The 288,358-nt window shown below is 43.4% G+C and overlaps 3 protein-coding genes, 1 non-coding gene and 2 pseudogenes across 7 annotated transcripts; 5 read left to right on the top strand and 1 right to left on the bottom strand.

The window, feature by feature from the left end:
- Positions 1 to 19,091: 19,091 nt before the first annotated feature.
- Positions 19,092 to 35,712, top strand: LOC122733984 (annotated as a pseudogene).
- Positions 35,713 to 44,409: 8,697 nt separating this feature from the next.
- Positions 44,410 to 44,892, top strand: LOC122733983 (annotated as a pseudogene).
- Positions 44,893 to 146,854: 101,962 nt separating this feature from the next.
- On the top strand, positions 146,855 to 235,829 carry ZDHHC15 (zinc finger DHHC-type palmitoyltransferase 15). 4 transcript variants are annotated; one of them, XM_043973806.1, is made up of 12 exons: positions 146,855 to 147,015; positions 157,774 to 157,800; positions 172,528 to 172,622; positions 176,300 to 176,420; positions 178,964 to 179,033; positions 180,425 to 180,457; positions 181,133 to 181,253; positions 188,208 to 188,340; positions 190,322 to 190,448; positions 193,461 to 193,564; positions 211,347 to 211,425; positions 217,174 to 223,287. In XM_043973806.1, the coding sequence occupies exons 1-11, from the start codon at positions 146,880 to 146,882 to the stop codon at positions 211,391 to 211,393; spliced, it is 1,014 nt and encodes a 337-aa protein (XP_043829741.1). In that variant the 5' UTR covers positions 146,855 to 146,879; the 3' UTR covers positions 211,394 to 211,425; positions 217,174 to 223,287. The 4 variants fall into 4 exon arrangements, with proteins under 4 accessions (XP_043829741.1, XP_043829743.1, XP_043829742.1 ...); XM_043973808.1 differs by lacking the exons at positions 211,347 to 211,425; positions 217,174 to 223,287 and adding an exon at positions 235,366 to 235,829; XM_043973807.1 differs by lacking the exon at positions 211,347 to 211,425.
- Positions 168,133 to 168,239, top strand: LOC122734214. Its single transcript, XR_006354020.1, has one exon. It is a non-coding gene; the product is annotated as a U6 spliceosomal RNA (small nuclear RNA).
- UPRT (uracil phosphoribosyltransferase homolog) lies at positions 226,936 to 260,714 on the bottom strand. The gene is made up of 7 exons (XM_043973810.1): positions 260,237 to 260,714; positions 237,607 to 237,649; positions 234,793 to 234,862; positions 232,713 to 232,775; positions 230,266 to 230,427; positions 229,329 to 229,427; positions 226,936 to 228,216 (listed from the first exon to the last, which is right to left on the bottom strand). Exons 1-7 carry the CDS (start codon positions 260,548 to 260,550, stop codon positions 228,110 to 228,112), a joined length of 858 nt encoding a protein of 285 aa, XP_043829745.1. The 5' UTR covers positions 260,551 to 260,714; the 3' UTR covers positions 226,936 to 228,109.
- A 17,194-nt stretch (positions 260,715 to 277,908) lies between these two features.
- On the top strand, positions 277,909 to 280,017 carry LOC122733982 (ELAV-like protein 2). Its single transcript, XM_043974677.1, has 3 exons — positions 277,909 to 278,284; positions 278,332 to 278,371; positions 278,610 to 280,017. Exons 1-3 carry the CDS (start codon positions 277,909 to 277,911, stop codon positions 280,015 to 280,017), a joined length of 1,824 nt encoding a protein of 607 aa, XP_043830612.1.
- The last annotated feature ends 8,341 nt before the right edge of the window (positions 280,018 to 288,358 follow it).

The raw sequence follows: 288,358 nt of genomic DNA, 5'->3' as shown, positions 1-288,358 counted from the left end.
ATATGCTTGAAGGATCAACCTGAGGAATTCTCAGTGTGGGAACTCCCTTCACCAATGCGGATAGCAGCCCTTCTATGACTTCAACCAGTGGTGTCAAACTCAAAGAGAAAGAAGAGGCACTAACACATACATAAGTGGCCACACATTAACTCAGAAAATATCAAAAGGAGGATTTGAACCCAGATCTTCCGGGCTTCAAGCTTCCTAGCACCCTATCCCTTATGTTACTACAGTGACTCCCACCTATCAGAATATAAATATATAAAATGTATTTGGGCAGCAAGGTGGCAGAGTGGATAGAGCGTCTGGCATGGAGTCAGGAAGACTCCTCTTCCTGAGTTCAAATCTGGCCTCAGACACTTCCTAGCTGTGTGACCCTGGACTTGACCCTGTTTGCTTCGGTTTCCTCATCTGTAAAATGAGCTGGAGAAGGACATGGCAAACCACGTCAGTATCTTTGCTAAGAACACCCAAAATGGGGTCACAGAGTCAGGCATGACTGAACAACAACAAAAAATATTTATATCTCAAATATCTCATTCTATGTATTTTATAAATTTTTACAAGCTTTTTTTTGGGGGGGGTGAGGCAATTGGGGTTAAGTGACTTGCTTAGGGTCACACAACTACTAATTGTTAAGTGTCTAAGGTCGGATCTGAACTCAGATCCTCCTGAATCCAGGGCCGGTGCTCTATCTACTGAGCCACCTAGCTGCCCCTACAAGCTTTTATGACAGGTGTGACTGGAAATAACTGTTCAGTAATCACAATAGGGATGACAAGCTTTTCTAAATGTCCCCATCCACAGGTGATATTGTACTCATTGAATCAAGCCCCAGACAAGAAGAAGTAGATGAAATTCACATTGCACAGAAATCTGGCATGTAGAGGGACAGGCAGACAGCTGAATTAGTCCATCAGTGTGTGTGGACTAGAAAGTATATGCATAGGCACATGCACATGTGCGCACACACACACACACACACACACATATCTATCTTGGGCTCTGCATGTGGGTAATGAATTGGACCTAGAACTCAATGGCGGAGGAGAACAAGTTGGGTCATGTTTGGTAAGCTGCACAGAACTGTCAGTGATGCCAGGGGTCTCCGTGCAGCAAAAGCCCTTCTTCTTAACACTCATGTTGTCCTGGTGATGCCCTGTGGCTATGGATCATGGGATGTCACAATCCTGGCAGAATTCTAGTTGCATGTGACCCAGAGGACAATGGAAAGCTACATGGTAGGACTAAGGAGTTTGGTGGTTGTACTGCCTTTTTCATCACCCAGACTTTTGGTGGTCCTTGTAAGAGAGGCCAGGTAGCTGACAGCATAGCTCAATGCAGGAGACTCGAATGACACAAGAAAACACACACACACACACACACACACACACGGGTTCTGGAGCCAGCTGGACAGGCTCTTGAGAGCTGATTGTTAAATTTTCAGGGTAAACATTTATACCTCAGAAGTGATGGAGAAAATATTAATAATGAAGATTAAATTTTAAAATGTAACATGCTTTTTACAAGTATTATATTCAATGGAGATAAATTAGAGGCCTTCCCAATAAGATCAGGGGTGAAACAGGGATGTCCATTATCACCCCTATTATTTAATATTGTTCTAGAAATGTTAGCTTTAGCAATCAGAGAAGAGAAAGGAATTAAAGGAATTAGAATAGGCAAGGAGGAAACAAAACTATCACTCTTTGCAGATGATATGATGGTATACTTAAGGAATCCTCGAGAATCAAGTCAAAAATTACTTGAAACAATTAACAACTTTAGCAAAGTAGCAGGATATAAAATAAATCCACATAAATCATCAGCATTTCTATACATGACCAACAAAGTCCAGCAGCAAGAGATAGAAAGAGAAATTCCATTTAAAGTAACGGTAGGTAATATAAAATACCTGGGAGTCTACTTGCCAAGACAAACCCAGGAACTCTATGAACACAACTACCAAACACTCTTCACACAAATCAAATCAGATCTAAATAATTGGAAAGATATCAATTGCTCATGGATAGGCAGAGCTAATATAGTAAAAATGACAATACTGCCTAAAATGTAACATGCTTTTTAAAAAGAGCTGGTTGTTAAATACTTACAAGCACACCTCTGTACCCAGGGAAAACCAGAGTTACATGGTTGTACAGTAAGAAGTCTTACCAGGCTATCTGGTTCTCTAGCTCTTCCAAACACTCAGTTTCATGTTCACTGTAAAGCCCAGATCCACCAGCGCTAAAATGTAGCAGCAGTCACTGCCTCCCCAATTGTGCCAGTAGTGGGCTGTCATACCCAGCCATGGATAGTTTGACTGACTTGGATAGCTTCAAGGGTCTAGAGGTAGAAGAGCCCTTGAGATCATGCAGTTTGACCCCTTCATTTTATGGAAGAGGAGCGTGGGAGGACCTGCTCATGGTTTCCAATGGTGTCTCCCCAGATTTCCCTCAATACCACTGTGATCCAAAGCAAACCCACTTGCACAGTTCCAATTCTAAAGCCCTATCCTACTTTGCAAATCACAGAGTGTCTGCTTTAAGGTACCTAGGGGGTCTGCAATCCAACTCACTCATTTCACAGAGGAGCAAACTGGGGCCCAGATGGGGAAAGGGACTAGCTCAAGGTCATACAATGAGTTAATGGCCAAGCTGGGTCTTGAACCCAGCTCTTTTGACTCCAAGTTCTCTTTCCTTTTTTTAGTGAGGCAATTGGGGTTAAGCGACTTGCCCAGGGTCACACAGCTAGTAAGTGTTAAGTGTCTGATGCTGGATTTGAACTCAGGTCCTCCTGATTCTAGGGCCAGTGCTCTCTCCACTGCACCACCTAGCTGCTCCCCCGAAGTTCTCTTTCTACCACACACAGTGATTCCTCTGTCTGACTAACTCATCTTCTCTGTTCTCCTACTCTGGCCTTTTGCCTCAGAAAGTCCTTCAGGCAGTGGTACCCAGTGCCAGGTGCTAAGCCCTCAGAGTCACCTCTCAAACTCCAAAGCTCACCTTTCCCTTCCCGTGACCCCTTGACCCTCCCTTTCCTCAGCAGAGGCCTCAGGGGTAGATGGGACATCTAGGGGACCAAAGGCTGGGCTAGAGCCCTCTCTCCAGCTAAAATTCCCCCACTTCTCCTCCCCAGTGATTAAAGGCCCCTGGGCCAGCTGGGCAGCTAACTTTCTCAGGCTTCACATGCTCCAGGCCTGCCTGGGACTGTCAGCACATTTCCTTTGTGTCTAAGCTTTTCCAAAATATGTTGGAAAGGCTGGTGAAAAGAAATAGTCTGAGACAGGGGCCTCCATGAGAGAAGATTCACCCCCAGCTCTGCCTCCTCCTTTTCCTACCCCCTTCCCTATGGTTCACTCAGGAAGTAGCTTCAGAGTCAGTTCCCCCTCAGGGTGGTTTATCAGATACCAAGTAGGAAGGGATTTTAATGGTCATCTCCTCCAACCTCCTCATTTGACAAATAAGGAACCTGAAGCTCAGAGAGAAGAAGAAGGGACTTGGCCAAGGAAACACAAACTGGGACTGTTTGGACTTTGGTCAGTTTTTCTGGAGCCTAGCACAGTACCTTGCACATAGTAGGTTCTTAACAATTTTTTTTTTGCTGAATCGAATTGTCTTCCTTGCCATCATCACCACCACCCTGGCTCCTTGTTTGCCCTGAAGGGCCAAGCAGAATAAAAAGACTAATGGCTCTATCACCAGATAGCCCTTGAAATACTTGGAAATAGTGACCATGCTGCGCCCCCCACCCAGTCTTTTCTCCTCTTGGTCAGTTCCTTGGATCATTCCATTTGCATTGCCTTCTTTTGAACTAGCTCCAGTTTGTCAGTGATTTGAACCCAGGACCTCTGAGTCCAAACCCAGGGATTGACTTTTCTCCATTGTTGCTTTATCTGGGAGATCAACCCAGATTGGACCAATTTCTTGGTGGGAACGTAATCTCTGTCACTGTCTTTTGGAAGAGAGGAAGGAGGGAAAGCTGCCAAGAGGGCACACTTAGGCCTGTCAGTGCAGAGGGAGGCAGTGGCTGTCTCTCCTTGGAGATCTTCACCTAAAGCACTGATGACCACACGTGTCAAGCATTCTTTTTTTTTCTTTTTTCTTTTTGTGGGGCAATGGGGGTTAAGTGACTTGCCCAGGGTCACACAGCTAGTAAGTGTCAAGTGTTTGAGGCCGGATTTGAACTCAGGTCCTCCTGAATCCAGGGCTGGTGCTCTATCCACTGTGCCACCCAGCTGCCCCCAAAGCATTCTTACATGAGAACAGATAACCTTGGAAGTGCCTCCCAGCTGTGATCATGTGATCCTCTCATCCTGGTGATCTCTTTCTCACAGAACTGGATGTCCAAGGTCTCTTCTAGCTCTGTGGCCCCTCCTGCTGTCTCTGTTCTTCTCCAACATGGACGGGGATTTGTGAATGTGGTCCCCACATTCTCAGCTTTTGTCCCCACCATTCAGATTTTTAAAATAAAGAACTTCATTGTGGAAGCTTTTTTGTGAAAAAGCAGAGGATTCACTGCTGAGCACACACCCCAGGGAGCTCAAAAGATAAGAAGGTCGAGCACATAAGACAATATTCATCACAGCACTTTTTTAATGGCGCCAAGAATTAAAGACCAAGTGAGCCCTTGTTGATTGGGGGAAATGGTTGACCACACAGTGATAAATGAACATAATAGTATACCACAGGATAAGAACTGATGAATATGAGTAATTCAGAGAAGGATGGGAGGATTTATATGAAGTAATAATGACTGAAATAAGCAGAACCAGAACAATAACCACGTTTAAAATAACATGACTTATTGTAAACTTCAGTCAGTAAACATTAAGCACCTACTATGTGCCAGGCACTGTGCTAAGCACTAGGATTACAAAAAGAGGTAAAAGACAGTCTCTTCCCTCAAGGAACTCAGTCTGATGGAGGAGACAGAATGCAAAGAAGTATGCACAAACAAGCTATTTCCAGGATAAATAGTAAGTAAGTAGCAGGGGAAGGGTACTAGAATTAAGAGGGGGTGAGAAAGGCTTCCTGGAGAAGATGGGATTTTAGATGGGACTTGAAGGAAGCCAGTAGGAGATGAGGAAGGAGAGAATGCCGGGAGATAAGAGATGGAGCATCTTATTTGTGGACCAGCCAGGAGAATCAAAGAGTACACACAGGTGGGAGCAGGCTAGAAAGGTAGGAGGGGCTTGATTATGAAGGGCTTTTAACGCCAAACAGAACGCTTTGTATTTGATCCTGGAGGCAGTAGGGAGCCACTGCTGTTTTACTGAGTGGGAGGGTGGAGGTAACATGGTCAGAGCTGTGCTTTAGATACTGAAAAAGAGCCAATCTCTGAGTAACTACACAAGCAATAGTGGTTCTAGAGAACAAATAATGAAACACAGAGAGAAGTGGGAGACTAACTACAAGGACAGGATGTTGTACACATTGACAGATGTGGTCACCGTATCAGTTGGCTTTACTGGTTTTTCTTTGTTCCAAGAGAGTTCAGTTGTGGAGTGAGGTGGGGGGAGGTGGCCAAATGTATTCTATTAAGAAATAACTGTGATGTGAAAAGAAAAAGCATGAATAAAACATCTTTTTTTGGTAAATGTAATGTAGTATATTTTTTCTGCAATTATGGTATATGTGGATGTAAAAATGACAGCGGGCAACTTTTATCCTTTCCTAGAATGTTATTTATGATTCTTTCCCTGTTGTTAGTAATGTAGCCTTAATCTGCATTTTTAAAAGCCCTCCCCCTCCTCCTCTCCATAGCCAGTTTAAAAAATATATTGACGGGGCGGCTGGGTGGCACAGTGGATAGAGCACCGGCCCTGGATTCAGGAGGACCTGAGTTCAAATCCGGCTTCAGACACTTGACACTTACTAGCTGTGTGACCCTGGGCGAGTCACTTAACCCCCATTGCCCCGCCCAAAAAAAAATATGTTGACACAAACAGGGCAATTTTGTTACTCTCTTGGTAAATTTAATATACACTTAAAAAACGAACAGCACAGAACATTTCATCTTATACAATCCTCTTGTGTTCTTTTTATATTAAAATGTTTTGTTTGGTGATGATTGCTAAGTTTCTAATGAAAAACTTTTAAAAGTGTTTTGGCACATTTTGTTTGGATATACCAGACACTTTCCAACAAACACCCAAACCAACCTTCCCTGAACATAGTTAAGCAAAACCATCTAATAGCGTGATTGTAGCTGACAGCACACATATCACATTTCTTCCAGCCCAAGCCTCCTTATCACCCCTCAGCCAGTGTCCTCCAGCATCTCTAGATCACGCAAGGGTTGAGGATACAGGGCCCTCTCCCCTAGCAGGCTGTCTGTGTCTCCAAAGCTGCCAGAGGCTTCATCACATGCTGCCCCTGTTGGCAAGTTCCACAGTTATTCTCTGGCCAGCCCAGACCAAGGGATGATATTCAATCTGCTTACTGGGTGTTCTTGTGTTCTGCCCAACATAGAAAAGTGCCTTCACTAAGAGTCCTTTTGATTTATGGGCTCTGGGAGGCACCTGAAGTGACATCAATCAATTACCTAACCTTTTTAGTGGGGAGGGTTTAGAGATGGGAGACCTGGGTTCATAGAGTCATAGAATGTCAGAGCTAGAAGGGCCTTTCAAGATCATAGAGTCATAGAATGTCAGAGCTAGAAGGGCCCTTCAGAATCAGCCAAGCTAGCTCCATCACTTTAAAGAAGAGAAAAATGAGAACCAGATAGGGGAAGAGACTTGACCCAGGTCACACAGCCAGGAAGTGCAGGAGCTGGTCTTCACCCCCAGGTTTCCAGAATTCTACGATGGAGCAATTTTTGCTCCTATGAAGCTTTGGCTCTGCTACCCATTCACTCATTACCTGTAGGACCTTGGGCAAGTCATCTAACTCTCTTGGTTCCAGTTCCGTCCTCTGTAAAATGACTGAGATGGGCTAAGATAGATGAACTCAAAGATTCCTCCTGGCTCCGACATTCTATGAATCTGTGAGCCCATGAACTCTTACTAAGTACCTGTACCACTAAAAATCCTTTGACCCAATGGATTTCACTGCTTGTGTCAGGCAAGCAAGACCAGAGCAAACCGAGGCCAATGTGGCTCTTGCCCAGAGCTCCAAGTTCTCCCTAAGATCCCCAGAAGCCTGTAGGGTATATTTGGCTTCTGTTTCAGAGCTGAGGAAATAGGCAAAGCAGAGGATGGAGTGAGTTGGGGGAAAGAATCCAGGACAGACTAGCAGGCTGGAGAGGGAACATTAGGGCGGCTGTAGCTTCCTAGTGGCCTCTACCCAGTTGCCTATTCCCCCCTCCCCCCTCCACTTTGCAAAAGGAAACTGTCCTCTCCAGGGTCCCACTTGACTCGTTCCTTTGGGGCTTACCCCAGTGTCTCTGCCTCACACAGCACCTCCCCCTAACTCAAACCACATGGAAGTGAATAATGTCATACTTGGCGCCTACCCAATCGAGCAAGACATGAGAGGGTGGCCAGACCTCAACTTGTTTGAACAAATGTTAAGAAAACATTTCTAAGGGGATATTCCAGAAAAACATGCTCACCCCAGGTCTTGGAACAGATGTTTGGTTTCCAGGATCACGTTGCTTCATTGCTTCGCAGTTATTGTTATCAAATGCCTATAGGTAGGACAGAGTCACACCAAGTTTTGAGTTACAGTGGCTGTTAGTTCACCCAGTCTCCCCCAACCCTCCCCCCCAGCATTCTCCTTCTAAAACAGAAACCCAGAGGTGAACTCAGCTGTCCATGATTCAGATGAGTGGGGCTATGTAAAAGCTGATTTTTTAGGTTTTCAGCATTGCTCAATACATATTGCTGCGTGGGGGTGGGAGTGGGGGTACGGGCAACCAAGCCATTCTCCACCTCCTGGGCACCCATCGCCAATCCCATGCAGAGAAAGGAGCCCCCTCTGCACTCACTGTCACCTGCCAGGTGACTTGGGTAACCTCTTCCTCACCTTTCATTCATCTTCCTCCCATGCTACATGTGTACCCGAATACTATACTCTTGGCAACCATGATCTCTGCTCCAACACTGAAATACTCAGAGAACCCCAACCAATCGCTGACCACCTCTAGGCCACCAAACATACCAGGGCTTTGGTTACCTCCCGATCAATCATCAGCAACCATTTATTAAGTGCCTACTGTGTGCCAGGGACTGATGCCCTTAAAGGCCTCCACCCAAATTATGATCAAGCACATTCCCACGATGAAAAAACGTCAAGTGCACACAACCCACCGACAGGAACTTCAGACTTCACCTATGGAGGATATTCTCGGTATAAAGAAGCAGCAAGGTGGAATGGAAAGTAAACTTACAAAGGAATTGCATTCAAATCCTGCTTCTGATACTAACTGTGGGGCCATGGACAGTTTTCTAGTCTCAGTTTCCTTATGTGGAAAATGAAGGTTGAACAGCATCAGGGCTTCTTCACTTTGTTTTGTCATGGACCCCTTAGGCAGCTCAGTGAAGCCTATGGAACCCTTCTCAGAACCATATTTGGGATGCATAAAGGAAAATGTGAGGATCAAGTCTTCAGTTTCTCACGTGTCTCTCACTAGACCCAGTACAGCAATGGGTCTACAGCAGATACTCTGAAAAGATCGATCGCTTGATTCCTGAAACAGTTATCAGCAGACTGTAGAGTTGGGCAACAAGTCTTCGAACTCATTTCTTCTCAGGAGTCCTATTACGTGTAGATTTCTAGGAGTGCAATTGTAGATTTAGGGGCTCTAGTCCTTATTACTATAATGAGATTGTCTCTTAGGTACAGGGTACTGTTTCCCCTCCATGCTGTCCAGTTGAGTTTGAGTAAGCTGTTTCCAGGGCATAGTTTCAGAGAAGACCAGCCCAGACATGTGCAAATTCGGAAAATATAGCAGATAAAACAATTGAACCCAATGCCACAAGCAGCTGATGACAGGAAGTGTGTTGATATAAAGGCATATTATGGACCCAAAGAGGTAGGCACAGGCAGGGAGCAAGGAAAGGGTTTTCAGTGACATATGCCGGATTCCCTGGAGCAATGGTTCCTATTTAGTGGTTTGTGAACCCCTTAGGGGTTCCTGCCTATTGTCCAAGAGATTTAAGCTAAACATTCCTTAATGGCAGTAAATAATTGCCCAATTATGTTACAATTATGTTACAAATATATTTTTCCTCTGTGACAAGAAGTATGTGCTGGTTTGAAGCATTATATGCCTATTTTTGCAGTGATTCAAACCCATCATGAGTTTTTTTTGGGGGGGGAGCAAATGTTATCATTGTAGTTATTGTAAGCACTTAATGAATAAACTAAAAAGAATATTATGAGTAATATATTAAATTACCCTGGGTGTTCACAACACTTTTTTGTTGAAAAGAGCTTGTGAAACAAAAAAAAAATGTTGGAAACCACTGCCCTAGAGCTAGTAAGCTCCTCCAGATGGTCCTGTTCACTATCAACATTGCGGTGATTGTATCATGCCCCCAGAACATTGCATAGCCATATAGAAAATCTGTAATACTGAAAAGAGATCAGTTGAATAATCCACATAGGAAAAACTGAGTGGATGAAAGAATCTCTATTGTCCAGTTGAATGAACAGCTGTTATCTGTACATGTCATGGACAGACATTGTGGATAGACAGTGAGCCAGTCTCAGAAGTGGATAGGAAGAAAAAAGAGGACTGGATTACATTTGGGAAATTACACATTATTTTCAGTATCTTCAAGCTGTGCTCAAACACAAAATCCAATTTTTTTAACACTGATGTTCTCCCAGAGCTTCTATAGAAGCTGTTAGTCATGGAATACCACAGTTTACAACCTGTCATCTAAAGGACGATGGACAGTTACATGGTGGGCATAAATGGACCACTGCACAATTACAATGATGACTGTTGCCCAAGAAGTAGCATAAAAGATATTACACAGGAAATATATGGCTGGGAATGGAGGTGGGCCAGTCATGTAGTGAGAATGAGGGCTAACAGATGTGCAGCCCAAGTGCTCTATCATTACCCATGGAATGTTACCTTCTAAGAAGGCCACTAATACATTGGATTTATCTTCTGTGGAGGATTTATGAGGATATATGAACAGACATCATACAGGATGAGAAATAATGGGTAGGATGCAACTAGAGCTGGAAGGGACCTTGTTAGAGGTCACCTAGTTCAACCCTTTCGTTTTACATATGGAGAAACTGAGGCCAATATAAATTGTTATTTGCCCAAGATCACACAGGAACTAAGTGGCAGAGCTGGGATTCTAACAAAGGTCTTCTGACTCCAAATCCAATATTCTTCCCATTTCTCCACACTTGTACCATTGCAAGGAGGTGTCCACACTGATAAGACTTAGATCCATTGAAGGGTCATAACTCAGTGGCACCTGGGAATTGACAAATCACTTTTTTTTTACAAATCACTTTCCTCACAACAGCTCTGTAAGGTAGATAATCCAAGTATTATTATCATCTCCATTTTACAGATGAGGAAACTTGGGGTCTGAGGTGTGAAATGACTTGTCCATGGTCCCACATCCCCACTCCCTGGGTAGGCTCCATTCCTGATATAGCTCCTAAATACCCAAGGACTCTTGATGCGTGCTTATTTTTCTTTGTCCAACCCCTACCGCTTGGCTCCATCTATCAGAACTTACCTGAACAGACCTAATTCTGTACAATGATTTCCTTATCTTGCCTATCAGAATTTTGATTGAAAACCAGAGGTTTCCCTCCCCCCACACACACCCTTCTTCTGAGTATTTGCTCTCTTTTTTATCTCAAGGAGTCCTAGCTTTAGACTCCATTGTGTCTTCTGGGGTGTACAGGGAGACTAAGGTTTTACCTGAGAAAAACTTTGTGACTGAGAAAATCACTTAACGTCTCAGTTGCCCAGGCAAGTCTCTTAAAACTGGAAGCTACAAAGCAAGTGCCATTCTGCATTGGTAAAGAGAGTTTGCTCATCAGAAGTTCCCTGTACCAATGAAATCATAGGGCTATTTCCCCACACAACACCCCCACCCCAACTGATTGTCTTGAGTGTGGCTTATGGTTCAGGGAACCAATCAAAATAACAGTGTTGGCCAAATTTGTAAAAGTCTTTATAGTTTTAAAAGTACCATATATTTATTATTACCTCAAAGCAAATCCTTTACAAGCATTATTATCTCTATTTTATAGCTGGGGAAACTAAGGCATGGAATTTGCCCAAGGTCATGTAGATCTTTAAATGCCAGAGCTAGGGCTACACGTCTATGGTTCTTTCCAGCCTACCATAGTGCGTTTCACTTAGTTCTGACTTTTATGTTGTACAATTTACAGTCCAAGCAGGGCAAAGACTTGTAGGTGTCATTTTCTTCACATGGTGTCCAGGACAGAGACACTTCAGTGATTCACGATGGCAATTCTGGTAGTTTGGATGCTGTTCTGAATGAACAGAACAGAATTTTCAGGGATACTGGGGGCAGGCAGCAGTGGACTAGAGAATCAAAGACTGAGAATGAGGAGGGACCTCAGCATTGGCTGGTAGAAATGAGAAATGAGAAATGAAAGGAATCCCTACTATAACATACCTGATCAGTGGTAGTCTAGCTTCTCCTTGAAGCCTTCCCAGGATGGGGAACCCACCACTTCCCGAGGTAGCCCATTCCACCTCAGGACAGCTCTCATTGTTATTGTTAGTAAGTTTTTCCAGACATTGAGCCTAAAGTTGGTCCTATGCTTCTGCTCAGACACTGCCCCCCGCCTCCAGTATGCTCTTGCTCAGGCTAACCGTGCCCAACTCCTTCAACAGCTTCTCATAAGACATGAACTCAAGGCCCTTCACCATGCTGGTTGCTCACCTCCGGTCACTCGCCAGCTTATCAAAGTCCTTCTTAAACCATGCCTCCCAGAACTGAACACAGTACTCCAGAGTCAACAAGTCAGTCAACAAGTATTTATGTTCCAGGTGCTGAGAACAGGAGACAGCAGTATCATAAAAATCAAGTGAGATGAGGTTATCTAGAAGAAGAGGGTGATCCATAGGGTCAAAGGCGGCAGACATATTAAGTAGAAAGGACTAAGAAAATTCCATCGCATTTAGCAATTAAATGATCGCTGGTAACTTTAGATAGCCCAGTTTCAGTTGAAGGATGAGGTTGTAAGCCACATTATAGAGGGCTTAGAAGCTAGTGAGAGGAGAGAAAGTGGAGGCACTGATTACAGAAAGCTTTTTCATTGAAGTTAGCTACTAAGGCTAAGGAGAGATATAGAATGACAGCTAATGGAGGTTGATGGATCCACTGGGGAGTTTTTTCAGTATGGGGGAAACATGGTATTGTTTGTAGGTAGTAGGGAAGATATCAGTAGATAGGGAAAGATTGAAGTTTAGTGAGTGGAGATAAGAGAGGAGCCAATCTGCTGGAGAAGATGCGATAGAATGGGGTCAAGGGGTGTGTCTTGGCAAGGAGAAGGACCACTTCTTTATGAGAGAAAGAAGTGAAGGAGAAGATAATGGGGGAAGATATATGAGTGATTTGAGTTGAGGAAGAGGGGAGAAGATTGTACTCTTCATGAATGGTTTTGAGAGGGTTGGGGAAAGGTGGTGTGGGAAACCTGAGGAAGGATGAAGTTTTAGAATATTGAATTTAGATTATTGGATGGCAAGCAGATCTATATATCCAGTCCCATTCTCTCCCCTGAGTTTCAGTCTCATATCAGTAATTGCCTTTTGGTTATTTCAAATTGGATATCTCAGAGACATCTTAAACTCAATATGTCTAAAATGGAACTCATAATCTTTCCTCCTAAACCATTACCTCTTCCAAACTTCACTCTTTCTGTTGAAGGTGCCACCATCTTTCCACTGGGGGCAACTAGGTGGCGCAGTGGATAAAACACTGGCTCTGGAGTCAGGAGGACCTGAGTTCAAATCTCACCTCAGACACTTACCAGCTGTGTGAACCTAGGCAAGTCACTTAACCCCAATTGCCTTAAACATGCCATCTCCAGTCATCCTCGTGTATATCTTGCCACTCAACCCAGATGGCTGTGGAGGAGAGAGTAAGGTTGGTGACCGTGCACAGTCCTCCCTTACTTAAAAATCCAATTCAGTGCAAGTCATGACATCACCCCAATGTCACAGTCCTCTTCCAGAGCCAAAGGACAAATAACAACGACAAAATCTTTCCACCATCTCGGGTTCACAATCTCAGTGTTATCCTAGCCTCCTTGATGCCTCATTGTGCATCAACCACATATCCAGTTAGTTGCCAAATCTTGCCTGCACAACATCTCTGCATCTGGATATGTTTCTCCACTCAAACAGCTACCACCTTAGTTCAGGCCATCATCACCTGTTGCCTAGCTTCTTTTTTTTTTTTTTTTTTTGGTATAGGGCAGTGAGGGTTAAGTGACTTGCCCAGGGTCACACAGCTAGTAAGTGTCAAGTGTCTGAGGCTGGATTTGAACCCAGGTCTTCCTGAATCCAGGGCCAGTGTTTTATCCACTGCGCCACTTAGCTGCCCTCATTGCCTAGTTTCTTACAACAGCCTCCTCGTTGGTCTCCCTGCCTCTAGTCTCTCATCTCTGTAGTCCCTCCTATGCATTGTTGCTAAAGTCATTCTCCTTAAGCACAGATGTGGCCACGTGGCTCCTCTACTCAACCACCTTCAGTGACTTCCTATTGCTTCTAGAATAGATTTAAAATTCCTATTTTCATTCTGCTTCTGGCTCTCCAGACTGCAACATGTCTTGGCTGCCTTCTCACCCTGGAATGTGTTTCCACTCTTGTGGCCTTCTCCTCTCATTAGTGAGTTCCTTCTGGACTCTCCATTTTGAGGAATGGCTTAGGCCAACCATCCTTCATTCCTCTCCCAGCTCTCCTGACTCTCTGGACTCTGCCACCATATCTCTGCACTGATACTGCCCCTCCTCCCATCCTTTTTAGCTCCTTTTTATGCGTTTCCTACCCCATTAGAATATAAGCTCCTTGAAATCAGGGCCTGGCTTTAGCTTTGTTTCTCTTTGTACCCCCAGTACTTGGCACATAGTAATCACTTAATAAATGCACAATCCGGCCCCAGTCTATCTTCTAGACTCATTGGACATCATTCCCCCTTCTATTCTCTTCAGTCCTCTGGCTGGACTTCTCTCTGTTCCTCACTCATGATACTCCATCTCCCATTGCTCCTTACCTCTACCTCCGATTTCTTCTCTTTCTTTTTGGGGGTGGGGCAATGAGGGTTAAGTGACTTGCCCAGGGTCACACAGCTAGTAAGTGTCAAGTCTCTCAATTCAGATTTGAACTCAGGGCCTCCTGAATCCAGGGTCAGTGCTTTATCTACTGCGCCACCTAGCTGCCCCCTCAGGTACTATTTTTGAATGAAACCTTTCCTAATGTCCCCAACTGGCAGTGCCCTCTCAAACTGCCTTGCATTGATTTATATATATATATATGTTTGTATTAACTTTGTATTATATATATTTTATATATTAACTTTGCATTTTATATATATACACACACACTCGTCTGGTAGTTTGTAGCTAGCATACAGTATGCCTACCTACTTCATTTTGCACAGGTATAGAGATGGAAGATGAAATGTTGTGTATGATAAATAGAAAATAGGTCACCTTGACCAGAATGTATGATAGTAATCTGGAAGAAGCCTGGAAAGGTGGCCTAGAGCTGGATTGTGAAGGACTTTCAGTGCCAGACTAAGGAGGATGTATTTTATCCTCAAAATAATAGGAAGCCACTGGAAGTTTTTGGTTTCTTTGAGTAGGAGAGTGACATGGTTAGATTTGTGCTTTAGGAATATCATTGGCAGCTCTGCAAAGGATAAATTGATTTGAGGAATAGAGGACATTTAGGAGGATCTTGCAGTTATTCCAGATGAGAAGTGATTATTTGGCAAACACTGGATATGGGTATGCAGGGTGGGGTGAGGGAAAGGGAAGAGCCTACATTGACTCCAAGGTTATAAATTGAGTGGCTGGAAGGATGATGATTCTCACAGCAGATTAGGGAAGTTTGAGGAGGGGTGACTTTAAGGGAGGAATATGCTGGGTTCTGTTTTTGACATGGTCTAGAAATAACCCAATGAATATGAAGAATTCAGAGAAACATGAACTGATAAATATAGAGTGAAACAATCAGAAACAGGAAAGCAATATATAATGACTATAACAATGCAAATAGAAAGAGCAGCAACAAAAAACAACTCAACTGAACTCTATAATTATAATGGCCAAGTTTGACCCCAAAGGAGTCATCTCTATCCCTTTATTTGCACAGGTGGAAGACTAGGGTATGGAACATCATATACTCTGTCAGATTTGATTAATGAGTTATTTGGTTTTGCTAAGTGGCTTTCCCCCCCTCTTTTTTGTGGGGCAATGAGGGTTAAGTGACTTGCCCCAGGTCACACAGCTAGTAAGTGTCAAGTGTCTGAGACTGGATTTGAACTCAGGTCCTCTTGAATCCAGGGCCAGTACTTTATCCACTGCGCTACCTAGCTGCCCCTCCCCATCTTTTTTTTTTTAGTGAGGCAATTGGGGTTAAGTGACTTGCCCAGGGTCACACAGCTAGCAAGTGTTAAGTGTCTGAGGCCGGATTTGAACTCAGGAACTCCTGACTCCAGGGCCGGTGCTCTATCCACTGTGCCACCTAGCTGCCCCTCCCTCCCCATCTTTTTAAATTAGTATTGTTATCAAGGGGGTGGTTTACTGGGTAGGGCAGAGGGAAGAGACATATTTGGAAATGGAGGTGACATAAAAAAGATAAGAATAAAAATTTTAATTTTTTAAAACCCATATTTCTATAGACCTTTATAATGTACAAAGTGCTTTACTCACTAATATTTCCTGGTATTCAGGTCCTGGTTCTGTCACTTCCCAGTCTTGGGACCCTAGTGACTAACATCCCCTCTCTGAGTCTCAGGTTTCTCATTTCTAAAGCGGGGAATACCAATAATTTGCCCTACCTATATCACAGAGATCTTGTTAGGAAAGTACGTTGTAGCATTGTAGCACTAGAGAGATATAAATTGGAAAAATGAGTTATCATTATGATTAGCATTTTGCATATATGGAGCCAGGACAAAAAGGATGGATTAACTTACTTAAGGTTATATAGCTGGTAAATAGTGAAAGTGGGACTCATACCCAGGTATTCTGGCTCCAGATCTAATGCTTATTTGGCTGTATCACTTTGCCTCTCAAGAGATGACTTGATGACTTTGATGAGATATTTTTCAAAACTATTTCCCCATGTAAATGGTGAAGCCTCTCCTCAGTACATTAGACAGTTTCTTAGAGAGAGAGAAAGACTCAGAGAGAAAGAGAGAGAGACACACAGAAACAGAGAGACAAAGAGACATAGAGGCAGACTGAGAGACACAGAGAGACAGAGATAGATGGATGTCAGCTGCAGAAGACTCCCTAGCAGTAAAGACTGCCCTCCAGGAATGAGGCAGCTCTCCTGAGGGAGGGCAGTCAAGGGTGTGGAAGACAAGAAGAAATACTCCTACTGATAAACTCTGAGCAGACCTGCCTGCTGGACACTGAAATGTCACGGACAGAAGACATTGTGATAGAGTGCATCTTTGACCTGACTGCCAAACTTTAATAGCATTTCTTGGCAACCCAGGGAAACTGGAGAGCCCTTGAAGTCCCTGTAGAGACCAAGGAAATAGTTTGAGATGTTTTTTATATTTGATATCAACAGACACTAGAGAAGAGGTTCATGTTTATCAGGGATTTTTCACCTTTTTGTGGGTCATAAACCCCTTTGGCAATCTGGTGAAGCCAATGACCTCTTCTCTCCAAATAATGTTTTTAAATGCATAAAATAAAACACATAGGAAACCAAATATTAGTGAATATAAAGATGGGATTTTTACTGATCCATGTTCACAGACCATCCATGGATTCCAGGTTTAGAACTTTGAGTGATCTCCAAGGTTAACTGCCAGCTCTCAAAGCTAAAATCCTCAAAGAAACGTATTCATACGATTTGCTTCCCTGTCCAAACCTAGGGATGAAAGGGGCTATGTGGGGGGAGCGTTTGAAGACCAGAATTTGCTGCAATTGTTTATTTCTATAGCTTTGTAGAGTTTATAAGAACTCCCCTCATATCATCCCTGTGAGTTAGGTGATACAAATATTATTTCAATTTTTTAAAAGAAGAAAATACACAAATAATTAATAGCAGAGTTAGAATGCAAATTCAGGTATTCTAGCCCCAGATTCAGTAGTCTTTCTATCATACCACATTGTCCGCCACCAAACTGGAGGCGGGGTGTTGATAGTACCTTCCCTCTGTTAATGGTTTTTCTCTTTATCTTGTAGATAGCTTGTTTTGTTTATATTTGTTGGCATGTTGTCTCCCCCTTTAGACTGAGAGCTCTTTGAGAGCAGGGACCATCATTTGTCTCTTTTTTTATCCCCGGCACTTAGCACAGCGCCTGACACACAGAAGGCAATTAATAAATCTTTATGGATTGATTGATCAATTGCTCTAGCCACCCTAAACTCAAGACTGAGGAAAAATGATTCATCCAGAATGTGGAAAGCTTCTTCATTTCTTCAGAGGGTCTTATTGTAAAGGCTGATATTGCTGCTGCTTCTTTTAAGTCTCATCTTAAAAAGGGGAAAAAAAAGTCTTATCTGGAGGTTGACCCATACTGTCCTAAGGCAAGAAGTAATGTTATATAGGAGGAAAGTACATTGGTTTTAGGGCTGAGTTGAAATCCTGGCTATAACACTACCTGTGTGACTCTCAATTTTTTCATCTGTAAAGTGTGGAAATGATACTACCTACCTCATAGATTTGTTATGAAAAAAAAAACCATGTAAGACTGAAAGCACTAGAAAAATGGGTGATATTATTAATAAATCTTGAGGTGCCATAGAAATATTAACTAATGACCTTAACTAAGCATTTGAATTGTGCTATTAGGCTGCTTTTTAAAAAGCAGATCAAGAACTTCCAGCGAGATGGTTCAAAGGCCTAATAACAAATTGAAAGAAGAGATAAGATGTGAAATTAGAGCTCTTAATGAAAAACAGAACTCTAAAGGAAACTTGATGGTGTTTAGCAGAAGCTGGAAAACCTTAACAAGATAATAGATATCCTTCAAAATAGAATGGGGGAGACAGAACTCAAAGACATAATGATACAATAAGATTTATGAAAAGACAGTGAAAATTTGAAAAAGACAGTGAAATTTGAAGAACACATGAGGGCTCCACAGACAAAGACAATTGACTCAGCTAAAAGACATTGTCAGGCTCATTGGCCTGTTAGGAAAACATGATGAAGCTAAAAGCCTAACTAAACACAATATTTTAGGAAATCATAAAAGAAAATTGCTAGGAAGTATTCTAACAAGAGGGCAAAGTACAAAAATGATAGAATCCATATGACACCAAAGAGAGGAACTTCAAGTTTAATACCCAGAAATGGATTGGCCAAGTTCTAGAGCTTTTAGGTCAAAGAGAAAATATTGCAAGAATTTAAGCCATTAAACAAGTAGCTACAATCTCAACTGCACTGAAAGAATAGCAATAGTCTTTTAATTGGTCTCCCTGCCTCAAGTCTCTCCCTGTGCCAACCTATCCTCTGCTCCACTGCCTAATTGAACTTGGTGCCCCAGTGTGGTGCCCTATTCTACCTGGCCCAAGTGGATCTGACCTATTTCCATCCTTCCTGGATGCCTATATTTATTATGAGCATATCCCCTCAATAAAATTGGTTTGCTCTATCAAAAAATGAAGAAATTACAAAAATAAATAAATATTTTTAGATGATAGCTCACTAGTTTTTCTCCTAGAGATTCCCTACCTCTCAGTCAGTGACAAACTTGTGCCATTTCCTTTCCATTTATTCTTAGCCCAGAGGACTCCTGCATACCTTCATCATACATGAATTTATTGTAATTCATGTTAACCAGGTTGGTATCCAACCTGAGAGAATCCAAGGGACAACTCTAGTTTCCCCATCTATAAAATGGGAATTATAATGCCCCCTGTTTCAAAAGGTTCTTATGAGGATCAAATGAGTTAAGATATCTAAAGAGTCTCACAAAACCTTCAGATTCTTTATAAATGCTGGCTACTAAGGCCATTGAGGGAGATGACTCCTTCAGTGAAACAGGTGCTGGCATCCCAGGGCAATGCTTGTAGATCTGGAGCCAACTGTCATTCACAGGGCTCATAATGAAACCTACTACCGGATTTCTATCCTATGCAGCTGATGACTAGCAAGGAAGATGCCTCCAATAACTATGTCCATGGGCAGGCACTACACCTACTGGGAAGAAAATCATCAATCTAGTTCTGTACAAGATCCAGAAGCTTGCTGATGAGTGCACAGGTCTTGAAAGCTTCCTTGTTTTCCACAGCCTTGGTGGTTATGATTTTGCCTCTCTGCTGCTGGAATGTCTGTCCATTGATTAAGACAAGAAGTCAGAGCTGGAATTCCCCCCTCACCCAGCACCTCAGGTTTTCACAGCGGTATTTGAGACCTACAACTCCCTTTGGACCACTCACACCACCCTGAAACGCTTTGTGCCTTCATGCTAGACAATGAAGCTATCTATGATATCTGTGGCAGAAACTTGGATCTTGCATGCACTGCACAAGAAATTCTAGCGGTTCACTATTACCACCATAATCAAATCTAGAATCTTCTTCTTGGTTTCTCTGTCTTCTTACACTTCATTTCTCTCTGATTACTCTGATCCAATGACACCGGCCTCCTTGCAATTCCTCACATAAGACACTCCATCTCCCAACTCTGCATTTTGATTGACTAGCCTTTATGCCTTCCATGTTCTCCTTCCTCCTTTCTTACTTCAAGCTTCCCTGGCATTCTTCAGATCTCAGCTAAAATCCCACCTTCTGTAAGAAGCCTCCTCAGTGCGAGTGTCTTCCCTCTTAGATTATCTCCAGTTTACCCTGTATATATCTTGTATGTACATAGTTGTTGGTACACATGCTGTCTCCCCCTTTAGAAGCTGAACTCCTGGAGAGCAGAGACTCATTTGCCTTTCTTTGTATCCTCATTGTTTTGCACAGTGCCTGATAGTAAGCACTTAATACTTTTTAAAAAAATTTCATTTATTTATTTTTTTGCGGGGCAATGAGGGTTAAGTGACTTGTCCAGGGTCACACAGCTAGTAAGTGTCAAGTGTCTGAGCTCAGATTTGAACTCAGGTCCTCCTGAATCCAGGGCCAGTGCTCTATCCACTGTGCTGCCTAGCTGCCCCCAGTAAGCACTTAATACTAATTAACTTGATTCAGCTAATCCAAATCATCTTAGTAGACAAATTACCTCTCTGATTTGATGGTGCTCTGTTTCTGCTCTGTTCTCTATTTACTGGGCTTTTTATTCTTTTTATTGACTGTTTACCTGACAGAATTCCAGACCAATCTGATGGCCTATCCTCTCATCTAGTTCCTTCTGGTCAAATATGCCCCAGCCATCTTTGCTAAGGGAGCCTACCATAAGCAGCCTACTATAGCAGAGATCTCCAGTGATTACTTTGAGCCAACCAACCAGATGATGAAGTAGACCCTCACCATGCTAAATACATATACTGTTACCTGTTGGTGATGAGGTTCTCAAAGATGTCAGTGCTGCCATCAGCACCATTAAGATAAAGTGTTTGATCCAGTTTGTGGATTGGTGCACAATTGGCTTCGAGGCTGGCATCAATTATTATCCTCCAACTGTGGTTCCTAATGGTGACTTCGCAAAGGAACAGATAGTGCTAAGGGGAAAGATGAAGGCAATGAAGATGAATTTGTATATTTTCTTTTTCATACTGGGTTCCTTTTTTCTGTTCTGTGAAAAAGTCCTCTGTGACCATTAAATGTCAACAAAAGTATGATACTTGCAAAAAAAAGATAATACGATGCACCAAAACTTATTGGATTCAACTAAAGTAACTCCTAGAGGAATATGTATGTATGTGTTGTTGTTCAGTTGTTTTTTCAGTTGTGCTCAATTCTTTGTGACTTCATTTGGAGTTTTCTTGGCAAAGATCCTAGAGTGGTTTGTCATTTCCTTCTCTAGCTCATTTGACAGATGAGGAAACTGAGGGAGACAGGGTAAAATGACTTACCCAAGGTCAAACAGCTAGTAAGTGTCTGAGGTAGCATTTGAACTCAGGTCTTTCTGACTCCAGGCTCAGTGCTCTATCCATTGTGTCACCTAGCTGCCCCCATATATAATATATTATATAATATAATATATACATATATATATTGATATGAATACTTATATTAAAAAAGAGAAGATCAATGATCATAGGATCATAGAACATAGATCGAAGGAACTTCTGGCATCATTTAATCAAACCTCCACATTTTACAGAGATAACTTAGTCCAGGGTCACACACATAGGATCACACAATTAGAGCTGGAAGGGACCTTCCGGGATTAACTAGTACCACCCATCATTTTATAGATGAGGAAACTGAGGTCCAGGGAATTGAATTGACTTGTCCAAGATCACAGGATTCAACTGTTTTTCCACTGTACCACACTGTCTCCTAAGAAATGGTGCACATAACTAAGAATAATGGCTGATATTTGTGTAGCACTTTAAGAGTTATAAAGTCTACAGGGCAGATAGGTGGCGCAGTGGATAGAGCACCAGCCCTGGAGTCAGAAGGACCTGAATTCAAATCCAACCTCAGACACTTGACACTTACTAGCTATGTGACCCCCCCAAAAAAGAGTTCTAAAGTCTTTTCCACACATTAACTCATTTGATCCTAGCAACACTGTGAAGTATTACAGATATTAGCAAATCAACAAGTGAACAATCCCCAAAGACAAAAGTAGAAAATTTGAAGATCAAAGGTAAAATAAGATCCTTTGAAAACATAGATTATACAATTTTTTTAAAAGGCAAGAAGATTTTCAGTGATAAAAAAGAACTGAAATAAGTTATACGTGAGTAGTCACTACTCACGTATAACTTATTTTGAAATGCTTGAGCTCTAGTGGGTGGGGGGTGGGAATGGAGGAGGAAGAGAAGTTGGAACACAATTTTTTTTTTTTTTACATATAAGGTATTTCATTTTCTCCACCACATGTAAAGATAGCTCCCAACCCCTGTCCATACAAGCTCTACAACCTCAGATCTTTCTCCCTCCCCTCCCTCCCCCCCTCCCCTAGACAGCAGGCAATCTGATATAAGTTATATCTATACATCTACATACATACACATATAGATGTATATATATACACACATATATATCCATAATAACATTAATCCTATTTCTGCATTAATCCTGTTATAAGAGGAAAAAATCAGAGCAGTAATGCAAAACCTCAAAATAGAAAAAAAAACAACAGCACCCAAAACAAAAGAAATAGTATGGTTCAATCAGTATCTATACTCCACAGTTCTTTTTTTTTTTTCTTGGATTTGGAGATCCTCTTCTATCACGAGTTCCCTGGAACTCTTCTGTACCATTGCATTGGTGAGAAGAATATAGTCCATCACAGTAGGTCAACACTCAATGTTGATGATACTGTGTACAATGTTCTTCTGGTTCTGCTCATCTCACTCATCATCAGCTCACGCAAGACACTCCAGGTTTCTCTGAACTCCTCCTGCTCATCATTTCTTACAGCACAATAGTATTCCATCGTATTCATATACCACAGCTTGTCCAGCCATTCCCCAATTGATGGGCACCCCCTCAACTTCCAATTCCTTGCTACAACAAAAAGAGCAGCTATAAATATTTTTGTACATGTGGGTCCTGCTCCCCCTTCCATGATTTCTTTGGGAAAAAGACCTAAAAGTGGTATTGCTGAGTCAAAGGGTATGCACAGTTTTAGCGCCCTTTGGGCATAATTCCAAATTGCTCTCCAGAATGGCTGGATCAGTTCACAGCTCCACCAACAATGAATTAGTGTTCTAATTTTCCCACAGCTTCTCCAACATTTATTATTTTCCTTTTTTGTCATTTTAGCCAATCTGATAGGTGTCAGGTGGTACCTCAGAGTTGTTTTAATTTGCATCTCTCTAATCATTAGAGATTTAGAGCATTTTTTCATATGGGAATAGATAGCTTTGGTTTCTTCATCAGAAAACTGCCTGTTCATATCCTTTGACCATTTCTCAATTGGGGAATGACTTGGATTCTTATAAATTTGATTTAGTTCCCTATATATTTTAGAGATAAGGCCTTTATCAGAAGTACTGGCCTCAAAAATTGTTTCCCAGCTTTCTGCCTCCCTTCTAATTTTGGATGCATTGCTTCTGTTTGTACAGAAATTTTTTAATTTAATATAATCAAAATCATCCACTTTGCATTTTATAATATACTCTATCTCTTGTTTGGTCAAAAACTGTTTTCCTTTCCAAAGGTCCTTTCTCTCCTAATTTACCTATGGTATCACCTCTTATGTCTAAATCGTGTATCCATTTTGACCTTATTTTAGTATAAGGTGTAAGATGTTGGTCTATGCCTAATTTCTGCCATACTATCTTCCAGTTTTCCCAGAAGTTTTTGTCAAATACTGAGTTTCTACCCCAGAAGCTGGAGTCTTTGGGTTTATCAAACACTACATTACTAGTGTCATTTACTACTGCATTTCCTGAGCTTAGCCTATTCCATTGATCTACCACTCTACTTTTTAGCCAGTACCAGATAGTTTTGATGACTGCCGCTTTATAGTAAAGCTCCAGGTTTGGTACCGCTATCCCACCTTCTTGTGAATTTTTTTTCATTATTTCCCTGGATATTCTTGATTTTTTGTTTTTCCAGATGAATTTTGTTATTATTTTTTCTAGCTGTATAAAATAATTTTTAGGTAGTCTGATTGGTATGGCACTGAATAAGTAAATTAATTTAGGCAGTATTGTCATTTTGACTATATTAGCTCTGCCTATCCATGAGCAATTGATATCTTTCCAATTATTTAGATCTGATTTGATTTGTGTGAAGAGTGTTTGGTAGTTGTGTTCATAGAGTTCCTGGGTTTGTCTTGGCAAGTAGACTCCCAAGTATTTTATATTATCTACCGTTACTTTAAATGGAATTTCTCTTTCTATCTCTTGCTGCTGGACTTTGTTGGTCATGTATAGAAATGCTGATGATTTATGTGGATTTATTTTATATCCTGCTACTTTGCTAAGGTTGTTAATTGTTTCAAGTAATTTTTGAGTTGATTCTCTAGGATTCTTTAAGTATACCATCATATCATCTGCAAAGAGTGATAGTTTTGTTTCCTCCTTGCCTATTCTAATTCCTTTAATTCCTTTCTCTTCTCTGATTGCTAAAGCTAACATTTCTAGGACAATATTAAATAATAGGGGTGATAATGGACATCCCTGTTTCACCCCTGATCTTATTGGGAAGGCCTCTAATTTATCTCCATTGCATATAATACTTGCTGATGGCTTTAGGTAGATACTGTTTATTATTCTAAGGAAAGCTCCACCTATTCCTAAACTCTCTAGTGTTTTTATTAGGAATGGGTGTTGTACTTTGTCAAAAGCTTTCTCTGCATCTATTGAGATAATCATATGATTTTGGTTGGTTTTCTTATTGATATGGTTGATTATGTTAATAGTTTTTCTAATGTTGAACCAGCCCTGAATTCCTGGTATAAATCCCACCTGGTCATAGTGTATTATCCTGGTGATCACTTGCTGTAATCTCCTTGCTAATATCTTATTTAAGATTTTAGCATCAATATTCATTAGGGAAATTGGTTTATAATTTTCTTTCTCTGTTTTTGCTTTGCCTGGTTTTGGTATCACCACCATATTTGTGTCATAAAACGAATTTGGTAGAACTCCTTCTTCACCTATTTTTCCAAATAATTTGTATAATATTGGAATTAATTGTTCTTTAAATGTTTGGTAAAATTCACCCGTAAACCCATCTGGCCCTGGGGACTTTTTCTTAGGGAGTTCATTAATGGCTTGTTCAATTTCTTTTTCTAATATGGGTTTATTTAAGGATTTTATTTCTTCTTCCGTTAACCTGGGCAGTTTGTATTTTTGTAAATATTCACCCATTTCATTTAGATTGTCAAATTTATTGGCATACAGTTGGGCAAAATAATTCCTAATTATTGATTTAATTTCCACTTCATTGGTGGTAACATTACCCTTTTCGTTTTTGATACTGGTAATTTGGTTTTCTTCTTTCTTTTTTTTAATCAAATTAACCAATATTTTATCTATTTTATTGGTTTTTTCATAAAACCAGCTCTTAGTTTTATTGATTAATTCTATAGTTTTTTTGCTTTCAATCTTATCAATTTCTCCTTTAATTTTCAGGATCTCTAATTTAGTGTCTAATTGGGGATTTCTAATTTGTTCTTTTTCTAGCTTTTTAAGTTGCATGCCCAGTTCATTAATCTCCTCTTTCTCTTTTTTATTCATGTAAGCATTTAAAGCTATAAATTTTCCCCTAAGCACTGCTTTGGCTGCATCCCATAGATTTTGGTATGTTGTCTCATTATTGTCATTCTCTTGGATAAAATTATTGATTGTTTCTATGATTTCTTGTTTGGCCCATTCATTCTTTAGAATGAAATTATTTAGTTTCCAATTGATTTTCATTCTACTTTTCCCTGGCTCTTTCTTACATGTAATTTTTATTGCATCATGATCTGAGAAGGATGCATTTACTATTTCTGCCTTTCTACATTTGACTCTGATGTTTTTGTGCCCTAATACATGGTCAATTTTTGAAAATGTGCTGTTTACTGCTGAGAAAAAGGTATATTCCTTTCTATCCCCATTCAATTTTCTCCAGACATCTATCATGTCTAACTTTTCTAGTAATCTATTCACCTCTTTCACTTCTTTCTCATTTATTTTTTGGCTAGATTTATCTAATTCTGAGAGGGGGAGATTCAGATCCCCCACTAGTATAGTATTACTGTCTAATTCCTCTTGTAACTCATTTAACTTCTCCTCTAAGAACTTGGATGCTATACCACTTGGCGCATACGTATTTAATATTGATATTACTTCATTATCTATAGTACCTTTAAGTAAGATGTAATTTCCTTCCTTATCTCTTTTAATGAGATCTATTTTTGCCTGCACTTTGTCTGAGATAAGGATTGCTACCCCTGCCTTTTTTACTTTAGCTGAGGCATAATATATTCTGCTCCAGCCTTTTACCTTTACTCTGTGTGTATCTCTCTGCTTCAAATGTGTTTCTTGTAAACAGCATATTGTAGGGTTCTGGTTTTTAATCCACTCTGCAATTCGCTTCCGTTTTATAGCAGAGTTCATCCCATTCACATTCACAGTTATTATTACTGACTGTCTATTCCCCTCCATTCTATTTACCCCCTTTGTACTTTCCCCCCCTTCTTTCACCCTATTCCTCCTCACTGACGTTTTACTTCTTACCCCTGCCTCCCCCGATCTGCCCTCCCTTTTTATCACCCCCCTCTCTTTTCTTTACCCTTTTCTCCCTTGCTTTTGTCCTCCCTTCTATCAGTCCCCCCCTTTTCCTTCCCCTTTTGTTTCCCTAAAGAATGAGTTAAGTTTCTTTATCCCAATGAATGTATATGTTATTCCCTCTTTGAGTCAAATCTAATGAGAATAGGGTTGAAACAATGTTCCCCCCTCCTTTCTTTCCCTCTATTGTAATAGGTTTTTTTCCACCTCTTCATATGATATAATTCATCCCATTCCACCTCCCCTTTCCTCTTCTCCCCTAGACTCCCTTTTTAACCCCTTAATTCTTTTCTATCATCACATCAATGACAATTTATATTTATACCCTCTGTGTAAAGTCCTTCTCTCTGCCCAAATACATTTACAGTTCTTAAGAGTTGTGAGATTTAAAATTGGATATTAGATCATAAATCTCCCCTACTTAACCTTTCCCTTAATTTATCTCCCAAACTAGTAAATGGAAGCAGCTTTTGGTTTTCTAGATAGACCTTTTTATTTATAGTTATGATAGTCACAAGGTGATGTTGATTAGAAGGATAGGAAAGTAGAAACACAATACAAATCGTCTTAAGTCTAAGCTTAGTCTATATTCCTTATAAAAACTCACCAAACCGATAAAGGCCACCTTTGGAGAGAGAGTCTGTGCCTCGCCGTCAGGAGTCCCACCAAGCAGGCAAAAGGCCTCCTCTCGTTCTCTCCACCCCGGAAGTCAAAAAACCCGGCAGGCAGTCTGACATGCGCAGCAGGCGGACTGTTCATCTCCTCCCCAAAAGGGTGGTCCTTGAAAAACTGGCGTCTTTCAGTTATCCTAACCGACTGTTAAAAACTTTCATATTTTACCACAGAGTTATGAGTATTATCTTCCTGTGTAGGGATATAAACAGTTTAACCTAATAGGGTAACCTTTTTTTCCCCCTCTGTTTACCTTTTTAAACTTCTCTTGAGTCTTGTATGTTGAGATCGAATTTTCTATTCAGTTCTGGTCTTTTCACCAGGAAAGATTGAAAGTCCCCAATGTCATTAAATGTCCATCTTTTCCCCTGAAAGAAAATGCACATTTTTGCTGGGTAATAGATTCTCGGCTGCAATCCAAGCTCCTTTGCCTTCCGGAATAGCATATTCCAAGCCTTGCGGTCCTTTAATGTTGAAGCTGCCAGGTCCTGAGCAATCCTGACTGTGGCTCCATGATATTTAAATTGCTTCTTTCTGGCTGCTTGGAGTATTTTCTCCTTCACCTGATAATTCTGGAATTTGGCTACAATATTCCTTGGAGTTTTCCTTTTGGGGTCTCTTTTAGGAGGTGATTGGTGGATTCTTTCAATGATGATTTTATCCTCTGATTCTATGATATCAGGGCAGTTCTCCTTAATAATTTCCTGGAATATGGTGTCTAGATTCTTTTTCTGGTCATGGCTTTCAGGCAGTCCAATGATTCTCAAATTGTCTCTCCTCGATCTGTTTTCCAGATCAGTTGTCTTTCCAATGAGGTATTTCACATTTTCTTCTATTTTTTTCATTTTTTTAATTCTGCTTGACTGATTCCTGAATGGATTCCTTATCTTCCTCATGGATTCCTTATCTTCCAACTATCCCACTTTAATTTTTAAGGCATTGTTTTCTTCAGTGAGATTATGCACCTTTTTTTCCATTTGGTCAAGTGAATTTTTTAAGGTATTGTTTTCTTCAGTGAGATTATGCACCTTTTTTCCATTTGGCCAAATGAATTTTTTTTATTTTTTATTTTTTTATTTTTAATATTCAAAAGGTTATTTATTAGAAAAATCTATCTCCTCTGGTACCATTGTTATTGTAACATAAGATGGTATTCTGGGAAAACTGGAAGAAGGAAGAAAGGGAAAAATGAGCTAGTAACATCAATTTTGTAGAAAACACAGAAGGAAAAATTTGGAATTGTGATTATTCTCATTAGGAAAATTAACACATTCATTTACTTATTTTATTTTATTTTGTTTTATTTTATTTTATTTTATTTTATTTTATTTTTTTGTGAGGCAACCGGGGTTAAGTGACTTGCCCAGGGCCCCACAACTAGTAAGTGTTAAGCGCCTGAGGCCGAACCCGAATTCAGGTCCTCCTCAGTCCAGGGCCGGCGCTCTATCCACTGTACCACCCAGCTGTCCCCCATTTACTAATTTTAAATTTCAGAATGCATTTTGATGGATATTAAAACATCAAATGAAGTACTAACCATTTGAAATCATTTACGTCTAGAGCTGACAGGACATATTCAAGACTGTGTTATTCATTCATCTGCTCTCATATGTTATCTTAATAATTGGATTTCATATATTGAGCAAATTAGTATGCCTTTGAGAACAGAGAAGATTCTTCAAGGTGGAAATTTCTACAAGTGCCTCTTTAATTGTTCAGTTAGGAATAACTGTTTGGAACAAAATAATTTCTACTTCTTTAAAATTGTTTTCCTTTTCCTTTCTTTTGTTCTCAATCCCTTCCTCTTTTTCTTTCTTCTTTTTTGAATAGAATTTTATTTTCCAAAATATATGTAAAAACAAATTTTAACATCAATTAAAAAAAATTGTTCCAACTTCTCTTCCTCCTCTATTCCCACCCCCCACCCACTAGAACTCAAGCATTTCAAAATAAATTATACATGAGTAGTCACGGAAAACATTCCCACATTGTGAGAAAAAACAGTCAAAAAACTCCCAAAACTTCAGACTGAGGAATTGTCAAAGAGAAAAAAATTTTTTTTTTAAATGTGTTTCCAGGGGCAGCTAGGTGGCACAACGGACAGAGCACTGGCCCTGGAACCAGGAGGACCCGAGCCCAAATCCGGCCCCAGACACCCAACAGCCACCAGCCACATGACCCCGGGCAAGCCACCCAACCCCAATTGCCTCACCAAAAAAGAAAGAAAAAAAAAAGAAAAGAAAAAAAATGTGTTTCCATCTATTTTCAGATACTATCACTTCTTTCTCTGTAGATGGGTTGCCATTTTCATAAGTCCTTCAGGGTTATATTGGACCATTGCCTTGCTGAAAATAACCACCTGCTTCCCAGCAGATCATTTTACACTATTGCTGTTATTTTGTATACAGTGCATTTCACTCTGCTTCAGTTCATGTAGGTCTTTCCAGGTTTTTCTAATAGTATCCTGTTCATCATAATCTAAATAAAGTACCTTAAACTTGACAAAGAATTTTCTTCATATTAGCCCAGCAAAGTCATCATAACTATTTCCCTCCATCCTATTCCCTTCCCATGATATTTACTCTATTTTCTATCTTCTTTTAAACTATTCCTCCTCAAAAGTATTTTACTTCTGACTGTCCCCTCCCCTACTCTGCACTCCCTTTTTTTTCACCCTTCCTTCCTTATCCTCTTCCCCTCATACTTTCCTATAATGTTAAATAGATTACCCCTCCCAACTGGGTGTGAATGTTATTCCCTCCATGAGCCAACTCTGATGAGTTTAAGGTCTTTGAGCTAATTCTATGTTCCAAATTTTCTTCCTCCCTCTCTCCTCAACCCTCCCTATGAAATCAAGCAACTCAATATTTCATACTTGTGCTGTTATGCAGAACATCTTCACCTTCCTTGGAAGTATTTTGCTTTTTACTACTCTCTCCCAGAATCTGCCCTTCCCTCCTTCCCCTCTTCTCCCCCCCCCCCCCCTTATCTCCCTCTCCTCCCTCGGGGCAAAATATATTACTATACCCACTTGAGTATGTATGTTAGTCCTTCCATCAGAATTGACTCAAAGAAGGACTAACATACATACCCAAATGAATTTTTTAAGGCTTTGTTTTCTTCAGTGAAATTATGTGCTTCCTTTTCCAAGCTGCTGATTCTTTTTTCTTTCTTTCTTTTTTTTTTTTTGCTGGGCAATGGGGGTTAAGTGACTTGCCCAGGTTCACACAGCTAGTTAAGTGTCAAATGTCTGAGGCCGGATTTGAACTCAGGTACTCCTGAATCCAGGGCCGGTGCTTTATCCACTGCACCACCTAGCCGCCCCCTGATTCTTTTTTCATAGTTTTCTTGTTTTGCTTTCATTTCTCTCCCCATTTTTTCTTCTACTTCTTGCAATTGATTTTTAAAATCCTTTTTGAGCTCTTCCAGGAAGGCTTTTTGTTCTTGCGACCAATTCACCTTCCCTCGTGAGGCTTCAGATGTAGGCAATTTGAGGCTATTGTCCTCATCTGAGTTTGTGTTGGCTTCTTCCCTATTGATACAGAAGCTCTCAATGGAGAGGGCTCTTTTTTGCTTCTTACTCATTATTGCAGCCTATTTATTTATTCTTTAAGTTGAGGTCTGTTCTGGGGGCACCAGGGTCCCTGTTTTGGGCTTCTTGTGCAGGGGTATAGGTGCTGTGTGACCGGGTTTTTACTCTGAGGCCTTTATGGTGTGTGGAGATCCCCCGCCCTGCACTTCCTGTCTGATTGTGCTCGGCCAGCCAGGCGCCGGACCCCAGCGTCTGATCCCGCCTGACCCATTCGTGGCCCTCTCGGCCGGTGCAGGTAGGTTTTTCCACTGTCCTTCTTGGCCACCAGATTTTTGAACCAGGTTCCAGGGGCCTCAGTTGTTCGGCTGTGGCCCGCAGCTCCTGCTGACTTGCCCCAACCCCCTCGGCGCTGGGTTGCTGCCCTGCGCTGGGCCTCCCTTTTGCCCGAGTCTGACCGACCTTTTCCTGAAGTCTTCTAAATTATCTCTGGTTGGAGGACTGTGTCTCTCTGTCTCTTTGCAGGTTCTGTAGTTTCAGAATCCGTCCAGAGGCTTGATTTAATATGTTTGTTTTGAGGGAACAGAAGGAGAGCTCAGGCAGCTTGCTGCTTCCTCTCCACCATCTTGGCTCTGCCTCCCGGAACACAAATTTTTTAAAAATTGATGTTAAAATTGTTTTTACATATATTTTGGAAAATAAAATTCTATTCAATTAAAAAAATAACCAAGGTTTTCTTAAAGGTCAATAAAATTGATAACTCATTAGTCAATTTGATTTTTTAAGAGAAAGAAAAACCAAATTACCAAGATGAAAAATGAGCAGGGGAAATTCACGTGGTAAAGGAAATAATGTGGTCAGAAACTACTGTACCCAATTATATGTGAACCGAAATGAAAACTTTAAATGAAATGGATGAATATTTTTTAAAAACCCAGATAGGAAATCAAGAATTGAAATAACCCAATCTCAGGAAGAGAAATGGAGCAACACATAAATAAACTCCCAGAGTAAAAACTCATGATCCAGATAGATTTACAAGTGAATTCTATCAAACATTTAAAGAACAGAGAATTCCTGTGCTACATCAACTGTTAAAAAATAGAGATAGCAGGCAACTGGCCAGATTCCTTCTATGTTTATGAGACAAATTTGATAATAATACCTAAACTAGGGAGCAGTAGAGCAGAGGAGGTAATATGAACCATCCAAGCACTATAGACATGTGAGTTACTATGATTTTTGTTTGGCATTGAAGTTACCCTTTACTACACCCTTTACTCCCTTACCCCCTATATCTAATCAGTGACCAATTCTTGTAAATTGTACTTCCAGGACATCTGGAAGTAGATGTCCATCCCCTTCTCTCCAGTCACATGGCTCCTACCCTGGTTTAGAGCCTCATTATCTTTTGCTTGGACTATTATAAAAGCCCCCTACATTTTCTCCTTACAGTCAGTTTGTCACCTCCCTAATCCATCCTCCACATAGCTGCCACAATAGTTTTTCCTAAAGCACAAGTCTGACCACATCACTCCCTTGGTTTGGTGACTCTTGATTGCCTCTAGGATAAAATACAAACTCCTTGGTTTCTTATTTAAAATCCTTCACATTCTGGCTCCAGCCCACCTTTGCAGATTTATTTCCCATTAGTGAAATTCATGTACTCCATGTTCCAGCCAAACTGTTCTTCTTGCTGTTCCCCAAACTTGGCATTCTATCTCTCGCTTCAGTGACTTTGCACAAGCTGTCCCTGATGCCTGGAATGCACTCAGTCCTCTCTCTGCCTCTTAGAATCTTTCGCTTCCTTCAAGTTGCAACCCAGGGGCCATCTTTCATAGGAAGCCTTTCCTCCTTGAAGTCAAGTGCTGTTTCTGTTTTGCCTTTGAATGCCATTTTTCATTTTGTCTCTATATCCCCACTGCCTAGCACAGTACCTTATGTAAATTAGGTCCTAAATAAATTTAATAAATACTATTTTAATGAATTAATGAACGTCATTATGGTCTGGTCTTTGGTCAAAGTGCAACTCAAATGCAACCTCCTCCATCAAATGTTTCCTGATTCCCTTCAATCCTAATCCTTCCTTCCTTTCCATATTTTTTATATTAGAGTTATTCATGTGGTACCTTATTTTCTACCACCCAGTCCGTAAGCTCTCTGATGGCAGGCATCATGTTTTATTCATTTTCCTCATCAGCCACTGCGTATTGTTAGCACTTAGCAAATAATGAATTGAATTGATTGTAGGTAAATGAATCTCATATAAATCCCAGCTGACATGGCCAGGAGTTGACAGTCACCTCTCCCCCTTACCCCCACCTCCCTATCTGACTCGCTGCCCATTTGGATGAGAGATTAGGGGATGATAGAAAATGATGGAAACTGGGACAGTGAGCCCAATTCATCCTACTCTAGGGAGTCTCAATTATCCAAACTCCTCAAAGTCTACCCTATGGAGAGGAGGAAGGTAGAGGGTAGGACAGAACTTACCATGAAATGTCTAGGTCCAGTGTGTCAACAGCCCCATTTTGTAAAGGGTAGAAATAAGGGCACGGTTATGGACTAAACCTATGATTTCATTGATGAAGGGAACTCCTAGGCAAGGAAACTCCCTCCACCAGTGCAGGTAAGTACTTTCTGTAACTTATAGTCTTAGAGATTGTCTAGAACATCGAGAGGTTAAGGGACTTGTCCAGAGTCACACAGCCAGTCTGTGTCATAGTGGGACTTGAACTCAGGTTTTCTTGACTCTTTTAAAAAAATTAATTTATTTATTTTTAAATCACAAAAGTATTTTTCCCAGTTGCATGTTTTCAACATTCATTTTTATAAGATTTTGAGTTCCAAAATTTTCTCCCTCCTTCCCTTCCTTCCCCCCTCCCCAAGATAGAAAGCAATCTGATATAGGTTATATATGTACAATCACACTGAACATATTTTCACATTAGTCATGTTGTGAAAGAAGAATCAGAACAAAAGGGGAAAACCTCAGAAAACAAAACAAAAACAAAACAAAAAAAGAGCAGAAATAGTATGGTTCAATCTGCATTCAGATTCCACAGGTCTGGTTTTTTTTTCTGGATGTGGAGAGCATTTTCCATTGCGAATCCTTTGGAATTGTCTTGGATCATTGTATTGCTGAGAGGAGCTAAGTCTATCACAGTTATTCATCACACAATGTTGCTGTTACTGTGTACAATGTTCTCCTGGTTCTGCTCACTCTACTCAGCATCAGTCTACTTAAGTCTTTCCAGGTGTTTCTGAAATCTGCCTGCTCATCATTTCTTACAGCACAATAGATTCCATTACATTCATATACCACAACTTGTTCAGCCATTCCCCAATTGATGGACATCCCCTCGATTTCCAATTCTTTGCCACCAGGGTCTTCTTGACTCTTGAGGCCAACCCTCTATCCACTATACCATGCTGCCACTTAAAAACCATAACCTTTTAATTCAAAAAATTCGCAGGATGATATAATACAAAATGAAATATGTAAATTACAAGCAAATCCTAAAATCTTCTGGATGCAAATAAATTTGTGGTAGCCCTAATTTCCACATTAGAATGGGGTGTTGGAGAGGAAAACAAAAAGTCTAAAGAACAATGGTTAATGGAAAGAATGCTACGTTGGGGGGAAGAGGAGCTGCTGGGGTTGACTCTTGGCCTATATGACCACTTTCTATGTCAGAGCCTTTTTTTTCTCTTGGATAAAATGATAATAATCCTTGAGCTCCTAACCTCAGGAAGCACTGTATAAGCCTTCACATGCTAGAGAAATGGGATCAGAGTCCTCATTGGACCTCCAAATAAACACCATCCGAGCACCTGTGGGATATAGTGGAAAGATAATGTGCGGCAAGTCACCTGCCTTCATCCAGCAAGTGGAGATCATAGCATTTGCCCTCCCTAACAGAGGGTATTTAGAAACAGTAAAGCACCATGTAACAGAAACTGCTAAACAAACCCAATCAACTCCAGCTGCTTCATTTAATAGGCATATGCTGAGTGCTTATGCTATGCCCAATCTCATGGATAAAGAAGTCCCTGATGCTGCCCTCCAGGAGTTTACAGTCTAGCCTGGGAAACACAATAGGTGCAGGCCTGGGAACAAGGGGAAGGAAATATATCCAGAAATCCTTGAGGGAACATGGAACATAAGGAAGACTTTCAGAAGAATGTAGCATTAGAGCTGGGTCTTTGGGTATTGAAGGATATAACAGCTTTTTGTTTGGTACCTCTCTAATGCACGTATCTTGTACCACTGAGGTATAGTGCACAGAGCACAGGCCCTGAGTCAGGAAGACCTGAGTTCAAATCCAGCCTCAGATACTACTAGCTATAGGACCCTGGGCAAGTCATTTTGCCTCTGTCTTCTTCAGTTTCCTCATGTAAAATTAGGATAATAATAGCACCTACCTCCCAGGTTTGTTGTAAGATCAAATGAAATGATATTTGTGAAGTGCTTAGTATAGTGCCTGGCGCACAATAGGTACTATATAAATGTTAGCCATTTTTGTTATTCTTATCTGGTTGTGCCTTGTCCCCCTACCAAGAGCTATGGTAGGAAGGTGGTATTCATTCATTTAATCCAACCCAACCAGCATTTGTTATGCATAAATATAACATATATATATGTATTATACATAGTACACATATGTATACATAAGACTGTATGCTTGGTGCCGGAAATATAACTATGCGAGGAAAACCACCTCATTGCATTCCCTTTCTCAAGCAGTTTCCAGTCTACTCAGGGGTGGGAAGGGACAGCTGCTGTGACATGCCCACCTCTAAGCAGTGTGATGGAGAAAGAAGAGAGGCTCTTGGGATCAGGGAAGGTGTTGGGGAGAATGTGCCTCCACAGCTTGTGCTTGAAAGAAGGATTTCAACAAGGAGAAATGAGGACAAGGTGGCATTCCAGGTGTGGGTATGGGGTCCATTTTTCTGAATGCAGAGACTGTGGGAACACAGCAGAAGACTATATGAGATCAGGGAACTAGCTCATCGTCCAGTCTCTAGAGCCTTCCTTAGCTGGGATGAATGGCACTTTGCCTCGGGGTGATGACCTGGTGTGAGGGGCATATCCTTCCCAAAGGGTTAGTCTTCCTCCCGGAGCAAGTGCTGTTTTGATCATAGCATCAGAGATTTAGAGCCAGAAAGTAGCTGAGAACTGATCTAGTCCAACCTCCTCATCTGTAAGATGAGGAAACTGAGATCCAGCTAAGTTAAGTGATTTGTTCGAGTTTCCACAGGTAGTAAATATCACAGGCTGGGCTTGACTCCAGAGCCAGCTGTCTTTCCAGGCTAGCACCACTGCCTTGTCTGTTGGTCCTCTGACAAGGAAGGGCATGGCTTTCTCCTGCCACCTCCATTTTCCCTTTGCTATGGTGCCCATCAGCCAGGACTCTCTGGGACTTGGATCCCTAACCCTAACCCCCATACACCACTGAAGACATTTACCCCAGGCACAATTAGGGCTAGTTAAGGTTCCTCTAGTTTATTTCAGTTTTGTATCTCTCCCAATCCAAGGGACAGTGCCCTGCACACAACAAACACTTGGTAAATGTTTACTGAATTGAATTCAGAGAGAAGAGGAGGAAGAGCGTTCCATGTGTGGAAACAGAAATGAGCAGGATGCATAGGCGTGGAGAGTTTTGGCCAGTGTCAGGAGATCTGTGTTTGAATCCCAGCTCTTCTATGCTAATTCTTCATGTGACCTTAGGCAAGTCACTCTCCTTCTCTAGGCCTTTGGAGAATGAAGGGGCTGTACCAGATGACCTCTGACATTCCATCCAGCTCTGACATTCTAAGACTATATGACTAATCTCTTAGCAAGAGATGCAGCTGGACTGAATAGACACAAACTAGACTCTCAAAGTCCTCGGCTCACTTAAGCCCCATAAGCCTGCTTCAACCTGAGGTAATACAGGCTGGAGAGAAGAGGAGCCCACACCCGGACACTTGGAGCCAGTCATAGAATCTGGTTTGGAGAATGCTGAGCCTCTGTTTTTGTGATAAAGGCTCATTTGGCAGCCCCCACACAAGAGGGAGGGCTGGGCTGTAGCACAAGATGATTTGCCATTCCAGCAGCTTTAAAATGGAACACTGGTGGAGTGGGGGAAGGGAATAAGTATTTATTTGGTATCTACTATGTGCCTGGCACTGTGCTAAATACTTTATAAATAGATATAGACATAGATATAATCTCATGTGATCTCACAGCAACCCTGTGGGATAGGTTGAGAAAACTGAAGCAATCAGAGGTTAAGTGACTTGCTCAGAGTCATACATCTAATAAGTATATGAGGCTAGATTTGAAGTCAGATCTCCCTGGTTCTAGATTCCCAGAACTCTGTCCACTGCCACCTAGTTGCTTCTCATACTTAGAGGGACCCAGGGTGATCCTGGACTTAAATCCTAAGGGCAGAAGGGCTCAGGGCATGTGACCCACCAGAGAAAAGGACAAGGACAAAGAATACCGGACTGGTTGTCAGAAGAACTAGGTTCTGGTCCTTATTCTGCTTTGTGAATTTGGATGAACACTTAGATTCCTTGGGCCCCAATTTCCTTGTCTGTAAAATAAGAGGACTTAAAATCTCTTCCAGCTGTAACATTCTTTTTTATGTTCTTAGGTTCCTTCTAGTTCTAATGCTTTTGATTCTAAGAGAATCTTTAAATCAAAGAAAAATACTGTGCAGGCCCCTTCTGATGACAGTGGATGGAAAAAAAGTCAAGAGGTGCTAAGAAGCACAGGTTTTAGACCATCAATACATGTTAACTTTTACCATACATACTCAAAATGTGATATCTTTGTCTAATGACTAACCAGTAGACATACCATTGGAAAACAACTACGTTGATACTTAACATTCTTATAATAAGCAAAACCAAAGACAGAAGGAAACTTGGTATAATATGAACTGATCCAACTGTTTTGGAGAGCAATCTGGAATTATTCCCCAAAAGATAAAGCTGTCTATACCCTTTGACCCAGAAATACCACTATTGGGTCTGTTTCCTAAGGTGATTAGAGAAAAAGGAAAAGAACCTGTATGTTCTAAATACTTATAGCAGCTTTCTTTGTGGTAGCAAAGAACTGGAAATTGAAGAGATGCCTGTCAATTGGGGAATGGCTAAACAAGTTGTGATATATTATTGTGATGGAATACTACTGTACTGTAAGAAATGATAAGCAGGTTGATTTTAGAAAAACATGGAAAGACTTGTATAAAATAATGGAATGAAAGGAGCAGAACCAAGAGAATGTTGTATCCAGTAACAGCAATATTATTCAAAGAATAACTGTGAATGACTAGGTTATTCTGAGTATTATAAAAACTCAAATCAACTATGAGGGACCTATGAAGGAAAATGCTATTTACATCCAGAGAAAGAACTCATAAACAGATCTATAATATGGTTTTTACATATATGTGTGTATATGTATATATGTGTGTTTGTATGTATCAAATGGTGGCCTTCTGGCAGTTTGGAACTTAAAATGTAACAATAAATAAATAAATAAAATTCAGTTTAAAAAAGCAAAAGGAAGATAAATGGAAGAGAATGGCTAATGGATTCTCTGTACCTAATCAAACAAGGGAGATGTTGGATTTGGCTTCATCATGAGTGCAAAGGCAACAAGAAACATTATATCATGGAGATACTTGGTCATTTTGCATTGCAGTGCTCATAAGGAGCAGAAGAAAAAAGACCAATATTAAATATTATTCCCAGTTTGTGTAGCAACATCTGTTGTGGAGGATGAAGAAGCAAAGAAATTCTATAAAAACTTTGACAAGATAATCAAAGTATTGTTAACATATACTTTCATTCCTAATGGCTTCAATACGAAGTTATAAATAAAGGGAATATCATAAAAATCATGAAAAACATGACCCAGGTTTGAAAAATAAAAGCGATCAAAGACCTTCTACTTCTATATCATTAATACTTTCTTCTGGAAGAAAATCATAAAGTGCAGGATGTGGCAAGCTCCTAACACTATCACAAACATGTGAAATTGACTATAATGTAACAGATAAGACCTCTTAGGTCCCTTCTAGCTCTATAAGCTATAATTCTGTACGGGCTTCTATGACCCCATTTACTCTCTGTGTGTGTGTGTGTGTGTGTATGTGTGTTCAGTCAGACTCTCAACTAGTTAGAGTAAAGGTCAAAATCAACATCAGCTGAGAAGAAAGAATAAAGAGAAGACGACACTGTGCAAATCATTTTGACATTTTCCACCTGAACTATTCAATCAAGCCACCGAAACTGAAAAATGGGGAAAAGGCAAAGATGTTAACATTAATTTTGGACATGTCCTGTGAAAGTTTAGTGGATGTAATGCAGTTGGCACCGTGAGGAGGACAAAATTGCCTTATAAAAACTGCCTTTGCCAAACAGAGAGCCAAGGACAATGCTTGTTGAGAATATGGGCTTATATGTAAAACAGTCCAGAGAAGGATGGCAGATTAGGAACGGTATTTCCTCAAAGAACAGAGAAAAGCAGTGGAAATGGAAACAAATTTACAAAAAGCTTGGCATGGGACCCTAAGTCATATTATCCCAAGACCATTTATAGATTGATAACAAGTATACAGAAAATGAACCCAATCTGTTAGTATCATTGTAATGATCTCTTCTTATCACCAGTGACAGAGGATCCTAACACCTCAGTTCCTAACTTGCTGTATGAAGAAATAGCAATCAAACTTAGGAAAACGAAGTAGGAAAAGAGTAGATTAGCTGAGAGCCATTTGCATCAAGGAAATCCATATTGGAGGCAACACAATCTTGAAAGCATTGGGAGATTGCTTTACAAGAAATCTGAGAGAGGAAGACATGAAAAGATTGGAACAAGTCATGGATGATATTTGTACCCCCCAAAGTCAATCAGGTGAACATCAAGAATTCCTGACGCATATGCCTACTTTCTCTTCTTTGTAAAACTTGTATGAAAATGATCCACACATGTACTGAGTGTATCCTTGAGGAAAATATGAGAAGGGAAGAGGCAGGCTTCTGTGAATGATTCTCTGTAGCAGAATATACCATTCCAGTCAGACAGTTAATCCAAAGGTCCACATAATATATGACCTCACTGTGTCTATTGTTTGTTGAGTTTTTAAAAAGCATTCATCTTGGTTGAGTTAAACATAGCCTTCCAGTTTCTCCTCCAAGAAAAAGACTATCATGCAAATGCCACAATAAGACAAGGTTTCTTGATAAATATAATCACAGGGTGTATTCTGTTCAATGATGCTATGATTATTAACATCAAGTGAAGCGTAAAACAGGAAGATGCCTGGCTGCTAATGGTATTTGCTGCTATTATAGAGGATACCTTGCATAGAGTCCAAGTAGAAGAAGGACTCCCAATAAATAAAAGGTGAGATCCTCCAGGTGCTGTTGTTTGTAGATGACATTGTAATGCTTGTATTCAACCCTAGAACATTGGAGGGCCAGTGAGATTTATGTGTACTCAAAAGAAACCAGTCGAACAATCCATATAAATGAAATAGACGAAAAACGAGAGATGCCTATTGACATCAGATGATGACGTATAGCTAGATGTACATTGTATTTATCAGTACATAGATTTGAGTCAGGAATGGCATATGGACAATGAGTTAGACCTAGAATTAAATATGAAGAAAAAAACTTGTTAGATTGCTTTTAGGACATTTTACAGTGCTTTTAATGATATCATGCTATTCCTTAGTGTAACAACCCATTAAAAAAATTTTTTTTGGTGAGGCAATTGGGGTTAAGTGACTTGCCCAGGGTCACACAGCTAGTCAGTGACAATTATCTGAGTCCGGATTTGAACTCAGGTCCTTCTGAATCCAAGGCCAATGCTCTACCCACTGTGATGGCCTAGCTGCCCCTGAATTTTATTTTATGAACAATAGAAAACTATTAGACTTGTCAGAGGCAGGCTATGGGGCAGTAGGGCAGCCAGGCCAGAAGTTGTATGGAGAAGGAGGCAAAGTACCCTATTATCGTTCAAATATTAGAGGAATGGTTTAGATACAGGAGCTCAAGAAAATACAAGGACTCCAGAAAGTAAGGCAACTCTAGCAAGCCTCTAGGAGGAGGAGTCAGCAAGACCTGGGTTCAAATTCTGTCTCAGACACTTACATAACTTACCTTATGTTAAGTAATTTCTTTGAACCTCATCTTTGAAACAGGTGTGATAATAATACCTTTTAAAAAATAAACATTCTTATTTGAAGTTTTGAGTTCCAAATTCTGTCCCTCCTTTCCTCCCTCCTCTCCCCCCTCCCCGAAATGGTAAGCAATCAGATGTGGGTTACTCATATGGAATTATGTAAAACATGACCATATTAGTCATTTGGTATAAGAAGAATTGAATAAAAGAAAAAAAATGAAATAAAGAAAGTGAAAAATAGTATGCTTTAGTCTGTGTTCAATCAAAATCAGTTCTTTCTTTGGAGGTGGAGAGTATCTTCATCATTAGTCTTTTGGGATTGTTTTGGATCATTGTATTGCTGAGAATAGCTAAGTTACTGGCAGTTCTTCATTGAACAATATTGCTGTCACTGTGTGCAACATTCTCATGGTTCCTCTCACTTCACTATACATCAGTTCATAAAAGTCTTTCCAGGCCTTTCTTAAATCATCCTGCCTGTCATTTCTTATAGCACAATAATATTCTATTACAAGCATATACCACAGCTTATTTTACCATTCCTCAATTGATGGGTATCCCTTTGATGTCCAATTCTTGGCCACCACAAAAAGAGCTGCTATAAATATTTTTATACAAATAGGTCTTTTTCTCTTTTGGGGGATGTCTTTGGGATTTAAACCTAGCAGTGGTATTGCTGTCTCAAAGGGTATACACAGTTCTATAGCCCTTTGGGCATAGTTCCAAATTGCTCTCCAGAATGTATGGATCAGTTCACAACTCCACCACCAGTGAATTAGTGTCCCAGTTTCCCCACATTCCCTCCAACATCCATTGTTTTCTTTTTTTTTGTTTATTATATTGGCCGCTCTGATAGTTATGAGGTAAGTACCTCAGAGTTGTTTTAATTTGCATTTCTCTGATCAATAGTGATTTAGAACATTTTTCATATGAGTATGGATAGCTTTCATTTCTTTGTCTGAAAACTTGCTGTTCATATCGTTTGACCATTTATCAATTGGGGAATGACTTTTATTTTTACAAATTTGACTCAGTTCTTTATATATTTGAGAAACAAGGTCTTTTTAAATTTGTAATGCTATTCAAACTGTTGCATAGGAGGGTACACTGACTACATTTTTGCAAATAAATAAGAGAATTGAGATATAAATTCATCTTCCATGGCCTTACTGAAAACACTCTTGAGACAGCTTCAGTAACAGACAGGACAACAGGAATAACATAGACCTCATCCTGTTCTTATATGGTTTTAATTTCTTTCATTAGGCCTCTATATTTTAAAAAGTTTCCATTATGTATAGTTTTAGCATATTTAGTGTTCAGTATTATACTGATGTGTATTCAGTATTCAGATGGAGACATCTATTAAAAACTTGGTTCTTTTATTTTATGGTTAAATGTTATGTCTAGGTAATTGTGGACAGCAATTATGCATGTAATGACTCTCTAGTTTTACTGCAGTTTATTTACTGAATTCTCAAGGATATTCGAGGGTTTGAAATTCTAGTACAGGGAATTTTCACCTGTTTATAGAGGATAGTGAATAAATATAGAGGATAGTGAATAAATCTAACTACCATCTTTTCCATCTAGGTTTCTAGTTGATGCTGAAGTTTTGGAACCTGCAGGGATGGCTTACGGTTTCTACCAATTTGTTGCATAATCTGCGTCAATTGGTAAGTCTAGTTTCCTTAAAGAGATTTTTTGATAATTTCTGGGATGTCAAATCTTGAACAGCTATCATAAACCTTTTCATTTTTATAAACAAATCTATATGACAGCCATTTGTTTGGTGCTTCCTTGTTTATATTGTTGGTTGAGTTCATGTGGTTTTCCCCATAAAGTACCTTTTGATTCTACTCTGGGGTCTTAGCTATTTCATAGGCTTCATCTGTAAATAAACCACTTTGGGTTGCATTTAACAAATCTAGGTGTGTATGTGTGTGCATGTGCGTGTATCTTTTGTAAGCTTTTACCATTACTTTATGAAATGAGGTCTTTTGTACATATAAATTTTAACTAATTTATCATGTGCTCTGAGAATATCTATCAATCTATCAATCCTCCTTTCTGACTAGGTAATGTTAATCTTTTGATAGCTGCATTGTGGCGATAAGCCCTGTGTTTCATAAACGTGGTACATTAACATTATAATATTTTGTTTGGACACCTTCTAGATCCATTGTCATTCATTTTACCATACCCAAAGTATATGTAAGACTGGCATTGTATAAGTGTTAGTTGCTTTTAATATGGTCTTCCTAATTATACCTTGACTGTAGGATGCCTATAAATCTCTTAACATATAGAGCCTTAACTTTCTCCTTTATAGTCATAATATATTTGACGTGTCTTTACTAGAGAAGACCAAGGCATTTCTAAGTATTACCTTCACCCATTGTCTCGATTTGACCTCTGTATTCAAGCTCAAAGCCTTTAGTGTTTATTATTCCTTGGCTCACAAAAAGAATTTTACACTTATTAAATCCAAATGATGTTTTGTTATCCTTGGAGAAAGTTTCCATGAGAAGTAGTTATTTAATGTGCTTTAAAGTGAAGCCATATAACTTGATATCATCCATGTACACCAAGTGATTAATATGATGTCTTGATATGAATTGCTCTTTGATTTGAAAGCCATACCCAGTTCTGTGCAGGAATGATGATATTGGATTTAAGGCTAGGCAGAACCATAGTGGGCTTAAACTATTTCCCTAGAAGATGGCATGTTTTGAATCAATTGTTCTTAACATTATTGTGTCAGTGGCATGTTTTAAATAGAGACCCGTCTTCTTTGTGACAATCAAATAGTCTTGCGTTCTTGCATTGATTTTACATATTTACAGTACATGGCTAATGCATGAGTATGGGGAATTAGGTCAAAGGCTTCAAGACAATCAATAAAGGCAGTGTAAATATTATGGCACTTTCAGGTGCCTTATTCAATAATCACCTAATCAATAATGAATTTCTCTTTAAATCCCTGGCACTTAGTGGTATACCTTTTTGGCTTCTTAGCCAAAATGTTGTTTTATTACAAGTATTTCTAGATTTTTCTTGAGCAATAGAATCTGTGGATATTTTGCATAAGGTACATAAATGTAATTAGCCTATATTTAGAGGGGTCACTACTGTTCTCATCTTTTTCTAATGTATATGTGATGCCTTCTGTTAAGAAAGATGGGGGTTGGGGCAGCTAGGTAGCACAGTGGATAGAGCACTGGCCCTGGAGTCAGGAGGACCTGAGTTCAAATCTGGCCTCAGACACTTGACACTTGCTAGCTGTGTGACCCTTGGCAAGTCACTTAACCCCAATTGCCTTGCCAAAAAAAAGAAAGAAAGAAAGATGGGGGTCAGGGGCAGCAAGGTGGTGCAGTGGATGAAACACTAGCCTTGGATTCAGGAGGACCTGAGTTCAAATCCAGCCTCAGACACTTGAAACTTACTAGCTGTGTGACCCTGGGCAAGTCACTTAACCCTCATTATCCTGCAAAAAAAAAATTTTAAAAGACTAAACAAATATTGAGATAAAGTAGTAAATTAAAACTATACAAGAAAGATGGGAGTCCCTTTTCTCCCAAGATGGCACCGAAGGCAAAGAAGGAAGTAGTTGTTCCCCCCAAGACAGAAGCCAAGGCCAAGGCCTTGAAGGCCAAGAAGGCAGTATTGAAGGGTGTCCATAGCCACAAAAAGAAGAAGATCTGAACATCTTCTACCTTCCGGTGACCCAAGATTCTAAGACTTCAAAGGCAGCCCAAATACCCTCGGAAAAGTGCCCCAAGGAGAAACAAGCCTGATCACTGTGCCATCATTAAGTTCCCCTTGACCACTGAGTCTGCTATGAAGAAGATAGAGGACAACAACACCCTTGTCTTCTTTGTGGATGTCAAGGCCAACAAGCATCATCAGATCAAGCAAGCTGTAAAGAAGTTTTATGACATCGATGTGGCCAAGGTCAACACACTGATCAGGCCTGACGAAGAGAAGAAGGCCTATGTCCGACTGGCTCCAGACTATGGTGCTTTGGATGTTGCCAATGAAATTGGAATAATCTGGGGCAGCTAGGTAGCGCAATGGATAGAGCACCGGCCCTGGAGTCAGGAGTACCTGAGTTCAAATCCGGCCTCAGACACTTAACACTTACTAGCTGTGTGACCCTGGGCAAGTCACTTAACCCCAATTGCCTCACTAAAAAAAAAAAAAATTGGAATAATCTAAACTGTGTCCAGGACAGCTAGGTGGCACGTGGATAAAGCACTGACCCTGAATTCAGGAGGACCTGCATTCAAATCCATCCTTAGACACTTGACACTTACTAGCTGCGTGACCCTGGGCAAGTCACTTAACCTTCATTGCCCGCCCCCCCCCCCCCGCAAAAATAAATAAATAAATAAATAAATAAATAAATAAACGGTGTCCAGCATACTACTCCACTACAATAAAAAAAAATTTCCAGTAAAAAAAGAAAGAAAGAAAGATAGGGGTCAGGCTTTCATCAAAGAGGAAGCTGCTAAAGTACCTTGCTAGTTATTCATTAGCCACTATGAAATAGTTGAGTCAGAAATTACAGATCTTATCTAGACCTGCCACTTTCTAGTTTTGCAGGAAATCTAGAGTTTTGGTTGCCTACCTTAACATAACTGTTCTGTCATTATAATAATGACTTTATGTTTCATTTTGATCTGCCGTGTGCTTTGGTTGCATTGAACTTCTTTTGACCATATAGATGACTGGCATTTTTCCACATCTGCCTCCTTTGAAGGTTGGCTCGCTCTCACTCGCGCTCTCTCTCTCTCTCTCTCTCTCTCTCTCTCTCTCTCTCTCTCTCTCTCTCTCTCTCTCTCTCTCTCTTTCTCTCTTTCTCTCCCCTCTCCCTCCTTCCCTTTCCCTCCTTCTCTCCCTCTCTTGTGTAATTTCTTTGCTTCCCAAGGCTCACACTATTCTGTGATAGTTTGTCGTTCATGTTGAATTGTTTGCTTTGTTCTTTGCACTGCTCTGGTTCCTTGTATCACCCTGACCTTTTGGCTTTTGGTTTTAATTCTTGATTAAGGGTATCAAGGATTTGGGATATACTTTTCCTTTCTATATTCCATTCTATGTGTTTCTTTTTTCATTGGCTTTTAATTGGTTAGTATGGTGTTAAGTCTTGTATTGCACGTACTAGCTAGGTATTGATATAATCTTCCAAAATCTTTCCTCAGATCTTCAGTAGTGTTTTCAAGTTGTTTCTGCCATTTATTTGACTCCTGTCTTTAAGAGCATTCCCAAATAGCACCACCTTTCCTCTGATGGATCTTGCTGTGGCAGTAGTTGCAACATATATTGTTGTGTATAAGTTTTTACATTCTCTGTCAAATAGTGTGAAAACATGTATTTATTCATTTTTAAATTATGAAAGTATTTTATTATTTTCCAGTTACATGCAGAGATAGTTTTCAACATTTGTTTTTATAAGATTACTAGTTTCAAATTTTTCCCTCCCTCACCCCTCCCCAAGACAGCAAGTAATCTGATATAGGTTATATATGTACAATAACATTAAACATATTTCTGCATTAGTCATGTTATAAGAGAAGAATCAGAGCAAAAAGAAATAACTTCAAAGAATAAGAACAGCACCAAAAACAAAAGAAATACTATGGTTCAATCTGCATCTATATTCCACAGTTCTTTTTTTCTGGATTTGGAGAGCATTTTTCATCATGAGTCCTTTGGAACTATCTTGTACCATTGTATTGCTGAGAAGAATCAAGTCTATCATAGTTGATCAACACATAATGTTGATGATACTGTGTACAATGTTCTCCTGGTTCTGCTCATCTCACTCATTATCAGTTCATGCAAGTCCTTCCAGGTTTCTCTGAACTCCTCCTGCTCATCGTTTCTTACAGCACAGTAGAATTCCATTACATTCATATACCACAACTTGTTCAGCCATTCCCCAATTGATGGGCAGCCCCTCAATTTCACGTATTTATTCATAATGGTTATAGTAGATATCAGCTTTTTAAGTGGATCTGTACTATTAAATTCAAAAAAAATTTGTGAAATTCCAGTCTAAGTATGACCATCTCCTTTTCAATATTGTTTGAGACATCAGCATTCTTTTTGCCATCTGTTCTGTTATTAGGTAGTACTTCTAGGGTTTTTATTAAGTGTATATTGTCAGTGCCTTCAGACTATTCAGCTTTTTTCTCTTCAAATTTAAGTAATTCCTCAATTTCTGCTCTTATTTACTCTAGTCTGGGTTTGGGAATGAAGTTACTTCTTATGATATGTTGTTGTGTAACTTGGAATTTATTGACAATGCAGTATGTAGCCCTTGTCCGTGACTTTTCTGATCTGTTCCCACTTCTGTTATGACTTAGTCCTGGTGCATAATAACAGCATTCCTATCTTCATGCCTTTTCCTGCACACTTGGGGTGTGCCTGCTATTGTGGTCAGCGCCATCTGCACCAAAGCACTTCAAATAGGTGGGGCACTGGAATTTCTGGTCTGATCCAATATTCATTTGCCTTCTTGTGGGCACCAGAACACAAAAGCGTGTTGCTTACTCCTCTCTCCTGTGTCATCTGATCATCATGATGGTTCTAACTGAGGCCTGCCTACAAGCCTATTTTTTAGATTCAAAGGTTCAATAGCATCACACTGATCAGAATGCTAACCCAACCAATGATATCATCAGGGCCCCAATACATGCCATTTTAGTGCTCCTGCTGGGCTTCTACAGTGCTTGCAGTAGTCATAGTGCACACCAAAGCTCTACTGTGCATCCTGGAGAGTATGTCCTTACTTGCTCTTGCCCCCTTTACAATATGCATGCTGGGTGGATGCTTTGAGGAGAATGTGTACTTACCAAGGTGTACCTGATTTCAGTTCCCCAGCCTTTCTTTCTTCCATCTGTCTTTCTGGTTCTCACCTATGCCCGGGCGACTTAGGGAGAGGGAGTAATGAAGGTTAAAATAAGGTGGGACTCTTAGGTGAGCTCCTCCCCTTGGGTTCCACTCTAATCATTCCTTCCCCTAAAAGCCACAGAGGTCTCAGGATGACCTGGGTTCTCTGTCACCCCCTTGGGACACCCCAGGGACTCTTGTTGCACTGAATATTGTATCCCAGGGTTAGCTCTGTCTCCTAGATATTTCCCTAGGAATCTCCCCCTGGGGGCTCTTCCTTACCCTACCCCTGCTCTTGCCCTAGGTCCCAGAATTGCTAGTTGCCACTCTGAGTGCTAGCCACACTCCCTCCTTCTGTTTAAAGGAATCTATTTGTCAGAAGATGAGAGTCAGACACCCACCTCGGCCATGGGAACACTTTATGACTTTGAGCAAGTCATTTCCCCTCTCTGGGCCTCAGTTTCCTTAGCTGTCAAATGAGGGAGTAAACCGAGCTGATCTTCCAGATTGAAATCTTATGATCACTCCTGGGCATATACTTAGCTGAGCCTTAGTCACATTAGTCATGCTGGCCTCAGACATTTCCAAAGCAAGAGATCCAGGGATTAGCTCCTAGGGCTGGGCAGCAATGTCAGCAAATGAAGTGAATAATTGGAAAAAGACAAAGCAGCCTTTAGAGGCAGAAGTGGATATGGCTTTCCATCCTAACTGGGTGGATGTCCCCTTCACAGACTGGAGGCCCCTGCATATGCTCAGCAACTTTTCATTTTAAGTGTCTCCATTACTCCCCAAAATTTGCCATTTGGAGATCCTCAAGGAAACTGTTGGTTGACTATTCCAGAGGATGGATGCTGAGACACACTACCCATCTCTTGGCTAAGAGGTGATGGACTCAAAATTTAGGAGGAATACCTTTGGACATGGACAATGCAGGAAGTGATTTTGCTAACTATGCATATTTATTATAGGCATTTTGTTTTTCCTTCTTTTTCCAATGGGGAGGGGGTGATGTGGTAGGGAGAGAAAATAATTTTTGCATATTGAAAATAAAATCCAGGGGCAGCTAGGTGATGCAGTAGATAAAGCACCAGCCCTGGATTCAGGAGGATGTGAGTTCAAATCCAGCCTAGACATTTGACACTTACTAGCTGTGTGACCTTGGGCGAGTCACCTAACCCTCGTTGCCCCGCAAAACTAAACTAAACTAAACTAAAACTAATGTTGAATGTTGAAAATAAAATCCTTTTTAAAAGAGACGATTTGGGGGCAGCTAGGTGGCACAGTGGATAAACACTGGCCCTGGAGATCTCCTTTAACACTCATAATGATGCTGGGTACCATTCTTATCCCTCCACACACAGATGTCTGTTCAAGCCTCTAAAGGTTTGAATGAAACCTGTTCTGAGCTAAGTCTTGGAAGCCGCAGGATTGACAAGGCTGTGCTTCTTGTTTCCCCAATAAGAAATGGAATTTTTAAAAAAGGAATGGAATTCTATGGATGGCTCACTGAGCAGTGGCCCCATAGAGTCCAATGTGGCTGCCCTAACAGCCCAGAATCGTCTAGCTGGATGAAGGGGCAGTAGATAGCAGATAGTCTAACCCTTTATTTGATGGAGGAGGAAAGTGGGGCCCAGAGAAGTTCAGGGACTCACCCATGGTCATAGAGTAGCAGAACCAGGGGAATGGAAGGTTTGACTACAGATCCAGAGATCTTTCCACAGCCTCCCCAAAACTTCCTGCAGTATTATTTCAAAGATTTTTCAGGGGTACAGATTGGAATCCATCTATTAATTCTTCTTGTTCATGGCCTTAAATTTTCCATTTCTGGGAAAAGATTCTCAATTTTGACCATTTCTTGGCGATTTTCCCCACATTCAGCATTATTTTTTTTCTTTTGTGAGGCAATGAGGGTTAAGTGACTTGCCCAGGGTCACACAGCTACTAAGTGTCAAGGGTCTGAGGCCGGATTTGAACTCAGGTCCTCCTGACTCCAGGGCCTGGGCTCTATCCACTGCACCACCTAGCCGCCCCCTGCGCATTCAGCATTCTTGACAAATGATCCCTGAGTGCCTAGGCCTCTTCTAATACAACCTGCCTCTGTGTTAGTATGCTCAGATACAACCACTTTTCTTTGACTATATCTTATCCAATGTCATTTTTACCTCCTTAAGTTGGGCGCAGAGAGTTAGATCAGGGAGAAGAATGGGATGAGGGCCAACGTGAGCTTCCCAGAATCTGAGGGGGAAGTGATGAAAGAAGGCTCTATGGAAGAGATGGAAGAAGAGTTTCCACTTTCTTTTGGTGATTTCTACGGCATGAAGAGTGCTCCCTGTGGAAGGAGGGCTGAGCAGTTCCCCCACAATGTAATGTCTCAGATAGTGGCCAGAGGCAGGGCTTGACCCCAGGCCTTCCCTCCTCAGCTGGGCTGCCTTGCAGCAACTATTTCAGTTGCACTTCCAAGTTTACAAGCCCTTTTATAGATGAGGAGAGGAAGGCTTATGGAGGTTAAGGGAGTCGCACATTCTGACCCACTTCAGTGGTGTCAGAGGTGGGTGTCTGACCTAGGTCTCCCCAAGTCCAAGTGAACACTCTGTGCACTGCCTCCCCTTCAGGTGAAGAGCCACTGGGAGGTCAAAGGGCTTTGAGAGGGCAAGTGCAGAATGGCTCCTGAGTGCCTGGATTATGCTGTCATGGAAATGCTCTCTGGATTCTGGTGGGGCCTTGGCACTGGAAGAATCCAGGAAGGGACCAGGAGCATCCCAGATCCAGAAAGTTGTCAGCAAACTGGAGCAAGGTCAGGAAAGAGCCACTGGAAGATGAATGGAGTTGGAAGGCAGGTTGGATGAGGGTGGCTTAGAGACCTGAGTAGTGGCAGGGGCTGGGAGCAGGGTAGGCAGGCTGAAGCCCTGGTAGCCAGCCCCAGAGATCTGAAAGGAGGATAAATTTTTTAGCCCTCTGTGGGGGAGGGGGAAGGGATTAGTGGGATAAAACACAGAGGAGGAGTGTGAAATGCTGCTCACAGAGAAAAGGCATCTGGGCAGGCAGAGCTCCCAGATGACGGCATCATCTCCCAGAGGAGCTGAGGAGGTGGAAGCTTTGGGACCAGGGCTATTGCTGAGCAGACAAAGGCCAGGTCTGGGTCAGGATGGGAAGAAGCCTGAGATGGACCTGGCCTAAGGGAGCTGCTGTGCTTGGCTCCTGATGATGAGGGAGCTGCTGTGCCCAGATCATGACAAACCTGGGTACATTTCCCCCAATGCTCTGTCAGGATTGTGTTGTCAGGGTTGGGGGTGTTCATGTGCGCACTTGTGTTTCATGGCTTTCAATGTCTTACCTCCAAAGCCCAGCAGAAGGAAAAGCATGCCCATCCCCTCCCCTGCCCTATCACTAGTGGCGGCATTTTCCTCACTACTATAAGGATGTGAGCTCGGGGGAGGGCTGGGGTGGGCCATTTCACTCTTGTCCTTGTGTCCCTGGTACTCAGCACAGTTCCTGGCACAGAGTAGGCATTTAGGAAATACTTCGGGATTGATTGAGGTAAGATAATGCAGGTGAGGAAATCAAGGCTTAGGGAGGTAGACTTACCCATGAGTCATACAGCTAGTTATGGGCCAAGCGGGCCTGGAATTGTAACAGTATTAACAATGACACCCCAAAGGTTACAGTAACTTGATTATAGTGCATCATTGTGCGGAGCAGAGAGAGCCCTAGCCCCAGTAGTGACACTTTCTTGTGTCATTTTATAGACTCTTAGAAAACTCAGCTTCCAGTTCCAGTTCTGCTCTTGACTAGTACTGACTGGGTGATGTAGGACAAGGCCCTCCTCCTTCTGGGCCTCAATTTCCTCCTCTGTAAAATGATGGGCCCAACCTGATGATGTCTATAGTCCCTTCTGGTTCTACAAATCCAGTGAGCCTCTATCACCACATCTTCTTCTCTTTAGGGTTTCCAAAACCCTTTCCTCACAATACACTTGTACTACTTGGCTCACAGGGCCAGAGCGGGCCCTGCTTCACCCCCACGGGGCTGCCCTTCACTAGGCCAACCAAAGAACAGCCAACTCATTAAGGATAATAAGTGCAAGAAGAAGCCCAGCTCTACAATGGTGACCACCTGAGGTAGCAGGAAGGCAAATCTAACCAGCCCCGAACAAGCCCAGGGACAAAGATATCAAAACTCCCTGGCCCCAGGGGGCCCAGTGGCATCAATCTTCACCACCCACCACACTCTGCCTGTTTTCTCCACAAAATCCCCCCTTACCCCCAGTCTTCCCAGGCGACGTCTGTGCAATAGGAACCTTGGCTACAGGCACTTGGAGATGAGCACCTGGCTCTCCAGTGGCCTATGGGGGAGGAGGGACATTGCCTTGTTCATAGCCCTGGGCAGTGGAGAAAGCCCTGGATGGAGGAAGGTGCTTTCAAACATTAAGGTTGGGGCAGCTAGGTGGCACAGTGGATAAAGCACTGGCCCTGGATTCAGGAGGACCTGAGTTCAAATGCGGCATCAGACACTTGACACTTAGTAGCTGTGTGACCCTAGGCAAGTCACTTAACCCTCATTGCCCTGCAAAAAAAAAAAAAAGGAACATTAAGGTAGAAATTCTCTGGGTCTTAATCAACTTGGGTCCCACCATAAAAGCCAAGTAGAGGAAGAAGTGAATGCACAGAATGAAATCCAAGAGAATAGTGATGAGTCTGGACTGTGCTGGTCACAGAAGGCCCAGGAGCGCACACATGCATGGTCCGGCCTTCTCCAGAAATGCATGGATAAGTAGCTCTACCTGCTGAAATCTGCTTCTTTCTTCAAGGCCCAGCTCAGGTATCTGAAAACTTCCCCGATCCCCCCGGACTAAAAGGCACAGAACGACAGAACCTCTATGCTACAAGGGACCTCAGCTGTCCATTTGATCCAACCCACCAGTACCTGAGAAAGAATCACCACCGTGGTGAAAATCTAGCCTTTGCTTGAGGACCTCTAGTGATGAGGACTCCACTGCACACCTGGGCGACAGCTCATTCCACACCCAGGGCCATCTGCAGATGGCTCTGGAGGAGAGAGTGACGCTGGTGACCTTGCACACCCTGATGTCATGGTCCTCTTCAAGGACGAAGGACAAACAACATAGCTTTCAATTATGGTTCAGTAGGACACGAATTGAAACTGAGAATTGTTGGACCTGGGTTCAAGTCTTGTCTGTCATGTGTTACCTGGGTGACCTTGGACAAGTCACTTCACCTCTCCAGGCCTCAGTTTCTTTGTCTATAAAATGGGGATATAATGATACATGTTCATCCTATCTCACAAGGCTGCTTGGGGAAATAAGTTTGAAAATAGGAAAGTGCTGGAGAAATGTTAACTATTTCTCTTGTCATCTGATACCCAGACAATGAGTTGAAAAGTGAGAAAGTCAGTCAACCCAGGCTGTTGTTTGGTCCATGCCCCAGCAAATGGCCAGTTGGGCTAATTGCTTTCACTGAGCTAACGGTCTGTGTTTGGCGTCATGGAGACCCAGCCCCCAGGAGTTCAAAGCCACTTGTCTGACTCCCCTGCCTTGAATCTCTCTGCACCTGTCTGCCCAGTCGATCCTTTGCTGAGCCATGAAAAACAGTTTGCTGTAATGACCTTCTTGGCCAAGAGCAACAAACAGAAGTAGTCGTGCCAGATCAGGCCAGACTAATGGGAGCTTTGGCTCCAGGGTGTGGGTGGATTACCTAGCAGGTCAGAAGGGACAAGGCACCAGGAGCTGAAGAGGTGCACTGCAGCCCTGGGGATGCCAAAAAGGGGGAAAGTACTAGCAGATGTAGGTGGCTGGATGGACTGAAGGGCAGACAGATGGACTGGGAGGAATTGGGCTTCTATAGGAGTTGAGAAAGATGCTGGTTAGACCCAAGGAAGAACTTCCAAATAGCAGAATGAATAATTGAGGGCTAATTCTCCTGCTGTGGAAGGTTTTAAAGAATAATAACGTTGGGCAGCTAGGTGGTGCAGTGGATAAAGCACTGGCCCTGGATTCAGGACTCCCTGAGTTCAAATCCAGCCTCAGACACTTGACACTTAACTAGCTGTGTGACCCTGGGCAAGTCACTTAACCCTCATTGCCCTGCAAAAAAAAAAAAAAAAGAAGAATAACGCCAACATTTGTCTGCCTGATAAGGTTATGGTCTTGCTAAATATGGGAAAGGGAAGAGATGACCCCTGGAGAACCTACCCAGCCTGGGATTGTGTGATTGGCCAGATTTGTTGAGAAGAAGCAATGGGTTTCTCTGGTGGGATTCCATATAAAGCATCAATTTTTACTCAGCAAACCAGCCACCAGCTTCCTTAGGATGGGTGGGTGGAATCATGGGCTTGATTGGGATAATCTTAATCATAATAGTCATAATGGCTCACAGCTATATAGGGCTTTGCTGTTGTCAGAATTCACAACCACATTGTGAAGTTGACAGTTCAGGTATCACTGTCTCAATTTTGCCAGTGAGGAAACTGAGGCCCAAAGAGCAATGACTTCCTCAAGACCATTCACCCAATAAGCAACAGGGCCTGGACTTTGGCTTCTAAGGCCGATGCTCTTTCTCCCCACACCACAGTGATGAGGATGTTGAAGTTCCAAAAGGTTAAATGAGCTACTTGAGGTCACAGAGCCAAGAAGTCTCTGCTTGCCCCTCCCTTCCGGAGTCTGCTGGTGTAACACAGACCCTCCTTTCCACCCCACTTTTCTCTGTATTTTGATTCAGGTCAATGGACACATTCGTACAGGGTTCCGTCTCCCTCTGCAACCTGACCATGATGGATATCACTGGCCCAGTAGCCTGCTGCTCAGGCCCCCACCCACTGGGGACCCTGGACCTTCAGAGCTCTCCACAGAAGAGGCCCCTGAGGATGGCCTGTTGATGGCCTGGGTACCCGATGAGCACTGTTTTCTGGGAAGTGGAGGTGGGCAGCTGAGGAATTTTTCTTTCCCCAAGTGTGTCTAGCAAGTCTTCATCACTGGGGGAAAAGGGCAGGTTCTTGTTATCCAAAGTGATCACAGAGTCACTTTTTCCGAAAGGTACACTGTACTCCCTTGCACATTGTTGCATTGCGGGGAGATGAGTAACGCTTTGGAGCAGATGTCAAAGGACTCAAAGCTCAGTGGAAATGGTACATTTTTTCCATTTTATGTCGAATTGAGACTATATTAGAGACGAAAAAAATGAAACCCCCCCAAACATATTTTCAATCACACCACCGTTGTAAGAGAAGCCAATACAAGTCCAAGGGAAATTTCTCTCTCTGACTTGTGTTTTCCCTTCTCAGGGTGGGACAAGTCAGTCCTAGGCTTCTGGGAGATGAAAGGGGTGCTCTATTAAACTCCAACTTTCTTCCCTCCTTCTTTCCTTCCTTTCCAATATATCCTATAAAGTCTCTAAAGATCAGTGCCTTGTTGTGGTCTAGAATGTGCCTCGAATGCTTTCCCCTTTCACTTCTACGACTCAGATTCCCTGCCTTCTTTCAAGTTTCAGCTTAAATCCTACCTTTTACAAGTTGTCTTTCCAGGTCCCTCAGCTGCTAGTGACTTTCCCTGTAAGATTACTTTCCATCCACTCTGTATATACCTTGTTATGGATCTAATTGTTTTTACATTTTTTCCCCTCATTCAACTGTAAGCTCCTTGAGGGCAGGGGTTGTTTTTGCCTTTCTTTGTATCCTCAGCACTAAGAACAGTGCCTGGCATGTAATAAACACTTAAAAATACTTGTGGACTTCCTTCACTGCTTCCTTCCTCCCATCCTTCTCTAACTCCCTCCTTCTCTTTCTGCTTTTCTTCTTTCTTTCTTCCTTCCTTCCTTGTACAGGCGGCCTCTTAAGAATGTCATTTGTCAGATGTGGCTTAGGTACAGGTCTAATTGGAGACTGACTGGGTAATACTTGGTAACCCCTAACTTAATTGGAATTGAGATTCTAAACAGATGGAGATGGGGGTGGGAAGGAATAATGCATATAGAGGATAGTGTAAACAAAGGCATAGAGGAGGAAAAGCTTGGGCTACATTTAGGGAATGGTCCCTAGTTTGTCAGGCAGAGGGTAGATCTTGGGGAAGTAATAAAGACTAAGGCTGAAAAGAATTGAAAGGGAACTCATAGGTCATCTGGTCTAACAACTATCAGAAATATGAAAACTCCCTCTAAGATTGCTGATGGCCAGTGATGGGGGACTCATTATTTTCTGAAGCAGCTGATTTCGCTTTAACACTGGTTTAAGTAGAGGAACCTCTTCCTCATGTCAAATTGAGATCTGCTGCCCTATGGCATCAACCCATTGCCTCCATTTCTTCCCTCTGTGGACAAGCAGAATAAATCTAATTGCTCTTCCAGGGGATGACTCTTAGAAGACACAGATCACATCCCAAATAATTTTTACTTTGGTAACCAGTTTCTCTTTATTGGTTAGAATTAGGTGTGACTAGTAGTTTCATTTTTTGCTTCCTCCACCTTCTGAAGGGTAAAATTTCTCTTAAGGTAAGTCACAGGTTTCTCAGCCGTCTGGCTTTTAGAAGAAAAAGTCTTCATAGTTGAAGTTCACCATCACTAGAATATCCTGTCTTCATGTTAGCTGTGTGATCTGCTTCTGGAACTCATCATCTAACTACCCCTCCTGGCCAGGTAGTCTATAATATACTCCCAGCACAACGTTTTCTGTTTCTCCCTCCATGGATCTCCACCAAGGTCTTCGTCTGGTTTGAAGATTTCCTCCCAGGAAGTAGATTCTTAGTATATTATGCTTCCCTATGACCCTTTGAATCAAATCTGTTCCTTCCATTGTTGCACTCCAGTTAGGAGTCACATCCTACCAAGTCTCCATTATGCCTGTGAGGTTAAATTTACATCCTCGGATTAAAATCTCTAGTTCACTTTATTTATTACCCGTACCCTGAACACTTGTGGCCATCTGAGACATCTGAGACCCCAAGCAAGTATCATTACTGCTCCTTTCCTGGACATTTTGTCTCTTACTGAGCATAGCCATGGATATTCTTTTTGTGCCCTATCTGCTACTCTCCTCTGTATCTGGCCTTCCAATTATATTTGGGCAATGTTCTCTAGTTTATAACCCTCTTGATCAGTTCTGAAAGTCTCTAAGAAAATATATTCTTTCTGACCTTTTTTTGATACAATTTCCCCTGGCCAAGAGCCTATCATTCCTGCATCTTAAGACCTCATTTAGAAATGTAATTCCTATTTTCAGATAGTATCTTTCTAAGCAGCTGTTCCCTTCCCATAGCCTTCATCTTCTTCTAAAGCCACAACCTTCCATTAGCCACAGTGATGAAAACACCACCTTCAGTTTCTTGCTCAGGACTTTGTAATCCCCAGCAATGCTTTCTAGGTTCCTTCTGGTAGTATCACTTATCCCTACATGAATCACCCCAAATGGGTGACAACCACTAGGTTGTCAGGCCTGGCAACTTTGGGAAGGCTCTCTGTCATGTCCTGGGTATCGGAAGATAGAATGCTTCCCAGGCATTCATTCAGGTTGACAGTTGACTTGTTGGGTATGTCATCGTAGGGCTGCTTTTTATTGTATGAGTTGATCTAGATAGCTGCTGAGGTTCCTTTCATCTCTAAGTTTCTGTGATTTTTGTGACTGGCTCCTCACCCCTGTACAGTCTCTCCCACCAAAACTTGTCTCTGTATCTACTTCTCGTTATTAATTTGTAGAGCACAAGAACCTGCTTCTCCCTCAGAGAGGACCCTCTATGGGAAGAGCTTCCTACCTATCATATAGCTCCCAAGTGACCTTTCTTCTGTGTGTGACAACCTTTTAACCGGTTGACATTCCTTCTTGGACTCCTCAGAGTCTTTTTCTTTGATTTCCTCTGGAAATATTTCTTCCATATTTTTCAAGTAATGCTTCTTCCCAATAAGCTAGAAAGTAGAGAGGCATTCCCCAGCTCCTCCAGGCTGGGCCTGATTCAGGCTACTCCTGTGCTAGTTTACGTTTGATATTAGAACCAAATGCAGTTAACAAAAGGAGATTTACTTTTCTATAGCAGGGGAAGTATAGACAGTTGGGATATGGCAGTGAGGATACTGCCTGTTGATTCAGCTGAGCAAAACTCCCCTGCCTCTGAGCTGCCAATCAAGCATCAGAAAAAAGCAGGAAGTCTTTGTGGCTGATCTGTACTCAGGTGACCAGGAAGTAATGTCAGCACCCTGAGCCATAGTCCCCTGATCCAATTCAGTCTTAAGGATGGTTTCAATACCTTTTAAGGAAAAACTTGCCCTCTGGGGGAGTTGGCGAAGGGCAGAGCAAGGATATTGTTCCTACCACCGACCCTCTCATCTCCTCTGGGAGGCCAAGCTACATTTTGTACACACTTCTTGATTACAGGATCACTTGTCAAGTATACCATAGGAAGGTTTTCTCCTCAGGTTTTGGTTGGACCAGATGGTATCTGGAGTCCTTCCAACTGGGAGATCCCGTGATTCTATTTCTTCTTCCCTTCTCTTAGGATAAACATCTCTGATTCCTTCAACTGGGTCTCATGGACTGGGCCCATATTGTAGAGGGCCTTATAGGCCAGACTAAGAAATTTGGATTTTATGAGGGAAACAATGGGCAAGTATTTGATTGTTTTTGAGCAGAGGAATGACATTCTAAGAGCTGTACACAACAACGATTACTCTGGCAGCTACATACATGGAGGCAAAGGTATACATAGAGTGTGGACTGGGACAAGCACTGCCATTGGTTCTTCCCCTGAAAAGGGGCAATCTCTATTATAATGACCATACCATTTCTGATATTCTATATTCTTTTCTGTCCAGCTCTGACATTCTGTGTTCTAAGCAAAAGTCCCTTCAAATTTGACATTCTTTAGTCTAAGGTTCCTAACCAGCTCTGACATTCTTTGCTTTAAGGTCCCTTCTAGTTCTGACTTTCTTTGTTCTATGTTATTTTATCCCTTCCAATTTTACAGGCTATGTTCTATGGCTTTTTCTGGCTCTAACACTCCTTTTGGAAGAGCCCTAGAGGAATGACCAATAGTAAATGCCTGCCCTAGGGTGTGCTGGCATACCTTGCTCACACTCTATGCATGCTTATGCATGGACAATAGATTTAAAAGGAGAGAGAATTGCTAGTAGATAATTACAACAGAACAGGCAAGAGGTAATGAGGGTATAACCTAAGATGGTAGCACTGGGAAGGAGGATAAGAGAACGACTTGAGAGACTCTCCTGAGGTACATTTGGCAGGGCTTAAAAATTAATTTGATGTGGAGGATGAAGGGGAAGAAGGATTCAAAGGCTACTCCAGGTTTTGGAGCCTGGCAGACTAGGAAGATGATAGTATCATTAACCGATAAGGAAGTCAGATGGTAGAGAAGTTGGGGGAAACAGTGATAAGCTTAGCTTTGGACCTAATCCTAGATCTAGAGTGAGAAGGAACGTTAGAGGCAATGAAGTCCAAACTTCTCATTTTACAGAGCAGGAAACTGAGACCCAGAAAGGTGAAGTAAGTTGCCCAAGGTCACATAGGTAGTAAGTTTCACAGGGGGGATTTGAACCCATGTCATTCCCTTGTTCTTTTTTCTTCTAGTTCTGACCTTCTCTGAGAATCTCGAGTCCCCATGGTTTCATTTTATATTTAAGGAGGTACTGCCTAGTGCCCCTGCACTCCCACAATACCTCTAGTAACACAAATGTGACCATGTTACTCTTTCGCTCAAGAAGCAGCTATGACTCCCTATCACCTCTAGGTACAAACTCCTCTATTTGACATTTAAAAAGCCTACCTTTCAAATATATTACATATTACTCCTCTTTACATATTCTTACATTCCAACAAAACTGGCCTACTTGTTTTTGTTTTTGCGGGGCAATCAGGGTAAAATTACTTGCCCAGGGTCACGCAGCTAGTAAGTGTCAAGTGTCTGAGGCTGGATTTGAACTCAGGTCCCCCTGAATCCAGGGCCAGTGCTTTATCCACTGCGCCACCTAGCTGCCCTCTCTACTTGCTTTTTTCTACATGACATTCTATCTCCCATCTCTGTGCCTTTGCAAAAGCTGTTCCCCCATGCCTGGAACATTCTTTCCCTCTTCACCTCTGCTTTCTCAAATCCCTAGTTCTTTGTAGGGCTGAACTTAAGTGCTACATCTTGCATATGGCCTTTCCTGATTGCCTCAGTTAGTTTTCTACCACCACACCAACTAAAATTACTTTGTATTCATTTGGTGTGTATATACATATATTTACATATTTTATTATTTTATTTTTCAGTTAACAAGCATAGATTTTCTTCTCTGTCCCACCCACCCAACTCCAAATGAAAAAAAGAAAAACAAAACCCTTGTAACTATATACAAAGTCAAGTAAAATAAATTATTGCATTGGTCATCTCCAAAAATGTATATCTCACTCTGTACCCTGAGTCTGTCACCTCTGTGCAAGAGATAGAAGGTTCATCATTGGTTTTTCTGGAATCAGGGTTGGTCAATAATCAGGGTTCTTAAATCTTTTAAAGTTGTTTGTCTTTATAATGTTGTTGTTATTATATACATTATTCTCCTGGTTCTACTCACATAATTCTGCATTAGTTCATACAAGTCTTCCCAGGTTTCTCCTAAATCCTCTCTTTCATCATTTCTTACAGCACAATAGTATTTGAATAGATTCATATGCCATAATTTGTATAGCTATTCTTCAATTGATGAGCACCTCTTGGTTTTGGTTCTTTGATGCCACAAAAAAAGCTGCTATAAATATGTGAGTATGTATGGATCCTTTTCCTCATTCTTTCATTTTGTTAGGCTATAGGCCTGGTAGTATCAAAACTGGGTCAAAAAAAACTGGGTCAAAGTTAGTGACTTTGGGGACATAGTTCCACATTGCTTTCTAGAATGTCTAGACCAATGTACAGTTCCATCAACAATGAATTAATTTGCCTGTTTTCCTACAATCACTCCAACATTTTCATTTTCCTTCTTTTGTCAGCTTTGACAATCTGATGAGTGTGAGGTGGAACCTTAGAGTTGCTTTAATTCAGGCAATTCAAAACCTGAGCTCAGGAAAGGGGTCAGAGCTGAGGTAAAATCACCAACCTAGATGTGATTATTGAAGGCATGGAAGAGACTACAGAGGGAGAAAACTGTGGGGGAAGGTATCTATATCTGAGAAAAGGGAGAATAGGAGGAAAAGGAACTAATGAAGGAGAGACTGATAGTGTAGTATCGGGAAAGAAAAGATAGAGCAGTTTTCAAAGAGGAGAAGCAGACAACAATGTTAAATGTTGCCAAGAAGTTAAAGAACATGAAGACTTAGAAAAGAACACTGACTTTAGTGATTTGGACATCATCGGTGACCTTGGAGAACACTATTTCAATCAGGTGATGGGGTCAAAAGCCAGGTTGCTAAGGTTTAAGAAAATAGAAAACAAGAGGTAAGAAAGTAAAGGCAACAGATGTCAATTGCTCCTTCAAGAAAGAAAACAATGTAAAGGAAGAAAGGTGAAGCAAAGGGGTTAGCAGGCTTATGGGGAGGTGTTTTCAGAATAGGGGAAAGTGCTGGCAAATGGAGAAGTTTCCAGAGTAGAGGAAGAGATTATAGATACATGAAAGAAAGAGGTTGACGAATGGATCAAAGTAGATAAAATCCTTTTTGGAAAGGAAATTTTAAAAACTAATGAATAAAAGAGGAGAGAGAGGAGGAAATCTACTTGGGGAAGTACTGCACAACCAGTTAAAAACGGGAGAGGAAAAGGAACTAATAATCAAAACCCTAAACAGAAAGGGGTAAAAATGACAGAAGGGATGAGGGGAAGAGACCCAGTGGGAATAAAGCCACCTTAAAAAAGACTGAGGCAGGGGCGGCTAGGTGGCACAGTGGATAAAGCACCGGCCCTGGATTCAGGAGTTCCTGAGTTCAAAACCCGGCCTCAGACACTTGACGCTTACTAGCTGTGTGACCCTAGGCAAGTCACTTAAACCCATTGCCCCGTAAAAAAAAAAAAAAAAGACTGAGGCAAAGTAACTGAAGGAACACAGCACTGTGTTTTCAGCGGAAGAGAGAAAATATCATAACTTGAAAATTCCAATAATAGAGACAGATGAAGGAAAATATAAATCTAACTCTTATAACTTTAAATGTGAATGGATGAAATAATGCATTAAAATGAAAGAGTGACAGATCGGATAAGAAAACAAAACTTGACAATCTGTTGCTTATAAGAAACACATTATAAAACAAAGATATGCACAAAATAAAACTAAGGGTTTGGAAATTTTTTTACAATGCATCAAGTGAATTTCTTAAAAAGGAGTAGTCATGCTGACAAAGCAAAAACATTCAAAAAATTAAAAGGGATAAACAAGGAAACTATTACACTAAAAGGAACCACAAGTAACAAACCAATACCAGCAATAAACTTATATGTTTCAATTACCTTAGAATCCAAATTCATAAAGAAAACATTGTCCGAACTATAAGAAAACATAGTAACACAATAGTAATAAGAAGTTTTAATATCCTTCTCTCAGCTTTTGGATTTCTAACAGATAAACAAAAAGGAGAATAGGGAACTAAAAAAATTGCATGAGTAACTGGAGTTAAAAGACTCATAGTGTCTTCTAAATGGAATAGCAAAAGCATATATACATATGTGTGTGTATGTATGTGTGTGTGTATATATATATATTTCTCAGCATTATATGGAACTTCTACAAAAATTGATCCTGTACTAGGGTACAGAGATATTGTAAACAAATATACAAAGACAGAAATAGTTAAAACTTCCTTTATAGACTATAATGCAATAAAAATAGTTGTTGGTTGAGGGACCACAAACAAAAGATACAGAACCAAATGAAGACTTAACAATGAAATCCTAAATAATGAGTGGGTCAAAGAACAAATCATAGAACAATAATTATGGAAAAGAAAATGATAATGCTGAACCAACATACCAAAATATCTGGGATGTGGCTTAAGCAGTCCTCGGGGGGAAATCATATGCTTACAAGCATATATTAATAAAATAGAAAAAGAGAGGATTAATGAACTGAATATGCATTTTTGAAAATTAGAAGGCCAACAAACCCAAATAAGCACAAAAGAGGAGATATTAAAAATTAACAGGGGAGAGGATAAATTGGAAACAACCCCTCCTAGAACTGATAAATAAGACTAAAAGCTGGTTCTTTGAAAAGACTAATAAAATTTATAGGCCCTTAGCTAATCCAATTAAAAAGAAGAGAGCAGAAAATCTAATCAATAAAAATAGCAAAGTGAAATCACAGCAAAATTAGAAGAAATAAAAATAATAATCAGAACATTTATATACTTATATGCCAACAAAACTGAGAATACAAAAGAAATAGAGGAATAGTTAAAATATGAAATATGCAGACTATCAGAAGACCAGATGAAGATGTTAAATAACCCAATCTCAGAAAAGGAAATAGATCTAGCTATGTAGGCACTATTGAAGGAAAAAACTGGAAGTCCTGGTGGATTCATGGGAGAATTCTATCAATCATTCAAAGAAGAGTTAATATCTGTACTTCACAAATTATTCTCAAAAATTGAGAAAGAAAGTACTCTACCAGTAGGAGAACAATTAACATAATTAATCATATTAAAAACAAAAACTTCCAAAACCACATGATCGTCTCAATAGATACAGAAAAAGCCTTTAACAAAATAAAGCACTCTTTTAATGCTAAAAACTCTATAAAATATAGGTATGGAAGGATCTTTATTTTTAATATCAGAAGGAGCATTGATCAGAAACCAAAAGCAAGTGTCATATGAAACAGAAAAACTAGAACCTTTTCCAATAAATACGGGAGTTAAGCAAGGATACCTACTCTCCCCATATTATTTTATGTAGTTCTGGAAATGCTAGCACCAGCAATAAGATATGAGAAAGAAATTAAGGGCATAAAGATAGATAAAGAAGAAATAAAACTATCCCAATTTGCTGATGATGTAATGGTTTACTTGGAAAATCCTAGGGAATCAGCAGAGATACTTATTGAAACCATTAATAGCTTCAGTAAAGTTATGGTCTACAAAATAAATCCTCAAAAATCACTGGCATTTTTATATAATGATAACAAATCATAAGAAACAGCAATAGAATGGGAAATTCCATTCCAAATAACTACAAAATGCATAAAATATCCTGGAATCAGCCTACCAAATCACACAAAAAATTTGTATCAATTCATTTACAAAGTGATCCTTAAAGAAATTTTTAAAACGACAACTGAAGGAATATTCAGCACTCATGGGTACGCTGTGCTGATATAATAAAAAAGACAATAATACCAAAATTAATTCACACTTTTGATGCTATACCAGTCAAATTACTAAGGGGATACTTCCTAGAACTCAATAAAATAATTAATTTGAAAAAAACAAACAAAAGATCCAGACTATTAAGGGAAATGGTGAAAAGAAGTAAGGATAAAGGGGGAATAGCACTTAACAGACATCAAACTATATCATAAAGCAGAAGTCATCAGAACTTTCAGATACTGGTCAAGGGGCAGCTAGGTGGCCTGGTGGAGAAAAGCACTGGTACTACTTTTAGGTCTTTTTCCCAAAGAGATCATGGAAGGGGGAAAGGGACCCACATGTACAAAGATATTTATAGCTGCTCTTTATGTGGTGGCAAGGAATTGGAAGTTGAGGGGGTGCCCATCAATTGGGGAATGGCTGGACAAGTTGTGGTATATGAATACAATGGAATACTATTGTGCTGTAAGAAACCATGAGCAGGAGGAGTTCAGAGAAACCTGGAGGGTCTTGCGTGAGCTGATAATGAGTGAGATGAGCAGAACCAGAAGAAGATTGTACACAGTATCATCAACATTGAGTGTTGATCTACTGTGATGGACTATATTCTTCTCACCAATGCAATGGCACAGAAGAGTTCCAGGGAACTCGTGATGGAAGAGGATCTCCAAATCCAAGGAAAAAAAAAAAAGAACTGCGGAGTATAGATGCTGAATGAACCATACTATTTCTTTTGTTTTTGATGCTGTTGGGTTTTTTCCATTTCGAGGTTTTTCATCATTGCTCTGATTTTTTCTCTTATAACATGACTAATGCAGAAATAGGATTAATGTTATTATGTGTGTATATATATATATATATATATATATATATATATATATATATATAACCTATATCAGATAACCTGCTGTCTAGGGGAGGGGGGAGGGAGGGGAGGGAGGGAGAAAAATCTGAAATTGTAAAGCTTGTATAAACAAAGGTTGAGAACTATCTTTACATGTAATGGAAAAAAATAAAATACTTTATTAATTAAAAAAAAAAAAGCACTGGCCCTGGATTCTGGAGGATCTGAGTTGAAATCCAGCCTCAGACACTTGACACTTACTAGCTGTGTGACCCTGGGCAAGTCACTTAACCCTCATTGCCCTGCCCCCCCCAAAAAATAGGTCAGTAGAACATAGTAGACAAGAAGGAATCAGAAACAATAGAATTCAATAACCCAGTATTTGATGAAGTAGAAACCATAAATTACCTAGGAAAAAACTCCTTATTTAAAAAAAACTGCTGGGAGAACTGGACAGCAGTCTGGCAGAAATTAGGTTTAGACTAACACCTTATCTCAGGACAGCTAGGTAGCTCAGTGGATAGAGTGTCCCTCCTGGAGTCAGGAAGATCTGAGTCCAAATATGACCTCAGATAGTTATTAGCTGTGTGATCCTGGGAAAGTCACTTAACCTTGTTTACCTTGGTTCCTCATCTGTAAAATGAACTGGGGAAGGAAATGGCAAAGCTTTCTGGTATCTTTGCCAAGAAACCCTAAATAAGGTCATGAAGAGTCAGACATGACTGAATGACTAAATAACACTTTATACCATATTCCACAATATGCTCTAAATGGATAGATGGCCTTAATATTAAAGATCATTTATATATATGTATATTTATTTGCGGAGCAATGAGGGTTAAGTGGCTTGCCCAAGGTCACATAGCTAGTAAGTGTTAAGTGTCTGAGGCCAGATTTGAACTCAGGTCCTCCTGAATCCAGGGCTGGTGCTTTATCCACTGCGCCACCTAGCTGCCTCAAAGATCATACTATTTTTAAAAAGTAGAAGAGAAGCAAATCATATACCTCTCACAGCTTTGGGTAGGAGATGTATTCTTTTTTCTTTTCTTTTTTTTAGTGAGGCAATTGGGGCTAAGTGACTTGCCTAGGGTCACACAGCTAGTAAGTGTTAAGTGTCTGAGGCCGGATTTGAACTCAGGTACTCCTGACTCCAGGGCCGGTGCTCTATCCACTGCGCCACCTAGCTGCCCCCCCCCTTTTTAAAAGCAGGGCAATGAGGGTTAAGTGACTTGCCCAAGGTCACACAGCTGGTAAGTGTCAAGTATCAGAGGCTAGATTTGAACTCGGGTCCTCCTGAATCCAGGGCTTGTGCTTTATCCACTGTGCCACCTAGCTGCCCCCCAGGAGATGTATTCTTAATGAAACAAGGGATAGAGGCAATTATAGAAGATAAAATAGATAATTGATTACATGAAACATAAGTATTGTTGGTGGAGCTGCAAAATTGTACAACCATTTGTACAACCATTTTTTTAAAGACAGCAATTTGGAATTATGCAAATAAAGTGACTGAAAGGTCCATACCCTTTGAACCAGAAACTCCATTACTGGGTTTATGCCCCAAGCAAGCCATTGACAGGAAGAAAGTCCCAATATACTCCAAAATATTTATAGTAACACTTTTTTTGCTATGGCTGGTCATTGGAAACAAAGTAGATGCCCATCAATCAGGGAGTGGCTAAATGAATTGTGGTGCATGAATGTAATGGAATACTACTGTGGTGTAAGAAATGATTGGTGTGATGAGTACAAAGACGCATGAAAAAATCTCCATAAACTAATGCAAAATGAAGTGAGCAGAGCTAAAAACAGTATACACAATAACTATAACAATCTAAGTGGAAAGAACAATCATAAACAAAAAAATCAAAAGTAAATGTAACAAAACTATAAAGATCTAACAGGACTAGACCAAAGAGATATGAGAGGACACCCCCACCCTTCATGGAGTTGAGAGGTCCATAGGTATTATACATATTTTCAAATTTTTTCAATGTATTGATCATTTGTGCCATTTTTTTCTCTTTCTAAAAAATACTACTTGTTATATGGAATGGGCTCCCTGAGCCAGGGAGGGAAGGTGATATTGGTAATAACTATGGGGCCCATTTGAACTTGGGGGACTTGAGGAGTAAGGAAAAGCTTTGCAATAGTCACTCTGGGGAAAGTCACAAGAAGAAGCCCATAAGGGATGAATTAAAGGATTGCCATTCAACAATCTGGACTTAGCTGAGGTCAGATAGCATGAATTTGAAGTCAGTGTGGTTTTCTGACTTCCTCCAACAGCTAAATGTTGGCAACAGTGGAGTAGGAATGGAAAAAAAAATCAGATGGTGTGAGTTATCCGGGGTTAGGGATTAACAAGGTGAAAATGGCAGAAGGGAATGGTGAGAGTTTCTAGGGTGGTGGCTAATTACTCACTGACCATGAGGTCCAGGCTAGTGGTGGGAGGGTGTGGTTGGAAGTCGCATGAAGCAAGAATAGCAATGATAGACTAGGACCACAAATAGGTTGGAGTTCCCAGGACCGTGGGATTTGGAACTGGTGGAGACCTTTAAAATTATGTAGTCCAACCCTTTCAGTTCAGAGAAGAAGGAAGTTTCCACAGGTAACACAGTAGCAGTCAAGATTGGAACCCTGGTCCTGTGACTCCATTATAACACACAAAGGTCTCAATAAGGACAAAGAAGCAGGATCAGTAGAATTGAGGGTGTGGGAGAGGTGGAAAGACAGAAATATAGAGTCATACTGAGGAATTTCAGAGTTCATGCTCTTGGAGGTGGAGTCATTCCAAATGATGTTGAAGTCTGAGGTGTGGCTAACCCCTGTGGGTGGCTAAAGTAGAATGGAGATGGAAGTCATAGTTTCTGAAAGTTTGAAGCCAAGGTTTTAGAATATCAACTAGGATACTGAATTTGCTCAGCAGTGATCTCCACCCTACCTCCAATCAAGTATTTTATCTACCACAAATAATGTGTGTCTTTTTCTGAGATTTGGGATGGGATCAGATGGGATGGAACTGGACCTATGATTTAATTAGGAAGGGAAACTTTGAAAGAGGAAACTGCTTTTACCAGTGGTGATGTAGACCTTCTCTGAACAGTCTAGTGGCAGAGTTGCCTAGGGTACTGAGAAGTTAGGTATGCTCTGGCTCAAACAGCCAGGTTGTATGGAAGGGGGTTCTGAACCCGAGACCAAATCTCCATCTACTTCTCCATGCAGCCTCTCAAAATTTGGGATACCAGTGATAAAAGAAATGAGGAAATATGGTGTCAGTCAGATAATGTGGTATGGAACACTGGTCCTTGTAGAAGACAGGAGACCTGAGTTCTATGTCAGCAAATCCCCTCCCCTCCCTGGCCTCCAATTTCTTTAGGAAATTACTCCATCCTTCACTTTGCTTTAGGAGGATCACTTTGACAGCACAGATCTGACCACCTTACCCCACTACTGAAGAAACTTCAGTGGCTCCCCATTATCTCCAGGATCAAATACAAAATCTTCTGTCTTAGACAGCTTTTCAAAACCTGGTTGCTTTCCACCTTTCCAGTCTTCTGACACCTTATTCCCCACCACATACCCTGTGATCCATTGACACATCTGATATCCCACCTGAGCATTTTCATTGGCTGTCCCCAATCCATGGAATGCTCTCCCCACTCATCTCCACTTCCCAGCTTCTCTGTCTTCCTTCAAGTCTTGGCTAACATCCCGTCATCTCCAGTACTTCTTCATCTTCATGCCTTCCCTCTAGGATTATCTCCAATTTATCCTGTAGATATGGCTTGTTTGTACATAGTTGCTTGCATGCAGGCTATCCCATTTGACTGAACTCCTTCAGAGCCTTTCTTTGTATCCTTGGAGCTTAGCATAGTGCCTGGCACAAAGTAGCGATGGCAGGAAGCTAGCTGACCAACTATTGTCATAGAAAAGTGTGGATACTCCCATTGATTCCTGGGAAGGAAGCTGCACCACCTTGGAGGTAGGTCCTGTCTGCATTTTGTTTGAGGGTCTTAGTGGAACATTAGAGGCTAGGTGAACTTCCAAGACTCCCTTGAGTCTCAGGGAGACCTTCTGCAAAGGATTACAAAATATACAAGGTAGGAGAGTCAGGAAGGACCCTGAAAGTGGGGTGGGGATGGATGGGAAGTCATCAGGTGCACCTGATCCTACTGAAAAGAGTCTTGGACATGGAGTCATGGGTGTGAATCCTAGCTTTGACACTAATTGGGGCAAATCACTTCCCTTCCTTAAGCCTCTGTTTCCCCTCCAGTGAACTGGGAACCGTAGTTCTAGGACTTCTTGCACTTATCATACTAAAGAATTGTGAGTTGTTTTTAATAGAAGAGCACAAAATAAGAAAATGTGGACAAGTTGCAATCTGTGTCAGTACAAGAAGCAATCACAGTAGAAAGATCACCTACTCATATGTATGCTAATGAAAGTAATAGTGATGATAATCCACTCTGTGTCTTCTTTTTCTTGGGGATGGGAAAGGGGACCACCATGGCCTTATACCTGAAAGTATTTATATATTAGTACTATGACCTGAGCCTATACCCTCAGGAGATGATGTCCAGCTGTCTGTACTACACTGCCCAACTGGGAGCTTGGGCCTCCCATGATGAAACCACAGCACTTCCCAGAAGGCCCATGTTTCCACTCCTAAGCAAGACCTTTGATGAAATCCCAAATGCCCTCCAGTTGCCTCCAGTGGATCCCTGGGTTGTTGACCCCTTAGCCACACTACAGAACCTGGGACAGCCTGGACACTAGCCCCAGGTCAATGTCCATTTTCCAGTTCTAGGTTCCGTGCCAAGACACAACAACACCAGTGATGTGTTCCCCACCTGGGCCCTTGGCCTCCTTCCTGTTCCCAAAGGCCTGCCAATATACGTGCACCTTGGTATTCGGGGTATGAGTGGCTGGGGAGCTGAAAGCAGGACAGAAGCTTTGAAAGCAAGGCCACATTAGTGTGCTAAATGATGTTAGTTAATAAAATGAAGTAATTAATCCACCCAATTCACTAGTCCCCTCTCTTTTGAGCTATAAACGGTTTCTGAGCTGACTGAAGTCAAGCCTGGGTGATGGCCTGCACACCATGAGGTTACTGTAAACTCCAGTGGCCACAAGGGGCCTTCTTCTTGTGCTGTCCTATACCCCACAATTGTCGGGCCTGGCCTTGTCTGAAGCTTTGCCCTCACTCTTACACTTGCTCCAGGCTTCCTGGGGCAAGGAGGTGCTCCCATGTGCTGAGAGCTTTGGGGACTCCTGTGAAACCCTCTGGACAGCTGTCCCTGACAGCCCCCCTCAGCTCCCGGTTGCCTTGGCAGGAATAGGCAGAACAGGAGTGAGCCCGAGGGCTGGGACCTTTGAAGTTGGTTGGGTCATGTGATATTATTCTTGGCTCCAGCCACTCTGGAAAATACACTACAGTCCAGGCTTCCTCCTTGGTTTGAGGAAAAGTGGCTTTAGCATTACTTTCACCTGTGTGACTCTGGGCAAAGTCACTTCCTCCTCTGTAAATGACTGCTCTTATGTCATTCCTTCTATCACAGAGTTGGAAGGGACCTCAGAGATCACCTAGTGTAATCCCTGCAGTTGACGGTGGAAGAAAATGAGGTCACTTTCTCTGACTCTAGGTTCAGCACTCATCCCGTTACACCTTGCTCATCTGTCTTTGCAATTCAGTTCAACTTGAAAGACACTTATTAAGCAGCCCACGGCACTGAGGTTAGATGGGGGGTACAAAGATGAAAAACTGCACAGTCTTTGCCCTACTGGAGGATGACATGATATGGTTACACCAGGCACACAAATACAAATATGATCCCAGGTAGGGAGTGCAGGGGACCAAAATGGAAGCTCACTTTCAGCTAGAGCCCCCAGGGAAAACTTCACAGAGATAGCACTACCTTTGAAAAGATATAAGAAAAGAGATAAAGACATAGACATAAAGAGGAAAGGAGTTCTAAGCATAGAGGATGGTGAAGATAAAAGCACAGAGGCAGGAGATGGCAGGTTGAGGTTGTGGTCTTGGTGGAGCCTTGAATTGGTCCAGCCATTCTAGAAAGTCATTTGGAACTATGCCCCCAAAGTCCTTTGCATTCCCTTTGACCCAGATATATCTTTTTTTTTTTTTTTTAGTGAGGCAATTTGGGTTAAGCGACTTGCCCAGGGTCACACAGCTAGTAAGTGTTAAGTGTCTGAGGCCGGATTTGAACTCAGGTACTTCTGAATCCAGGGCCGGTGCTCTATCCACTGCACCACCTAGCCGCCCCTGACCCAGATATATCACTACTAGGCCCATGCTACAAAACAAAGTCAAAGAAGAAAAGGACCCTCTATATACAAAAATATTTCTAGCAGCTTTTTTTGGTAGCAAAGAACTAGAAAGTGAGAGGGTGCCCATCAATAGGGAATGGCTTAACAAAATATGACATATGGATGAAATAGAATTATTCTGTGCCATAGGAAATGATAAAAGGGACAGTCTCAGAGAAAACTGGGAAAGTTTACATGAACTGATATAGAGTGAAGTGTAGAACCAAGAGAATAATTTTTACAGTAACATTTTAAGAACAGACAACTTTGAAAGACTTCTAAATATGCTGACCAGTATGATGACCAACCATGATTTTAGAGGTGATGGTCCCACTTTACTCTACCTTATCAGGCTACATCTGGAGTAACACATTCCATTCTGGGAACCACATTTTAGAAATGACTTATAAACGAGAGTATCCAGATAAGGGCAGTTAGGCTGATGAAGGTCCTTAAGTTCATGAAATAGTAGTGAAGGAACTGGAGTTCTTTAAACCAAAGAGAAGACTTAGGGGCAACACAATAATTTTCTTCAAGTATTTGAAGAGCTGTCATGTGGAAAGGAGCACTTGTTCTACCAAGAAGTAGAAGTTGCTCTAAGTAGAGGAAGAACCTCTGTTCAGTGTCAAGATTAAAACTGTCACAATGTAGAATGGGCTTCCTCCACAAGTAGTAAATTTCTCAGTGGAGGTCTTCAAGCAAAGGCCGGATAATGTTGTAGAGGGGAGTCTTGATCACGGATGGTTGGACTTGATGGCCACCGAAGTCCTTTCTACATCTGAAATCCTCTGAAATTCTGGAGGTTTTCTTGCTTTTTTAGATACATACCCTTGGCTATTTTAAGACAAGATAATTTTCTTCCTGTGCTTATTTTTAAAAAATGTTTCTTAATATAGTTTGTTTTTATATTACCCCCACTTTCCAGTATACCTCTCCCCTGTCCTCCTCCCTAGTTCAGAATCACTTATAACCAAGAATAAAAAAGATGAAAAAAAAACAGTTTAGGAAAACTAACCAACATACAAATTAAGTCCAACATTATATGCAGTGTGCTATACCTGTAGTCCCCTACCGCTGAAAAGAAGGGAAGGAGGGACATTTTCATATTTCTTCTTTGGAAACAAGTTTGTTCATAGCATTCAATTTCAGTTGTGTTGGTGGTGCTGTTATTTCCATTGACACTATTATAGTCATTGTACATATTGTTTTCCTGGTTCTTCTTACTAAACTTTGCATCAGTTCATAAAGTCTTCCCATGTTTCTCCATATTCATCATGCTCATAATATCTTACAGTACAGCAATATTCCATTATGTTCATATAATTTATTTAACAATTTCCCAATCAGTGGGCAACAATTCTTATATTTTAAAAACATAAATGTTATACTCTTTCCAATGTCTTTTTTTTGTTCCTATTAATATAATCATGTGATTTTTATTTTATATCAATGATTAATTATGCTAATTGTGTTCTTAATGTTAAGCTATCCCTATGTTTGTGATACAAATCAAACTTGGTTGTAATGTTGGTCTTTTTGTATTTTTTAAAAGATATTATCTCTGTCCTTATAGAGGTCCAATATTCCTTTAATTCTTCTATTGAACTCCTAAGACATTATAAAGGCTCTTGAAATTGTTCTATTCCCTATTCTTGTGGTATTCTGGTAGTTGAAATGTTATTTCTTCCTGCCTTCTATTTTCATTATATTGGACTCTTTTTCTCTTGCTGACTCATTTCTTCTGTCTCTCTCTCCTTCCCTTTTTTTTCCCCTTCTCTTTCCTTCTTCTCTCCCTTGTTCTCTCCCTCCTTCCCCCATCTCAGTTTTCCTGTAAATATTTTTCCCTATAAGAGGTTCTTACCTTTCCCCTCCTTGATATAGTTGGTTATGTGGGGGTTTTTTGGTTCATGTGGTACTATTTTGAGGTGATGGAAAGGAGCTGAGCTTAGGAATGAACCCTTCATTCAGCCATACTGCCAGAAGTCCTTCCCCCAAATAAATTTTTCAAAGCTTGTTTGTATTCAAATAGCCATCTCATTATTTCATAGAATATATTAAATTTTCTGAGCAAACAATTCTGGATTTGAGTCTCATTTTTATGAATGTATTCAAATTTTTCCAATCATCCGTAGTCCTCCTTAGAATCTGCTTTGATCCTCATTATTGATACTTGGGAACTGATTTCAACACTTTTCTGGCAGCTTATAGGATTTTTCCTTATTGGAGTTTAACCATGATGTGTCTAGGCATGTTAAATATTGAGTTCTTTATTGGTGGTGTCCAGTGGATTCTTGCTAACAATATTTTTTTCCTGTTGTTTTTGCCAATTCTGGGAATTTTTATTTGACAATTTCCTGAAATATAGCATTCAGGTTCTTTTTTTAAAGTTCTCTAGGATGTCAGTAATCCTGAGATCACTCTGCTGTGATCCAGTTCTGTCCAACTATATGACTTGGTTCTGCATGTTTTCCAAATAATTTAGATAATTCAGTGATTTTTTGAGCCTATATTTCCAGATGCTCTTTACTGCATACAATTCCATTTTCCACTGTACTATATCTGCTGTTGGTTGCTTCTGTGGGTTTTTTAAGGTATTCTACTATGTCATTTACATGAGTTTTCTTCATTATTTCTTCCCAATCTTTTAAAGTGCCTTTGAAATTTTAGTTTGATTTACACCAGTGATTTAAAAATTTTTTCAATCCTTTTAAAAATTTAGTCTTGAGGTTTTCTTACCACCATTAATTCTTGCTTAATTTCCTTGAATGTATCATTTATCTATATTATGTAATAACCACACTTCACCTCAAATTACTCTATGGCCTTTTTTTCCTCCTTACTGGTTGTCTTGCCCCCAGGCATGTACCCTACCCTCACCCTCCCCACTTTCCAGCTCTTTTTTGTGTTATCTTTCTTCATTAAAATTTAAGATCCTTTACTTATTCAGTGCCATACCAATCAGACTACCTAAAAATTATTTTATACAGCTAGAAAAAATAAAATTTAAGATTCTTGAGAGGTAGGGCTGCCGTTTGTTAATATTTGTATCCCCAGATCTTAGCCCAATGCTTGTCATATAGTAATTACTTAATAAATGCATTATGCATGTAAGTATGTATGTATGCATTCATGCATGCATGTATGTATGCACTTCTCTTTCATCTATTCAGCTATCTAGCTATCCATTTGAGGAACTCTCTTGTGATATCATGTGTGTGTTCCATTTCTATTTTTCCTAGTATTCTAACTAATTTGGTTGTTCTTTAGTATTTTGGGGGGATCAGTACTTCTTAGCCTTGCTCACTTATTTTGGGAGATTTTAATTTTCATAGGTATGGCTTTTAGCCTACTTTTCTTCTCATTGGTGTGTCTGTTACTGTGTTTTGTTTTTGTAGGGGGAGGGTAGCAAGGGACCCTGTTTTTCTTTGGTCTCACTCCAACCTCTTGGATCATTTTCCTCCAGGTCACTCTTTTATATTCATTTTCAACTACCTGATTCTGTATTCCAAACATGTCTACTAAGATTCCAAGTTGTCACTGCTACCTTTTCTCTCAGCTCTAGCCACCTAGAATCCATCTAGGCTGCTTGACTGTTCACACCTTGGATAAGATGATGAGACAGAGGACCATCAGGCTTTATGTTATTCCCTGCAACTGCATCCTAAGCTCATCCATGACTTACCATCTGTATTGCTTATTTATCTTCCAGACCCCAGCATCCCAAGAACCATGGGCCTTGCCATGCAAACTAATGCTATATACCCTTAGGTTGTATGGGCCTTCTCAACCACTCTGCAGTTGAATTTTCCTACTGCCTCCACCGATTAGGGTGTGAACTCCTTTTTTGCTTTTCCTATTTGTATCCTCAGAGAACTTGTCATATAATAAGCACTTAAATGCTTTTTCATTCATCAGTCTCTATAAAAAGCCCTTCCTCCTTCTTCCTCACCAAATCATTTATGTTTGTATTTTCAGAATTTCACTCTTGAGAACATCATGGGATGTCCTTTTGAGCTGATACCCTATGTAAAAATTTTAAACCATGGAATCCTTGTCCATTTTCTGAAAACTATGAGTAAAACACTATGAGTAAATCTAGATTTTTGAAAATAATTTATCAAGTATAGATACTAACTTTTCTTTAAAAGATTGATAGAATTATCCTGTGAATCCATCAGAACCAGGTTTTTTTTTCACTTTGGGTAGTGCCTTTACAACTAGATCTATTTCCTTTTCTGAGATTAGGTTATTTAACATCTCCATCTGGTCTTCTGATAGTCTGTATATTTCATATTTTTGAAGGTATTCCTCTATTTCTTTTGTGTTCTCAAATTTGTTAGCATATAACCTTGCACAAATGTTCTGATTATTCTTTATTTCTTCTAATTTTACTGTGATTTCACCTTGCTAATTTGCTATTTGTATTGATTAGATTTTCTGCTCTCTTCTTTTTAATTGGATTAGCTAAGGGATTATCAATTTTATTAGCCTTTTCAAAGAGCTAGATTTTAGTTTTATTTATCAGTTCTTTGGAAGTTTTTTCCAATCTATCTTTTCCCCCGTTAATTTTTAATACCATCTCTTTGTGCTTATTTTTGGTTTATTTGTTGGCTTCCTAATTTTTAATACCATCTCTTTGTGCTTATTTTGGATTTATTTGTTGGCTTTCTAATTTTTAAAAATGCATATTCAGTTCATTAATTCTTTTTCTATTTTGTTAATATATGTTTGTGAGCATATGATTTACCCCCTGAGGAATGCTTTAGCTGCATCCCAGAAATTTTGGTATGTTGGTTCAGCATTATTATTTTCTTTTCCATGATTAATGTTTCTATGATTTGTTCTTTGACCCACTCATTATTTAGGATTTCATTGTTAAGTCTCCATTTGGGTCTGTATCTTTTGTTTGTGGTCCCTCAACCAACAACTTTTTATTGTGTTATGGTCTGTAAAGGATGTTTTAATTATTTCAGCCTTTTTATATTTGTTTGTAATATCTCTGTGCCTTAGTACATGATCAATTTTTGTAGGTGTTCTATGTGGTACTGAGAAAGACAGACAGACAGACAGAGATATACACACATACACACACATACATATATATCTGTGTGTGTGCTTTTGCTGTCTCATTTAGAAAATACATTTGGAACATATAAGTTTATTACTGATATTGGTTTATTATCTATGGTTCCTTTCAGCATAATAACGTGTCCTTGTTTATCCCTTTTTATTTTTTGAATGATTGTTTTTGCTTTGTCAGATAGCATGATTGTATTTCCTACTTTTTTGGATTCACTCAATGTAGTGATTTTTTTCTATCCCCTCAGTTTTACTTTGTGTATGTCTTTGCTTTTTAGATGTGTTTCTCCTAAACAACAGATTGTAGGGTTTTGTTTTCTTATCCAATCTGTCATTTTAATTTTATTGGATTGTTTAATCCATTCACATTTAAAATTATGAAAGGTTTATACTTTCTTCCATCTGTCTCTATTATTGGGATTTTTTCATGTTATTATATTTTCCCTCTTCTGCTGTAAACACAGTATTATGTTCCTTTATTTACCTAACCTTAATCTTTTTTAAGGTGGCTCTGTTTCCACTAGCTCTCTTCCCCTCACTCCCCCCACCCCTTCTCTCATTTAGGGTTTTGCTTATTAGTTCCTTTGTTCTCTGTTTTTAACTACTTATATAATCCTTCCTCCCCCTCCTTTTCCCTCACAATTAGTAGATTTTCCTTTTGTCTCCTCCTCTTCAGCTATTTCTGTTCATTAGTTTTTTAAATTTCATTTTTGTAACCCTTTCCAAAAAGGATTTCTCTCACTGTCTTCATTTTCCATCCTCTCTTTCTGTCTCCTCAAGACCCTCATTTTCTGATTCATTACCCCTATAATTAACTGGTTTCTCTTTTCTCTGTATTCCTCATGCGATTAAAACTTCCAAGGTATCCATTTTAGGCTCTCCTCTCTAAGTGGTTTCTGCCACTGCCTTTTCCATTGTGTCTCACTCTTAGAACATTGCCAATTATTTCAAGTATCAGAGAGGATGTTGCCCCATGGTAGAATCTGTCCCCCACCATGTCCCTGATTATGTAGCCCACCACAAATATCCCTTGGTTACCATTTTTTCTCTACTTGCCTTAAAATCTCTTCCCTGGGCCCTTGTTCTCCCACACCCCTATCCAGTGCCTGTTGCTCCTAAGAATTCCAATTCCCTCACTCCAGAGGTAGGATGAATAGACATTTCAAGCACCAAATCTCTCAGCCACAACCATAACAAAATCGCCTTTCACAGACCATCTCTCTTCACTCTAGTAGCATTCATCAGTGGAGCACCCTCCAAAACAAGGCCTTCCTTTCCCCACTTTTTCAGTCTTTCCCCTCTCCTCCTCACCCACTTCCGTGTTGGGCCCTCTCTCTCTCTCTATAAGACCACAGGGGTCACCTTTCCTCATCGTAAGCCTTTGGGGCAGCTAGGTGGCACTGCAGTGGATAAAGCACCGGCCCTGGATTCAGGAGGACCTGAGTTCAAATCCAGCATCAGACACTTGACACTTACTAGCTGTGTGACCCTGGGCAAGTCAGTTAACCCTCACTGCCCTACAAAAAAAACGACTCCTCATCGTTAGCCTTTGATTTGAACCCATCTCATCACACGTTCCTCTCTGTCCCATTGTTCTCCTGTCCCCTTTCATGTACCCTCCTGTGTTGTAATATAGTCCCACAAAAAAGCACATCAAGGGCAGCTACGTGGCATAGTGGATAGAGCACTGGCCCTGGAGTCAGGAGGACCTGAGTTCAAATCCGTCCTCAGACACTTGACACTTACTAGCTGTGTGACCCTGGGCAAGTCACTTAACCCTCATTGTCCAGGGGGGAAAAAAGCCCATCAATTCACCTATAGGCAGGGTGTCACCAGGTTCTGTCCATAATGCTCCAGGCCTACCTCTTCACTGTTACCTCCACCAGACTTTCACCTTCACCCCTGTCTCCTTGTGTACATCTAGAAAGAAGTTTCTTATTGATCTCTGCTGTCACTCTGTTGTTGTTGTTGTCCTTGGCTTCTGCATTTATGCACTCTTCCTGCATCTCTATTGTTTGAGTTGTTTGAGAAGCAAATAATCTCTTCAGTTCTGGTTTTCTTTCAAAAACCTTTCAAATGTCTCCATATTAGCTAAATTGTGAGAGAAAACAGATAAAAACAAAACTGGATTAAAGAACTGTCAAAAAAAATTTATGCTTGAATCTCTTTTCAGATACCATTAGTTCTTTCTCTGTAGATGGATTGCAAATGTCTCTTTATTGTTAATTATTCATCTTTTTCATTTATGGTTAATGGTTAAGCTCATATTTTCAGGATAGGTTACTCTGGGCTGTATCCTGAGTTTCATTGCTGTTACATTTAATAATTCAATTCAGAAACAGCAAGTTCTACAAGTAATCAGGTAAAAGACCTTCAAATAAAAAGAAAAGGAAATTTGAATAACACAAGACTGTTTGAATGCTATACAGTACCCCCCCACACAAAATGACATCCTTTCTTGGTGTCTTGTCTTTCTGTGTTCCTCAGTTCTCTGGCCTGGCACCAGCAATTCAGAACTTTGCAGCCCTGGTACTACAGCATTATAGCCCCTAGCAGGCTTTTGCTTCTCTTGGACTGTCACCACACTGGCTCTCTGTGGCTGCTAAGCAAACTTCTACAACATGGAATCAGGGGTCTCCATAGCATTGGAAAGAAAAAGGGGTGACCGGGTTGTGGGGCTGGGTCTTACTGCAAGTTTGTCTGTTATATCATTGGATCTGTTAGTGTAGCCTTGCTGTCAGTAGTGAGAAGTATGGGAAGGGTTCTGAGTGAGCTCAGGGTGAGTAAGCATTAGCTCATGGGTTTTTTAATCTTCTTTTGGATTCTGGGTGTCCTAGACCATGGAGACATCTGAAGTTGCTTTATTTTTGGTACATAATTTATTTTTAAGAGGTTTGAGAGGTCATAAGGATTAGGGAAAATATCTAGTGCCCCCTCTTTTTCCTCTAGCACTTAGCACACTGCCTGGCATATAGTGGACACCTAATAAATGTTAATGATTGGTTGATGGATCATGTAACTCAGAAGTCCTTTCAAGATTAAAGGAGTTGGGGCAGCTAGGTGGAGCAGTAGATAGAGCACCAGCCCTGGAGTCAGGAGGACCTGAGTTCAAATCTGGCCTCAGACACTTAACACTTACTAGCTGTGTGACCCTGGGCAAGTCACTTAACCCCAATTGCCTCACAAAAAAATATTAAAGGAGTGGAGGATTTAGAACATGATATTCTTGAAGGCAAAGGAACTAGGATTACAACCAAGAATCACCTACCCAAAAAAACTGAGTATAATCCTGCAGGGGAAAATAGGTATTTAATTAAATAGAGGACTTTCAAGTACTCCTGATGAAAAGACTAGAGCTGAATAGAATGTTTGACTTTCAAACACTAGACTCAAGAGAAGCATAAGAGAGTAAAGATGAAAGAAATCACAAGGGACTCAATAAGGTTGAACTATTAATATTCCTGTATGGGCAGATGCTAATAGTAATTCCTAAGAACTTTATCATTATTAGGGTAGTTAGAAGGAGTCTAAATAAAGGGCATGGGTGTGAGTCGATTATGTTGTTATGATATCAAAATAAAATGAAGGGGTAAGAAAGAGGAATGCACTGGGAGAAGGGGGGAGAGAAAGGAAAATTATTTCTCTTAAAAGAGGTGCTCGGGGCAGCTAGGTGGCATAGTGGATAGAGCACCGGCCCTGGAGTCAGGAGTACCTGAGTTCAAATTTGGCCTCAGACACTTAACACTTACTAGCTGTGTGACCCTGGGCAAGTCACTTAACCCCAATTGCCTCACTAAAAAAAAAAAAAAAAAGAGGTGCTCAAGGAATAATTTTTACAATGGAGGGGAAAGTGGGAAGCAAGCGAGCAATGCTTTAGCGTCATTCTCATTGGAATTGGTTCAAAGAGGCAAGACTATTTCTATGCACTCAGATGGATATACAGGGTAAGCCAAAAGTCACAAAGGGATTTCAATATTTAATAACTCCTTTATTTTTTGTTTTTAATTTACAATATAATAGAATCATATACAGTATATATAGGAAATGAATTTATATTATGTGTGAAAAATCAAATAGTAAATGGCAAAAACAAAGAAAAAATAATTTTCAAAAAAGTTATTAAAGCATTGTGACTCTTTGCCCACCCTATAGAAATCTATCTTACCCAACAAGGAAATAGATGAGGAAGGGGATAAAATAAAAGGGGGGTAATAAGAGGGAGTGCAGATTAAAGGAGGCAATGATCAGAAGCAAAACAGACTTTTGAGGAGGGACAGGATAAAAAGAGAGAAGGATAAACAGAAGAAAATAGGATTGTGAGAAATACACAGCTAATAATCACAACTCTGAATGTGAATGGGATGAATTCATCCATAAAATGGAAGCAGATAGCAGAATGGGTTATAAATCCATTTTTTTAAGAGACACACTTGAAACAAAAAGACACACAGAATGAAAATAAAGAGCTGGAGCAGAATCTTTTAAACTTTAGCTGAGGTTAAAAAAAGGCAGGGGTAAGAATCATGATCTCAGACCAGAAAAGCAAAGGTAGACCTAATTAAAAGAGAAAAGTAGGGAAACTACATTTTGCTAACAGCTACCATAGACAATGAAGTAATATCAAAAATGTTTACAGCAAGTTTCTCTGATAAAGGCCTCATTTCGGGGCAGCTAGGTGGTACAGTGGATAGAGCACCGGCCCTAGATTCAGGAGTACCTGAGTTCAAATCCGGCCTCGGACACTTGACACTTACTAGCTATGTGACCCTGGGCAAGTCACTTAACCCCCATTGCCCCCGTAAAAAAAACAAAAACAAAAACAGAAAAACAAATAAAGGCCTCATTTCTCAGATACATAAGGAACTAAATCAGATGTATAAAAATAAGAGCCATTTCCGAATTGATGAATGGTCAAGGGATATTAACAGGCAGTATTCAGAAGAGATCAAAGTTATCTATAGTCATATGAAAAAAATGTTCTAAATCACTATTGATTAGAGAAATGCAAACTAAAACAACTCTGAGGTACCAACTCACACATATCAGATTGACTAGTATGACAGAAAGGAAAAATGACACATGTTGGAGAGGATGTGGAAAAATAGGGACAATAATGTACCATTGATAAAGTTGTGAATGGCTCCAACCAATTCGGAATAATACCCAAAGGTCTATAAAATTATGCATACCCTTTGACCCTGCAATATCAATACGAGGTCAGAGATCGAAGAAAAAGCAAACAGATCTATGTGTACAAAAATATTTATAGCAGATCTTTTTTGTGGTGGAAAATAATTAGAAATTGAGGGGATGTCCATCAATTGGGGAATGGCTGAACAAGTTATGGTATAGGATTGTGATGGAATACTATATTGCACAATAGCGCAATAAGAAATGGTTTCAGAAAAATCTGGGAAGACCTATATGAACTGATACAGAATGAAGTAAGCAGGACCAGATCATTGTACACAGTAACAACAGTATTATAATGATGATCAACTGTGAAAGACTTAGCTACTCTGATCAAGACAATGATCCAAGACAGTTTCAAAGGACTCAAAATGAAAAATGCCGTCCCTCTCCAGAGAAAGATCTGATGAACTCTGAGTACAAAATGAAGTACAACTTTTCATTTTATTTTTCTTGACTTTTTGGTGACATGGCTAATATGGAAATATGTTTGCATGATTTCATATGGATAATTGATATCATATTGCTTGTCTTCTCAATGGGGTGGAGGAAGGGCTAGAGGGAGGGAGATAATTTAGAACTCAAAAAAATTTTTAAAGATGGTTAAAAAGAAATAAAATTTTTAGGATAGAATTTTTTAAAAAAGAAAAGAAGAATGAGCTCATCAACAAAACTATTCCAAAATTTATCACTGGCTTTGCACCAGCAGATGTTTGGATAGCTGAAGTCCCACATCACTCCTATATCATGTCTATTTGACAACTTTGTGATCACTTCTGGAATTCATCATCCATTTCCTTCTTCTGGCCAGGCAGTCCATAATATATTTCCTGCATAATAGCTTATGTTTTTCCTTCATTGATCCCTACCCAAATGCTTTCCACCATGCTTGCCCTCTCTGACTCATGGATTTCCTCACCAGAGTATATCTTTTTGATATATAATGCAACTCCATCACACCTTTTGTCTAATAGCTATTATTATTAATATATTGCTTTTGAATAAGGCATTGCCTTTCATTGCCATATTCTAGTCATGTGTCATATCTCAGCAAGTTTCTGTGATACATATGTGGTTGATTTTGCCTCATCATATCAATAGTTCACCCTCTTATCCATATCCTGCACATTTGCATATAGATAGATATCTGAGGGTAGCAGTAAACTATGCCTCCCACTGAACGCTGTCTACTGAAAATTACTGGTCTTTTCTACTAATTTTCTTCTTACTTTGAGATACTTTCAGTACCATGGATACCCTCTGTGGTATCTACCTTAATGGCTAGATGTAGGCAGTTTCCTCTCCTCCTCCTCTATTTCCAATTTAGTGCTATTTTGAACAGACTCCCTTAGTCCTGAGGCAAATATTTTACTGGCTCTTATTAATTCCACTCCATCCCTGGCCAAGACCCCATCTTTCCTATAGCTCAAGCTATGTCCCAGAAATAGGAATTCTATTCTCAAGCACATCTTCTTAAGCAGCTGTTCTCAAATCTGTCTCCCATTAGTCAATAGCAATGATGGAAATACCACCTGTGGTGCTAAAGCCTTCAGTTTGTTTTCCAGTTTCCACATGGTCCATTATTTACCCTCACATGAATCATCAGAACTTGGTATTAGTTATCAGGTTTGAGAAATCTGAGAGGTTTCTTGTCATATCCTAGACATATATCCCAACACACGTTCCAGTTTTTCATACCAGAGTACCATGTGGTTGCACCAGGAAGATTAGTGCCAAGTCCACTCCTAAGGGAAGTATGAATTTCCAAGGTTTTGGAGCTCTACTCTGGCAGGTGACGAACACTGAGCCTCAGGAGAAGCCAGATGTGACCAAGTTGCCATCACAACTACTACAAAGACTGAACTCTATCCCTTGTATCCCTGTAGCCAAGGGCTAGGTTTGTGACTCATCGCTGCTAACTATTGGCTATGTGGCCTTGGACCAATCACTTAAATTCTCTAGTCCTCAGTTTCTTCCTCTGTAAAATGAAAGATAATCTCTACTGTCCCTTCCAAATCCATGTCCAGTGACCTAAATCACTCCCCTCTCTGAATTTGAGTTTCTTCACCTGTAAAATGGGAATAATCATACTTGCCTTATCTTGCCTGCCAGAGTCTTAGTCAGGCTCCAATGAGATTGGAGGAGTTCACATAACATAGTGGAAAGCCCACTGCATTGGGAGTCATAAGTCGTGTGCCTATCACCCATGTGACCTTAGGCACCTCATTTCCCTTCTATGAACTTTAGTTTCCTCCTCTTTAAAGTGAGAAGACTGGATTAGGTGACCTCTAAGGTCTTTTCTAGCATCCACATTGAACATGCTCTCTTCTAAGCTGGTGGCACAGCCACTATTTCAGGACATGGTTGCCTTAACAAGTCCCTGGGAAAGAGGGTACCCCATTCTTGTGGGGCACTGCTAGTCTATACACATTGGTGCAGATTGGAGGCCCCTCAAGAGAGACTTCATGTTAGTGAAGCTGCCAGAAGCATGGTCCTCTGTGAATCTCTTTTTGTCTGAAGCCTGATCAGTGACCCCAGATTTCCTCAAAAATAGAAGAGGGTTTCTAGCTAGCTGCCACAGAACTGACCAGAATTAGGAAAGCCCATTTCTCTGGCCTCTCTTTCTCAGGCTGATTTTAGGATAGCTTTAGAAAGGAAATTGTGGGGCAGCTAGGTGGCACAGTAGATAGAGTCCCGGCCCTGTAGTCAGGAGGAACTGAGTTCAAATCTGACCTCAGACACTTAATACTTCCTAGCTGTGTGACCCTGGGCAAGTCACTTAACCCCAATTGCGCCACAAAACAAAAACAAAAACAAAAGAAAGGAAATCATTTCACTTTGGATGGAAATGAGAGATGTCAAGAAGTCCTTCAGGAAAGTAAAGAGGATGTAAGCAGGTCTCTCACGCATATTGGCCTTTTACAAGTGAATGGGAATACCTTCTTTAGGAAGTAATGCCCAGTCCAGAGAAGGTCTCCCTCTGGGCCCCCTTGGAAGGATGCTGCTGAGCTGCCTTGAGGTTCCAGTAGGTTCTTGCTGGGATAAATCAGAAGAGCAACCAATGCCAGAACTTTGCATAACTGGGCCTTACTGAAGAGGACAGAAGAAGCCCCAAAGATGGCTGAAATGTCTATGTGTGTTGGAGGCCATCTGGTGAACTGACTGCTTTATGGTATCTAGAGCCCAGAACACCTATGGTGTCATGCTCTTGGATATTGTTTAGAAGGGATGGAGTGGAAATGGCAACTTCTCATGCCTTTTATTGCTTAATGGAAAGGAGCTATGATGCCTAGTTACTTTGCTGTTTCTCATCCCTCCCACCCTGCCCCATCTTCCTGCCCCACCAGACAATGCAATTACACAAACTTAAGTGTTTATTAAGTGTTTACTCAGTGCAAGGGAAACTATGGTGTTTGAACATCACCTGGGGGCAGTGGAGAGCCATGTGGTACAGCAAGCCAGGAACATCAAAGAAGAATCAGGGGCAGCTAGGTGGCGCAGTGGATAAAGCACTGGCCCTGGATTCAGGAGGACCTGAGTTCGAATCCGGCCTCAGACACTTGACACTTACTAGCTGTGTGACCCTGGGCAAGTCACTTAACCCCAATTGCCTCCCCCCCCCAAAAAAAAAAAAGAACCAGGGAAACATTTCATTGAAAAGAAAGATAGGCTGGCCACACATGAGAGGAGGGAGGAACTAATGCATAGCCACTAGGGCTCTACTTTCAGAAGAATTTTTCAGTAGAGTTCTTCACTTTGAATAGAATTTTCTAATAGAACATTCCATTTGCAGTGCCAAAAGAAAGAGAGGAAGGACCCCCTGAGATGAACTTGGAAAGGGAAACCTTGGGTAAGGGTCATGCAAGATGAGTAGGCACAAATGAGCTATAGTCTGCATCATTGGAAGAAATGCCTATATCCGTGAGATCAGAGAGCTATCTGACTGTGTGCTGGGACTTTACTGGGCTCTATGGATCCAAAGGCAAAAAACCACAAAGACCCTTCTGCCATGTAGCCCCCAAGGCAAAACCAGGACATACTAGTAATCTTGGAAAAATTTATGGGCAGGCATTAGAAAGGGTAATCCTCAGAAGAGGAAGAGGAGGCTCGGAAGAGGAAAGGCAAAAAGCCAAAGTAAATCCAAAGCCAGTCTGAGCTAAGGCACTGAAGTGACTACAGGGGGCTGACATCCAAGGGTTAAGCCAAGTGGATGATTCCATCGCAGGTCAGAGTTCAAAAGCGTAGGGAATTTGCCAAAGATTAAGAATTAAAAATAGAGGCTGTGTAGAGAGATAACACTTTGTCTGAACTCAAGCTGCTTCTTAGAAGTTTTTTTTCTTTTTATTTGGAAGATGCTCATATGTATGCCCTGCTCTAGGCTGATGCTAATAATGCCCATCTCGTGTGGTATAGACAAGCCCTACAGACTCAGTCACATGCCCTGAAGTGCTGGCCCATTCTTTGAGCTTCGATCAAAGAGTTTGCCAGCTTCTAGAGGAGTAGATTACATAAAACCCATGCACAAATAAGTATGGCATACTGTAGAGTTTGATGAGGGCAAAGGAAATACTCAGAGAAATTGCTCAATACGAATTTGAAGAGAAGATACTTTTTTCTTTTTTTCTTTTCTTTTTTTGGCGGGGCAATGGTGGTTAAGTGACTTGCCCAAGGTCACACAGCTAGTAAGTGTCTGAGGCCGGATTTGAACTCAGGTACTCCTGAATCCAGGGCCGGTGCTTTACCACTGCACCATCTAGCTGTCCCCGAGAAGATACTTTCAAAGGGAAATCAGACACATCCCTCTGGGCACAGAATCAAAGAAGGGCCCTTGGAGATCATCTAGCATATTTCATTTCTTTTATAGACTGGTAAACTAAGACACAAAGAGAAAAGCCTGCCTGCCTTCCCTCCCTCCCTCTTTTCCATAGTCACATAGTTCATTAGTGGTAGAGAGTATATAAATCCAGGGCTCCCAGCTCCCATGCATGTCTCTCTAAGGAATCCTGCCTTTCAATAAGTTTCTAATCAGCAGATGCAGTACCTTAGTCTTTAAGATTACCCACCCACCCCTCCCCACCCCCGTCCCCACCCCAACGTCCCCCCCCGCCCTGTTTCCCATCACTTTGCTCATTTCTGATGAGAAATTACCAAAGTGAGAAAATATCACTCCCTTTCCCTCCCTACTCCCTGCACACACACTTTTACTGCTGTGTCAGAGACTAAAAAAGATTAAGACGTTGATTTATACGACTAGCCATAATAATGGCCCCAGAGTTGTGTAGTGAAAACAGTGCCTGACCAGAAGGAAGGAGCCTTGGGTTCTGATCTGGGTCTGTCACTAACTAGCCGTATGCCCTTGGATAAATCACTGTATTTTCAAAGACATCAAGGCTTGATCTCAGCCTTTTCCTCATAGATATTCTAACAGTCAATGGGTCTATTAATCACTAAATAAACATTTATTAAGCACCTACTTTGTGTCAGGTTCTGTGCTAAACTACCAAGATTATGCATTAAAAATTAACCTTTGAGGCAATAAAGGGATCGCTGTAGTATTCTTAAGTGTGTAACTGAGATAGGAGGAGTATTGAAGACTCAACAAACACAGCAGATGTTGTCCTGTGTAATAAAATCCATACAGCAGAATATTTGTTGATAACATTCCCAGTTAGACAAAGCATCCCAAGAATCTATACAGAAAAATCCATCAAGATGTGTCTCTGGCAAAGGAGCTAAAGCAAATGTGGAGACTGAGGCAGAGCAACTGAAGCTGGTGTCTGAGATGGCTTCACAGACCCTTGTTAGATGAGTTCTGCAGGCCTGGAGATTCGTTGTGCCATGCTTTGGCAGTAATTTAAATAGTAGTCCTAGCCTCCAGCCAGGGTAGTAAAGTAAAAAGAGCATTGGGGGAGCAGCTAGGTGGCGCAGTGGATAGAGCACTGGCCCTGGAATCAGAAGTACCTGAGTTTAAATCTGGTCTCAGACACTTAACACTTACTAGCTGTGTGACCCTGGGCAAGTCACTTAACCCCAATTGCCTCACTAAAAACAAAAAAGAGCATTGGACCTAGGATCAGGAGCCCTGGGTTCAAATCCTGGCCGTAATACTTATCTTCTAATTGTGTGACCCTGGATTCTTCTCATTTGTAAAATGATAGAGTTGGACTAAATATTCTTTAAGGCCACTCCCATCTTAAAATTACATGACCCTGAGTCACTTAACCTGTGTGGGCCTCAGTTTCTCCCCGGGGGTATTAATATCTATACTACCTACTTCACAAAGTGGTTCTGAAGAAAGTACTTTTTAACTCTTAAAACACCAGAGAAATGTGAGCAATTATCTAAGGATAATTGGGGGATGGAGACCTCGAATTTTGTCGCTATGGAGAACTCCCAATCAGTCAGTCAATAAGCATTTAGTAAGTTCTTACTCTGAGCCAGGCACTGTGCTAAGCACTGGGAATACAAACACAAGTAAAAATGCCATCGAGAAGTTGTTGTTGTTGTTCATCCTTTGCTTTCCAAGAGGACAAATGAAACATGAGAGTGATATCTTGACTTGCAAGTGAATTAGATTTAAGTGAGGCATAACTATGCAGAGTGTGAGCCTCACTCTCTCCTCCAGGGTCATGGGAGTCTAGTGGCAGGTCAGAGGTCAAGATGACTGGTGATGGCGATGGCCCAGGATGGAGTCGATGGCCTTAAGGTCTTTCCCAGGCCTCATTTTGTCTGAGGCAAAGGTTTTGAACCAAAGGACTGAATTTTGAGCACAGGCAGCCTTTGGTCTAGTTTAGGTCCAGGGCTATTTCAAGGTGTTTGCATTCTAAAAGAAAACAACACATAAAAGGGAGCTGACAAGTATTGTTCAATGAGCAATTGTGAATGACTTAATTCTCAGCAATGCAATGATCCAAGACAATCCCAAGGAACTAATGAGGAAACTTACTATCCATCCCCCCACCCCCACCCCCACCCCGTAGAAAGAACCGATAAAAAGAGCACTTGTGGATTGTACATATATAACCTGGTTGCTGTCTTATGGAGAGGGGAGGAAAGGGAGGGAGGGAGGGAGAAAAATTGAGAACTCTAAATCTTATGAAAATGAATGTTGAAAACTACCCTTACATGTTCCTGGAAAAAATAAAATAAATGTTTGTTGCAATGAATGAATGAATGAATGAATGAATGAATGAATGAGAACTAGTATCCTGCTGAGACAAAAAAAGGGAGAGCTAACAAACAAGCAGGGGGTTGGGAGGAGGAGGAGGAGGAAGAGGAAGAAGAGAAGAAGCAGAGGAGGAGCAGGAGAAGGAGAAGAGAAGAAGAAAGTATCCACAGAACTCACCAATGGGATCCTACAGAGTGAATCAGGAGCAGAGCTGGGAAAAGAGTAAAGTCCTCAAAATAGAAGAATACATTGGGGGGAGGAGGGAGCCTGAGGGTCAAAGGGACCTTCCAGGTTGAGGAAGGATATTCCCATTGTAGGAACTCCTTCCATTGGTTCAGGTCGGCAATGTGTCTATAACCTCTAATCATTTTAAGAACTCAGAGGTTATCTGGCTTGCCCAAAGTCACATAGCTACCAAGTGTCAGAAGCAGATTTAACTTCTTCCTGACTCTAAGACCAGCCCTTTATCCACTGGGCCCTTTATTAGCACTTCACTAGGACATTTCTAGTGCATCGATATATCATTGGAGAAATGTCCTTGGCAAGGAGGACCCATGCTGCTCTAATGGGCCTACATCAGGCTCATCTGAGCCTTTATAGCAATTAATCATAATTAATAAGAGCAGCTGCTACACATACACAGAGTCCTTCAGACATCATTGGCCTACTCGGCCTCCTCCACTTTGGAAGTGAAGAGGTTTATGTCAGTATCAAGATAATTAGGCAGGATGAGCTGAGGGGAGGCTCAGAGATTCAGTGATGAGACCAATTCAATGAATTATTAATGTAGTAATTGTTGAGAAAGACTTCAGGATCCTGATGTAACTGAAATCAATTTTTAACTATCTCCCCCAACCAAAGACAACAAGGCTATGCGACATGAGACATGGAAGAGCCCATTCAGAGTAAGAGGAGGTTTGGTGGCGGTGGGAGGAAGGTGGGTTTGTGTCGGGCAAAAGTGGAAGGGGGTAAAAAAGGAACCAAGAGGATCATAGTAAATATTTAGAGCTGGGAGGATCCTTAGAACATTGGAACATCAGACCTGTGAGGATCCTTAGAACACTGGGACATCAGAGCTGGGAGGGACCTTAGAACATTGGAACATCAGAGCTGGGAGGGGCCTTAGAATAGGGAATGTCAGAGATATAAGGAGAGTTTGAGTTCACCTAGCCCAATGCCCTCATTTTACGGGTGATAATAACTGACATTGACATTGCTCTTTAAAGCTTGTAAAGTACTGTGATTGTATTGTTATGTGAGCCTCACAGCAACCTTTTCCTGATAGCCAAAAATTGGAAACAATTAGAAAATTGGAAAGAATTAGAAATCGAGGGGATACCCATCAATTGGGGAATGGCTAAACAGATCGTTGTGCATGAATGTAATGGAATACTACTGTGCTGTAAGAAATTATATGTGTGATGAATACAGAGAAGCATGGAAAGATCTATATGACCTGATGCAAAATGAAGCCAATTCTGATGAGAGTTAGGTTAAAGCACTCCCCCCACCACTTCCCCATCTTCCCCTCCACTGTAAAAGCTCTTTTGTACATCTTTTATGTGAGATAATTTAGCTTGTTCTATTCCCTTTTTCTAGTTTACTTCTCTTTCTCACCTCTTAATTTTTTTTTAGATAATCATCCTATCATATTCAATTCCCACCCATGCCCTCCATGTATGCTGCTACTAACTGCCCTAATGATAAAGTTCTTAGGAGTTAAAAGTATCATCTTTCCATGTACAAATGTAAATAGTTTAACCTTATTGAATCCCACATAATTTCTCTTTCCTGTTTACATTTTTATGCTTCCCTTGAGTCTTGTATTTGAAAGTCACATTTTCTATTCAGCTCTGGCCTTTTCATCAGGGATATTTGAAAGTCCTCTATTTCACTGAATATCAATTCTTTCTCCTGAAGGATTATACACAGTTTTGCTGGGTAGGAGATTCTTAGTTATAATGCTGGGGGGCAGCTAGGTGACACAGTAGATAAAGCACTGGCCCTGGATTCAGGAGTACCTGAGTTCAAATCCAGCTTCAGACACTTAACACTTACTAGCTGTGTGACCCTGGGCAAGTCACTTAACCTCCATTGCCCCACAAAAAAAGAAAAAAAGTTGTAATGCTAGCTCCTTTGCCTTCTGGAATATATTCCAAACCCTCTGATCCTTTAATGTAGAAGCTGCTAAATCTTGTGTTATCCTGACTGTGGCTCCATGATATTTGAATTGTTTCTTTTTGGCTGCTTGTAATATTTTCTCCTTGACCTAGGAGCTCTGAAATTTGGCTATAATATTCCTGGGAGCTTTCATATTGGGATCTCTTTCAGGAGGTGATCAGTGGATTCTTTCAATTTGACCTTCTGATTTTAGAATATCAGGACAGTTTTCTCCAGGTCTTTTTCATTTTGCTTCCAGTGCTGTTTCCACCACTCCATGATGCCTCCTAACCATTACTGTGGGAAAGAACTCCACCCAGTAATGGAGAGGGAAATTGACTTGCCTATGGTCATATGGCTGCTAAATGTCAGAGGTGTGATTTGAACTCAGGTCTTCCTGACTCTAAGCCCTGTGATAGTATGTATGTTGTGCTGGCTCCAAATGAGAAAACATCAAGTGAAAGGGAGAAGGGAGGATTGAGAAGAATGGTTCAGGAAACTTCTCTTTGGACAAAGGGGTTGGAAAAGATGGGGTTGGTGGGAAGAACACTGAACTTGGAGTAAAAAGGCTTGAAGTCCTGATTTACTGGGCATTTCTTCTCTCTGGGCCTCAGTTTCTTCTTTGTTAAACAAGCATTCACTAAACGCCTATAGTATTATGTACCAGGAATAGGAAGTATAAAACCAAAAATGAAATAAACCTTCCCCTCCAGAAGCTTCTCTTCTATTAAGAGAAATACCATGTATGTCTGTGTGTATGTATGTATAATGGGAGTTTGAAGTGCATACTCAGAGTGCCTTAAATGGTTATTCCATGTGGAGAAGGTGATATATCTCCATATGGAGAGAACTACTTCCAGGATAAATGTAATGATATATAAGGGAAGAGTCTTGGAGAGAGACTGGGAAGCATGCATAGACCTTCTGTAACAGGTTCTGGTCTGCTAACCACGTGTGGAAGAGGAAGCTCTTTTGCTGTGAAGGCATCAGTTTCAGCTGTCGCTTTGCCTCATTTGATTCTGAGGGGTCTTGGTGACTCTAGTCAATCAGCATCTAGTGAAGGGAAGTGTGGGAATTTTGGAAAGAGAGTGAGCCCCAGGAATCTGGGAGTCTGAGTCCAGGCTGGTTTTCTCAGCCATCATAGCATTGTTACACTGAGGAAGAAGGAATGACCTTTGGGAATGACCTTAAGACCCCATCCTAATGGCAGCTAAGGTACAAACTCATCCAGCAGTTGTGTCACAACTGTAGATGACCTTGGTGAGCCTTGTATGAAATGAGCTAAGTTTCAAGCCTACTCCCCCCCTGCCCCTGCCAAAATAATGCCAAGGTGGTATAGGGTAGCATATGCCTCCAAAGTGTTGGGGAGGGATTGGTTGTTATATCTTTGCAGTAATTGGTTCCTTTGTAAGAGCCAATTCAATATTATGTGATTAAATGGACCTGGAAATGCTAGTCACTGGGCCCCTAACAAATGAGGATTTGAGCTGATGTCAGCAGAGAAAAAAGACGCCCCCAGACCTATTAAGGTCTCTTGGATCCCTGAGGGGAGAAGTAGCTCATCTGGCGCTGAGAGCAGGGCCAGGGCATACAGGCTCCATATTTGTATTTACAAGTGTAGGCCCAATATAAACAAATGAAATACTATTCAAGGTAGTTTGGAGGGAGGTGGACTTCCAGATAGGAAGATCAAGAAAGGCCTCATGTAGAGCAAAGCTTCTTAAACTGTGTGGGTCACCAACTCATGTGGGGTCACATAACCGAATGTGGGGGTCGTGAAAAATTCAGCAACAGTAAAAGGTTATAAAAAATTTTTAAAAAGAAAAAAACAGTAAAAGGATATGTGTATACCTGTTTTATATACCTATATACCCAGAGTCACATCAAAATTTCTTGGGCGAAAAGGAAGGGGTTGCGAGTAGAAAAGTTTAAGAAGGCTTGGTATAGATGAGTGGAGCTCTGGAGGAAACTGTAGATTCTAGGGGGAAGAGGTGAAGATGGGATCCATTCAGAGGAGACAGCCATTGCAATGGCATGGAGACAAGGGAAGAGTATTGTGTATGGAGAATGGCAAGAAAACATATTCAGCTTGGCCACGGAGTGATCTATAAGGCTCAAAAGGGAGACTGGAGCCCAGTTGTGAAGGGCTTGAAATGCAAGACCCAAGAGTTTGTATCTGACTCCCAGAGTTTGCTGAGGAAAGGAGGGACATAGGTGGCCTCTGCTTTGGGAATGTGGATGAGGATGACGGTGGTGGTGGTGGTGATGATGATGACAGGGAGCATTTCTATAGCACTTTAAGGTTTGCAGAGCACTTTGCACATGTTTTCTCATGTGGTCCCCACAACATCCTTCTGAGGCAGGTACTGTCATTATAGCACTTAAGTGGCTTACCCGTGGTCACATAGCTAATAAATATTTGAGGCAGGACTTGAGCTCGGGTCTTCCTAACTTCCAATTGTGTCGCCTAGCTGTCAGTTATGGTCTCAGATAACCTCTGTAGTCCCTGCTAATTCTAAGATTTTGTGGTTCTGAGTGGCAACCCCTGGTTAGGTTAGAATCAAGACTTGTTATTTCATTGGTTTAGGGAACTGCTGGGTGAGGAAGCCCCTTCTGCCAGAAGATCAGCACCTGCTCCACAATTTACAGTCTTAGAGAATCACCTAGAGCAGTGAGAGTTTAAGTGGCCTGCCCAGCATGTCAAAGGCAGGACTTGAATTCACATCTTTCTAGATCCAAGACCTGATTTCTCTCTACTATGCCATGTGGCCTCCCTTTAGTGAATGTTGTCTCCTCCCTAGTGGCAGTAGTGAGCCACTACGGGTTTTGGAGCAGAGGAGTAACATGGTCAAACCATCCAAGTACTAACCAGGTTGGACCCTGCAGAGTTTGTGAGATCAAATCAGACTGGGTGCATTCAGGGTGGCATGACTGTAGATAACCCATGGGAATGGATCAAAATCCTCCATCTCTTCTGTATCAGGAAGGGAAGAAAGGGCCATGGAAACCCCCTGACCTCTCTGGGCTGGTTTGCAATGGTCACAAAGGTAACTGAGCCCCAAGCGTTTATGGCTTTGGAGATTGATTAGACTGCCCACCTGGAGTCACACTTTGAACAGACAGCAAAGAGCAGGAGTTCTTGGAACAGCCCAGCTTCCCAGGGGATAAGAAAGGAGGAAACACACCTGGGGCTGGCAAGGGGAAATCCCTGTCTGGAGAGGGCCCTTCCTCTCAGAAGTCTGGGGGCCTTTCACTGACGTCAACATAGTCTGTGCCAGTTACACATACACACACCCTGGGAAGGCAAGTTTGAATCATCTGGGTTCCTTGGGATAACAAGGTCGTAGGATTTAGGGTCAGACACCATGGAATCCAACCTTCCCTTGTCTTTCAGAGGAGGAAACTGAAGGCCCAGAGAACCCTGGCTGGAAGTCCCCCAGTGGAACTGGAACTCAGATCCAAGTGTCTTAACTTCAATGTGAATATTCTTTGCACTATACCACCCTGCCCTGGCCTCAAGGCAGATGCAGAGCCAGTGCATTTCAAGCCAAGAACCGTGCAGAAACACAGAAGTAGGAGACGGCAGGATGAGAGTGGTGAAAAGTCCAGATCAGTCTGATGAGACCATAGAACTCATGAAGGAGTGGATAGTTTCAGAGCAGTCATTCTGTGAATGCCTTTGAGTATCTGGCTAAGGAGTTTCTATCTTATCTCACAGGCAGTAGGGAACCACTGAGGGTTAAACCACCATACTGTTGTATAGACAACTTACAGTTCGCCACTTTGATTCTGGACATGAGAGTATAAAAAGGCTGTCTGAGGATAGATGGAATGAGAGCAGCGTGATAATAGGACTCATGGACTGGGAGTCAGGAGATCTCTTTAGATCCAGATTCCAGCTCGAATACTTATGAACTGTGTCACTGTGGGAAAGTCAATTTCTCTAACCCTCAGTATCTTCACCTGTAAAATGGGGATTGTATTTGTACCCCTTACTGCACAAGATTGTTGGGAAGAAAGTGCTTTGTAAACCTTAAAGTCCTAAAGACTTGGGGTGGAGGTGGAGGTAAAATCCCCTCAGAAGCCATTATCCTCACATCTTTCAGCTTGTGCCTCTGGTCCTTTTGCATAGTGAAGTATGGGCTATAGGTTGTCTTGTAAATGACCGTAGAATGTGTAGTTGGGAAGAGCCTTTGTGATCTATCTAGTCCAATCCCTTGACATGCTTCATAACCTCTTTAAAAGTCTGGTGGACAAAAGTATAGATGGGCCTCTAGTATAGAGACCCAGGAAATGGGCAGGATCCCAAAGGTGATGTTCTGACAATGTCCTATCTAGAGCACATCAGAAGGAGGGCTTGAGGTGGGAGGCTCAAAATCAGCCAACCCAGCAGAGGAGATGTAAGACCTAAGGATCACCCTGGAGATTTCTCTAACTCTAGGTCATGGACAACCCCTGCCCCCAGACCACTGAACGCCATCTGAGGGTGGCCATCAGATTGAAGCAAGCCAAACTGAATGGGGAGCCACAGCCCACCCACTATTCATTAACTAAACTCGAAGGAATCCTCTTGGTATCAGAGGATTTTGAGCTGGATCTAGAGGCCATCTAACCCAACCCTCTCATTTTATAGAACAGGAAACTGAGGCCCAGAGAAGGGAAGGAAATTGCCCAAGATCATTGGCATCAACCTAGTGGCAGACCCAGAATTTGAGATGGTATCATCTAACTCCAAATCTAGAGAAGACTCTTTCCCTTACATTCCTTGGTACTTCCAGCCTTGAATTGCCAGTGGACCATGTACCTAGTCCTGGTGGAGATGCCGCCCCAGGCTCTGGAGGAAGCAAAGTGGCATTGCTTGGATGAGAGGAAGCCCAGAGTTCAAAGAAAGCCATTTATATTCTGCCCATGCCGCCCAAGACTGCTGAATATCCTTCATCAACAATATGATGACCTTTAAATATGGCAGAAAGGAAACTGGGAAGGGGGAGTTAACTACCGTGGAGGGACTTCCCCAAAGCAGATTGGAGTATTTATGCACTTGGACCAGAATGTGCTCTTCATTTTGAAATTTTCGCTAAAGATCTAAGAAGGAAAAGAAAAAAGAAATCAAAGGACTCCACCCTCACTTGGGGGCAGCTGCATTGCTCACCAGGGGACGGATTTTAGCAACGCGCATGCGCGCACACACACACACACACGCACACACGCACACATACACATACCTTGACATCTGGTGCTCCGATAATTTCCCTTTAAGGATTGTTAGCAAATGGTAACAGCTCTATCACTGCATTTCATGAGGGGGCCAGACTGCCTTGTTCCTTAGCCTCCCTTCCAAAAACTCCACTTGCTTATGCATTCCCAGAAGGTATTTTTTTCTTCTGTAGAAAGGTCAAGCAGAAACATTGATGTAAGGCCTGTTTATGGCGAGGCAGGGTGATTTCCAACAATTACAATGGAACATCGTTATAACTGAAGTATGTTTTCCTCTAGGGGGATACCATTAGTCAAAATATGTTTTCTCATATTTCCAGAGCACAAACACCAATATGGCTGGAGAATACTGCTCTGTGGATTGGAGCCTCTTCAGAACTGCATCTCAAGGATGCAGGAATAGCAGGTGGGATTGGAGAGGGAACTCAGAGGCCATCTGCTCTGACCCCTCCATTTTGCAGAGGAAGAGAGTGAGACCCATAGAGATGAAGTGATTTGCCTATGGTCACATACATAAAATCACAGGTTTAGAACTGGAAAGGAACTCAGGGGCCATATAGTTCAACCACTTCATTTTACAGAGGTAGAAACTGAGGCCCTGGGAGTTAAAATAACTCACCCAAGGCCATATGGTTAATAATCTGATAGCACAGCAGGCCCAAGTGACCCCCTTTTCCATAGGTCCTGACCATGCTGCACACAGGGACATCCAAAGACCCAGGAGCTTCCAAACATTGTGTCCCAGATTTCTTAGCACATCACAGATTGCCTTGGGAAAGGACTGAGAGCACTGGTTCAAAATGGAGACATATTCACTACTGTGGGCAAGTCCCTTTCCCTCTTTGGACTGTAGTTTTTTTCCTCCGCAGACTGAGAAAGTTAAATGATCTCAAAGTTCCCTTCCAGCTCTAAGCCCGCTGATTACAGAGCTGGAAAAGACCTCAGTGGCCATCACATAGTAAAATTCATTCCTGAGAAGAGAGGCTCTTCTACAACATGCCTGACCAATGGGTCATCCATCCTTTTCTTGAAGACCTCAAAGGAGATGGAGCATCAGAAGTCACCACCTCCAGAGGCAGCCCAGTGCACTTTCAGATAGCTCTCACTGTTAGGAAGTTTTGACAGCAAGCCTAAATAGGCCTCTTTCTAACTTCCACCCATTACTCCTGGTTCTGCCCTTTAAGTTCAAGCAGAATGGATCTAATCACTTTTGCACATAACAGTCCTTCATATATTTGAAAGTGGCCGGGGGGGGGGGCAGCTAGGTGGCACAGTGGAAAAAGCACCTGCCCTGGATTCAGAAGGACCTGAGTTCAAATCCGACCTCAGACACTTGAAACTTACTAGCTGTGTGACCCTGGGCAAGTCACTTAATACTCATTGCCCAACAAAAACAAAAAACCAAATATTTGAAAGTAGATCACGTGCCCTTTCAAGTTTTCTCTTCTCCAGGCTAAACATGTCCAGTCCTTTCAGCTCATCCTCATATATCATGTCTCTAGTCCCCCACCATCCCTATCCTGGTCACCCCACCTTTGAATTCTCTCCATTTTATCATGTGATGCTCAGAACTGAACATAATACTACTGATGTGGTCTGGCCAGGGCAGAGGACAGAGACTATCACCTCCTTGTTCCTAGAAGTGACACCTCTCCTAATGTAGTCCAGGATCCCAGTAGTTTTCTTGGCTTCCATTAAATACTGAAACATCTAAGCTTCTTCCAGATGAAAGGGACTGCTGTCTTAGCCATGCCTCCCCACTCTTTGTACTTGTGAAGTTAATTTTTTGAACCCATGTGTAAGACTGTAATTGACATTCATTATTTAATTTGGTCATGTTCTATCCTGTCAGGAATTCTTTTGGACCCTTTATCCAAGTCATTGATAAAAATGTTGGGTAGCACAGGACGTACTCCAGATCCATGGGATGCTCCCCTGGAGACTTTCTTTCCAATTAATATGGACCCATTAACCACTGTTCTTTGGGTCTGACCATTCTGAATCCATCTAACTGTATTTCCATTTTGCCTGCATCTCCCATCTTCTCTACAAAAGTATGAGCTACTTTATCAAAGACTTAGCTAAAAATCTAGCTAAAGTATATTTATAGCAGCTCCCTGATCTACAAGTTTAGTGACTAGTAAAAATGGTAATGGGGCTAGTGTGGCATGACCTGCTCTTGATGAAGCCATGTTGGCTCCTCGGGATCACAACCTTCCTTTCCAGCTATATGCCATTCATTCCTTTAATTAATACATTCTAGAATCTTCCCAAGAATAGAAGTCATGATGATGATCGTGATAATGGAGAAGCTGGAGAAAAGGACTGCTAATTGATGATAATACTGTCTCTGGACTGAGTCTGTCCAAATCTCCAGGAAAGTCTACATAGCTCAGCATTTAAGGACCTTCCTTGTCAGATAAGTCAAAGACAACCATGTTACCACCTTCCCCTCAACATAAATCCATCATTCTAGCCAGAGTAGTCTCCTCACTTTCCTTCAAACATACCATACATCTTCCTGTCTCCTCATTTGTGTTCATCGTTCAAGTCCCAGCTCAAGTCCTATTGCAGCTCTAAAGTGTCCCCTGAGTATTCCCACCCCTACATGACTTTACCCTCCAAACTCATAATCTAGGTGCCATATTTGGAACCTTTCCTTAGAAGATCTCTGAAATTGTCATTTTGCCCCATTGACTCTCATACATTGCTGAATTCTGTCCTGTGGGCAGCTAAACTCCCTGAGGACAAACATTGTGTTCCCTCTCTCCAGTGCCTAGCATAGTGTATTGTGAGAGCTCATCTTGTTTTTTAGCATGATGTTTTCAGCAGCGCTGTTGGACACCTTCAATGAGGACAAAAATGGCATCAAGGTCAGCTATTGTACTGATAGTAAATTATTTAACTTGAAAAGGCTACAAGCCAAAACTAAAGAGGAGGCAGAGTTGGTGAGTGACTTTTGGTTGCAGATTTATGCACTCAATGTAGCCTCTGAGGCTGAGATGCAACAAAGTACTGATTGACCCTCTTCGATTTATGCTAATTTTGGTCTAACAGTTAACACCAAGAAAACAGAAGTTCTCCTCCAGCCAGCACCATACCATCCACACATGGAAACCTCAGTTACAGCAAATGGAGAAATTTGGAATGCTGTGGGATAAGTTCACTTACTTTGGCAGTATACTTTTCAGGGGTGTACACGTAAGGTTAACCAAATATTACCAGAACTACCTCAGTGTTTGGGAGGCTCTGAAGAAAAGTGGGGGAGAGAGGAGGTATTAGACTGCCTACCAAACTGAAGGGATACTGAGCCATTGTGCTGATCTCATTGTTATATGCCTGGGAAACCTGGACAGTCTACCAGTACCATGCCAAGAAACTGAATTGTCTTAGGAAGATTCTGAAGATCACCTGGCAAGATAAGGCACCAGACACTGAGGTCCTTTCTTGAGTTGAACTGCCAAGCATTCAAACTCTCCTGCAGAGAATGCGACGCCAGTGGACGGGCCACATTGTTCAAATGTCCAATGCATGTCATGTTTGCCTAAAAGGTTATTTTACAGAGAACTCCCTCAAGGCAGTCGCTCACATGGAAGTCAGAAGAACCAATACAAGGATACTCCCAAGGTCTCTCTGAAGAACTTGGGAATCCACTGTGAGACATGAGATACACTTGCACAGGACCACCCAGCATGGTGTGCCCACATCAATGAGTAAAGCAGAACTGCAGTAGCTAAAAAAAATGAGATACACAAATTTAGACATATCCATTTCAAATGTTCCCAATTTGGGGTAGAACCTTCCAAGCTCATATTGGTCTGATCGACCACAGTCAGACACACTCTACCTTGACCCCAATTAGTGACGTCATTTTGGTCCTTTTCGAGAATGAAGGACAGCAACCTAGTGAGAGTTAGTATGGTACAGTGAAAAGGGAACTAGACTTTACTGAGCTCAAACCCCAGCTCTATATTTACTCATCATATAACCTGGGATATTACTTTATCCTACTGGGCCTCAGTTTCCCCATCTGCAAAAGGAAAGTAATCATACTCCATCTCATATGATGGTTGTAAAGAAAGTGCTTTGCAAACCATAAAGCGCTTTAGAAATGTTCATTTTTATTATGAATCCATCAGCTCTCAACAGGCAAGTGATGACTGGAATGGGAGGTTTCTCTTCCATTTAATAGTAGAAATGGAAAATCTAGTCTGGTAACCCTGTTACTGTCTCCATACTAAAAGGGGAAAGGGCAGTGTCTGGTTTTCATCTGAGAATTCTGAGTTCCAAGGTGACATCTGAAGAGCTGAGGGTGGATAATAGGAATCAACTAACATTTGTTAATCAAGTACTATGTGCAAGGTACTGTGCTAAGTACTGGGACAAAAAACAAAACAACCCTGCTCTCAGGGAGCTTATGGTCTCAGAGGAAACAAATGTGTGTGTGTAATATATATACATATATATAATATATATATTATATATGTGTGTATATGTGTGTGTGTGTATATATATATATATATGTATATATATATATATATATATATATATAGAGAGAGAGAGAGAGAGAGAGAGAGAGAGAGAGAGAGAGAGAGAGAGAGAGAGAGAGAGAGTGCATGCTGGGCCTTTTCATAGGGGAGTCACTAGCAGCTAGGAAGATGAGGCAAGGTCTGCTGAGGTAGGGGCATTGCTTGAGCTGAATTTCAAAGGAAACTGGAATTTCTAAAAGGTATAGGTGAGGAGGGAGTACATTCTAGGCATGATCTGGGACAGTCTAGGCAAAGGCATGGAGACAGGAGATGGAATAGCATTGTGTACCAGGAAGAGCAAGTAGACCTTTTTGACTGGAATTTAGAGTGAATGAAGAAAAGTGAAGAGTTCAAAGTTCAGTAAGCCTGGAAAGGGAAGATGGAGCCAGACTGTAAAGCATTTGAAATGCCAGGTAGAGTAGTTTGTATGTTATCTTAGAGATAGTAGGGAGCCACTGATACTTACTGAGAAGGGGAATAACCTATTGGACCTGTGCTTTCAAACCATCACCTTAACAGCTTTGTGGAGTTGACAATGAGAGTGTTTCCAGTCTAGAACTTGTTTGACAGCTACTATATGCAAGGCACTGTGTTAGACACTGGGACAAAAATAAGACAGTACCTCCAAGCATGGCTCCCATTTCTGCCCCACTTTGAGGTGTGGACTTCCCTAACAACAACTCTGTGATGTAGGGAGTAAAAGGATTATTATTCGCATTTGACAAATGGGTGTGATAAGGCTCAGAGAGGAAATGCTTATAGTGCCAGACGTTAGATTTGAACCTGTGTCTCCTAGCTCCAAGTAGAAATCATTTTTTATTACACTGCAATAAATATTTATTAAAGGCCTAACTTGTACAGAGACCAAAGTTTAAACAAAGCACTGTCCCTGCCTCAAGATGATTACTTTCCAGAGAGAGATAAGACATGATTATTGTTGTTTGTCCTTCTTTAGAAAAGTACCAATGGCACCATAGGGGAATGTCTTGACTTGCCCATGAATTGGATCTAAGTGAGGCGGAGTTGCACAGTCATCATCCTCACTCTCTCGTGGCCCAGGGTGCAGTGAGTGACCTTGACGTCTTCGATGCCTGACCAGGCTCTAAGTGCTCCACAGTGCCTGCTTCAGTGACCTTCATTGCCTTGGAACAAATTGTTCTCATCTTCCCATTCTGCCAGGGGGAAGTCTTCCCATGCTTGGGGTAGACATCTCCCTAACTCCCAGACAGTTTTACTGGGGTGTGGCTACTGTACATGCTACAGCTTCTTGGATGAATCAGATGTACGGCAAAGGTGGATGAGCAGTCCTGAAAAGGGCTCAGCAGCCAAGGCCTCTCACCAGATGTGCTGGTCCTCCCGAACTCCCCATCCACCCCTACCGATGTGCTAACTGGAATACAGACTATTAAGTGGCAAGGGCTTTAGGAAGGGGGCAAAACTATAGCCATGTGAGGACTGAGGGGGAAGATCATTCTCAACATAGAGAGAGACGGACCAAGGCAAGGCTCCCTGGAGGAGGCAAACCTGTGCACCAACCTTTAAAGGAGCAGTAGGAATTCAAGTGGAAGGGGAAGGGAGGGTATTCCAGACCTTGGGAATAGCAGGAGCAGAGATATGGATAACAAGTGTTTGTCAAGCAGAGGCAAAAATGAAAGCCCAGAGAGGGGATGTCACTTGCTCAAAGTCACACAGCTAACTAGTGGCAGAATTACTACTTAGAATCCTGCTCTTCAGACCCTTAGTCCAGTGTTATTTTCACCATTTACCTTCCTGTCCTTGGGAGTACTGCATGACTGCCTTGGAGAATACACATTTGCCAGAGTCTACAGAGTAGCCCAAGGCTTTTCCAGGGAGTGAGGAGAATGAGAGCTGCACTATCTGCTACTTGCCAGGCTCCATCCATCCTTCACCCTTCCTTTAGCCCTGCTATTTGACCATTCCTGCTAGAGATGTTGTCCCTGGATCTCCCCCATCGCCTCTGGCCCTTGGTCTATATGGCCTTACAGTACCGGATGGATCTTGCCAGCCCTGGTTGTTTCTCTGGACCCAGACCTCTTGTCTGATAGATCTCTAGCATCCGGTAGATAGGTTCCTCCTCCCTGGAAGACCGCCATTCCAGGCCCCTCCTAGAGACCATTGCTGCTGTCTCTAACCACCACCACCCCCAACCATGGGACAGCAATCCAGCTTCCATCAGCTTTGGACCCAGGTGCCTAACCTCTTGGCCTGGGCCAAAGATGCAGCAGCCAGAGGGATCCTATCATTAACCTAGATGTCCCATTGCTCATGGGAAACTAAGTCCCACCGAGACAGACTCTCATCGAAGTTAGAGAACATTGGTGCTTGACTGAAAAAGCCAAGGACACCACATCAGAACTGGGAGGGGTTTTAGAACAGGGAATGTTAGAGGTGGGAGGGAACTTAGAATATAGAATGTTAGAACAAAGAATGTCAGATCTAGAAGGCACCTCAGAACAGAGAATGTCAGAGTTGGAAGGGATCTTAAAACAGAAAATATCAAAGCTGAGAGGGACCTTAGAATACAGTGTGTCAGAGCCGGGAGAGACTTTAGAACAGAGAATATCAGATTTTGGATGGAACTGAGAACATAGAACATTAGAACAAAGGGTGTCAGAGCTTGAAGGGGTTTAAGAACATTTGATATTAGATCTGGAAGGGGCCTTAGAGCACAGACTATCAGAGCAGAAAGGGCAATGAGCTGGTAGTCCAATTTACTCATTGTATAGAGTCAAAAACTAAGGCCAAGAGAGGGCAAACATATTTACCCCCCGTCCACACAGCTAGCTAGTGTCAGAGCTGGAACCCCAAGCCAGGTCTCCTAATTCCAGTCCTGGGCTCCTTCTACCCCTCTCCCCCTCCAGCTACTTCATGCCTGTTATTCAGAATATAACATCCCCTACTCAGCCACTGTGAGCAGTCTTGCTGGGGAGGATGGATGCAAGACCCAAGGGGCCCATCCATGAGCCAACTCTCTCACTACCACAAATCACTTTGTCCCATCCCTATCTTCATTCTTTGTGTGTTTGTAGGGGGTTATTTTGTAAGAGATGCTGATAACAAGTCGCCAGGGTCAGGTTCTCGGGAACACAATGGCCTGAAGTATACATGATCCACTCTGCTAGTTCCAAGTTTACATGGCCTGAGGATTTGGGCACGTCCTTGTACGAGTACAGACCATGGAGCTCTGAGCATTACAGTCATAAAGCAAGGGAGGTAATTAAACACTTTGGGGCTAGGGCTGGCAAAAGCCCCCACCCAACCCTTCCAAAGCCTGAACAAGAAAGCAGGCCTTCCCCTCTGACAAGCAACGATTGGCCTCCATAGGTCAGAAGCTCCAACGGTACAGACAGGGCTCTTGCTCATTGCTGGACTTCACACACCAAGGAAACCTGTCTTCCCCTAGGCAGGGCTTGTGACTCTGCATGCCCCTTCCCCCACCTCCTGGCACATTCCCCCTGTGCCCAACTCTGCATACAGACTAGCCAGTCAGAGGACAAGAGGGGAGAATTTTCAGGAGCAGAACCCCAGCCGGCTTAGATCCTGGGCGTTGTTACCCAGCACACATTAATAAAACTAACTCCATCCTAATGGGGATAAATGTTAGCCAAGCCGAGCTTAACAGAATCTGCCAATACATCTGAGGACTCCTGGGTCTCATCAGTATTACAGGGGAAAAAAGAAAACGTGGGAGCCTTCTGAGCTCTGTTATGTCCTAAGGCTTCTCAGCCAAAACTTAGAGTCGACTTGGGGCTTGACAAAATTCTCCCTCCCCAGCTCAATCTTTCTTGTGATGGTCATTATTAATCCTTCACTAATATCTTCCTCTAATGCTTCCTCAGGGCATGGACATCACACTGGGTTCTCAAAGGCTGTGCCTATGTATTGAAGCCTTTGGCAGATCCTGGCAAGCTACAAAGGTTTTGATTAGAGGCCCAGGACTTACAGCTGGAAGGACTCCTTTTAGTCCAGCTGTCTCACTTGGCAGAGGAGGAAGGCTAGACTGAGGGTGGTGAAGTGGCTGGACTAAAGTCACATAGGTCAGCCCAGTGAAGTGTGGAGAGGGTCATGGTAATGAGGCTGGCTATGAAGTGATAAATTGTGTATGTGTGATGGGGTGGGAGGGTGCGGTGAGACACAGGGGAGGGATGACAGTGTGATAATGATGATGGTGGCACTGATGGCGATGGTGGTGATGATGATGGTGGAGTAAATGTCTTCCCTTGATAATCCCTTTGCTAAAGTTCTCCTACTAGGCTTTGTCATTATTTAGAGCTTCCCCTGAGTTCTCATGGAAGAGCTGTCCTTTATGATTAATTTAAACAACTCACACTTTGCTAGCAACCTATGGTTCACAAAACACTTTCCTCACAGTGACTCTATCAAATTGGCAGAGAGTTAAAAACAAATGGGCAGTGCAGAAGGTGGGTCATCTGTTCAGAGATGCCAAATGTTGTTTTAAGCCTGACTTACTGCTTATTACTGGATTGGGACCTTGATAAGTTAGTTCATTTCTTTTGGGGGGTATATGGGTGATCGGGGAGGACTGGCACCTCTGGTGTGAGAACTTGCGGAGTTCTTTTCAGGGTTGCTCATCTACCTTTGGTGTCCACCTGGCATTCAACTTCCACCTGTAGCTCCAAGAAGATTTAGCATACCCATCAACCATAGCCCAATAAAACCATCTTGGCAGACAGGCTAAACCAGGTCAGGGGTAAGCAATGGGCCTCAAACCTGTTGGCGAAATAGGGGATGCCTATCCCAAGCATGTGGAGACTTTCTCCTAGCACAATTCGAGGATGAGAACAATTTGTTCCAAAAGCCACAAAGGCAGCTGAAGCAGGTGCTGTGGAGCGCTTAGAGCTTGGTTAGACATCAGAGACACCAAGTCATCCACTGAAGCCTGATCCATCACCAGTCGTCTTGCCTTTTGTCTTCTTACTGGACTTCAGTGGTGATGTCATCAGTGACTCCGGAAGAGAAAAGGAGGCTGATGACTTTGTGCAACTCTGCCTCACTTAAGTCCAATTTACAGGCAAGTCAAGACCTCACCACATGATGTCATTGGTCCTCTTCAAAGAACACCTACAACATTTCTTTTGGTTGCCTTTTCTCCCAGCCATTTTGAAGGGTGAAGTGGTGCCCACCGATCAGAGCGGCTAGTCATTCTGGGCGGTTGGAGTTCAGAGCAAATAATCTTTTGGTAAGATTCCATTATAAAGACCCTGTCATTGTCACAGATTTAGTTCTACTATCAATGCTAGAATCATTTTCCTCTAAAAAGTATTGAAACTTAGCTGTGTGACCCTGGGCAAGTCACTTAATCCTCATTGCCCTGCAAAAAAAAAGGTATTGAAACCATCCTTGAGATGTAATTGGCTCGGGGCAGCTAGGTGGCGCAGTGGATAGAGCACTGGCCCTCGATTCAGGAGGACCTGAGTTCAAATCCGGCCTCAGACACTTAATACTTACTAACTGTGTGACCCTGGGCAAGTCACTTAACCCCAACTGCCTCACCAAAAAAAAAAAAAAAAGAGAGAGAGAGATGTAATTGGCTCAGGCCACTGATGTCATTTCCTTGTACCTGAGTAGAAAGCAGCCAGGGAGCCCCAAGCACTCTCTGCTGCTTGGTTGATGGAGCATGAGGGGCCTCTCAGGCAAGGGAGCTTCACTCAGCTGAATTAACTTAAGATGTCCTCAGTGCCTATCCTTGTTGAATATCTTGCTGTCACAGCTAAGTAAATCCTATGACCAATACACATGCTGCTTCCCTCCAGTAAAATGTAATCTCATTGAGGGCAAGGACTACTTCATATTTGTCTCCAAATCCCTAGTACCTAGCCTAGTGCCTGGCATACAGCTGGCACTTGTTGATTAAAGGGATTGGACAAAACTATATTTAAGGCATCTTGCAGCTGTAACACTCCATGTTTTAAGTCACCTACCGATTCTGATGTTCTCTAGGTTTTATTCTTAGTTCCCTATGATATTCTTTCTTCTGAGGTCCATTCCAGCTCTAACATGGAAGGGGGGTGTTTCCAAAGTCTCTTACAGCTTTGACATTCAGTTTTCTTTTCTATGGTCTCTTCACACTCCAGCATTCCATGCTCTAGGGTCCTTTTCATTTCTAACGTTCTACGTTCTTTTTGTTGAACTTGGGTAGATGATACCAAACTCTATGATCACCCTGAGTGAGGTCTTCAGTTCTTGGAACAGCTAGAAATGACCTGTACTTCTTAGTAGGCATGTCTACATTTGCCAGACTTAAATTGAGTCCTCCAGGACATGAAGGGATCTTCTCAGTTTATCAGTCAGTGGCTGGTGTGGGGAGAGGCTGAGAAGATGTTGAGAGACTTCAGGGTCATCTTCTGCTGTATCTCCTCACTGGCAAATTTTAGAGTCAGCACCGGATTTGGCCGAACTCTCTGTATTACCCACTTGTGTATCTCATTTCCATTGCAAGCCTTCTGATTTGAACCCCTAGCATTGGCAAGTGTCTCACCAGCTATGGTGCTTCACAGACAAGTCCAGGCTGCTAATTACAGGGGAAGACTCAAAGCCTTACCCATTGAAAGGTTTTAACTGACCTCACTAACCAATAACTATGCTTTGGTCCCTGGAGGTCAAAGGATTTCACAATTCTTGAGCAATAAGGGACATGGAGGTTCAGAATGAGGGTAGAAGGTGTGAATACTGAAAATCAGTTGGGAAGATTAGGGTGATATCCAGATAGGCCATAAAGGCGGAAAGGAAACAAAAGAGAAGTACGTGGAAACCTGACTGAGCTTGAAGGGACCCATGGAAACTAGGGACATTGGCCTTTATCAGAGGACCAATACAAGACAGTGTAAAAGAAGACAGAGGCAGCAAGGTGGCCCAGTGTTTCAAGAGCTGGGTCTGGAGGCAAATCACTTCACTTCTGTCTGCTTCAGTTTCCTCGTCTGTAAAATGGGTATCATAGTAGCATTTGCCTCCCAGGGTTGTTGTTAGGATAAAAGAAGACATTTATAAAGCGCTCTGAAAACCTTAAAGTGCTTTGTAAATGATAGCTGTTGTTGGTCCTTCGTTCTCAAAGAGGACCATGACATTGGAGTGATGTCATGACTTGCACTGGATTGGATTTAAGTGAGAGAAGGCTGTTCAGGGTCACCACCCTCACTCTCTGCTCCGGAGCCATCTGGATCTAGTGGCAAGATATACATCAGAATGACTGGAGATGGCCCCAGATGTTTAAGGCCATTGGGGTTAAGTGACTTGCCCAGGGTCACTCAGCTAGTAAGTGTCTAAGGTGAGATTTTAACTCAGGTCCTCCTGACTCCAGGGCCAGTGCTCTATCCACTGCGCCACCTAGCTGCCCCAGATAGAAAGTCTTTTAATTGACTGATGAACTAGAATTGAGCAAGTATAAAAAAGGCTCAGATAGGGGTAGCTAGGTGGCGCAGTGGATAGAGTACTGGCCCTGGATTCAGGAGGACCTGAGTTCAAATCCGGCCTCAGACACTTAACACTTACTAGCTGTGTGACCCTGGGCAAGTCATTTAACCCCAATTGCCTCACTAAAAAACAAAAGGCTCAGATAAATGGAAGAACTCTTTCTTCTCTGTCAGCTTTCAAGTGAAAAGGAAGAAGAAATATCATAAACCTCCAAATTAGCTCTGAGTTAGCACCCACAGAAGTGTCTCTGGCCTAATACCTGCCATTTGCTGTCCTCTCTCTCCATCCAGCCACCATGTGGCCATGAACACATGGTGCCTCCTTTTCTGTCTCTGTTGGATGTATTCTCCCCTGATCTGAGGTGAATGAGTATCAAAACAGATCGTGTTATGATCTTACGAGCTTCAAAAGGCCGGAAGAGTCACCAGAAGTTCAGCAACTGTAGTCCATAGCCAAGTCTAATGGTAGCACGGCAGCCAAGCCTGGTGAGGAGCCAGCCCTGAGGAGTGAGTAACCTACTTGACCCAACTCAGCAGTGAACTGACCTGACAGCCAAGACATCATGTCCTTCAAGCAAGGGAGTGACTTCCTATTGGATATACAATCCCCAGAAGTTAACTTGGTGAAGGGAATAGTGATAGTTGCCACTTTAAGTCCACTGTCTCTAGGGACCAAGTAGGTATGAAGAAGAGAAAGTGTTCAAGAGGCTGTTATTATCATTCAGTCTTTGCTATACATTTTCAATAAATATCCCTTTATAAAAACTAATTGATATTAATTGGTTAATTGATATTCATGAAATATCACTTCATGAAAATGATACTGAGGTAGTAATCACTGGTGATCAATATTGGGGGAAAACAGATTGGACGGCGGCTCTTGAGCTATAATTAGATAGAGACAATCCTCGACCCCTCAGGATTACCCCTAGAACCCTGAAGGAAAATGTAGTAGCCTCATTCTTGGGACCTGACCTTCCAGGGGAGTATGGATTGTGAGAGTGAGCCCAGAATCTATATGCTACACCTCCAAAGGAGAGGGGTCTCTAGATTATAATGGCATAATGACGCAGTATGAAGAAGTAGTACAGTCCAAGTCTCTTATATAACTATTCCACCAAAAAATGAGGAAATATGCAAGACCAAGTAGTAATAGAGAAATTCACACCCAACATTGGGATGGAGAACAGAACAGGGGTGAGCCTGCAGTTCAATCTAGGTAAATTAGGTAGAGCCTTCCAAAGCACTGACGGGGCGGGGACCACAAGCTGTCTACCAGAGTTCAGACCAAGGACAAGCGAAAAGCTGTGCCACTCAACCCTCAAACCAAAGTTGGAAGCCTACAAAGTTCATACCAGGAGGTCAGTGATCAGACTACATTCTAGATCAGGTCACTTATGTAGCTCACTGGCCTGAATTTCCCCTGAGATCCTCGAAGAACATCATTCTCAATACCCAGAGGAGACAGCTATAGGACCCCAGATCATATAAATGAGGATCAAACAAATCTACATCACTCCCTCCAGGATGAGCTTGGTCCTGACAATGTCTCAGTTCAGGAAATAGCACTGGAAAAAGTCATGAACAAAAGAAGAAACTGACTATAGAAAAATATTATGGGTCTGGGAATGCCCCAAACAGAAACCCAGAAGAGAATAACTCTACAGCATCTACAAACAAAGCCTCAAAGAATGTCATGGTTTGTCTACAAGATCAACTAGAATTCCTGGAAGAAATGAAGCAAGAAATTAAAAAGTGTTACTATAAATGAAATGAGAACTCTACAGGAAAAAGTAGTCACCCCCTAAAAGAAATCCCCAAATTGGAACTCTCAGGGGCATCATAGCAAAAATCTATAGCTTCCAGGTCAATGAAAAAATACTTCAAGAAGGCAGAAAAGAAAGAATTCAGGTATCAAAAGAGCCATAGTCAAGATCACACAAGACGTAGGGGCAGCTAGGCGGCACAGTGGATAGAGCACCGGCCCTGGAGTCAGGAGGACCTGAGTTCAAATGCGGCCTCAGACACTCGACACTAGCTGTGTGACCTTGGGCAAGTCACTTAACCCCAATTGCCTCACCAAAAAAAAAAAAAAAAAAAAGATCACACGAGACTTGGTGGCTACCATTCTAAAGAGGAGAAGAGCTTGGGATACAATATTGAAAGAGATTTACAACTTTACACTTTTTTACACTTTTTGTAGTAACAAAATACTGGTAACAAAATGGGTGCCTATTGATTAGAGAATGGCTAAATCGATTATGGCATATCATGTAATGGAATATTGTTCTCCTGAAGAAAAAAATGACTATAAAGAATACATAGAAACATGGGAAGATGCAGATGAACTAATGCAGAGTAATGTTAGAAGGGTAGTTAGGTGGCACAGTGGATAGGACACTGTGTGTGACATCAGAAAAACTCAATTTCATGAATTCAAATCCAGCCTTAGACATTTACTAGCTGTGTGACCCTAGGAAAGTCACTTGACCCTGTTTGCCTCAGTGTCCTCATCTGTGAAATGAGCTAAAGAAGGAAATGCCACACCACTCCAGTATCTTTCACAAGAAAACTCCAAATGGGGTCACAGAGAGTCAGACACAACAACAAAAGGTAAAAGAACCAGGAAAACAATGCACACACTGATTACAATAATATAAATTAAATTAAAAGAATATTAAAATGAAGCTAAATCCTAAAAAGAAAGAAAGAAAAAGAAAAAGATTTACAACCAAAAATAGTTTACATGGCAAAACTGAGTATAATGCTGCAAAGAGAAAATGGATCTTAAATGATATAGAGGACTTCTAAGAATTAGTGATGAAAAGACCAGAGCTGAGTAGAAAGTTTGAAATGCAAACACAAGAGTCAAGAGAAACATAAAAAGGTAAATACATCTGAGCAATTGGAAGGAACTATACAAGGATGAAGTGTTTACATTCTAATAGGGATTATATAAATAAGTGTTCCATCAGAACCCTAATGTAATCAATGGTCATAGAGGATATTCAATAAGACAGAGGGCCTGGAAATGGTTTTATTATGTTTTGATGATCTTAAGAGAAGAAAAAAGAAGAGAAAAAGAATTCACTAGGGAAGAAAGGGGACGAAGGGGTTGGAACTTATCTCATATAACTGGAGTATACAAGAAGACTATATATAATCCCCCTATGGAGACTGAGAAGAGGAGAGAAAGGACTTCATTTGAACCTCACTTTCATCTGAAGCAGACAAAGGAAAGTAGAACATACACACACACACACACACACACACACACACACACACACACAAAGAGTTTGGTGTAGAAATATGTTCAACTCAGGGAAAGAGGAGGGAATTGGAAAAGGGAAAAAGGAGAAATAAAAGGAAAGGTGAATTCAAAGAAGAATTAGACACAAAACAAATTCCAACACTGGAGGGTATATCATGAAAGGAGTTTAAAAGGATTATAAAGAACAAAATAAAAATGATTAATAGGAAGTTGATACCCAATATAAATAAGGAGATAATAAGAAATGGTCTAGCTGCCTTTGATGAATTCAAGTCACTTGTTCCAGATAAACTACATACATTCCTGGGTATTGCAAGAACTGGCAAATGTGATTACTGAGCTATTGTCAGTGATATTTGAAAGATTCTGGAATAAGAGAGAAATATAGCAGAGCTAAAGAAGGGTAAATATTATCCCAATTTTCCAAAAAAGGCAAGAGAATAAAATTGGCAAACTCTAGACCAATGAGGTTGACTTTGATTTCTGGCAAAATTATAGCACATATTATTAAAGAGATGTTTAGTGAACATCTCAAAAAGGAAATGATGATCACAACAGGCCATGCCAGCCAGATTGGCCTTGTTCCCTTTTCTGACAGGGTTATTAAATTGGTGGGTCAGGGGAATGCTGTCAATTTCATTTATCCAGATTTTAACAAAGCAACAAGACAAAATATCTCACGCTATTCTTGTGGAAAAGATAGAGAATTATGGGCTAGGTAATAATAAAATTAGATAGATTCAGAACTGGTTGAACGGAAGGACTCGAAGAGTCTAATGTTAACTTGGAAAGAGGTCTCCAGTGGAGTCCCCCAGTAATCTATTCTTGGCTATCTGACATCTTTTCAATGACTTGGATCAAGGTTTAGATGACAGTCATGAAATCTACAAATGACACAAAGCCAAGAGGGATTGCTAACACAGACAACAGAATCAGGATCCACAAAGATGTTGACAGGCTAGAATGCTGGATCAAATCCAATAAGGTAACATTTAATAGGGACAAATGTAAAGTCTTGCATTTGGGTGGAAAAAAAACGACTTCCAAGTACAAAATGGAGAAGGCATAACTAGACAGCAATTTGTCTGAAAACGATCTGGGGATTTTGGTGGACTACAAGCTCAATATGAATCAAAATGCAAATGTGATCCTTGGCTACATTCAGGGAGGCTGGGCTTCTAGGAATATGGAGATGATAGCTCAACTGATCTCTGCTAGTGTTAGATTACATCTGGAACAATTTCTCCTCAGTTCTGGGTGCCACATTTAGAAAGGATACCGATAAGCTAGAGAGAATTCATGAGGGAGTGACCAGGATCATGAAGGGCTTCAAGTCCATGCCACAGAAGGATGGTTAAAAGGAATTGGGCATGTTTAGCTTGGAGAAGAGAAAACTCAGGGGAGGATATGATAGCTGTCTACAAATATCTGAAGGATTGTCCTTGTGTTCTACTTGGCCCCAGAAGTCAGAACGCAGAAGACCAGATCAAAGTTACAAATAGGTGAATTGAAACTTCTTGTTGAAGCTATGCAAAGTTAGAATGGGATGCCTCCGAAGGTAGTGGGCTCTCCCTCATTGTAGGTCTTCAGGTAGCAGCTGGATGATGTCTCTTCAGCTAAATTCTAATTGAATTTCTTTTAGGGGTATGCTCTAGGCCAGGGCTTCTTAAACTTTTTCCACCCTTGACCCCTTTTCACCCAAGAAATTTTTATGTGACCCTGGGAATATAGGTTTATAAAATAGGTATACACATCACCTTTTACTGTTGCCAAATTTTTCATGACCCCCACCTTCAGTTATGCAACCCCATATGGGGCTGTGGCCTACAATTTAAGAATCTAGGGGTTAGACTACATGACTGGTGAGGTCTCTTCCAATTCTGAAATTCTATGAATGTTTTTTTGGGTTTTTGGTTTTTTGTGTGTGGTTTTTTTTACGGGGCAATGGGGTTAAGTGACTTGCCCAGGGTCACACAGCTAGTAAGTGTTAAGTGTCTGAGGCCAGATTTGAACTCAGGAACTCCTGAATCCAGGGCCAGTGCTTTATCCACTGCGCCACCTAGCCACCCCCTCTATGAATGTTTTGATTCTGTATTCAACATTCTAAAGTTCCTTCCAGCTCTAACATACTGTGTCCGAATTTCTGTGTTCAACATCCAAATGAACAAGATAATGTAGCACTCTGAAAACCTTAAATGGTTATCTAAATATTCACTATTATCATAAAAGGCAGCACAAGTATATTGGATGGAGAGCTGGCCTTGGAGTAAGGAAGCCATAGGTTCAAGCCCAGCTTCTGACACCTACTGGTGCCATTTACTTTCATTGCTTTAGGCAATTCTCTAAAACTATATGTAGTGGAGGGGCAGCTAGGTGGCGCAGTGGATAGAGCACCGGCCCTGGATTCAGGAGTACCTGAGTTCAAATCCGGCCTCAGACACTTAACACTTACTAGCTGTGTGACCCTGGGCAAGTCACTTAACTCCAATTGCCTCACTTAAAATAAAAATAAATAAATAAATAAATAAATAAATAAATAAATAAATAAATAAATAAATTTAAAAAAAAAAACTATATGTAGTGGAGCTGTGGCCTCCTCATCCCTGAGGGAGGCGTCTCCCTCTCAGAGCTCTTTGATACCGCCATACTGCCCCCTCCCCAGGGTTGGGGCTGTTTTTCTCTAATGTTAACAGCTCAAGCTACCATACTGATGTGTCATTCCCTCGCAACACACACACACACACACACACACACACACACCCTATTACCCACCATTGATAAGCTCCCCTGCACCATTTAACATCAATTAGCTTTTACCAACAGATATTTACTTCCAAGATATAGCAAGAACCGAAGCACAAACATTTCCTCCAACGTTGTCGTTCAGTTGTTCCAGTCATGTCTGACTCTTCGTGCCCCCCCCCCAATTTGGGGTTTTCTTGGCAAAGATACTGGAATGGTTTACCATTTCCTTCTCCGGTTTGTTTTATAGATGATGGAACTGAGGGAAACAGGGTGAAGTGACTTTCCCAGGGTCACACAGCTAAGAAGTGTCCGAGGCCAGATTTGAACTCAGGAAGAGGAGTTTTTCCTGACTCCAGGCCTGGCACCCTGTCCACTCCACCACCTAGCTGCTCCACAAAACCAAAGGTCTAGTCCCTATTGCTATTCCTACTTATTAAAGGACCTTCCAACTTCAACATCCCAATTTCTGTGTTTTAAGATCCCTTCCAGTTCTGTTTTATGTCCTAAAGGGCTTTCAAACACCAGCATTGTCCGTCCCAGACCTGTCATGCTCTTTTCTGTGGTCCCTCCCGGCTCTGCCATTCTTGTTCTCAGGGCCCTCCCGGTTCTGATTAATTGTTCTCAGGTCTCTCTTCCAGTTCTGAGATTTTCTTTCCTAAGGAACCTACCAGCTCTGACATTCTTTGTTCTGAGGTCCCTCCAAGCTCTAACATTGCATTCTATATTTTTTCCAACATTACCATTTTCCATTCTAAGATTTCTTTCACCACTGTCCTTCTAAGGTAACTCTACTGACCCCTCTTGAAAGACAAGTACCCTTGAGTTGCTTCACCAGGGGTGAGGGATAGTTTGTGGTGAACCATCCCCACTCTCTCAGCTAATCCCCCTTGTGATAAACAGCAAACTGGCCAGCCATCTGGCCAGGGATAGGAGGTGCAGCCTGGGGCTGGAGAATAGAGATGTGCTCAGTTTGAAATCATGACTCCGCAGGAATGTAATGTGATAAGCACCTCCAAGACCTGGCAGGATATCAACCCTGAGAAGGGAGCCCAGGGTCTTAGGGTGGTCCCAGGGAATCTAACCAGGAGTAATGGGATGAAATGAAGCAGAGGAAATTTTGGGCTCAGAAGCAGGAAAAATCCAGTGCAAAGATCCATTAAACTGTAGAAAAGTCTCTCCCTGGGGAAGCGGTGGAAGCCCCGTGGCTTGAGTCATTTCAAATTGGCCCGGCCCAAAGCAAAGCAGAATCGACTTTGGGGAGCAATCCTGAACTGGCTGGGAAATGGACTGGATGAGCTAATAGGGCCTTTTGATCTATCATGGCTCTGAGCTTGGGATGGATGGAAAGGTCTCCTGGCATGCACATCTGCCTGGATTCAGATCCAGCTGGGTATGATAAGGAAAGAATAAACACGAAAGCGAGAGAGACAAAGGAAAGTGAAGGAGAGAAAGAAAAAAGAAGACAGGCTGAACTAGGGGAAGAGAGTGACAAGAAGAAACCTAGAGAAAGGAAAAAAAGGAGGAGGCAAGAAGCATAGAAAACCGGAGCTGGAAGGGGCCTGGAAGCACACAATAATGTCAGAGGTGAAAGGGACCTGAGAGCCCATCTGCTCCAACTCCATCATCGACCAGAAGAGGAAAGGGAGTCTCACAGAAGGCAAAGGACTTGCCCCAAAGAGACGAGGCTAAATGAGGCTTCGCAGAGGGACAGTCAGTGAGGGCTGGAGCTTGGGGACTGGCACGGCAGCACCCAATTCCTCTAATTGATAGCCCTGCCATGTCCCAAGGACCCGAGCCACCACTCCCCAGAAATCGGTTCCTAGGAGCTGATAAATAAACAAGGCCAGAGCCACAGGCAGACAGAGACAATTTTTTTTTTTTAGTAAAAGGAACATCTTTTTTTTCTTCCTCTTTTCTTCAAATGCTAAACAATGCTGGTTTCCCAGCAACAGCTGTGAGGTGTGGGAGGAGAAGAGCAGTGGTCCCCGCCAGCCTCAGAGTTCATCCTGGGGATCCGGTTCCCTAGCTCCTCACAGCAGCTCTCTGGCCAGCCCATTTGCAGGCTTGAAACAAACCCTAGGCACACCAAAGAGCAGACATAGGGATTCCATTCCCCTCTGGCCCGGGCGCTGTCCCTCATCCTAAGGGGGCAGCACCTAAAGCCTCTTACAAAGCACTTGGTGGCCCCTTGGTCTTTGTGCACCTCCGCCCCCCATTCAACAAACATTTATTAACCACCTATATGGATAGTCAATCAGTAAGCATTTTTTGGAGGGGCAATGAGGGTTAAGTGACTTGCCCAAGGTCACACAGCTAGTAAGTGTCAAGTGTCTGAGGCTGGATTTGAACTCGGGTCCTCCTGACTCCAGGGCCGGTGCTTTTATCCACTGTGCCACCTAGCTTCCCAATCAGTAAGCATTTATTAAGCACTTACTATGTGCAAGGCACTATGCTAAGGCTGGAGATGCAAAGAAGGGCAAAAAAAAGTAAATGGAAGAGTCAGGAGCAGAGGCTTCCAGTCAGGTTCTCTTTCTTCTGTACAGAGCTGCTTTGTAGACTGTGGCCTCCTTGGGGAGGCACTGACATAGAGCTGGGTGACCCTGGGCAAATCACTACACTTTACTCGCTTTCAGTTTGCTCATCTTCAAGATGAAGAAAATAGTGCTTGTCTCACCTCCCTCACTGGATAGGTGGGAGGGAAGATGGCCCTTTGGAGATCTTAGCAATAGGCACTCTTATTCTTAGACTGTGGGCCAGGTAGGCTCATGGGACCTGGGGCCAGTGGCTTGCCCTCACTGGGTGTCAGTTTCGTCCACTGCAAAAGGACAGGGAGGAAGGTTGCACCAGCTGGCCTCTGAGGTCCCAACCAACTCAGGCTCATTTTCTGTTGGAACAAAGGCCCCTGGTTTTAATGTCTGTATTCCTCCAGTGAGGGGCACAGGAAGGAAGCCCTTTCAGGTGAAAAGGAAGCATTTTACACCTCAGTCTGTTGGGCAGTACAATGGGCCAGGCCTTCTGCTAAGTGCTGGGGATGCCCAGAAAGGCCAACACCCAATCTCTGCCCACAGTGGGGTCACCTTCTAATAGGGAGGTGCACACATGCACACAACCTGGAGCAGCAATCTCAGAGGGAAGGCACTAGCAGTGGGGGAGGGCCTGGAACAGGCCTCCTGCACAGGCTGGGATTTCAGCTCAGGTTTTTTTTTCTGTTTCTGAATCACCTTTTTTTTTGGAAATTTATAGCTTATTTTTTTTATAAGTATGTATTTCCTACCTCCCCCCTCCCTACATTAAACTGAAAGACAGAAAGAAAGAAAATAAAAGAAAGAAAGAGCAAACTCCCATGATAAACATGCATAGGCCAGCAAAACAAATTTTCCCATTGGCTATGTCCAAATATCTATCTGTCTCTGCATCTGAAGTGCATCACCTCTTTGGCATTTCATCTTCAGGCCTCTGAACTCAGGCTTTATTTTTGCATTGATCAGATCTCTAAAGTCTTCCCAAGTTGTTTTTCTTTATCATATTGTCATTGTCTAAGTTTTTCTCCTAATTTTTGTTCACTTCATGCTGCATCAGTTTATAGAGGCCTTCACAGTTTCATCTGAAAATGTCCATTGTGTCATTTCTTCTGGCCCAGTAATATTTCATTATATTCATATGCCATCATTTATTTAGCTATTGCCCAATAGGTTAGCACCGCCTTAGCTTTGTTGTGGGGAGAATAGAGTAGGGGGGGTTGGGAAAGGGGTAGGGGTTTGGGGTAAGGGTCCTTAGGAATTCCTCTTTAAAGAATTACACCCTTTTGCACACAAATCCAATAGAATAAGATAATAGTTTATTTAGGGGCTGGGGAAGGGAAATCAAGAGAGAAATCCTTGAACTTCTCATGGGGAGAAGGCATGGCACAGAGCATGGCTCTGAGATACCAATCTCCTTGAGCAGGAGACAGGCAGATACTTTTATCGAGGACTGATGGGGGTGATCATGTGACTATGGAAGGTTCCCTTATTGAGGGAGGACCATCCCCCACTGGTGGTGGCTGGGGGAATTGGGTGAGGGGTGACTTCGGATCTCTCAAGCCATCTCTCTCCTCCTCCCACCACAAAGGCAGCAGCCACACCTAATCATATCTCCCCAGGGGTGGGGGAGACTGGAATGAAGGGTGGTGGTCCCAGAGCTAGCTCAGTCCTGATCAGGTTCCACTTATCTCTTTAGGTGCGTCTGTCCTTTGGTTTAGTTTCTCGAGGAGAAGGTTCTTTGATGTACCCCAGGGAACTTCTGGGGGTGCTAGGCCCTATAACAGCTTCCAGGTTTTTGCTACCACAAAAAAGAAAAGCCATAAAATGTTTGTACCTCTGGATCCTTTTCTTTCTTTGATGTCTTTAGGGTATATAGTTGGATCAGAGCATATGCACAGTTTAATAATTTGGGGGGCATCATTCCAAACTGCTTCCCGGAATGGCCAATTCACAGCTCTACCAACAAATAGTACATTCACATACTAGTTTTCTCGGAGCTCCTCAAACATTTGTCATTTTCCTTGTAATTTTTTTTCAGTCTTATGGATATGAGGTAGAAGCTCAGCATTGCTTTATTTTGCATTTCTCTGATTATTTGGAGCCTTTTTTCACATGGTTGTTAATAGCTTATATTTCCTCCCTTGAAGATTGTCTGTTCATATCCTTTTATCATTTATCTACTGGAGAATGCCTTGAGTTGAGTCTTGAAAGAGGTTGGAGAACTAGAAGGTAAAGGTGAGGAGAGAGAGCATTCCAGGCACATGGGACAATGGCACAATGAAACAATACTGGGTAGGGAGATGGAGACGGAGTGTCCTGTGGGAGGAATAGCAAATAGGCCAGTATAGCTGGAACATACTGTGCAGTGGGGAGAAAGTATAAGTCTGGAACGGTAGAAGGGGCCAGATTGTAGAGGGCTTTGAATGCCAAACAGGATTTTATATTTGATTCTGGAGGTAATAGGGAGCCACTGGGGTTTATGGAGTAAAGGAGTAATCTGGTCAGATTTCTGCATGTACAAGAAATGTTATAAAGATACAGATAACAAGACTTGGTGACAGACTGGTTATGTGCAAGGAGTGTGAAAGACCTGAATCATAATAGCAGCGTTAGGCAGAGGTAAGGATATGGGACAAAGATAATGAATTCAGTTTTGGACATGTTGGCTTGAGGTGTCTATAGTACATTCAGTTCAAAATGTACAAAAGACTGTTGGTGATAAGAGACAGGACATCAGGAGACAGGCTGCTCAGGATACCTAGATTTGGGAATAACCTGTACAGAGGTGATCACTGAACCCAGGGGAGCTGATGAAATCACCAAGAAAGATAATATAGAGGGAGAAGAGAAAAAGGCCTGAGATAGATCACGGGGGGATACTCACAGTTAGTGGGCATGTCATGGAAGAAGGTCTAGCAAAGGAGATTTAGAAAGAATAGCTAGACAGAGAAGAAGCCGGAGAGATTGGAGAAATGAGGAGAAGCAGAAGAAATTAGTATCATGAAAACTTAGAAGGGTTGGTCTTGGCCAGAAGGGCCACCTCTTCATGTGAGATAGAGGGAAAGGAGGAGATAGTAGAGGGAGGCAGCTTAGTGATGGCAGATGAGGAAGAGGGGAGAAGAGCAAGCTCTTGATGAATGGCCTCAATTTTTTTCAGTGAAATAGGTGGCAAGGTTTTCAGCGGAGGGTGGAGAGAAGGGAAGCTTTGGCAGGTTTGAAAAGGGATGAAAACATTTGGAAAACTGCTATGGTGAGTGGGCTAGTGAATGGATTGGGGGATTGTAAAAGGATTGCCTTGCCACCGTGAGGGCCCAATGGAGATTTTATAACATAAATTTTTAGTGGGCTCTGTCAGTATAATTTCATTATTTTCTCCAGTTTTGTTTGGAAGCAAATGAGTAAGAGTGAAGGCAGTTGATAGTGGGAGAATCCTGGAGCTGATGCTTGGCAGGGCAAGAACAATAGAATAAGGATAAGGGGGCAAGGGATTCAAGAGAAGACAGTCCAGAGTTGAACTGATTCACCCAGGGCCCAAGGTAGGGAAGGGAAGAGAGTATAGCCAGTGCAGGGCTGACGGGAAAGAACTGAGGGTCAGAGGGATCGGAAGTGAGGACAAAGAACAGGGTCAGGGGGTTGTAAGGCAGAGGGAAAGATGAAATGACAAGAGATTATGATTAGCTAAGAAAATTTCAGACTTTGCAAACACTGAAGTGGAACACGGATATGTGATGGCAAGATCAAGGGTATGGCCATCTCTATGTGTAGCTGAGGTGGGGTGGAAGAATGCATCATGGGAAATAAGCAAGTTGAGGAATGGGGAAGTTAGACTATTTGAGGGAGCATCAACTTTAGAATGGGTCAGAGGCTGGAATAGTCCAAACTGCATATGAAGAAGCCAGCTATGCAACAGACTTGTCTAGGGCATGGACTATTTCAATAGTCACAGTCAAGTCAACTAGCATTTATAGGGCCAAATTGCTGAGTGTCTCAGGTGGGGAGCATGGGATAGGACCAGGAGCTATGAGGAGCCTCCTAACAGGTCCCCCCCACCCCTCTTCTCTCCCCACTTCAATTTGTTAGTCAAGCTAATCTTCCTCATACATAGATCTCCCTGGGTTGTTCCTCTGTGGTGGATCATGAATCATCACAGATCCCAGATGGGGAGTTCAAAGGAACCTTGGAGGTCATCTAGTCTAACTCCATCATTTTACAGAGGAGGAGACTGAGGACCAGGGAGATTAAGGGATTTGCCCAATATCACTTAGGTAGTAAATTTCAGAACTAGGGTTTGAACCCAGGTCCTCAGACTCCCAATAGTCTTTTCATGACATTGCAATATCATCTCACTCACAATCCCACGTTCTTTTCCCTGTACTCTGTTCCCTCTCAGTTTGGGCCTGGATCAGGAGGAGGTAGAACTCCTTTGTCTAGCATTCAAGAACCCCCATATTCTCCATCTGCCTTTCATCATCCTTCTCCTCCCCCACCACTGATGTTCCAGCCAAATGGGGTCACTCTCAGGGCCCTGCATACACCTTGCACTTAGCAGGCATGCCATGCGCACTAGAGCTACCTGGGCTGGTGTCTTCCCCTATCCCTTTCCCCCAGACTACAATCTTCTTGAGATCAAGAACTGTATTTTTCTTTAACATTTTCTTTTCAATGCACAAGCATTTCTTTTCTCCCCCTCAAGGACTGTGTCTTATCCAAACTTGGTATCTACCCCAAGCCCAGTACTGTGTTCTGTCCAGCTGAAATCCCAGCTTGTGCAGGAGGCTTGTTCCAGGCCCTCCCCCACTGAGATTGCTGCTCCAGGTTGTGTGCATGTGTGCACCTCCCTATTAGAAGGTGACCCCACTGTGGGCAGGGATTGGGTGTTGGCCTTTCTGGGCATCCCCAGCACTTAGCAGAGGGCCTGGCCCATTGTACTGCCCAACAGACTGAGGTGTAAAATGCTTCCTTTTCACCTGAAAGGGCTTCCTTCCTGTGCCCTTCACTGGAGGAATACAGACATTAAAACCAGGGGCCTTTGTTCCAACAGAAAATGAGCCTGAGTTGGTTGGGACCTCAGAGGCCAGCTGGTGCAACCTTCCTCCCTGTCCTTTTGCAGTGGACGAAACTGACACCCAGTGAGGGCAAGCCACTGACCCCAGGTCAACTAGATCATCAGCCTCAGAGCCAGGATTTGAACCCAGGCCTTCTGTCCCCAGAACCAGTGTTCTTTCCTACTGCCTTTGGGGTGTGTATGTAGGGGGAGAGGGTCAACTGAGCCTCCTGTTGCTTGGGTCCCTAGAATCAGTTGGGTGACAAAGACTAGGAAGCTCCAGGAGAACACCATGGTCAGCAGGCAGTCACCTAGCGAAGGCCAAGGCTCTAGTGGCTCAGGCTGGTTCAGAGCCCTTGACCCACAGCCTAAGAATAAGAGTGCCCTTTGCTAAGATCTCCAAAGGGCCATCTTCCCTCCCACCAATCCAGCAAGGGAGGTGAGACAAGCACTGCTTTCTTCATTCTGCAGATGAACAAACTGAAAGTCAGCAAAGTACAGTGACTTGCCCAGGGTCACCCACCTCTATGTCAGTGCCTCCCCAAGGAGGTCACAGGCTACAAAACAGCTCTGTACAGAGGAAAGAGAACCTGACTGGAAGCCTCTGCTCCTGACTCTGACATGTCTGTATGACCTTGGGTAAGTCACTATCCTTCCCTAAATTCAGAGATTGTACTCAGTGATCGGTCTCTAAGTTCCCTTCAAGTTCAAATTTTTAAGGATCTTGTATTTCTGGTAGAATATATGCAACCTGTGGGATAAAGCACCGGCCCTGGATTCAGGAGGACCTGAGTTCAAATCTGGCCTCAGACACTTGACACTTACTAGCTGTGTGACCTTGGGCAAGTCACTTAACCCTCATTTCCCCACAAAAAAAGACTATATGCAACCTATGAACAGTCCAAAAATATGAAGTGAATGGCATGTAAATCCAAAGGAACCAGATTACAGACATGGAGTTCTGAAGAACTAGGTTTAGGGTGGAATACCCTAGCAGTCCATCAGCCATTTGCCCAGTGGTCTTCAAAGAAAGCCAGCCTTTGGAGTAAACAAAGTAACCCCATCTTCTGCCCATTAGCTTGATATAAATGCACTTGATGAGCTTAGTGCCACAATGGTATTCACAGCTCATACTCCTCTAGTCCTTTATAGCTAACAAAGCACTGTCCTCAAAATAGCCCCATGGGCTAGAAAGCATAAACATGATTATGCCCATTATACAGGTAAGCAAGCTGAGTCGTAGAGAGGTTTGTGATTTACCCAAGGTCACACAGCTAGTTTGCAAGTAAGCAGAGGTTTTTTGGAGCCCAAACCCAGGGCTCTCTCCACTGCCCTTGATTATCTTCTAGCCTCTCAGCAGGGCTCAAGGCCCTTTTATCCCTTTTCTCTTTTACTTCACAGTGTTTATAAAATGGAGATGATAATTATCTGGAGGCAACACTGTATGGTGGAAAGAATACTGGCTCAGGGCTCTGGAGTCAGGAAGCCTGGTTTCCAATCCCAGCTTGGCCATATCTTAGCGGGGTATACTATTGGGCAATCACTTCCCTGCTTTGGACCTCAGTTTTTCCATCTGTAAAATGAGTGAATCCATCGTCTCTAAGGTCACTTCTAGCTGTAAATCTGTGATTCTAGCTGAGATATAAGGCCTCTTCTAGCCCTCAAATCCTCTGGCCTAAGAAGTCTCTGGATAATCAAGGCTCTGAAGAAGTCATCTGACTTTCCATGCTGTAAGCCAAGCCCCTGCCACTTGGGCACTCAGTTTCAAGGCCACAGTTCATGAGTGGAAACTTAGATCCCCAACATTACCAGCCAACATCCCAGAATACTTTGCCAATGGCACCGCACACCTGTCCCTGCCTGCCCCGTGAAGTACAACTTGAAAAATCTAGGCCAAAATTAATTTGGGGGAAAAAAGACCACTGAGGAAATGAAACTGGTGTCAGAAACATTACCACCAGAAAATGTAAACGTCTCCAAGGAAAATGCTGCTGCTGACCCCATGGCCCCGCTTCCTGGTACCAGGCCCTAAGTCCAAGGCAGCACATAGGGGAGCCCAACTGCAATAAGCAAACCAAGTACTAATGGGAAATGCAGAAGTTCTCCTCTGCACAGGCCTCTGGCTTTCCCCCTTCAGACAAATACTGACCATCTCCCAGGAGCCTCCAGGAAAGCAGGCAATAAGCCTAAAAGAGATGGAATCTCCTCTTGAATCTGCATGTGCCAGGTTTCCATGGGGCTCTGGGTCTGTGGGGGAGTCAGTTGGAGGAACAGGCGAAGCAGGTGGGGAAAGACTAAGGAGGACATTAATAGGAATGTGGGGCTGGAGGAAATACAAATGTTCTGGCCAAAGAGAACTTGGGAAGATCTCTCCCAAAGCTGTGGGCCTACAGAGCCCCTTCCTCCATTGGTCTGGCCTCCCCAAAAGGCCTGGAGCACTTGGAGTCTAACCGTCTGTGCCCAGGTAGCACCAAATGAGTCCTTCCACAGTCTTGTCTTTGTCACTAGTTGAATGGGTATAGAATGTAAAAAATACAGTTTCCCCATCTATAAAATGAGAGGGTGGGATCAGGGGGTCCTGGAAGACCCCTCCCAGCTCTGACCCTCTCTGTTTCCTGAGCCCCCACAGCCCCGACAGTCTTTGTTGTATGAGGCAGCATGTTGTGGTAGCAAGAACAATGGATTGGACATTGGAAGATTCGGGTTCAACTTATTGCTGTGCAACCTCCTTAACCTCCCTGGGTTGAAGTGTACTCCTCTGTTTCATTAGGTGACTTCAGATATAGCTTCCATCTCTGATTTCTGTGATTCCTCGCCACAAGGTTCTTGTAAAAAAAAAAAAGTGCATTGCAAATGTGAGCTTTCATCATAATTACTCTTCCCAGGAGGGCTGGCATTTTAAAAAAGATGAATAATCTCCAAAGAGAGAGTGATCTGTTGCTAGGGAACATTTCAGGCTTCTGTGGGAGAGAGCTTTGAGGGAGGAAAGTACTTCTTCCTTGAGTCCTCAAATCACATTACTGGGTGACTGATTATGGGGAGGCAGGGTAACATAGCAAACAGAGTGCTGGATTTGGAATGAGAAGATCTGGGTTCAAATTTGTCTCAGTCAAATCATTCAGCAGTGTGAACTAGGTATGACAGACACAAAGTCTTTACAGATTGGTCAAGAGACTCAGTCACACTCTGGCCCTTGTATAAATCAGGTAGCTGTTTTAGAATCAAGGATCGGAACATCTAATAGAGTGATGGGGGAAGCCTCCAGCCATGCCCCTGATAAGGAATGGCTTAGGGAAAAGAGATCTCCTTGGCCTCGATCTTGGTCTCTTCCCCACTGCAGGTTGTCATTTTTCAGTCATGTCTGATTCTTCATGACTCCAATTGGGGTTTCTTGGCAGACATACTGGAGTGGCTTGGTATTTCTTTCTCCAGCTCATTTTACAGATGAGGAAACTGAGGCAAACAGGGTGACATGACCTGCCCACGGTCACACAGCTAGTACATGTCTGAGGCCAGATTTGAACTCAGGAAGAGGGGGCTTTCTTTTTTTATTATAAAAGTATTTTATTATTTTCCAGTTATATGTAGCAATAGTTTTCAACATTTGTTTCGATAAGATTTCTAGTTTCAAATTTTTCTCCCTCCCACCCTCCCTAAGACAGTAAGTAATCAGATATAGGTTATATATGTACAATAACATTAAACATATTTCTGCATTAGTCATGTTATAAGAGAAGAATCAGGGCAAAAAGGAAAAACCTTAAAAAAGAAAACAACAAGGGCAGCTAGGTGGCACAATGGATAGAGCACTAGCCCTGGATTCAGGAGGATCTGAGTTCAAATGCAGCCTCAGAAACTTGACACTTACTAGCTATGTGACCCTGGGCAAGTCACTTAACCCCAATTACCTCACCAAAAAACAAAAAAAAGAAAAACAACAACACCAAAAACAAAAGAAATAGTATGGTTCAATCTGCATCCATATTCCACAGCTCTTTTGTTCTGGATTTGGAGAGCCTTTTCCATCATGAGTCCCCTGGAACTTTCTTGTACCGTTGTATTGGTGAGAAGAATCTAGTCTATCACAGTTGATCAACACATAATGTTGATGATACTGTGTACAGTGTTCTCCTGGTTCTGCTCATCTCACTCAGCATCAGTTCATGTAAGTCCTTCCAGGTTTCTCTGAAATTCTCCTGCTCATCGTTTCTTACAGCACAATAGAATTCCATTACATTCATATACCACAACTTGTTCAGCCATTCCCCTCAATTTCCAGTTCCTTGCCACCACAAAAAGAGCAACTATGAATATTTTTGTACATGTGGGAAGAGGAGTCTTTCTTACTCCAGGTCCAACACTCTGTCCACTCCACCACCTGGCTGACTGGAGGAGGATCTTGTATATTCAGGAGGGTCCAGAGGACTAGAACTATCCCCAGGACACAGGAGCTGGTGGCAGTGAATACCTCTAAAGGCAAGGACAAACTGTAAGGGCAGATCCAAAGCTCTACGGGTTATCCAGCAGAAAAGTTCTCTCTTTGCCACACGTGCTTTCCCCCGGACTCTGTATGCATTGATAGGAGAAGGTATCACAGACTTTTGGGGAAATACATGGACCCACTCTATCACCATAGTAAATACCCATTTCTAAAAGCCAGTTAAGTCTGACTAATTTATATTGACTGATAATGATGGAGGGAAGCCCACTGGTGGGAGTTCATGAGTGACAGCTTTAGAAAAGCACTCCCAACCCCAAATCCTTAGAGGCACCTAGAGCTGAGTTCTGGGGACCCAGCTCACCAGTGAGAGTGAGGGTTGGCAGAGTAACTCCAGGGTATGGGTACCACTGTGATCCTCCCATCCTCCTCAGATGACAGCTCAATTTGGAGGCCGGGGAAATTGGCTCACATTGTCAGTTCACAGAATTCTAGAACTGAAAAGCACTGTAGGCAGCAACTAACCTAACTCCCTGTGAGATATAATGGCAGGATGATGGTCTCCATTTTACAGATGAGGAAACAGAGGCACAAAGAGGTAGTCACGCAGCTAGTAAATGTATGAATTTGAATTTAGGGTCTGGGGTCCCCATTTCCCACATTGTAAAAAAACAGGGGCAGAACATTAACAGTCCGTGGCTTTAAACAGTTGCTTCAGAGGATTAATTACCAGGATTAAAACATTCTGGCCAAATACAAATCCCTCTTTGCACCTTGAACAAGCTTATCTAACCAGATCCTGTCCCCTCTTGGCACTGGAAATTTCTCAGACCCAAGAGAATTAGGAGAAACTGGAGGGGATGAGGAAGGTGGACATCACTGAATCAGCAAGGATTTGGGCTCAGACGCTCTCAATCCAAATCCCAGCTTTCCCACTGATTTATCTGTGAAACTTGGGCAAGTCCCTCATCCTCATTGGCCTCCATAAAATGAGGCACTTGGAGTAAGTGGTCTCTATGTCCGCTTCCAGCTCTGACTCTCCGGTCTCCCTTCCAGCTCAGACATTCTGGGGGCCGCACTCCCATAAACATAGTGCTGTGGTGCACTCTAGTGGAAATTTTCGGCCCCAGCCATCGTACTGACCATACAAGTGGCCCAGGCTACTTCAGTGAGGGAGGGCCTTGTGACAGAGGAAGCCGGTGGCAGAATCTCCTAGTACTGAGAGGGTACATCTGCAGCCTGGGAGAGTGGGCTCTAATCCCACTCTTACCACTATGTGAGTTAGGGGTTTGGGGGCAGAGCATTCATCCTCTTTAGGACTGTTACCTCATCTGTAAAATTGTGTTGTGTGCGTGTGTGACTGCACATGTGTGAATGGCTGGGAAATAGGAGAATGGGGAGAATCTCTAAAGGTTCCCTTCAGTTCTAAAGTGCTAAGATTTAAGATCTTTTAATATGGCGTCCTGCCACAGAGTCCTGTCCTGATGCCTCATCATAGTATAGAGATTGCCCTGGGTTCTTTTTTTTAAATCAATTTTTGTTTTTTTCAACTGTCAAGCATTTTTTATCCTTCCCACCTCCTCCCACCAGAGAGAATCACATAAGCATAGTCAAGCAAAACAGATTCCCACTCTGCATGTCCAAAAATGTGTTTCTCATCCTATATATTTGTCCTTTCCTTCATTGTCATGAGATTAACAGTATTCTTTTTTATCAGTCCTGTGAAATCATGATTGATCACTGCATTGATGACAATAATAATAGCACGCACTACTGTGTGCCAGGTACTGTGCTAAGCACTTTACAATTGTTATCTCATTTGATCCTCACAACAACCCTGGGATGTAGGTTGTTATTATTTTACAGATTCGGAAACTGAGTCAGAGGTTAAGTGATTCACCCAAGAACACACAGCTAGGAGGTATCAGAGGACAGATTTGGACTCTGGTCTTCCTGACTCCAGGCCCAACACTCTGCTCATTGTGTCACCTGCCTGCCTCTATTTTGATCAGTGATAAGAGTTCTTAAATCTTTTGTGATTGTTTATTTTTACCATATTGATATTATAGTATAAATTCTTCTGCTTCTGGTTACTTTACTCTGCATCAGTTTATAAAAGTGATGTTAAGGGTTAAAATTCTAGCTAAACTGTCTAAAATATCTAATGAGTGGTCGCCAATAAATTATAAGCTTTAGCAAGAGTTAGACTTTTAAGCATTTATTAAGGAGAATAAGAATTTGGTAAAGAGAGAGAGAAAGGCCTAGATTTCTATCTATTAAAGGGAGAGCACATTTTTAGCTCCCTTCTCCGCCAGCGTCCTCAGGAAAGAGCCCCAGAGTCTGCGCCAGTCTCTTCCTTCCTCTTCCCACTAGTCCGCGTCACTTCCTCCCGCCAAAGAAAAGACTCCTGGTCTTGCCCTCAAAGACCTTCGCTTCATGGGCAGAACTTTTCTACAGTAAGTATCCAGCAGGTGGCGTTATTCCAATCGTTACAGTCCCCCCTGTTGTTCCTCAAGAAACAAAATGTTTCCTTGACGGAACAGTAAAAAGAATATAATAACTATTGCTAACTAATAATATGTGAACAACAATATAGAAAAGAAAGAGAGGAAAGTTTTGTCCAGAGGGGCGATTTTTTGTCCTCATGAACCGACGCTTTGACATTGGTCTTGCAAAGGGAGGGCCTCTGCAGAGAGTACATATTACAGATGGTGTATATTATAACCAAAAAAGAAAAGAGAAAAAAAACAAAACAAAACTGTTCATTTAAAGTCTCTGAAAGTCTTTTTTCAGATGTCCTCTAGGTGTAGTCGTGGAATGGAAGTCTTTTCAGGGGTTGATGTGTGGATGCTGGTAATCAGCCAGGAAAATTTCCTACAAAATTGAGCTTAACACAACTTTAAAATAGCTTTGTCAATAATCAAATCAAACAATGAAAGTTCTCAAAAACATGTCTAAGGGAATTCAGAATCTTGGTTGTTACACATGAAACATATAATAAAACAAAAATTGAAGCATTCTTTAAAATTATAATATTACTATAGTCCCCCTTATGGAGGGTAATTGAGAAGACAATTGCTGCGATATTAATTTTTAAAAATAATTTTTATCTTTGTTTCATCACTTTTTGCATCATCTGCCTAATTATCCTCATGCCATTATGAGAAATTTAAAAATCTAATATAATTGGTAACAGGTGTCAAGGCCAAATTCAACACTGTATTTATCATGACACCTGAGATAATTATGGGGGTTACCATAAAAGAACAGAGAAATGATGGGATATGAGCATTCCCACACTTGAGCAATATGTACTGCCCATACAGTATGCCAGGCTTAAAATAGGTGGATGGAATATATGTCCATGCCACCGAACATATTGGAAGAAACTGAGTCAGACTTAATCAGATGCATGGGATTGAGATGTCCATGGCATCAGGCATATAGGAGGGAGCATAGAAGCCAGGTGTAGAAGTGAGATGGGTGGGATGAATACTTCCAGCCATCTGTACAATATTGTGGGGAAAAAGAGAATAAAATATTAAACCAAGAGAATCCAACCTCAACATTTGTCAAAAGCCGTTCCCTCGGCCATACCTTGACTTCATGCATGTCTCCCCTCATGTGACAATTCAGTGTCTGCTCTTGCATGTATTCCTCTTGTGATTGGATGGCATCTTGGCCAACTGGCATCTGATAACTCAGAATAACGGCAATTAATGTCTTAAATGATAAATTCCCAAAATTTAAAATCTCATATGGATTTAAAAATTGAGGATAATAAATGATTGCAAAAAATGTGAATACATCTTGACTCAGAACACAATATATAATTATGCAACAATTTCAAATAATACCCCTTTTTTTTACTTAGTATACAATTACTTTTGTGAAAAATCAGAACATATTTGAATACAAGTTAAAGCACAACACAATCTCAAAGACAACTTTTACAAATGTTCCTCTCTTTTTTTTTTTTTTGGAATATGCTTATCAAAAATAATACTTCTAGAATCAATTTACACTTGCCATGGCAAACAATTTGCCAGGGAAATGCTTTAAAGAGTTTGATCAAATAATCAGTTGAGAAAAAATAGCAAAAACAAATAACTCAGAATATGGGAGCACAATACTCCTAGAATTAACATTGTATTATGAAATCAAAACCATGTTTCAAAATTAGATAGATGAATGAATAGAAGAAAATACACGTGGAATAATAAAAGACAATGAAATTCAAACTAGGGAAATCTAAATGAATATGAACTTAATATTAATAAGAGTATTACAAAATATAAACTTGATCGTATGACTATAAAAAGCTTTTACAAATATTCTCCTTGTTTTAGAAACTAAGTATAAGACACAATCTCAAAAGCATTAAAATCTCTATGAAAATAAACCTATACCATTAATTCCAAAATGTATATGTAATAGCATAGAAATCCTATGTAACCTCTGAACTGACATTAATAATCTGAGTGAATTCAGAACACTCTTGATTCCAATATCTAAAATCCCCAATACTCATATCAATACCTTGCTGCTTACTTCTACATTTCTGTAAAATATATACCCTTCCATGGCAAAAGAAGCAGAGTCTTGAACTATGTTGATTGTCATTCTTATTCAGCTTAAGTTTTTCTTCTTTAACCCCTCTATATTGTCTGTCGGGCTTTTCACCATACAAGTGCTTTATAAGATTACTAATTAAAGACAAAAGCAGGTTAGCAAAATTATGAACAAAACGAGCATATCTGGAATTTAAAGAGTTTTCTAAGATTGTCTCAAAAGCACAGCCAGGCTGGGGAAGGGCTGAGCCTGAAGCTGCAAATGTAGTTAGACAAAGTTGAGCATGCGCATCAGATCTCTGGACTTCCCAGGCAGGGGAAGCAATGGGCTTGGCCATGGGAGGAGTAGAGGGTGGGGTCTGGAGAGGAGGGGAGGGACCAGGGCAATTTGAATCAGACTTGATTTTGAACTCAGGCCTGGATTCCTCTTCCCCCACTTTGCCTCCAGGTGCTAGGGGATTAAAAGCTAGAGGGTGGGTCATTGCCTCCAGGCATGCAAAATTAAAGCAACAATTAGTGTTAGAACTGGGAAAAGCTGCAGGAATCTCTTCAGGTTTCTCAGAAAAAGCATGGTTGGGAGAGGGAGAAATAGTTCCTTGTGTGAGTAAGTTGCTGGCTCTTTTAACAAAAATAAAAAGAAAAATAGAAAATCCACAAAAACAAAGCATTAACATGATCTTATCTCCCATTTGTCTGGTTAAACAGACTAAAATCAAAAATAGGGTAATTAGGGAGTTTAAAAGGTCCATTTGAAAAAATTTAAAGGAAAACCAGCCAGTAGCCAGTACTTAGCAGTTAAAGGGAGAGGGTAGAGAAAATTTCTTACCCAACCAGAAGATCAGAAGAAGATTGAGGTTCAGATTTCCTCTTCGTGGTCAGCCATCTGTTAAGGGTTAAAATTCTAGCTAAACTGTCTAAAATATCTAATGAGTGGTCGCCAATAAATTATAAGCTTTAGCAAGAGTTAGACTTTTAAGCATTTATTAAGGAGAATAAGAATTTGGTAAAGAGAGAGAGAAAGGCCTAGATTTCTATCTATTAAAGGGAGAGCACATTTTTAGCTCCCTTCTCCGCCAGCGTCCTCAGGAAAGAGCCCCAGAGTCCGCGCCAGTCTCTTCCTTCCTCTTCCCACTAGTCCGTGTCACTTCCTCCCGCCAAAGAAAAGACTCCTGGTCTTGCCCTCAAAGACCTTCGCTTCATGGGCAGAACTTTTCTACAGTAAGTATCCAGCAGGTGGCGTTATTCCAATCGTTACAGTGAGCTTCCTAAGTTTCTTGGATACTGTTTTTTGCTCATTTCTTTTAGCACAATAGTACTTAATAACATTTGAATACTGTAACATATACAGCCATTTCTCAATAGATGGGTATCCTACCCCTAGTTTTTAGTTCTTTGCTGCCACACACACACAAAAAAAAGTTACCATGGGAGCAGCTAGGTGGCGCAGTGGATAGAGCACTGGCCCTGGATTCAGGAGGACCTGAGTTCAAATCTGACCTCAGACAATTGACACTTACTAGCTGTTTGACCCTGGGCAAGGCACTTAACCCCAATTGCCTAACCAAAAAAAATAGAGCCTTATCCACCTTCAGAGAGAGAACCAATGAAGTCCAAGTAAAAATAGAAGCATCATTTTTTCACTTTCTTTTTCTTGCCTTTTTTTTAAACAACATGGCTAATATGGAAATGTTTTACATGATTTCACATGCATAATTGATATTATATTGCCTTTTCAATGGGTTGGAGAGGAGTAGGAAGGAGGGAGAGAATTTGGAACTTAAAAAAAAATTTAATGAATGCTAAAAATAAATTATTTTATTTTATAATTAAGCCTGGAGGGGACAGCTAGGTGGTACAGTGGATAAAGCACCAGCCTTGAATTCAGGAGTACCTGAGTTCAAATCCAGCCTCAGACACTTGACACTTACTAGCTGTGTGACCCTGGGCAAGTCACTTAACCCTCATTGCCCTTTAAGACAAACAAACAAACCAAAAGGAAAAATTAAGCCTGGATATTATGTTTCAAGAAATCATAAAGGAAAACTGTCCTGATCTATTGAAACCAGAGGGCAAAGTAAAGATAGAAAGAATCCACTGATCATCTCCAGAAAAAAACACCAAAAGGAAAGGTCCCAGCAATGTCATAGCCAACATCCAAGCCTCTACTTCAAAGAAAAAAATACTTCAAGCATCAAAAAAGAAACAGTTGAAGTACCAAGCAACTATAGTCAGAATCACATAAGACCTGGCAGCTTCTACAATAAACAAGGGGAAATTTTGGAATAAAATATTCTAAAAGGCAAGAGATCTAGGCTTACAACCAAGGACAGGTTAACCTGCAAAGATGAGAAAAATCCTATAGGGAGGAAAATGAACCTGTAATGGAATGGATGAGGTTCAAGCATTCTTGATAAAAAGACCAAAGATGCATAGGAACTTTTAAATACAAACACAAGAGTATTGGAAGGAGCTATATGATGATATAGGAAGAGAAGAAACAAGGGTGAGTTTAAAACCACGATGTCTTCAAAGGGTATTATTAAAGGAGTCAAACAAGAAAAACAGATTCTCGGGGGAGAGGGGGTGGTGGATTGGGTCTGTTCTGATGGTTCAAGGAGGGAAAAGAGAAGTAAAAGGAGGAAGAAAGGGGTAAAACTTACTATTTCTCATAATTGAGGAACATGAGAAGAGTGTACAAACCTAGAGGGAGAGGCCATCAGTTGAACTTTATTCTTATCTAAAATGGACAAAGGAGGGTTGAACACACTCCCACACAGTTTCATGTAGAAATACATCAAACTCAACTGGGAAATAGATAAGGATAGTGAGGTTAAGAGGGAGAATAATATAAGGGACGTAATAGTCACAAGCAAAATTAACTTCCTGATTTTGACAGGGGGATAAAAAAAGAAAATGAAAAGGAATAAAAAAGATCTAGAGTCTAAAGGAGTGCCTTAGATTGCCTCAGACAATTGGATAACAGCTGAACAAATTATGGCATATGAACGTAATGGAATATTATTGCACTATAAGAAATCTTGAAAGAGACAATTTCAAAGAAAACTGGGTAATATGAATTGACACAGAGTGAAATGAGCAGAACCAGCAAAATACTTTAAACAGACAGCAGCATTGTAAAGAAAAATGACTTTGAGAGACTTAAGAATTCTGATCAATGTAGTGACCTATGTTGTTTCCATGAGGACCTGTTGATGAAGCATGTTACCTACCTCCTGTCAGAGAAGTGATGGGCACAAAGTAAAAAAAATGGCATGCCGTTTTGGACACGGAAAACCAAAAGCAAAAAAAAATTGTTATAACTGGTGTACCAAAGTACTTTCCTCGACCCATTTCCCTTTTTTGGCATCAATAACTTGTTTGAATAGTTAAAGTTGGAGTTTTTACTTGAACAGCATAATTCTTTCTCATTTTATTCTTTATTCTAGTTTTGCTTTAATTTTAATCTTTGTTCTAACTATATACATACTACCGATTCATTACTGATAGTGAATCAGTCATAAGTCATTGCCTGGCCATTAAAATATAATAATTTTTTAAAAATTTAAACTGACTTCATTTTAACAGACATGAAATTAGTTATTGATTTGGGAAGCAGAATTTGGAAGCATATTAGAACTGTCTGTATGCAATAAGTCCATTAACTGGCTAGAGCAAAGGTCAAAATCAACATCAAATTAGAAGGATAAGGATAAAAAGAAGACAATAAAAACAAATGCAACAGTTTCAACCTAACATTCAGAATGATGGTGATGCCAGAAAGTGAGAAATTGAAAAAGGCAAAGATAAATGACCTTGATTGTCATCATTTTCTGCAGGAATCACATCAAGCAGTTGCCATAACAAAGAAACCAAAAAATCCCAGAAGCCACCTTGAGCCAGAAAATTCTTGATCTTCTTGCCAGTCAGAGAGATGGCAGTCAATGGAATCACTTGTTTATAAGGCAAATTCACAGCCTCATACACATGACACTTACTAGCTGTGTGACCCTGGGCAAGTTACTTAACCCTCATTGCCCTGGCCCCTCCCCCCAAAGAAAAAGAACTGTAAGACAAATTCATCTGTAAAATTCTGTGGAGGCTGGCAGAAGATTATGAACAATATTGACTCATAAAACAATGTAGAACAGTAGAGACAAAAACAAACCTATAGACAGCTTGGAATAAGACCTCACTAAGATATTTCATTCTAAGAATATTTATAAGTGAAACTAGAAGTAAGTCCATAAGTATATAAAAAATTGAACAAATTCGTCAGTGCTTCTATAGCATTAACAATGGGACCACCAGATTTAGACTCCTAATACCTCAGTTCTACATGGCCTAGAATTGGCCATGAGCTTGGGACAAATATCTTGTGAACCTTGGCCAGACCAGGTTCACATCAACAAAATCCATGCTATGGAGGCAACATAATCTTGAAAGCATTAAGAGATCCAAAGTTTTAAAAAAGGCACCAAAATATTGATGGGAAAATTGTAAAAAATGCCATTACCCCCACCAAAAAAGGCAATCAGGAGAATATCAACAACTACTGACCCATATTCCTACTTTCTTATTATTGTAGAAAAACTTTATGAGAATTTACACAAAAAGCAAGGATATCTATGATGAAAATATGAGTTGAGAACACTTAGGTTTTCATCAAATAGTTCTCTACACCTGAACCCATCTGTACAGTCACATTGTAAACTGAGTAGAGAGAATACAAGAGCCTACTGTGTTGTTGGGGGGTTTTTTGCTTTTTTTTTTTTGGTTTTTGTTTGTTGGGTTTTTTTGTGGGGCAATGAGGGTTAAGCGACTTGCCCAGGGTCACACAGCTAGTACGTGTCAAGTGTCTGAGGTCGGATTTGAACTCAGGTCCTCCTCAATCCAGGGCCAATGCTTTATCCACTGCACCATCCAGCTGCCCCTGCCTACTGTATTGTTTATGGATTACTAAATAGCATTACCAATATTTGACCCAGTACAGAAAAACATAGCCTGAAGGACTCTCCCCCTATAAAGAGTCTCATGCAGATGTTAAAATCAGAAAAGTAATCACAGATATAACTGTTCAGTGTCCTTCTGATTATTAACATCAAGGGAGATGTATAACAACAAGATGTATTCTTGCCAAAGATATTTTTGCCACTGTCATGAAGGGCATTCTGTGAAAAAAATAGCATTAAGGCTATCATCCATGAAATGAATCATTGGAAAAGGAGCTGAACCACAGGATAGTCGATAAGAGCATGGGATAACAATTGGATCACCTGGGGCAGCTAGGTGGCTCAGTGGATAGAGCAACAGCCCTAGATTCAGGAGAACCTGAGTTCAAATCTGGCCTCAGACACTTGACACTTACTAGCTGTGTGACCCTGGGCAAGTCACTTAACCCCAATTGCCTCACCAAAAAACAAACAAACACAAAACCAAAAAACAATTGGATCACCTGTGGAAGTCTCCACCAGTACCTATAAAGTATAAAACCTAGGACAGCTAGGTGGCGCAGTGGATAAAGCACCGGCCCTGGATTCAGGAGTACCTGAGTTCAAATCCAGCCTCAGACACTTGACACTTACTAGCTGTGTGACCCTGGGCAAGTCACTTAACCCCCATTGCCCTGCAAAAAAAAAAGTATAAAACCTAGAGGAAGGCCTGGAACACATTGGGTGGATCCCTTATCAAGGTTCTGCAAGAGAACATGGATATGGATTGTATAGAATAAGAAGTCTTGGGTGGACTGTGATTGACACCAATAAATGTAATACCCACATCCACCAATCTAGTGAGGTATTGAAGAAATAATACAGAGCTTCCAGTTAAGATGGCTGCTGAATAGAGGCAAGCCGCCCAACTCACACAAACCTACTCCAGCAAAACCTAAAGACTGCACCAAATTGAATCAAGAGATCTGAAGAGAAGCCTTAGTAAGTTACTTCAACCATCCCAGAACTGCACAAAAAGTCAGCCAGAAGTTCAAGAATGATAGGAAAGGAGACCAGCCAGAAAAGCCAACACCAATGGAAACTAACAAGATAAAAGCATGATAGTTCAGACCAGAGATAGTCAAGGCACATTTGAATCCTGCATTGCTCTATATAGAGACAAAACAAGGGAAGAGGGCTCTGATGAGGAAGCTCCAACATAGTGGAAGTCTATTAGCACTCAGATGTTTCAGTGTCTGGGAGGACAGTGATCTGATTGGGACATGCCCCCCTCCCCTGCGGGTTAATAGAGGTCCATAGTACTCTGACTAGAGATGCCACAGAGGTCTCTTAGTCCTAAAACCTACAAGGACTCTGACATTATTGTTCAGATCTGACTTTATTTGTGTCAAAAAGAAATTGAAAAATTACGATAGAATCTGTGATTTTATTGCTGAAGGGAATTTCCAATGTGGAAACTCTCTCCACTAGTGCAAATTAGTAACTCCTCTGTAACTTACTGTCCTAGAGAGTTACTTGGGGCAGTAAGAGGATTTACCAAAGGTCATACCATACCCAATATGTCATAGAGATGTATCTCCCTGCCTCTAAAATTAGCCTCTCTGAAGAATTTATGAGCAAACAAGAGATAGAGAGCATTACAGGATACAAAATTGATAATTTTTATTACATTAAATTTTAAATGGTTTGCACAAACAAAACCAATGTGGCCAAGATTAGAAGAAAAACAAGAAACTGGAGAAATAATTTTACATCAGGTTTCTCTGATACAGGCCTCTCTTCTAAAATACAGAGAGAACTGAGTCAAATCTATAAGAATACAATTGATAAATGGTCAAAGGATATGACCAGGCAGTTTTCAGATGAAGAATTCAAAGCTAGCTATAGTCACATGAAAACATGCTCTAAAAAACCCCCAAAACCAAAAAAACTCATGCTCTAAATCACTATTGATTAGAGAATGGCAAATTAAAAAAATTCTGAGGTATCATCTCACACCTATCGGATTGGCTAATATGACAGAAAAGAAAAATGACAAATGTTAGAGAAAATGTGGGAAAATTGGGATACTAATGCACTACTGGTATAATTATGAACTGATCCCACCATTCTGGAGAACAATTTGGGACTATGCCCAAAGGGCTATAAAGTTATGCATACCCTTTGATCCAGCAATACCACTACTAAGTCTCTATCCCAAAGAGATCAAAGGAAAAGGACCTATATGTACAAAACTATTTCTGGCAGCTCTTTTTGTGGTGGTAAGGAATTGGAAATTGAGGGGATGCCCATCAATTGGGGAATGGCAGAACAAATTGTGATGGAATACCATTGTGCTATAAGAAATGATGAGCAGGATGCTCTCAGAAAAACCTAGAAAGATTTTCATGGACTGATGCAAAGTGAAATGAGAAGTACATTGTACACAGTAACAGCAATACTGCACAGTGATCAGCTGTGAATGACTTAGCTTTTCTCAGCAATACAGTGATCCAAGACAATTCTGAAAGACTTATGAAAAATGTTATTCATCTCTAGAGAAAGAACCAATACATTCTGAATGCAAATCAAAGCATACTATTTTTACTTTATTTTTCTTGGGGGTTTTGGGTCCATGTTATCTTTTGCAATATGGCTAATATGTAAATATGTTTTGCATGACTGCACGTGTATAGCCTGTTATCAACTTGCTTGCCTTCTCAGTGAGGGAGGAGGGGAAAAAGAGAAGGAATTTGGAACTCAAAAATTATATAAAACAAATGTTTAAATAGTTTTTACGTGTAATTGAGAAAAAATACAATAAAAATATTCAAAAACATTTTTTAAAGAATCACTGAATTCCCTGAAGGCCATGACCAAAAAAGGAAGTAATATTGTTTTTGCAAGAGCACCTTGTTATGCTGTTATGGTTGGGCATGGTGTTGAAACTGTTGGTGCTAAATAATGCCAGGAGATGACAACCATCAGAGTCAGACTAGACTAGGCAAACTAGTTAGTCACTTAGGGCCTGACATGGTTGGGGGGGGGGGTCGAGATGCCATAAGGGATATTATTTTAATATGTCTTTTTAGGGGCAGCTAGGTGGCACAGTGGATAGAGCACCAGCCCTGGAGTCAGGAGTACCCAAGTTCGAATCCGGCCTCAGACACTTAACACTTACTAGTTGTGTGACCCTGGGCAAGTCACTTAATCCCAATTGCCTCACTTAAAAGATAAATAAATAAATAAAAGAATAACATATAACACTTAATATAGAATAAAATACTAAAAAAATATGTCTTTTTATACATACATATATTTTCAAAAGCAGTATCAGAGATGATATTAGAACCCAGGTTCCCTAACTCTATACCATGTGCTCTTTCTGCTTTACTCCTATATCCATTTGACTTCTTACTTCAAGATCCCACCCCTGATACCTATTGTCTATGATGCTTGAGGGAAGTCCCTTCCCCTCTGTGAGACTTTGCTTCCTCCTCTCTAAAATGAGGGGCTTGGACTAAAGGAGCCCATGATTTACTGTGTCCCAGTGAAGGGCTAAAGCCTTCAGTCGTCAGTCTCACAGAGAGGGCCCAAACTTTGACCAGATTGCAAAAATGTCTTGTCCTGGTCTTGCTAATCAACATTTATGACTTCAATATATGTTAATATATGACTTCAGTATATATTAAGGGATGGGGCAAGGGTAGGGGACAGAGAGACCTTTGGCTTCAGTTCTCTCATAGTCCCTCTTTTGTGTGTGTGTGTGTGAAGCAATTGGGGTTCAGTGACTTGCCCAGGGTCACACAGCTAGTAAGTGTTAAGTGTCTGAGGCCAGATTTGAACTCAGGTGCTCTTGACTCCAGGGTCGGTGCTCTATCCACTGCACCACCTAGCTGCCCCTCATAGTCCCTCTTGTGGCAAAGGGGCAGCAACTCTGGGAATTCATCTTCTGTATCCTGCACAATGCTACACAAACACACACATGCTCACACATAGATATTCAATATGTACATGCTCTCACATATGCTCACACACAGACACACAGACTTAGATACTCATGTGCTCACACACATATACACACATATGTACATATTCATACACATATACATACATACACATACACTTTCACTCACAGAATAACAGTCAACCTTAGAGGTCAGCTAGTCTAACCCTCTCATCCAGTTCAGTCCAGCAGGTATTTAATAATCACCTACAGTGTGCAAAGGATTGTACTAGGTACAAGGACAAAATAATAAATAATCCCTGCCCTCAAGGAACTTAGATTCTTACTAAGGGGGTGGGAAGGGTGATATAACATGTGCACAAGATATAAACTAGATGTGAGCAAATCTTAGAATCTCAGTCAACAAACATTTATTAAATACTTACTGTATTCAAGACACTACACTAAGTGCTAAGGATACAAAGAAAGGCAAACACTACCCTAGAGAAGCTCTCATCTTAAAGGAGAAGCAACATGCAAATAACCATGTATACACAAGCTCTATACAGAATAAAGGGAAAAGAAATCTCAGAGGGATACTCTATTGAATCAATCAAAAATATAAACTAGGTGTGAACATTTTCTTAGTCATTGTAGGAGGAGTAAAGTCCTTTGGTCATTGGATGAAGGACACCCAGGATTGGGTAGGATTGGTTGAAAGAATCAGACATCTATCTGGGCCTATGTATATTACAGCAGACCAACCTGGACTTGAGCATCACAATAGGATGATACAGCAAGAGCTTTCCAGCAGAAGATTCCAGAAAATAATTCCAGCAAGTGGCTGGTTTAGTGATAATCAAGGGATTTGTCCTTGTGGGGGGAGGGGAGGAGATTGAGTTCTCTCTCCTCTGACCAACAGATGACCTATTGGTCCCCCACACTCTTCCTTCCTTGAACTCCTATTGTTATGGAAAGAGTTGCCACCTTTGGAACCTCTGTTTGCTCACATGTGAAATGGGGGAAATCACACACATCATTTTCATTGAATCTGCTCTCATTGATGTGGGTATTCCCTCTGAGGCAATCTGGTTAGCAGTGGTCCAGAGGGAGGAAGAGAAACACACAGATAAAAATAGCTAATGTGAGTGATAAACCCATCAAGGGCATTTCTTGACATCAAGGAATTCTCCCTAACTTTTTGGACTTCAAACTATGCCTTCTCTACTGGGGGCTTGTCCTGGAACTTCCCTAGATGACTGGGGCCCTCCTTGCCCTGGAACAGCCTACTTCTCCTATGAGCTGCTCCCCTTGTAATATTCTTCCACCAGTCCTGCCCCCTTTCTCCCATTGGTAGGTTCCTCTTGGAGCCTCCATATTGTGCCAGAGCCCAGGCCTGCCTTCATGTTCCTCCCAGACCAGTTCCTGGGAGGCCTTTTGGACTTCAAAACCATGCCCAGGTACTAATGACCTTCTTCCTTCCTGTCCCCTTTTGAGTCTTGTCTTCACCTATTGGAATGTAGACTTCTTGAGAGCAAGGACTGTCTTTCTTTTTTGCTTAGCACAGTGTCTGGCACACAGTAAGCACTTAATTCTTGTTTCCTTCCTTTCTTTCGTTACCTGTGTTTATATTTATCTGTCCACTCATGGATAGCATACACAAAGGTGGCTGTAGTGTATCTTTGTTTGTTTATTTTAGGGGGCAGTTAGGGTGCAGTGACTTGCCCAGAGTTACACAACTAGTATCTGAGGCCAGATTTTAACTCAGGTCCCCAGGACTCCAGAGCCAGTGTTCTATCTGTTGCATCACCTAGCTGCCCCAGTAGCTTATCTTTAAAGGATTGCACCTCTCGCTGTCTACCTCAGTATGAAGCCCCACCAACCCTAACCTTCCTGGACCATCCAGAAATGGCTGGTGACTGGAATTATCCTGCTTCATGTCTCAAAATCAGAACCGATATGTATACCCCAAGTGAAAGGTGGTAATCTGCAAACTTGTCTCCTCAATAACCTTACCTAAATAGATCAGATTATATACATCAGTGAACCCTGTAGCTGGATAAACTGCATGTAAGGCTCTGTTTCTGTACATGAAGCAACAAGCAATTATTAAGCATTTACTGTATGCCAGGCATTGGAGATCCAAATGCAAAAATTGAAGTGATTCCTACTCACAATGGGCTTAATCCTCCCATTCTCAACTTACTAGCTTCCATTGCTCACTTGAAATCCAGCACAGGCCCTGCAGCCCCTCCTTCCATCTGTTTCATAAACATCCTCCTCTTCTCACCCTCTGATTAGTGTCCCTCCTCCCTCACATATCCTCAACAAGTCATCTACCCCATGTGCTTGGGGGGGGTGGGCTTCCTCTGGATCTTTTTATGTTCTGGGGATAACAGGGCAGCACCCTGGCTGTCCATCTGTCAGCCCTTACTCCTACCATTTCTGATAATACGCTGCAGCTTTCCTGAGCCCACAATGCTTTGGGTCACCTGTGACTTCAGTGACTCAGAGTCTGATGTTTTCCAAATTTCTTAGCAATCCAGCATTGCGGAGGAGTAATATTCTTGTTGAAAACATGGGCCTTTTTATTTAAACCGGGGAGTATTTTGGAATCATAATTGCTAATTCCCAGCAGCAGTCCAGCCAACTTTGATTCAATTCTGGGCCCAGGTTGCTGTTGATCCAATATCTTCTCCAGAAATATTTACCTCTTCATTAATAATACTTGCATACATTTCACAGTGTTGCCAAAGACTAGTCTGGAAAAACAAGGGACTGGAATCAGTTTAGAAAGACATAGCAACTAGTACATTCTCTTGTTGTTGTGGCAAAGGTGGTGGCCGTGGACTGTGCAGATGGGCCTGAATTACTCTGTCTTATCCTTGGCCAACTAGTTCTACTATTTTTAAAACAGTATTTTCTTTTATTTTTTCCAATTACATGGAAAGATAGTTTTCAACATTAATTTTTTTTTAGTGAGGCAATTGGGGTTAAGTGACTTGCCCAGGGTCACACAGCTAGTAAGTGTTAAGTGTCTGAGGCCGGATTTGAACTCAGGTACTCCTGACTCCAGGGCCGGTGCCACCTAGCTGCCCCCTCAACATTAATTTTTATAAGATTTTGACTTCCAATTTTTTCTCCCTCCCTTCTCTTCCCCCCTCCAAAAGACAGCAAGCAATCTCATTTAGATTATACAGTACAATCATGTTAAGCATATTTCCACATTAGTCACGTTGTGAAAGAAGAATCAAAACAAAAGGGAAAAACTTCAAGAAAGAAAAAACCAAAAACCAAAAAAAAAGTGAAAATAGTATGCTTCAATCTGCATTCAAGACTCCATAGTTCTTTCTCTGGATGTGGATATCATTTTCCATTATGAGTCTTTTGGAATTGTCTTGGATCATTGTATTGCTGAGAAGAGCTAATTCTATCATAGTTGATCATCACACAATGTTGTAGTTACTGTGTACAGTGTTCTCCTGGTTCTGCTCACATCACTCAGCTTCAGTTCATGTAAGTCTTTCCAGGTTTTTCTGAAAGCTGCCTGCTCATCATTTTTTACAGCACAATAGTATTCCATCACATGCATATACCACAACTTGTTCAGCCATTCCCCAATTGATGGGCATCCCCTCAAGTTCCAATCCTTTGCCACCACAAAAAGAGTTGCTAGAAATATATTTGTACGTGTGGGTCCTTTTCCCTTTTTATGATCTCTTTAGGATATAGACCTAGTTCTACTCTTTTTTCTTCATCTGCAAAATGCTGTTGGGTTTTTTGGTGTTTTTTTAATCATAAAAGTATTTTATTATTTTCCAGTTACATGTAAAGATAGTTTTCAACATTTGTTTTCATAAGATTTTTAGTTCCAAATTTTTCTCCCTCCCTACCTTCCCTCCTCCCTCCCCAAGACAGAAAGCAATCTTATATAGGTTATATATGTACAATTACATTAAATATATTTCTGGATTAGTTATGTTGTGAAAGAAGGATCATAACAAAAGGGAAAAACCTTGAAAAAAAGTAGAAATAGTATGGTTCAATCTGCATTGAGAATCCACAGTTCTTTTTTCTGAATGTGGAGAACATTTTCCATTGTGAGTCCTTTGGAGTTGTCTTGGATCATTATATTGTTGAGAAGAGTGAAGTCTATCACAGTTGATCATTACACAGTGTTGCTGCTACTGTGTACAATGTTCTCCTGGTTCTGCTCACTTTACTCAGCATCAGTCCACTTAAGTCTTTCCAGGTTTTTCTGAAATCTGCCTGCTCATTTCTTATAGCACAATAGTATTCCATTACATTCATATACCACAACTCGTTCAGCCATTCCCCAATTAATGGGCATTCCCTCGATTGTCGATTCTTTTCCACCACAAAAAGAGCTACTATAAATATTTTTGTACATGTGGGTCCTTTTCCCCTTTTTATGATCTCTTTGGGATACAGACCTAGTAGTGGTATTACTGGGTCAAAGGGTATGCACAGTTCCGTAGTACTTTTTTTCCCCCATAGTCCTGTGGACATAATTCCAAATTGCTCTCCAGAATGGCTGGATCAGTTCACAACTCCACCAACAATGCATTAGTGTTCCAATTATTCCACAGCTTCTCCAACATTTGTTTTAATTTGCATTTCTCTAATTGATAGTTATTTAGAGCATTTTTTTCATGTGGCAATAGAGAGCTTTGATTTCTTCATCTGAAAACTACCTGTTCATATTCTTTGACCATCTTTCAATTGGAGAATGACTTGCATTCTTATAAATTTGATTTAGTTCTCTATATATTTTAGAAATAATGCCTTTATCTGAGACACTAGCTGTAAAAATTGTCTCCTAGCTTTCTGATTCCCTTCTTTTTTCCTGCTTCCCTTCTAATTTTGGCTGCATTGCTTCTGTTTGTACAAAACCTTTTTAATTTAATGTAATCAAAATCATCCATTTTGCATTTAATAATATTCTTTACCTCTTGTTTGGTCACAAATTATTTTCCTCTCCATAGATTTGAGAGGTAAACTGTTCCTTCCTTTCCTAATTTACCTATGTTATCACCCTTTATGTCTAAATCATGTACCCATTTTGACCTTATTTTGGTATACGATGTAAGATATTGGTCTGTGCCTAGTTTCTGCCATACTATCTTCTAGTTTTCCTAGTAGTTTTTGTCAAATACTGAATTCTTATCCCAGAAGCTGGAGTCCTTAGGCTTATCAAACAGTAGATTACTATAGTCATTCACTACTATGTCTCCAGTGCCTAACCTGTTCCACTGATCCACCACTCTATTTCTTAGCCAGTACCAAATAATGCTGTTGTTGTTTTGTTTTGTTTTTTGTTTTTGTTTTTGTTTGCGGGGCACTGAGGGTTAAGTGACTTGCCCAGGGTCACACAGCTAGTATTTGTCAAGTGTCTGAGGCTGGATTTGAACTCAGGTACTCCTGAATCCAGGGCCAGTGCTTTATCCACTGCGCCACCTAGCTGCCCCCTGTTGTTTTTTAATATGTTGTTCACATCTGCCATTCTCTACCTCTAAGCTGCTTTGCTCCCCTGGCCTCAGTTTTCTTCTCTCTTAGTAAGGTCTTTGGACTACAGGAACCTCCTTCTGTTTACTTCTTGTGTAGCCTTGGGCATTGTCACTTACCTGCCTGAACTCAGTTTCCTCATTTGTACAGGGTGGGCCAAAAGTCACAAAGTCAGGAAGGGGTTTCAATATTTAATAACTCCTTTATTTTTTGTTTTTAATTTACAAGACTGTAGCATCATATACAATATACATAGGGATGTATGTATAGGAAATAAAGAAAAAATAATTTTCAAAAAGTTATTAAAACATCAGATTCCTTTGTGACTTTTGGCCCACCCTATAAGATGGAGTCAGACTAGATGGCTTCTGAGAGCCCTTCCATCTTAAAATTTATGCTCTGTGACCTTTGAGAGGCAATTGGAGTAGTAGGTAGCATGCTGATCTTGGAATTGGGAGGATCTGAGTTCAAATTTTCTGTCTGAAACCATTGGTAAGGTAATCTTCCCTGAGGCTCAGTTTCCTCAGTTATAAAATGTGATGACCAAATGATAGTGTAAATAAAATACTATATGACTGTCCATTTAAAAATAAACGGTTGTGAGGCAACTAGGTGGCGCAGTGGATGGAGCACTGGCTCTGGAGTCAGGAGTACCTGAGTTCAAATCCGGCCTCAGACACATAACACTTACTAGCTGTGTGACCCTGGGCAAATCACTTAACCCCAATTGCCTCACTAAAAAAAAAAAAACAACAACAAAAATAAACGGTTGGGCATGTAGGTGGCACAGTGGATACAGCACTGGCCTTGGATTCAGGAGGTCCTGATTTCAGGTCCAGCCTCAGACACTTGACACTTACTAGCTGTGTGACCTTGGGCAAGTCACTTAACCCTCATTGCCCCACCAAAATAAATAAATAGACGGTCCTCTTTAGAACCTAGCCCATAGTAGGTGCTTAATGCTCAGTGATTGCTTCAAATTACAAAAATGCAAACAGTGCCCGACCTCAAGGGGCTTATACTCTGTTGGAGAAGACTACATGGATTGATGCACACGTGTTGTGGCATTCTATTACTTCTATTACCTCCCCTCTGTGAGGCTCAGTTTCCACATCCATAAAACAGTAGGGTTGGACTAGATGACCTCCAAAGGTCCTTGAAAAGCTGAATCTGTGATCTTTGGCAGCCTATGCTCCCTGGGCCTGTTTCCTTCTCTGTAAACTGAGAAGATTGGACTAGATGATCTCGACATGCTGGGATCCCTCTGACCTCTCACCCTTACCCCACGGTTTGTTGTTCAGCCATTTTTTTTCGGGTTGCGTCAGTCCGACTCTGTGACGCCATTTGGGGTTTTCTTGACAGTGAACCTGGTGTGCTTTGCAAAGTCCTTTTCCAGCCCTTTTTACAGATGAGGATACTGAGGCAAACAGGGTGAGGCGATTTGGCCAGGGTCACATAGTCCTTAACTATCTGAGGTCGAATTTGAACTCAGGTGTTCCTGAGACCAGACCCAGCCACTGCTCTGTCATCTAGCTGCCCCACTGGGCAGGTATTGTTTTTGGTTTTTTGTGTGTGTGAGTTGAGTGAGAGAGAGAGAGACAGAGACAGAGACAGAGACAGAGACAGAGACAGAGACAGAGACAGAGACAGAGAGTGTGTGTGTGTGAGAGAGAGACAGAGAGACAGAGACAGACAGACAGACAGACAGACAGACAGACAGACAGACAGACAGACAGACAGACTTGCTCAGCCATGCAAGGCAATAGCCGCTCAGTGGCGCTGTGGCGCCAGCGGAGCCCCGCCAGACTTTGCAGTAGAGTGCCGCACGGGTGCGCCTGCTCTTCCTCTCCCCCCCCCCCCCCCCCATCACTCTAACCGGCTTCGCGCTAGAGCGGCCAGGCCTGCTAGGTCGAGCTTCGAGCAGAGGATGCGACGGAGCTGGAAGATGGCTCTGTCCGGGGGGCTGCGGTGCTGCCGCCGCATGCTGGCTTGGGTGCCCGTGCTCGTCATCGTGCTCGTTGTGCTTTGGTCCTACTACGCCTATGTCTTCGAGCTGTGCGTGGGTAAGTGGGAGTGGGCGGGGGCGCTTCCCCGCCCCCCACCCCTGTGTCTGTGGAGTCCCCATGGGGGCCCCCGCCTCTTGCTTCTTGCCCTCCTCTCCCGTCCTAATCTGGGCTTCTGACCCCCTTCCCCAACCTGGGTCCCCTTTCCCCCTTCTGCCCATTTCGTGCCTTGTGTTCCCAGCCTGGGCTCCCTGCTTCCCCCGACGCCCCCACCCATGTCCCTCACTCTGAGGTTTCGCCGCATTCCCTGCATCCAGAAAGAGCGCTGGGGATGAAGTCAGTAGATCCCAGATCCTGCCACTTCCTACCTGTATGACCTTGGGCAAATAAAATGGCTTAGCCTCTCTGGCCCGTGGATTCTTCATCTGTAAAAAGAGGGGGTGTACTAGGTGATCTCTAAGGGCCCTTCCTGCCTTCAAGCCAATATCTTATTACACTGGGATCCCACCATATTCTTATCCCATTCCCTATACAAGGGCACTACTGTGTCCCCGATTCCTCACGTCAGGGTCTTAACATAACTCGTGACACCCCATCAATTATAGCTGAGTTCCCTCTTCCCTATCCCCAAGATTTCGGGATGCATATAACGTCCCCTACCCCTTGCCCCGTAGCTTGGGGGGAGCAGTTTTGGGGACACGTTTGGGGAAAAATAAGGAACTAGAAAGGGGCTGTCTTCTTTTCCAGCCTTGTTTCTGGTACTTTCCCTAGTGATTCAAGTCTGTATAACAAGGGAAAAAAAATTCCTCACTTCATTCATGTGTGTGTGTGTGTGTGTGTGTATACGTACTCACACATATACACAAAAATAGATATGTATGCATGTATATATATATATATGTATAGTACATTTTATGTCAACGACTCAATTACTTCCCAATAAACACCCTCCACCACAAACCTTCAAATACAAAAGGGCAAACAAAATCATTTAACATAACAGCCATAAATACCATCCTATATCACTTTCACTTCTTATGCTTTACTGTTTATAAACAGGAAGTACAGATTATGTTTTAACTCCAGTCCTCAAGGAACCAGCACTGGCCCCTGGATTTTACCCGAATTCTATTGTCTTTATGCCAGTGTTTTCATGCTCAGAAACAGGGCCTTGCTAACATACATTTCTACCTTGAAATCCATTGCAGGCCTTGCAGATTCTCCTTCCTTGCATGTTACAGCTGCAGCCACATATTAACTTGGAAAACCATATATTAATATTATGTGTGCTCTATTGTGTTTGTATTTATTTTGTTAAATATTTCCCGGTTACATTTTAATCTAGTTCTCATTGCACTCTGGACTTGCCTGGGCTACGTGTTTGATACCTCTTGATTTACATTATTGTAAACGTGTATATTGTTCTCTTGGTTTTGCTTTTTTTTTTTTTTATTCTGCATTAGTTCATACAGGTCTTTTCATGTTTTCTTTGGAGCTCTTCATATTTACTGTTCCTGATAGCACAGTAATATTCAATTATATTCCTATCTATTGGCACATGGAAAGCACTTAAATAAATGCTTCGTGCTTTTCATTCATTTATATACTGTAATTTGTTCATCCATTCCCTGATCATTGGGCATATGATTTGTTTCCAGTCTCTTGCTATTACAAATAGTGTTGCTATTAATATTTTGGTATGTGTGAGACCTTTCTCTCTATCATTGACTTTATTGGGGTAATAAACCCAATAGTAGGATCATGGTATCAAAGAGCAAGAACTGTTTTGTGGCCTTTCTTGTGAAATAGCAAATTGTTTTCCAGAATCATTGAACCAGTTCACAGCTCATACCCATAGTGCATTCATGTGCCTGTCTTCCAGCAGCCCCTCTAACATGATTCTCTCCATCTCCCACCATTTTTGCAAATTTGATTGGTGTAAGGAACTAAGCTCCTTTTTAGAAACATTATGGAAAATGCAAAAAGAGCTCTTAAAGAAATCAATCCAATCAATTGCCTTTGTCAGGCATAAAATAAGTTTGGTTTCCATCTCAGTGCTGAAATTGAGGGTTTAATCAAGGCTATGCAGTAACGGGAGAGATTTTCTATATTCAGACTATCATTTCTGCCTTTGAATGAAAAAATTAAGAGTCTAGAAATCTGGACTGCTATTATGCTGTCAACATTCTGTCTAAGGACCATTAACACATCGAGGTAGTTGTGTAAGGTCTTTTAGAATTTGGGGGGTTTGTGATTTGAGTGGACATTGCAAAGAAACCTCCCCCCCCCTTTAAACATAAAACCAAGATGGAATCACAGTCTCAGAATTGAAAGAGACCTCAGAGGCCATGTAGTGCAAAGCATATGTGACCAGAAAACCCTTTTAAAAACAAATACAGGGGCAGCTAGGTGGCACAGTGGATAGAGCAGTGACCCTGGATTCAGGAGGACCTGAGTTCAAATCGGCCTCAGACACTTAAGTGCTTGATAACTTTTTCATATGTTCATTCATTCATATATTCTTAATGTAGCCTAAGATCATAGTACCTTTTTTTAGGGCCATATCACACTGTAAATTCATGTTGATCTCACAGCCTATGAAAATCCCTAAGAGGAACTGCTATCTAGCCCAGCTTCCCCCATCTTGTACTTGTGAAGTTGACCTTTTTTTAATAATAAACATTTTTATTTATAGTTTTGGGTTCCAATTTTTATCCCTCTTTCCCTCCCTCCCCTCTCCCCTCCCCAAGGCAGCAATCATATATGGGTTGTACGTGTATGATTATGTAAAACATTACCATATTTGTCATTTTGTACAAGAAAGAAATTGACTTTTTTTTAACTCAGATGGTGGAATTAACCTTTATTCCTATTACATTTTACTTTATTAGACACAGCACAATGTTCTAGCCTGCCATGATCCTCTATCATCTATTATTCTGTTATTTCTCCCTCCCAGCTGTGTAATATCTTTAAATTTGATAAGCATGTCACCTGTGCCCTGATCCAAGTCATTGATTAAAAGGTTAGCACAGGGTCAAGCACTGATCTCTGGGGAACTCTACTAGAAGCTTTCTTCCTTCCAGATTGAAATGAAATTATTCATAATCATTTTTTGGTCCAGTCATTCAGCTACCTCAAAATCTGTTTGCCTATTGCTTCATCTATAAATACATTAATAAAAACTTTGCCAGAAATCACAAACAAACTCAATAGGCTACAGTTTTCAGACTTCTCTTTACCCCTTTTTGGGGGTTGTTTTTTTTTGGTGAGGCAATTGGGGTTAAGTGACTTGCCTAGGGTCACACAGCTAGTAAGTGTTAAGTATCCGAGGCCAGATTTGAACTCAGGTCCTCCTGACTCCAGGGTCAGTGCTCTATCCACTGCACCACCTAGCTGCCCCTCTTTACCCCTTTTTGAAAATCAGGGCATTTACCCCTCTCTTGCTGGCCTAGTGCACCTCTCCATGATCTTTCTCTTTTTTTTGCAGGGCAATGCGGGTTAAGTGACTTGCCCAGGGTCACACAGCTAGTCAGTGTCAAGTGTCTGAGATCAGATCTGAACTCAGGTCCTTCTGAATCCAGGACTAGTGCCTTATCCACTGCACCATCTAGCTGCCCCTCTCCATGATCTTTCAAACATGACTGACCGTTGTCAGTGTCAGCATTGACATCCACCAGTCCTCCCAATAGCTTGGGGTATGCTTCCTTTGGACTTGGTGATTTGAACTCATCAAGAATAGCAATATTCTAGATCTGGAGGAGACCTTTCAGACAATCTAATCCAAGCCCTTTACTTGGCAGAGGAGAAAATGGAGGCCCAGGGAGGAGAAATGAATGGCCAGTAAAGGAGCAGAGCTGAGACTAGAATCCTGATGACCCAAACCCCAGGACCATATTCCATCCACTACTGCCTGTTGCAATATGTTGCAGTTGTTTCATATTGCAATATGAAAAGGGTTTTTTCCCATACAGACCACCTAGTTGTTGTGAAACAAGATAAAACAAGCATGTCTTGGATTGATTTTGTTAGAAAGGAGTAAGATGAGGGAGCCCTGTGCTCTCTAAGGGTAGGCTCTAATGTATTATCCCTAATGCTGTTACCCAGCTGAAAGCAGGAGTGATCCATTGAGAATTGTTTTTACCTCTGCCTGGGCTGACCTCCTTCCTTCCTGCAGGGTGAAAAGGTACATGCAGAGTCAGGGTCTTGGAATTGAGAGACTTTGGATTCAAATCCCAATGGACTTGTCCTAGCTGCATAACCATGGGCTAGTTGCAGCCACTTTTTGGACCCCATTCTCCTCCTCTGTAAAATTGAGGCAACAATACTAGCATTGCCATTATCATAAGGGTTGTGGTTAGCAAAGCGTTTTGTAAACCTGAAAGCGCTATTGGAGTGTGGGCTGTGATTACAGAGAATTAACGGGATCCTGTTGGGCACAGGAATAATTATTTTTGGCTTTTGGAGGAGGGCGGAGAGCTACAGTGTCTGTATTGAAAGAAGAAATAAAAGAGCTGGGGTGTAATCCTACTCAGAACCCAGAATTATTTGATGAGAAAGGGCACTGATTACGTGAGTTCGTCAGGAAAAATGGGAAGCACCTCTGGAGCCGAGAACCAGAGAAGATTTTCTAAGAAACAAGTTTCTGCAGCTGTAGAACTTGTGAGTGTGAATCATTGCTTGTGCTGTATGTAAAACAGGTTTGGGAGCTGCCTCCAGGCCGAGTAGTTGAGCTGCTGTATGCTGGAGTTGGGAGCCATTCCCACTGGCCCTCCAGAAGGTCCTGGAGGTGGTAAGGGAGGGTGTGCTTGGCCAATTTGGGTCAATCAGAGACAGTCAGAAAGAACTCAGCTACCTTTTCCTTCCAGTAAAGCTTAAGGGATAGTCCAGGGCAAGGAAGAAGGGCTACATCATCACAGTCATGATCATTATTATTCATAGTAGCTCACATGAATAGAGCCCTCTAAGGATTGAAAAATATTTCTCTCACAACAACTTTGTGGGATGTTTAGTGCAAGTGTAATTAATTATTCCCTTTTTTCAGATCAGATAACTGAGGCTCAAAGCGGTTGAGACTTGCCCAAGATCACACAACCAAGGAAGTGCCAGAGTTACAACTGTATCCAAACTCTGGCACTCTTTCTAGTTTGACACACCGTGACCTACTACTTTTCAAATTGGTTATCTTTTGTAAAAAGTTGAATTGCCTCAAACCTATTGTAAAAACCAACCTCACTCACAGAAAGTAAGAAGGTTAAGAGAGAGCTCTGAATTGTAAGTGAGCAATCTTGTTTTATTTTTTATTAAATTTTAGTTTTCTCAGTTATCATACATGTATTTTTTCTCCCTCCTCCGCACCCCTATACATATACATATCCTGAGGGAAAAAAGAAAAGGAAAACCCTCAGAACAAATATGCATAGTCAAGCAAAACAAATTGCCATATTGTTCATGGAGAAAAATGCCTTTCTCATTCTGCATTTGAGTCCCCATCACTTCTCTCTTCAGTGTTGGCTAGCATTCTTGAGCATCAGTCCTTTGGAATCCTGGTTGATCTTTATTTTGATTGGAGTTCTTAAGTCTTTTCAAAACTGTTCATTTTTACAGTATTGATATTATAGTTTACATTGTTCTCTGGGTTCTGGCTCACTTCATTCTGCATCAGTTCATATAAATCTTCCTAGGTCTCTCTAAAACCGTTTATTTCTTACAACATAATATCATTATTATTACATTTATATATCATAATTTGTTTAGCCCTTCTCCAATTTATGGGGACCCACTGTTTTCATTTTTTGCCACTACAAAAAGAGCTGCCGTAAATATCTTTGTACATATATAGTCAATTCTGTTATAATGCAAATATGTGTTCCCAAAAAGCCCTTCACTGTGCAAAATTGCACCAAGAAAACCACAGGACTTATTGGGGAAAATGTAGTTAGGGACACAACACTGAAAAACTTCATCAGTGACATATTAAAAACAATAGAAATCGGCGGCTAGGTGGCGCAGTGGATAGAGCACCGGCCCTGGATTCAGGAGTACCTGAGTTCAAATCCGGCCTCAGACACTTAACACTTACTAGCTGTGTGACCCTGGGCAAATCACTTAAACCCAATTGCCTCACTAAAAAACAAAACAAAAAAAAACACAATAGAAATCCTGGCTTTAGGGTTAAAATGGTAGCAGAGTGTTATACATGTTAAATGGTTAGGAAACACATAAATGCTACAATAAATAGAGTCTATGCCACAATAAATAGGGAGCTTGAGCTGCTGCTCAGCCTGTGCTCCAATTCCCACAGAACCTGACTGCCAAAATTGATGGTCCCAGGTGAGGGGGCAGCCTCAGTGGGTGCAGACCACCTCTGCCCGCAGGTCTTACTGCATCAGATGATATATAGGCAATAAAGATGGCCCTTTACTTTAAAAAAGACTTCAAGTTTGTTGGTAGAATGCATGAGAAAGGGGTCACAGCTTATAAGTGATTATAAAGTGGCCCACCAGATTCACATTATGCTCTGATTTTTTTCCCTAATATATCAGTCTCCTTGGAGCAAATCCACATTTTCAAAACAAGTGTTAAAGTAGACTGAAGGACCTTTTCTTCTTTCTTTGATCTCTCTAGGTTATAGGCCTCGTAGTAGAATCAATGGCTTCTGGGTTTTGTTGCTCTTTCTGTCATTCCTCTTCCCAAAAGCCTTTTTTGTCTTGTACCCTGAGTGTTCTGAGGATTAGTGATCATCCCTTATCCAACCTCAGTCTTCCATACCCATACCTCCAGGATAGACTCATAGTGGAAAGGGAACTCAGGCACAAGCTATACCTGAGTGAGAATCCCAGCTTAGCCTTGAAGATAACCAATGATACCTTCCAAGGTTGCCCATTCTACTTTTGGATTGCTCAGATTGTTAGGCAGTTTTCCTTGTATCGAGCCAAAATCACCTCCTCTGCTTCTTGTGAACCCTCCTGAATCCTCTATTGCTCATCTGGGACAGACTTAGCACATCCATTTAGGGGGAGGTGGGGCATCACAAGGTAATGTTTGGGTTCTAATACCTGTTTTCTTTCATGCAAAGTCTTAATTGACAGACATCTATTCTTCCAGATCATTTTCTCCAAAGAATCTGCAAGTAGGTAATAGAAAAGGGGAGTGTGCAAAAGACCCTGGAAAGTATCCTCAATTTTCTAAATCACTAAAAGCAAGCTGAAATTTGAAGGACCAGAGAGGTTGAGTAATTATAGAACTCACCATATCAGACTGTCATCATGCTTGGAGAGTTACCTACAGAATGTCTTAAGTGTACACTTAGCCAAGACACTAGTGATAAAGGATCCATTTTATAAAAAGTTTAGAATGAGTCTTGTAACTTTTTCATTTTTAAAAGCATTTGTAATGCACGAATTATATTTTTAACCTCTGCCCCACTCTGTAAAAGGCATTAGTTAAAAAGGGGGAGGAAAAGCAGAAACATCAAGTGAAACACCACAACCTTTTGGAAATGGAACATTTTTTCTTTGAGACACGCAGTTCCAAATAATGGAGTTTTGCAAGGCAATGTTATTTTGCTTCAGGTTCATCCTGGCATGTTCCAAGTACCAGATTGTCCCTTTCCTCACTGTTAGGGCTTTGACAAATAGGCAAGGTGTTCTGTAGCCAGAACACCCATAATTAAAAAGAAAAAGGCAAAAAGAGAAATTAGTGCTTGCTTATTAGCAGAATACTTTGTGACACTGGGTGGAAGAAGATATGCCCAGCCTCTGGGCTTCGACAAACTGAGTCCAATCTTGGAAGCTTCCCTCCCTAACTCACCCCCTCCCAAACAGCCATCTTTTTCGCTGTTGCCAACACCCAGAGTTGCTTCTGGGAAGTATCAGAGTATAATTTAAATGTAGCTTGTACAAGCACTTAGTATTGTAATATATATATATTGGGGACAGGCCAACCTTTACTCAAACCCATAGATACTGAAAAGACAATATAAAGGACTCAGTAGTCCCTAAACAATCAATACAGTTCTTCTCTCTCTCTGTCTTTAGCGAGCCCTACCGGGCAGCTAGGTAACACAGTGGATAGAGTAGTGGCCCTGAAGTCAGGAGGACCTGAGTTCAAATCTCACTTCAGACACTAGCTGTGTAATCCTGGGCAAATCACTTAACCCCAATTGCCTTAAACATCTGGGGCCATCTCCAGTCGTCCTGATTTATGTATACACACATATACATATATACATACATACATGTATATATGCAAAATATGTCTGTCTGTATGTATCTTGCCACTGGACCCAGATGGCTCTGGAGGAGAGAGTGAGGTTGGTGACCTTGCACAGCCCTGCCTCACTTCAGTCCAATTCAGTGCAAGTCATGACACCACCCTGATGTCACGGTCCTCTTTGAAAATGGAGGACAAACAAACAAGTTCCACTTTTCCCCAAGGCTCTATAACACCCCCTCCCAGCTTCATAACACCACCCTGTGGTGATGGGATCAGCCTACCCCAGAAGGGAAAGATGCTTGGGGCTATTAGAGAGGCCTGCGCTGTCCACATAACTTTGATAATAGGGACTTGAGGTCCAGGAATGCTCTTCTTGGGTCATGTGCCTCTGCCCCAAGGCAGTCAGTGGCTCCTGAGGGAGAAGAAAGTCAGCACCTGGTCTCAGCACCTAGGTCTAGGTCTTTGTTTTGCCAGGCTGTGCCTTATCCTCAGAGAAGGAAAAAAGCCCAAATCTGCCATTGAAAACTTCCTTTTACAGGGCAGTGAGGGGAGAGAACTGCTCCCACGAAAGTCTGTCCCACAGTAGTCTGAGCCAACCCATTTATCCCTAAGCACTGGGAACCTTCCTCCATGAGGGACCACCTGGTGGGTTAATATCCTCCTAGGAAAATTCAATCAAAAGTCCCAAGCAAAGGCTTCCCACCCTCTTGCTTCATCAAGTTGATTGGGGAACTTCCCTGCCCAATCCCCCAAACTGTGGTCATCATGATGTGACACATGTTCATCGATGCTCCTTCAGAAAAAGTCCCCATCTTGGGAAGACTTTGAAAGGAGCAAACAAAACAGATGCCAATGGCCAGGACAAATGAGTGCAACCCCAGGCGGGCCCATCCCAGTTTCCTGCTTCCTCCCTCTCCACTGGGTGGGGGGAAGCAAAATCAAGCAGCTGGTATCAGCCTTTAGGCAGGTGTCTTGGAAAAAGAGAGAAGACATCATCGGGAAGGAGGGCAAAGGCAGGGAGGACAGTTTTAACCAAGTCCTGCCAAGCTGGGCATTCCCAGGGCTGGCCATGAGGGTACATGGGTTGGTTGGCAGGCAAGTTTTATAGGGTCTTTTCAAAAATGATGCTCCAAAAAAAGACCTGGATGTGAGGGTAGGGAGAAGCCAGGTAACTTGCTCAAGGAGAAAGCTCTAGAACACTGTTCCCTTTCCTGTCGGGAGTTCATTGCTGTTATTGGCACCCATAAATGTTGGCCATTGGCCTAGTTTCTAAGGTCACAGTTCAGACTACTCCATGGAATACAGTTTGGGGTCCCCCTTCCATCTCATCAATGATTCCTCTGTCATGGCCTTAGAGCAAGTCCCACCTTTGACTGTTCCCTCCCTTGACCTCAGTTTCCTCCTTTGTCAAATAAAGAGGGTAGACTAGAGGGCCTGTGAGGTCCCTTTGCTTTAGATTTATGAATCTCAGGATATGGCAGAGTGGAACTCATACCCAACTCTTGCTAATTTCAAGAGCAGGCATCTGTCCAGGACACCAGGCTGTCCCTCAGCATGGAGTCCAGCACAGAGCACTGAGGCGGTGAGGAACAAAAACAGGTGTGCCTCCCTTGATGTCATAGCTACATTCCTGAAAAGTTGTTCTGGAAATTAATTCAGACTTCAGGTATATCAGAGAGCCATCTAGCTTGCTATTTAAAGTAACCCAGCAATGAAGCGTTCAGGCATGTGAATAAGCACAGGTGAATTGTCCTGGTACCCTCATGGAAATCCTCCCCTGGTGCCTCCTGGTGCTTCCTTAGGGCAGTCCAAGTTCTCCACATCTATACCAGGAGAGCACAAGCTCTGGCAGGTGCAGCTGGGCCCAAAAGGCTTCTAGGCCCTCCAGGGGCCCCATGACAGACAGAATCTAGCATCATAGGCCTAGCCTAACCCAGTTTAGCTGGCAGAGACTCAGCACCAGTGACTTGGCCACTGGGAATGAGTTTTTCCCCACAGCATCTCGGTAATCAATCCATTAAGACAGTGGTGTCAGACTCAAATAGAAAGGAGGACACTACACAAGGATCCCTGACAGCCGCATGCTGACTTAGAAAACCACATATTAACATTATCAATATTTTACTGTATTTTCATTTAGTCTGTTAAGCATTTATCAATTACATTTGAATCTGTTTTGCCACAGTCTACTCCAGGTGTTGCTTGTGACCTGTAGGCCTCATGTTTGATCTGCCATCAATGGAAGGTGTCCCCATGTCAGGGAAATCACAAATCCTTGAAAGATTGAAGTCATTGCTCCCCTTTGGTTCAGATTTTCACATAACCACCTCTTTTGCTTGTTTAAAACATGGAATACCAGGATGTGTTGGTTGAATAAATGAATGAATGAATGAATGAATGAATGAATGAATGAATGAATGAATGAATGAATGAAGATTCTCAATCATGAGAAGGAAGGAAGACTATTGGTAGATGATCCTTACCCTGCTTCATTCAAGTAGGCTGGCAGATTCCCAGTTCTCCTTTAAAGATTAAACTAATGACAGGCATTTGGATAAAAAGCTACTTAAATAACACTCTTTTTTCTCTTTCTTTTCACAGTGACTGTGGCCAGCACAGTAGAAAAAGGTAAGAAGATTATATAAACCGCTTTGGTCAGACCATATATGCTTTCTCTTTCCATGTAAGAATGAATTGACTATTAATCATCCTATAAATTGAGCAACTTACCCATGATATACTTGAGTAGCTAGGAGAAGTTTGAGCTTATTAGTGACAAGGACCCTACCTGAGAAAAAACTCTTTTTTGGGGGGAGGGTAGTTCTAGAGGTCATGAAGCAACTCCTTTGCACCAGATGGACAACCACCAACACCTCACCAGAGGGTAGCTCCAAAATGTCCACCTGATAAACCAGAATCCCATCTTTCCCTGCAGCCATCAGTACTGCTCTAAGCAGCTCTTCACACCCCAAAAAAACTGTCTCTGTCTCTGTCTTTCTCTATCTCTGTCTCTCTCTGTCTCTCTGTCTCTCTCTCTCTCTCTCTGTCTCTCTCTCTCTCTCTCTGTCTCTCTCTCTGTCTCTCTCTCTCTGTCTCTCTCTCTGTGTCTCCCTCTCTCTGTCTCCCCCTCTCCCCCTCTCCCTCTCTGCCCCTCTCCCCCTCTCCAATCATGAAGCAAGTATCTGAATTTCAGCTCATCCCCTGCCCATGACTAGGCAGGCAGGATGAAAATCTTGCTGCCCCTCTGATCATAACATCCCAGTTTTCCATTTCTTTTTTTTGTTTTTTAATGTATAAGGTATTTTATTTTTTCCGTTACATGTAAAGATAGTTCTCAACTTTTGTTTATACAAGCTTTACAATTTCAGATTTTTCTCCCTCCCCTCCCTCCCCCCCTCCCCTCCCTCCCCCCCTCCCCTAGACAGCAGGTAATCTGATATAGGTTATATCTATATATCTCTATACATATAGATATAGATATAGATATATACACACACATATATATACACATAATAACATTAATCCTATTTCTGCATTAATCCTGTTACAAGAGAAAAAATCAGAGCAGTGATGCAAAACCTCAAAATAGAAAAAAAAAACAACAGCACCCAAAACAAAAGAAATAATATGGTTCAATCAGCATCTATACTCCACAGTTCTTTCTTTCTTTTTTTTCCCCTGGATTTGGAGATCCTCTTCTATCATGAGTTCCCTGGAACTCTTCTGTACCATTGCATTGGTGAGAAGAATATAGTCCATCACAGTAGGTCAACACTCAATGTTGATGATACTGTGTACAATGTTCTTCTGGTTCTGCTCATCTCACTCATCATCAGCTCATGTAAGACCCTCCAGGTTTCTCTGAACTCTTCCTGCTCATCATTTCTTACAACACAATAGTATTCCATCGTATTCATATACCACAGCTTGTCCAGCCATTCCCCAATTGATGGGCACCCCCTCAACTTCCAATTCCTTGCTACAACAAAAAGAGCAGCTATAAATATTTTTGTACATGTGGGTCCCTTTCCCCCTCCAGTTTTCCATTTCTAAAAGCATGTCTTAGGGGGGCGGCTAGGTGGCACAGTGGATAAAGCACCTGCCCTGGATTCAGGAGGACCTGAGTTCAAATCTGACCTCAGACACTTGACGCTTACTAGCTGTGTGACCCTGGGCAAGTCGCTTAACCCCCATTACCCTGCAAAAAAAAAATTAAATTAATAAATAAAAACATGTCTTAGGGATCCTCACACTATTTTACCACTAAGCCATATATGCCTTTATGTAGTCCACCTGTGTTTGAGAATCATTTCTTAGTTAATCACTAATCTACATAATCCCCTTGTCATAAATCACTTTCCTGGGTGAATCAACATCTCAGCCTTTGACTACTCCCATTTTATAGATCAGCAAGCCATAGAGAGGTAAAGACTTGCCTATTATCTTAGAGCAAGTTATAGCCTGAATCTCAGGTTCCAGGCTCTTGCCTCCTATTCTCATATGCACTTGACCAAACCTAGGAGACAGAATCCAATATAAGTCAGGTGTTTAACATAAAATCCTAGCTTTAGCCCCTCAGACTTGACTCATTCCCATATTGAATTTTATCATTCTGAGCTCCAGGGTGATCAAGAGGACAAATGGTTGCAGTCCATTTGTATATTTCCTCATTTGTTTGCATATTTCTTCATTAATTAATGTTTGTATATTTCCTCATTAATTAATAAAATAAAATGTCAATATCTCAATTGACCAATTCAGCTTAGAGCCTCCACTAGTTCACAGAATACTATTTATTTAATAAACGGTAGAAATTACTCAACTCTGTGTTAAATCCCTTAATCTGCTAGGATCAGATAAATATTAAAGTTACTGAAATTACAATATACCATCAATAAAATTATTAATAAAACAAGGGCATAGATAATGATTTACAATATTTTAGCTGTGACAACAATCATAACCAGAATCATTGCAAAACCTCAGTGGAATGGCCAGTGACTTCACTTCTAAGGTCCCAGTCCCACACCACTCACTTCATTCAGAATAACAAATAAAACCTCTTCAAAAGAATTCCCTTCATCCTCTTTGCAAGATAAAGACTATAAAGTTCCATCAAGAAAGAACTTTTCCCCATCCATTCCTTCTGTCCTCATCAACTTCTCTTGAACCGTGATAGGAAAACAATTTCTTCAAATAAATATTAGAAGATGTGGAAATTGAGATCCAGAGAGTAACTAGTGGTTTAGTGACTTGAATGCTATAGTTGGCATTCAGTTCAAATCTTGACTCTAACACTTACTCACTGTGTGACCCCAGGCAAGTCACTTAGCCTCTGCAACATTTTTTTCCATCTGTAAAATGGGAATAAAGATACCTATAGTACCCAGAGTTCCTTCCCAGTGTTGCTGCAAAACTCCAGGGAGATTATGTGTATAACAGGGCCGAGCAAATCTCAAAGTTCTATCCAAATGCCATTTGTTGGTGTTATTACTTGGACTCCCTAATCTGAGACCTGGAGCATGTGGTGTAGGCAGGTGTCCCCATCTCAGCTCTGCCAGTTACCAGCTGAACAAGTCACACAAACCTTTCCAACTCAGTTTACTCATCAACAATAATATTCACCCTCCCTAACTCAAAGAAGAATGTGTGTGTGAAGCACTTTGTAAACTCAAGAGCTGTTGTTCCTGTTGTTGTTGTTATTATTATTATTATTATTATCATCATCATTTTGCAGGGTTGTGGAGGGATCAGATGAAATAATGGAGGGGAAGCTCTCCACAATCAGCCTTTTATTAGCATTAATAACCCTCCTAAGAATTCTAAGGGCTCTTTTCTCAGGGGCCTAATGAGCTGGCTTTATTTAGCTCCTTGGATGAATCCAACTGAGCCCCATAATGCCATGATAGGCCCACCTTGGAGCCTGGAACCTTCCAAAGTCCTACTTCCCAGCTTCTTTGCAGCCGGTGTGTGGAATTAGAGGGCCCCCCCACACACACACACACCAGATGCTGCCACCACTGGGATGACTCCTGTTACTTTTTCTCCCACTGGCTCCTTATTTCTCAGGCCCCTGCCTTTGCTAAAACCAGAATTCTCCAATTCTCCAATTTTCCAGTCACAACAGGAGTGTTGTGCATCAGACATAGGATTATGGGCTCTGGAGCTAGAAAGGTCTCTAAAGATCTAATAACCCCCCCCCACGGTTATATAAAGGAGAGAACTAAGGCCTTGTCCAAGGTAACTTAGAAGAGACTAAGCAACAGAGCTGAATCTTGAACCCAGGATCTCTGATGCCAAATCTAGTCTCTTTCCAGTCCCACTCACTGTTCTGCCAACACAAAGGATTTCCCAACACCAGAACAGTTTACCAAGGGAAGTTATACATTTCCTCCCAAAGAAGTGTTCATTTGTCAATCAGGGATGTTTGGGCATAGCTCTTGTCAAGAGACTTCTTGAGGTCAGAGGCTCGAAAGGACATGGAGGTCATCTAATCAAATCCATTTGACAGATGAGGAAACTGAGATCCAGAGAGGTTAAATGATTCGCCCAAAGTCACACTGGCAGTGATTGGTGGGGCTGGAGTTCAAACACAGTCCCTCTGACTCCAAATCTTGTGTATCGTGGGAGTCACTGAACCAGTGATTTCTTTGCTCTCTCTCAGAATACAAATTTTGTATGTATGTTATTGCCCGTGGGAACCTTGCTTAGTATAGACAAAGAAAACACGTGACTTTCACAGCGAGAGTGAGCAAAAGGCCTCAGAGCACATAACCTTTCCCTCAATCCCCAAAGCTCAAGAAAGTCACAGCCATGCAGCCTGCAAAAGGCATTCGTTATTTTCTCTGTTCATTTCCCATCGCAGGTGCTATGTTAATACTCGTTCCCTCTAACAAGCGGAATGCCCCTGGAATGCCTTTCTTCCAAGAAGCAGGAAGCATGTCTCTGCCCTAATGACTCCTCTCTCTCTGAGGGGGCTCTAACATAGGCATAGCCCCATTTTATCCAGAGGTTTGCTGAGATCCAAAGAGGTCATCTCTGTGGCCTTACCATGGTCCAGGATTAAAACCCGGACCCTCACAGCCCAGTATGCCAGGCACTCGAGCAACCTCCTAGGCTCAGATTCACTGGCTCTGACCAGATGACTATAGTAGGAAAAAAATGCGCCACATAGAGAATCTTGTTTTACATCAGGGGGAGGGATGAAGTCAAGTCAGAACACTAATCATGGGGCCTATCTTCCCTGTTCTCCTTTGTCAGGCTAGGACATAGGACCCCATGCCCACCCTTTGAACTCATGCCTCTGTCAGCTCAGGGATTGTGAGGGGGCAGCCACAGTGGCACTGGGGGGAGGGCAAGAGGGGTATCTAGAGCCTGTAAAATGGCTGCCTCAAGGCACTAGTGGGAGAGCCAGGGTTCATCGTATGAATGTCCACCTCCCTTCAAGGCTGGGAACCTCAGTTTCTTCATTTGTAAAATGGGCAAAACAACACTCGCTTCACCTCCCATGCAGGGTTGCTGTAGATAAAGATTTTTGTCAACCTTGCCGTATTAGAGAAATGGAAAGTATCATTTTCTTTTGGGGGGAGGCAGCTGTGGTATGGAAGCAAACATATTGGAATTAGGATCAAAAGACCCGGGTTTAAGTTCTAGGGCTGACAATTAACTCTGTGACCCTGGACAAGTCACTTAACCCTGAGCCTCAGTTTTCCCCATTTGGAAAGTGGGAATAGTAATATCTGTGCTGCCTACTTCACTATACAAAGAGCCCTGGCTTTGGAGTCAGGACCTGGGTTCAAATCGCTCCTCTGAGCCAGGCTACTTGGATGGCCTTGGCTCAAACTTTTGGGGTGGCTTCAGTTTCCTCCTCTGTAAAAATAAGGGAGTTGGGTCAGAGGGAGCCTATCAAGCTCTATCTCTGATCCTGTGATGATGGGGAACAAATGATATGACTCATCAAAGTACTTTATAAGTGAGCTTTATGTAAATGTCAGCTATTATGATGATGACTGTGCCTCCCACTGTGAGGATGCGGCCACATTCTCTCAGCATGGTCCTCATCATGTTCCTGCCAGAGCCTGTAATACAAGGTCTAAGGACAGGATGTCCCAAACCAGTGGAGAGCAGGCAGCCTTCTGTTCATTTATAGGGTGAAAAGAAGCAAACATACCCCTGGGGCTCCCAGAGCAAAGCAATCATCTCTCTGGCCCTTTGTATCCACACGAATATGTCACGTGGATCCCTCAATTATGGAGGAGGCCAGAGCAACCCCCTCTGACGCCTTCTTACCAATAAGCTCAGCTCCCAGAAAGAGTACAGAGGGGAAAATCAAACAAACTTCTGGCTTCTGTTTAAAGATGAGGAACCTGAAACACACACAGGTTAATTAACTTTTTAAAGGTCACATAGATATGAACAAAATAGGAATGAAGCCTCATTCTTTCAGCTCATACTGTTCATTCTCCTATGCAATGCTATTCCTCAGTGAAGCTCCCATGAGCACCTACTGTGTGCCTAGCTAGAACTCTGGTAGGCAGATGGAAGTCCTCCCGAATCCATATGTACCAAACCAAAGGCCATAGAGAATCACTACAATGTAGGAAGAAGGAGAGCAGTTGAGGCATTCAGAAGTAGCTAGGAGATTAAATGCAAAAAACCAAGAGCCACTGTCCACACATTTGTAAAATGTTGAAAGAAGCAAGAAGGTAAATTGGACCTCATCGACATCACTGAGCCTCAAGATGGCCCAAGATGGGACCCATGAGTGGGATGTACCTTTGAAAGGGTAGCTTTAAAAAAAACCAAACAAAACCCAACCAGGACATAGAAAAGATGAGGAAAACGCACCTCTTCCCTTTCTGTGAAGAGGCGGGGGACCGTGGGTGTGGAATGTTATCAGATCCGTCTGACTCCACTGATGTTTTCGTTGATTCTAGTCCTTTTGGCAAGGAAAGCCTTGGAATAAAACAATGTAAGAGCAAAAGCTACCAGTGAAACTTTAAATGAACAATATGGCTAAAAAGAAATAGGATCAATAAAAGGGATGGAGGCCAGAGGAACATTGCATTTTAAGAAGCTATACTCATGTGAAAAATTCCAAGAGAGGGGCAGCTAGGTGGCACAGAGGATAAAGCACCAGCTCTGGATTCAGGAGGACCTGAGTTCAAATCCGCCCTCAGACACTTGACACTTACTAGCTGTGTGACCCTGGGCAAGTCACTTAACCCCAATTGCCTCACCAAAAGAAAAAAGAAAAAGAAAAATTCCAAGAGAATAGGGGAGAAGTCTGGTGGCAAACACAAGGGCAGAAAGAATTATTCTTTTACTATATTGGTCTTGGAGTATACTATAGAGCGGTGGTATCAAACTCAAATTGAAACAGATCCCTACCCACATGTTGACTTAGCCACAAATTAACATTATTGATGTTGTATTTTTATTTATTTTGTTAAATACTTCCCCCATCCATGCTGGGAGTTTTGCTGGCCTGTATGTGGCCAGCAGTGACACCTCTGCTATGGACCACCCTGAGAGAAAGAGGAAATAGATAAGGAATTTGGGAAGACAGGATATGATAGTGATGGAAGACTCAATTTCTCCAAACACCTGCTGGAGCTCTCTATCTTTGCCCAAAGTGAAGCAGCTAATTTTAGGCTTTAGTAATTTCATCTTTTGAAAAATAGAGGAAATTCCATTCTGGATCTGATTCTCACCAAAAAGAAGGAACTGATGTCTGGGGTAAAAATGATGGGAACACTGCGGAGAAATCTATCTTAGAATTTGTGCCACAGATGGGAAAGGAAAGCTGGGAATTGTCCACCAAACACTTAGAATTCACTAGAGCATATTTCACAGGCTTCACAGAAAAGATAGCTAGATGGACTTCCATGGATGAAAATTCTTTAAGGGAAGTTATTGCCCATGAGGGATGGAACAATTCTCAAGAATGAAATTCTGAAGACCCAAAGAGAAACAAGAAGGGAGTTATCTAGGGCCTAATGAGGATGCAGGTGAATGAGAAGAGCTAGAGCTGCTCAGTCCTTAATTTTTGTTTTTCCTCTGCCAAAGAGAATGGTCTTTAGATTGGTAAGCACTGAACAATTAATGACTAATAGGAAATTGATACCCCAGATTAAATAAGGACACTGTAAGAGATGGATGAGTTTAACTCACCCATCCATGGACCAACTACCTTCTCAGGTACTAACCTGTCACATGGGCTTGCTGAGCCACTCTCCATGACCTTCAAAAGATCTTGGAGAACAGGAGATCTCCCATAGGATTGGAAAAGAGCAAACATCACAATCTCAACAAAAGAAGAGAATGTAATTTGCAAGCTCCAGGCCAAAGAGCTTCCCTCTGAGTCCTCGCAAAATTCTGGAATGTGTTGTAAAAGATGCTTTGTGAAAAAGAAAGTGATAATCCCAAAGATCTAGTCTAGTTTTATCAAGGACAGGTCATGTCAAACTAACCTAGTATCCTTTTTTAACAGTTAGCAGATGAGGGAACTATAATAGATATAGTTTACTTAGACTTCAGGAAAACATTAGAAACTTTCTTAAATATTCAGGTGGAAATTTGGAGACATGTGGACTAAACATTCTTACCATTAGGGGGATTTGGAACTAGCTAAAGGAACAAACTCAAATCATAATAGTTAATGATTGGAATTCTCCAGGGAGGTGCCTTGGGGTCATCGGCTGACTTTCCCTATAGAATTCTAATCCATACCTCTCTTTTCTATGAACTCTCTGAAATCTGCTCTCCCCAAATCTAGGGTATATGCCACGTGGCAGAGTATTCCTGGAATTCCTTCTCTTCCCTCCCACACATTGTAAGATGAAGTAGTCATTTCCCCTCAGACTGCCTGTCATTTCCTCCAGTTGGTGAGAATCAGCTCCAGTATAGGATTTCTCTTTGTGGTTTTCACCACTTTTTTGAGAGATGAAATTATCTTTAAAATCATTATCTGACCTGATGGAGCCCGCCAAGATCCAGATAACTGAAGTTCCCCCCTCACTCTTCTAGTCTGCCTCTGTGCCAGGCTTGTTACCTGTTTCCCCAAACTCTTCATCCCTTCCTTCCTTTGCCTTGCATGCCTATATGATGCCCCTGCTACTGCCTCCATGGATCTCCATTCAGATGTTCTTCATCGGTTTTTCTCTCCCCTTTGGATCTCTGGTTTACCTGGCTTGTCATCAGACTTTACGCATTTGTGTTCAGAGATCTGAGGCCATGGATTTTGTTGCCAACTCCTTTCTTAAATTTTTGTCTCCGATAATAATAATAGTGATGATACCTAACATTTATATAGCTCTTTCTATGTACCAAGCACTGTGCTAAGTACTTTACAGTTGTCATTTCGTTTGATCTTCATAACAACCCTGAGAGGTAGGTGCTATTATTGTTACCATTTTACAAATTGGCAAACTGAGGCGAATAGGGGTGAAGTGACTTGCCCAGGGTGGCACAGCTAGTGTTTGAGGCTGAATTTGAACTTGGGTCTTCCTGACTCCAGGCCCAGGACTCTAGCCACTACAGCGCCACCTAGCCATGAATTTCGGAGTATCTCTAGTGTTCCCATCCACATAAGAATCTGAGACAGGAGAGATGAAGCCCATGGGGATAGGCTGGGGTGGGAACTTGCTTAAATTAAGACTGTAAACTTCCAAATGGACCAGAGTCGCTTATTTAGCTGACCAAACACATCATGCCAGGACCAGGAGGATGCTACTCAACGCCTGCTAGAAGGGAAAAGTGTAGGCCAAAGGATAAATAGGAAGCGCCTGCATTCTGGAGCGAGCAGCAGACCTGTGGAGCTCCTCACCCCCAGGGCTGCTCCACGCTGAAGAAATGAGGAGTTTTAAAAGGATGTGTGTAAATTTGCACAGCCCACATAATGGGTTCCAAAGGCTGCCTCGCTTATTTAGAGGTGTGTACCTAACATTTAAGGGAAATGTCAGGATGTACGACACCCTCACTCTGGGCAGACGACTCACATGACCCACCCAGTCTGTCAGTTCCTCTCTCCCTCCCAGAGAGAGCCACCTTTGGCAGGAGGGGGTCTCCATTATCCTTTCAGCTAAAGGGAGGGGAAGGAGAAAGTGGAGATCAGGCAGACCTTCACGAAAGAGGAGGGCACAGAGTATGTGGTACTTGAAGGGCTCAGAGGTTATCAGCCAGTGGATGAGCTGACCAACCTCCTATGTTTGTTCAAAAGTTGGTGGGCTAAGTGCACTTGGAGGTTTGCTCCCATTTACTGAAACTTCAGCTGCTCTGCCTGTTCAGATGGGAAAGGGTGATTACAAAGCACATTTGCACCCTCCCAACCCCCTTCCAGTGCTTTTAGGCAGCAATTTATACAAAAGATACTACAGAAAATAGTGGGCTTTTTTGGCAACTAAACACAGTTTCCAGCAATAGCCTTTCCAGCAAAGGGGCTTGTAATGGAATTTCCACAATAACAACCTTTGAATGGAACCTCTAACTGAACAGAGCTGACTCGAGTGTAGTTGTATTACTGGCCACCTTTCTCCCTCTTCAGTGTAGCCAGGGAAGGCCCATTGGTTCTTCATGGTATTCAGGGCTACAGCCCACATGCCACTGGCCTAGCAAGGTATGCCTCCTGTACCTTGCCAACACCCGTTGCTATCTCACATCCCCCAAGGCCCGCGATAAGGACTAAAGCTACCTCTTAATTGGTTGCATTTGTTGGTTTTTTGTTTGTTTTTTTGGTGAGGCAATTGGGGTTAAGTGACTTGCCCAGGGTCACACAGCTAGTAAGTGTCAAGTGTCTGAGGCTGGATTTGAACTCAGGTCCTCCTGAATCCTGGGCTAGTGCTTTATCCACTGCACCACTTAGCTGCCCCCAGTTGTTTTTTTAATGTTTTGAAAAATAGTTTATTTTTCCAATGACATATGAAAACAATTTTTAACCTTCTTTTTTTAATTTTGAGTTCCGTGCTTGCTTCGGCAGCATATATACTAAAATTGGAATGATACAGAGAAGATTAGCATGGCCCCTGCGCAAGGATGACACGCAAATTAGTGAAGCGTTCCATATTTTAAAAAAAATTTGAGTTCCAAATTCTCTCCCTCTCTTCTCCCTGAAACAGCAAGCAATTTGATATAGGTTATATGTGTGCGGTCACACAAAACATTTCCATATTAGTCATGTTGTGGGAAAAAACCACAAACAACAAAAAACAAACAGAAAGAAAATAAAGAAAGTAAAAAATAGTCTGCTTCAATCTGCATTCAGTCTCTGTTGGTTCTTTCTATGGAGGTGGATCACATTTTTCATCACAAGTCCTTCAGAATTTTCTTAGATCATTGTATTGCTGAGAATAGCTAAGTCATTCACAGTTGATCCTTGTATAATATTGCTGTTATTGTGTACAGTGTTCGCCAGGGTTCTGCTCACTTCACTTTGCAACATTTCATGTAACTCCAGGTTTTTCTAAAAGTATCCTACTCATCATAGTATTCCATTACATTCATATACCACAACATGTTCAGCCATTCCCCAATTCCCTGCCACCACAAAAAGACCTGCTAAAAATAGTTTTTGTACAAATAGCTCCTTTTCCCCTTTTTTGGGATCTCTTTGGAATACAGACATAGTAGCAGTATTGCTGGGTCAAAGGGTATGCACAAATTTATCACCCTTTGAGCATAGTTCCAAATTGTCCTCCAGAATGGTTGTATCAGTTCACAACTCCAGTAAGAGTGTATTAGTGTCCCAATTTTTCCACATCCTCTCCAACATTTGTCATTTTCCCTTTTTGTCATATTAGCCAATCTGATAGATGGGAAGTAGTACCTCAGACTTGTTTTAGTTTCTATTTCTCTAATCAATAGTGGCTTAGAGCACAGCTTTGATTTCTTCATCTGAAAATTGCCTGTTCATATCCTTTGACCATTTATCAATTGGGGAATGACTTGGATTCTTATCAATTTGACTCAGTTCTCTATATATCTGAGAAATGAGGCCTTTATCTGAGAAATTTGCTGTGAAATTTTTTTCCCAATTTCCTACTGTCCTCCTAATCTTGAGAACATTGGTTTTGTTTTTGCAAAACCTTTTTTAATTTAATGTAATCAAAATCATCCATTTTATATTCTTTCATACTGTCTATCTCTTGTTTGGTCATACATTTTCTTTCCTTATTCATAGATCTGACAGATAAACTATTCCATGCTCACCTAATTTGTTTATGGTATCATCCTTTATGCCTAAATCATATACCCATTTTGACCTTATCTTGGTATACAGACTGAGATGTTCATCTATGCCTCGTTCCTGCTGAATTGTAAAGCTGTCTTTTAAGAGCAAGTCCCCATTCATCAGCATTTTTATATATTACCCACAAAGTCCAGCAGAAAGAGATAGAAAGAGAAATGCCATTTAAAATAACTGTAGACAATATAAAATAGTTGGGAGTCTACCTGCCAAGATGAACCCAGGAACTAGATGAACAAAATTACAAAATACTTTTCAAAGAAATAAAGTCAGACCTGGACAATTGGAAAAACATTAATTGCTGATGGGTAGGCTAAGCATAATAAAAAGGACAGTTCTACCTAAATTAATTTACTTATTCAGTACCATTCCAATCCAACTACCAAAAATTATTTTATGCAGCTAGAAAAAATAACAAAATTCATCTGGGAGAACGAAAGGTCAAGAATATCAAGGTAATTGATTTTTTTAAGGTGGCTTAGCAGTACCAGATCTCAAACTATTATAAAGCAGTAATCACCAAAACAATCTGGCACTGGCTAAAAAATAGAATGCTACCTCAGTGGAATAAATTAGGTATCTAATACATAGTAGTAAATGACCATAGTCATCTAGTGTTTGACAAACCCAAAGACCCAAGCTTTTGGAACAAGAACTCGTTATTTGACAAAAACTGCTGGGAAAACTGAAAAACATTTTGGCAGAAACTAGGTATAGCCAACGTATGAATGACTTGGCTATTCTTAGCAATACAAAGATCCAAGACAACTCCAAAGAACTCATAAGGAAAAATGCTCTCCACATCCAGAGAAAGAATTGATGGAGTCTGAATGCTGACTGAAGCCGACTGTTTTTTCACTTCCTCTATTTTTGTGTGTGGTTTTTTTGGTCTGTGTTTCCTTTCACAACATGACTAATATGGAAATATGTTTTGCATGATTGCACATGTATAACCTATGTCAGATTGCTTGCCTTGTCAGTGAGGGGAAAGGGGAGGTAGGGAGAAATTTGGAACTCAAAAATTTTTTTTTTTTTTTTAGTGAGGCAGTTGGGGTTAAGTGACTTGCCCAGGGTCACACAGCTAGTAAGTGTTAAGTGTCTGAGGCTGGATTTGAACTTAGGTACTCCTGACTCCAGGGCCGGTTCTCTAGCCACTGCGCCACCTAGCTGCCCCTCCAAAAAATTTTTAATGAATGTTAAAAATTGTTTTTACACATAATTGGAAAACATATTTTTAGAAAGCAAGCCCCCATAATTGTTAGGCCCGTGGTGCTTATGAAGAAGCCTTTAGTTCAGCCCCAATCCTCAAGTTGTTACTAATGCCACCTTGGTATGGACACATGGTGCCTGACCAAGAGTTGGGGAAGGGAGTGTCTTTGGTCAGGTTTCCTAGGTAGGGCTATTTCCTGCCCCTTTCCCCTGCCTGGAAAAAAAAACTGTACTTGGAAGGGCTCTCTCTGGTTTTCATGTGGCTACCTTCTGATTCCCCATGGCCAAGGAGCACTAGCCCAGAAGCAAAAAGCTCTACCCAGTCTGCTTGCTTAAAGGGGACACTGGTCCATTTTCTCCTGATGTCTGTGTGGAGTGGCAGCACCAGAAGACATTTCACAAGCTGATTCATTTCTCCAGTTAGCTGAAACCTCACCAGAAACTCTCTGTGGCTCTTGTTTCATATAGGACCATATCAGATGCCAAATAATTAACCATGCAGCATTGTCTGTGTTACATAAAAAGGGCCAAAAAGAGTGGTGGATGGGGCGGCTAGGTGGAGCAGTGGATAAAAGCACCAGCCCTGGATTCAGGAGTACCTGAGTTCAAATCCAGCCTCAGACATTTGACACTTACTAGCTGTGTGACCCTGGGCAAGTCACTTAATCCCCATTGCCCCACAAAACAAACAAACAAACAAAATAATAAAAAGAGGGGTGGACAAACATCAGGGAACCACCAGCTGCTTAGCAGCCACAGCTGGGAAGAAGTATGGTGGGCACCCTCCAGTCAGCAGCTTGACCTCATAGCGCATGAACAGGAAATTCCAAGTTTGAATGCTGGCTTTGTTGTTGGCTTCTTGTCCTTCTCAATTTAGACAAATTCAACTCAACAAACATTTATTACATACCTAATGCATGCAGTAAAGCTAAAGGCTCACCACTGGGCATGCCATAGACTGACTTCCCAGGAACCTGTGATCCAGAATAGGGTGATATAATGTGTACATGAAGGAGAATGAGGCCCTTGCAAAGACAATCTAGGCAGTGTGCAAAAAAGTGAGCCTTTTGCTGGGGGGTGGAAGGGTATCCAGCAAGGATCAGAAACTTCTCTTTCATTGGGTAGGCAGTGTATACTAGAATAGAGTGGTGTAATGAGCGATACATCAGATTACTTGATTACATTAGGAAGGTTACTTGGGCAACAGTGTGAAGCCTCCAGTGGAGAAGAGAAGGACTACTGCTGTTTCCAGACCTTGGGGAGTCTGGCTACGTTTCTCTTGCTAGTGTGGGATCATCGGTGGTCACCTCTCCCTGTTGAACTGACTTCAAGTCAAGGCATTGTTGTGTAGTGAAAAAAACCATTGGATTTAGAAGCAAAGGACGTGGGTTCTAATACCAGTTCTAATGTTCACTACCTGTCTTGAATGACCTTGGGCCAGTCATTTCCCTTCCACCGAGCCTCCCTTTTCTCACTTCTAAAATGAGGAGATTGGAGCAGCCCTAAGTCTTGGGAATTCTACTGTAAAGAGAGTTGAATCCCACAAGAGAGGAGCTACCCAGGAAGGGGGATGTGGGTGGGTGCCAGATGGGGAAATGGAAGGGCCTATTTTTTTTAAAACAAGGTAAAAATGGGGCAGCTAGGTGGCGCAGTGGATAGAGCACCGGCCCTGGAATCAGGAGTACCTGAGTTCAAATCCAGCCTCAGACACATAACACTTACTAGCTGTGTGACCCTGGGCAAGTCACTTAACCCCAATTGCCTCACTAAAAAAATAAATAAATAAAATAAAAATTTTAAAAAACAAGGTAAAAAGTAAAGAAAGCTTGTGATTAAACAAAATTCCTTTTAAAAATGTGAGAACTAGATGCCCAGAGTGGGCATTGATGTGTTTCTTGTTTCAGTCATCTACCTCACAGTGTACCATGCCCTCTTCGTGTTCTTCATCTGGACCTATTGGAAATCTATCTTCACTCTCCCACATCAGCCACACCAGAAGGTAAGTGGAAGGGGAAGGGACTGTAGGGCCTTGAAGAAGAATGAGCCAGACCAGTCAGAGCTGGAAGCCTTAGGCCCTTTTTTTGGTATATTCAAGGGCAGGCCATGTGGCTAACCAGAGACACCCAGAGAAGCAGGAAGGCAATGGCAAAGGCATCAAGGGAAGGATATGAGTGTCTCTAACACATGCGTGCACACACACATGCATGCATACATGTATATTTATTCTCTTTCTCTGTCTCTCTCTAGCAGACCTTGACACCTCCAAACTAGGCCAGCCCATCCCTCTGAAGCTGGAACCAATATCTGCAGAACAGCCCAGAGAGGGCTAGAGGCAGGGCTGTCCCCGGGGACGTTGGGCATCTGGGCCAGAAGAAGGCTTGGTGACCTTGTGAGAGGCCACCTCCCAGGACTCAGTGCCTCCTATACCAAGCTCACACAGGGACTTTGTAGGCTGGGGAGCTCTTCCTCATACTTATTTAGAAACTCATTTGCACTCTATGTGTCAGGGCATCTCTAGGGTCAGGGTAGCCACCATATTTTATAAGTAAGGGCTCTTGGTTCCCCCATTTCTGAGGCAAGAAGAGCCAGCTAGGAAATGGGAAGTCTCGAGTTTGGAAGGTCCTGAATGTGGCTGTTTCCACATTGGGGAGGAGCAATTATGAGGGGGCAAGAAGGAGGGGGTGTGGCTAAGGCAGAGACCACTTGCTGGATGTCAAAAGACTTTTCTTTTTCTGTGCTATACCAACTAAGGGTGCCAGAATCTTTGAAAAGTCAAGTAGAGGTGGGCAGACAAAGCAGACTGCCAAAGAGAGCTTGGCCGTGTACAGAAGGAATCCCGGATTGGCAGTAAGTGGACATCCTCCAGGAAAGACCTCCTCAGACCGCCACACACACCAGGGTAGCATTCTTTTCTAGTGGGAATCCAAGAACAGACTATGCGTCTGTTCTTTTTTTGTCACCCAGCCTTTTCAGCTCTCCAACTGAACCCAATCAACTGAAACCATTCAGCTCTAAGTCTATGAAAACTTGCTGATTCCAGCAGCCAAAGAAAGTTCCATCTGTGGCCCAAGGAAAGCCACCTCAGAGGGTCCCTACACAATGGCTTCAGTCAATGGCTTCCAAGATGAAGCCTTTCCTCTCTCTTTTGGGAGAATGTGCGGCCACAGCAGGCATGTTCGTGCACATGTGCCCCCCCAGCCTCCCTCCAAGTAAATATGAAGAAGAGACCGTGAAGACTCCTGATTTCATCTCTGTTCTCCCCACAGCATCTAGGAAGTTTGTAGTCTGGCAGAGATTCAGAGGACTTGGGAGAGAAGATAACAGGATGGAGACGCGCATTGCAGAGATCTGCTATTAAAGTCCTGTCTCTTGAGCACTTTGGATGAGTAAAGAGAGAATGAAAATTCCTCAGGGACTCTTTAACAGCAGTGAAGCATTCATTCCTCCTGCACCAAACACAGTGCAGCATAGTTCCAAATGTTTGGCCCCCAGATGCATTGACTGACTCACTGTTTGGCAGCTGGCCTTGGGCTGTGCTACCTGCTCTCTCCTTCTGGTTCCCTTCCTCTTAGTCAGCTTTGTTAAGCCTCTTTCACTCTGTAACCTTGGATAAGTACCTTCCCTTTTCCCCCAGTCCTTAGTTTCCTCTTCTGTCAAATGAGAGCTGAATGAAATGATTTTTGAGGTCCAACAGTAACCTACCCTGTGATTCCAAATGCCCACGAGTGTCCAGCGTTCTTCCAAACAAGCAAAATCAAAATCCTACCTCGGTCCTTGAGCCGCAAGCCTGTAGATCATATACAGGCTTCTCGTGCCACTCAGAGTTGGGGACAGCCTGCTGCTTCTCTGGCATAACCTTATAGGAAGGCAGTGACTTCTCATGCCTTAGTTATACCTTTGGTTATATTTCTTTGATTACCAAAGAGGGATCTTTGAAACTTGCTTAACTTTGACGTTCTTCCATTTGTATCCTTCATTCTCCCAGGACAACAAAGTAAACTAACTTTTTCTATCTACTTCCAAGTATTTTTCATTTTCCTAGAACGAACCTCTTTGTAATCAAAAGAAAATGTGCTTCTTGATATGCAGGACATTTTTCTTTTTGTGTATTTCTAGTGATAGACGGCTCATCCCTTTCCAGTATGGCACATTCTACTTTTGGACAGCTTTAAGTCTTAGGAAGGGTTTTTTCCCTTTTTTTCTTAAGTGTAGTCAAGATTTGCCTCTGGTCCACCCATTGTTCCTAGTCCTGTCTGTAGGATTAAACAAAACAAGTCTTAATTCTTCCTCCATGTGATCATCCATCACATATTTGAGTATAGCCATCACGGGCCTCTTAAGTGTTCTCTAATCTAGGCTAAGCATTCCCAGTTCCGATAGCCAGTGTTTTTATGGCATGATTTCAAGTCCCATCACCATCCTGGTCACCCTCCCCTGGCCTTGATCCAGTCTGCTAATATCTTTCATAAAATATGCTGCTCAAAAGGGAATATGATATTTTAGCAGCAGCTTGACCAGAAGAGAGTACAGCAGGCCTCTCGTTTCCCAAATCTGGATGTGTGTAGCCCAGCCTGAACTAGATTTCTAGATGAACAGCTGATACCATTCACTAATACTGAGCTCATTAAACACTATGACCCCCATATCTTTTTCACTTGACCTGTTGTCTCTGTCTCTCTCATCCTGTCATTGTGTATTTGGTTCTTATGGTTGATTTTTTAAAAAAATTCTAACCACCTTTTTAATGGTTAGAAGAATTGTAAACCCAAGAGGGAGTTTACATTTCTTGATGATATCCCTTTCAAGCAACAGTGTCACCAGTGGCCAACAAAGATTTTCCTCCCCTTCAAGGATTTCATCCCCCTCAAGTAGCAAACCTGGGTAACCACTTGCCATTGTATATTTCCCATGAAATTTTGGGGCTGTGGTTCTTTTAAGACTGAGAATATGAAGCAGCAAGCTCTACACCAGAAATACAGGATTGCTAAAGTCTTGAGAAGAGCTTGCTGTAGCAAATTAGGGCATGCAAAAGAGTCCCCCTCCAACCTCGTGAAGAGTTTTCCAAGCATCCCCCAGAAGACATCCTTGCCACTGACTAGCCAAGCACACTAGCCATCAATAGGGTTCTGGATCTTAGCCAGCTGGCAAGTATTGAAGTGATAGACTTTGGAACCCAATTTTGCCAGGCTAATGGTTGGCTGAGCAAATAGCTTTATTAAAAAAAAAATCTTTAAGAGTGAAGGGGGGGGCGGGAAGCCCAGTGCTGCCTGTTCCCATTTTCTGCCTAACTCGAGGTGTTTACAGCTTTCTGAAAAACGCATCCCAGCACTTAATTATCTTTGCAAATGGCATCCAAACTCTTTGGTCCCTTTCTTTTTTACTGACCAGTTCTTATTTTGTGCTCCAGCCTTAGCTTGCAAGATATCAACCAATAGATGAGCCTGGAGCAACCATTATTTATCTCTTTTTAAAAACCATCAGTGACTCAGTTATTTATCCTGCAATCAGGATAATTGGTCTGAAACCATTTCCTTGTTAATTGCACATAAAAAAGCTCTCAAGTCAGATTTGAAGCTGGGACAGGTAATTGGTATTTGCTTATGGATGGGATTTTCAAAAGCTTTTCTCTGTACCTTAGACTAAATGGATGTATGTTTGTATTCCTTTTGTTTTTAGTTCTTCATGTCCTACGGAGACAAGGAACGCTATGAAAATGAAGAAAGGCCTGAGGTTCAGAAGCAAATGCTCCTTGACATAGCCAAGAAGTTGCCAGTGTACACAAGGACTGGGAATGGAGGTGGGCTCTTGGGAGGGCAAAGAGGAGGGCTAGAAAGGGAGGGACAAAATGAGAGTGGGCTCAGAGATTATATATGGGCCAAACCAGAAAGCCACACAGCCCCTTTCCCTGGGGCTCTCAGGCAAGCACTGTGGAGTCCTTCCATTGGTTTCTGATATTCCTCATCTTCCCATTTGCCCCAGAACCAGTATAGCTGAGATGCTTCCATACCCAGTGGTTCCCACTGTAGCCAATACAGACCGAAGTTATTCTGGCTTGGAGAGAAAGGGCAAGAAGGGGATCCTACTCAACATAGATCCTTAAAGCCAGTATGCCATGCCAGGACACTGTAGCCAGTACAGAACAAGGGTGTGGTAGTTTGGGGGAGGGGAAGGGGAGTCTTGTTCAATACATATTGCATTGATATTTATGATGACTGACTGCATGGTTTTCAGAACAAATCAAATATCATGTACAACTCTACATATTCTGGTTAGTTGGGGGGGAAATCCTCTAGGCCCACACAGCAAAGTCCTCACTGCACTAGCAATATGCCATGTGTTGAGTTCAAGTTAAGAACAAATGAAAACATGTGCATTCTCTCTTAGATTCTCATCTAGCTCATTTCTACTACATATAGCACCTCCAGTGCTTTAAACTCCCTTCGGGGTTTGTATTTCTTCCATTAAAAATGTGGTAAGAATTTTTTAAAAATCAACCGTAAGAACTGAATACACAGTGATGGGATGAGAGAGACATAGTTAAGCAATAGGTCAAGTAAAAAAAGATCTGGGAGTCTTAGTGTTTACTACATGTGCCAGATATAGTACCTTCCCAGAGGCCTCAATACATCATTATATGTGCTCCCCTATACCAATATAGATTGCAATCTTTCCTGACTTTAATAGGCAAACTTCATGAGTTGCCCAGGCCAAAAAATTAACTCCCAGCTGCCCAACCTTGTTGTGAAGAGTTCCTTTGAGCTAAGCTAGGCTACACCACCACTGGTCCAGGCCTTTGCAACCCGGAAAGCCCTTCTGGATCTTATGCCTCACTAATATGGTTCTCGAGACCCTTGGGTCACCACAGTAAGGGCTTTAGTAGAGGCCTACCATCCTGTAGGATGATAGGACCCAAGATCTAGAGCTGGAAGAGACCTCACAGAAAAGGGAAACTCAGGGCTCAAGAAGGTTATGACTTGCCCAAGGTCATACAGGAAGGCGTGTCATGTCTGGGATTTGAATGTAAATCATTGTACCCCAAACCCAGTTTTCTTTCCTCAATGCCATGTTCCGTCCTTAGTATATGTAATAACAATAACTAGAACCATGCTATCCTTTAACAATAACTCTTTGCAGAACAGTTTCTGATCTTTACCTGATTACAGTTTAGGCTCTAGGAGCTCCAGAGGTAAATTATTAATCCTTGTTTTTATAAAGAAGAAACGGGGGGGGTGGCAGCTAGGTGGCACAGTGGATAAAGCACCAGCCCTGGATTCAGGAAGACCTAAGTTCAAATCCAGACTCAGACACTTGACACTTACTAGCTGTGTGACCCTAGGCAAGTCACTCATTGCCCCCCCAAAATAAAATTAAATAAAGAAAAAAGAAGAAACTGGGGTAAAAGAAGTCTAAGTAAATTTCTCTGGTCTAGTAAAACCAGGGCTTATTTTTTTTATAGATTTTATTGATATCTTTTGTTTTTATATCATCTAGATTTCTTCTTATATTCCTCCCCTCTCCTTCCTAGAGAGCCATCCTGTATAACAGAAATTTTTTAGAATTCAGCAAAACCAATCAACACATTGAAAAAAATCTGATGTTATATGGAATGTTCCCCACTTGGACTTCTCTTCCCCTACTCTCCCCACTCTCTCCTCTGCCAAGAAGCTCCTTCTTTGGAGCCAAGCTTGTTCTTTATAATTTCACAGCATTCAGTTTCATTTGGTTTGTGACTGTTGTTCTTTCCATTTGCATTGTTGTAATCATCATGTATATTGTTTTCCTGACTCTGTTTATGTCACTTTGCATCAGTTCATATAATTCTTCCCATTCTTTTCTAGATTCATCATGTTTATCGTTTCTTATTGTGAACATATTCTATTACATTCATGTATCACAATTTGTTTCACTATTTCCCAATCAATGGGCAAAGAGTGATACTATGAATATTTTGGTGTATATGGAGCTTTTTTTGCCAGTGACATTCTTGGTGGTACATACCCAGCAGCAGAATCTCTGGGCCAAAGGATGCAGCAGAGTTTATTTTAAACTAAAGGGGTTCCTGGCTCCAGGCCTGTTGCTCATCTATCTGGAGAACAGATTGTCTGGTAGGAGACTTGAAAATTTTCCACATGCAAGTGTGCTGTGTACACACACATACACACACACACACACACATTCACCACTTTATACTCATCTGATCTGCCTTTGGTTTGCTAACTTGCAACCATCTGGGTGACACTTGATTGAAACATTTTAAAGCGACCATATATCTAGGGTAACAGGATATATGGGCCTAGAAATGAGCCTTGACCTTCGCTAACTACCTCATGTTTCTTATAGCTGTACGATTCTGTGACCGGTGCCATCTGATCAAGCCTGATCGCTGCCACCACTGCTCTGTCTGTGCCATGTGAGTGACAAGAATATTTCCTGAGTGCTAAGCTTGCTCACTGCTAGTTGCCGAGGCAATGAAAAGATTGATCTTTACATGTGACCGTACCAGGGCATCTCTCTTGAATCAGAGATGGCCGAGCTAAAATGCCCCCCTGAAAATGATGCTTTAGACCACGGCTTCTTAACCTGGGGGGCATGAACTTGTCTTATTTTATATTTTGGTAACTATATCTCAAGGTAATCAGTGCCCTTTGTAATCCTATGGGGTGGGGCAGCTAGGTGGCACAGTGGATAAAGCACTGGCCCTGGATTCAGGAGTACCTGAGTTCAAATCCAGCCTCAGACACTCGACACTTACTAGCTGTGTGACCCTGGGCAAGTCACTTAACCCCCATTGCCTCACCAAAAAGAAAAAAAAAACAAATGGTAATCCTATGGGGTTTTTTTATATTATGTGTCCAGAACACAACAAAAATTAAGAAGCTCTGCTTTGGGACAGAAAAGGGAAATAAGGCCCCACTGGGGTGGGAAGGGAAGGGGGAAGTGGGGTGAAGAGCAAGAAGAATTCATTCTAGGTGCATGTCCTTTCAAGGCCTTCTTTTCCCTGGGTGAGTTGCTTTGCCCATATTCTCTTCCCCCATGAAACCCTTTTAAGATTATCCCAGGATTTATCTGTGCCATTTGTTTGGAAGGGATATGTTTAGACAGTGTGGGGGCAGGAGCAAGGAGAATGACAGAGAAAAAGATGGGGCAGCAAGAAGACAGAGTGTACAAGAGACCTAGTAAAATGGAAGGAAGGAAGCTGCCCTAGGCCTTGACTCTCTTGTTGGAGCTTTGAAGCCTCCAGCCCCTTTAAAATACTGTTTCAAGGCCAGTTATTTGGTGTCAGCCGGATCCCATGACATGATCGATCACAGCCTTGAAAGAGCCAAGGACTCACTTCCAAGGGAGTGTAAGGGGTGTGGGGTGTGTTGGGAGGAGAGGTATGGGCAGTGTCTCAGGAATGGATCTCTGGGATAGGGCAGATGCACCGGCATCTCTCTCCTCCCCCAAATGATGCCTCGCATAGCATAACCCAGCTACAGAATCACCCTTCTGTGGTAATGATATTAATAAGATGTCAACACATCAGAGAGCCTTGGTTTTGTCAGTGTGGGAAACTCCCTCTTCAGCAACTCCTTCCTCCAACGCAGATCTGCCTGTGACATGCCTTGCCCACTGTCTGTCACACAGTCATCAAGTGTTAGAGGCGAAAATTGAACCGATGTCTTCCAGACTCCAAGCCCAGCATTCACTGTGGCCTCTAGTGATGATGAGAACAATAGCTGATGTTTACGATGTTTTGCAAAGAAGTGTTTCCTTATTGGCATCTTCTTACTCTGTCCTGTTGTATCTTGTCTCTTGTAGGTGTGTCTTGAAAATGGATCATCACTGTCCTTGGTATGTCCTCCTGATTGCCTTCTTTCCTCTAAAGGGTCCAAGTTGCTTATATGTCCACTCTTCTCCGGCTCAGTCACTTCTGCCCCTGTACTTCATTGGTCTTTTGGGGAACTCAGCCCAATTCCAGAGTCAGAATGAATAGTTGTAGTTCTGCCCATGCTCTCCTAAAGCCACAGAGCAGATAGATCCTTCCTGTTCACTGTCTTTAACGAGTGGCCAAATGGTTAATATGAGTCCAGTTCTCTTTCACATTTCAAATCTGTTTCTGGCCCTCCCAACAGGTAGAATCCTTTGGCCCAGTGTTATTCATTTCAGCTGCCCTCTTCCCAGTCTGGTTTGGCAGACATTGGAGGGATCAGATTGGATTATCTCACCATGAACTAGCATAATCCTCCCCCCCCCCACTCCCCAGTTCTGCACAGCTGCCTAGGCCATAGTAGATCCCCAGCAGTGGGTTTACTTGGGTATGTTTGTTACCATCCTGAAGCTGGTAGGCAGGATATGGATTTCTGGGGCTGCAGATGAAGCCAAATGAGGGTTCCTCCTCCTAGCTCTGCAGGCTTCCCATGTGGCCCATCATGAACACGGGAAGGAGACGTGCTTTCTTTGTTTTGTCCATTTCTATAACCCCGTGTTCTCAGTGTGCTCTCATTTGCCATTCCTTTGTGTTTTTAGGGTGAATAACTGCATTGGATTTTCCAACTATAAATTCTTCCTTCAGTTCTTGGCCTACTCTGTTCTCTACTGCCTCTACATTGCTTCGACTGTTTTCCAATATTTCATCAAATATTGGGTGGTAAGTTCAGGCATTCTGAAAGGTTTGTTCCCTTATTCACTAACACCCTCACCCATCCTTATCTATGAAAAGTTTACACATGCCCATCTTGCTCTGTTTTAGAAAGTGAACACTTTATATTGAGGAGAAATGGATTTATATGGAAAGGTCAAGTTTAAATAAATAGAGGAAAGGGACTGCACCTGGGACTTCATTGGTTAAGGAGAACTCCCATATGAGGAAATGCCCTCCATCAATGCAGGTCATCTCCTCAACTTAGAATCCTAAAGAGTTACCTAGAGCACTGAAGGGTGAGTTACACAATTTAGATGAACTGATGCAAGGTGCAGTGTGAAGAACTGGGAGATCATTGTGCACAGGAACAGCCATGTTGTATGATGATCAACTGTCAAAGACTTAGCTCCTCTGATCAAGACAGTTATCCAAGATCATTCCAAAGACCCATCATGAAAAATGCCATCCACCTCCAGAGACAAAACTGATGAACTTGGAATGTAGACTGAAGCAGAATTTTTCCCCTTTTTTTGTTCATTGCTTTTAATTACTGTTGTTGTCGGGGCAGCTAGGTGGCACAGTGGATAGAGCACTGGCCCCGGATTCAGGAGGACCTGAGTTCAAATCCAGCCTCAGACACTTGACACTAGCTGTGTGACCCTGGGCAAGTCACTTAACCCCCATTGCCCCGAAAAACCAAAACCAAAACCAATTATTGTTGTGGTCATTTTTGCAACATGGCTAATATGGAAATGTATTTTGCATAACTGTACATGTACAGTTGATATCTTCCTTGACTTCTCAATGTACGGGAGAGGGGTGGGAGGGAGGGAGAGAATATAGAAGTCAGCATTGTTTTTATGAATGTTAAAAAAAAAAAAGGTGACTTTCCCAGAGTCCCATAACCAGTACGTATCAGAGGCAGAAGTGAACCTGTCCAGCTTGGAGACCAGCCCTCCAGCCACTATACCATGTAGTGTAGTCTTTGATTATGGCCTGTTTCACTAAGGCCTCCAGGATCCTACCGCTGATATGGCTCTTACCCACTTGACCTTCCAGGACCTGATATGTAATTCTCTTACCAAGACCACTCTTACAGGACAAAGAATAGGAAAAAATGAAACTCCATTGTGCAGTCAGGTTTTCTATGGAAAGGGCTGGCTGCCTTCTTCTAGGCCTGCTCCCTGTTGGCCAGAAAGTTACAGCATATTCCCACTTGGCATGACCACACGCTGAAATCCCCAGAGCTGACAGGCCTAGCAAGAACTGGGCTGGAGGTCAAGAGGCCTGGCATCTTGCTCCTTCTGGCTGTGCCTAACCTTAGGGAAGTCACTGCCTCTCTCCAGAAAGTAAGGCCTGCCAGGCTTTCTTGCCTCACCATGATGTTGCAAAGATCAAGTGTAGGATTGCATGGACTGCCACTTTCCAGCATTAGGATGCACTCGACAAAAATGGTCTGGGCCACGTCTCCACAACATGCCTGCATCCCTTCGTTTCCTCACCTTTTACTTGTGTGAATGAGGCCTGATGGCAGTGGAAGAAGAATGGGGAGGGACAAGAGCCCCGAACGAGGACTCAGGAGACATGTGACCCTGGGCAAGTCACTCTCTTTCCCGTCATGAACCTCAGTTTCCTCATCTGTAAAACAGGGATGTTACCTACCTACCATGGTTGTGTTATGGGAAGCTCTTTGTAAATTTTAAAGTGCTATATTAATTTTAGTTTTTGTTATTGACAGGAACAATAATATAGAAACAGTATTAGAAATAGCTCTGTCAAGGGGCAGCTAGGTGGCGCAGTGGATAAAGCACCAGCCCTGGATTCAGGAAGACCTGAGTTCAAATCCAGCCTCAGACACTTGACACTAGCTGTGTGACCCTGGGCAAGTCACAACCCCAATTGCCTCACTAGGGCAGCTAGGTGGCACAGTGGATAGAGCACTGGTCCTGGAGTCAGGAGGACCTGAGTTCAAATCTGGCCTCAGACACCTGACACTTACTAGCTGTGTGACCCTGGGCAAGTCACTTAACCCCCATTGCCTCACTAAAAAACAAACAAAAAAAACCCAAACAAACAAAAAAACACCAATTGCCTCACTAAAAGAAAAGAAACAGCTCTGCCACTTACTACCTTTGTGATGCTAGGCAAGTCACTTCCCCTCTCTGAGCCTCAGTTTCCCTATCTGTAAAAATGAAGGCGGGGCAGCTAGGTGGCGCAGTGGATAGAGCACCAGCCCTGGATTCAGGAGGACCTGAGTTCAAATCCAGCCTCAGACCCTTGACACTTACTAGCTGTGTGACCCTGGGCAAGTTACTTAACCCCAACTGCCTCACTTAAAAAAAAAGAAGAAGAAGAAGGCATTGGATTAGATTAAGATTAAATCCAAACCACTGCCTGTTTTAGTATGGCCAGCAACCGCAAAGTGGTTTTTACATTTGAAAATAAAGTGCTGTACAAAAACAGAGGATTTGGCCTGGCATCGTCCAAGTTCACATCCTGCTCTGTGAGGCAAGCAGTACGTACAAGCATGTTCATCTCGATTGTACAGAAAGGGAAATCAGGGCTTGGAGAGGGGCATGATTTATCCACAGTCACCACAGCCTAGGAAGTGTCTGAGCTGAGCCTGGAAGGCAGGTTCATGTGGCCCATCCTATGCTGTGTTCTCCGCCATTGGGGAACACAGAAGAAATGCCTCTTTCTGGACTCCCGTGACCATTATGGCCAGCATTGTCGGCTCCTTTTCTGCCAGCTGCCCACACCCAGCCCTAGTAGCAGAGCCCAGAAGCGTGGCCAGGGCTGCCAGCTACTGCTCTTAGAGATTTTTCTTTTCGGGGGCCAGGAGTCTTTATTTGTGAGGAGGATCTCAATCCCCCAGCTCCTGTAGGAAAGGTTGCATGAAGCCTGTGGACAGACTATAGCTCTGAATGGGCCAGAGAACAAAGGATCCAGGCCTTCCATTGTTGAGAATACTTAAATTATTCATTAAAAAATTGGAAGGGGAACCAGTTCCCCCTCTTCCTCCTCCTCCCCCTCCTTCTTCTCCTCGGAATCTGTTGTTGCCAAGTCAAACCTCGACCTCAGCTACTGAATCGGGTCAAGAAGCCAGCCCGTCCCAGAGGCTGAGGAAGCAGGTGGAGAAACCATGGCTACAGTGGGCTGATGAAAAATATAAGCAGAAGGGAAGTTTTGTCATGAACTGCCAGCTAATGAGTGCTGCTGCCGTCCCTTCATGCTGGGCATCTTGGCGGGGAAGCTCCAGCCCCCCTTGGGGCCCTTCCCCCAGCCCTTAAGTCCTTATCTGCTGCTCCATCTTCTATTACATGTTTGGCATTCAGACCACATGCCATGCTCCTACTTCAGGACAAACCCCAGGAGGCCGAAAAGCCGCCTCCTCCAATCAGCAAGGAACAAAGTGGTCTTTACAGTCTGCACTCCTGAGCTGGCTCCATCCGCTGAGCAGCAACCCTCTCTCTGCACCACTGTCGGCATGCTTTCTTTCCCAAGGAGCTCCCCCACGCAGTCTAAGCTGTGGCCAAACACTGGCTCTCCACCTGCCGTTTGAGGCCCCCACCTTGAGTAATGAGCTCTGAAACAGCTCTTTGAAATGGAGCTGTGTCTGATGGGAATCCAGTCCAAACCTGGGCCCTCTGGCCACACGGCTGGAGAATCTCAGCTGAAAAAGCCGGTCCTAGCTACAATATCAAGGTCATTGACAGCTCAAGAAAATGTGGTTTGTTTCTAGTACCCTTGGCCATCCTGAGCTTTGGGGGTGTTTTTCTAAGGCTCCATTCACTCTGCCTGAAATTGGAAACCCTCAGTTCAGTAGAAGGGTAGTCCTAGCTGCTCTGAGGCAAAAATCTAGCTCCCTTTGAACAAGCTGTAGAGAATAGCGTCAGATCTCTTAGTGCTTCATTAGCCACAGCATGGGACAGTGAACAGGGGTGCTAGATTTGAAGTCAGGGGAGCTGGGTTCCAATAGTAGCTCTCCCAGTTACTCCCTGTGTGACCTTGGACTAATCGCTTGCCCTCTCTGAGTCCTGGTTCTTCATCTGTGATTTCTTCCAGCTCTAAACGCCTGCTCCAAAAACAGGAAACTCCCGGTTTCCCAAATTGATGGGGTGGGCCAAACCAGAAAGCACTATTCATACGTGGAGGCAGCATAATCTAATGACCATTTGTTTGAAGCTCCTAAAAAACAGTTTTATTTCAGCACTTACCACTCATGAGTCCTCTGGGAGAAGAGGAGGAAAGAAGACAATTCTAAGTATGTCACTGCCAATGCCCGTTCTTGCTGTTTTCCTGGCTCCCATCAGTACTGCTCTTGCTCTGGTTCTGTCTGATTCCATAAGCTCTTGTTACAGGACCTTCAGAAGTTTGACAGGATAACCTATGAGTGGCTTCACCTGCCACTGAAAAAGCATCACTCCTGGATATACTTTACTTTGAAGAGCTGAAACATTGGCTCTTTTCCCCATGGGAACACTAGCTGTGTGAACTTGGGCAAATCACGTTTGAGATAAACTTAGTTCATCCTCCCTTAGAGAGGGAAAGTGACTTTCACAAGATCACATGGCTCAGTGGGAATTTGAACCCAGGTTTTCCAACTCCAGGCCCAGTGTTCTTTCCAGGATACCACATACATCACCTTAAGTGCCATTTCAGAGGAGTTCAGCTCTCCAAAACCATGTTCCCACTCAAGAAGAGAGAGAAAAGTAGCAGCCAGTTAGGTACTGTCTCCCTCCCTAGAATGCTTCTCCTCGTTGTGCCATGCTGGTTCTGAGGGAGAGCTGGGGTAAAGCCATCGCGTATGCATCTTCAGTGAGCCAAAGATGGCCTAGCCTCCTTTGGGCTGTTTAGCCGTCCCCTGGTCTGTGCTGTCTTGAGGCAGCTGTCCCATGGGCCGACTCACTCCACTTTAGCTATAAATGAGTCCAAAGGGTGTCACATCCAACCTCCCCATTTTACAGAAGCCCAAAGGAAAATGACTTGCCCCGGGTCACACAATGAGGGAGTTAATAGCAGAGTACAGATTTAAAGCCAGTTCCTCTCACTCCAGATGCAGTGCTCTTACCATTCCTGGGAAGTGACTTGCCCATGGTCATACAGCTAGTCAGTAGCAGAGATGAGAATAAAAGCCACTCCTGCACACTTTATTAAGCTTTGGAAATCAGAGTGGCCAAAAGGAGGACTGTGTTTAAAGGTCTCAGGAAGAGTCTGCCCTAAAGAGGCAGGGATGGACTATGTGACCTCAGAGAGTTCCCAGGGTCTACAGACATTCCTTTTTTTGTTTAACTGCTAAATGCATCTTCATTCCTCGTACTATGCCTGAAGTCAGGACTCAGCTTACCATTTATAAGCTGAAAACATTGACAGTGAGAAACAATCAGTAGGATTGTCACTTCTGCCGTCCAGGGAGTTCTGTATGTGTTGGCGCAAGCGTGCCCATGCTCCCTCCACTGAGGGCTCGTTGCCTCTCTTGGATCTGTAGACAGTCTCTCAGAGTGGCAGGGGCTGAAAGGTTGCTCACGTGCAGCCAGCCTGGTGAAGCCTCTCTGAACAACAGCCCCAGGGTCCAATGCCAGGCCTCTGCTTGAAGCCTTGAGTTCTGCTCGTCAGCTTTCGAGAGGTCACTTCTTCTGATGCTGGAGGAGGACTTGAGTGAAGGACAAAGAAGGGGTGGTCTTCTCAAATGTCTACACATAGGAGTAAATTATTAAGTCCAATTCAGTTCTCTAAGCAATAAGTGCCTACTGTTTTCAAGGCTCTGTCTCAGGAAGACCTTATGTAGGAGGTGACAAGCTGGGGTCGAGATGACAAAAGTCAGAGGTGAAGAGGGACGGCGTTCCTGCGGCAAAGGCTGGGAATGAGTAGTCACTGTGACTGGGGCGTAGACGGAATGAGGAGGAATAATGGGAAATCAAGAATTTGTTTTGCTCGACGTACTTGTTACAAGGGTTTTGTCTTCCTTTTTTCAGTGGTAGGAGGTGGAAGGGAAAGACAATACATTTTTATTCATTGGAAAATATGATAAAAGATAAAAAAGATGGGTTGGGACCAAATTATAAAAGACTTTTTGCTACTAAACATGGTCAGAGGTGCACTTTAGGAATATCAGTTGGACAGCTATGAAGAAGATGTATTAGAGAGGGGGAAGACTGAAAGGCTCTTGCGACAGTCAGGAGCAGGTGGCCCCGAACTAGGCCATAGGAGGGGAGAAAAGGGGCACAGATGTGAAAGACGCCGTGGAAGCTAAATCAATAAAATGTGGTTGCAATGAAGATGTGTGTAGAACTGACGACGATGCCTAAGTTGTGAAGGATGTGATGCCCTTGACAGTGAAGCTTGGAGGATTTTGAGGGAATGTACCAAATTCTACTCTGGACGTGTTAAGTTGGGAGGCTTATGGGACAGCCAAGTGGAGTTGTCCAGCCAGCGGGCAGCAGAGAACTTAGGCCTGGATGGTCTGGGAATCATCTGTATAGAAGTGATTATTGGACCCAAGGGAGCCCATGAGATCACTGAGAGAGAGCTTCCTATCTAGTAGGGAAATAACTGTGATGCCAAATGAAAGTCAGTGCCTATAAGAGATGGTGAGGGAAGGGTCAAGGAAGGCTGCAGGGAGTCAGTGAGAGAGACTTCCTGCCAAACTGACACTTAACCATTTATAATGAGTAGAGAGATGGTTTCCCCCTCCTTGAAGATCTTCACTCAGAGGCTGGCTGACCACTTGGCGGGTCTGTTGCGGTGGGATGGGTTGGACTAGGTGGCCAAAGAAGTCCCTTCTAGTGCTCAAAGTGTGAGTCTGGGATCTTGGAGGGGGAGGGATGTCACTGGAGATGGCAGAAGGATATACCAGTTTCAAGCAGAGGAGCAAGAGCATGAACAAGTCCCAGGGAAGAGTGAGGCTGAGACTCACCAGTTTCATCTCTTTCTCTTTTTCCTTGTCTGTTTTGTTCACAGGGTGACCTGCCGAATACACGCTCCAAGTTTCATGTCCTCTTCCTCCTCTTCGTGGCTTGCATGTTCTTCGTCAGCTTGATGATTCTCTTTGGGTACCATTGCTGGCTTCTGAGCAGAAACAAAACGACCTTGGGTAAGTGTGAGCAGTCAGGGAAGAGCCTAGTGGAGTCACCACTCAGCTTAGAGTATTCCAGTGGCCCATCAGACGTTCTGAGGAACCCTACGTGGTGCCAATTAGCTGCTGTGTCATCACTCTACTTTGTAGCTGAGCCAGACTGAAGATAGCTTTAGTGAATGAAATCCCTGAGAGAAAACCTGCTTGTAAATGGCCCTGTCTTGGAAGGTTGCTGTTTATAGCTCATATAGGGGAACAGCCCCCTAGAGTTACCATTCAATAGACAGCTGACAGGGGCATACACACTCAGTGAGCAAAGGAAGAAAGGCACGAAAGAGGAAGGCAGGTGAAAGACATGGCAGAAGAATGAATGTTTGGAGAGAGCATTTCAAAGCAGGGAGAAGAAAGATTCAGAAAACAGACCAAGCAAATATTTTAGCAGCATTTCTAAGCTAGAGACCCTGTGAAGAAAGAGGAAAACATCAAAGACACAATCCCACCCTCAAGGAGTTTCCAGTCGGCTTGCAGAGGCAGGAGGTAAATCTAGCAAAGTCATAAGGAAGCCCAGTTTAATGCAGCAGGACACGTGTCATTATAACAAGCCACCTTCTTGTTCATTGCCATGCAAAAATTCCAGAAGAGATGCGGAGAGGGCTGTCCCAGGAGGCATTGCGTTGGAGATGCATGTTGCCAGATGGTGTCTGATTTAGAGAGGGGGAAGGGAGGTGGGGAAGGTGATGAATAGGCCACTTTGGAAGCAAAGGTTTGGGAAGTTGAGTGAGCAGAGAAGGGTAGAGGCCAGATTATGGAAGACACCAAATGGCGATCCAGAGAGTTTGGAGTCGATCCAGTAGGCAGCAGGGGAGCCCTTACACATATCCCAAGCCGGGCTTACTAAGCTTGATCTGCCCACTGTCCTAGGCATGGAAGCTAACCCTTGATCACCACTTTTTGGCACTTGGAGAGACCAAACATACATTCACAGACAGAATTAGCAATACAAAACGATACATGAGTCTGTACAAATGTCCAAGGGAGTAATGTGAATGAAAGATTTGAAATCCAAGAATGATGTTGGACAAATCACTTCCCTTCCCTGAGCCTCGGTTTCCATCTCTGTAAAACTAAGGGATTGGGCTAGATAATCTCTTAAGTCTTTTGCAGCTCTAACATTCTCACGTCAGTCATCTGTATTCTAAACTCCTGCCCAAGTTTGATAGTCCAGATTCTTTGTTCTTAGGTGCCTTCGAGCTGTGACATTGGATTTTCTAAAGTCCCTTCAGCTTCTGACATTTTGTATGCCCAGGCTCCTCCCAGCCCTGACATTTTTGTTCCAAACTGATGTTTCCCTTCCTGCAGATTTTTCAGGATTGCAATCTGAATTGTTACCACGTTTTCAAATGTTCTTATTTCTGCAGCAGCTCTCAAAGTAGGCGCTGTTTGGCTTTTGCCACCTGGATGATGAGAAAATGATCTGAAATGTGTTTTTTGCTCCTTACTTCTGGTGTGGAGAGGCATGTTGGGCCCTGGTAGCCTGCTGAGATCTTCATACTGATAACAATTCCTCTTGTTTCGCCAGCATTTTTCTCCCTATCACCCTGTGTGGCAGGTAGTATAAGTGTATAGGGAAGGAGAGTGAGGCTTTCACATCAGTGAAGTGATTTGCTCATGCTCACCCAGCTAAGAAATCTCAGTCAGGACTTGAACTGAGGTCTTGAAGATTGGCTGTAATCTCTACACTAGCCTCCATTTTCTGCTGTGGTGTGCTTCCAATACACATAACTGGCTTCAGTCTAACTCTCTATTGGGTAAACAATCCTTAATTTACTAAATCATCTAGGAATAATTGAGAATGACGGGTCAGTACTATGAGAGCAAGAAGATGCCTTAGGACAGTTGAATTCCCAGGGGTCTGTAAAAACACTTGCTTTTCTGAGTGGCTGAGGGCATCCCATAATACATTGTCCTTTCTTCTTTTCTCTCTGTTTCCCCACCCTAGAGGCCTTCTCTGCTCCGGTATTTCTGAGTGGCCCGGACAAAAATGGGTTCAACCTTGGCTTCATCAAAAACTTCCAGCAAGTGTTTGGTGAGAACAAGAAGCAGTGGTTACTCCCCATTGGGTCCAGGTAAGTAACTGTAGGCCAAGCAGGAAGCCCTGGAGACAACCAGCACACTTCACTCGGTCCCCCTCGGCCCCCAGGCCTTATTGTTCTCTGGAACATTTCAGTTGTTTCTGCTAGTTTAAAAAAACCCTAAGCAAGCAGAAGCAGAGAAGGGATCAGAGGTTGGTTCAGGCCTCTCCAGCCAGCAGTAGTAATCCCAGGAGAGCAGCAGAGTTGTGCCTGCTGTGAAAACAGGGCAAACTAACAGTCACTGGCCCAGGACCATAGCTCGACTTCAGCTTTCTGAACGTTCCCTAGCCACACTAGAAGACAAGGAGGCATAACTAGACAATGTGGTGTTTTCAAAGCTCTGTTAAAAGCGAGTTGGGAAAATGGCAGAGTTGGACAAGACTTCCGAGGCCATTGAGTCGAACCTGTGCCCAAAGAGGAGCCCCTTCCACAGTGTATCTGCTAAGTGGCCATTAGGCCTTTGCTCAGAGACTTCCCCACCCTTCCTCCCATTCCACATTGGGATACTACCTCTCATTGTTATTGTGCCTAAAACTGCTTCTCCAGAGCATCTAGCTCTGCCCCCTGGTATCAGCTCAGACAAGTCCGCCAGTAGACAGCTCGCCAACATGAGTCTCTTTTGCATATGATAATTCTTCAGCTGTTTGAAGACACGTATCATGTCACCTGAGCGTTGTCATTTGCAGACTGAAGATCCCCAGTCAATTCTCCCGATCCCCATATGACATGATCACGAGGCCCTTCTCCATCCTGATTACACCTCCCTCGTCTTTGGCCCTACCTCTCTCTTTGTGCAGTCTAAGAATATGTTAGCTTCCTTGGCTGCCATATTCACTTAAATTCAGCCTACATACATTAAACAGCTACTCTGTGCCAAGACTGTGCCAGGTGTGGGGAATACAAAAAGGAGAGGAAAACAAAACCATCCCTTTGTCTTTTACATGACTTCACATGGATAGTGGATATCATGGCTTGCCTTCTGGTGGGGTGAGGGGAAGTGGAGGGAGGGAGAGAATTTGGAACTCGAAATTTTTTTAAAAAATTAAATGTTGAAAGAACTTCCCCTACCCTCAAGGAGCTTAGATTCTATTAGGGATACAATGTGGCCTCAAGGAAGTCAATGTGATGTATATAAAAATAACAGAGTAATTTCCAAAGGAACAGAGTCTTAATCCCTGGAGAGATCAGGAAAGGTCACATGGTGGGGAGGAATATCTGGGGCTCATGTGGAGCTGTTCACTGGCAGATTTCTTAGCAATCAGAAGTATCCCAAAGTGAAATGGACCTTCTTGGTGGGGAGGGGGTGGGGGAAGGCTTCCTCTTTCTGGAAGCTCTGAGCGTCAAGGCACAGAGACAAGAAATGGAGTATGTGCAAAATAATTTAGTGAAATTTAATGAAAAATAAGATGAGAAAGGTAAGTAGAATCCACACTGTTGACTTATTTTGAGCTTGAAGTCTACTATGACCCCAGACTTTTTTCAGATGACCTGCTTATCAAACCACACTTCCCTCACTTTATACTTGTAAAGTTGATTAAGGTTTTTACATTTGCCCTAATTATATTTCCTGTTATCAGATCTGACTCAGTGAACTAGCCTTTCAAGACTTTTTTGGATCTTGACTGTCATTTGGAGTGTTAGTGATCCCACCCAACTTAATGTCACCTGCACATTTTATAAGCGTGCCATCCATGCCCTGATCTAAATCATTGCTCAAACTATGAAGCAGCACAGGGCCAAGCACAGATCTCTAGGGAACTCCACTGGAAACCATCAATGACTATTCTTTGGGGTGGGCCATTTGGCCAATTCCAAAGTCAACTAGTTGTACTCTGCCTAGTCCATCTCTCTCCATCTTGTCCACGAGAAGACAGTTCGCCAGTTGCTTTGCTACAGTCTAGCTCAGTTAGCAGCAGCATGCCATGTACTGAGGTCGTCTAATGACCCTGGTGAAAATGTTGCCATTACCTCCTCTGCCTCCATAGCCTTCCCCACACAAGAGAGCAAATGAAGTCATTATAACAACTAGCATTTTAGAGGCCATGCGATTTATTTGAAGTCTAGATATAAGCAATGACCTCTAGCCCTGTAACACCAGTGAAGAGGCTTAATGCCTAGAGCCAGTACTTTGGTTTTCCCAGCTCCACCTAGGTGGAAAATTGGGGTTGGAAACCTACAAGGTAAATACTGACCATGTTCACCACCCTGCCCCACCCCTCCATACCCTGCTGAAAGAAGTAGGTTTGTTTTTTCCATGTGTTACCATGGATAAAGCTGTCAACTTTCAGATTTCCCTATGATGGATAGAGAGAGGGATGTGGGCATGATCAAACTATGAGTGACCCCCGAGTCACTTTGCAGGGTAGTCATAGAGAAATAGCCAGCCTCTCTGGGGCAAGGGCCAGACCCAAGCCCTTCTCAGCTCAGCCATGTTCTAAGAGTCCTGACAGGTGAGCCCAGGTTACCATGGACAACCTACTGCTCTTGGAGGCCTTGGCCTTCCCAATGTGAATTGCACTGACTGCCTCAGCCCAGATTGGTTCCCAGCAGCTATGGCCTTACTGACACGTAAGCCAGATAGAGCCTAGGGGATGCAGCACGACCAGCAATTTCTTTCTATCACCAAGCCACGGCTGCCAGCTACTCTCTGAGAGGATTCATTACCTACTGACCTTTCTCAAGAAGTCAGAACCAAAGCAATAAGACAAACGGATATGAATGGGTGTTGTCCCCAAACATTGTTTATTAAGCACATGCATGTTGCCATGCTAGCTGCCGTATAATGCAGGTTAAGCAAGCTTTCAGTCCAGAATAGTCAGCGTTGATTCAGCTGCCCCTGGGACATTTAACAGGAAGATTGTACTGCAAATGCATGCTGCCTGCAATTCCATCCAATAGGCCTAGCTTTTTTTCCCTAGAGTTTCTCCAACCTTTTCCTCAGCGAGTTTCTCCTTTAAAAGATGCACTGTCATCTGCAGGTGCTCACTGTTTGCATCTCCCATACAGCCCGGGCGATGGACATTCCTTCCCAATGAGGTCCATGAATGAATCCCAGAACCCACTGCTGGCCAACGAAGAGCACTGGGAGGATAACGAGGAGGATGGTCGAGGTAAGTGAGCACAGAAGGGAATCTTCTTGAAGCTGTTCAGTTGACCGGAAAGGCAGAGCCCCAACCCTGTGGCCACAGCTGGCACAAGGTCCTGGCATGACAAGCTTCTGTCCATAAAGGAGCCTGGAGATTGCACACACAGGTTAATGTGGCCTAGCTGAGGGGCAGCAGCTTGGGAGGTTCTCAGCAGCCTTGTGGCTGGTGTTCACTTCTGATCAGCCAGCACCATGAATGAGCAAAGCCTTACACACTGGTAAGCTGTCTTTCCCTGTGGCTCACACTTCATAATATCTCAAAAGTTGAAAGGGGAATCACGGGGCGGTGAGTCCACTCTGTACCCAGACAGCAGAACTGAGAGGATTGGGTGAAAGGTCCAAAGAGGCAGATTGAAGTTCCCTAATAACAAGTGTCATCCCAAAGTGGAATGGGCTGTCTCCACTCTGAAATTCCTCTTCTAAAAACCTCCTTCAGACCCTACTGTGCCATCTCTCACCGGCCTTTACTTGCCATGCTCACTGTCTAAGGACGCTCTTCAGCAACCTCCACATCATCAGATTCAGGGCCTTTTTCTCAGGCCTCATCTCTTGACCTCTTGGCAGCACTCACCCACTCAGCCCTCATGCTTTTCTTTGCTCTTCTTGGCTTCTCTGATTGCTGCTTCTTTTGTTCCTTCCTCCTCCTAAGTCTCAGTATTTCCCATCACCTCTCTGCCGAGCTTGATGTGTCCAACACCCCACTGGGCAGTAGAGGTCTGCCTTTCTAACCCTTCGTTCATTGTTATGGCTTTGAAGGTTTTGCATGTCTCTCGTGTCCTCCGGTTACTGTTCGAGTTTTCATTCACCACTTCCTATTTCTTCCAAATCAATTTGTGGACCCCTTGGCCATGGTCATTTGCCCAAGACTCAAGAGTCCTGGTAAAACTGTGGCTGATTATCCTGGGCAGCAACTCTCAAGACTGCCAGCTTTATTGAAAACTTGGCCAAAAGCTCTTACCACAGGTTAATGGGGGTTTTCATTTGAGAAGCACAAGTTCTCTTAAGCACACCACCGACTGAGTAATAATATCAGCAGGTTCCAGAGGTGCATAAAGAGAAAACAAACACAATCCATTTGTGGGGGGGGGTACCCACAATGTGCTTGGCACGATCTTCCTTCCCAAGAAGCTAGAAGAGCGAGGTTTTCACATTGATCTAATAAAGTCATTTCAAGTTGGGGAAACAGCTCCTCCTCCTGAGGAGGAGGAGCCCAAAGTGAACCTACTGGTGCTAGATCTGACGAGGAGCCTTTGGCTCCATGCCTTTCCCAGCACCGTTCTGGGAGTCTCAGGTCTGGTCTGGCTTTCCCTAGACAGCAGTGCGTAGCAGAGCATCAGTGTCCCAGATGATCCTGAGAGCCAACTCAGGAAACCCGAGTTCTCTGCCCCTAGGTCACTGTGAGCACAAGTCACTCTGTCCCTCTGGGCCTCCAGTTTGTGCATCCATTAAACAAGGGGGTGGGACTAGATGGTTCTAGGTCTTGGCTCTGTACGGTCCAAGGCTTGGACGATTTAGTCTCCTCTGCTTAGGGCTCCTGGATGCTTGTCCACCAAAGTGCTTATGTTAAGCCACATCATACTGAAGGGCAACAGAGTGGACCCTGGGTTCCAGTTCAAACTGTGACTATGCTCCATATCATGCATACGACCTTTGGCATCCCTGGGCCTGTTTTCACATCTGCTCCATAGTAGGTGACTAATAAATGCTTGCTGATTGACTGATTCCAGCAGTCAAACCTGTGATCATAATCTTGACCCTAAAGAAGAACTATTCTAGCATTGCATCCACGGGGCATGCTGTGGTTGCCTTGTAAGAAACCCTGGCTCATGGCAAGCATATTTTCAAAATATCTTCCTCCTTTTCCCCCCTCTCCAACCCCATTAGACTTTTCAGGAAAAATTCCCAAGTTCAAGCTCATGAACACTGGAAATGTCCAACAAAGATGGAATTCAGTATTGCCTTTGTTTAACCACCAGCACATGGCAAGGTGAGCAGCTGCTGGGTCTCACCAGGGACCTGTAATAAGGAATTTCTAGTAAAGAATGCATCAATGAATCTGTCATCTCAGTGTGGGCACTCTCTCCGCCACTGCACCTCACAGTTCTTCTCATCATGGGCCTTCTTGGTCCAAGGTGATCCGTGCCCAGCCATCAACACCTCAAAGTCCTGTGGGGGTTTTTTCAGTGTGAGCACCTCCACCACCAATGCCGATTCCTACACACATAAAACATACTCTTAAGGAATTGCCTGAGACTCAGGGAGATTCAAGTGACTTACCTAAGGTCACACAACTAGTATTAGAAGTGGGATTTGGACCCAGCTCTTTCTGACTCCAAGGCCAGCACTCAATCCCCTGTGCCACATTTCTTCTCTCTCCTTCCACAAACACTCCACAAAAGATTTACCCTCCATGTTGGAGGGTGGGGCTTCCCTTGGGTCTTTGGGTAGTTTCTGGATATGAGTACACTGTTCAGGCCACCCATCTGTTGTGTCTTAGTCTTGTTGCATGGTCATCATCCTTGATAGCTTCTAGTCCACTTCTTGCATGCATCTTCATCAGATTATTTGGGGACAGTCTGCTCTGCCAGTCTGGTGAGAATTCTTCATTTGGGGGTTGGAATGAGGGTGAGGGAAGAGGAGGAGAAGAGTATTGTGCCAGATAACAAGGTTTGAGGGAAGAAACCATTCACACTCACTACAAGCATTGAATCATTTAAGGGAGATAGTAAAGAAAAGCTATACAAATATCCGTGCCCCATGAGCCATGTAACCAGCCCTGGGCCCCTGGATGCCTGCCTCTAGGGCATCTGGCAGTCTCATCTGACGGGGAGGATTGTGGGCTCTTGGGGCCCAAGGTTGGAATTGAGTGACTCTGTCTCCCACTGCTTCCGTGAAGGCAGCATTAGCTAGTCCAGGCCTCTTGTTGCATTGCTGATTAGACAATCTGCAAGGAGCCTCCATAATCATTCTTCATTAAGTTCCTGTCCTGCCCATTCCTCAGTCCCTAGGCCATTAGGCAGATGTAGACTCCAGGTCATAACATTAGAGATCCAAGGCTGGAAGGGCCCTCAGGGTCCATCTTGTCCAGTTTCCTCATTTTACAGAGGAGGAAACTGAGGCCTAGGGAGGTGAAGGGACTTGCCCAAGGTCACACAGGTAGGATTTGAAGCCAGGTCCTCTGACTCTTTTCCTCCACATGACCTCCTTTCCCACTGGGTTCTAAGCAGCCAAAGAGACTCATACATGAAACAATATGCTTTTCTAGTGCTGGTAATAGGATCTATATGAACATAATAGAACATGGGACATGTCTATACAAGATAGGAGAATAAAACATCGGGGCAACTAGCTACATAACAGGCTATAATGGAATATGGAAATCAGCTGTTACCAGATAACAGGGAGTGGGAGAAAAGCCAATCTGCTGTACATGGTCCCAAACAAAGATTCCCCAGCGCTTCCTGACCAAATCTGAGGCCTATTAAGTCCCTCATTACACGTAACTTCACTAACAAGATGGTGTCCAAACCTTGTTATGCAGCACAGACGACCGACCACACAAAGTCAGATCCTGTGAACGTGATCATCTTAAACATCCCGTCCCCTGCTCTGACCTCAGTTCACCAGCTGTGATGAGCAGAACAAGAAAGACATTAAAGGATCATGATAGAAAAATAAATGAGCTTCCACTGGCCGGCTGGGAGTGTTCTCAGCTCCAGCTGGGGACACAGAAAGAGGGCCTTTAATTTACTTGCGTAAATTTGTCCAATGTCTCAGAAAGGGAATTATTTTTCTTATCTAGTGAAATCTTGGTGAATTCAAAACAAACCCTTCAGCCTCAGTTTCTTCTTCTGTAAAATGAAGAATTGGCCCTGCCAGCTCGACATCTATGAGCCTGTGATTGCCAGCATAGCTTTCTGCGGGGAAGGAGAGGCCATGTGGTACAGTGGAAAGAAGGATGGCTTTGGAGTTAGAAGGCCTGAGTTCAAATGCTGTTTCTGCCCATTCCACCTATGTCACTTGGAGCAAAAGTCACTCTGCCTTCCCTGTGCCCCAGCTGTTCATCTGTAAGATGCAGGGTTGGCCCATCTCAGCTCTCTGCTGTCCAAGGCTTGGAGGGATCAGTCTCCTCTACTTAGGGCTCCTGGATGTGTGTCTGCATCATACTGAAGGACAGCATAGGTTGGATTGGAAGGCAGAAGACTTGGGTTGGAATCCCAGCTCAACTACTTTCTACCTCTAGGATGTTGGACTAATCACTTCCCTCTCTGCGATTCTTTGCCCTCCCCCTTAGTAAGGGGACAGACGATCCTGCCCTATATGCCAATTGTAGGGTGGCATACCCTCCAAGACAGTACTGGGATACCAAAGAAAAGGGGTTCATGTCAGCTTGGTTATCAATAGGTTTTACTAGGGTTATTTAAATTGGTTGGGTTGTTTAGGGGAGTTTACTCATAAGAGGCCAGTCATCCTGGGCAGCAGCAGAACAGAGTGACATCATGGACCCCTGCACCAACCCCAGGCCAGGTCAGGTATTATATAGAAACAGAACAAAGAAGGCAGAGTGCCAGGATGGCCCAGGGTCACATGCAAGTTTAAGTTTGCCCGTGGTACAGTTGGAGCTTCTTTTGCTGTTTACATTTACTTAAGGTACTTTACAGTCTCTGTGAGACTCAAGGTCACATTCCCACTGTGGCCTACCCCCCATACACCCTTGAATTGAGGAACTGGATTGGGCGAGCTCCTTCGACCTACAGAACCTGCTATCCCTTAAGTGTATGCACCAATGCTGGAGATGGAAAGGCTGAGGGAGTGATGTTCCGACCACTGTTAACAGCAGGAGAAATGAACAACCAACTAATATGACAAGAACTTACTCTCTTCCAGGCACTCTGCTTCGTGCTGGGGCCTGGTGGCAGAATGGCTAGAGAACCAGGAAGCCCTGGGTTCAAGACCAACCTCTGCCACATCCTGGCTGTGTGCCTTAGCCTGTCAGGGCTTTTGACATTTCTCTAAGACTCGTACACACAGAGAAGGAGCTGACTTGCATTGGCAGAGGGACTTTTATCACCTGGGAGTTCCTCATAGTCATGGAATCCCAGGTTCAAGTGTCTTAAGGAGCTTACACTCTAAGTGGTAAGATGAGCTATGAAGATTCAGCCAACGGTAAAAGACCACGTGTGCCCATTACTGAGGAGTCCTATCTTTCAAGAGGCAACTTAATTAAGCAACTACTAGTTGCCAGATACAAGGCTAGGTATCGGGATACAAATAGGAGTGAATAGTCCCTGACCTCAAAGAGCTTACTAACACTGTAGGAAGGGAGAACAGCATGTTCACAGAAAAGTCAAGTTGGGAAATAAACAATACAAAATGATCTCAGGGTGGAGAGTTGTGCCAACTAAGGGAATCAGAAAGTGCTTCTTGAAGGAGGCAGCAGGCACTAGAGCTGAGCTTTGAAGGGCAATAGGGGTTCCGAGAGAGAGAGGAGGAGGGAGAGCATTTCAGGCAGGAGGTACAGCCTGTGCAGAGGCATAGAGGAGATACTGAACGCCAAGGTTGGAGAACAGCAAGTAGAGTAGTTTGGCTAAAATGTAATATGCATGGCGGGGCGCGGGGGGGGGGGGTGTTAACATGCAGGCATCCCGAAAAGATAGGCAAGAGCCAGAATTGAAGGTCTTTAAATGCCCAACAGAAGAGTTTGTATTTCATCTTCAAGGAGGTGGGGAGCCACTGAAGTTTCTTGAGCACGGGAGTCTATCAATCATATCTCTATTTTAGGATTATCACCTTGGTAGCTGAGTGGAGGATAGGTTAGAGAAAAGCAAGACTGGATGAAGCGAAACCAGTTCAAATAAGCGATAGGCCAGGCAAAAGATAGCAAGTTGTGGTGGGAGTAGAAAGAGATGGACTATAGAGATGCTCAGGATTTGCACTCAACAAGACTTGGTGACCGATTGGCCATAGGACACAAGTCTCAGTGAAGAGCTGAGGATGACTCCCAGGTCATGAACCTGGGTGATTGAGAGATTGGTGGTGCCTGTGACAGAATTCAAGAGGAAAGGTGGCTTTTGGGGGGGAAGGGGGGATGAATTTTGTTTTGGAAGTGAAGAGTTTGAGCTACTTCTGAGACATCCAAGTAAAATCAGTAGGAGACTATGGATAGGCATCCTACTTCAAGGCTGAGTAGGATCAATACTGTAGGAGTACAGAAAAGAGAGAAGTCACTCTGGGATGGGCTAGGGTGGTCAGGGAAACTTCACGGAGGAGGTGGGCCTTATAAGGTGGGCAGCTAGATGGTGCTACAGTGCATAGAGCACCAGTCCTAGAGTGAGGAAGACCCGGGTTCAGATCCAACCTCACTATGTGACCTTGGGCGAGTCACTTCACCCTGCTTGCCTCAGTTTCCTCATCTGTCAAATGAGCTAGAGAAGGAAATGGCAAACCATTCCAGTATCTTTGCCAAGAAAACCCTTAATGGGGTCACAGAGCCAGACAGGACTGAACAAGATTCAGATTGGCCAAAAAGTGAGAGAGACTATTCTAAGAGGCAGGGATTGGCATGAGTAAAGACTCCCAGATAAGAACATGCAACCATGAGAGGGCTGGCCCAGCTGCCGAGGTGCACACAAGGGAGTAGTGAGACAGAAGGCTGGAAAGGTAGGCTGGGCTAAGATTGCATGGGCCTTTGAATGACAAGCAAACATTTTGAATCAGTCAATTAAAAAGCATTTTTCAGCTTACTGTGTGCCAGGCACAATGCTAAATGCTTTACCTCCAAAGGGGGAGGAGGAGCTAGTGAAGCGGAGATGGGGGGAGATGAAAGTGTTTGCATATGCACCTCTTCTCCAGAAGATTCCTTGAGTCCTTCCAAGTCATGGGCCTTCCCAGAATGGGGAGAAGTACCACCTCTCTGGGGCAGCCAGCAGATAAGTGTTCTGGTGCCAAGTTAAGAGACCTTTCCGATGAAGAGCTTTGTGGTTTAGAAGTCTCTCCAGGTAATTTTCCAGCCAATCACCTCAAGGTCACAGGCAGCCTTTGAATCTATTTTGAAGAAAGAATCCTTTTCTTAGACCAAGCCCCATGAGGCCAGCCCAAGGGGCAAAAGGATGCTAACCCAGGGAGTCCTACCCTAACGTGCTTATTTCACCCCAGGACCACCTACTCTTTCACCCGAACCAACAGCCACAGCCTTTGTTTGAGATGTTCTTTTGGAAAGGGAAGGTAGAGCTGTGGAAGATTTCTTTAAGGTTGATCTCCAGTCTTGTAAAGAGCGATCAGAAATTAATCAGCCCACACAAAAGTTCCAGCAGCCTACTCTCTCCATTAGAGGAGATAGTAAAATGGAAGGTAGTGGCATCTTCTCGGGGCCAGGAATTCTCACCTACCCGGATGAGTTCTTTTTATTATGAATTTTATTTTTTTAATGAACAAAAAATTGATTTTCTCTCCCATTCATTCCCTCCACTAGAAAAAAAGCAAAGACAAAACCCTTATAACAAATATTCAGTCAAGAAAAACCAATTCCCCCATTGGCTGTGTCCCCAAAAGCTAGACCTCATTCTGCAGCCCGAGTCCATCAGCTTCTGTCCTGATGTGGGTAGCATGCTTCATCATCCATCATGAATGACTCTAGCTGGAGGAGGCCAATGAACCGAGACTAGAACAAGTTAGAGAGCCGAAAGGACGGATCTCATTCAAGCACGAACCTGCCTATTATGTGAAAGCCATTACCCTGGGCCCTGGAGATAGGCATGGTGCCTGAACCTGGGATTTCATTAGTGAAGGGAATGTCCGTCTCCTAATGCAGGTCGCTGCCTTTTCCCCGACTCCTAGTACTAAAGCAGGGATTCTTAATCTGCAGCCCATGGACCCCCTCGGGGTCTATGGAGAGAGTTCAAGGAGTCCGTATACTTGGATGGGAAAGAGTGCATCTTTTTTTCCCACTAACTTCTAAGGAATCAAAACGTGCTTCTGAGAATAGGTCTTTTGACTTCAGCAGACTTCCAAAGCAGTCCACAACTCCAAAAAAGGTTTGGAACCCCTGTCCTAAAGAGTGTCCTAGAGCACTAACACTTGGATAAGTTGTGACTTATCCAAGGTGATACAGTCAGCACCTTCAGAGACAGAACTTGACCCTAGGTTTCCCTGGCTCCCAGGCCAGCTCGCAATCCACAACATCAGAAACAGACAAAAAGGAAAAAGTCGTGCCCCTCGAGGGGCCCGTTCTGTGGACAAGCCAATATTCTAGTGGAGCTACAGCCTATAAAGAAAGATGTCAGTACTAGAACTTGAAGGCAAGCAATCAGGGAAGGCTTCCTGTAGGAGGTGGCATCTGAAATAATAAACCATTATGTGCTATGTAGATGTCAGCTACCACTGGCCCTAGAGGATAGAATGAGGAACAAGGGGTGGAAGTTACCAAGAGACAACTCTAAGACCCAATAGGAGGAAGAACTGCCCAACAATGAGAGCTTACCGCACACAGACTCAGTTGCATTGGGAGGTCATGCTTTTCCTATCAGTGGTGTTAAGCAAAGGAAATTGACCACATGTAGGGAAACTAAATCCCTGTAGGGGGATTCCTACATGAAGCTGAGGGTGGGTCCCTTTTCACTGTATATAATTTCTTTCCTTTTGCCTATAATCCTAGTCATGCTACCTAATGTCTAAAAAGCCTTTCTGTGCCTCTCAGTTCCTCTGGATCCCAGAGAGCAGTGGCTGAAAAGTCTCCCAACTTGCAGAGGGCAGATATTGGGAGAATAGCAACAATATGGCGTTATTCGGCAAAAGGGAAGGCTGGGTGTGAAACTTACGAGACATTGCCCTCTAGTGGTCAGTGTAAATCCAGTGTCATTGCCCTCTACATTTAGGTTCAGCAGCCAAATCCCTCCACTCATTTAGGCATTTTCTTTTCTCACTCTTCCTTGCTCCATCCTTCTGGAACATGGTTAATCAGGTTGTAGCCAGTCTACCCTCACATTTTTCAGTTACCCTTATTAGTCAGAAGAAATCCTGGAAGCCACTCCCTAAGTGGTAGCACAGTCCCTGCACTAATGTCATAAAGTGGAAAAAGCTGAATTTGAAGTCAGAAGAGCAGGGTTTGAATCCTATGGCTCAGCTCCTTACTGTTTGTATGACCTTGGATAAGCCACCTAACTTCTCCAGGCCTGAGTTTGCTCATATATAAAATGAGGTGGTTAGACTCAGTGGCCTGTAAGGTCCATTCTATCTCTAGATCCATAATCCTATCATTGCTAAACTACTGTCAGTGATATTTGAAAGATCACAGAAAATAAGAGAGGTACCCTAGGCCTGAAGAAGCAAAATGTCCTAATTTTCTTTTAAACAGTGAACAGAGGCTTCAAACTATAGGCTAATGAGCTTGACCTTGTTTCCTGGGAAAATGCTATGGCTTTTCATTAATGAGATGATTACTGAGTATCTAGAAAGGGAAGAGATGATTCTAAAGAGCCAGAGTGGCTTAATCAAGAATAGGTCATGCTAGAAGAACCTCATTTCCTTTTTTGACAGGGTTATCAAAATTAGTGGTTCAGAGGAATGCTAGAGATAATAAGTGCCAGACAGTTTACCTAGATCGTAGCAAAGCATTTGCTACAGTTTCTAATACTATTCGTGCAGAAGATGGTGAGATGAGGACTAGGCAGGAATATAAGCAGGACTCAGAATGAATTGAATGGCCTGACTCCAGAGCCATAAACAATTCCATGTCATTTGGACAGTAGGTCTCCACTGGGCTCTCTGCTTGGCTTGGTGCTGTTTACCATCATTATCAAGGATTTGCATAAAGGTATAGACTTATGGGCTACCCATCCAATTTGCAGATGCCATGAAGTAGAAAGAAATAGCTAACACACTGGATGACAGTCAGCATCCAAAAAAGCCAATCTTGGCAGGCTAGAGCACTGAGATGAGTCTGATTAGCCAGAATTCAATGGAGCTAAATGTAAACTCTTACACAAAAACTCCAAGTCACAAGTTGGGGACGTATGGTTAGACAACATTGCCTGAAAATGAGCTGGGACTTTGAAGAGACTGTAAGGTCCACAAGAGTCACCGATGTGCCACAGCAATCAAAAGAAGCTAATATGATCTTGGGCTGTAGTGAAGGGCAGACGATAAGCCTTCTGCATCAGCCCTCTTTAGAGGGATTGGGGTATCTGGGTCCCACAGGTTCTGAAGGACCTTGACAAGCTGGAGTGTGTCCAGAGAAGGGCTGCATTCTGTGTTGTATGAGAATTACCCGAAGGAGCCAAGGATGTTGAAGTTGGAGAAGAGGCTTGGGAGAAAATGAGAGCTGCCTTCTGGTATTTGAAGGGCTGTCATGTAAAGAAGGGATCAATTTGTTTGGCCCCAGAGGGCAGACCCAGGAGCAGAGAATGGGTAGACATTGCAAAGAAGTCCATTTAGGCTCAATGATGGGGAAGAAAGTAGAGCTGTCCCCAAGTGGCGGAGGACGCTGCCAGGGCAGGCAGTGGCTTCCACCTCATCGGCAGTCTTCAAGCAGAGCCTGGGGGAGCACTTGCATCTACATTATCCGAAAAAGGCCTTCCTGATCTGGGTTCCACTGGGTGGCTACTGAGTTAGTTCCCTTCCATCCCTAACATCCTGTCATCGTGTGATGCTGGATTTTCATCATTCACATTTTCAGAGCATGTTTGAATGCCGAGTTTGGAGGTGCCATGAAGGAGGCAACAAATTATAAGATGACACAATCCTTGCCCTCGGAAGGCTTAAAATATAATTGGGAACACAAAAGTAGTGCCCTGAAACAGTCAGAGCACAGAAAAAGGCCTGTTTGGTGCTGACCCTAAGTGGAGTGAGAGTCCAAAGCCAGGAGAGACTGGCATGAGCTGGGCTTCACTACTCACATCCTGAAGAAGACCACTCAGTCCAGGCTAAGGGGACAGGGTGAGAAAAACCAGACATAGAAGTTTTGCTTTATTTGGAAAGCAGTAGGGAGCTGTTGTGGGGTCTTAGACAGGAGGGAAGAAAAATGAAAGAAGTGAGGTGTTTTAGTCTGATAGTGTAGGGTCAGAATGGATTAGTTGGGGGAAAGGAGTGACTGAAGATAAGGCCCACTCACAGGCTATTGCCAAAATCTAGATGTGAGGTAAGAGGTAGTAACAGAATCAACAAGCATTTATTAAGTACTTACTATATGCTATGGATAGGGAGCACAGACAAAAGAATCCCTATTCTCCAGGAGTTCACATTCTTTGGAAGGGGATAACACATATCCTATATACAGGGACTATGTAAAGAATAAAGAGAAAGAGATTCAGTAGAAGGTACTTGGAGGAGGGATCAGGAAAGGCTTCAGGTAGAAGACAGGTGCTTGAACTGAGTCTTGAAGGAAGTGACAGGTCTTGTGAGGCCAAGATGAAGACAGTGCATTCTGGGCCTGGGAGATAGATGGTCAGTACAAAGGCTCAAAGGTGGGAACTAGAGTATTATGTGTGAAGAACAGAGAGAAGGCCGAACCTTAGTGTGCAGAAAGTCATGTCCAGTGAGGCTCAAGAGATAGCCTGGGGTCGTTAGGAAGTGAAGTTTATATTTTAGCTTAGAAGCACTAGGGAGCCCTTGGAGTTTCCTGAGGAGGAGTGGCATGGTCAGATCTCTGCTTAAAGAAAATCACTTTGGCAACTGTGTGAAGGATGAATTGGAGCAGGGAGAGGCCTGAGGCAAGGAGACCAATTAGGAAGCCATTACAGTGACCTAAGCAGAAGGTGATATGAACAAAGGTAGTGGCTGTATAAATAGAGAGGAGTCCAAATGTGAAAGACGCATAGGTAGAAATGACAAGTTTTGTCAACTGATTGGATGTTAGAGTGAGGAGACAAGGATGACACCAAGTTTAAGAAACTGGAAGATGGGTGTTACTCTCAATGGAAATAGGAAAGTTTGGGGGCAGCTAGGTGACACAGTGGATAGAGCACTGGCCCTGGATTCAGGAGGACCCGAGTTCAAATCCGGCCTCAGACACTTAACACTCACTAGCTGTGTGACCCTGGGCAAGTCACTTAACCCCAATTGCCTCACCAAAAAAGAGAGAGAGAGCGAGAGAGAGAAATAGGGAAGTTTGGTAGAGAGTTGGGCTTGGCAGTGGAGGAAAGATAATGATCCCTATTTTAGGACATGTTGAGTTTCAGATGTCCCCACGCCATCCAATTTGAAATGTCCAGTGGGCAGATATATAGGACTGGAGCTCAGGAAAGAGACAGGGGCTGAAAATGTAGATCTGTGGATCATCTACATAGAAATGATAATTGAACCTATGGGAGTCAATGAGATCAGTAAAGGAGATGAGGATAAAGAGAAAGGTAAGAGACTGAGGATTGAGCCTTCTGAATGACTCACAGTTCAGAGGCATGATATGGATGATGAGCCAGAAAAGGAGTCTGAAAAGGAATGGTCAAACAAGCAGGAAGAGAACCAGGAATGAGCAATGTCATCCAAACCCAGAGAGGAGAGAGAATCTCTAGGAGAAAAGGAGAGTCACCAGTGTCAGAGGCTATAGAGAGGTTCAGAAGGATGAAGAATGAGAAAAGAGCATCAGATTTGGCAAGTAAGAGATCACTGGGGGGCAGCTAGGTGGTGCAGTGGATAAAGCCCCAGCTCTGATTCAGGAGGACCTAAGTTCAAATCCAGCCTCAGACACGATACTTATTAGCCGTGTGACCCTGGGCAAGTCACTTAACCCTCACTGTCCCACAAAAAAAAGGGGGACAGCCAGGTGGCGCAGTGGATAGAGCACCAGCCCTGGAGCCAGAAGGACCCGAGTTCAAATCCAGCCTCAGCCACTTTACACTTACTGGCTGTGTGACCCTGGGCAAGTCACTTAACCCCAATTTCCTCACCCCCCCCCAAAAAAAACCACCCGGTGAGGAAACTCCTACCAATATAGGTTGGTACCTTCTGTTTAGCCCCAGAAGGCAGAACCAGGAGTAGTGAACAGGTGGATGCTGCAAAGAAGTCAATTTAGGCTCAATGAGAGGGAAGAAATTAGAGCTGTCCCAAAGTGGCTTACAGTCTTAAAGAACTGCCTAGATACTAAGAGGTTAAGTGACTTACCCAGGGTCACTCAGCCAGCATGTGTCAGAGATGAGACTTGAACCCAGATCTTCCTGGCTTCAAGGCCAGCTCTCTATCCACTAAGCCATACTGCCTCTAATAATATTAGCTAACATTCAAAAAGTCCTTTAATATGATCTAATATGCAAAGCCCTTAACATACATCATTTCATTTAATCCTCATAACAATTCTGTGAGGTGAATACTATTATTATCTCCATTTTTATCCATGAGGAAACTGAGGCTGAGACACATTAAATGACTTGCCCAAAGTCACACATCTAAAAAGCGTTTGAGGCAGGATTTGAACTCATCTTCCTGACTTCAAGTCCAATAACTTTGGAGGCAGCAGTTTCAGCTGACTGATGAAGTTGGAGGCCAAAGTGTAAAGGGTTAAGGAGTGAGAAGAGAGGAAGTAAAGACAACAAGGGCAGACAGTTCTTTGAGGATGGGGGAGACTTAGAAATGTTACAAGGCAACAGGGAAGGAACCATTAGATAGGGAGAGACTGAAGAGAGAGGGATAATTGAGAGCACACACTGCTGGGGAAGATATGTGAGGGGTTGGGTTCAGGTCTTACCAGACACTAAAGGAAAGGCGATAGTGGGGAATGATGTCAAAGGACTTGGAGATGGAGAGAAGGGGAGAAGAGGGAGCTCATGGTGAATGGCCTTAATCTTCTTAATCAAGTAAGAGGTCTGAGAAGATAGGTAGAGGGGGAAGGAGGTACAGGAACGGCTTTTGTGGGGAGTAGGATAGGGAATCAGTTAGGGAGAAATAAAAAGATTGCTTTGCTGCAGTGAGGCCCTCACTGTTGAGGAGAACAGAGACAGAGCAAACCTAGGAGACATTCTGAAGGAAGAAACAACAGGACATGCTGAAGAAGTATGAGCTTGAGTTTCTAGTCTGAAAAACTGGTGAAATCATGGTTGCACTGACTGGGAATTGTAGCCTCTTTAGAAAGAAGACAATTCAGGGGAGGATGTGCGTGCTATTGGAGGTGATGGCGGCTTGTTCATGTTGGCTGAATCTAAATAGTTGGAAATAAGGAATTCTAGGGAAAGTGGAAAATCTGGACTGGAGACAGTGACTGTTTCCAGTGGTTGAAGACATGGGAATAGATGAGGGCAATGAAAGAGAAGATCACGGGTAGAAGACATAAAAGGACACAGAATGGGAAGAGAAGCAGGAATATCAAACATTACACCTAAAAAACACCATAGAAATGGTATGTTGGGGCAGCTAGGTGGCACAGTGGATAAAGCACTGGCCCTGGAGTCAGGAGTACCTGAGTTCAAATCTGGCCTCAGACACTTGACACTTACTAGCTGTGTGACCCTGGGCAAGTCACTTAACCCCAATTGCCTCACTAAAAAAAGAAAGAAAAAAAGAAATGGGATGTTACTGCTGGAAGGGAACTTAGAAAATGGACCAGAGGGGCCATCCAGATGGGCCTTTGGAACACGGAACATCGAATTTCAGATCGAGAGGAATCTTAGAGATCATCTAGTCCAACACATGTTTTATAGACAAGGATAATGAAGAGAAGGGAAGTTCTTGCTCAACATCCCTGGTCTCTGTCTTTGAGTGTGTAATCAGAATGACAACAGCTGGTCAGAGCCATAGCTATGACATGCCTGCATGAGCCTGGATGAGACAGAACAGACAACAGAAATGAATGAAGAATGCTTCCGTGCTCCTGTTTCTGGTCTGCTGTCATTCTTCAGGATTGCATCTCTGTCTCTTTCTGTCATATTCCTCCCCCAGAAGAAATGCAGTCTGGAAAAGATGGAGTAAATGTACCTACACTCTGCCTCTTTGAATAACCAAAAAACCAAAGTTCCTTTTTCTTCTCCCTCAAGTTCTTTGACCACATGGATGAATTTGGCAGCTTGCCAGCAGGGAGAATGTGGCTGCCTTTCTCTGCGCTCCCTGGGATAAGCCATCCCTGGGACCAGAAGCCAGGAACAAGAGCTGGAAGGGACCTGAGAGATCATCTGGTCCAACCTCCTTAGTTTACAAAGAAAATGGAGGCCCTAAGGAAGGGACTGGACCAAGGTCATATATTTAGTAAATGGCACAGTCAGAAATTGAACCCAGATCCTATGAGCCCCAAAGCTGGTATTCTTTCTGCTATGCAAAGTTGTCTTTCATTAGTGACCAGATAAATCACTAGCCCACTCTGGCAAGCCTGGCCTCTAGATGAGACTCTCCCAATAGCCTGAACCCCAGGAAATTCTGCCTCCTCAGCTGGCAGTGTCAAGGTTTGCTAATCTTCTTAGGGAAGTCATCCCATGCCTATCCATCCTTCTTCCCCCAAGATCTCAAGCCCCTTTGCTGAGACATTGACTTGTCCTCCTAGTGCATCTGCTACCCGGCCAGGAATAGTGCTTTTCCCTTGTTCTAACTTGGGCAACCCTCAGTTTTTTCCTCTGTAAAATGGTTGTACTCGATAATCTTAAAGGTCCCCTTCAAGTCTAAATCCTATGACCCAGCTTGGAAGAATCAGGGATTTCATGAGGAAAGCCCATGCTAGGTGAAAACTTTGAGAAACCCTTGCAGAATTTGGTGTCCCTCATTTAGCAGAGAATCTTCTGGCACCACCAAGAATTAGGAGGAGGAAAGCAAAGCACGCGTCCCATAAATGCTAAAACTTGAGCTTCCTCTGCTCTAGACACCTCTTTCTCCTGTGGAAATACACTAAGGCCTAGAGTGCTGTAATAACTGAAGGCCTTGACTGTGTCACACACAGAATAATGAGGCCCAAATATTTGCAAAGTTCACCGTCTCCAGATAAATCCCACTAGCTATGATAAGACATGGCACCTGACGCTGAGGAGCAGGTGGAAGCAGGTAGAGAGGACCAGATGATGGCATCAAACAAGCTGTGGCGCTTTAAGGCCCAGCAAGGGGCAGAGCCCTGCGTTGGGAGGAGGCTCTGCTTCTGGGACGTGTGGCCCAGCCAAGTTCAGCCAGTCTTTGGAAATGTGTTTATAAGGGGTCATTTAGATAAGCACCAGAGAGGTACTAGGGTCTAGAGCTGGAAGGGACTTTAGAGGTCATATGGCAAAACCCCTTGCATTTTTATGGAAGAGGAAACTGAGGCTCAGTGTGACTAGGCAACTTGCTCAGAGTCAAAGACTAATGAACAGTGCTGGAATGGGAAGTCAGGGGTCAAGCATCGCACTGCTAGCTGTGTGACCTCGGGCTGTTTCCTTGTCTGAGCTCTCAATCTCTGATCCAGTGTAAAGGAGGTATGGCACTTCGTATGTGAGAGTTTCAGGTGGTGGATGAGCGGGAACCTTCCTGCCCCTGGTCTGCCTTTGGTCATGTGGGGCTATGGCAAGAGTTCTTAAATCTACTGCTTTCCGGTGTGGGATGAGGGAAGAAAAATGAGCTAAGGGTGAACTGTGCCTGTGTATCCTGTTCGTCATAAGACAGGCCATTCATTCCATTTCCCAAATTGGGTTTGCTTAGGATTGGAATAAGGCCTAGACTTGTGTCAGTAGATGCCTACATGACTATACATGCTTGGAGGAGGTAGGGGACTGAATAGGGTGAAGGACAGGGAGTACCAGGAAGGCAGATCACCAGAGTTCCTTCCCCCACGAGTGATGGCTGGCCAGGTGGCTTCTGCAATGGGCTTTAACCAGTGAATACCCTTGCCAGTCTTAGGCTGGGAGAGTCCATTCTCAGGTCTCTGACCTCAGAAAGCTGGGGATGAATCTAGGTGCCCCACTGTGTTTCTGCTCCAAAGCAAACTTGCTGTTTCTAGGGGGAAGAGACAGTGTACTTGCAGAGGTCTCCTACCTCCCTCCCCAAAGAACCCAATGACAGGGCACAGGTCAGTCCTGCCACAGCTGGCTCTGTCCTCTGGAAAGGGAAAATAAGTGGCAAAGGAAAAGGGTTAACTAGACTTATTATCTGCCAATTCCTCTGATATGGGCCCATCTGCCCCATAGTCTTAGCTAACCAGGTCATTTTGGAGAAAGCCTCAGTCCCTGAACTCCAAATCACAAGCTGCTCCCCAGTCGTCTCAACAGGGAATGCCTATACTCTGTGGGGGAGAGCTAGGCTCACAGGTCTACTTCGTGTGGTCAGTCAGTCACAGTGCTAAGAACTGGGGATACAAAGAAAGACAAAAGACACTCTCTGCCCTTGAAGAGCTCAAAATCTAAAGGAAGGGGGGGAGGAAGGGAGGGAAGAAAAGAAGGTGCTTGAAACAAGCACTTATTAAGAGCCTGCTGTGTGCCAGGTGTTACACACCAAGTGCTTTACAAATATTGTCAGCTAATCTTCATAACCCAGTGAGGTAGGTGCTGTACTTCTATGCAGAGGGAAACCTGTACCCACCTGACCCCACTCTGGGGGAGGACTGGGCCCTATTTTCTAGGGCAAGAATTACACTCATTTGTCTATAGCGTCCAGGGGAAGAGCTGTGCACATGGCCACACCATTCAGGGAGAGTTATGCGCTTGTATGCATCCATATTCAATTATTGTTCTGGAGGAAGTCCCTGGGGCAATTGATTTCATTTGCATTTGATTTGTTCCTTTCCTTCATAACCATCTCATTCTAACAGCGTGGCCTGATTTGGACCAAGCCACTCCATGACCTGTACATCTCACCTGTTTCCTTTTTCCATGTTTTAGATTTCCTGGAAAGCTCATCATCGCTTACCATTGAAATGGAGACATAGCACTTTCCCCATCTCCTGCTTCTGTCCACTAGGTCAGTACTGGGGAAGAGCACTAGAGGAGGAGGAGGAGGAGGAGGAGGAAGGAAGTCCTCAGCCCAGTAAACTAGGGGTTAAAATCATTTCTCTAATGTCATTTGCATAATCATTCTATAGGTCATTTCCATGAAGGGGATGCTCCGAAGGATGCCCACAGCCCCTCCATTCATACCACACTTCTCATCTTGAGTCAGTTCCAGTCATATGACAAAACAGTATTTGGGCTTAGAGGGAGGGGGCAATAAGTTCCACAGCAACATCACTGCAATGAGCCCTTGGTTAAAGGGCAACATAGCAAGGTTTAGTTAATGAAAAAAAACCTCACAGCTCTGTAGTAGTTTGTTTTACCTACTGTATTCCTCACAGCAGCACTATCATTACACCCATTTTACAGATGGGCATACTGAGGTTTAGAAAGATAACTAGCAGGTGTTGGAGCTGTATTCGTGACCTTATTACAAATGGGGAGTCTGCTCTTACCAGTCCCCTGGACTAACAAGGATCTGAAAATGGTGGTTATCCAAGGAGAGAGGCAGCAAGGTCCAGGAGAAAGCACTGAATTGGGAGTCAGAGGCCCTGGTTTCACACGCCATTTCTTACCTGCTCTGATATACAATGGACTTTGGGGTCTCTGGCTGCCCTTGATCCTGGATCCAGTTCAAGGTATCGATTTTCCCACTTTACATTTCAAACCTAAGCCAGGGAGAGCCTCTGCTTGAAATGATCAAGGTTAAATATAGGTCCTTTTCTCTTGACTCCATTATGTCAGTTAATACCATCCACCCACTCCCAGTCCAAGAATACCCTCCCCTAGTCCCCTGAGCAAATACTGCTGATGTGTTAAGTAGTGGCAGGACAGGCCACATGTGGGATTCATAGTGGAAAGTATTTTCTTAGTGAAGAAGTAAACAACTCTCTTCTAGCAGTACTCCCAAATAAATAAAGCCTGTGTAATCCAGCAGGGAAAGATGTCATTCTAGGAACAGGTCTGCCAGGGAGCTCAGAGTAGCAACTTTCTGACAAATGCTAGGATCAGAATGGAGGAGCTGGAAAGAACTTGAGAATAGCGAACTGCAGAGCAACGAGGGACCTGAGAACAAAAGGGAAGCTAGAACCACAAAGGTCACGACTAGAAGGAACCATAGAACAGAGCATGTCTGAGATGGACAGGGTCTCAGAACAGAATTAGACAGTGTTGAGGCTGTAGAGTAACTTCTAATAGAGAATATTGCAGCTAGAACACAAGCATTAGACAAAAGAAAATCAGAACTAAGAGAGCCCTTAGAACAGAGAATGTCAAAACTGAGAAGGACCTTAGAATGGAGATTGTCAGAGTCTATAGGAACATTAGACCTTAAGAATGTCAGAGCCTGGAGGCACCTTAGAACCAAGAATGCCACAGCTGAGAAAGCCCTTAAAACAGAGTTCACATCTGGGGGGAGTCCCAAAACAGAGAGTTCACATATGGGGGAGCCTTAAAACAGATTGTCACATATAGGAAAAATCTTGAGGCCAGGAGGGATCTTGAAACAGTGATGATGTCAGAGCAAGAAGGGACATTAGAACAGTGAATGGCAGGCGGGGATGGAAAAGGGTACTTAGAACAAAGAATTTCAGAGCTGGAAGGAGCCTTAATACAGAGAATGTTACAAAGAAGAGGGAACTTAGAACAAAGATTGGCTCTTCAGGCCAGGCCCTTAAAACAAAGGCTGTCAGAGCTAAGAACAGAGATGTAGGAGCAAGCAGGGGCCTTAGAACTGAGAATAAATATCAGAATTAAGAGAAACCTAGAATGGCAGACCTAGGAGAGGCCTGAGAATAAAGAGTGTAGGGGGCAGCTAGGTGGCACAGTGAACAGAGCACTGGCCTTGGATTCAGGAGGACCTAAGCTCAAATCTGGCCTTAGACACTTGACACCTACTAGCTGTGTGACCCTGGGCAAGTCACTTAACCCCAATTGCCTCACCAAAAAAACAAAAGAATGGAGAGTGTGGATGTCAGAGCTGGAGGGATTTTGGAATGGGGAATGTCAGATCTGGAGAAAAAACAGAGAACATCAGAAGTGAGAGGGAGGGGGCAGCAAGGTGGCACAGTGGATAGAGCACCGGCCCTGGATTCAGGAGGACCTGAGTTCAAATCTGGCCTTAGACACTTGACACTTACTAGCTGTGTGACCCTGGGCAAGTCACTTAACCCCCAATGACCTGCAAAAAAAAAAAAAAAGTGAGAGGGAGCTTAGAAGAAAGATTAGCACAGCTAGAGGGAACCCTAGTCATAGGCTGCCAGAACTGAGGACTTTAAGCTAGAGAACCGTTGGAGCTAGCAAGGACCATAGGGCAGGGGATGCTAAGCTTGAAGGGACCTAGCTACACAAGAATGGACGAGACCTTAGAACACAGGCTGCCACACCTGGGAGGGAGCTAAGAACATGCACTGTCAGAGCTGAGAGGGAGCTTAGAACAGAACACAGCTGGGATTGGGGCAGGGAGGAATACTTGAGGAAAGAAATGGCAGCTTTAATTAATACCAAATTAATGCTAACGGACTTATATTCTATAGGTTCAAGGAGGCAGCAGTGAGGAAGGGAAGCACACTAGGCATGAAAGACAGCCTAGGCAAAGTCCTGGAGGCAGGAAATGGAACTTCCTAACTGGTTAGGCCACTTCCTGCCTCTGACATGGGGGAGTACCTTAGGACAGAGGCTGTTAGAGCTGAAGAGCTTAGAACAGAAAACGGCACCAGAGGGACCTTGGAACAACATATGTCAAAGCTGGGAAGGAACTTTAGAAGGGAGGTCAAAACTGGGAGGGACCCTTAGGTCGTCAGATGATGTTTTAACCGGGAGGGACTTTGAAACAGTGGTCACAGCTAAGAGAGCTTTGGAACATAAGAGAGTTAATGCTGAGAGGGACTTGAACAAGGAACATCAGAGCTGAAAGGTCTGTTTGGACAAAGAATCTGTGATTGGGGGTGTGGGGCTTATAGCAGAAAGCGTCAGAGCAGGGTTACGCTACGCCTCAGAAATGAGAGGTCTTCGACAAGGGAAAAAATGAGAGCTAGGATGGGCCTTCAAGCGGAGAACAGCAGAGCCAAGAGTGACCTTAGATCAGAAAATGACCTGTCCTGGCTCAGAGACCTTAGAAAACACCCCATGGTCTCTCAGAACTCAGAGGACCTTAGAGCAGAGAATGTCACAGTCAACAAGCCTTTTATTAAGCACCTACTATGTGCCAGGCACTGCTGAGCTAAAGAGAAGTAAGGAACCTTCAAACACTGTCATAACCAAGAACTTCCCAAGAGACGATAGCAGACCTAGAAAGGTCACGGTGATGAAAAATGACAGTGCTCAGATGGGCTGTGAAACAGAGAATGGCAGAGCTGGGCAAAACCTTAGGGAATGAACTGTCAGAGATGAGGGGGACCACAGAAGTGTCTTAGCATAGAAAACGTCAGACCTGGGCAGGAGGGGCCTTAAAAAAACAAAATGTCACAGTTTGAAGAGACCTTAGAAAAAAGCCAGAACCAGCAGGCACCTCAGAACAGACGATGGCACATCTGGGGTAGAAACCTTAGAATATGGACTCTTACAAGGAAGAGCATTTCACATCTAGGACGGACCCCAGAGTAGCTCATTTCAGAGCTAAAAGGTACTCAGGAGCAGAGGAGGTCGGGGTTGGGAGGAGACCTAGAACAGAGACTGTCAGAGGGTTGCCTAATAAGAATGTTGAGTCTGGACAGGGGGTGGCTAGGTGGTGTAGTGGCTAGAGCACTGGCCCTGGAGTCAGGAGTACCCAAGTTCAAATCCGGCCTCAGACACTTAACACTTACTATCTGTGTGACCCTGGGCAAGTCACTTAACCCCAGTTGCCTCACTTTAAAAAAAAAAAGTCTGGACAGGCTCTAGAAAAAAAATCAGAAGCAGGAGTGGAAGTTAGAAGTGAGAATGTCACACCTGGGAGGGACCTTTGGTGATGAACTAGCCCAGCTTGGAGGCATATTAAAAACAGAATAGCTAGCTAGGAAACCTTAGAACTGGGAATGTTGGCACTTAAAGAGACCTTGGATCAAAGGATGAGCCATGGGAGGGGTCTTAGAACAGATATCACATCTTGGAGAAAATAGAACAGAACAATAAACCTTGAAGGGAACTTTATTGTTGTTGTTATTGAGTTGTGCCTGACTCTTGGTTACCACATTTGGGGGTTTTCTTGGCAGAGATATTGGAGTGGCTTGCCAATGCCTTCTCCAGTTCGTTTTGCAGAGGAGGAAACTGAGGCAAACAGGGTGAAGGGTCAGACAGATAATAAGTGTCTGAGGTCATATTTAGTGTCTGGTAGTCCTGACTCCAGGCCCAGAACTCTATCCACTGCAGTGCCACCTAGCTGTTCTTGAAGGGGACCTTAGGACAAACTATATCAAAGCTGGAAGGGGAAATAAAACAGAGAATGTCACATCTGGGGAGGGACCTTAGAACAGAAAACGTCAGCTGTGGAAGAACTGGGAAAACGTCAGAGCTGGCCTCAGATCACAGAATGCCAGGCCTGGTGAGTCCCTTAGAACTAGGAATGTAGTAGCTCTTAGGGAAAAATCCGAATTAAAAAGGCTCATTGACTGTGGACTTCTAAGGGCTGAGAGGGGCCTTAGAAGAGAGAATGTCAGAGTTTGAAAGGACCTTAGAAAAAAATATGTCAGAGCTGAGTGGAACCTTAGAGGGAATCAAAGATGAGAGAAAGCTTAAAAGAGAGGATGTCACGTTGGGGAGTTACTTTAGAACAGGGAATGTCAGAGCCTGAAGGGGCCCGAGATCAGAGACTGGCACATGCACAAGTGACTTTAGGACAGAGAATGGTGGACCTGGGGGTTCCCTTAGAAGAGAATGTTGAGGCTGAGGAACGTCTCAAGAGTATGCTGATAGAAAAGAGAAGAACTGAGCCTGTTGGGCCTAGGAGGAACCTAAGGAGAGGCAATGGCACAGCTAGGAGGGAAGGTTCACACTGGGACCAACCTTTGAACAGAGCATGACAGACCTGGACAGTACCTCAGAATGTGCAGTGTCAGCCATCAATGGGACTATCAGGACAGGGAAAGTCGGATCTAGTAGAAACCAGAGACTATAGAAGAGATCTTAAACCATGGGCTGTCGATTTGGATAGACTTTAAAACGGTGAAGACAGGGGTCAGGAATGCCCTAGACTGGAGAACGAGGCAGCTGGGTGGCTCGATGGATGGAGCACTGGGCCTACAGTGAGGAAACCCCAAGTTCAAAGCCAGCTGAGGTCACTTACTAGCTGTGTGACCTTGGGCAAATCACTTAAGCTCTGCCTTAATCCACTGGAGAAGGAAATGGCAAACGACTGTAGTATGTTTGCGGAGAAAACCCCATGGCCAGTATGTGCAGGCTATGGTCCCCGAAGTCCCACAGAGTCAAACACAACTGAACAGTACCAGAGAATATAGGAGCCAGGATAGACTAGGAGAAAATTGGAGCCAAGTGGACTTTAGAATAGAGAATGTCCTTCTATACATACTGTCAGAGGGAGGAGCAGAGAATATGGGCCTTGGATGGGTGATGTCAGAGCTGGCAGGGGTCCCATCTGCTAAGGACCTCTGTTTAAAAATCACTTCCCTTATAACCCCATGTAACGATGAGAATATTGAGACTATGTGCGGCAATTTCCCCATACATAAGTCACGTCAGAGCCAAGCCTCACTGCTCACCCAAGTATGTCTTCTTTTGTTCTCAGGCCCCCATCACCTCTCCTTTCTATGAGGCTGGCAGAGTTCAAGATCTGGAGATGCCCAGTGTTCAAAACGCCCCCACGGTGGAGTATGATTGGATCAAACCAAACCCCTGACGATCTGGAAATATCCCGCCCCATGCCTGATGTGCCAATTTTTCAGGGCTTTCCAAGCCTTTGTTTCATGTAGTGATTCCACTAGGCAGCTGGATGGCCACTGATCCAAGCCTATCCACTCTTGCCTCTTTCCCCTTTATTCCCACTTCCGTGCCCCCGATCAGTGAGGGCCTTAATGCAACACTGGGCTTCTTTCCATTTGCTCTGGCATGCCCACTGGGCTGCAGATGCCTTCCTCTTCAGAGCCCCCTCTTCCCCCCCATTGACCTGGGAAGCCCAGGAAGCCCCTCTATTGTGGTGTGTGCGGGGCATTCGAGTATGTATGCTGCATGCGCCTCTGTGTGTGTGTGCGTGTGTGCGTGTGAGAGAGAGAGCGCGCGCATTTACACATATGCAAAAGTACATGTGTGGGTACAGGCTGTGTACATAAACTGGCATTAAGGTGAATGGCTGATCACCAGAAGAACCAAGATTAACAACTAGGGCTGGAGCATTGCCTGGAGCCTCTGTCTAGACACAAGCTTCCCTGCCCCTGACCCCCACCCCACCAACTGGCTGAGCTCTTGAATGCAACCCTCAGACTAAGCAGGACCTTCCAATTTCTGAAAGACCTTCCCCTGCTGAAAAGGCTTATGGGGAAACCTCCCCCCCAGCCCATTTTCCCTCCTCAGCCCCAGGGCCTCAGTCTGAGTGTGGCCCAGCTCAAAGCCGCGCCCCACCCCCCAAAAGAAAGAGGGAGCACTCTTGCCATTCTGCAGCTGTTCAGCAGACAGATTTCAGCTCTATCCCACCACAGGCCCATGTCCCAGCTACAAAGGACCACAGACATCTTGTCCATACAGACACTACTCCCAACCTCCCATCAAAGCAGAGGAAACTGAGGCCTTGAAAGGAATGGATTTCCCTACCCAAGTCCCATGGCAGAGGCAGGATTTGAACCCAGGGTCTCAGACTCCCAGTCTGGTGTGCTTTCTGCTCCACCCTTGTTGGTACAGGAGCTAATAGATGAGACCAGAGCAGATTCAGGGCAACAGGTGTCAGATGCTCAACCCTTCCCCACCCAACACATTTCCTTCCTCCCCAACACGTTTCCCTGCACACACACACCCCATGTTTGTAGACTTCACAAGCAGGTTTAATATATGGGCCATGGGCTTTGAGGACAATTTTTCAATCTTAACCCTGTTCCTTTCCTAAGGAACAAGTTGCCTCGAGCTCCCACCATGCAAAGACTTAGGTTTATTCAGCAACCACACTGATAACTGAGCAGTAACACGCCAGTCCTTTCTTCCACCTTTTCAGAGCTTGGCTGGGAGCTCAGCTATCAGGATGGCTGGCTAGTTTCCATTGGTTGCCCTCTTTCCTTATAATCGGCCTCTCCCTGATCCTTGGTCCAGCGTGTTTAGCCTTTCCTGCTACCTTGGAGTACTGATGCATTTGGCTTCCCCAGAACAAAGAGAAGGCCAAAGCCTCCCAGACCAGCCTTGGAGGCCTGCATGGCTGTTGGATGGAGCTCCTGGAGCTGAGCTTCCAGAGCAAAGCTTCCAGAGGCTGGGCCCGGCTCCAGGGAAGCTCAGGACCAGGTGTTTTCGACCCACCCAGAGCCCTCTGGCCAAGGCAGCCTCAGGAGCAAAGTTGAACTGTTATAGGAGTGGCTCCATCTGTCTATTGTCAAGAGGTTAGGTTCCTGGTCCTTGTAAAAGCCAGAAGCCAAATGACTGCCTAGAAGACTGTGTCCCCCTCCAGGAACAGAGAGAAGGCTGTTTTCTCCCATCTCAGCAGATTCCCCACTTTCTTCTCCTACAGATTGGAAGCACAGGAGAGGAGGTGAATGAAGATCCACTAGTCCAACCTCCGTCACCTTAAAGGCCATGAGTAGGAGAAAGTGATGCAGGGAGGCAGCTGAGCTGGGATTTGAACCTGGCTCTTCCAGTTCCCAATCCATTGCCCTATCCTCCCATGCTGCCTTTTCTGCCAGTGGTTCTGATGAAGCATCTACTGTCTATAATCCCAGACTAGGTGATGTCCCCCATGCCTGGGCATTTATTAATATTTCCCTCCCAGAAGTCAAGGAATCCTAGGAGAGTAAGAGCCCAGTCAGCCCCTCACAATACTCTACTGGAGGGCTCCGAGAGGCCACAGCAGGCATGGTTTCATCCAGCATTCTTGGCACCTTGGTTCCACTGGTGTCCAACAAGCTAGAGGCCCTGCTGAGAAAGAGATAGTACATTTGCTTAGAATCCGAAACTGTACAGACTAGTTGAAAGCTGGGAGGAAGCTTAGTGATCATCTGGTTCAGTGGACCTGGAGTCCCTGAACTTGGTTTTTCGAGTATTTTGATGACTGCATTTCAGTACAGTTGGTTTCCTTTGTAATCCTACATATTTGATTTTGCACATCTAAGAATGATTTTGAGAAGGGCTCCACAACCTTCACCAGATTATCAGAGGGGCCCATGACACGACAAAGGTGAACAACCCAGCCTAGTCTAAGCCCACTAGAACAGGCCTGTCTTTATTATGGACTTCATACCACTCGGTGCTCCAGCCACTAGCCCTCATCTTTACCAGATGTGAAACCTAGCCTAAGGCTGAAAGGTGCTAGTCCTATCTTCTGTCCTCACCTCAGTCAGTCCAATACAGGCCTAGAATGAGAAGTTGGACCACCCCAGTATTACTCAATATCCTGTGATCACATGAGCCCTTAATGCCTTTCTCCTTTGTGGGGCAACAAGATGGGGAAGACTTGCTCAAATTTTTTTTTTTAAGCTAATGAAGGCTCAGAAAAGTGTCCATTTAGGCAAGGCTGGATCATTTGGGAACACAACTGTTAAGGACCCCCGCCATTCTGTCCTGGTGACAATCACCCCCTCTGTGCATTCCTGAACCTCAGCTTAAAGTGGAATCCAAAGCTCTAGGGCCATGGCTCAGCCCTGCCATTTCCTGGCTCTGAGAGTGGAGGCTGAGTCTCCCTTCCCTCACCCAGTAAATGAGGTTGGGCTAGATGAGCTCGGGGGTGGCTTTCAGCACATGATCCTAGGACTCAGGATCTCATGTGGTGGCATATCCATGTTTGCTCATGAACGCTCTGCCAGTCAGCATCCCAAATCAGATGATTAGAACCTTCCATGAGCCCGTTCTCTTTGAAAATTCATGGGCTCCATATGACCAATGGGAAAGAGCTGTTCGAAATCATCTAGCCCAGTGGCATCCATTACCAAACGAGGAACCAGGCAGAGAACATGAGCTGTCAGTTGCCTGATGTCCCACAGCTAAGAATTGGCAGAGCCAGGAATTGAACCTGGGTCTTCTGCCCCCAAGTCTAGGGCTCTTTCCAATTCTGTCTCAGTTGGCTTGGGAGGTGCAGTCCACTAACATTTCTTTCAACACAGCCTCAAAGAGTAGCCTTTTGCATGTGAATGAAGTGTAACATAGCAAGGAACAGGCACTTCCAAAAAGCGCAGTCAGTAACTGTTCGCTTCCCCACGAGGGCTGAGGCAGACTCCAGGGTGGTTCTACAAATAAGTTCACATGCACCTTCCCCGAGAAAGAGATGATGAATGTAAGGCCCAAGAAATGGGCTTTCTGTAGCAGACAGCAGGCAAGAAGAGACGGTATGGCTGAAATGCCTTTGGGAAACATCCCCTCTCACAAACCTCCTGCTGGTTAACCAAGCTGAGGGCCAGGGCAGAAGGCTCCTTCCTGCTCTTTCTCTGTAATGTGTTCAATGGACTAGAGAGAACTGCCCCTCTGAGCAAGGAAACCAAGTCCCCATTCGCTCAGCAATTGAGGTCAGCTTGCCAATTTGCTACTGATGCTCCTCTCCCCCAATTTCTTGTTTTCATCTGTGCCAATGAGACTGTATATGGTGCTCTGACTCTTGCTACCAAGCATTGATTCCAAAAGGCTGGCGATCTATTCCAGTGTATGCATCGGGTTGTCATTTCTTATAGCCAATACCATCGAGGGGCTTTAGCCCCCTTTCTGTCAGTTTCCACACATCCCATTAGATGGAATGGAACACAGTGTGGGGTTCGTGCACACCCAGGTATGTCACACTGATTCCACTTACAGAATCCTGTTCTTTCAAAGCTAGAAGAGACCTTTGAGATCACCAAGAGCAGCTCCCTTGTTTTACAGAGAAGGAAACTGAGACCCAGAGAGTGGAAATAGAAAGAGACTGCTATTCCACACAGTGGAGAGAATGTTGGACTTGGGAGCAGGAAAAGCTGAGTTTGAAAATCTGCCTCAAATATTTATCAGCTGTTTGACCTTGGACAAGTCATTTAACCTCAATCTGCCTCAATTGATTCATCTGCAAAAGAGGGATAGTAATAGCACCTATCTCCCAAGGTGGTTGTGCCAATCAAATGACAACATATGTACGGTGTTTTGTCATAAAAATGCTAGTTATTGATTATTATTATTGTCCACCCTCACACAACTAGCAAGCTCCATGCTTGCCTCTAGAACCCCAAAGTTCCACTAGTTTCTCTTCTTGCTTTCAGAATGAACAAAGTTTAGAAATCGTTTCAACTTGGGCCCTTAGTCTGAATTAAGGTTATTTAGAAGTTGAAATGGCCATGTTCTGGCCAGAGAGAGATTGTGCATTCAGAATCTGTAGGCTGGCACACAAGTGAGGGGCAGAGACAGACAGGTGGAGCTGCCTACCAAGCCTGGGTTCAAATCCTAGATTCTTAACATACTTAGCCTCTTGGTGTCCCCACGTTACAAAAAAGGTGCTGACTTCCATTGGTAGGGGAAGCTTCTTCCTCTGGGATGTCCACGTACCAGTGCAGACCTGGCCCCTCTCCCTCTGTACCCACATGGATGAGAAAACATTATGTGTTCCTATTTGTCCGTTTTATAAACACCAAAATAATTTTTTAGATCCATGTAGGTTGGCTGCCTCCCCCACCCCCCAAAATTCCATAAGGGTTTATCTCTTTAGCAGGTTTAAAATCTAATTGGAATCTGCAGTACCACTGAAAGTGACTTGTTTTCTCCTTGGCTCACAAAGAGGGGCCCTTTCCTCCCATAGCAGACAATCCTGAAAAATCTGAAGGTTTTTAACAAACCTAGCTTTGAGGTGGAGGGGAAGGACCCTTCACCCCTAAGAAACGTTACCAACCTAACCAATTTGGCCCATTAGCATAGACACACACCCAGCTGCAGAAAGTCTGGCCTGGTCTAAAAGAAGTCCCACTGTGGCAAATGAGAACTGGAATGAAAGTAGAAAATAATCTAAGGATTGGCCCGAGGACAGCAAACGCTGTTGGTAACGATGGTGACTGAGAGCTATGGATGCATTGGTCCAAAATGAAGGGACTCTCTGGAGGGGTGGGGGTGGGAGAATTAAAGAAGAGAACCAGAGCCAACACAGAGTTGCCATTTAACCCCTTAGCCTGTGACTTCCCCCAAACTCAGACCGAATGAAGTTTTAATGAAGAAAACCACAGATTTGGTCTCTAGGATTCTCCTGTTAGCTAAGTGGCCCAGAGAGGTGACTTCAGATCTCTGCTTCTGGGCCTGGTTATTTTCAAACGAGAATCACCTGGCGTGTGTGCCATTGCTAAGCAACCCAGTTGTTTCAAGTACTGTCCTTTCTCACAGACTCTTGGAGCTTTCTACTTTTTACCTGCCTCAAGTATTTGGGGAAAATTAACTTTCACTAAAATAATTGGGACCTAGCATAAACCTTGCATCATTAGAAGGCTCTCAAGAGGAGCTGATAATAGCTAACTATGGTACTGAAATAACACTTTAAGATCTGCAAAATGCTTTACAACAAAAATATTATCTCATTTGATCCTCAACTCTGGGGGAGACAGGTGCTATCATTATGTCCCATTTTATAGATGAGGAAACTGAGGCAGACAGAGGGTAAGCGACTTCCCCAGTTCACACAGCTAGTAACTGTCTGAGACTGGATGTGAACTCAGGTCTTCCTGTCCCCAGATCTAGCTCTCCATGCACACTGGTGCCACCTCACTGCAGCTGATACTGCAGCATTCCCATTAGCAAGACTGAAGACGGATCCTGGGTATTCTTTCTGGTGCCAGCTAACACAGCTCTCACTGTACTAAACTTTCCACATTACTGATAATCATTGCCATCAGCTATGCCCTCTCTGTAGTCAGCGGCAGCATGGCAAAAGCTGGAGAGAAATGAGAAGGGCAATCCCTCTCTTCAATTTGTCTTCCTTGTATCCCAGCATCATCCAATCAAATGCTTATCTGCCCCTGTGAACAGCAGACCAGGGCTCAGAGTTTCCAAGGCATATTACAAATAGAGCATGTTATCCAAGTTATCACTCTTTTCAGAACATCTTGTTTACCATTTGGCTAAGTATTGACATGGACACCGCTTAGGACAATTGGTGTGGACTCCACAGGCACCTCTGTGGTCTCCAAAATGGGGGACCAAGTGCTTCTGAAAGCAAAGCAACCCAGACAGCTGTTGGAGTGTTTAGTTCATGTTAGTGATATTTTAGTGATGTTGACACTGGTTTTTAAATATTAAAAAAATGGATTCTTGTGAAAATTTCTGCATAAAGCATTACATTCATTGTTTTCTCGTCAAGCCCTCCCCATTCATTGGTTATTGGATGCTATGTGCATAAGGCTTTAATGGTATCATTACTAAGTTCATAAGTTGCAGTACTGTACGTGCAATATCTCAGCGTCATTTTCTATTGTGTTTGGATTTGTTTCTTCTGTAGGCAATGTACAGAGTTTCTATACTCTTGGGCAGTTCACTGCATTAAAAAAGAATCTGGTTTTGACTAAACTGTTCAAAGTTTGTTGAGTTCAGAGGCACATGGATCTCAAGCTAGAAGGGACCTCAGGGGCCATAGAGGGGAGCCCTGCGTAAAATAAGGGGGTGGACAGGGCTTCTTAAACTTTCTCCACTCGTCACTCCTTTTCACCTGAGAAATTTTTACATGATCCCAGGTATAGAGGTATATAAAATGGATACACATAACCTTTTGCTGTTGCCAACATTTTCGCGATCCCCGCATTCAGTTACGTGACCCCATATGGGGTCATGATCCACAGTTTAAGAAACTAGGGATTAGATTGCCCCAGGGTAGCAAGCCCTTAAATCATTCCCAGAGTTACTCAGGCAGAAGGTACTGGAGGCTGAAGGCAGACTCAGGTCCTTGGACCTGCCAGGATTATGCAAACCTGAGCAATCCTCCCACAGCTGAAGAGTTCAACACATTTGGTGGCGAGGCTCCAGCTGCAGAAAGAGAGGTGGGATTTCTCTAGCCAAGTTGTAAGAGGGGAGGGGCAGGAGAGGACCCTGTCAGTAGTTCCCACCTCCCTTGGGCCTTTCCAAGTCACAGAAGGGACCTCAGGGACCATCTAGTCCCATTGCCTCATTTCATGGGAGGAAACAAGTCCAAGAAGATGAGCTTCAATTGAGTTTGGACATTAAGTGCCTACTTTGTGCCTGGGCATTTGGGCAGTGGTCTCCAAACGGAGAATCTCAGACTCTCCCAATGATAATTAATTTGTCAGCAACACAACCACACTAGCCTCCTCCATTCCCTGCTCCTGCCCTCCCACCCCCCACTGCCAACCTCCCCATCCCTTATCTTCCGGATCCCCTTGTAGTGGCTGCAGGTACCCCAAAGGGAAAGCAAGCTGAGGATGAGGGGCCCCTGCTCCCCAGGTCAGTGAGTAATATGCACATCCCTCCACTGGATGGCTTCCAGTTTGCATCCCAAATCTCATTACACTCTCATTCTCCCCAAACCTCTTGCCTATCTATCTCTTTTGTGGAGACCTATCATCCCTCTTTCCGGGATCCCAATACCTCTTTATGTTTGACTCCTCACTCAGCTGGAACTGTTCTCAAAGTTGCCAAATACAATGGCCTCTCTTTCCTCTTCATCCTTCTTGACCTCTATAATGTTGATGACTTTCACTTTCTGGATACTCACTCTCTCCTCTCTGGGTTGATGAAGACAATGGAAATGTGTCAACTATAAAAACTCATCTGCACACTTTAAAAACTTTGTATTTTCTAACCTGTTCATATATCTTCCAAATGAAGAATTTCACTGAGTTTCAAATCCATTCATTATTGATACAAAATATTTCTAAATTCTGTGATTATATCAATAAGACATATAATTATAAAAAACAGGAATCCCTTTCCGTTTATAATTGACAAACATAAAGAAAGATTGAAATTTACTAACTGAACTTCAAGAGAAACTTTTGCATAACTGGTGGATGGGACTGCAAAATGAGCATCATAATTTAGTAAGCACAGCCTATGACATACTTCTAATGGGATCCACGTAGCTTTCTGAGTTCCCTTTTTCAGCTGTGGCAGCCACTCAAATCAAATACTGAAATAAAGTGAACTTAGGACCAGTCCTTCGGATCCCTGCATCACAGTGGTATGCCAAGGCATTCCAAAGTAATGAAGCATATTCAATCCCACTGCTTTCACCAAAAATATCATCATTAATATTTTTAGTGAGAAAAGGTTTTCTGCACCATTCATAAAGATTTTCAAACTATCATTTCATCTTTATCTCATCCTTTTCAAATTGCTACTTTCTGTGTAAGATTTATAATGTACATAATTACTAGTACAGTAGCACAGACATCATTTATAAATGAATAAATATTTACTTATGGGGTGGGTGCTCAAAGATCTTTTACTAATAGGTATTATGTGTGATCAAAAGAGTTTGGCCAAGATGGCAGGTCATCATCTACTTGAAATGCATTTTCATATACGTGTAACCTTCAAAAAGCACTGGCGCTGACACTCTAGGAATTCACTTGTACCAATACAACAAGGCCACAACAAAGAGTTAAAGCATCAGCTTGAAGCAGCACTGGCCTTGCTATATAACCCTGAGGGTTTCCATCTCCCCTGAAGTGGCCTAGAATAAACCAAGCTCCTGAATGTGTCCGAGTACAGAAGTGACAGTCAGTTATGATAACTGACATGGGGACTTTGACACACATTCTTATTGCTCCCCAAGGTACATTCTGTGAGGTATGTATGCACAGGTGGTAACCCCATTTTACAGATAAGCAAAACTAAGGCACACAAAGATGAACAGCATAGGAGAACAGGGCTTTGCCCCGGGTCTTCCAATTCCAAATCCCATGTTCTTTTCCCACATCCCAACTGCCTCCTTAAGAAGATGAAAGCCAAAAAAAAAAAAAAAAAAAAAAAAAAGAAGATGAAAGCCAGATTGGCAGTGTATACCCTGCCATCAGAGGCATCACCTATCAAGGGACTTCTACCTTTCAGCTAAAGAATCAGTGTGGCACAAGCGGAGAAGCAATGAATTTGGAGTCAAAGGTTCGAATACAGGCTCTGCTGCTTTCTACCTGTGTGACTGGGAGCAAGTTCCTTCCCCTCTCTGGGCCATCTGTAAAATGAAAAGTGACAAACCAGAAGAAGATGAGCACTCACACTGTGCACCAGCTCTCAAGCCCCTCCCTGCTCCCACTCTACCCGTCAGTTCCTCCCTCCCAGTCAGCCACTGCTGACATTTCTCTCAGCAGCTCAGTTCTACTGGAGATTAAGTCTTCCACTTCAGAAAAGCAGCAGGTCACACCTCAGCCTGTGTTCCCACAAATCCCTAATGAGTCCAGCAACCAGCCAACCACCACTGTTAGAATTGGGGTTTTTTAATATCAATGCAAAATAGGATACAGGTTTTTCCAAGCTTTTGTTTCAAAAATGATTCCTCTCCATTTTGGAAACCAAAATAGCAACACCCGCAAATTATTGGGATTATACAAAACATGACCTTCTTTTGTCCCATTTGGGCACGTCTACAGTGGACAAAACTTGCCAATGACTTTTCCAAATCATAGTCTTTGGGTAAAAACCATCAATATGAAATCACATCATTTTAATTGACTTATTGGCCAGAAGACCAAGCAAGAACCCATTCTGCCTGCCACCACCCCCTCCCCCACCCCACTCACACTGAACCATCATTTCCTTTCTCTGCATTGATGGTATTTAAGTGTACTTAGCCCTCCTGTGTGGCCATTCTAACTTCCCTGGGGTGGTCAGTGGGGCCACTGCTACAGCCCAGTTGCCAAAATAGTTCCTTTTTTTCCTTCACTGCCCAGTCAGCCCCTCACTGTTTGGGAAGTGAGCCACAAAAAAAATAATGGACCAGCTGAAAAGTGAAGCGCGCATTCTAGGGCCGACATCTTGGGTCTCCCAGCAGAGTATGGATGGGAAAGAACATGAGGAATTCCAGCGGCATTAACTTTTGTTTGAGTCACAAGTAAGAGCCAAAACTGGGAATGTGGAAAATAGAGGAAAGTGGAGAGTAGGCTTAACATGCGTACACATGCATGAGTACACACACACACACACACACACACACACACCACACACCACACACCCCCAGACCCCCTCCCTCTCAGGGGAGCAGAAAGCAAACAGAACACAATGCAACTCCCCAGTGGGCCTTGGATAACTGACTCTTTTTGGGTTTATTTGCAACTACAAGAAACCTCAGAGCAGGGCAGTTCAGAAACTAGAGAATAAATTAATTCACTGAAGAGTCCAGTAATTTGCATAAGCACATTATTAAAATTCCCATCAATTCTAAGAGCTGAGTGTCCCTCATTATTGCACTTGATTCCAACAGTCAAGAAATAACCAAATTCAATGAAGAGACTGCCAATATTTCCCGTTTGGCCTAGAACAAGAAATCCATTTAAATAGTCCCTCCGCCTCACTGCCTCATTCTATTCCCCAACCAAAAGAGAACAACAAGAGGAAACTCAGCGCGCTCTTATAATATTGTACAGTTTTCCTCGAACTTAGTCTGTTCCAAAATACTTCTGTCCAAAATGTGTTGGTGCAACAGGATGGACCTCTGTGGTTAAAATGGTGATGTCTGGGAACTCCTGGATGATCGACGTGGCACCTTGAGAAAAGGAAGAAGGAAAAAGGAAAAGCAGTATTATGCCAAGACTGGATGGTTTGGTTGCTTTGAGGGCAGAGTAGTGGGCTAGCAGAGAATGGAGAATAGCAATGTTACACTGACACTCACTCACTGGCTACATCAGTATCCTTATCTGTAAAATGGGGTTAATGCTTGCCCCAATGACAGTATTTCCAGTGCTTGGAATCAAATGAAGCCTAGAGTCGTCAGAACTATCTCATGGTCACCTACTTCCTCCTAAGAGGGAACTGACTTTCTGAGGTCATTGTGCCTGCTTTGAGAGGGGAGCTCTCCTCCACCATATGCCCAGAGGCCTGCAAGCCAGAAGTACACCCTCCCTCCCCTCCAACTAACCACTACCATCAACCAACTGTCCTTATGTCTCCCTTTTAGGGGGACTTCAAGGTAATGCCTCCCCGTCTTCAGATTAGTTTTAAGCCCTGCTGCTCACATTTACAGAGCCCTCTGCACTTTCTTTTTGACTAAGGTGTTCCTCACTGCCCTGCTCCATGCCTCATCATGCCCTAGAGATGAGTTTAGGCAACTTCTGGTAGGGTCTGCCAGGCTAGAAAAGCTTCCAGATCAGGCCCAACAATAGACTAGCAAACCAGGCAACTGGCCAGAGGTTCATCTCCAGAACACCCGCAGAGGCAAAGGGACAACAGAGGTAACGGCAATGCTGATGGAAGCACAGACATCCTGACAGTTAGATCAGCTTGCAAAGAGCTTTGCCCCCAACCCTCTGAGGCAAGCACTAGAAAGTAGGATACTCCCCAATGGACACTCAAGAGAGACTACCAAACAGGAGACCTGGGATGGAACCCTCAGCCTTTTGATTCCAAATCCAGAGCCCTTTCCACAACGCTTGGCTGAATCACAGGTTGCTACAGCAGAATCTAGCTCTATGTTTCCAAGTCCTATTTCCTCTGGTGGCTGGGCAGCCAGCACAGTTATTTTAAACACACCCACTGGGGACAGACTTAACAAGGAAGCAAATAAAGCCAGGGCTTTCCGTAAGAAAAGCTGAGCAGATGCACATTTCCCCGTTCTGTACCTCATCTGGAGTCCCAGCCATTGGCCAAGTCAGGACTTACCATGAGGAGTAGAAAAGAGACTGAGGACGATGATGACACTGGGTTGAACACCATGTTCTATAAGGACTTTTACAGCCTCGATGACAGTATTTCCAGTGCCTGCAATAAAATGAAACACAAGGCCATTAAAATTCTTTTATGGTCACCTAATTCCTCTTAAGAAGTCTCTGCAGTGGGGCAGCTGGGTGGTGCAGTGGATAGAACACTGGCCCTGGAGTCAGGAGTACCTGAGTTCAAATCCGGCCTCAGACACTTAACACTTACTAGCTGTGTGACCCTGGGCAAGTCACTTAACCCCAATTGCCTCACCAAAACAAAAACAGAAACAAAAAACAAACAAACAAAAAGAAGTCTCTGCAGCTCCCTGATGTAGGCCATAGGCAAAACTACATTGGAGGGGATCTATCCTATAAGTGATGGGAGATAGATGTATAAATATAGATAAAGATAGATGATATATACTATATATACATACATATATATACTATATGACTTCAGAATCTCACACCCAAAGCCTCCCTTCAGAAGCCCACTGGCCCATGTTGGGAGCGACATGAGTGTGAAGATCAGAAAAACTAGGGGATCATAAAGATGACCAACAAAGAGAAATCTTTGAGAAACTCCCAGCTGCCTTCACTGGACTGGAGAACTGACACACTGCAATGTTCTCTGCATTCTATTTCTTTTGCCTAATCATATCCCATGCCTCAGTGTGTCCATTTAAAGTCAGAAAATCCCTCTGGAGCTAAGGAAATTTGACTACTGTATATTCTGATACCAAGCAAAGAATTCACACATGAATCACCCGTGTTAACTCAGAAGCCCCAAGAGCAAGTGCTGGAACACTTTTGCCTGGAGGGTTACCTGGTTGGAAGTCAGGCACCAAAATGAGCCCTCCCTCACCAAAGGTTCCAGGACACACTGAGCAAGCACTCACTTAGAATTGGATACATCAGCAGGACTTTCCTCCGGTAAATGTCTGGGGGGAACTTGGCATAATAGACTTTGGCTCTTTGGGTCTCCTCATCACTCTGGATCAGAATCTTCCCAATGCGGATTGAGCGGCAGCAGTCCCGCAATCCCTGCTCCATAGCCTCCCCTAGGGGCAGAGATGGGGAAAAACAAGATGAAGTGGAGAAAGCGCCACTGCAGGCCATGGTTTCAGAAGGGACACCACCAAGAAGATGGCAATACTTCGAGGTCCTCCGCCATTGTCTGAGAAGTCTCCCAGTGCCTTGCCCAGAGCAGGAGCTCCAATAAGGTAAGATCAGCATTGTAGAAGGTTTGAAAATGGGGTCCTTTGGTTACAGGGGTATCCTATTAAAGCTGTCTGTGTTGCAGAAAGAAGAGGGGCAGCTAGATGGCGCAGTGGTAAAGCACCGGCCCTGGATACAGGAGTACCTGGGTTCAAATCCGGCTTCAGACACTTGACACTTACTAGCTGTGTGACCCTGGGCAAGTCACTTAACCCTCACTGCCCTGCAAAAAAAAAGAAAAAGAAAGAAAGAAAGAAAGAAGGATCTGAGTTCACTGTCTATCTCTGACCAATACCTCGTGTGGGGATCTGGCCAGGACACTTACCTCATGATGCCTCAGTTGCTGATTCTCTAAGATGAAGGCAATAAACCTTGCCCTCACTGAGGGATCAGGAGGTTTAAAAGTGCTATAAAAAGAGCCTAGTGCCAGCCACTGTGCTTCTGGGGTTAGCTAGCCTGGCAGACAAAGCCCTGTGTTCTCTTAGCTCATGATCTTCTGTGATGTTCATAACATTTTTTCTTCCCATTATTTTAAATAAGATGCTTAAATCAGCCAAACCCGGCACTTCATCTATGTGACAATGTCCTTTTCATTAAGGTTAAGAATGAAGGATTCTTGGGAAGGGAATGGGTGTTAGAGACCAAAGCTGATTGGCTCTTGAAACACAATGTCATAAAGACTCAGTGCAGCAATGAATTAATTTAGTGCCGAAAAGGCTTTTCCAGCACACAGCGCAGAAGGAGCATCTGGCAGTTGGGTCAGGTTATTGGTGTTGGGGTGGGGTTTGGGGCGGGAAGGGGGGGCAGAGGGAAGGAAAGAGGTTACCACCACCAACCATCACCTCAGCCTGGGAGCCAAAAATCATTTTGGAAGTAAAATTTTTCCAAATCAAGGAGGCGACAACAAACTACAGACTGATGAAACCAATGCCCTGCCCAGGCTCTTAGTGGTGGGCACAGAATGTTTGTTGAATGACTAACGCCTGACAAGCCTTTCTCTCACAGCTGCACCAACTCAAAGATTGTCCAGAGACTAGTGGATACATAAATGCCACCTTCAGTTACCAAGGCCAGGGCTTAGAACCAGGGGGAGCACTGACACCTCAGAAATCAGCAGTCACTACCTGACTGTTTTGTTCATTGCCCCGACTTAAGAAAATGGTAAGAATGCTCATTTAACTTAAAGGTGTGTTTGTGTATACATTTCCCCCACCCCCAAAACCTGCTTGTTAAACATTTACGAGCATACCCCCATATTGCTCCATCAGCCTTGCTTGAGCTCAGCAGGAGGGCAGTAGAAGGCCCAGGGAATGAAGTCATCAGCAGACCAGAGGCCTGGGGACTGGAGGCCAAGGACGCCAACAACAACATCTGGCATTTCTATAGCACTTGGATACTGGTAACGTGCTTTCCGTCCATTACCTCATTTGGGTCCCATAAGATTCCTGCCTTTGTGAAAACTGCTCAGATGTCCTCTAGGCCATTCTTGTTAATAAAAACCACGGGGAAATTTACAAACATCCATCAGTTCTCAGGGTTCCTCCCCACCCTTGGGGAAGAAGGGGTGTGATCATAGCTCTCAGGACTAATTACAGGCACAGGACTTGCTGGTCCTGGGGAGGGAGCACTTAACTACAAATGCAACATCGACAAGCCCAGCAAGGGGGAAATACAGTTATTGCCAAGGAAGTGGTTTTGCCTATATGGTCACCGAATCATTTCAATGTTGAAAAAGACCCAACAAGTCATCCAGCACAGCCGTCGCCTGCATGGGTTTGTTCCCTACAATCAAACAAAGGAGCCACCTTTTCTTTAGTCTGGAGTCTGCACCATCTCCCTCCACTGCAGTCCCCCACCCCAGCATCCTCCCATCCTCCCCTGCTCCTCTTTTAACGCAACCTTGCACATGCAGACAGGCCCCTGGGGAAGAGACTGCCTCTAAAATTAGCCAAGCTCGGCAACATGCCGGCCAGAACTGCAGAGGCACCAGGAGAGGAGGGGAGCTAGGGCAGGCAACGGAGAGAAGGAAGCTGGAGCTCAGATAGGATGCAATTAGAGCAGGCAAACAGGACCCCTGGAGGTGGAGTACTGTACATGGGAGGGGGGACCAAACGACAGATAGACTCACCACTTCTCATTATGCTGACCCCACAATTCCCCTTCTCAAATTTCACTCCTTCGTACTTATATCCTGTTACAAAAGAAAGGGGGCGGGGGAGAGAGAATGTTATCTTTCAGTGTTGAAGCAGATACTTCTTTGAGAAGGTCCCTCTGGTTTAGGGACAAAAAGATGAGCAGTAGCCTTCTCCAGACACGATTTGTCCGCAGAAGGCATTTAATCGACATCTGCTTTAGGTAGTAAGAGCAATACCTAAGAGAATGACAGAGGCCACATGGAAACCTTGTTTTCCATCCTAGAAGCCTACAATCTGAAATGTCTCCATCCCACTGGGAGGACCTTTCTGGTGGCTTCATGGCAGGCCCTGGCTGGCCTGAGATCTATACCCCACAAGGGCACAGCCAAGTATTAAAGCCTGTTTATGATGACACTTTTATATGAGGTACAATAAATCCCTCGGGAGTTCATCAAATAGGGATCAGATTTCTTCTCATAGTAACATGGCTGGACTTGGAATCTGGAAGACCTAGGTTCAAATCCCACCTCTACCTGTGTAAGCAAGTCACGACTTCTGTGAGCCTCAGTTTTCTCATCTGTAAATGGGAATAATGATAATACCCATAAGTATTTAGCTCAAATAGTGATAGAAGGCTCATCAAGGAACAAAGGACAGAAATGTCCACTGTCAATATTAGAATGTGAGGAAAATGCCTGTTTTCTCCCCAAAGTGAATTAAATGGAAGACCACTGCCCTCCATTCCATCCTCTGGAAAAGGCTGTAGAGCATCCCTTCTTCTCATTCCCCTGACCCCCCCACCTCCTGCCAAGGTGAATGACGGCAGCAGCCTTCTGCAAGACAGCTCCCTTTGCTGACCTCTCAGTTCCAAAGAGGATACCAGCTCATTTACCAGTCTCTCCTGGCCATCACCGCCTTGAAAAGATGTCTAGACTGCTGTTGACAATGAGAGTTTGTACTCTGAAAGCACCTGAAGACTCACAAAGTATTGCCCTGCGAAGTGATAGCCAGACAGGTCTGCTGCCCCTGCTGAGGCAGGCCTCTGCCATGCACACCAAGCTGCCTCTCCAATATTTCGGGTTACAAAGCATTCCATACACAGATCTCGTGGACAGCATCACCACAACCCTGCCCTGCAGTCAGCGAGGATTAGTCTCTGTTAGACAGACAAGGAAACTGAGGCCCAGGAAGAATAAGTGATGACCTTGCCTTGCACCAGTGCTGTCAGACTCAAACAGAAACAGAAGGATCTGCAGCTGCAGAATGGCTTAGAAAACCCCAAACTAGTATTAGCTCTGTTCCATTCGATTCTGATTTATTTCTCTCCCTATTTCCCCATTACATTTAATCTGCTTTGGCCACCCTCAGGAATAGCATGGCAAGAGTGTTCTGGGCCTCTGTCCTAGACTTCACAGTAAACAGCAGACCCAGCATGGAAACCTCCACTTGCCAGGGCAGTGCCTAACACTGCTGCCACACCTACTTCCAAGATCAACAATCAGAATAATGGCTAGCATTAAACAGGGTCTGAAGGTGTGCAGGGCACTTTAGTTTCCTGTGGGATCTTGGGGGCTTGCTGCCCAATCTTCAGGAGACGAGCCAGGGTAAACAGCTTCTCAGAACCACCTGGAGCCCGAAATTGCTAAATCATTATTTTCAAAAATGAAGGGGGGGGGGGGGACCTAGGCACCTTTTCAGCTGCTCACCATTTCCATTGTTTTGTCTAATTATCATTCGTCTACCTAATGCATTCAATTGAATGGTGAGCCAGTCTTTCCCATTTACCAGGCAGTAGCTTGCCCACCAAGGTGCAGTTCTTAGCCTCATCCCCACGGGCCATCAGGGAGACAACACCTGCCTAGTGAAGGATATTTATTAACCTTTAACTTGGACTGACAAGCAAACCATTAAGAAAAAGTCATGGCGCTAAATGTCTCACAGAGTTCATTAAGACGCTAAAGAGACCAGCTCCAGAGAGATGCCTAATTGTGCACATTGATTTTGTTCAGACTGCTTCCTTTCCTGTCCTACCCCGGCCTCCCACCTTGGGATAGGAAGTAGTGCCCCGATTACCTGTTGGAGTGGTCACTGTGCACTCCTTATATGGTAGCTGATTCAATCCCTCCTCCACAACAAGTCTGATCTGTAGAACAGAAGAAAGCATTATTTAAGACTTCATGAAGGGAAGTACCATCTGCCACATACCCGTCACCTCTGGTATGCTGGTCCCATGGACTGAATGGCAGGCAGCAACTCAGTACTACCTAAAGTAACACTTAAGCCTTTGCAAGGGGAGGTGGGAAAAAGAGGGTCTTCCATGGCACCATTCCACTCCTGCCTTAGAAGCACAGAGATGCAAAGAACTTCAGAGCTCAGCTCAGCTCAGCTCATCCCATCCCATCAAACACCCTCAATTGACTGAGGAAAAGCTCAGTGACTTGGTCACACAGAGGCAAGATCTGAACCCAGGGCCATCTGGCCCCAAATCTGGCAGTACCTTTGACTAAGTGATCTTTATGGCAACTGTGAGATTTTGAATAATGAATCTCTGTCTCTCTGTCTCTGTCTCCCCACCCCCCCACCCTCCTCTGTCTCTGTCTCTCTCCTCTCTTCTTTCTCTATCTTCTGTCTCTCTCCCTTCCTTAGGTAGAAAAAGAAAGTTCATGTAAAGAGAGGCACAAGGCAATTCCACCCCAACAGGCTTCCTGTGGAAGAGAAGCTGAGAAGAGACTTCACAGAGGGGATCAGCTACCACCTGAAGGGACTTTCTGGCCCAACAGGCCAAGTGGATGGGCACCACTCATTTTCTGCAACCAATATGACATTACTGATTGAAAAGACAAAACCAGAGACAAACCTGGGTTTGGGCTCCATTATCCCAACACAAGGAAGGCTCTGCAGCCATTAGAGGGATCAATGCTAAGTGGTACAGAGCCTCTGTCAGCCCCAGCACTAGACAGATGGCCCGGAACCCCTGGACCTCTGTGTGTCACGGCCTCCGGCCACCACTTTCAAAGAAAATATCTATTTCATAGGAGCAAATCACAAGGCAAAGTCAGGATTCCTTTCTTTGAAGAGCCCAGGGCTCTGTGCCTCATGGGACTATCCCTCCCGCCCACCCCCACCCCCACTCCAACCTGAGCCTGGTACAAACAGTCACAGAGCCCCGTGACTAAGACGTGACCAGGTCCATGGCCCAGGAGGGCCACGGAGCTGGCTGCGGCCATCAGACATTGGGCTAGCAAAGCCTCTCATTGATCCGGTAACTAGCTGAATTCCTCCTCTAGGAACAGGGGCCACTTTCCTGACACCAGAAACTTCCAGTCAACACTGGAAGAGGCTGAAGGCCCTACCCTGAGGGATTCTCCCTTTCAAAGCCCATTCCTCCAGGGCCTCAGCTCTAAGATGCAATGCCAACGCCTGTGAGTGTGCCCTCCCCCTTCCCAGAGGAAAGCAACATCCATGAAGAAAGGCCAAGGCAAGTTTGAGGAGCCCTGTTCTCCTTTAGGGAGCACCTGGCTTCTCCTGCTCCCAATTCCTGGAGGTGCTACAAGGTATACAAAGGAAGGTGGTGCAGCTGACTTCTGGTACCACAGAGAAACTAGTGCCATCAACTGCGATCCCCTGGAGGCCCAAGCCATTTTTACCTTGAAGGCTGGTCTAGTGAGGAGCCCTTGCACAGCGTTAGTCTCTGGCCTCATTTTCCACATGAGATGACTTGCCAAGGTCACAACATAGTAAATGGTAGTCAGAATGCCAAGGCAGGTCCTTGGTTGCCAAATGCAGCATGTTTCAAGGCAGAAAAGTCAGCCTGAGGAAAACTCAAGCAGAGTAAGTGACCACTCAAGAAAGGACAGATGGGTTCCATGATGACTTAAACAAAGTGAGCGTTCTCTTCCATCATTTGTCAGGAATACACCGTTGTTTCAGCTTGTCTTACTCCCCTACCAGTACCTTTGTCCTGACAATCAAGAGGCATCTCTGGCAGAAGACCCTATCGGGTCACCCTGCCGGCACCTCCAAGTACATCTCCAAAATGTTTGCTGACTGATTCTAAGTGATGCTCAATCCACTAGGAGGTCGCAACTTTGAATCTGGTCACATGAGGTAGTTCAGGCAAAAGGCTGGTGCCTAACAAATACTCCTCCACATGAGATCAGAATCATTAGACTGGGCTAGGATTTACAGGTAAAACCACTGAAGAAAAACAACTCCCTGTTAAAAGGATGGTACCAGGCAAGCATTTCAACCTACTATTCAATATATCCCTGAGAAAAACAGATGAGAGAACCGGGCCTGGAGTCAGGAAGACCTGATTTCAAATCTGGCCTTAAACACTTGCTAGCTATGTGACCCTGGGCAAGTCACTTCACCCTGACTGCCTCCAAAACAGAACAGGAGAAGAAAAGAAGCAGACAGAAGTAAAGCCCTTTCTCTTCCATGGTCAAACCCTCCTTTGTCCTTTAAGCCAAGGTCTTAGTCCTCGGGGCTGGCTGGCTCCTCCCTTGCCTAGAGTTTCCTTTTAATTCCCATGTACATAGTCCTCACAGCCCTGAGATCTAAGAGTTCAGGGCAGTTGAAGCAGCCAGGCCAGCCTCATTTTACAGTCCAGAGAGGGGAAGGGGCTCGCCTGAGGCCTCACAGCCAATGAGTGGCAGAGCCAAAGCTCCAAGCCACATCTACCTGAGGGCCAGCAGGTCCTCAGTGCTATAGAAAAGGAATTTACATGAAGGACCTTGGGATGAAAGGGTATAGAGGCCCAATTTTACTCCAAAAACACACAGGAGGCTCAATAGGCTGGCAATCCCTCCCCCCTCCCCTTGTATAGTGTTTGGAAGGTGTCACTGAGTCACAACAACAAAATGGAAATGGGCACACCCCACCTACCAAACGGTCCGCAGAAAACATGAAGTCCCCTCTACTGGCTGTCCTAAAAGAAAGTAGCATAATTTTAGTCAAAGTGAATACTTTATGGCAAAATATTAATGTGTACATATAGTAATAATAGTAATTGCAACACCTGTTCTCTGTCTCGCCTTTTTCTTTTCTCTCTCTCTCTCTTTCACACACACACACACACACACACACACACAGAGCTAAAATCTCCTATGTGCAATGCAATGTCCAGATGTTTACCAGAAACCAGGGAAACCATTTTATTGAATAAATGGCACTGAAAAATGTTTGTCCAGCAAGCCTGGAACAATCAGGAATTAAAGTCCCCATATCTTGGTAGAAAAAGCGGCCTAAGATCAAGGGGCATCATTAAAATCTATGCAGAACACAAATTGTCAAGAAAACCATCCAAATCAAACCAGAATTGCCCCCCTCCTTCCTCCCCTCTTCCTCTTTCCTAAAAGCCTCCTCCAAGAGATAAATAAAGCCCTCCTTTCGCCCATACCTTTCAAGAGCTTTTAGCTGCAAAGCCAAGCTCCCTTTTCAAGCTAATGAGTAAGTGCCCCTTATGCCTTTCTTCAAAACCAAGCCCTCCATTTCATGAAACATTTTGTTCTTGCTCTGCTTTTCTCTCCCTGTACATCCATCCTGTCTTATCCTGCAGTGCCTACCCATGATGAAACCCAGGTTTGTGCTCCCACTGTTTAAACAGGAGCTCCATCTTGGGCAGGCCCCCAACCCCAAATGAAAGGCCATGTTATTGCTCTGAGCCAAAACTCACCTGCATTATCTGTGGCCAGAGCCCCCGCCCCTCCACCAAACTGGCTTCTCTCATAAAAACCACCAGGCTGTGACTGACTCTTGGAATCGATTTACATTCTGCATATTTATAAACTCCCATCCGTCCCATCCATAAGAGGCCCAAGCCACCCAAAAGGGCATATGTCAAGCACACAGCCAACTGCAGAAACCACCTTCAGGGAAATGCTGCACATGCATTCAAAGCCACTGCCGAATTGGGCCCTTGAAATTTATCAATGGACCTCGGAGATGCTGGACCAGGGGAAGGGGAGGACGGTATTGATCACTTCCAGGGGAAAGTCAAGGATATTTTGGAGCAAATTGGAGGAATTACAGAACCTGATAAAATCTCAGAAACCATCTCACTTAGCCCCAACCTGAACAAGAATCCCCTTTATAAGATACCCAACAAGTGTCATGTATTAATGCGGCCGTTAAAAAAAAAAACAAGAAAAGAAAGTGTGTTGCATTTAATAGGTATACACACACACACACATACACACACAAAAAGCTCCTGTATTTTTTTCTCTATTATAGCCCTCTTCTGAAGCCTCATAATAGTGTGGAGGTGAGCCTGGCTTTTCAGAATCGAAGCCTGTGGATGCCAAGCTCTGGCAGGTCTGACAGGTTGGATATAAAGGGGCTGGCTTGTCACTAGCAGATGCTGGGTCACCAAAGGGAGCCTCTTCCAGGCTACAGTAAACCTGATTGGGGGGGGGGGGGCACCTTCATCAGGAAGGGTATCCACAACACAAGTACTAAAGAGACAATTTCTTATTTCATAGTTTTTGAGGGAGACACAACATAAGCAGCAAAATTTCTCACTAATTTCTGAATCACACTGAGTAAAACTATTTAGGTAAGTCCTCTCCAGTATCAACTAGGAGAGAACAATCAGTAGCTAAGAATATAGGCCATATATGCATAATCAAACTACAGTCTCTCACCCGAGAGGGCTCAGCTCCCACATTTGAGCGTGTACACACACACACACACACACACACACACACAGAGTCCCTGAATCAGGGCCCATGTTAAGTACTTTCAGTGGCCACACAAACTCTTGCAGCCTTTCATTTCTATAATCTAGTTCTACAGTATTCCTGCTAAGGAAGGGAAAGTGCGGTGAAATACAAATTTAATGTGTGTGCCCACCCCTCCATTTGCTGGGGCCTGGACTAGTTTTTATGGAAGAATTCTCACAAACATACCCCTGCCTAGACAATGGAGAGTCTTAAAAAAAAAAATTTCCTTAAAGAAACACAGAATGCATATTCTGTGACCATAATCCTTGAACCATCTATTTCAATATTCGTCTCTCCCTTAGTTCAACACCCCTCACTCTGCCAAGTGACCAAAAACTCACAAATCTTTTTTTTTTTGAAACTGAAAATTAAATGCAAGGCCTTTTCCCCTTCCTTCACTGGGAAGTAGCAGCTTCCTTTTTCTTCCCGTCCTCCAAATAATAACAACCCATTCCCTACTCCCCTACACACACACACACACACACACACACACACACACACACACACACACACACACGCATGCAGGCACTCACTCATGCAGGCACACACACACACAGGAGCACAGTGCCCATGGCTCAGGACAGTCTTGCTGTATTTCTGTCCCTGATAGGCCTTCCAAACAAGCATATTTGCACTGTGGCAAGTCGACATTACTTCAAATAATCACTAGTAATTCAAGTAATTACTATCCTATCCCCTGCTGCTCTTCAGACTTCAAATCTATGCTCTTCACTTTCAATCGATTGGGAAATTAACATATAGCTAGGATACAAGGTGATTACAGTTTTTAAAAGCCACAGTAATGGCCAATGTCTGTATTAAAATCCATACTATTGCTGTTCCCGGTCCAAACTTCATAAACACACAGATCAATCAACAAGTATTTATTTTACATCTGCCGTGGGGCTCTTGGCAGGGACGCTGACCTCTCAGAAGACGGGGTCAGTCGATTCTGCTCAGCCAGGTCCCCCGGAGGCACAAAGACCAAGGGACAGACACAGACTCAGGTGCCACAGTCAGCCTCTGTCATCTCAAGACCAAGTGGGGAGAGGTCAATCATCAGAAGATAGGGCAATGGGTGAGGAATTCTTTGACCAGGGCAATACATGAAACCATTGACAAAGACACCAAGAGCCCGCTCTGTGTGGCCTGTGCAGATGAAATCCCGGGGCTGCCGACTTCAAACAGTCATTCCTCACTAGCCTATCCCCTGCTGCTTTCCAGATCAGCTCCGTTTCAGTTTAAATCAATTTCGGAATTCAAATAGAGATAGAAGACAATAAGTTGATTACATTTTTTTTAAATCCACAGTCACCTTCAGTGCTTACATTTACATTTATAGCAGTGTTGCTAAGGCTGCCATTCTGTTAAAGCGAGTGGAGCCACACATTTGTCTGACTGATCAATCAACAAATGTTTACCTTCTATTTGCCCAGTTCTGAGCTTGGCTGTGGTATGGATCTGCTGTTAATGGAGATGCTTTTATGAAAACTAACCCTAGGCCTCATTAGCCACAGAACCTTGGAGGAAAAGCTTAACTCAATTCCTTTTTGCCTTGGAAGCACTAAACTGCATTTCTCCTACTGGGAATGAAGCTTGGAAAAGACATTTCAATCATCTTCTGTTTGAAAGGCAACCCAGCGAACATCCAGTGCAAAGCCAGATATACACACCCAGAATGCTCAAAACCATTTCAATATTGCCTAATATTTAAACAGACAAGAACATCCAGACACTCATAATTCAGAGCATGGAAATCAAATTAAACTTTAAGCCGAGTGCCCTTTCAATTGCACATCCTGATTGATGAAGGCACAGCGGCCACACTGAAAATGCTCCGTTTGCCTCTAATTCCTGGAGCCCCACATGCCAGCATCAGTGGAATGGCAAAAGCAGCCATTTGGCGATGCAGGCACATCGCATTTCTTTTAACGCTGAGCCGATGTCAGGGTTGGGGCTCCCCTGCTTGGTAAACTGGCCTCTCCCCTTCTCAAAAGGAAGCCTGTCCAAACATTCGAAACTCTCTTAAGATCCTTGTAGCTGGGGGGGCTTTTGGATAAAATAGATCAATAGACCTAAAATAGACCTTAAAAGAAATCCAGAGCGCTAAAATGTAGAACGACTAAGATACTGAAATGCCAGAGCAAATAAGAACAACACCCCTTCAAAGGCATTTACTCAAACTCCACATGGTAGATTTTTACGAGACTCCATATTTTACCTGTTGGGGTTTTTTTTAATGAATTGATATTTTCAAGTTTTGTTCTGGAAGTGTGTCCCCTTGACCTTGAAAATAATATGAAATTACTTCATTGACATAACGGGGATCATATTTCTGGCCTTCTCAGAGGGTGGGGGAGGGGGTGAAGAGAGAGAGAGAATTTGGAACTGCAAATAAAAATAATAAAACATGTTTAAAAAGAAAATAATATGAAAAAGTTGAGAAAAACTTTTTTTTATAGAACAAACCATTTTTCTCTGCTAAGTTACAACTAGGCAGGTACTACTTTTGGGTCCCAATCTTAAGGACTCCCACCCAGGGGGCCCCCTATTGGTTTGGAAGGTGAAAGAAAACTACAATAACCAAAAATTATTGATGCTCAGAGTGTGCACAGAAAATCCCATTTAGCAAAACAGCGGTCTGTTTCTGCTCCCGTGTGGACTGGTGTCTCCAGAGATAACACGCTTGAATATATGGATTTGCATGTGAAATGAGGGCTCTGAGCCCTTCAGTACTAATCCAGAAAAGGGACAAGAGAATTATTGGAGACCAGTGTTTCAGGGAGAGCTCCCCACTCCGTAAAAGGAGGTGGCCCCGGCGCTAGACAACCCCAAAGGTGCCTCTGTATTCTAGTCTGGACATCAAATGGCCCACTGTATAGTTGATGTGCCTCATTTTACAAATTGCAATAGGACTGGAGCAGAGCAAATGTCACCATTTTCCAAAAAGATCCTAGAATAGCTGAGTCTGAACTCTCAGCCAGTGAGCCCAGATTCTGTTTCTGGCAAAATTCTAGAATATGTTGCTAAAGGAATGGTGGCGAGATAAGCAGAAGATCTCTGGATCCATAACCATGACAAAGCAGCAGCTTAGCTTCATCAAAGACTGGTTATGACAAACTGGCAGATGATCTAAGTGCTATAGACGTATTTTTCCGAGATTTCAGCAAAGCATTTGATACAGTATTTCATGTGATTCTTGTGGAAAAGATGGAGAGATGTGGATGAGAAAAGAACCCAATTAGATCTATTCAGAGACATAGTTATTAATGATCCAATGTCATCTTAGAAGGGGGGTCTCCAGTGGGGGTCACCTTGGGAATCTCTGCTTGGCCCTGGGCTGACATTTCTATCAGTGACTTGGATAAAGCCTGAGAGAGCAACCTTAAATATCTGCAGATAACACAAAGCTGAACACACTGCACAACCTGGTCAGAAGGCCAAAAAGACTCTGACACACTTGAATATCAGGAAGAATCAAATAAGCTGAATTGTAATAGGGATAAGAGCAGAGTCTAACACTTGGCTTCCAAAGAAAAATCAGCTTCTCCAGTCTGAGAAAGGAAAGGCCTGGTTAGACAGCAGGCCATTTGAAAAAGATCAAAAGGTTTTAGTGGACTGCAAGCTCAATGAGAGTCAGATGTGTGATGTGGCAGCCAACAAAGGTAATAGGATCTTAAGCTAGATTGAAGGAGTACTTATTAAGTACCTACTGTGTACCAGACGCTGTTCTGGGCTCTGGAGGTACAAATACAATGAATGAACAATTCCTACTCCAAAGGAGCTTATAATAAGGACACAGGTAAGTATAAGAAGAAGAAATACAAAGAAATACCTAGCGAACAACCAGACCACTTGGAAGAGCGGGCACTATCAGTAGGAAATAATAAGAAAGGTGTTGCTTGAGCTTACACTTTGAAATGGTAGAACAAAAAAATCTGGAGTCAGGATATCCGGAGTTCAAATCCTGCCACAGGGCAGCTAGGTGGCGCAGTGGATAAAGCACCGGCCCTGGATTCAGGAGTACCTGAGTTCAAGTCTGGCCTCAGACACTTGACACTTACTAGCTGTGTGACTCTGGGCAAGTCACTTAACCCCAATTTCCTCACCGAGAGAGAGAGAGAGAGAGAGAGAGAGAGAGAGAGAGAGAGAGAGAGAGAGAGAGAGAGAGAGAAGGGTTTGGGGAGAAAGAGAACAGGCTCTGTTGGGAACATTCTAAGTTTGAGATGCCTCTAGGACCTCCAGTTGGAAATGCTCAATAGGCATGTTAATGGGTAACTGCTGCTGCTGTTGTTTAGCCTTCATTTTCAAGGGCAGGGAGGTGATGGCATATCTTGCAGTGAATTGGATTGAAGTGAGGCAGGGCTGTGCAAGGTCACCAACCTCACTCTCTCCTCCAGAGCCATCTGGGTCCAGTGGCAAGATGTACATCAGAATCACTGGAGATGGCCTAGATGTTTGAGGCAATCGGGGTTAAATGACTTGGCCAGGTTCACACTTGGAGCAGCTAGCTGGCACAATGGATAGAATGATGGCCCTGAAGTTGGAAGGACCTGAGTTCAAATCTCACCTCAGCCACTTACTAGCTGTTTGCAACTGACTGTTGGCAAAACAGATTTGGAGGTAGAAGAGACCTAAGAGACCAGCCAATCTGGCCTGCTCATTTTACCCAGGAGGAAACTAAGGCCCAGAGAGAACAAACTTGTACAAGGTCATATAGTAGAGGCAAGATTTTTCTTTCCTTTTTTAAAAATCTTTTTTTTTTAATTTTTTCAATCTTAATAGTATTTTATTTTTTTCCAGTTACATGTAAAGATAGTTTTCAACATTTGTTTTGTTTGGTTTTGGTTTTTTGTGGGGCAATGAGGGTTGGGTGACTTGCCCAGGGTCACACAGCTAGTAAGTGTCAAGTGTCTGAGGCCGGATTTGAACTCAGGTACTCCTGACTCCAGGGCCTGTGCTTTATCCACTGTGCCACCTAGCCGCCCCCCTCAACATTTGTTTTTAATAACATTTTGAGTTCCAAATTTTTCTCCCACCCTCCCTTCCCTCTCCCCTCCCCAAGACAGAAAGAAATCTGATATAAGTTATATATGAACAATCACATTAAACATATTTCCATATTAGTCATGTTGTGAAAGATGAATCAGAACAAAAGGGGAAAACCTCAAGAAAGAAAAAAAGTAGAAACAGTATGGTACAATCTGCATTCAGATTCCAGTTTTTTTTCTAGACGTGGAGAGCATTTTCCATCATGAGTCCTTTAGAATTGTCTTGGATCATTGTGTTGCTGAGAAGAAACAAGTCTATCACAGTGGATCATCATGCAATGTTGCTATTACTGTGTACAATGTTCTCCTGGTTCTGCTCACTTCACTTTGCATCATTTCATGTAACTCCAGGTTTTTCTGAAATCTGCCTGCTCATCATTTCTTATAACATTACATTCATATACCACAACTTGTTCAGCCATTCCCCAGTTGATGAGCTTCCCCTCAATTTCTAATTCTTTGCCACCACAGAAAGAGCTGCTATAAATATTTTTGTACATGTGGGTCCTTTCCCCTTTTTTATGACCTCTTTGGGATACAGATCTAGTAGTGGTATTACTGGGTCAAAAGGTATGGGGGGCAGCTAGATGGCTCAGTGGATAAAGCACCAGCCCTGGATTCAGGAGTACCTGAGTTCAAATCTGGCCTCAGACACTTGACACTTACTAGCTGTGTGACCCTGGGCAAGTCACTTAACCCCAACTGCCTCACTAAAAACAAAAACAGGGGGCAGCTAGTTGGTGCAGCGGATAGAACACTGGCCCTGGAGTCAGGAGTACCTGAGTTCAAATCTGGCCTCAGACACTTAACACTTACTAGCTGTGTGACCCTGGGCAAGTCACTTAACCCCAATTGCCCAGCAAAAAAAAAAAAAAAAAAAGCCAAAGTGTCTTCAGCCTGAAAAAATCAAAGGTTGAGAAGCAACATGACTGACATCTATAAAATCGTGAGGTTTGTTCACCACCATATTTTAAAATGCCTGCATGAGGGGGGCCCGGTGTGAATTCTGAGTGAAGTAAGATCACAGGCTTATAAATTTAGAGCTTGTAGGAATTAGAGAGACCATTGGCTCTATGCCCTCCTTTCACAGTAGGTATCAGAGGCAGGCAATAACCCCCTACCCTAGCCAGCAGAGTTGACGGTCCCCATGAGTAATGATAATAGCCATAGGGACTGGACATCTTAAAGGAAACTTGCAGGTGATGATGCAGGTTAGCACCTTCTCCACAACTTAAGAGTCAAGTGACAGACTTATGGATGAGAAGCAAGACTTGAACCCAAGTCTTCCTGGCCAAGGCTAGCTCTCTCTACATTATGTCATGCTGCCTCTCATACTAATTACATTAATCATAATAAGCAATTCAAGTGTTTCATATTTCATAAAGCACTATAGCTGTCTCATTTGATCTTTGCAACACATCTGTAAATGACATATGACATATATTCTTATCCTCATTTTAGAAATGACGAATAGGCTGAGAGAGGTGATTTGCCTGGTATCACACAGCTAGTAATATTCATTGGGATTTGAACCCAGGTCTTTCTTGACTCAGGATCAGGTGACTTGTCCAGGGTTACACTACTAGTAAGTGTCTGAGACCAAATTTGAACTCAGGAAGACGAGTCTTCCTTACTGGTACTCTATCCACTGTGCTACGTTGCTGCCCTGAGTTCAAATGTCAACTCAGACACTTACTAGCTGTGCGCCCTTGGGCAAGTCACTTAACCCCAACTGTCTTTAAAAAAATCTCCAGTTGTCCTGATATGTATCTTGCCTCCAGATGGCTCTGGAGGGGGGTGAGTTGGATGACCTAGCACAGCCCTCCCTCACTTAAATCCAGTTCACTGCAAGTCCTGACATCTCCCCAATGTCATGGTCCTCTTTGAGAACAAAGGACAAACTAACAATGACAACAATGACTCTTGACTCCAAGTCTGGTGCTTTTGCCACTATTCCCCCTAAATAAAGTACCATCTGACACTGGGTGGCTAGTAAACCCAAGGCAGCCATTCTGCTCAAAGGTGGCTCTTAGAAGCAATATCAATGAGTCTAAAAAGGGTTTTGGGGGAAGCTAAGAATGTGGCCAAGGTAGATTTGTTTTGCTAGAGAAGCCCGGCAAAGGGGGAAGCAAGGCGGGGAATCCTTGGGAAGATATTGTGATGTAAACAAAGAAAATAGCATCAAAGAGCATTTCAAAAGAAGGGGAGGAGGACTAAGAATGGCAGGGTCATAAATTTGCTTCCCAGAGAAGGTGGGATAGTCTAATTATCATTACAAGGTGGATTTCGGGGGCCCAGCCCTCCTCTAGATCGTGGGCCCCAGGAAGTCAGTTGATTACCAAGCACTTATTAGGCAAAAACATGGTCCCTGCCCTCAGGGAGCTTGGATCCCAGAGGGAGACGTGCAGACAGAGAAATGGCCGGACTGGAGCCTAGGAGATGCAAGATAACCTCCCGGATAAGCCCTCCTATCTCTCTCCCAAAGTTTATCAGTAGGTTCTACTCTCTTTCTACTTTCCCTTCAAAGTAAGTAAAAAAAGAAATCTGCAGAGGGAGAAATGGCCCTCTGCTAGAGTTCATTCCTTCGACCAATATTTATTGAGTTGTCTCTTGTGGTCACCTTAGTGTGGTCTGGGCTATATTCCCTACCTTCACGGAGATGACAAAGCAGGAAGGCATGGGCAAAAGGCATGGGGTCATAGACTCACAGCTAGAAGGGGCCTCAGAGGCTAGCGGCTACTCCAACACCCTCACCTGACAGTGAAGGAAATGAGGGCCAAGGGACTTGTGGGACCATAACCCAACTCCCTCGAGTCCTCCACCAATGTCCCAGGAAGGGCAGTAAAATCAAGAGACACTTGTGGAGCACAATTTCCCATTAGTCTTCACAGGGACAAACTTCTGAGCACAGCCTTGAGTGATCTGAGAAGTGGGGGAGGAAGGAGGAAAGAGTCTGGCTTCAGCAGGCCCCGTGGGAACATCCTAATGATCTTGTTCTACCTAGGGACACGACTGGCACACGTGGTGAATGCAAGCAGTGCAACCAAGGCATGTTCTGTGCCAGGGCCAAATGAAGCATTAGTGATTCCTCTCAGGTGGAAGCTGATCTGCAAATCATATCTAGGCAATGAAGAGGACATATTAAGCTATGGCAAGCAGAAATGTTCCTTTGTGGAAACTGATTAAAGAATGATGAAATCAAGGCCTGAAGAGAGTGAATTAAATCAAATTGATTTCAATCAAGTCTGCCCAGACAATATATCTACACTAGACTGTATTTCCAAAACCTGTATGACATCAAAGAGATCCCAGTGATAGTACAAGCTAGGCAAGAATCCCTTCAAGGTCCAACTTGGTGCCTGGGCTTAAGATTCTGAACAATGGACACTGGACAAGAGGAGAACTCAGTGGCTTGGGAGCTGGCGGAAGGGCTGCTCCCAAAAAGTCATCATCAGTGGATCCACACTCCAGGAATCTATTGCCTGGCCCTGTATCGTTTAACAAAGGATCAAAGCCTTCCGTCAATGACTCTGATAAAGGCCTAGGGGGCACCCTGATCAAGTTCACAGATGACAAGAGAGCTGGAAGTGAAGGTTAACTCCCACACAGGAAGCCAAAGTCGGGCTTCTTAACAACCTTGGGCCCTGATCCAAATCAGATAGTAATACATTTATCCCTATTAAATTTCAGGTCTTCCATTTGAGTTCTTTTTTAATTAATTTTTATTTTTGTGAAGATCCATCTTCTTTAAGAAAGCAAGAAAAACCAAGCACCTGCTAAAACATTACATTTCAGTTTTTTAACAATCTCTTCTCTTCCTCCCTCCTCCTCTTCTCAGATCATTCAAGGCTGCACCCTGTGAAGACTAATGGGAAAATTCTGTTCTGTCACAAGAACAAGATAGGTAAGGACCGGCTGGACAGCAATTCATGTGAAAAAGTTCTATGAGTTTTAGCAGACCACAAACACCACATGAATGCTATATGGCTGCCAACAAAGTCAATGTCAGCCTAGTGGCAAGGAGTAAGGGTAGGGAGGCCATGTCCCCGCTGTACTCTGCCCTTACTCCCAAAAGCTGTCCAAAAGTGGATAGGGTTGACTTGGGAGACAGTGGGTTCTTCCTCCCAGAGAGCAAAGACTGGATGGCCACTTACATACATTCTAGAGGGGCTGCTTATTCAGGTACTAAACCCTGACATCCCGTGACTGTTATACCTCTTTCCGAAGGATGACACAACAACCGAGGTGAAAGGGGGGGCCTGCAACATAAAGCCCAAAAGCCTGGGTTCCTGTCCTGCCTGCTTCCACCCACCACTCCCATGTGTTTCCATCTCCAGCATGGGGAGGAGACGCCTTGCTGGCAGGGCTGCCACGAGGAGAGCCTCGGGAAACTGCAAAGCTCTAACTAATAATTGCTCCCATTTATAATCATTACCTCCAGCAGCAAGGTTGTTGGAACAATCAAATGAGATAATGGATGTTAAGCACCCCGTACACTGGCAAGAAGCAGTGAGACAAGTGAGCTGTTATTGTTTCAGTAAGTCATGGGGCAGGAAAAAAGACTGCAGCTTCCCAAAGCAACAAGTTAAAGGAAGGTCCATCAGAAAAGCCTCCCTCACACTATTGTGCTGTAAGAAATGATGAGCAGATGGATTTCAAAGAAACCTGGAAAGACTTACATGAACTGATGCTGAGTGAAGTGAGCAGAACCAGGAGAGCATTGTACACAGTATCAACAACACTGTGTGATGATCAGCTGTGACAGACTTAGCTCTTCTCAGCAATGCAATGATCTAAGACGATGCCAAAAGACTCATGAGGGAAAAATGCTCTCCACATCCAGAGAAAGAACTATGGAGTCTGAATGAAGACTGAAGCATACTATTTTCACTTTTGTTGTTGCTTTTTTGTTATTCTTGTTTGTTCTGATTAATGTAGAAATATGTTTAACACGATTGTAATGTATAACCTTTATCAAATTGCTTACTGGCCTCGGGAGGGGGGAAGGAAGGGAGGGTGGGAGAAAAATTTGGAACTTACAAAATATCTTTACATGTAATTGAGAAAAATTTTAAATTATAAATAAATCAAACAAATAAATAAGATTTAAGAAAAGAAAAGAAAAGCCTCCCTCCAGGCACTGAAAAATAGGCTTCCAAGTGGAAATCAAAGGAATGTTTCATTTCAAGTTCAAGTTTAATCAGAACTCCAAAAAGCAAGTGGTCTCATGCTTCCTGGCCTGGCTCACTCGCAGGGCAGGCATTGTTTGTTTCAAAGGCCATTGCAGGCTATTTGTTCATAAATATTTATGGGTTTCCTCCTCCCTCACCCTCATAAAAGTACCCTGGTGGATTTAAGCAAACCTAATCAGATGTGAAAGTCGGACAAAAATAACTGTTACTACCTGTCAAGTCCTCAAGATCACAGATTAGTAAACTAACACTAATTCTTTACTTGTACTTCCCAGCATGGCTGGGCCCAATGTAAACATTTGAAATGAGGTAAAGGGTGACTAACAAAACCTTTTCTGTGTACTTGCCCAAAATATCTGCTCAGAGAACTCTTCCACAAGCAGCAGCCTGCTTAATGGAAAGGGTACCTAGAAGGACCAAGGTGCCAGGCCCAGCTTTGCCACTGCTGAGTCACTTGACCTCTGGGAATTTGAATTTCTCTTCTGTGAAATGATAATGATGAGAAATAGCTGCTCTCCATAACTTACAGACTGTTGAGGAAAGTGTCTTATAAACTTTAAGGAGCTATAGTTTCATCATAATGTTATGGGCCCAGGGTACCCCAGAAGTTCTCCGGGGCACATCAAGGAACCTTCTGCTTGACAAGCTAATGCAAAGGACAGACACACCTAAAGAGATAAGTGGAACCAGATCGGACTGATCTAGTTTCGGGACCTCCACCCTACATTCCAGTCTCCCTCAACCCTGGGGAGATAAGATTAGGTGTGGCTGCTGCCTTTGTGTCCTGAGGAGATGGCTTGAGAGATCTGCAGCCACCCCTCACCCAATTCCCCCAGCCACCACCAGTGGGGGATGGTCCTCCCTCACTAAGGGAACTTTCCACAGTCAGATGGTCACCCCCATCAGTCCTCTATAAAAGTACCTGCCTGTCTCCTACTTGAGGAGATAGGTATCTCAGGGCCACGCTCTGTGCCTTTCAACATATATGTACTCTTGTCCCTTTCCTCCCCAACTGCCCTTTCTCCAACTGGACTACTGGAGTACTAGAATATAATAAGCAGCAACTTGATCAACTCTCCCAAAGTTGTCTTCAGAAGCTCTCTAAGGACAGAGGTTAATGGTTTCGTTTGCTGGTTTGGTTTTATTTACACACACAGTAGGTGCTTAAGAAGTGGGTGCTGAATTGACAAGCCCTGTGCAGCAGAAATCACATTTGTTGCTGCCTTTGGAGTTGGAGGACTTGGTTTTAAAACCTGCTTCTACCATTTATTCCCAGTTCAACCTTGGGCCAAGTCACTCACCTGTTCCTCAACTGTAAACTGCAGGGGCTGAATCAAGTAACCCTAAAGGTACCTTTGAGCTCGAAACTGACGGGTTGTTTATCTTCTCCCCCAGTCCAGAAAGACTCAGTGAGGAAATAAGCCCAGAATACCGCCAAACTGTGAGCTCTCCCTTCCATTTCACTGACTTTCAAACACTCCAGGACCACTGAGCTTGTAGGGGCTGAGTGCTGGGGTAACCCTCCAGCCCTACTTAGGAGGAAGAACAAAGAAAGCTACATCGAACTTAAAAACATACTTCACCTCCTGCTTCAGGAGAAAAGGGGGAGAGCTGAAAACTCGGGGAAAGGGCCTTTTATCAAACACACTGTAGGGCCTTCAGCTACAAAGGTTATGAAGTATGCTCAAGGAAAGACTGCATTCATTGCCTGCACTCTGATTTTTCTCCAAGGCCCCAAAGGAAAGCATATCTATAAGAACAAAGAACTAGAAATCAATGTTCCCTACTTCTAAAGCCACTTCATTGCTGACCGCTGCCCCCCCTTGCAACTAGGCAGTAATAGCATTCATTCCGGATGGAGCACTTTATGGGTTAGGAGAGCAGCCCTGGAAGGAAGACGGTACAAATTGTACTTCTGGTCTTTTACAGAGCAGGAAACTGAGGTTCCAAAGGGGTGAACTAACTTGCCCAGGGTCACACAAGTGAGAAGTTTCAGAGCTGAGACTCAATCCTCAGAGCAGTGAGCACCTTTTTCACTCATCACAAAAACACACTTTAAAAGGCTGGCTGAAGGCAAGGTGGTCCAGGGCAGCTGGCTTCCTATCTCACTTCTGACCCTTCCTACCTGTGTTATGGCCTTTTGCTTATCTGTGAAATGAGGGGGTTGGCCCAGACAGTCTCTCAGGTCCGGTCCAGCTCCAGAGCCAGGATCCTATGAGAACATGAACAGGCTGGGGAGATGCTCTGCTTTAATGAAAGGGGCTCAAGTTGCTGTCTGGTGCAAACCCCCAGCCCCTCCTTTTTTTTAGCACATTCTCCCTGCAATGCCAAATGGTTCTGCGTCTTCAAACAGTCTGAAGAATGGAAGCTGACCTAAAGGGCAATGAAGAGACAGATAGATAGAAGATAGATGCATGGTAGGCCAGGTACACAGTGTGTTGCCAAAGAATTGGTATATAGATATTCTAGATCTGTGTGGATGTGTGTGCGTACACATGCATGCATGCATACATACGTGCGTGTGTGTGTGTGTGTGTGTGTGTGTGTGTGTGTGTGTGTGTGTGTGTGTGTGAGAGAGAGAGAGAGAGAGAGAGAGAGAGAGAGAGAGAGAGAGAGAGAGAGAAAGAGAGAGAGAGAGAAGGATGAGAGCAACAGCCTCTAGCCAACTCGGAAGATTGACTGGAACAAATCTGGGAGAGAAACTAGGAGTTCCTGGGCTAAAGACGAGGCAGGCTGCCCCAGCTCCTCCATACCTACTCTAGAGAAACTCTGAAATTCACACCAAGCTGAATCATGCTCAGCAAATCCCAAAAGCCAAAATATGGTGTCCCTTCCACCTCAGAACCGCCCCGAAATCCTGGCTGAAAAAGCCCACAGCAAGAGGAAAGAAGACAATCTCCAGGAAAACCATTGTCAGCACAGGGTTCTGTTCTCAGTTGGGACAGGAGACTAGATATATGGGTAGCCTGCCAGGCTTTGTGTCCAAGTCTGGGAAGAGCAGAGGGCTCTCCTGAGAAAGCCCCGTGGTGGTCAGAAAGCCCCAGGACAGGGACACTGACTGGAAGCCTGGGTGGCAGCAGTGGGCATCAATGAGTGACAAGCACAGTGCTGTCACCATCAGACCAGGACTACCCAAGGCCAGGAGCTCTGGGGTTCCTAACAATCTGTCCTGAGATGCCAAAGAGGGCCTCAAAGATGGAGCACTCTGAACCTCAAAGATTCTGGGGGGGGGGGGAAGATAGCCCCAGGAGGAACCCAGGGAACCCAAGTACCAATAAAGCAGGCAGAGCCTGTCTTTGGCACAAAGCCCCAATTCAGGAACTAAAGTTGGCAAGATGAGTAAATTCAAAATAAAACAAAACAAAAACCACTGACTGGTCTGAAAAATTATCGAAAATCTAAAGATTCCCCCAAAAGAAGGAGCAAATAACTCCAAAAGAACTACAAAGATTCAAAGAACAAAATGGATTTTCCATGTGGATCTATGAGAGAGAACAGACAAGATCATACGGAACGAGAAGCCGTGGATGGGATGAGATGGGTGCAGCGATGCAAAGAATACCCACATCGATAAGATCACAGATCCCTTGCTGTATTTTTTTTTTCCTTTCAAAGAGATCTCATCTTAGAGGCAAGGGCTATATTGGGATGCGTCTGAAAAGGCCCAAATTCCACTCTCCATTTTTCAAACAATTATAGAAAGTCTGCCTGTTTTCAATTCTCCATGTCGACAGAGCCAAAGCAAATTTATACAGCTAATCCCTCACTAGCTCCCAAAGACCAGGGGATAGAAAAGGAAGGCTGACATGCTCCAATGACCTGAACACCAGCAGACAGGCCCATCATCCATATACATGATGGCACATCAAAATACCAGCAGTTTGTCAGCCCCAGAGGAAGCAGTAAAACAAACGCGAGCATCTTCTGAAACTAGTTTCATGAAACTAGTTCCTCAGCCCATATACCCTAAGGCTTAGCATGCGCAGCCCACACCAGCAAAGGTAATCAGGCCTCAGCCGTGACTTCAGCTCTCCAGGGCCCAAGCCACACCTTGCTGGTAAAGGGAAATGCAAATGTGTGGGGATCAAGGAAGCAAAGCCCCTGCTCCCAGCAAAAAGAAATATAAGCCTCTGCCTTAAGCACCCCTGATTTCCAAGAACTCCCTCTATGCTACCTATCTATAATAAAATCCGTTGTCCAGCAGTTACCATCATCTAAGATCGGTGCCCCTCCTTTCTCTCTTCTTGCTCTCTCCCTCCCCTCTGGCCGAGGAACTCTCAAGTGCTCAATCTGATGGCCTTTTTGGAAACCTCACCCCGTCCAGCCTTCTGGATGTTCTCTTCTTCCTAAATTTTCATGACACTGCTTTTCCTCCTGGCTCTCCTCTTACCCCTCTGACCACTCCCTAGTTTCCTTTGCTGGGTTTTCTTCTGGGATATATATTTCTAATAACTCTGGGGGTGACCCAAGACTCTGTCTTAGGCCCTCTTGTCTTCCCCTCAAACCACTTCACTTGATGAATTATCATCAAAATGAATTATCAGCTAAATTATCATCTCATGAAGATCATTTCTCAGAGCCTCTCTCCTTGATGTCCAGTCTCCCATCACAGACTGCCTGGTGGCCATTTTTAACTAGACAGCCCATAGATACCTCAGACTCAAAACATCCCAAACAGAACTCATTATCTTTCCCCAAAACGGTCCCCTCTCCTCAGCTTTCCTACTACTGGGCAGAGCGCTCCCATCCTCTCAGTCCATGAGACTTGAAACTTTGGTATCCTCCATGAGTTCTCACTTGTACTCACCCCACATAGCCAATCTGGTACCAAGACCTAGAGATTCTACCTTCCAAACATAAATGCCCCCTTTTCTCCTCTGACCCTCAATCACCTCATGCCTAGATTACAATAGCCTGCTGGTTAATCTCCTGGTCTTATATCTCTCTTGGCTCTAGTGGCTCCCAGTGGCCTCCAGGATCAAGTAGAAAACCCTCTGAGTTTTAAAATCCTTCACGAGCTGGCACCCTCCTCAATCTCCAGTGTCCTTACACCACAATCCAGCAACATGACACTCCATTCCCTCATCCCTGTGTCCTTTGACTAGCTGTCCCCCAAACCTAGGATGCTCTCTCCACTCGGCACAAATCCACCTTCTGCATGAGGTCTTTCCCAGTTTCCCCTTGTACCCCCTCCTTGCCATTGGCCCCTTCTAATGCCTCCCTCTGACATGAGCTCCCAGTGATACTGTGTACATTACATAGTACCTGGCACATAACTCAGGTTCATGCTATTCCTATCTACCACCCAATCGAAATCCTGTTAGCTGTTGTCTATGAAACGCTCAATGAAGCACCAGCCTTGGATTCAGGAGGACCTGAGTTCAAATCCAACCTCGGACACTTGACACTAGCTGTGTGACCCTGGGCAAGTCACTTAAACCTCACTGCCCCGCAAAAAAAAAAAAAAAAAAAAAAACAAAGACAAACAAAAAAAAACCACTCAATGAGTTTAGTGCCTAAGTCCTGCCCTTATGCTATGAGACTTCAAGACACATACTGACTCTCAAACATCCTCAACCTACTCACCTCCCGTGAGCTATTCCTCCAGCCCACTTCTGCCACGCACAAAGATTGGCCATACCCTTGATCTTGCTATCACACACAAATGGATCATCACTATGTTCAAGAACTCTCATCAGGCAGCTAGGTGGCACAGTGGATAGAGCACCGGCCCTGGAATCAGGAGTACCTGAGTTCAAATCCAGCCTCAGACACTTAGGGTCACACAGCTAGTAAGTGTCAAGTGTCTGAGGCCAGATTTGAACTCAGGTACTCCTGAATCCAGGGCCGGTGCTCTATCCACTGCGCCACCCATCTGCCCCCGCAACATCTCTTGCCCCCTTCTTTCTTCCCACACTGGCACCTCTGTGGTTCGAGCCCTCCTCACTTCACGACTAGATTATTCCAATAGCCTACCAGCTGCCTTCTTATACCTTCCTCCCCAACACATTCTACTTTTCAATCCAGTGACACTGGCCTCCAGGCTGGTCCAGGAACAAGCCACTCCATCTCTCTGACCATTCCCCATTCCTCGAATGCTGTCCTTCCTATGCCCTTCCCACCTTCTACAGGAAGCCTTTCACAACACCTTTTAATTCCAGTACCCTCCCTCTGTTCATTATTTCCCTTATCCTGACTTGCTTGGTTTATATTTCTGTGCACGTAGTCTCCCCTATTAGATTGTGAGTTCCTTGAGAGCAGGGACTGTCCTTGGCCTCTTTTTATATCCCCAGTGCTTAAAGTCGGCATCTAGTAAATGCTTATTGATTGACATGAAAGCTTGTTGACAGCCGATCTTAGTCTGGTGCACTGTTCACCACACCAATTATACTCAAATAGAAGTAGGGCCACTAAACTGTCCGTAAGGGTCCCTGTAGGGCACATATTGACTTGTTTTTAAAATGTGATATTATCTGTTTCATCGTACGTTTATTTGTCTCGTTCGATAGCTCCCAGTGACATCAGCATCTGGCTCAGGCTGTGTGGGTTGTGTGTTTGACCCCTCTCTGCAACGGACCTTTAAACAAGCTAACCTACAGCCACCACACTCTATTTTCCCTAAGTTATTAAGGATGTGTTTGTCATTTCGAGAGTTATTCTTTCCATTACTCAACAAAAAAAGTCTGCGGTAATGAGCTATGGGTACTTCAGTGTCCATTTGGCATATACTTTTTGTATTTCCGGTCACTTAAGTCACTTTCACTGTATTCTGAGGATGTCAAGAAACACCTTCAGAAGAGAGGAGACTCAGCCTCCCAGGTAGTCCAGACCCCAAAAAAGTTACTTCTTCACAGGGCAATTTTCAGTAAAATGATTTGTAAAAGGTAAACCTCTCTTCTCACAAGCTAATGGGAGGCAGGAGGACCTTAGTTAACAGTTCTTACTATCCCATTTCACAGATAATAAAACTGAGGCTAGGCAAAGGAGAAATAGTGACCTGCCTCTGTTAGCAGCTAAGCTGATTCTGGATGGTGGGTGTATGGGGGGGGGGGGGCGGCAGTGTTTAGTGATCTGGGGATTCTGGTTCGGTTGAGAACCTACAATCCACTAGATAAAATTCTAAGAGTGTAAGGGGTGGATAACAGAGTCGAAAAGCTAGGAGAGAACCACTCTAACTTTCCGGGGCCCAAATTTGCAGCTAATCAAGGGTGTGAAGCTGATTGGCCCAGGTGCACTTCGTAAACAGGTGTTCTCCCACACTGGAATTGATACATTTGCATATGAAAGGACCAGGACCCTCCCCCGAGGATCCCTAATTGAGTGATTGGTAGAGACTGAGGGATATTTAGCCCACGGGCTGGGAGTCTTCCCCGGTGAATATAAAAAGGAGAAGAGTAGCGTGGAAGCTTACTTAAGGAGAGAATCCCCACACAGGAAGGTGAGTTCTCTTTACTCTGGTGTTCTTGGGATGTTTCCCCATAACGTTGCTTGCTTGCTTGTTTGTTTTGTTTTGTTTTGTTTTGGGGGGGTGGGGGAACGGGGAACGTAGCAGAAGGGAAAGCTTTTGCTATTTTCCATACTATGCTGTACCATAAAATGCCTTTGGTTTGAACTAAGGGGAAGAGAACAAGGGACAACAACAACAACAACAACAACAACAACTACTACTACTACTACTACTACTACTACTATTACCAACACCATCGCTACTACCACCACTAAGGGGAGGGGAATAGTAATTATTCTGTCCCTACTAGGTCCCACGCACTGTGTTAATTAAGCACTTTTACAAATATCATCTCACTTCATCTTTATGACAACCTTGGGAGGTGGGTAGGCACTGTTGTTTCCCCCATTTTACTAATGAGGGTACTGAGGCCCAGAGAGGAAAAGTCACTTTTTCAGGGTTACATAGCTACTAAGTGTCTGGAGTATAAATCTAGGTGCAACAGCTGGAGAATGAAATGACAAAGATACTCCAGTATCTTTGCCAAGGAAACTCCAAGATGGGGTCACAAAGAGTCGAACTGAGAAGACTGCTGAAAAAAAAAAACTACCGACCGACTTCCTGACTCTAGGACCAGCACTCTATCCACTGGAGGGTCCACTGGCCTCGATTAAGAAACTGGGTTAGGGGTAGCTGAGTGGCACAGTGGATATACTACACCGGCCCTGGATTCAGGAGGACCTGAGTTCAAATCCGGCCTCAGACCTTTGACACTTAGTAGCTGTGTGACCCTGGGCAAGTCACTTAACCCCCACTGCCCCGCAAAAAAAAAAGAAACTGGGTTAAGTTTTGGGGGGTGGGGGGAGCAAACATCCTAAGGGTGGCTTGTGAGCTATATAGAACTGTAGGAGTGTGGACCCCCAGGGTCCCAGACTTGGGAGTGGAAGTTAAGGGAGGTATCTCGAAAGGGATGCTGCTGTGGGGGTCCGGCTGGAATACATGGTAGGTGTCTTATTCATTGACAGGGACCTACTGGAGAGTCTTGTCTGAAGTCTGGATATCTCGGTGCCCTCCCTAGTGTAGCAGGGATCTCTTTGCTTGGATTTCAGCCTTTAAGCAGTATGTTGTTTGATGTTTCCCCAAAGCTGAGAATGTTGCCACAGTCAAATGCCTCAGGTACTGATATCTAGGGTGTGACTGTGTCATTTCGGAGCGTGGTGTTTGTGGACTCGATCTAGAAAGTATTTAATGGACCTCAAGAGCTCCATCCCTCTTTTGGAGCCCAGTGTCTAGGGCTCTTCTCCAGAGGCAGCTGGTGACTGCAAATAATACAGGGCTGGGCCAGGGGTCAGGAAGTCGTTCAGTAGTTTGGGTTTATTTTTCAGAGGTCTCTTCAGTCCAACTCTTGTGACCCCCATCTGGGGTTTTCTTGGCAAAGATACTAGAGTGGTTTGCCATTTCTTTCTGCAGCACATTTTACATATGAGGACACTGAGGCAAACAAGGTGAAGTGACTTGTCCAGGGTCACACAGCCATTAAGCATCTGAGAATGAATTTGACCTTGGGAAGAGGAGTATTCCTGACTCCAGGGCTGGCACTCTGGCCACTGAGCCACAGAGTAACTGACCTGGAATTTGAAAGATTTGAGTTCAAATCCAGCATCACACTTGTTAGCTGTGTAACCCTGGACAAGTCACTTAAAAAAAAAAAGCTGACTGCCTTAGTTTCCCCAACTGTAAAATGGAGATAAGAGCACCAGAGCTGCAGTGAGAATCAAAGGAGTTATTTGTAAAAGAGCTTACTTGGTACAATGCCTGGCACACAGTAAGCACTACCTACATGTTTGTTATTCCCTTCCCTCCTTAAGCTCTCCTGTTGATCTTAGCAAGGGCTGAGTTTGAAACTGCAAATAAATAGAGGAAGGAAGAAGTACCAAGCTGGGCTCTACCTTTACTGCCCACTCCCCAACCTCACACCTGTGCTTCTGAAACTCTTTGGGAGTCAGTCTATCCTCAGCCCTTCTCCAAAGCAAGGGAGTGGGGGCAGCTAGGTGGTGCAGTGGATAGAGCACTGGCCCTGGATTCAGGAAGACCTGAGTTCAAATCCGGCCTCAGACACTTAACACTTACTAGCTGTGTGACCCTGAGCAAGTCACTTAACCCCAATTGCCCTGCAAAAAAAAAAAAAAAAAAGCCCATCGATAAATGGGAGGGGGGAGGGGATAAGTGAACCTTCTCATGGTCTATGGAAACATGCAGTCCTTGAAAACTGAGACCTACCCCTCAAAAGTAAAAGGGTCTTGATTTGGCTTAGAAGGCCAGTGCATGGCCCAGGTCTAACACGGGGACACTGACCCCAGAGAGCCCGCTGAAATGTCTTCAAACTCTTTTGTGCTCAAGTTGCTAAACATTCTTCAAGACTGACGCTGACAGACAAGAAGCTTTGATCCGGCTGGTTTCGGGAATGAGGGACCACCCCGAGGCCCAGCTTGGCTCCAGAAACTGGATCTGTCTAGATGGTCGAGTTTGGGGATAAAGTTACAGTAAAACAATCCCAACTAGGGGACCAAGGGTGACCAGCCCCCACGTGACACCCGCTCTCTAGGGCGGGTCGGTGGAGGCCGGAGTCCATTATCAAAACAACTTCCTCTAGGGGAAAGTCAAATGTTTCTGGGGAAAGACAAAAGCCGTCCACTATCTCACCCACCCTGTTTCTCAGCTAACAAGCAAAAGCAAAGCGCACTCTAACTTTGCTCCAGAAAGCAGGAGTCCAGGAAGGATGCACCTCCCAGAGGAGGGGAAGGTTGGGACTGAGCCTCGTGGTCAGCTGGGGAAGGTGGTGCCACATGGCCCTCCCAGCACGCAGAGTCCCTTGTAGGGAAACTGATTCCTCTCTCCGGAGAGCGCAAAGCTGGAGCGGGGCAACAGAGGCTTCTGCCCTTAATTTACAAACTGGAGCCTTGTGAAGAACAGCCCATGGGGGTGCAGGACCGGCCCCGTTTGAACATGGGAAAACTAAGGCTGGGCGGAGGAGGCTCTGGGTCTGTGGACTTCCCCGCTGGGGTGTGCCCCCCCAGGTGCCCCCCCCCACTTCCCGGTGCTTACTTGTCCCGGATGATGGTCTGGAGCTCCCGGATCTGGTCGTTCATGGGTAGCAGTTTGAGCTGCGGGCCGAGCTGACAGAAGAGCTCCTCGGGCTCACAGTCCTCCGGCTGGGGGCCCTCAGCGCTGTCCCCGGCCGGCCCAGACACTGCGCCGTTGGCCGCAGGCAGCTTGGCCGGGCCCCCGGCCAGGTCCTGCCCGGGCCCGCCGCCGGGTTCCGCCGGCTCGGGACACGGGGAGGGGGTGGCCGCTGCAGGGGGGGCGAGCTGCTGGTTATGACAGGGCATGGTGTCCGGACGCCGGAACTCCTTGGCCATACAACGGGGCCCACCGCCCCTAAGCTGGGAGAGCCCAAAGGCACTAGAGTCTGCAGGCACTTAGCTGGAGCAGCGCACACCCGCCAGCTGTCTGCTTCCGCCTCCTCTACTGGGCCCAGCCCAGCCCGGCCCAGCCCAACCCAACCCCTTGCCGAGCTCCGGGCGCCCGGCTCCAGCACTCCCTCCCCCTCCCCTTCCTAATGCCCCCTCACCCCAGGCCGGGTCCCGCCCCTCTCCTCTAGGCTCCTTTAGCCCGATGGCCTCTGGCCCAGTTGGCTCCGCCCATGGGCTTATGCCATTGGCTCCAGGAACTGCCACTCCTAGGCTCTTTCAGTTAACCCGTTCTTGGGTGGCGCTCTGACACCAGCACGTGGGGGGCGGACAACTTTACTCTTTTCCATCCTGAGTGAGCCGTAAGGCCTTCCACGACTTGCACCGTCACCAGGAAAAACCCCACGGGATTTGGAGCGGGGAGAACCCTCAGACTTCACATCTGGCCCGGCCCCTTCCTTTCCCTGGGGGAAAGCCAGCCAGCCAGCCTGCCTGCCCGGGCATAAAGGAGGAGATGGCAGTGAACTCCTGCCTGACCACTTCCCACCTTTGTGACAAGTAAGCCACATCCCCTCTGGAGCCCACTTTCCTTTCTTGTAAAATAAGAATCTGGACTAGCTGGGTACTTCTGGCAGCTAGTAGAGCCCAGGACTTGGCGTCAGGAAGAGCTGAATTTAACTTCTGCCTCTAAAGCTAGCTGTGGAACCTGGGGCAAGTCACTTAACTTATTGACCCTAGTTTGGACAATTGTAAGAGGCCAAATTTGAACTCGGGTCTTCCTGACTCCCAGCCTAGCATTTGTATCCACTGTACCACGGAGCTGCATTTAAGGTTCAAGACATGGGAAAAGGATTATAGAACTTGGCTTTCTGGGAAATCTACCCAGATCCTCGTCCTGCTTCATATACTGAAGTATAGAATTGGATTCCTTCTCTCTATAAAAAATGCCTTTCCTTATTAGCAGGGCAGGGTGTGGTGACTCAGGCCTCCCAGGTCTGAAGGGCTCAGCTCCATATGGCCAGGCCTTTTTAATGACCTTAAATGACCAGGAAGCCAGGTGAATAGCAGCCTGGGACTGCCAAGAAATCCTATCACCAAGGATGTTTGTCAGAGACAACCAGCCTGCCTTATCGGGCAGAGATTCAGACCCTGGTCCATACTGATCCTGAGACACCTTGGGATGTCCTAGAGCCACCTCAAACAGATTCATAGAACTGATTACTGAAATTTTCAGTGCTAGTGTTGACACCTCCAAAATTCGCCAAAATTACAAATGAAGGCTTGCTTTATTGTTTTGGGGTTTTTTTTTGTTTTTTGTTTTTATTTTGCGGGGCAATGGGAGTTAAGTGACTTGCCCAGGGTCACACAGCTAGTAAGTGTCAAGTGTCTGAGGCCGGATTTGAACTCAGGTACTCCTGAATCCAGGGCCGGTGCTTTATCCACTGTGCCACCTAGCTGCCCCTTATTGTTTTATCAATTGTCTAGACTTAAGAAAGTACTAGAGAATGTTAATAACGAAGATTAAATTTAAGTGTGCCCCAATATGATGGGGGTTTTTCTTTTTAGAGACCCCCCTTATTTAGCATTTACCTACATACCCCTCCACATTCCCCTCCCACCCTCAAGCTCCTTGGAGACTCTGCCTTGGGAGTATCCTGCTTCCATACTTAGCACAATGCCTGGCCCCAAGGAAGCACTTCAGAGAGGCTTTTTTTCCCAGGATTGCTAGCTCCTCACTTGGATGCTGTTTCTTTTTCCCTACTGGGTCTGTAGCTGCTACTTGGCGTGGCAGCTGGCCTGACGGATCCGTGGGAATGGCTCTCTTACCTCCCCTTTCAGCTTAAAGTTCTCTTGATAATATTTGCAATATTGCAGGCAAATCTATTTCTTGGCAGGGCTTGTCAGTTTTACTCTGTTCTGGACCAAGACCTCATTCTTAATTCTTTTATGCAGGGTGGTATGCTGAGGTGTCAGATTCAAAGCAAAACTCCTGAGTGAGGCCCAACCACATTAAAATGTTACCTGTACGGGCAGCTAGATGGCGCAGTGGATAGAGCACCGGCCCTGGAGTCAGGAGTACCTGAGTTCAAATCCGGCCTCAGACACTTAACACTTACTAGCTGTGTGACCCTGGGCAAGTCACTTAACCCCAATTGCCCCTCAAAAAAAAAAATGTTACCTGTAACCACAGAATGTTTAACAAAATAAATAAAAATACAATACAATCTACATAATGTTTATTTGTGGTTTTCTAAGTCGAATATTCATGCAGCCCAAGGCAGGGATCCCTTTCTTCTCATTTGATACCACCAAAGTCCTAGACTTGGAGTCCAGAAGACCCAAGTTGAAATCCTGACTTACATTCCTCCCCCATAAAATGGGGATAATACCTCCAAGCTCAAAGGGTTTCTGCAAAGAGCAAATGAGATAATGTGTATCAAGTGCGTTGCAAGCACACAGAAGTGCTTCTAGCTATTATTATCATTGGGTAGCTAGGTGGCACAGTGGATAGAGTTCAGAACCTTACACTCCCCTTCCTGAGTTCAAATCTGGCCTCAGACACTTGAGAGCTGTGTGACCCTGGGCAAGTCACTTAACCTTTCTTAGCCTCACTTTTCTCATCTGCTCAATGACCTGGAGAAGGAAATGGCAAACCAATTCCAGTATCTTTGCCAAGCAAACCCCATATTGGGTCATCAAAAGTGAGATGTAGCTGAACATTATTATTCAGAGTTTTTTGGAGGGGTGGCAATAGGAAACCCTGAAATTTCTTATCAGAAGTGACACGACCAGATCTGGGCATATAGAAGTAATCACTTTGGCAAGTGGTATCAAAGACAGATTGGAAAAGGAAGAAAGCCAAGATCAAAATGCCTAAAAGGAGGCTATTGCAATAACCCAAATGAATAGTTAAATGTTTTCTATTCTTTGGGGCTGGAGGGCGTTCGGCCTGGTGGCTTCCTCCCCAACTTACTACTGACCTTCCAAGGAAGAACACCACTAAGTCTCCTTCTGAAGTAGACAGCTGCCGTGTCCCTGACTGGTGAGTGCCAATGGGAACCTGGGACTCTAACTCCCCCTCGGTCCCAAGTGTCTGAAACTGTATCATCTCTTTTCCCATCCTTCTTTCTCTCTCTGCACCCCACCCCCGCAATCAAACAAAGCACTGCCAAAGGATCTCGGGGTTTACAGGCTGCGCCTGCTGACTTGAAGTGGGCAGAAGAAATGGAGTGGCTACTTGGCCCATAAATGCTCTGAGGAAAGTGGTGACAAGATAGTCTTGTCTCATTAGCACCAAGCTAAATGCAGCCATGATTTGAAAATGGTCTCATTGTAAGACTTCCCAGGACTTTAACTGGGCTGCATTCATTCTTCTTGAGCATCTAATCAGACAAGTGGCCTTGTTTTCTCAATTGACCCTATGTAGAAACTGAAGCAGTATGATACTTCTTGCCCTAGGGACCTCAGAGGGAGGAAATTGCCCACTGCTCCCTCTTGTCAGGAGCAAGACTGCTAGGTCTGCTCACCATCCAGACAGTGACCAACAAAGTATCTACACGTCTCAAGGGTATTGTGGGTAATGGAAATCCAAGATGATGATCCCAACCCATGATGATGGTCAGGAGCTGAGGGTCACATGCCCTGGAGGCTAAACATAACAGCAAAATAGACAGGCTTCCTTTGCACATCCTGACCTTTTACTGAGCTTTGTGGAAGGCATGACTTGGAGACCATCTTGGGTCATGTCCAGCCCCTCCTTTAACAGATGGAGAAAACTGAGGCTTGGGGAGTTGAAAAACCTTGTCCAAAGTCACAAAGGATCCTTGAACTTTCATTCCAGGGGTCCTTAACCTTTTGAGGGGCGGATCATGGACCACTTCTCAGAGGAATAGGCATTAAGATTTTATTTATTGTTGAAGGAAATGCTAAATTTCAGTTAAAGATTAGTAAAAATAAAGATTTAAGTTTTTTTTCTCTCCAAGTTCCAAGACCCTGTGAAATCTATACACAGACTCTTCCAGGTTAAGAACCTTGGCTCTAAACTATGCTGACCTTAGGGCTACTGAGTTATGAATCTGACCAAAAGAGAGGAATTCAAAAGAGAAAGGGAATTCAACTAGAGCTCCTATGGACCAGATACCACATCTCCTCATTTTGTGTTCCTGATCTCTTGTGAGAAACACTAAACTCTCTTAATATGTGTGGGGGGGGGCAGCTAGGTGGTTCAGTGGATAAAGCACCAGCCCTGGATTCAAGAGGACCTGAGTTCAAATCTAGCCTCAGACACTTGATCCTAGCTGTGACCTTGGGCAAGTCACTTAACCCTCATTGCCCCACCAAAAATGACAACAAATAAAAAAACCAAACAAACAAACAAAAATGGTACTGGGGAAGTGCCCAAGATGTTGCCATTAGCAATGTAGTCTCCCTACAATATGTGTGTGCGAGTGCTCATGCACTCCAGCATGACTGTTCACCTACCCGATTGTTGCATCCTCCTCTTTTGTTGCATACACATGTTTTATCTGAATAAATAAATCAAAGGTTCTGGTTTCTGAATCACAGAGTGAAAGAAAGCCACTAAGCCAGAGGTTCATAGGTTTGCGGGGAGGATTTAATATCATTCTATGTTTCTACAGAATTGGTTTCCTTTACAACATTTTGTATTTTCTCTTGTGCATTTAAGGGCCCTGTTGTGAGAAGGGGTCTATCAGACTGCCCAAGGGGGCAATGATACAAAGACAGAAGAGAAGAACCCCTGCTGTGGGCCCAAACAGTAAAAGCATATGTCACTGCTAGTCATAGAGTGGGTACGTGCCCCTTGTGCATATTAAAGTAAGCTGAAGAACTCAAAAGCCAGAGGAGAAACAATTTGCCATAGAAGGCTCGACCCAATCCATAGCAGGTCCTTGAAGCAGGAGCCTCTGTGACAAGTGGGCAACTGATCTGGCCGAGACACAGTGCTAAGTGCTAGGCCCTCAGATCCTGCATTCTAATGGGAGAGCCAGCATGTTGATCTGTCCGACCAAGATATGCTGTGTAGGAAAAGTCGATGGAAGGCAATCTCAGAGGGGAAGGTACTAGCCGTTGGGGGGACTGGGACAGACCTCTAGTAGAAGATAAGATTTGGAGCCAAATCCGTAGGGAAGCTACAAGGTAAGGTAAAGGGACAGAATATCCTAGGCATAGGAGATAACCAGTGCAAAAGCATGGAGGCAGGAGATGAAATGTGGAATGTGAGGAGAGAAGCAGAAAAAATTTGGAAAGGTAGGAAGTGGTCAATCAGACAACTTTATACTGGGGAAGGGGGGGGTACCTGATTTCAAATCCAGCCTCAGACATACTGTGTGATACTGCATGATTCCCTTAACCTCTGCCTCAGTTTCCCCATGTGTAAAATGGGGATAACACCTACTTGCAGAGTTGTGAAGATCAAATGAGAGAGTGGTTTGCAAAGTACTTGGCACATGGTAGGTACTTACTAAATGCTTATTTCCTTCCTTCCTAAGATGGAGCCATTGGACTTTACTGAAGAAGGCTTTGAGATGGTCAGACCCTGTAGATAAAACAACTTGGCAGCTGAATGTAGACTAGAGAGTCTTGGCACAGGGAGCCCAATTAGAAGTCGTTGCAGTAGAATGAATAGGTATGGGGCAATAAGGTGGTGGCTGAGTACGGATAAAAGAGGGGCCTAGATAGATGTCATGGAGGTAGAAATGACAAGAAGTGGATCAGCTATGGGCATGGCGACGGGGATACCAGGCAGAGCGCCAGTGAGGAGTTGAGAATGACACGGAGGTCGGTATCTGAAAGGGTGATGATGGCGCCCTTGACACTAATAGATGATGAGTTTGGTTTTGGACATGTTGATTCTGAGATGTCCAAAAGGCATTTGGTGATGTGAGTGAGACTGGAGCTCAGAAGAGTCTCTGCTTTACTTCATTTAAAAATCCTGAGATAAGGTCATCTCTGGCTCTAAGGGCTCTCAATCTTGCCTGATTCATTAAGTTGAACATCTGAATTTTCTTCAGCTGCTCAATTTTTCTCCTTATAATATTTCATTATCTTCAGTCTCTGTTTGCACAAGACGACCTTTCTCAATGTTGAACCCTTCTGCCTTAGCATATATTTCTCCTGCCTTCTCATTTGCTTCTTGTTCAACAAAAGCCATTGTGTACTCTGCCTTTAGACGTTAGCATCTCTGCAGGCCACGCTGACAGCAGTGACTATGCTGCCCTTAGGCATCCAATGAAGACAACCAGCTACTTGCTTTACTTTTTCTGTTTGATTTTCTCCCTAGCTTCTCCTCATCTGGGACATTAAAAATGGGGAAGCCAACCAGAAACACCCGAGAGAACCCAATCCCTACCTAGATATCTGGTGACCTTTTGCCTTTAGTTGCTGATTCTGTGGAGATGATGGGAACCCAGATGTCCCGGATCTCAACTAGGAAGATGGAAGAAAGTTTGACTAAGCTGGGGAAAGGAAGGCAGCTTCTTACTGTCCTAGCTGAGCCTTAGAAATGTTGTTTCACTTCAATTATCCTATGTATGTATGACTATCACTGGTCTAGGCACTCATACTCACATACGTGTATATACTCACATACACACATTCATACATACTTCTGGATGTTTGCAGACAATCATGGAGTGTGCACACTTACCCACGATAGTGCATACTCTTGAATGTTTACTCAGACTCCCACATGTTCTCACACACTCCTGCAAACCCCTGTACACTTGTGCACACTCAAGCATACTTACTCTCCCATGCACTTGCATACCCTTACAGACTCACCATTTTAACATGTATCTACTCACACATAATGTACACACACATGTGCAGGAAAGTACATGAGTATGCATGAGTATGAGAGTGTGTCAGTGTGAATTTCTATGAGTGCCTGAATGTGAATCCATGAATGTGCATGATGTATATGTGAGGGTGTGCAAGGGTGGGAGGGGTGCCAGTGTGAATTTATGAGTGTGTGACTGAGTGGGCATGTTGTATAACTGTGGGAGGATGCATGTGAATATGCTTTGTTTGTGGGTGAGTACATATGAGTAAGTGTTTGGGAATATACGTGAGTGTGTATGATTGTGTCACACTGTCCTACACGTGTATACATGCTTGCCTAGCATATGAGGAAGCATGAGTGTGAGTATACATGAGCACTGCCAGTGTGAACAAACATGCAAAAGTATGAGCCAGATGCATGAGTGATACTGCACAAGTGTGGGTGAGTGTACGTGAACATAAGCAAGCATGCAGGAGTGTGCGCTGAGGAGGAGATGTAATCGGCCTTGCTCTGGGAGAGTGAAGCCAAAGAGTCATTGCCACACAAGGAGGGGCTGATGAGGGCTGCAATAGTTGGAGATGACCTTAATTCAAAATAATCCGACAACATCTTATAGTAGAAAGAGCCCTGGATTTACTAGTCATGCGATCTTGGATGAGTTGTATAATCTCCATAAGCCTCAGTTTTCTCATCTGTAAAACGGGGGCACTTTAAAAAAACAACAACAGAAGAACCTTACCTCATGAGGTTGTTCTAAGAATTAGAAGCAACTAGGTGGGGCAGTAGGTAAGATCCATGTGCTTGGAATCAGGAATGGTCTGCATTAGAATCCCGTTCAAATCTCAGGCACTAGCTGTGTAACCTTGGGCATTTAACTTCTCTGACCCTCAGTTTCCAGTTTCTGTAAAATAGGAATGATAATTTAATGACAATAATAACACTCACCTCTCAAGGCTGTTGGGGGGACTGATGAGATGACATCATGATACCATGAGCAACTACTTCCCTGATAGCTTTTATTTCTTCCTTGTAAAATGGAGATAATATTCACAGCACTATAGCTATTGCTTTGAGGAAAACACTTTTCAACCTTTCAGGTATTGGGGATGGGAGTTATTATTCTATATATCAGGTGTTCCAAATTATCTAAAGGATTCTAAGGAAAGAGACTGAGCTAAAGTTGAATGCCATCCCCATCCGTCAACTACAGGGAATTGGATTGACAAGATAATTAAAATATATCCTGGTCTTGACTTATTAAAATTACATTACAGACCATGAGCTAATATGTACTTGACTACAAAATTATTGATATAAATCCCTTCATTACCACTGAACAGGAGTTTCTCTAAGTAAGCCTGACTTCTCTATGCTTCTGTCAGCATCACCATTCTCCTGCTGTTGCCCACGCTGAGATCCTGCCAGCCAGGTATTCATGCATTTGGCCAAAGGTCTGGCAATGGTTGCCTTGGGGGGGATACTCAAGCGCTGATCAGAACGGTGCCTCATACTACACTGGGCTTCTGGCGCTCAGCCTTGTCTTTGTCAGGGTCCTAGGATTTCTGAGAGCAAGGGTCCTGCAACCTCTGGCCCAGACATGGCCAGAAGAACAAGGAAGAGCTGCAAAGGCATTTGTCGGGATTCCAGCCAAGAATTATCTTGGGGCCCAGCATTGTCCCTGCCCAAGCCACATAGTATATATTCGATTCTAAAGCCCCTAGCTGCCATTCAGTAAAGCCTACCATGCGAAAGTCTCCCCAGGGATGTACACAGCCCAGGAGAACCCAGAAATACATAGGCAAAGTCCCCTAAGTGGCCGAGCTGCCCAGAACTGTGTGGCTCTTCAGCATAAGAGAATCATCTGCCTCTAGTGCTTACCCTTTTACTTTAGTTTTGTTTTGGCAGGGCGATGAAGGTTAAGCCCAGGGTCACACGGGGTCTGAGGCTGGGTTTGAACTCAGGTCCTCTTGAATCCAGGGCCAGTACTTTATCCACTGCGCCCCCTAGCTGCCCCTAGTGCTCACCCTTTTGACAACTTAGTGCTGCAGTATAAGAGTCACTTTACAAACACCAGCCCAAAAACTAGTCTAAATTTGCTTTTGTAGATGGATGACAGGCAATGTGGGGCAGAATATCGGGTGCCTTATAAGAAAATGCTGCTGTATCTATTTATATAAGTACAGGTTTTCTCCCAATAAAATGTAAGCTCCTTGAGGGTAGGGACTCCCTCTCCCGTTCTCTCCCTCTCCCCCCCCCCTCCGCTCCCCTGTATTCCTAGATTGTTAGCACAGTGCTTGAAATTCAATAGGAGATGAAGACCTGTTTGTTGTCTGACTGAGCCACAGATCATTGGCACTCCTTTCCTACTAACACACCCTTTCCTATCCACACATGTTTCCCAGGCTGTGGCTGCTGCTGCTGCTAAGTGAGGATCATTTCTGGAGGAGAAAGCGGTGGAAGACAGGCAGAAGATTGCTAAATCAAGCCTGCATCTTAGGCACACTAATGATACTTGACGTTTCTTTAAAAAGAGCCTTACATATCTCATTTGATCTTCATGATGATTGGCCCAGTTTTCTTGAAAAGGAAGCCAAGGCCTGGAAAGCTACGGTGACCTGCCCAAGTTCCCGCTCTGAATAAATCAACGTCTGAGCTGGCACGTGGATTCAGCGCTCCTGACTACATCCAGTGTGGAGGATTTCTGAAGTCTTAGGCCCTTGTTGGTGTTCCAGCTTAACATCCTCCATAGGTCACTGGGAAAAGGTCTGATCACCTTCTAGGAGAGACCTCTCCTGGTACCCCACCTTTCGGCCATGTCAGGGAGAGGCAGTCCTTGTTATCAGTTTTCCTAACCTTTGCTGCCACCCCTGTGACAGGAAGTTTGGCAAGTGTGCCCAGAGTATCTTCACTACCTCTTTCTCCTTTGGCAGTGTGTTTTAGTGTAAATAGCCCAGGAGCCCAGGCTTCAAATCCTAGTGCAACCACATAGTATCTGTGTGACCCTATGCAAGTCACTGTGAAATAGGGGAAAGAGCCTTGAATTTGGAGTTGGAGGAGCTAGGCCTGTATCCCATCTCTCTGTGACCTTAGGGAAGATCATTGTCCTGGGCCTCCGTTTCCTCTGTGAAATGAGAGAGTTGGACTGTGTGTGTATGTGTGGACTGGCCTTGAACCTAGGTCATCTTGAGTCCAAAGACCAACACTCTATCCCCTACACCACACTGCCTCTCCAACAGAACAGTGGTTTTTTTTGTTTGTTTTGGGGGGGGGGTGTTGCAGGGCAATGAGGGTTAAGTGACTTGCCCAGGGTCACACAGCTAGTGTCAAGTGTCTGAGTCCTGATTTGAACTCAGGTCCTCCTGAAGCCAGGGCCAGTGTTTTATCCACTGTGCCACCTAGCTGCCCCCTCAGTCCCCCCTGTTTCAATCTAGTCCCACTGACTCTGACATTCTATGTTACTGTGACCTTGCTGAGGACAGGAGTATTTTGTAAAAGGAAGTGAGCAGCTTGAGATCACTAAAAGAATGTTGAAATTTCCCAAATGTGATCCAGTCCCCCCTATTTCTTTTTTTTTGTTTTGTTTTGTTTTGGTGGGGCAATGAGGGTTAAGTGACTTGCCCAAGGTCACACAGCTAGTAAGTGTCAAGTGTCTGAGGTCGGATTTGAACTTAGGTCCTACTGAATCCAAGGCCGGTGCTTTATCCACTGCACCACCTAGCTGCCCCCTCAGTCCCCCCTATTTCAATCTAGTCCCACTGACTCTGACATTCTATGTTAGTTACTGTGACCTCACTGAGCCTCAGTTTCCTGGTTTGTAAAATGAGGATAATCAAAGTCACACAGTCTACTTCATGCATGGGCTTTTTGTGAGGAAAGTATGCTATAGAAATGTGTTATCATTATCTGAGAAAACTTCTCCAGAGTTGTAAGCAATAGTTCTGCTCCCCCAAAATTCCCATGATTGGCACTAGGAAAAAATGCTACCATTTCAACTCAGAAAACTGCCAAAATATTCAAGAAATGAATTGTTGAGGGTTTTCCATTTTTTTGGTCAGCTCCTATCCATTTATATCAATGGATATGAGGTAGATTTATGCCCTCAGACACATGAACACTCCTTTGTTCTACCCATGCAGCTTCCATCCCATTTCCTCCTTGGCATCCTGACCTATTCTTAGCCATGTTCTTTTATGAATCCTTTACAAGGGCTCTGCCCAATGTAAGGGAGAGCTTTCTGAGCTCATTCAATATTTCTGTTTTGGTTTTGGTTTTTTTGTTTGTTTTTTTTTGCAGGACAATGGGGGTTAAGTGACTTGCCCAGGGTCACACAGCTAGTAAGTGTCAAGTGTTTGAGGCCGGATTTGAACTCAGGTACTCCTGAATCCAGGGCCGCCCCTCATTCAATATTTCTGGATGGGGATGGAGACGTGGCATAGAAAAGGTCAAGGTGGGGCCTCTGAGTCCCCAAGGCACGGATTTGAACCTTGATTTTGATGTTTTCTGGCTGTGTGACCTTAGTTTGCTTATTTGTGAAATGGGAATATTTGAAGCACCTGCCATCAAAAGGTTGTTGGGAGGCTCCAATGAGATGGTGGGTATTTAAAAAAAAAGTTCTCACAAACAAAGAATTTCATGGCTATCACTGAAGGCCACATGTCTTGTTTTTTCAAAATTTCAACATGACTAGACTGCCTCCTGTCACACCTGAATCAAGAGGGATTCAGGAAATAGCCTCAGGGGCAGTGTGGGTCTGGAAGGCTTGACCTCAAGAGGCTGAAAGGAGCTTACCCTGGGAATCAGGTTTGTGCTAAAGAGATGCTTTGTTGTCATCAAAGTGGTTTACTGTGAGTTAGAAACCTTGCCTTGAAGGCAGTGATGGAGGAAATGTGATGGGGACAAAAGTGCGTTTGCAGCAGAAATTGCCTAAAGGCTGGGTCAATGAGGAGCTGGCTGGCCATTGGGAGAGGGGAGCTGCACACGAGTGGGAGGAAGGCCCCCCCCCAAAACCTGCCAGAGTCATGAGTGACGGGAAATTGACCTCAGTGTGTCTCCTCCAACTCCTCTGAATCAGACATTTTCTAAGCTCCTCCAAGTAGACTGGGGAGAAACAACCCCAAAAAGCAGAGTGCTACTGAGTAATCCAGACTGGAGAGTTTGCCGGCTGATGACTGGCAGCAAGAAGACCTTTTGTGACCCCCTCCATTTCAGGCTCTATGCATCCTTAATGATGGCTTTTATGCCTTTTCTCGTGGCCAAATTGTCGCTGGTAATCTGCAGTCAGTTTATACTCACTCTGCAGTTTTCTACTGCCCTGTGAGTTCAATTATATGATTGCACACCACAGAATGCCATGTTCTCCAAAGAATCAAAATTGGAGTTGAACTGTAGACCTGGACCCAGGTGACCTCCTGCAATTTTGATTCTTTGGAGAACTTAGAGTTTTGTGGTTTGTGGTCATGTAACATCAGGGAATTAATTGTGTGCAAGGAAGGAGGTGGAGGGTGGGAGGAGCTGGGAAAAACAATTCAGATCTTTGCTTTGATTGGTGTAAACTACTTGTACTAATGCAAGTTCATTTCTGTAACTTAGTCTTAGAGTCCCTTGTGGGTACAGAGGTTAAGTGACTTTTCCAGGATCCAATAAGCTTGTATGGGGGAACTGAACTTGAACCCAGGTCATGCTGAGTACAAAGAAGTTCAGCTCTATCCTCTACACTATGCTGCCTTTCCAACATAACACTGGTTTTGAAGAAGAGGTTTTTTTGTAAATTGAAGTGAGCAGCTTGTGTTCATTGAAAGAACTTTGAAATTTCCCAAATGTGATCCGCCAGTCCCTCCTCATCCTCCTTAAATCTAGTCCAACTAGGCCCATCTGGGCTGTCTATCCTTTGGGGCTTAATGCAGTAGAAGGCAATGGAATGAGATCTGGATTTTTGAATTTTGGCTCTGCCACTTGATTACCTAAATGAATGGATGAATGCAAAACATTTAAGTGTTTATTATATGCCAAACTCTGGAACCCAGATAGAAAAGCAAGGCATTCTCTGCTTTCAAGGGACTAACATTAGAATAGAGAGAGAAAAAACACCCATGGGAGAATTCTCCTGTATGGTGTATGGAAAAGCCCCATGGTGAGTAAGGAGTCACAGTAAGATATTTGGTGATGCATCTTCTTTAGGGTCATTTCTATTGATAAAAGCATATTGAGCACACACTATGATTTTAAATCATTTGATAGAGTCAAGGACTTCTTGTCAGAATTCTCCTCTTGACCCCTATCTCATTCTCCTTAGGGATATACTTAACTCTGAGCATCATACCCCATTCCCCATTCCTACACCATACTCCCAATAGACTGTAAAGTTCTTAAGGCTAAGAGCTCTATCATTGTTCATCTTTGTAGCCTCAGCACAGTTGTCTGGCACGTAGTGAGAGTTTAATAAGGGTTGAATGAACTTGAATAGCAATCACAGAAGTCAAATAGAAGTATCACCCCATCTGCCTCTACACCCCCCCCACACACACACATATCACTGCTACGTATAATACTAGAAACCAAGAAGCACTGTTTTTCTGTCCTGGAATGCTCTTCTTCTTCCTATATGTTTGTCTCAATCCTACTTGGGCCCAGCTTAAATCATACCCACCTCCTCCAGATCCCACTGATCTTTCCTTCTCTGAATTCCAACAGTATTTGTAGTCCATACCACACAGGCAGCATCGGATTACATTGATTCCTTTTTCCACCCAGATTTAGCAAACACCTACTGCTGTCCTAGATGCTGAACATCTCCTCAACTAGACTGCAAGCTCTACGAGGGCAGTGGCTGACTTAAACTTTTCTGTTGACTCTCTAGGGTCTCACAAAGGGCTTCGATCACAGTATGTGGTGATCTCATCCGCTCCCAAGGATTCCATTATTTCTCTGCATATAGTTCTCAGATCTATTTATCCAGCCCAGTTCAGCATCTCCAACTCAGGTAGACACTAAAAAAGAGCATTTCTCATTAGACAACTTGAGCTAGATGTCCCTTAGACACCTTAAAGTAGACATGTCCAAAACTGAACTCATTATCCCCCCCCCAACCATTTTACCTTATTTCTCCTTCCCCCTTTCCCAAACTTCTTTTACTGTCATGGGTACCACGATCCTGCTAATCACCCAGGCTCACAGCCTAGGTGTCATCCTTCCTTGACTCTCTCTCCCCGCCCCCATATCCAATCTGTTGCCAAGTCCTGGCAATTTTACTTTAATAACACATCTCTCCTAGATTCCCCCTTCTCTGCCCTGAAACTGCCACCAGTCTAGTGCAGGCCCTCATCACTGCATGACTGACATATTATAATAACCTGCTAGTTGGGCTCTCTGCTATGAATGTCTCTGCCACACATATCTCCCCACTCCAGTCCATGCTCCACTTAGCTGTCAAATTAATCTTCCTAATGAGCAGATCTGACCATGTCATCCCACTACTGAATAAACTCCTGTGGCTCCCTATTACCTCCAGGATCAAATATAAACTTCTCGGGGCAGCTAGGTGGCACAGTGGACAGAGCACTGGCCCTGGAGTCAGGAGTACCTGAGTTCAAATCCGGCCTCAGACACTTAACACTTACTGGCTGTGTGACCCTGGGCAAGTCACTTAACCCCAATTGCCTCACTAAAAAAACCCTAAAACTATATATATATATATATATATATATATATATATATATATATTTCTCTGGCGTTCAAAGCCTTTTATAACATGGCCTACCTCCACAATTTCAATCTTCTACCTTACTCTCTCAACATACTCTGTGACCCAGTGACACTGGCCTCCTCTCCATTCTTTGAATACAGCATTCTCATCTCCCATTGCCATCCATTTGTACTCACTATCCCCAATGCCTAGAATTCTTTCTCCTGATTTCTACCTCCTGGATTCCCTGGCTTCTGTCAAATTCCACCTAAAATCACAAGACTCCTTTCCTGATCCCACTTAATGCATTACCTTCACTCTGTTGATTATCTCCAATTTATCCTGTATATATTTTGTTTGTGCAGAATGGTGTTTTCTTCCCCATTAAGACTGTGAGCTCCTTAAGTACTCTTAAGGAGTGTTGGGGCAACTAGGTGCCACAGTGGACAAAGCACCAGCCCTGGATTTAGGAGCACCTGAATTCACATCAGGACTCAGACACTTGACATTAGCTGTGTGACCCTGAGCAAGTCACTTAACCCTCACTGCCCCACATTATTAAAAAAAAAAAAAGTAGGGACTGGTTTTTTTTGCCTTTTTTTATCCCTAGCTTTAGTACAATGCATGACACATAGTAGGCACTTAATAAATGTTTACTGATCGACTGATTTCACATTACAGCTCTGCCCCTAACTAGACAATGTGACGTTGATGATTTTTCAGTTAAAATGTCGGTGCCACTTGTCATTCATGATCAAGATCTAGAGTTTATTTTCTGTTTAATCTCCCACTGGTTTTGTTATTGGGACCATTATTTTTATTTTGCAGAGTTTTTGAAAGGTACCTTTTCCCCTCTCTTTTTGCAAGCAGTTTATATAGCACTTAAGTTATTTGCTTTGATAGAATTCACTTTTAAATCCATGGCCTATAAGAATAAGATCATTCTTCGATAAACAGTCAAAGGATATGAACAGATGCTCCTAATCATTAATAACGAGACAAATGGAATCTAAAACTACTGAGGTTTCATAGCACACATATCAGATTGAAGAAGACAACAAAAGATGAAATGGTAAATGGCAACAGGGCTTTGGGAAGAAAGAGACACTAATGCATTGAGAGTGGAGCTGGGAAACTGGTCCAACTGTGCTGGAAATCCATTTGAAATGATATTTTATGAGTCCGTAAACAATGTATACTCTTTAATCTAGTAATACCATTACTAGGCATATACTTCAAGGCTATCAGGGAGGGAAAGGTCACATATACATATATGTTTATACCTGCATTTTTGTGGGAGGAGACCTGAAAATAAAATAAGTGCCCTTTGATTGGACAATAGTTGAACCAACTGTGGTTTGTGAATGTAATGGAATATTATAGCACCATAACAAACAAGAACTATAAAGAATTAAGGGACACGGGAACTGGGTAAATAATAAATAATCTGATAAATAAATAATCTGTAAAATAAGCAAACCCAGAACAATTTACATAGTTCCTAGCAGAAGAGAATGGAAAACAACAGTGAAAGATGAGGGAAGTCTAGTCACCACAGGGACCAATTGTGACCTCAAGAAAAGGCCATGAAAAGAGCTTGTGATGGAAAATGCAGTCCACCTCCAGAGAAAGAACTATGGAGTCTGAATGCAGATCAAAGCATACTATTTTCACTTGGTTTTTTTTTTTTGTTTTTTCCTTTCTCGTGGTTTTTTCCTTTTGTTCCGATTTTTCTCTCACAACATGACTAATGTGGAAATATGTTTAACACGATTGTAATGTATAACCTATATCAAACTGCTTGCTGTCCTGGAGAGGGGGAAAAATGTGTAACTTGAAATCTTACAGAAATGAATGTTGAAAACTATCTTTACATGTAATTGGGGAAAAAAAATACTTTTGGGGAGGGGGCAATAGGAGTGGCCGCAAAGCACACCTCCTTCACCTCCGCTGGGAGGCTACAGGCATAGGATGAGCCGTGGGTATATGGCCAAGAAATCGATTTGTTTTGCTTAACTGTACTTATTTGGTATGAAAGAGGGTTCTGTGGAAGGTAGTTATTGGGAAGTGACAACAATAATCAGAACAATAAAAGATACTTCTTTGTTTTAAAGATGCGTCCATGTTTCTTTTTTCCTTTTGGCGTTCACTTGTGACCTGCCAGCTCACCACCTGCTTTTGCAAATGGCACTTTGTGCAGTGTCTAGCTTTTGGTAATTGCATGCACAATTGCTTGGTCACCCCTTCGGTTAGTCTAAGTGTTGAGGGAGAACAAGTTCCCTCCAATTTCTCTAGCAGTTGCCTTAGTTCTGGGAGTTTGGTGCCCAGGATGTCCGGGGTATGGCTAAGGTGAAAAAAAATTTTCCCTCCTAAAAGGTTCCACCGCCCTGCCCCTTCCCCAAGACGACCCCTCTCCCTTCCCCCCACCCCCACCCCCCCAGTGGCACCACCAAAGGCTCTGGCCTACCTGCCGGCCTGGGCCTGCGGTTGCTGTGGTTGTGGTTGCTGTGGCAGCGGGCCGTTGCCAAGCTCGCGAACAGAGGGCGCCTTTGTTCCCTATTCTCGCGAGGCTGCCTGGCCCCGCCCCGCCCTTCGGCTACTTAAGTTCCAGAGCCCCCGCCCAAGTCCATTCCCCTGCGCACCTCTCAGGGAGCCGGCCACACCGGCCGCCTCTTCCGTGCACGTGCTCCAGGCTCCCTGGACTTGGGCCCGCGCTACTTCAGCGGTTTCCAGCGCCTTCCACCGGCCCGCCCGCACCATCCACCAGTCCAGCTTTCAACTTTGTCTAGCCTGGGTGCCGTAGATCCAGCCAGTTCCAGAGAAAATGCTTCAGAAAAACCTGCCGAGCACCCAGTCTGAGGTGACCTTCGGCCCCGGTACATCCTACGAAGACCAGGATGACAGCAACAGCACCGAATCCTCCAGTAATGGGCACACTTCCAATGGCTCAGAATTCACCACCAACTGGCCCCCCTACAGCAACGGACCCACCACCAACGGACACACAAGTAACGGGGTAGGGCACGCAAGCAACAGCGTAGTGAGCAACGAGCTCGCGAGCAGCAGCGTAGGGCACCCGAGCGGCGGCGTTGGGCACTCGAGCGGCGGCGTTGGGCACCTGAGCAGTAGCGTTGGGCACCTGAGCATCGGGGTAGGGCATGCAAGCAACAGCTTTGGGCACCCGAGCAGTGGGCCCTCGGGTAATGGTCTGAGCGCCTTCTCTGTCGCTGCGGGGGCCCACGTACAGGCCCAAACCCAGACCCCACCCCTGTACCTGCCCCTGCCCCAGGTGGGCCTGGCCCCTTCCCCTGTCCTAGCTGCTACTTTGAACCATGCTTCTACCCAGGCTTCCCTTCCAACTCCAGCCCTGGCTACCAATTTGACCCATGCCTCGACCCAGGCTTCAGCCCCAGCCCATGCCCTGGCTATTCATACGGCCCATGTTCAGGCTAGTCTGACCCATGCCTCAACCCAGACTCCAGCCCTGGCCCCTGCCCTGCCTGTTAATCTGAGCCTTGGCTCTGGGGTCCCGGCTCTGGCACCTCCTCTGGCTCCGGTTCCTGTTCCTATGCCGGCTCCTGTCCCGGCTCCAGTTCCAGTTCCGGCTCCAGTTCCAGTTCCAGCTTCAGCTCCCGTCCCTGCTCCAGCACCTGTTCCAGCTCCTGCTCCTGTCCCTGGCCCAGCCTTTGGCATTGCTGTGGCTCCAGTCCTTGGCCAGACCCCGGCTCCTGCCTCTGTCCGGTTTCCTATTCCGGCTCCTAGCTTTGCCTGGTCTCCTCTTCCTTTCTCTGCCCTTGCTCGAGCCAGCCTGGATGCCCAGGCTACGGCTTCTGCTCTGGCCTCAGGCCTGTCCCAAGCAGCAGCTGCAGCTACTTCTCAACCCTCACTTGCATCAGCTACTGCTGCTGTTGCGGTGGCGGGTACCTCTTCCTCCTCAGGGACTCTAGAGGAGGCCATGGCAGCTTCTTCCAACCCCAAGACCAATCTGATCGTCAATTACCTGCCACAGAGCATGACCCAAGAGGAGTTCTGCAACCTCTTCGCCAATGTGGGTGAGATCCAGTCCTGCAAATTAGTACGGGACAAGGTGACGGGCCAGAGCCTAGGCTATGGCTTTATCAAGTTTGTGGACCCCAGGGACGCAGAGAGGGCGATCTGCTTGCTGAACGGGCTTAGGTGTCCCCCCAAAACCATTAAGGTGTCTTATGCTCGGCCCAACTCGTCCTCCATCCGAGATTCCAACGTCTACATTGCTGGCCTGCCTAAGACTATGACACGGAAGGAGCTGGAACAGCTCTTCTCTCCCTTTGGGTACATCATAGCATCCAGAATCCTGACAGACAAGGTCAGTGGGACCTCCCGGGGTGTGGGCTTTATCCGCTTTAATACCAAATCGGAGGCTGAGGAAGCCATCAAGGCCCTCAATGGCCAGAATCCCTTTGGTACCCCAGAGCCTCTCATGGTTAAGTTTGCTCATAACCAGACCCTAAAGCCCCCTCAGAGCATGCAGTGGCAGCCACCCCATCGCTACCAAGGGCCAGCACAGCCTCAGACCTCAAGATTAGGGCTCGACAACTTGTTGAATGTAACCTCTGGAGGCCCGCACTTGTCACCCTCCCGCAGTGATGGCACGACCAGCCTGATGGAAACGACCTTCCCGGGCCACACTGACAATGGCTGGTGTATCTTTGTCTACAACTTGGCCCCCGACTCTGATGAGAGTGTCCTGTGGCAGCTTTTTGGGCCCTTTGGAGCAGTGGACAACGTCAAGATCATCCGGGACTCAAACACCAATAAGTGCAAACGTTTTGGCTTTGTCACTATGACCAGCTACGATGAAGCAGCTTTGGCCATTGCCAGCCTAAATGGCTACTGCCTTGGTGGTCGTGTGTTGCAGGTTTCCTTTAAGACCAGCAAAATTCACAAAGCTTGAATTGCACACCCTTTTCTAGCAAAGTGCCATGGCCAAGAGGAGTGCACTAACATAAGAAGTAGGAAGAAAGGAAGTATACCATTTGTCATCAATGAACTTTGTAAACCAGCTTTACCTTACTTGGTTGGTTGTCCAGAGGTGGATCAGGAAAAGGGTTTTATACTGCTTAGAAAAATGCCAAATAGCACACTTTGCATGCATGCACTTTTCTTTCATAGCTGTTACTTATAGAATACCTAGATGACACTGTGGAGGCCGGGGGGGGGGGGGGGGGGGGGGGTGTTGCCTATCTAGCAAAATGTACTACCTTCTTTGTAAGTGGGTCTTTTATGATGATGATTCTTCATATATTTGAGGGAGGAAGGGAGAGGGAACCTATCAAAACAAAACCCATGCAGTGGTTTTTTTGAGTGATGAAATTAAAAGAGAAAACACAATTTCTCCTTTTTTTCCTTCTCCAAATAGTAATCCAGTGGGATTGGTAGCCCTTCCCATCCTCCTCCAAATTAAACATGAACAAAGTTGGAAAGAAACTTGAGCTTTTTTTTTTTTTCATTTTTCTTTTACATTATGTCTATTAAAGGGGGTCAAGGGAGGTGTGTAATGACATGAAGTTTAAGAATGACACTAAGGTTTTCGCTAAATATTTGCTGAAATGCATTTTCCTAGCAAAGTCTCTTTCTCAGAATAGGATTTTGATAAGAGAAGATTCTCTTAAAATCTTAAAAAAATTTCGACTGGCTAATAATAGGGAAAATGAACAACTGTGAAATTCATAATACAATGGTAACTTTGCTGAGATCAAGATACATGCTTTTAAGCTGGCTTGGTAAATTTTTTTTGAAAAGGTTTTTTTTCTTTTCACAACAGTAATACAGTTGAATTGATAGCCCTCACCTTTCCATCCTCTTCCCAAATTAAAGATGAATAATCAAAACTGGAAAGTTGACTTCTTTTTCATTGCGTCTTTTAGGGAGCGGGGAAATGCCTGATAACAGTGACAATGTGATGCTAATGAATGATGCTAAAGTTCTTGCTAAATATTTGCCAAAACAGGTTTTGCTGGTAAAGAATTTTTCTAAAAATAGGATTTTTACAACAGAATCTGGATAAAAAGGTTTTGACTAATAGAGGGGGAAATGAACAACTGTCAAGTTCATTAATAAAGTGATGACTTTGCAGATATCAAGGTAATGTTTTTAAACTGAATTGGTTGTTTTCTTTTTAAGAACAGGTAATTTTTTTAAGGGCATGATATAAAGAGATGATTTAAATCTTTTTGTAGCACGTGACAGGAATTTTAAAAAGATACATTAACTACATACAGAAGGGAGGGGGTGCTCCCCCTGAATACCCCAGTCCCTTTTATTCAAAGAACACATTGTTTTTCTTTAAGTCATCAGTTTGGGATCTCTGCAAAACAAATGAAAATATAGTTTTTTGGGGGTTGGAAACTTCCTAATTTAGAAACGAGGTGGGTTGTAAAATGATTTACGTATCTTAGAATTATAGTACTGTGATAAGGAAAAATGTCTTTAGGAAATGTACTGTGTTTATGAAAGAAGAGAAAAAAAGATTTGATTTAAAGTTTCAAAAAAAATTTTTTTTTTTTTTTTAGTGAGGCAATTGGGGTTAAGTGACTTGCCCAGGGTCACACAGCTAGTAAGTGTTAAGTGTCTGAGGCTGGATTTGAACTCAGGTACTCCTGACTCCAGGGCCGGTGCTCTATCCACTGCGCCACCTAGCTGCACAAAGTTTCAAAAATTTTGAAAATGATTTTGCCCACTGGGATAGCATTGAGCTATGTGGGTACATCTGAAGTTGGATTTTTCAGTTTTTGCTTTAATCACTGGGTGATATGAAAGGTACATATGCATGAGTAATAATCGGAGAGAGCTGTTTTATTGTTCATTTAAACTCTGAGAAGTACATTTGTTCATTTGTGTCATACAGACATGAGGTTTTGTTTTTTTTTCCTTTCAGTGAAAACCTTTTCCTTTTAAGAATTTCCTTTGAATTTTGTGGGCATAGTTCTAAAAAAAGGATTGTATTATTATTTATATTTAAGCAACAGATCTCAAACTCATATTGAAATATCATTTAATTTATTCCTCTGCTTGTTAAAATGTTTTCTTACTAAGCACAATATGAAAAAGAAAGATGGATTTTCTCTTTTTAGATTATTTGTTTTTTGCGATTTGACTATTTTGTTTTACTGTAATTCAGACCGAAGAGAAACATAAAAAAGCAGAGTTAAGGGAACTGACTTTTTTATTTTAGTAAATTCTTTGTATGGGACTGCTTTACAAACTGAAGAGAAACCTGAAGAGTTGCTCCTTCTTTTGCGTGGATAACAGAAACAGTTATTAGCTGAGGATAAACTTAGTTGATAGTTCAATTGAGAATATTTAATAGATTACATTTAGACTTAATGTTAATAGAATATTTTTATTTTTATTAAAAGATAATAAATTTTTTAAAGTTCAGATGCTGCATCTTTGGGTGTTTTGCATTATTATTGTTTCTGTTTGGTTTGTTTCTTTTCTTTTCTTTTCTTTTCATTTATTTATTTATTTTGCAGGGCAATGAGGGTTAAGTGACTTGCCCAGGGTCACACAGCTAGTTAGTGTCATGTGTCTGAAACTGGATTTGAACTCAGGTCCTCCTGCATCCAGGGCCAGTGCTTTATCCACTGTACCATCTAGCTGCCCACCCCCCTCCCCGGTTTGTTTCTTTTAAATATTAGTTTTTATGATTTGCTTTTCTCTCTGCCCCCACCACCTCTATTTTGTAAGGATCTTAATCCGTGGGATCCCAATTACAATAAGTGCTAAATTCCTTGCCCTTGTCTCCTCTTTTTCTCTGACCTTGCTTTTTTAAAAATATCATAACTATTTTAAGATAACTGATTTCCTACGTATTTTATTTTATGTATTTTAAAACATTATGCTGAAAAAGTGATCATAAGTTCTGTTAGACTGCCAAAGAAGTCCATAACACAAAAAAAGGTTAAGAATTCCCAATCTAAGAGGCAGCTAGTTAGTTAATAAGCATGGAGCACTGGGCCTAAAGTTAGCAAGACCTGAATTCAAATCCTACCTTGGATGCTTACTAGCAGTCTGACTCTGGGCAAGTCACTTGACCTCTCAGTCTGTTTTCTCATCTGTAAACTGGGAATAATAATGGCACGGACTTTATATTTTGTCGTGAGATAACACAGAAGCCTATGTAAATGTCAGCTGTTATTATCATGGAAAATTTCTTCCCAGGCCTAGAATTTTTCTCTATTTCTTTATTTCCCTTTTGACTAGGTAGAAACAATAGTGGGGTTTTTTTCATGCTTTCAGAATGTAAACTTAGCATTCTCACCTAGACTTCAACCTTATTTACCTTAAATTCCTTTACTTTCCTTCATCTATGTTTCAAAGGCTCTACCTAACTCCCTTTTTCTCAAAGGATGCTTGGCAGGTTTGGATTCTGGTAAAAAATCAATTTTTTTGTCTTGTAAGATTATGCTCAGTTTCCCAAGATAAATTATTATTGGGTGTCAGCCATTCCCCTTTGCTTTTTGGTATATCATATTCCAAACTTTCTTTTCTCCTTCCTATTAAGTAATTCCTGATTCTGACCATAGTTCCTTCATAGACAATAAAATAACATCTCCCTACTGGCTGAAATATTTTTTTCTTTGGCCTAAGAATTCTGGAATTCAGCATTTGCATTTCCAGGTGCTAAACCTAAGAGGCTTCTCATGAAATTCCAGACAGTTTTTTAAATGATGTTTTGAAATATTGTAATTTTTTCTTTTATCATATTTTTCTGGGACACCAGTGATTCTTGGATGATCTCATTGTGACCTGTATTCAGAGTCCTTATTTTTTACTGTAGGTATCTCATGAGTTCTTTGGATTTTGGACTTGGGATCAGGAAAAACCTGGGTTGGAACATGTGGCAAGGTAGCATAATGCTGTGATTTCCAGGCCCAGTCTGGACCAGTACCAAGCCCTTCTCTGGGCTTCATTTTCCTCCTCTTTGAAATGAAAGGGTTGGACCTGGCTCATCTGAGGAAAGTATTCCATGAGAGAAGTCACTAATTCATTCATTTAAAAAACACGTTAAGTACCTACATCTCTGTAGTGGAGATAGAAAGTTGTTGTAAGGATAAAATGAGATCATATGTGTATATAAAGTATGGAGAGAATTTTAGATCACAAAGGGTTAGGGCTAACAAACATTAAATGGCCAAATAAAGATAAGTTATTTGTTATTTCTTTATAGCATTAGGATTTTAAATTCTATCTCTTGTGTTACAGGTTGTCTACTGCTTTGCTGACATTTTCTAGCTTTCAGTCTAAGCCATATACTTTCTTTTTTTTTTTTTTTTTGTTTGTCTTTTTTGGTTTTTTTGTGGGGCAGTTGGGGTTAAGTGACTTGCCCAGGGTCACACAGCTAGTAAGTGTTAAGTGTCTGAGGCCAGATTTGAACTCAGGTACTCCTGAATCCAGGGCCGGTGCTCTATCCACTGCGCCACCTAGCTGCCCCCATATACTTTCTTTTTGAGTTTTTCATTGAGCTATGATTTCATGCCCTAGCTTTTCCTTCAGTTACTTTATTAGGCCTTCCAACTACTCCCAGGATTCTTGGGGCCATTCTGTTATCTTATCTGGAGTCCTAATTAAAATCATTACAGAAATTCTCTTCTGGAATTGTCTCCTGGCATTTTCTAGCCCCATTTTTTTTTTCTTTATTGTATTAGGAGCTTTTCTGTGCTTGCTAATCCTTAGTCTCTCTGCTAGTTTTTTCTACATTTATTTCTTTCCTTTCTCAATGAAATTGAGAATTAATTGTTTTTGTTTGAAGATATTTGATATTCTAGGGGCAGCTAGGTGACACAGTGGATAAAGTACCGGCCTTGGATTCAGGAGGACCTGAGTTCAAATCCAGCCTCAGACACTTGACACTTACTAGGTGTATGACCCTTGGCAAGTCACTTAACCCTCATTGCCCCACCAAAAACAAACAAACAAAAACAACAACAAAAAAGATATTTGATAATTCTAGCTGATTTGAAATATCTAGAGGCAGCTATGTGGCACAATGGATAGAGCACTGGGCCTGGAATCAAGAAGACCTGAGTTCAAATCCAACCTCAAACACTACCTAAGTGACTCTGAGCAAGTCACTGAACCTCTGTTTGCCTCAGTTTCCTCATCTGTAAAATAAATAATAATAGCACCTACATCCCAGGGGTGTTGTGAAGATCAAATAAAATAATTTTTACAGTACTTATAACAATGCCTAGCACATAGTAAGTGCTATATAAGTGTTAACTATTATTATTATTTAGAGGCAAATGGGTGGCACAGTGGGTAGAGCCCTGGGCTTGGAGTCAGGAATACCTGAATTCAAATCCACCTTCAGATACTACCAAAGTGATCCTGGGCAACTCACTTCACCTCTGTCTGCCTCAGTTTCTTCAAATGTAAAGTAGGTATAATAATTATCCCTCCCTCCCAGGGTGATTGTGAGAATCAAATAAGATAATATTTGTAAAGTACGCAGAGCATTGTGGGATGTTCAGGGAGGACTAGCACCTTTGGTGTGAGAGCTTGCTGATTCCTTTTCAGGGCTGCTCATCCACCTTTGGTGCCCATCTGACACAACTCTCACCTGTAGTTCCAAGTAGCTGTAGCATGTGTAGTGGCCACACCCCAGCCAAACTGTTTCCGCAGACAAGCTAAACCAGGTTGAGGATAACCAACAGGCCTCAAACCTGTGAGTTAGGGGGGTGTCTACTCCAAGCATATGAAGACTTCCTCTGGCAGAATGGGGGTGGGGATGAGAACAATTTGTTTCAACAGCCATGGAGACATCTAAATCGAGCACTTTGGAGAGCTTACGGCTTGGTTAGATGTGGAAGAAGCCAGGGTCATCCACTGTATCCCAGGCCATTGCCAGCCATCTGGATTTTTTTTTTTTTCTAGTGAGGCAATTGGGGTTAAGTGACTTGCCCGGGGTCACACAGCTAGTAAGTGCTAATTAAGTGTCTGAGGCCGGATTTGAACTCAGGTCCTCCTGACTCCAGGGCCGGTGCTCTATCCACTGTGCCGCCTAGCTGCCCCTGAGCCATCTTGATTTTTGTAATGTCATTGGTCCTCTTTGAAAACCAAGGACAAACAAACACACATAGTAGTTGCTTAATAAATACTTGTGCCCTTCCCTTATCATATATCTAGAGCAGGAAGGGACCATGGAAGCCATCTAGACCAATCCTTTCATTTTACGGATAAGTAAAACTGGCCCAGAAATGGAGAAGTGACTCACCCACAGTACACATGTAGCAAATGACATAGGCAGCATTTGGACCCAGGCCAACTCCAAATCCAATGGTCCTTCCAGTCTGCTACTGAGAGCTGAACAAGCTCTAACTTTGCCACCTTGCCACGTTACCTTGGGCAAGTCACTTCCCCTCTGTGGGCCTCAGTTATCTCATCTATAACACTGTGTTTAGCATTAGGAACATAGAGATAGTCATAGCAGAGCCTGCTCTCTAGGAGCTTCTTATCTCCTTGTAAAAGCATAATTACACAAATGATGATACCAAAGAGAATGAGATAGTACAAAGCAGGAATCCAGATTGGGGGGCAAGGGGGTAGTTGATACAAATCATGGGGATGCCAGTGTAAACAAAGATCAAAGAAGGCAGGATGAAAATGGGTGAGTAAGTACTCCAACTTTCCATTTTGTCTTTTTAATGCGTCCTGTAAAGGCAATCTGAGAAAAATGGTGAGCTGAAAAAAATAATTTTCAATTATTACTGATGAACATCTTAATTCCCATCCAAATTCTAGCTATTTGACAAATGAATCATATCTGCATCACCACGGAGGTCGTCATAACTATTTCCTTGGCCACTTCATATTTTGGTTTGACTCATTAGAAGGAAGATGAGAATGGAAGTCTGGAGCTGGGCTTCTTTGCCAATATCCAAATCAGAGGCTAGCACATCACACTTTGGGACTAGTGGAAGGATTGAATGGTGGTTTCCAAAGTGGGGGATATGGCCTGATCTCCAGGGGTATGTGACCAACCAATAAAGGAGTAGAAAAATGGATAGCGACCGCCCCCAGAGAACCAAATTATGAGGCTTCTGCAGTTCAACCACACTTATTCCCCTTTTGCTGATCAACCTGCTTCCTCCATGTGAAAGTTTCCTAAACTCCACCACTTATGAGCCCTTCAGCCCCTCAGAGCAGTTATAACCTAATCCATATCAGGGTACCGAGAACAGCAGCTGTGATGGTGCCATGGGAACAATTTGTTCTTTCCGTTTATATTGTTGTCATGTATATTGACTTCTCTCAGTGTCTGTTCTTGTAAGTCTTTCCTTGCTTCCTGGGACTCATCATATTCATCATTTCTTTTTTTTAAATTTTTTTTATTTTTTAGTGAGGCAATTGGGGTTAAGTGACTTGCCCAGGGTCACACAGCTAGTAAGTGTGTGTTAAGTGTCTGAGGCCGGATTTGAACTCAGGTCCTCCTGAATCCAGGGCCGGGTGCTCTATCCACTGCGCCACCTAGCTGCCCCGCATATTCATCATTTCTTATAGCACAATGATATCCCATTACTTTCATGTACTGTAATTTGTTTGGCCTTTCCCCAATTAATGGGCATCTGCTTTATTTCTAGTTCTTTTCTATTCCAAAAAATGCTGCCATAAATATTTTGTTGTAAACAGGAGCTTTCTTCTTATCAATGAAGATGGGGACAAGCCAAATAGTGTAATATCTGGCAATAGACATTTCTGTCACTTTATTTGCAAAATTCTAAACTACTTTTCAAAATGGTGATTATTTTGTAGAGCTAAAAGAAAGCAAAAAGGAACTTCCATATGGAAGAAGAAAATGTTGGGAATTTTAAAATTAATAATGAAACAGTAGCAAGGAAGGAGGTCTGTCAGTAACCAAAACAGTAATTCTACAAAACAGTAATTATTAAAAATAATTCAGTTAAAATAAGAGAGGTCATCAGTGGGATAAATGAAGTAAACAACATGCAGAAGCACAGGAACACAGTAACATGATGTTCCATAAATATAGAGACGTCAGCTACTTGGGTAAAAAAAAAAACCTTCTGGGAAAACTGGAAAGCAGTCTGGCAGAAGTTGGGTATAGACCAATAGCTCACATCATTTACCAAGATAAATTCTGAATGAATGCATGCCTTAGTGACATCATAAGTGAATGAGAGGAGCACACAAGAAATTACTCAGATCTAAGGATCAGAGAACAGTTAACTCTTGACTGAAACTACAGAGAGGATCACAGAACACAAAACAGA

Source organism: Dromiciops gliroides, chromosome X (genome assembly GCF_019393635.1).
Source record: "Dromiciops gliroides isolate mDroGli1 chromosome X, mDroGli1.pri, whole genome shotgun sequence".
NCBI classification, from domain to species: Eukaryota; Metazoa; Chordata; class Mammalia; order Microbiotheria; family Microbiotheriidae; genus Dromiciops; species Dromiciops gliroides.
This window is presented reverse-complemented; position numbering and strand designations above follow the sequence as displayed.

What these genes read in the sequence shown, in the direction of transcription:
- ZDHHC15 (XM_043973805.1), top strand. Translation starts at nt 146,880, where the DNA reads ATGCGACGGAGCTGGAAGATGGCTCTGTCCGGGGGGCTGCGGTGCTGC. An exon ending in ATTTCATCAAATATTGGGTG is followed by an intron (nt 181,254 to 188,207) that starts GTAAGTTCAGGC and finishes TTTTGTTCACAG; the next exon opens with GGTGACCTGCCGAATACACG. An exon ending in CAGAAACAAAACGACCTTGG is followed by an intron (nt 188,341 to 190,321) that starts GTAAGTGTGAGC and finishes TCCCCACCCTAG; the next exon opens with AGGCCTTCTCTGCTCCGGTA.
- UPRT (XM_043973810.1), bottom strand. Translation starts at nt 260,550, where the DNA reads ATGGCCAAGGAGTTCCGGCGTCCGGACACCATGCCCTGTCATAACCAG. An exon ending in CAGACCATCATCCGGGACAA is followed by an intron (nt 237,650 to 260,236) that starts GTAAGCACCGGG and finishes ACTTTCTTTTAG; the next exon opens with GACAGCCAGTAGAGGGGACT. An exon ending in GGTCAGCATAATGAGAAGTG is followed by an intron (nt 230,428 to 232,712) that starts GTGAGTCTATCT and finishes CTCTGCCCCTAG; the next exon opens with GGGAGGCTATGGAGCAGGGA.
- LOC122733982 (XM_043974677.1), top strand. Translation starts at nt 277,909, where the DNA reads ATGCTTCAGAAAAACCTGCCGAGCACCCAGTCTGAGGTGACCTTCGGC. An exon ending in CCCGAGCAGTGGGCCCTCGG is followed by an intron (nt 278,285 to 278,331) that starts GTAATGGTCTGA and finishes GCCCACGTACAG; the next exon opens with GCCCAAACCCAGACCCCACC. An exon ending in CCTGTACCTGCCCCTGCCCC is followed by an intron (nt 278,372 to 278,609) that starts AGGTGGGCCTGG and finishes CCTTGGCTCTGG; the next exon opens with GGTCCCGGCTCTGGCACCTC.